Below are 276,271 nucleotides of genomic sequence, written 5' to 3'. Positions count from 1 at the left end.
ATGATTATTAGAAAGCAAATTACGGACTCCTCTTTAAACCTGCGTATTCCTCCAAACCTCAGTTGTCCTGAGTCTGCACAACTCTGCCAGGACCTAGGATCAAGAGAGACGCTCAAGTCTTTAGTACTATATCTCTTGACACAATGATGAAAATAATCATGGCCTCTAAACCTTCAAGCTGCATACTGGACCCTATTCCAACTAAACTACTGAAAGAGCTGCTTCCTGTGCTTGGCCCTCCTATGTTGAACATAATAAACGGCTCTCTATCCACTGGATGTGTACCAAACTCACTAAAAGTGGCAGTAATAAAGCCTCTCTTGAAAAAGCCAAACCTTGACCCAGAAAATATAAAAAACTATCGGCCTATATCGAATCTTCCATTCCTCTCAAAAATTTTAGAGAAGGCTGTTGCGCAGCAACTCACTGCCTTCCTGAAGACAAACAATGTATTGAAATGCTTCAGTCTGGTTTTAGACCCCATCATAGCACTGAGACGGCACTTGTGAAGGTGGTAAATGACATTTTAATGGCAACGGACCGAGCTCTGCATCTGTCCTCGTGCTCCTAGACCTTAGTGCTGCTTTTGATACCATCGATCACCACATTCTTTTGGAGAGATTGGAAACCCAAATTGGTCTACACGGACATGTTCTGGCCTGGTTTAGATCTTATCTGTCGGAAAGATATCAGTTTGTCTCTGTGAATGGTTTGTCCTCTGACAAATCAACTGTAAATTTCGGTGTTCCTCAAGGTTCTGTTTTAGGACCACTATTGTTTTCACTATATATTTTACCTCTTGGGGATGTTATTCGAAAACATAATGTAAACTTTCACTGCTATGCGATGACACACAGCTGTACATTTCAATGAAACATGGTGAAGCCCCAAAATTGCCCTCGCTAGAAGCATGTGTTTCAGACATAAGGAAGTGGATGGCTGCAAACTTTCTACTATTAAACTCGGACAAAACAGAGATGCTTGTTCTAGGTCCCAAGAAACAAAGAGATCTTCTGTTGAATCTGACAATTAATCTTAATGGTTGTACAGTCGTCTCAAATAAAACTGTGAAGGACCTCGGCGTTACTCTGGACCCTGATCTCTCTTTTGAAGAACATATCAAGACCATTTCGAGGACAGCTTTTTCCATCTACGTAACATTGCAAAAATCAGAAACTTTCTGTCCAAAAATGATGCAGAAAAATTAATCCATGCTTTTGTCACTTCTAGGTTAGACTACTGCAATGCTCTATTTTCCGGCTACCCGGATAAAGCACTAAATAAACTTCAGTTAGTGCTGAATACGGCTTGCTAGAATCCTGACTAGAACCAAAAATTTGATCATATTACTCCAGTGCTAGCCTCTCTACACTGGCTTCCTGTCAAAGCAAGGGCTGATTTCAGGTTTTACTGCTAACCTACAAAGCATTACATGGGCTTGCTCCTACCTATCTCTGATTTGGTCCTGCCGTACATACCTACACGTACGCTACGGTCACAAGACGCAGGCCTCCTAATTGTCCCTAAATTTCTAAGCAAACAGCTGGAGGCAGGGCTTTCTCCTATAGAGCTCCATTTTTATGGAGCGGTCTGCCTACCCATGTCAGAGAGCAAACTCGGTCTCAACCTTTAAGTCTTTACTGAAGACTCATCTCTTCAGTGGGTCATATGATTGAGTGTAGTCTGGCCCAGGAGTGGGAAGGTGAACGGAAAGGCTCTGGAGCAACGAACCGCCCTTGCTGTCTCTGCCTGGCCGATTCCCCTCTTTCCACTGGGATTCTCTGCCTCTACCCTGTTACGGGGGCTGAGTCACTGGCTTACTGGGGCTCTCTCATGCCGTCCCTGGGGGTGCGTCACCTGGGTGGGTTGATTCACTGTTGTGGTCGGCCTGTCTGGGTTGGCGCCCCCTTGGGGTTGTGCCGTGGCGGAGATCTTTGTGGGCTATACTCGGCCTTGTCTCAGGATGGTAAGTTGGTGGTTGAAGATATCCCTCTAGTGGTGTGGGGGCTGTGCTTTGGCAAAGTGGGTGGGGTTATATCCTTCCTGTTTGGCCCTGTCCGGGGTGTCCTCGGATGGGGCCACAGTGTCTCCTGACCCCTCCTGTCTCAGCCTCCAGTATTTATGCTGCATTAGTTTATGTGTCGGGGCTAGGGTCAGTTTGTTATATCTGGAGTACTTCTCCTGTCCTATTCGGTGTCCTGTGTGAATCTAAGTGTGCGTTCTCTAATTCTCTCCTTCTCTCTTTCTTTCTCTCTCTCGGAGGACCTGAGCCCTAGGACCATGCCCCAGGACTACCTGACATGATGACTCCTTGCTGTCCCCAGTCCACCTGGCCATGCTGCTGCTCAGTTTCAACTGGCCTGGGCCCTAGGACCATGTCCCAGGACTACCTGACATGATGACTCCTTGCTGTCCCCAGTCCACCTGGCCATGCTGCTGCTCCAGTTTCAACTGTTCTGCCTTACTATTATTCAACCATGCTGGTCATTTATGAACATTTGAACATCTTGGCCACGTTCTGTTATAATCTCCACCCGGCACAGCCAGAAGAGGACTGGCCACCCCACATATGCTCTCTCTAATTCTCTCTTTCTTTCTCTCTCTCTCGGAGGACCTGAGCCCTAGGACCGTGCCCCAGGACTACCTGACATGATGACTCCTTGCTGTCCCCAGTCCACCTGACTGTGCTGCTGCTCCAGTTTCAACTGTTCTGCCTTATTATTATTCGACCATGCTGGTCATTTATGAACATTTGAACATCTTGGTCATGTTCTGTTATAATCTCTACCCGGCACAGCCAGAAGAGGACTGGCCACCCCACATAGCCTGGTTCCTCTCTAGGTTTCTTCCTAGGTTTTGGCCTTTCTAGGGAGTTTTTCCTAGCCACCGTGCTTTTACACCTGCATTGTTTGCTGTTTGGGGTTTTAGGCTGGGTTTCTGTACAGCACTTTGAGATATCAGCTGATGTACGAAGGGCTATATAAATAAATTTGATTTGATTTGATTTGATTTGATATCAAAACCATCATCCCAGAAACCCTATACCCACTCCATTTTGCATACCACCCCAACAGATCCACAGATGATGCAATCTCTATTCCACGCCCCACTGCCCTTCCCACTGCCCTTTCCCAAATGGACAAAAGGAACACCTTTGTGAGAATGCTATTCATTGGCTACAGCTCAGCGTTCAACACCATAGTGCCCTCGAAGATTATCACTAAGCTAAGGACCCTGGGACTAAACACCTCCCTCTGCAACTAGATCCTGGACTTCCTGACGGCCCCCCCGGGCGGTAAGGGTAGGTAACAACACATCTGCCATGCTGACCCTCAACATGGGGGCCCCTCAGGGGTGCGTGCTCAGTCTCCTCCTGTACTCCCTGTTCACCCATGACTTCATCGTCAGGAACAACTCCAACACCATCATTAAGTTTGCCAACGACACAACAGTGGTAGACCTGATTACCGACAACGATGAGACAGCCTATAGGGAGGAGGTCAGAGAACTGGCCGTGTGGTGCCAGGACAACAACCTCTCCCTCAATGTGATCAAGACAAAGGAGATGATTGTTGACTACAGGAAATGGAGGACCGAGCACTCCCCGATTCTCATTGACAGGGCTGTAGTAGAGCAGGTTGAGAGCTTAACGTTCCTTGGTGTCCACATCACCAACAAACTATCATGGTCCAAACACGCCAAGACAGTCGTGAAGAGGGCACAACAATGCCTATTCCCCCTCAGGAGACTGAAAAGATTTGGCATGGGTCTCCAGATCCTCAAAAAGTTCTACAGCTGCACCATCGAGAGCATCCTGACTGGTTGCATTACTGCCTGGTATGGCAACTGCTCGGTATCTGACCCCAAGGCACTACAGAGGGTAGTGTGTAAGGCCCAGTACATCACTGGGGTCAGGCTGTGTGCCATCCAGGATCTCTATACCTGACACTGTTAGAGGAAGGCCCTTACAATTATCAAAGACTCCAGCCACCCTAGTCATAGACTGTTCTCTCTGCTAGCGCACAGCAAGCAGTACCGGAGTGCCAAGTCTAGGGTCAAAAGGCTTCTTAAGGTCTTGTAAGTAAGCATTTCACTGTAAGGTCTACACCGGTTGTTTTCTGCGCATGTGACAAATACAATTTTATTTGATAAGTCAAAGTAGAGGGATGGAGGAATTCCAGCTAGATGGGAAGACACTCAACTGCATTGCCATGATGACCCATGACCATTACCAAGTGAAATTGGGATATCAACTCAGACCTGGGCTGAACAGTAAGTACAGTTAATTTGTTCTCACAGTCTGGTATAAAAAGTTTTAAATACTTCTTGTTCATAAACATATTTTCCTATTGATCTGATCTCTCTCCATTTTCTTCCTGCCTATTTCTCCTTCCTCTCTCTCTGCTGATTGTTCAGATGCAGGATTATGTCAGTATGTTTGTGTTTCTCCCTGATGAGGTCACTGCCATCTCCTCCACGGTGGAGGAGAGCCTGAAGGCCGAGTTTGTTCAGCACCTCTCCATGACACTTAAGCTTCTGAAGGTGTCCCTCAAACTGCCTTCCTAGAACTACTCCACTGACCTGCTGCCTCTGCTCACTGGCCATGTGACATGATGAGGTTGGACTAAGGTGCAGAGAAGAGACCAGATGAGGAATCAGCAGTTACAGATAAACATAATACTTTATTGAGAACAGTAGCCACAGGATCACAGCACACTTGAAAAAAATATATATATATTCATTCTCAACCTCTCTCAGGCATCAACAACAACCACCACACACAGCACATAATTCAAGCTTCTTCCAAAGATAACAGAAAACACACCTCTTTTAACAGGGAAATCATAATGAGTAAATTGGACACACCTGAGTGAAGTTGAGTGTAGTCTCTAGGACGGTCTCTGCCCCCCTCTGGCGATAGGTGGAACCATGACAGACCAGGGTGAGTCCTCAATCATCCCACCTCATCATGTCTTTGAATTGTTGTATCACTCTTCCACTACCCTTCTCTTCTCAAGCCTTAGGACCAATAAAACAAAAAAACTTTAGGAGAAAAGTAAAATAACTGTTATTTAAAAAAAAGTGGAAGTTGTTGTGGACTATCTGGTCAACCTTCTACAGTATTTGATGGCAGGAGTGCTATCTTTATCTCTCTTTCTGTGTTTTACATTTGAGTCACTTAACAGATGCTCTTATTCAGGGTTAAGTGCCTTTATTCAAGGGCACAATGTCAGATTTCTTTCACCTAGGCAGTTCTGGGGTTTGAACCAGGGACCTTTCGCTTACTTGCCCAACACTCATAACCTCTATACTACCTGCCTCCCTTTATCTCTCTTGCTGTATCTCTTGCTATATTTCTCGCTGTATCTCTGTAGCTCATTCTGTAGCTCTCTCTGTGTATCTCTCAACTTTAGAGTAAAGTAATTATTATACAAAAAAAATACAAGGGAAGTCTAAATATCAGAAGTGGAGGGAGTAATCTCAGTTTCTAACAAGTACCTTCTGCCCGCTCCCTCTCTCCAGGTCTATCTTGATTGGTTACAGGACACAGACCTGATGAAGATCACCATTCAGGCAGCAAAGCTCAGCAGCCTTAATCACAAGGCACACACATTCTCACAAACACATAAATAAAAACACACACACACACACACACATTCCAACAAGCACTTAAGAGGATCCAAAAAGGAAACAGACAATAAAAATGAATTAAACATCAGTACATGCTTCATCACCACACACAAGGCAATCACTCCGTTGACACTGTCTACATTGCCATGGGAGCACCATTTACATGACCTGCATTGTGGACATGGCCTATGGACATGCTGCAACATTAACTCAGTGTTTTACCTTGGTGTTATGGATTACCATCGTCTACATCAGACATGTAATAACGCATAGGAAATAAATCAAGTAAATAGGGTTCTGGGGCGTCTCCTTCAGGGGTCAGTAATGGCATGGAATAGTCAATAGTCAATGGTTTTGCTTCACAATTTCTTAACACACTTGTGGATTATGCTGAGTGCATTAAAACAAAGCCCATAACACAGGAAAGCACAAACTGGAACAAAAACAGCATGTCCGACCACCCTTCAAACTCCAATGCCATTTGTAGATCCCCGGCGAAATGTGCATATGCCACTGTAAGTATTATTGCAAAAAAGATAACTAAGATAAATCAACCAATGAAATATTATAGCTCCCATAACACCAAACAATTACTCGGCAGGGTAGTCTAGTGGTTAGAGCGTTGGACTAGTTATCTGAAGGTTGCAAGTTCAAACCCCTGAGCTGACAAGGTAAAAATCTGTCATTCTGCCCCTGAACAGGCAGTTAACCCACTGTTCCTAGGCCATCATTGAAAATAAGAACTTGTTCTTAACTGACTTGCCTAGTTAAATAAAGGTTAAAAAACTAAACAAAAAACATCAAAACAGATTCCAATCGGTGTATATTTGCAAGATCACCGTTGAGCCCTTTCAAATGTTCCACTACAATAGTCTAGTTACCTTCACCCTGGGGTCTGAATATAAAGCAATGGTCACTTATCATTTGGCACCCTCTGCAGGAGATGTGGTGCTACTACTACAGCAAACTTCCTTTCCGGTGAGGTGACCTCCTGTATACAGGGATCTGTGGCTATTCTTTCAAGAATTGTACCTTCTTTAATAACAGACACTGAAAGTTGACAATATTGTCTGAAATGACAACACTGCCTCTGTAAGAATCGGCAACTAACACCCCTATGCAAACATTCTGTCTCAAATAGATGCCCTGTATGTACTTAGCCTACGGTTACAAATAAACTCAGCAAAAAAAGAAATGTCCTCTTACTGTCAACTGCGTTTATTTTCAGCAAACATAACATGTGTAAATATTTGTATGAACATATCAAGATTCAACAACTGAGACATAAACTGAACAAGTTCCACAGACATGTGACTAACAGAAATGGAATAATGTGTCCCTGAACAAAGGGGAGGGGGGTCAAAAACAAAAGTAACAGTCAGTATCTGGTGTGGCCACCAGCTGCATTAAGTACTGCAGTGCATCTCCTCCTCATGGACTGCACCAGAATTGCCCGTTCTTGCTGTGAGATGTTACCCCACTCTTCCACCAAGGCACCTGCAAGTTCCCAGACATTTCTGGGGGGGATGGCCCTAGCCCTCACCATCCGATCCAACGGGTCTCAGACATGTTCAATGGGATTGAGATCCGGGCTCTTCGCTGGCCATGGCAGAACACTGACATTCCTGTCTTGCAGGAAATCATGCACAGAACGAGCAGTATGTCTGGTGGCATTGTCATGCTGGAGGGTCATTTCAGGAAGGGTACCGCATGAGGGGGGAGGATGTCTAACCTGTAACGCACAGCATTGAGATTGCCTGCAATGACAACAAGCTCAGTCCGATGATGCTGTGACACACCGTCCCAGACAATGATGGACCCTCCACCTCTCCAGAGTACAGGCCTCGGTGTAATGCTCATTCCTTCTATGATAAATGTGAATCTGACCACCACCTCTGGTGAGACAAAACCGCAACTCGTCAGTGAAGAGCACTTTTTGCCAGTCCTGTCTGGTCCAGCGACGGAGGGTTTGTGCCCATAGGCAACTTTGTTGCCGGTGATGTCTGGTGAGGACCTGCCTTACAACAGACCTACAAGTCCTCAGTCCAGCCTCTCTCAGCTGATTGTGGACAGTCTGAGCACTGAGAATGGGGACTGGGAATGTGCGTTCCTGGTGTAACTCGGGCAGTTGTTGTTGCCATCCTGTACCTGTCCCGCAGGTGTGATGTTCGGATCCTGTGCAGGTGTTCAGCTGTCCGTCCTGTCTCCCTGTAGCACTGTCTTAGGTGTCTCGCAGTACGGACATTGCAATTTATTGCTGCCTTCTTGCAGCATGTTTAAAGCACGTTCATGCAGATGATCAGGGACCCTGGGCATCTTTTTTTGGTGTTTTTCAGAGAAAGTAGAAAGGCTTCTTTAGTGTCCTAAGTTTTCATAACTGTGACCTTAATTGCCTATCGTCTGTAAGCTGTTAGTGTCTTAATGACCGTTCCACAGGTGCATGTTCATTAATTGTTTATGGTTAATTGAACAAGCATGTGTTTAAACCCTTTACAATGAACATCTGTGAAGTTGTTTGGATTTTCACAAATTATCTTTGAAAGACAGGGTACTGAAAAATGGACGTTTCTTTTTTTTGCACATAAATCATTCCATCTAATCAATAACACATCAGTCACTACTGCTTTTCTACTTATATAGCTATAAACATACTAAAACTTGCTCAAGTCAATTGTACTGAATCACCCAGAAAGCCATATGTATTGATGCACTTAACATTAGAATTCTGATAACATGTTAAGAGGCTCCTCTGTCCTCCACTCGTTACCTGTATTAATGGCACCTGTTTGAACTTGTTATCAGTATAAAAGACACCTGTCCACAACCTCAAACAGTCACACTCCAAACTCCACTATGGCCAAGACCAAAGATCTGTCAAAGGACACCAGAAACAAAATGGTAGACCTGCACCAGGCTGGGAAGACTGAATCTGCAATAGGTAAGCAGCTCGGTTTGAAGAAATCAATTGTGGGTGCAATTATTAGGAAATGGAAGACATACAAGACCACTGATAATCTCCCTCGATCTGGGGCTCCACGCAAGATCTCACCCTGTGGAGTCAATATGATCACAAGAACGGTGAGAAAAAATCCCAGAACCACACGGGGGGACCTAGTGAATGACTTGCAGGGAGCTGGGACCAAAGTAACAAAGCCTACACACTACGCCGCCAGGGACTCAAATCCTGCAGTGCCAGACGTGTCCCCCTGCTTAAGCCAGTTCATGTCCAGGCCCGTCTGAAGTTTGCTAGAGAGAATTTGGATGATCCAGAAGAAGATTGGGAGAATGTCATATGTTCAGATGAAACCAAAATATAACTTTTTGGTAAAAACTCAACTCGTCGTGTTTGGAGGACAAAGAATGCTGAGTTGCATCCAAAGAACACCATACCTACTATGAAGCATGGGGGTGGAAACATCATGCTTTGGGGCTGTTTTTCTGCAAAGGGACCAGGACGACTGATGTAAAGGAAAGAATGAAAGGGGCCATGTATCGTGAGATTTTGAGTGAATACCTCCTTCCATCAGCAAGGGCATTGAGGATGAAATGTGGCTGGGTCTTTCAGCATGACAATGATCCCAAACACACCGCCCGGGCAATGAAGGAGTGGCTTCCTAAGAAGCATTTCAAGGTCCTGGAGTGGCCTAGCCAGTCTCCAGATCTCAAACCCATAGAAAAGTATTGAGATAAACTTTTGTTATTGACCAAATACTTATTTTCCACCATAATTTGCAAATAAATTCATAAAAAAATCCTACAATGTGATTTTCTGGATTTTGTTTTCTCGTTTTGTCTGTCATAGTTGAAGTGTACCTATGATGAATTACAGGCCTCTCTCATCTTTTTAAGTGGGAGAACGTGCACAATTGGTGGCTGACTAAATACTTTTTTGCCCCCCACTGTATATACAAAATACCAAAACGGTATTCTAACACACACCCCCCCAAAAAAGGAGAAAAAAACATGAAAAAATATATATACATTTACAAAATAACACTTTCAATATTTGGAAGACCCTCAGTCCTCTACACAATATTGTGCTGCTGATGCCAGGTGCCATAGCAGTCTATTTCTGCTGTAAAGCAGAGGGTCACCAAGCATGTGGTGCAGGTGATGGGGGACTTCATTTTGCAAAGAACACAGCGACACCTCCATGTTGTGCCCTTTTGGCCCTGAGGCACATCCATGCCTGCAGAAATACATTTGGGCAGACGAGGAGGAGTAGTAGGAAGGATCGGAGGACCAATGCGCAGCGTGGTACGTGTTCATATTGCTTACTTTTAATAGAACCCTGAAAAGCACAAAATAACAACGTGAATAAATGAAACAGTCCCGTTTGGAACAAACACTGACACAGAAAATAATCACCCACAACTCAAAAGTGAAACTAGGCTACCTAAGTATGGTTCTCAATCAGGGGCAACGAATGACAGCTGCCTCTGATTGAGAACCATACCAGGCCAAACACAGAAATCCCAAATCATAGAAAAAGGAACATAGACAACCCACCCAACTCACACCCTGACCATACTAAAACAAAGACATAACAAAAGAACTAAGGTCAGAACGTGACACTGTGTCTGTGACGCTCGCTGTTTGGTGCGACGCAGACCCGGTGGCTAGCGTGATGAAACTGAGAAGACACTGTCTGTCCTTTTGAGTTTTGAAGCAGAGTCTTCACCTGACAAAGTCATGTTAAAATATGTCAGTTATCCCGTGAGAGCTTTTGTGCCTAACACATTAAGGTGTTTCAGATGCCAAACTTATGGTCATGTTGCAGCAGTGATTCCGAGATGTGAGAAGTATGCAGGAGGGTATGGGACAAAGGAATGTGTAGGATCAGTGGAAAAAACTGTGTGTCAATTGTAGGGGGTGCCCATGTTGCTGGGGATCAGAAGTGCCCAGTGCAGGAGAGACAAGTTGAGGTTGCCAGGGTTAGATTATAACAGAAGGTGCTGTATACCGAGGCAGTTAAGAGAGCAGAGGATGATGGGTCAAGGGTGAGCAGTAGGCCAAGGCCACTACAGAGTAGAGGTCGACCTATTATGATTTTTCAACTCCAATACCGATTACTGGAGGACCAAAAGAAGCCGAAACCGATTAATCAGCCAATTTTTATACATATATTTATAATAATGACAATTACAACAATACTGAATGAACACTTATTTTAACTTAATATAATACATAAATAAAAATCTATTTAGTCTCAAATAAATAATGAAACATGTTCAATTAGGTTTAAATAATGCAAAAACACAGTGTTGGAGAAAAAAGTAAAAGAGCAATATGTGCCATGTAAAAAAGCTCATGTTTAAGTTCCTTGCTCAGAACATGAGAACATGTGAAAGCTGGTGGTTCCTTTAAACATCAGTCTTCAATATTCCCAGTTAAGAAGTTTTAGGTTGTAGTTATAGGAAAATATAGGACTATTTCTCGCTATACCATTTGTATTTCATTTACAGTACCTTTGACTATTGGATGTTCTTATAGGCACTATAGTATTGCCAGCTTAATCTCGGGTGTTGACAGGCTTAAAGTCATAAACAGCGCTGTGCTTCAAGCATTGCGAAGAGCTGCTGGCAAACGCAGGAAAGTGCTGTTTGAATGAATGCTTACGAGCCTGCTGCTGCCTACCACCGCTCAGTCAGACTGCTCTATCAAATATCAATTCATAGACTTTAATTATAATATAATCAATACACAGAAATACAAGCCTTCGTTCATTAATATGGTCAAATCCAGAAACTATCATTTCGAAAACAAAACGTTTATTCTTTCAGTGAAATACGGAACTGTTACGTATTTTATCGAACAGGTAGCATCCATAAGACTAAATATTGCTGTTACAATGCACAACCTTAAATGTTATGTTATAATTCTGTAAAGTTCTGGCAAATTAATTACGGTCTTTGTTAGGAAGAAATGGTCTTCACACAGTTCGCAATGAGCCAGGCGGTCCAAACTGCTGCATATACTCTTACTCTGCTTGCACAGAATGCAAGAGAAGTGACACAATTTTCCTAGTTAATATTGCCTACTAACATTAATTTATTTTAACTAAATATGCAGGATTAAAAATATATACTTGTGTATTGATTTTAAGAAAAGCATTGATGTTTATGGTTAGGTACGTTGGTGCAACGACAGTGTATTTTTTCGCGAATGCGCTTGTTAGATCATCACCCGTTTGGCGAAGTAGGCTGTGATTCTATGATAAATTACCAGGCACCGCATTGATTATTTGCAACGTAGGAGAAGCTAGTTAAACTGGTAATATCATCAACCATGTGTAGTTAACTAGTGATTATGTTAAGATTGATTGTTTTTTATAAGACAAGTTTAATGCTAGCTAGCAACTTACCTTGGCTCCTTGCTGCACTCACATAACAGGTGGTCAGCCTGCCACGCAGTCTCCACATGGAGTGCAATGTAATTGGCCATAATCGGCGTCCAAAAATGCCGATTACTGATTGTTATGAAAACTTGAAATGGGCCCTAATTAATCGGCAATCGCTCGACCTCTACTACAGAGTAATACAAATTTGTGCTTCAGTAAGTTTGGCTTCTTAGCATTCGTTGCAATGGTTAATAACTGTATTGCATAAATGGAATGTAAATCCCAGAATATAGATGTTATGGTGGCAGCTGCAGAGAATTACTGGTGTAGAAGGTTTTACTGCAGAAGAGTTACAGGGTGTGTTGAACGAGAGTCCCGTTCTCCCAGGCCATCGGTCTGGCTAAGATAATTTAGGGTAAATTAAATAGCGGTATGTAAGTGTGGGGTTAGTTGGTGGTGCAATTTTTTTCCTTTCACCCATCGTTTTTATGTTTGTATCACATAATGTAATGTGATCGACCACACATTTCTGCACAGTAGGTGGTGGCATGCACAAACAAAATGTGTGAATGCCATGATACCGAAGAAGAGATTTGGACAAGCAGACAGGAAGGTTGCATTTGCTGTTGGATTGTAACTGCCGTTTAACTGGCGTCCCTTGAGAGGGCAAGAACAAGATGTATGTCATGAGAAGTGCAGTATTATCATAAGGAGATGTGGTTAAGTTTTCGGAGCCCGAGGTTTGCACCAAGGGTCAGGATCAAGATGTGTCTGTGACAGTAGGAGTAAAAAAATTAGAAAAATTGAACCATTGCCTTTTGGCTGATCCATTTGTGGTTTCAGGCTGGGTGAAAACCGATTTGGGTGCTTTGGAATCCGTGAAGGTAATCAGAAGTGGTCTTTTGATAATTGTGTGTTTCTGCTGGTCAGAGGGAGCAGGCACTCCACATTAAACGATTGGGGACAAGAGAGGTGAATTGTTTTGTTCTCAAGGAAAGGGTGCCATTGCAAGGAGTGATTATTGGGGTAGAGGTAAATGGGAAAAATTACCAACTGAAGGTGAAGATTCCGGGGGTTTGCGATGCGCGTAGTTTGATGCGACCCAGACAGGGTGGCGTGAGTGGTGGAACAGAAGAGTTGTCTGTCCTTTTGAGTTTTGATATTCAGTCTTTGCCCAACGAAGTGATGTAAGTTATCCCGTATGAGCTTTTGTGCCGAATACATTACGTGGTTACAGGTGTCAACCTTATGTGCATGTGGCAGCTGCCACACATGTGTAGGAGGGAGGTTCCTAGGTGTGAAAAGTGTGTGCAAGGGCATGAGACAAAGGCTAGTGTGTAGCATTGGAGAAAGTAGTGGTATGTGTTAATTGTAGGGATACCCATGGGGCTGGAGATCAGAAATGTCCACAAGAGAGGCAGGTTGAGGTTTCCAGGGTTAGAGTATTGCAGAAGCTGTCTATGCTGAGGCAGTGAAGAAAGTAAAGGAAGATGGGTCAAGGGGGGATCATGAGGAATCTTGTGAGTTGTACCAGTGCAGAGGGATAGTCCAACAAGTGATATTTTCTTTGTTGTATTCTTTGTTTTTATATGGGGTTTTTTCAAGCAATGTATAAAGGTGTTATACTCCAGTCTAGTTGGTGGCAGTAATGCAACATGTATTGGATTCCAACCGCCATTATAAACGTCATCGAAGAAGAAGTTACCTAAGAAGAAGTTTACGGAAAATGGCCAGCTTTGGCAGGGTTGCTGGAGTTTTGAGAAACTTTTGGAGGAGACCTTGGTCATACAGAACGCTGCATAGTGCCCTGAGACCTGGCATTTTGGGGTCTGCCGTTGGAAGCGGGCTGGTATATTTTCACTTTGAGTCGAGCAAGAGGTTTTTGCCCTTCACCGTCCATGCCGAGGAGGAAAAGGTAACATTCGAGTCTCTTTGGTGAAGTGGCGCAGCTAGCTAGCTGTCTGTAAAGTTAGCAACGAAGTTTGAGTTAACTAGATCTCCGAACTTGCCAGGAATCTTGCTAATTGCCTGGTGAGTCAGTATTTGTATGCTAAACTTTTCTACCAGGCATTATCACAAATTAATGTTAGTACAATGCTCAAGTAAACAGCCATATATATTACAGTAGGCCTATTAGTAAACAACAAGTAGCCTATTTAGCTAAGGCTCTGCATACAAATAATATGGTAACGTTAGGTAGCTAGTTATCGCAATGTTTTTTTGTTGTTGATCCAATCAACATTTTGAGAGTATTGTGGTGTATTCAGAACGGTGTTAAACGTTTAATTAGACGGAAACTGTGCATGATGATTACGGTGGCTCAGAGGGCGATATTGTTTTGTGTGTTCTTTATATATTGTAATGAACAGCAGTGAGCAGGTCTCGAACCCTCGACCTTGGAGCCCGAGGTCCGGCGCGCTACTCTTGTACACTACTCCCTCCTTTCAAAGAGCGCGTCCTCGCGCTAGCTTGCGACTCTACGTCTTACAGGAACGCGCTCACCGGCCAAGCACACGCACTGTCGTGGTTGCGAGGTCCGATCACTTCTGACACCAATGTAATGAAAACAGCAGGGAGCAGGTCTCGAACCCTCGGCTTTCTAGCCAGAAGTCCGGCGCGCTATCGACTGTGACTGTCGTTACAATATGAGCTGTGTTCGAATACTCATACTAACCATGCTATCTGTGACGTAAATGTATAGTATGCTTATTGGTCATAGTATGGATATAGTTAGTATGCCAAAAGTTTCCGGATCTCGTACTACATTCGCCAAAATACGAAGTATTCAAACAGTGGACACTTGCCGTGATTTTAGGGTCCATAATGCAATTCTTCTGGAAATGGGTGTGACTTATGCAGCCAAAGTCTAACGAGAGTGGATACAAATGCATTGCTTTACTAATTATGACAAATGTTGGGCAATGTAATGAAGTTACTTTTCGAATAAGTTACCTTAGTTATGTTGGCTGACAATTCGTTAGCTACGCTACCCTTACGAACCACATACCGGTTACATACGGCTGTAAATCAAATTGTATTAGTGACATTTGACTAGATATTCAGGAGTCTTATGGCTTGGGGGTAGAAGCTGTTTAGAAGCCTCTTGGACCTAGACTTGGCGCTCCGGTACTGCTTGCCGTGCGGTAGCAGAGAGAACAGTCCACGACTAGGGTGGCTCGAGTCTTTGACAATTTTTAGGACCTTCCTCTGACACCGCCTGGTATAGAGGTCCTGGATGGCAGGAAGCTTGGCCCCAGTGATACACTGGGCCGCTAGCACTACCCTCTAGTGCCTTGCGGTCGGAGGCCGAGCAGTTGCCATACCAGGTAGTGATGCTCTCGATGGAGATGCTGTAGAACCTTTTGAGGATCTGAAGACCCGTGCCAAATCTTTTCAGTCTCCTGAGGGGGAGTTGGTTTTGTCGTGCCCTCTTCACGACTGTCTTGGTGTTCTTGGTCCATGTTAGTTTGTTGGTGATGTGGACACCAATGTACTTGAAGCTCTCAACCTGCTCCACTGCAGCCCCGTCGATTAGAATGGGGGTGTGCTTGGTCCTCTTTTCCTGTCGTCTACAATCATCTCCTTTGTCTTGATCACATTGAGGGAGAGGTTGCATAAAGATATGCTATGTTAGCTAGCTGCTTTCTAACAGCATTAACGACGATAGTTGGTTACTAATACATCAAAATTGCCAGTATATTAACAATATCCTATCTATCTAACTACCTACCTAACGTGTATTGACTTGATTATTCCAGTCATTACCTGTGCGTTCTCAATTCGGGTGCTTTTGTAAATTTGCTCTGGCTATCTGAGTTAGTCCGAGAGCACTCTCGTTTGAGTGTACAAGAGTAGAGCAGAATAATTGAATTTACGAACGCTCAACACCTGTTGAATTTTGCCGGTGTCGTTAAATGTTGGTAAAATAGCTTAATTAAATTGTTGCCAGCAGCAGTTTGTCACCAACTGTCTGGATAACATGAAAACTGCCTAACCAGCTCTGCTAGGGTGAGTGAAATGGTCAGAGTGAGGTGTTCTCTCATTTGTGTCTGGAAGTAGCTAGCCAGTTGTAAGGTCAGAATGCTCAAATCAACCCTACTCCTCGGCTAGAGCGTCCAGTGTGCACTCTGAACGCTCCCAGAGCGAAACGCTATGAATTTACAAACGGACAATCTGAAGACGCTCTGAATTTACCAACGCCCAGAGCACACTCTGGCACTCCAGATTGAATTTAAGAACACACCCAAAGTAGTAAAATGTCTAGCTAGTCATTTGTTATGCTAGCAAGAGGTTGCATAGCAACAGCATCAACTTCCGGTAGACAGGTGAAGCGCTAGTATGCTCAACTGAAGGATACTGTTTGTTTACAGTATACTAAAATGAACTAATAGTATGTAGTTTATACTCATTAAGTATGTTAGTATGGGTATTTGAACACAGCTATGATCTATGTCTGCTCCACAAGTTTTGCTATTTGATGGTCACACCAGATTGATTAGGGCTGCTTTCAGTATGAAGAAAACGGTGTGCAACGTTAAATAAAAAGGAAACGGTGTCGATCTGAACGACCAGTTGAATAACGGTGTGATTGTGGTGACCGAGAGGGACATGCCTATGGGATAATATTTTCTATGTATAGGGAAATTGTGCCATCAGTTGATACATTGATAGAATAAGCAAGCAAATAAAATGTATCCATTAGCTAATTGCTGTTTGCATGAATGTCTATGTGCCAAAATAGTTGGTCAGGAGTACTGACCATTCTATTTCCATTATTTTATCAAACGTTCAACTTTGCACTGCCCCTTAGTTTAGACTTTGTCCTCCTTTTAATGCTAATTCTTCATTCTGTATTATAGGTGCTTCCAGTATCCCAGATGTCTGCCAGACGGATGCGCTTCAACCAGTTTGCCTCAATGATGTACGATGAGGAGCTCTACATGACACCAAGGGATTTCCTCTTCTCAATCATGCTGGAGAATGTTGACCGTAAGTACAGTAGTATCAAATGATAGTGTCCATGTTGTAAAATGTCCTACGTGGTTGAAAAGGAATACTGCATTATGTAATGAATGTAATTGTTTGGCATATGGCTTCATTGGCTAGATACAAGCTCCATCTGGGTAAGTGTATTAAATTTTGTTCCAAGCAACAACTGCTCTTTACTTTTCCTTCTGCTTATAGGTAAATTGCAAAATAAAGCTCTAACCAAAAAGGTGAGTGTTGGGATCGGGTTAACACATTGTCAGAACTTGTTTTGGATTTACTATAGTCTTACCAACATGAGCATTACAGCACGAGATGACTTTTTGTTGTTTATCTTTGCATAATTGATGATACTTGCAGGAGGTGGATAAGATGCTGGATGCTGCCTCATGGGCCAAGGCAGGCAACAGTCTGTTCAGAAACTTTGGAGACAATGGTACGTTTTCATGCCATGGTCAAGCAACCTCACTGGTGCTACGTGCGTTATCAAAGTTAGAAGATGCTGGCTAGTTATACTTCAGGCAGGAAATATGTATTTGATGTTGGAGTCAATCTAAACGGGTTAAATGAACACTCACTGAAATGTTTGTGTGATACAGATGGCATGTTTTGTGTCTTGCAGGTCTGATATCCTACACAGAGTACCTGTTCCTGTTGACTATTCTGACCAGTAAGTTATAGACTCAGCATGACATACCGTAGAAACAGCCCTCCCTTTCAATGACATGCATTGGAACCTGCATCCTCTCATGCTTACACAGCACATCTTACTTCATCTGGGTCGTGTCCATTAGCAAAAATGGTTTGCAACTGAAAACAAAAATGTGTGTTTTTTGGACAAGTTTAGTCGATATCAATTTCCTAGCTAGTTAGTGGTATCTACTCAGTTGAGCTCTGCCTGACTGCTGGGGTTGCTGTGGAGGAGGTCAAAGGGTTTGAGTGTAGCCTAGTATCATTCAATCGGTGACATCACCTGCTCAAGGGTCGCGGCTTCTTCATGGGCGACAGATGTTGATGTGTTCAGAGGGTCCCTGGTTTGAGTCCAGGTTGGGGCAGGGAGAAGAACGGAAACAACAGTGTTACACAAGGACAGATGATACCTTCCCGTTTCAGAACGTTTTTTACCATTGGGTGCCTAATGAACCCGGCTCTGGTTTAGCACAGATGTAGCATATAGACGTGCAAACATCATGAATGTGTGGCAACACCTTTGTACAGTAGCTGGCTCATTTATGAATTGCCGAGTTTCCGTTGCTCATGATATTTTCAGACCCCTCATCTTATTGTCTGCACAATAGGTTAACTTAATTTGACGTAGCCTAATCTAATGTACTATCTATCATGTTTAGGATAGTACATTGTGTAGCCTGTTACTGTAACATTGTGAAAATAATAAGATTATGTATGCATTACTTGATTTTGTGGGATTTTCTATGCCCTCAAGGTTTGTGCAGTGACTGAAAAGCTGGCTAAAACTTGTGGCTGGACTGACAACCTGGGTGGTGGTTTTCAGTAGGCACAAAAATAAAAATAACATATTCAAACAGTCCAATAGAACGCACATTTTATTTTTCTATTTATAGTATTTTTTTCTCATACTTAGATACTGAACACACAGCTCATGTGGTAGTGTTTTGGCGAATTAACTTTCTCATTCAAAATGTTGCCCAGTCACCAACAATGTTGTGCTAGAATCATTATTTCAGAAGACCCTGCTGTTAAGCGCTCATTTTGTCGCTGCTTTGTTGGGTCCAAGCAGTACCTACAGTTGAAGTTGGAAGTTTACATACACCGTAGCCAAATACATTTAAACTCAGTTTTTCACAATTCCTGACATTTAGTAAAAATTCCCTGTCTTATGTCAGTTAGAATCACCATTTTATTTTAAGAATGTGAAATGTCAGAATAATAGTAGAGAGAATGATTTCAGCTTTTATTTCTTTCATCACATTCCCAGTGGGTCAGAAGTTTACATACACTCAATTAGTATTTGGAAGCATTGACTTTAAATGATTTAACTTGGGTCAAACGTTTCAGGTAGCCTTCCACAAGCTTCCCACAATAAGTTGGGTGAAATGTGGCCCATTCCTCCTGACAAAGCTGGTGTAACAGTGTCAGGTTATTAGGCCTCCTTGCTCGCACACACTTTTTCAGTTCTGCCCACAAATTTTCTATAGGTATTGAGGTCAGGGCTTTGTGATGGCCACTCCAATACTTTGTTATCCCTAAGCCATTTTGCCACAACTTTGGAAGTATGCTTGGAGTCATTGTCCATTTGGAAGACCCATTTGCGACCATGCTTTAACTTCCTGACTGATGTCTTGAGATGTTGCTTCAATATATCCACATCATTTTCCTACCTCATGACGCCATCTATTTTGTGAAGTGCACCAGTTCCTCCTGCAGCAAAGCACCCCCACAACATGATGCTGCCACCCTCGTGCTTCACGGTTGCAATGGTGTTCTTCGGCTTGCAAGCCTCCCCCTTTTTCCTCCAAACATTACGATGGTCATTATGGCCAAACAGTTCTATTTTTGTTTCATAAGACCAGTGGATATTTCTCCAGAAAGTATGGTCTTTGTCCCCATGTGCAGTTGCAAACCGTAGTCTGGCTTATGGCGGTTTTGGAGCTGTGGCTTCTTCCTTGCTGAGCAGCCTTTCAAGTAATGTCGATATAGGACTCGTTTTACTGTGAATATAGATATTTTTGTACCTGTTTCCTCCAGCATCTTCACAAGGTCCTTTGCTGTTGTTCTGGATTGATTTGCACTTTTCTCACCAAAATCCGTTCATCTCTAGGAGACAGAACGCTTCTCCTTCGGTATGACGGCTGCGCGGTCCCATGGTGTTTATACTTGCGCACTATTGTTTGTACAGATGAAGGTGGTATCTTTTTTCTTTTGATTTTCCCATGATGTCAAGCAAAGAGGCACTGAGTTTGAAGGTAGTCCTTGAAATACATCCAGAGGTACATCTCCATTTAACTCAAATTATGTCAATTAGCCTATCAGAAGCTTCTAAAGCCATGACATCATTTTCTGGAATTTTCCAAGCTGTTTAAAGGCAAAGTAAACTTGTGACCCACTGGAATTATGATGCAGTGAATTATAAGTGAAATAATCTCTGTAAACAATTGTTGGAAAAATGACTTGTGTCATGCACAAAGTAGATATCCTAACCGACTTGCCAAAACTATAGTTTGTTAACAAGACATTTGTGGAGTGGTTGAAAAACAAGTTTTAATGACTCAACCTAAGTGTATGTTAACTTCCGACTTCAACTGCAGATAAGCCTGTGATGTTATTTTCTAATAGAAAATGCATTGTGTAATTTCAGAGCCACACACAGGATTTCATATAGCTTTCAAAATGCTTGATATTGATGGCAATGAGCATGTGGACAGAAAGGAGTTTCTCAAGGTATGCTTTATAATGTGAATTATATAATGTTCCTCGCATTTTTGTTTTTTATATCGTCGCTCTCTGATGAAAACCTTGTAACTGCATTTGTGGCCAATTTTTTTATTTTTTATTTATTGATTGAAAGCAGTAATTCCCCTCAATGTACTCTGAACATTTCGTGACTCTAGGACCAAGAAAATGTATTCATAATTGCTTGTTCGTTAATGCGGAATTTCTTTATTTTATTTACTGAAACATTTGTGGTTTGAGGATGAGGTTTTCATCAGACAGCGATGATATGCTTCTCAAGGAGTTGATGGATTTGTATTTTCATGTTGCATATAGTAATTTGTATTGTCTGATTGTATATCAAAGTATACAGTCATGTATGTCTATATCAAGTATCCACACTGTTAAATTCCAAAATATTACCAGCCCTTACATGGACGTTGCCCAGTTGGAGGTTTTAAAATAAATGCTCCAACAAGTGAGTACTATACTCTTGATACTAACTCAGTCACATGTTGTATGACCAGTTTCTTCCAAAAGGCACCTAAAGGACTCTGACTCTCTGTGTAGATTGATGAGGGGAAAAATCAATTCAATCAATTTTAGAATAAGGCTGTAACGTGACAAAATGTGGAAAAAGTCAAGAGGTCTGAATACTTTCCGAATGCACTGTATGTTACAGAATGTAGCTTGTAAACATACTGTATTTGCCAGTTGGCTTTAGCACAATGCAGTATGCATACATTGCTACAAAAATGCATGTGACTGACACAGTTTTGCACCAAACCAATGAAAAGTTGATTCCCTAATTTTGAATAGAGCCTGGTGTAGACATTCAGCAACACTGGGAACGACAGGGTTTAGATGGCGTTAAGAGACCTCTGTTGTGTGTTCCTACTGGGAATATGGGGTCCAAAACATCTTACATGTAAGCATGTTATGCACCTGACAAAGTAGAGCGAGGAGCAGCATGGATAATCATTCAGCGTGTTTGAGAGGATCAGTGTGAGCAAGGCAAGTGATCGCTTTGGTCACATCATGAGTAGTATTTGGGTTGCAAGATGATTTGTAGATCAGTATGGTCCATCTGCTGTTCAGTCGATCTCAAACACACACTGTTTGCTGTTTCAAACTGGCTCCAGTATTAATATTAGTGAGGCATTGTGGATAGTAAACCTTTTTGACTAATGAAAAATTATGTTATTGCTGACATTTATTGGATAATCCAGATGAGTAAGAGGTATGTATGTGTTATTAGTGGGTTTATAACTGAATTAGTAGTTTCCTGAATTTTTAGACAGCTAGCTAAGAAATGCTCTCACTAGTAGCTTAATCTTTTGTAGTTTAGTATCTGCATTTATTATAATACAAGGAATAATTGTTGCTGCTTTGTTTTATGATGAAGCTCAAGAAAATCATTGGGAAAAGAAAAGAGAAAGTGCCCATGGAAGGTGCCACAGACGTGGTGAGTCAACAATCTAAACCTTTTTAAGACTGAACTCCTTAGTCATTTATGTGAATTGTTGAACATTTTTCAAAATACTTGATATGGGCAGCAGGTAGCCTAGGGGTTAGAGCGTTGGGCCAGTAACAAAGGTTGCTGGATCGAATCCCTGAGCTGACAAGGTAAAAATCTGTCGTTCTGCCCCTGTACAAGGCAGTTACCCCACTGTTCCCCGGTAGACCGTCATTGTAAATAAGAATTTGTTCTTAACTGACTTGCCTAGTTAAATAAAGTATATATTTTTTTTTAAATGTATTTTAAATGACGTGGAAATGCACGTTGAAAGCACTAAGCCTTGCCAACTGTCATTGTACGGTGACGTAAACCATTGCGTACCGGCTGGAAAACTGATTGTCTTTACTCATATTTCAAACGTGATGGGGCTTGCAGTAATAACAAAGGCAGGAAGTGTTGAAACTTGATGTCATCTTCACAGAAACCAGTCGTAGAGGGGGATGGTGTGAACACTACACTGCAGGCATTCTTCTTTGGCAGGAATGGCAAAAACAAGCTTCAGTACAATGTATTCTGCAGGTAAAATACACTACATTACCAAAAGTATGTGGACACATGTTCATCGAACATCTCATTCCAAAATCATAGGCATTTAATATGGAGTTGGTCTCCCCTTTGCTGCTTTAACAGCCTCAACTCTTCTGGGAAGGCTTTTCACTAGATGTTGGAATATTGCTGCGGGGACATCCATTCAGCCACAAGCATTAGTGAGGTTGGACGATTAGGCTTGGCTCGCAGTCGGTGTTCCAAATTCATCCCAAAGGTCTTTGATGGGGTTGAGGTTAGGGCTCTGTACAGGCCAGTCAAGTTCTTCCACACCAATCTTAAAAACCTTTTCTGTATGACCTCGCTTTGTGCACAGGGGGCATTGTCATGCTGAAACAGGAAAAGGCCTTCCCAAAACTGTTGCCAAAATTGGAAGTACATAATCGTCTGTAATGTAAATGTATGCTGTAGTTCCAGTGAAGGGAAATCTTAACGCTAAGGGGCCTAACCCGAACCATGAAAGACCACCCCATTGGTGAAGCGTGATTCATCACAGCCCTCATTGGTGAAGCGTGATTCATCACAGCCGTAATTGGTGAAGCGTGATTCATCACAGCCCTCATTGGTGAAGTGTGATTCTTCGTCATTCATCGCAATGTTTCCACTGCTCCAGAGTAGAGTGGCAAGCTTTACAACACTCCAACCGCTTGGCATTGCGCATGGGGATCTTAGGTTTGTGTGCAGCTGCTCGGCCATGGAAACCTATTTCATTCAGCTCCCGATTTAACAGATATTGTGCTGTAAACATTGCTTCCAGAGGAAGTTAAACTCCGTTGTGATGGTTGCAATCGAGGACAGGCAATTTTTTATGCAATTCAGCACTCGGCGGTCTGTGAGCTTGTGTGGCTCACCACTTTGCGACTGAGCCGTTGTTGCTCCTAGACATTGCAACTTCACAATAATAGCACTTACAGTTGCCTGGGGCAGCTCTAGCAGGGCTGCCTTTTTGGGAAGGTAGAATCCTATGACTGTGCCAAGTTGAAAGTCAATGAGCTCTTCAGTAAGGCCATTCTACGGCCAATGTTTGTCTATGGAGATTGCATGGCTGTGTGCTTGATTTTAGCAATGGGTGTGTTTGAAATAGAATCCACTAATTTGAAGGGGTGTCCACATTTTGCATATATAGGTGTACCTAATCCTAGTAAAATCATGTTTTCTCAAATGCACTGTACTTATTGTTGCTCAAGGATCAGTGTTGCCTGTTAGATCATAATATAGTTATAAGGACAGGGAGACCTGATCCTAGATCAGCATTCCTACTCTGAGACACTGAGTATGGGCCCGGAACCGACCTTGTCACATTCAGTGTCTTTACTCTGGATTTCTCTTCTAGGTTCATGGAAGACCTGCAGTCAGAGGTGCAGGAGATGGAGTTCCTGCAGTTTTCCAAGGGCATGGACACCATGCGGCGGGAGGACTTTGCAGAGTGGCTGCTGCACTACACCAACGAGGAAGCCAACGAGGCCTACTGGGAGAACATGAGGAAGAGGATCCCCGCTGGCCAGGTAAAAAGGAATGTGGCCCTGTTCCAATGCTTTGAAAAATCCACCCTTCCTTCCTTGGTCACCACAGATTAGAAAATGCATCCTTTCTACATTAAAGTAACCCCACATCAGAATTGGTTGGATTGGGGAAAATAATTGCCACCCAATTATTTTCCCCAATCCAACCAATTCTGATGTGGGGTTACTTTAATGTAGAAATGATGCATTTTCTATTCAAACAGGGCCAGGGATAATAGGAAGTCAGGTCAATGTACCTTCAGGTTTAAGAAGTTGTGAAATAAACCCATTTTCCTGGGGGTCTCAAGAGTTGACTTCTCAGTATATAACTTGGACATTTGTCCCTCTTCTTTTGTAGAGCATCACATTTGATGAGTTCAAAGCGTTTTGCCTATTCACCAACAACCTGGAAGACTTTGCCTTCTCTGTGAAAATGATAAGTGAAGCCAACCGACCTATTGGAATGGGTAATTTTAATTTCTACCTTGTTTTAAGTAGGAAGGGCATTTTGTATGAACGTTTCTGATTCGACACAGTCAAATCACTTCAACCAAAGACATTATCCTGATCATTTGACTTTCTTTTGATACTCCACAGTCCAATTTAAGCGAGCTGTGAAGATCGCCACAGGGCACGACCTCTCGGAGAACGTGCTGGACACTGTGTTCAAGATATTTGACCTGGACGGCGATAACTGTCTGAGCCACAAGGAGTTTATCGGAGTGATGGAGGACCGAGTACTACGTGGCTTGAAGGTAAAGGGGGTACTTACCAGTTAGCAATCACATTAAAAAGTATGTCAGGGTGTTATTTGATCTTGAGATCAGTGCTTCACTCAAACTTTCATGCAAGTCTCCAATTTACTTGTTAATAATCATTGTGTTGTGAGGTGTGGTTTCTGTATGAATTGTGCTACACAAGTTAAGTTTCAGCCGAGGCTACACAATCTAATCGAACCGCCCCACCCCCTAGGACACCTTTTCCAGTGTACTAAATAACCTTTTAAACGTTCCGCGATGTGTTACTTTACGCACTTTTTTGGGGGGAGAAAACCTCACGCTGATCATGTTGTCCAAATTTTCCAGAATGTTAATCTCAGAAGTGAGGATTAGGACAGGGAGGACGCAGTGGCGATTGCGTAACATTTTTGGGGGGGTATTTTAGTCCATATAAAAAGGTGTCCTGGTGATGAATTCACACAGCCACTCTGTAAAGTTTATTAACATTATTATTATTATTATTATTATTAGAGGTCAACCGATTTATGATTTTTCAATGCCGATACTGATTTATTGGAGGACCAAAAAAAGCCGATACCGATTAATTGGACGCTTTTTAAAAATATATATATTTGTAATATTGACAATTACAACAATACTCAATGAACACATTTATTTTAACCTAATATAATACATAAATAAAATCAATTTAGTCTCGAATAAATAATGAAACATGTTCAATTTGGTTTAAATAATGCTAAAACACAGTGTTGGAGAAGAAAGTAAAAGTGCAATATGTGCCATGTAAAAAAGCTAAAGTTTAAGTTCCTTGTTCAGAACATGAGAACATATGAAAGCTGGTGGTTCAATATTCCCAGTTTAGAAGTTTTAGGTTGTAGTTGTTATTATAGGATTATTATAAGAATTTTGATGCGTCGACTATTTCTCTACCATTTTGTATTTCATATACCTTTGACTAATGGATGTTCATATAGGCACTTTAGTATTGCCAGCCTAATCTCGGGAGTTGATGGGCTTGAAGTCATAAACAGCGCTTTGCTTCAAGCATTGCTAAGAGCTGCTGGCAGTTTTCTTTTTTGATTTCACCTTTATTTAACCAGGTAGGCTAGTTGAAAACAAGTTCTCATTTACAACTGCGACCTGGCAAAGATATAGCAAAGCAGTGTGACACAGACAACAACACAGAGTTACACATGGAGTAAACAATAAACAAGTCAATGACACAGTAGAAAAAAAGAAAGTCTATATACAGTGTGTGCAAAAGGCATGAGGAGGTAGGCACTAAATAGGCCATAGGAGCGAATAATTACAATTTAGCAGATTAACACTGGAGTGATAAATGTGCAGATGATGATGTGCAAGTAGAGATACTTGCAGTAAAGTGTTGTATGAATGAATGCTTATGAGCATGCTGCTAACTACCACGGCTCAGTCAGACTGCTCTATCAAATCATAGACTGAATGATTATATAATAAACACAGAAATACGAGCCTTTGGTCATTAATATAGTCAAATCCGTAAACTATCATTTCGAAAACAAAATGTCTATTCTTTCAGTGAAATACGGAACCGTTCCGTATTTTATCGAACGGGTGGCAACCCCAAGTCTAAATATTGCTGTTACATTGCACAACCTTCAATATTATGTACAATTCTGACAAATTAGTTCACAGTTCGCAACGAGCCAGGCGGCCAAAACTGTTGCATATACCCTGACTCTGCTTGCACTGAACGCAAGAGAAGTGACACAATTTCCCTAGATAATATTGCCTGCTAACATGAATTTATTTTAACTAAATATGCCATGCCAATTAATCGGTCGACCTCTAATTATTATGTGATGTTTGTATTTCCCCAGGTGCAGCCCCAGCGTGGCATCTTAGATTATTGGAAGTGTGTGAAGAGGGAGACACTGAAAGGGGCCCAAGAGGCCCTCCGGGACACAGGAAGCCCTTTCTGAGGGGTCACGTTGTTGGATCAAGAAGCTCCTTGCGAGGTTTCACTGGGTGACTCCAATGTAAAGCATTGATGGCTGACCAACAAGTTGCTCATTATCACTTGATATTTGTCAATGGAATATTAACATGGTCCTCATGAACCAGATCAATAAGGGATGATACCAAATTTTATATTTTTCAGGCTTCCTTTTTGTTTATGAAAATGTTATTACAATATACATAATCTATGGGTGTTTTGTTTACAATATTTTTTATATTTTCTAATTAGGCTTGGGCGTTATACTGGGGTATTGCCGAATACCGACGGTATGATTTTCAATACCGTGCTACGCCACTACTTATAGCTAGCTATAAGAAATCTAAGATGTCAAATTATATCCAGCGTAGGGCTCCAGCTATGCATTTGGTTTGCTAGTGAAGTGGCTAGATCTCATGATCAAGCTTCTTGGTTATAGCAGAGACATTCAATCCCCTCATGGATCAAGATCCCTAGTGCCTAAATTGTTTTGTCAAAAAAAAAGTATTAATCATTTGGGTGCCACTTGTGTGAACATTTAGCAATACTGTATACCTCGGTATAGTACAGAAACGGTATGAAAATCCAGATTACCGCCCAATTCTAATCCTGGAAATTGGTTGTGATGCTTGGTACCAGTCTATGCATACAAGGCATGTGAAATGTGAGCTCGTTTGACATTTATTGTCTGTCACCTTTTTATACCCTATCTCGCTGCTCAAATACATTGTTTACAGTTAGAGGTGGTTTACTGTGGTATCATTGGAATTTCATTAAGTTTTAAAATGCTGAATCATTGAAAAAGTTGTATTAAATATGTGCCTGTCTTCAAATGTCTGTGTACAGTTGTGCTGTAATATATTGGCACCCTTTCACAATTCACTTTCTTCTTAAATAAATTGTAATTTAGGACTTGGTGTTCGTTTGATTTGGAATTGATTTTTCAACATCAAATGGCCTGGACTAAATTATACAAAATTCTAATTAATTTGGTTGGAATCAGGTTAACGGTGTAATTTCTCAACAGTGTAAAAATAGCATTTGAAACAGTTTTGAACTTTCCTCCTTTGGAAAGTGCAACTGTATACCTTTCCTAAGATTAATTAAATGTTTGAAAAATGCTTCACTTCTCTTGGTATTTGTGTGTGCCATACAGATTGTTTTTTTTTACAAAAGGGTAGGAATTGCACTAGCAAAAAGGGAGCAAGACAAAAAATACACAAGAGCAATGACTATTCTGGAATTTATTAGTTGACCCCATATTAAGATCACATTTGAGTATGTTGTTTCACCATTGAAGCGTGTGTGTTACACACACACAGGGAATTCAAAAAAAGTTAGAGACAAACAACCAGCTTACTTCTGTGGTAGATTAAGAAACAGAGTGACTGACAAAGTTATCAGTGAGTACAGCATACAAAGCTACAGTAAAATTAGAGCACAAAGCCATCTTTGGTCTTATCACTTACTATAAACGCATACATAAATTTATTGTATCAAAAATAGAAATTAGTCATTTAAAGTAAATTCACATTTCTGACATACAATATGTAATAAAGGAGCATACATTGAAGAGACGTGTGATTAAAATGTTTAAACCTTGGTTTTAAGGACCTACTGGTTTTGCCATCGTTTTAAAAATCTATTTGTCCTGTCCAAATAATTGCCTGCTTCTGGCTACCCATGGACTTTCAATATTGGTATCGTTCACATATGACACAGTATGCAACTAAATTGTTTTATATAGAAACACATGAAACGTTGAGAGATTGTCATATTAAAGAACAGACCTGTGCTTTCAATCCTGGGCTTTTAAAACAAGGCCTCGTGAATAGCCTCTGCTGCTTCGTTGGACATGGAGAATGACTTGTGATTTTCTCTAGTTTAATTATTACTAACAGATGAGCCTAGCTCGGACCGACATGTGGCCCACTTTTGGACTGATGGTTCTGGTGCCCTCCTAACTTGTTTAATAAGGTGGTTCTATTCCCTCCTGGGTTGCGTGGTGATTCAGTTATAACTTGCTGCACCTCTGCGGTGCACGTGATGAACTGCAGCCAATCTGAACTTCCGGGTGAGATAAATAGATCAGGGAAGCGCTTTCAAAGTGTTTGAGCCGCTGTTGAGAAAGACAATTACAACATTTATTAGAAACAGAAACTATTGCTCTAATAGATCTATGAAAAAAATAAAGATGGATGTCATGGGCCTTTCACCTTGATTGGGGTCAGGGGTCGTTCTCCTTCTTCACCGTCACGTCGCCGTCTCCGGCCAGGATGGTGGAGATCTCTCCCTGCATGAAAGCCCAGGGCACGGTGGATCCGGCCAGGGGACAACGCTCGCCGCTGGGGCAGTACACCTCTCCTCCAGGGCCCTGACTGCGGATGGAGCCACGCGTGCATGGGAAGCAGAACTTGTGGTGCGGGACAGACGGACACTGGACAAAGTGAGTGTCTTCCAGGCGCTCTCGGCAGAGGGTGCAGCAAAGCAGGGCGCCACTCCCGGAATCCCCAGCGCTGGTAGTGCTCGGCCCCCCTTGGGCACCCTGGCCCATATCTGCCTGGGAGACAGCGGTGGAGGCAGAGGAGGGACTGCCGCTGGTTGGGCGGCCAACTGCGGAGGAATGGGCTGAGGACAAGCCGGGGCCGTCTCGGGACATCTGGCTTGAGCTTAGGCTGTCGGCCACTCCCATGAGCGCCGAGATGGGCGAGGGCTGACTGTGTGAGCGGGGCAGGCCGTCCTGGGGGTTGGTCATGCCTGAGCCTAGGGGCTCCATGCCTGGATATGCACCTCGAGACCAGGGCTCTCTGGCTGGGTGATCTCCCATGGGCCTTCCATCACTCTCTCCGTTTTCAGAGCTTGGTGATGCTTTGCGTCGCCGTGCAGCACCCTTGGTAGGTGCAGAGCGGCCCGCGGGCGCCATGGGCATGCCCGCATCTGTGTACGGCTGTGGGAGGATCTCGGGCATCGGTGGCTCCTTAAACGAGCGTACACCGTCACTAAGGAGCTCCGTGAGCGCACGCCAGTCCCCAGCGCCCTGTCGCCTCTCATATTCCACGTAACGCAGCCCTGAGTTCACCGCTTTGCCCGCATCTTTGTTTGAGTCACGAAACATCTGCCTGACAAGCTCTGGGATGCCCGAGAAGACTATTCCAGAGCCGCTGGGGTATTCCACAAACACCTTCAGCTCAAACTCAGGCCCGGTCCCGGCTTCGAAAGCGAGAATGCGCCCCACCAGGTTGTGGTCTTTCCTGAAGCGCACACTGAAGGGGGCACAGCCGCAGAGGGTCACCAGGACGTCTCGTACTGCTCTGGGGCGGTTGGGCCAGCCCTCTGCCCGGCTCCTGGCACTCTCTGCCAGCTCAGCCATGACCTCACCATTCCTCCAGCCTGCCTCCAGACCCACAAGAGTGGAGGCACCAGCCCCCAGCGACATGGCTGACATTACCTGGCGCCTTCCATCACCACCCATTATATGGCCAGAGGAACCAGCCATCTGCTGGCCACCAGCTCTGGTGCCTGAAACGGGGGCCAACAAGCCGTGAGGGGCCCCCACTAACCCCTGGGCTATCAAAGCATGAGGTATGGTCCCATGTAGAGCAGGTGCGGCCCCAGCCATAGCCCTTCTAGTGTTGGGGCTCTGTCTGCTCCCCTCTGACATACTCACATCTTCAGCTCTGTGCAGACCATTGGGGAGGCGGGGTGAAACGCCATACTCTCCCCTCCCCCTGTCTAAACGTTCTGCATGCTGCCTCCCTCCTTCCATCGGTCCACCTGAGCTGGGTTTGCCTTGCTGAGGTCCCGGGGACCTTCCATCCAAAACACCGTGGCTACTCTTCAACTGCCTGGCCGTCTCAATTAGGAGTTCGATTCTGTCCGCCCCGTCGTAGTTCACGCATCCCCGGCAAACAGCTTCGCTGAATTCCCAGAGCATGGCCCAGGGCATCTTGGGCAGATCGCATAGGTAGCACCATTGCCGTCTAGAGGATGCCTGCGAGGCGGAGGACATGTTGTTTACAGGCCCTCACACAAACTTTCTTGAGCGGCCAACGCGTTTGTCTTTGCTTTTAGCGGCTTCGTCAATATTCAGTCAAGTCGAGAAACATGTCCTGATTGTGTTGTAAAATATGAAACTATGCTCAAAAAGCTCTTGTTGATTGGTGCTTTTAAAAGTTAGCTACGTTTTCCTTTTCGGGCTGCCTGTGTCGGTCTGTCTGGGCGGAAGTATAATGTGTTTAAGACACCGGATATACGCACCTACGCTACATTGCGGTTGCATTCTGGAAGCTGTAGTTTAAGTCGGAACATCTCCTCGATAGCTGGCCAGCTCACACTCATTCAACGTTTTAAGAAAAATTACTTAGCTAACTAAACTACGTGATTCATGCAATGTTCTGTGCCCAGTGCTTCTACGCATGATACCAACACGACAAAAGAGGGTACTAACTCATTATTGGCTAGCTTGAACGTGTGACCGATTGAGTGCTCGTGTGGTAACCAAGGCTAGAGAAGTAAAAGGATGCGTTCGAGCAGATCACTTTGTCAAGTCCTTGACCATCGTTGGTTACCGCCTTCAAAGTATATTGCATTGAGCAAATGCATGAACTTGACAAAAATCAGGTGATCAAAGTTCGTAAATTTTGACTGCAGTCGATTGTAAGTTTCTGCAGTTGCTCTTCACCAACTTCATCCTGCAGCCATCACCTGCATTGTGCATGGCTGAGCCATCACCTGCATTGTGCATGGCTGAGCCACCCCAGAAAAAAAACATGTTTTAAATCTAATTTCCAGTAATTCTCCATATTTTCACATGGTTTAGGCCCTTGACTGGGGCTGAATAAAAAAAAGAGTTGAATACACACTCAATATTCGACGACTTGGTTTGAAGTACCTTTGAGATTATTTGGGCATGACATTTAGAGTAAGCTAACTGGGGAACATTGAATCACTTTTTGGGGGGATAGAAAATGCTAATATTATTGGTTGGTGGCAGTTGCTAAGCGTATTATGGATTTCAATCTCTCCTTGTCCATAGCAAACAAACATGGGGCGGCAGGGTAGCCTAGTGGTTAGAGTGTTGGACTAGTAACCGGAAGGTTGCAAGTTCAAACCCCCGAGCTGACAAGGTACAAATCTGTCGTTCTGCCCCTGAACAGGCAGTTAACCCGCTGTTCCTAGGCCGTCATTGAAAATTAGAATTTGTTCTTAACTGACTTGCCTGGTTAACTAAAGGTAAAATTACAATGTAAACATGTCATTCATTTGGGCCATAGAAAACCCTACCAAAACTTAACTCTCCAAGAGGGTTGGCCACCCCTGATCTATGTTTCCCAAATACCAGGGGTTTGAATATGTTCATGTGACGTTCTACAAATTACTCCACATTCAAGAAAACTGTAATGAATATCAATCTTCAGGTGGCTGAGGCCGATTTGCAAAACCTTTCCATCATCTTACATCAGTGTTTCCCAACTCCAGTCCTCCAGACGCTCAACAGCACACATTGTTGTTTTAAGAATATTAGTATATTTTATTAATGATCGATTGACTATGACTTTTTAAATCACCCAGCATTGCTATTTGCAGAGTTAGCTCCAGGTAAATGTTGCAATTCTTCAGCCATTTCTGAACCTGCGAGCAAAAACAAGCTACATATGGACATTACCAAAACAAATTATCTAATGATTCTGTCTCTTCGCTGCTAAATCTGCAGAGCTGGGATGATTGTATCCCCCATATATAATTTATATATAAATGCCTGGAATATATATATATATATATATATATAATAACATTACATTGGTTGCAAGAATTTTGTATAATCATTTCAATTGAAAAAGTCAAAGTTTTTTTGAATCTAGCGTTGTTTTGTGTATCAGTTCATAAATCATGTGCCATGGAATCGGTACATCAAACATTTCTTCCCAACTATTTTGCAATCTATATGGCACAGCTGTCAATTACACTTTTTGGTCCTTAAATTAAACTAGTAGACTATTTTCTTTATCACAATTTTCTTTAGCCAATTTTGGTCTTTAATGCAGGGCTGACAGACAGGTCCCTTACTTTCTCCCCCTTCCACTTGCCTCTTCCATTTTTTGCGGTAATGCTGCAATTAGTTGGTTGTAATTTTGAGTAGAGCAGACATTTCCATATATTTTTGTTAGCTGCATGTGTGACATAACTCCACTAGTCCTATTTATAATATAATTTAAAAAGATTAGACTTTTAGAATATTTTATTGTTGCGTAAAATATATATATTTATAATATTTTCCTATATTTGAGTTCAAACATAATATTTAATTTCTTTATTTCGGGTGATGAATACCGAGTATGTCCACTTCACCGTTAGACTATATTATTGGTAAACTACACGGAAATGTTAAAGTTTTAATTTTTAGTGCTCCAGAAAGGTTAGAAAAATTATCTAGATCATCTATGAGGCTGTGGAGGGATCCAAATTGTGGCTATAAAAGAAAACGTGAATCATCAGTGTACAATGACACCTTTGTTTTTAAGCCCTGGATTTCTAGGCCCTTGATATTATTGTTGGATCTTATTTTAATGGCTAACCTTTTATGGCCTTAATAAATAGATATACCGATAGTGGACAACTTTGTTTTAATCCTCTTAAACAGTTTAATACTTTCTGAGAAGTAGCCATTATTTACAATTTTACACCTAGGGTTACCTTATATAACTTTAACCCATTGTAATAGAGATTCTCCAAAATTGAAATATTCCAGGCATTTATATATAAATTCCAGTTGTACTTTATCAAAAGCCTTTTCAAAGTCAGCTATGAGTACCAGGCCTGGTTTCCCAGATTTTTCATAGTGTTCTGTTGTTTCCAGCACTTGTCTTATATTATACAACGGGTGGGTCTAATCCTTAATGCTGATTGGTTAAAACCGCATTCCAGCCTGTGTCTATTCCACAAGTTACCCTTTATAAACTTGATCTCCACTATAAAAAGCATCTAGATATTATCTCACATTTCTTTTAGACTAACATTTAGTTTACAACAGCAGAGATTTGTATAAACCTTGCTGTCTGTCTCTCCGACATTTACAACATTGTTTCAATATTCAAATTCGATCTCCAGCTGTCTCATAGTAATGAACATGTCAGAAGCCAGGACGAGACAGAAAGGCAGGCAACGTTTCTCAGCCAGTCGAAATCATGAATCGGCTGGCATCATTTTTATGGATATGTACAAAGAAATGTCAATTGAAAAAAGGTCAAACAAAACAAAGTGCAACTAGTTTGCAGTCTTTCCAGCTTCAGTTTGAAGTGTTTGGGTTAGCTGTGTTGTTGGCTAGCTCCTCTTAACAACAGTGTCCTGACGAGTGAGCACATTTTCTACGCCAGGCAAAGTCGCGTCTCGTTCGCTCATTGTAATGGATGTATCCAAATAAATGTCACTAGAAAACAGCTTAAACAAATGCAAATGCAGCTACTTTGCCGTTATTCTGGCTGCTCTTTTTGACGTGATTATAAGTTAGCCGTAGTTGGCTAGCTAGCAAGTAAGGGATAAGAACATTGCCAGCCAGTATGACAATGGAACATTTGGAATGAACGACTGAACGACTGGGTCGCATCCACAGATACAGAACAAAAAGACTAAACCTTTGGGTCAAGTCTCTAGCAACCGAACAGTTAGAATGAATGACCAGCCGGCTTGGGTAGCAACCCTAGATTTGTGTCGGAACTATATCTTCTGGAAGAATGAAATAGTATGAATAAATTTATCAAAATAAAGTTTTTCATGAAAATATGTCAATCATTATTTGGATATGTTGGTAACCCGTTGTATAAAAGTGATAATGGCCTCGAAGCCGGTGTTTGGAGGATATGTTGGCATGGTTTGCAACAACCATGCCAATATATCCTCCAAACACCGGCTTCTTGGGCATTATCTCCAATGTATCGTCCATGTAAAAAACCTGTCTGATTAGTATGAATAATATCCGACAATACCTTTTTAATTCTATGCGCTATGCAGTTTGCTGGAATTTTTGCATCACTTCACTGAAGTGTAAGGGGCTTCCAGTTTTTTTAATAGACTGGATCTTTATATTTACCACTTGGGAATAATTCAATCAGACCTTCCTGCTGAGTATGTGATAATCTACCATTTTTAAAGGAGAGGTTAAAACATGCTAATAACTGTTCTCTGAGTACATCAATCTTTTATTTTTACATTATTAATAGGAAAAAAATACAATTAACTTTGGTTAGTGGAGATGTAGGAGACTGAAACAAAAACATATGCTTAAAGAACTTTGCTTCCTCTTTCAACATATAGTTTGGTGAATCATGGGTGACTCCGTCAGTTGTAACAGGTTTCAGTAAATTCTGTTTGGTAGCATTTCTGTGTTAAATATTTTTTTTTAACCTGGCATCTAGTACCATGCCCCGTTCAAAGACACTTTAATATTTTGTCTTGCCCATTCACCCTCTGAATGGCACACATACACAATCCACGTCTCAATTGTCTCAAGGCTTAAACATTATTCTTTAGCCTGTCTCCTCCCCTTCAGCTACACTGATTGAAATGGATTTAACAAGTGACATCAATAAGGAAGCATAGCATTCACTTGGATTCAGCTGGTCAGTCTATGTCATGGAAAGATCAGGTCCCCTTAATATTTTGTACACTCATACAGTGCATTCGGAAAGTATTCAGACCCCTTTACTTTTTTTTGTCACTTTACAGCCTTATTCTAAAATATATATATTTTTTCAACAAATTAAATCCTCAGCAATCTACACACAATACCCCATAATGACCAAGCAAAAACAGGTTTTTAGAAATGTTTGCAGATTTATTAAAAATACAAAACAAAAATAAATCCATTGATCATCCTTCAGAAGGTTCTACAGCTTGATTGGAGTCCACCTGTGGTAAATTCAATTAGTTGGACATGCTTTGGAAAGGCACAAGTCTCTCTATATAAGGTTTTACAGTTGACAGTGCATGTCAGAGCAAAAACCAAGCCATGAGGTCGAATTAATTGTCCGTAGAGAGAGAGAGACAGGATTGTGTAGAGTCAAAGATCTGGGGAAGGGTACCAAAACAATTCTGCAGCATTGAAGGTCCCCAAGAACACAGTGGAGTCCATCATTTTTAAATGGAAGAAGTTTGGACCCACCAAGACTTCATAGAGCTGGCCGCCTGGCCAAACTGAGCAATCGGGGGAGAAGGGCCTTGGTCAGTGAGGTGACCAAGAACCTGATGGTCACTGTGACAGAGCTCTAGAGTTCTTCTGTGGAGATGGGAGAACCTTCCAGAAGGACAACCATCTCTGCAGCACTCCACCAATCAGGCCTTTATGGTAGAGTGGCCAGAAGGAATCCACTCCTCAGTAAAAGTTACATGACAGCCCGCTTGGAGTTTGCCAAAAGGCACCTAAAGACTCTCAGACCATGAGAAACAAGATTCTCTGGTCTGATGAAACCAAGGTTGAACTCTTTGGCCTGAATGCCAAGCGTCACGTCTGGAGGAAACCTGGCACCATCCCTACAGTAAAGCATGGTGGTGGCAGCATCATACTGTGGGGATGTTCAACAAAGTACTGAGTAAATGGTCTGAATACTTATGTAAATATGATATTTCAGTTGTTTTATACATTTGCAAACATTTAGAAAGTATTCACACCCCTTGACTTTTTCTACATTTTGTTGTTACAGCCTGCTTTTTTTTGTCACTGGCCTACACACAATACCACATAATGTCAAAGTGGAATTATGTTTTTCAAAATGTTGACAAATAACTATTCAACCCCTTTGTTATGGCAAGCCTAAATAAGTTCAGGAGTAAAAATGTGCTTAAACAAGTCACATAATAAGTTGCATGGACTCACTCTGTGCAATAATAGTATTTACCATGAATTTTGAATGACCACCTCATCTCTGTACCCCACACATACAATTATCTGTAAGGTCCCTCAGTCGAGCAGTGAATTTCAAACACAGATTCAACCACAAAGACCAGGGAGGTTTTCCAATGCCTCGCAAAGAAGGGCACCTTTTGGTAGATGGGTAAAAAAAAAAATCTGAAAGCAGACATTGAATATCCCTTTGACCATGGTGAAGTAATTCATTACACTTTGAACGGTGTATGAATACACCTAGTCACTACAAAGACACAGGTGTACTTCCTACCTCAGTTGCTGGAGAGGAAGGAAACCGCTCAGGGATTTCACCAATGGTGACTTTAAAACAGTTACAGAGTTGGATGGCTGTGAGGCAAAAACTGAGGATGGATCAACAACATTGTACATAGTTACTCCACAATATTAACCTTATTGACAGAGTGAAAAGAAGCAAGCTTGTACAGAGTACAAATATTCCAAAACATGCATCCTGTTTGCAACAAGGCACTAAAGTAATACCGCAAAAAAATATGGCAAAGCCATAAAAAAACTTGTCCTGAAAACTAGGTGTTATGTTTGGGGCAAATCTAATACAACACATTTTGAATTCAGGCTGTAACACAACAAAATGTGGAATGAGTCAAGGGATCTGAATACTTTCTGAAGTCAATGCTTTCGCTCTCTCTCTCAATCTGTATGCCTATAGATGCCAGCACTGGAGGACATGATTGTTTTGGGCAGTTCCTCTCGCCCTCTGTGGGCGGTGGTGGAAAGCTTTCCCAACTCATCCTCCAAGGCATCCCTGGTTTCAAGGCTGTCCTGATGACCACCCCCAAATTCCAGCAACTCCCTCATGAAGGTTAAACCAAACACGCATAGTTAAGGCACAGGCTTTCGCATTGATTGTTTGTGCGAGTGTGTACTACTGTGTACCCAGCAGACATGGGTTCAAATAGTATTTGAAATATAAAAAATACTTAAGTGGTGCTTTATTGGGATTGCCTAGTGCAAGGAACGAATGGAATAGGCAAAAAGTGCAAACCCTGCCCATTTGGCTCTCCAGGCATGCTCAAGGAAATGCTTAGTTTAAATTCCACCAATTCAGGGGGTAAACTGAAATTCCAATTGAACATTTTCTCAACGCTTCTCCATAAGAAAAACATTGGAATTTCAGTTTACTACCTGAATTTACATGGATTTGACCCCCACCCTGGTACGTATGTGTATGTCCGTTCTGTGTACACTTAGTTGGGCATTGAGAGCTGCTGGTCAGGCTCCCTCAACTGCCCCTAGGTGGCGTTCTCCGCCATGAACCTGGAGGCCATTTCCACCGAGAGCACCCTTATCATTGGCCAGAACCAGCTGCTGCATCGCTTTGTGGGCAACTTCTACCTGCTGCCGCTCAGCGCCCCCCCCCCCCCCCCCTCAGGTATCAGCACCATAGCACAGTCAGACACCACTTACTCCCATTCACCCCGCTTACCTGGAAAGTGAAATCTGAAATATTTAGGTCCCCTGTGGCCATGGGAGGAACTGCACAAACAGTTGATGGACATACTGAGACTATGGCAACACAGAGATGCATGAACACAGATTAAATTGTGTACCTCATCAATTGTACGTTTTTCTCCTTCAAAAGTTCAGCTCAATTCAACTATTTCTGGACAAGCTGCATATGTAAAAATACTGACAATTAGTGCTCTGTTGTCCATCACATGTCAATGAATGACTCCCGTTGAAAAAACATTTGCTCAATTTTCTGACACAGAATCTCTGTGTGGCCGTAACCATACAATCCACACGCAAAACCATACAGAGCTCCATTTAAACTCTCTCTTTATACTGCTCTCTCTACCCAGTGTCAGAGGCGTGGCAGCAAGTGCTGCGCTCAGTGTGCGTGTCCCGCATCGTGCCTGTGTTCATCCCTTACCGAGGCTGCAAGTACTTCTACATCCTGGGAGGAGGCTGGCAGAAGAGCACCCTCTGCAGGGCCCAGGTCTACAGTCAGTCAGTTAGTTAGTCAAGCAGGCAGGCAGTCTGTCAATTAGTCAAACAATCAATCAACCAGTCAGCCAGTCAGTCCCACTCCTACCATCTCCTCATATTAGGTACAGTATGTAACATGTTATTTCAGATTATTTAGAGAAACTTTAAAGCCTGAAAATCTCTATATCTGCGTTCAAAATGGCACCATATTCCCTAATATACTGTCCTACCAAGAAAAAAGGCAGTAACAGCTCATAGCGTGAACTGATAAAAGTGTATTTTATTTACCTTGGTTTCACAGTAACTTTATGCAGTTACTGCTACCATGACCCCAATTTTCATCAAAACACAATACAATAGAGGCAGGATACTTGTTCACATGATTAAGCATGTATTTAATGTAGCAAAAATGAAAATTTTTGACCAAATGAGCTGTTACTGCCTTTTTGCTTGGTAGGGCAGTATAGTGCACTATGTAGGGAATAGGATGCCATTTTGGATGCACACTATACTTTCATTGTAACAAAGAAGTGTGAGATGTAAGGCATGTAATAATAAGGCTATTTCTGATCTTTGCAGATGAGAATTTCCACATTGGCAACATCTTCCCCAAGTATATTCCAAAAGGTATTTTTAGCCCCTCTTGCATGTGTGTTGCATTTGTGACCGAGTTGAGTAGCTTTAAACTCACTCAAGTTGAAGTACCCCCACCCACACCATTGTATTGCTATCTTTTCAGTGGTGCAGCTGGCTAAGGGGTTTCAAGGGGACGGTCACGTGTGTTTGCAAGATCAAGTACCAGTGCGGACTCGTGAATGAGGAAGCTAAACTGTTGAGCGACAGCGTGACACAGTTAACACATTAGAATAATTCATTATATTTTGTGAAATATTAACTTATTTTTAATGAGGATAGTAACTGTGTTTGTGTTTGCCTGTTTGTGTGTGCAGGCAGTGGAGACTCGTTCACGGCGGTGACCAAAACTCAGGAGAACACCACTGTGACTCTGCAGCTGAGGGCTTCATTCTATTCTATTCTATTATATTACTGTCTTTTTGCTAGCTAAGGCCATCTACTTTATGTTTTGCCTGTCTTCCCAGTAGCCTACAAGGTGTGTGAACTGCTGACTGATATTAACTTGCAGATGATTGTTGACACATCAACCACAACAGGGCAATTTTCAACTGTTGTTGTCTTCGTAATATATGGCTCTATTGGAGGGGGAGTGGTTTCTCCTCTCCTAGGCAATCAGCAATTAGTACCGTGAGGTGTGCTCTCCACCTCTGCAAGGCAATTAGTAATTAGTGTTAGTACATCAGTCTCCCCTGTTTTCTCAGTGCCAGTCTCACCAGGGGTGCAACTTTCCCTGGGGATGCCTCATATTCTCAAATTGCATTTTTGTCCCCACCCAGTTTTATCATTGCACTGTGAGGCGGTTGGGTCTGGTCGGCTGTTTGGCTGTATCAGCCAGCTGGATTTAGGGCTACACGGACACCACAGAGTATGCGAACAGAAGCAGCTGTTGTCTGTGTGTGTTGTGATTTGTGTAAAATAAAAAAGCAAGCAGAGTAGAAACTGGCCACTCTTTATTTGACTGATGTAATTGGCAAGGTAACTGCTGTTCCACTTAACAGAAAAAAAGTATTTACTCCCGGTGCTGAGTTAGTAGTGTAACTGACATGTAACTTTAGCTAATGCATTACATGTTTCATCCCCTCTCGACTGAAGGGAATGAAATCTAGCTAGTAGCTACCACAGTCAGTTCAGCTCTAGCATCTAGCTGTCTGTCAGGTAGCAGTATCTAACAGCTGTATGTACATATTTTTTAGCCTTTGTTTTGACCTGTTTCAACAGAAGTAAATTAACTTGGCTAGTTTTCACCAGTTGATGTATCTTAGAGCTAGCCAAAAGTTGGCTAATGTTTGCAAGCTAGCTCACAAACTTTAGCTATTATTTTTGCCTCAATCACACTAGATCTGAATTTAATGATGAAACCAGCTAACATTATTCAGACTTCTTTTGACAGAGGAATGTGTGTTTTTGTTAGAGTCAGTATAGCCAATGTAACGTTATTGATCCTTCAGTTTCCCTAACTAATTCCCTACTTTTTACACTTACACGGTGTACACATCTCTATAGGCTTCACTCTCATGGTGCACAGTCAGTCCACAACACTATGCTCATCATGTCTTTTAGCAGTGCTTGAAAAAGTACCCAATTGTCATACTTTAGTAAAAGTATAGATACCTTAACAGAAAGTTACTTAAGTAAAAGTGAAAGTCAGCCAGTAAAACCAAATAGAGGTGTTTGGTTTTAGATATACTTAAGTATCAAAAGTAAATGTAATTGCTAAAATATACTTAAGTATAAAAATCAAAAGTATAAATCCCTTAAAATTCCTTATATTAAGAAACAAGAAAATGGTGCCATCTGGTTTGGTTAAATTTACGTATAGCCATGGCCACACTCCAACACTCAGAGATGATTTACAAATTATACATTTGTGCTTAGTGAGTCCACTAAGCTAGAGGCAGTAGGGATGACCACATGTTCTCTTGATAAGTGCGTGAATTTAACTGTTTTCCTATCCTGCTAAGCATTCAAAATGTAACGAGTATGTTTGGTTGTCAGGGAAAATGTATGGAGTAAAAAGTATAATATTTTCTTTAGGAATGTAGTGAAGTAAAAGTAAAAGTTGCCAAAAATATAAATAGAAAAATAAAGTAGAAATGCCCAAAATAACTACTTAAGTGGTACTTTAAAGTAGTTTTACTTAAGTACTTTACACCACTGTCTCATAGCAGGATAAGATGGTGACAGGTGTCTCAGCAGGATCAGACAGCCAGGGAAGACCAGTCTACAAAGCTCAGGTGAATTTTTCAGTATATTATAACAACCAGTGAATGGATACAAAGTTCCATCTTGAGTTGATGGGTAGGCTACAGTCTGGGATCTGGGAATAATGGTAATTTCAATTATTGTATTCTTGGACAATATAATGTATGTACACCAAGGTAGTTCTTTGTCATGCGTCATCTGAGCAGGATCAGATGGTGACAGGGGTCTCAGCAGGGTCAGCGAACCAGGGAAGACCAGCTTGTGATGGCACTAAAGTGAACCTTTGGAGATGCAACACTTTACTCTCTGTGCAGCAAACACTGGACAAGCCAGAAGCTTCAAAGATTGAAACTATTTTAAGGCAGTCTGACAAACCTTAAAGTTTATTTCCAAACTGTATCAATGATTATAGAGGCTGACAAAACATGTAAATCAAAAATGTGTGGAAGACCTGCGAGACTATTGATGATAATGTTTGAATGCCCAGTCATGTTCATATAATCTGAGACATAAGCTACTGTAGTTTAAAACCATCAATAGAACATACTATTTGCCAATGAAACTGAATATCATGCACTCAGAAATGTAAGGGAAGACCCCCCTGTATTGGACAAAAATGAATGGGAAGTCATTGGCATCGGACAAACCATATACACATTGTCCAATACCACCCAATTCGGCGTTGATTAATGCAAAGTGTATTGCAAATGCCATATGGCAATTGCCAGTTGTAACAGTTTAAAAATTCAACAGGTGGCGAATCCGCTCCACCGTGGTTTTTCATATTGGAAATGTAACCCAAGTCAACGTCCAAAAGCAAAATTTTGAAAAAATTATTTTTTTGTCAAAAAACTTATCACCCCTTAGAAAAGTGCTTTCTGGACCGTTTTTCGAAATTCTTTCGATTTTTTTTTGTCAATTACACATGTGTAAGAACTGTATGAATATACTTTTGTCCAAATTTATTATCATATTTTTTTTTTTTTGACATGCGCATAAGTAATATGTTTTGTCCATTTTCAATATGATTTCATAGGAAGTTAAAAGTCAAAAGTCAAAAATGTCAAAATTTTGTAAAAAACTTCACACACCCTTAAAAAAGTGCTTTCTGGACCGTTTTTCGAAATTCTTTCAATTTTTTTGTCAATTACACATGTGTAAGAACTGTATGAATACACTTTTGTCCAATTTTATTATAATTTTTTTTTTTTTTTTTTACATGCGCATAAGTAATATGTTTTGTCCATTTTCATGTTTCAAATATTTTTATTAAACACACACAAGAATGGTGTATAGGTATACATGACAGGTATACAATTCTTATCTAAACATAAAAGAGCATACAGGAACAACAATACCCAGAGTTCTGGGTGCAGAACAAATAATACAAAACACGACATACAAAACAAGGACACGTAGAAAGAAAGAGGGAAGATGTCCCCCCCCCCCCATCCCCTATTCCCCCCCCCCTCCCAACTGCTCGGGTGGTAGGGCCAGCACACGCTGCCCAAAGGTAGATTAAAATATTACAATTGAGAGTGCGTTAATAAGTACAAATTCACAGCGCCGACTCGTCCAAGTAGGAGAGGAAAGGCTGCCAGATTTTATCAAAAGTTGATAATTTATTGTTCAGAATATATCTAATTCTTTCTAAGTGTACAGTGTTTGCCAATTCACTGAGCCATAATTTGGTAGAGGGCGCTTCCCTCCTTTTCCAAAACAACAAGATTCGTTTTTTTGCCGAGATGAGACCATACGAGATTAGTTGTTTTTGGGGGTTGGTTAATCCGTTTAGGGACTCAGATACTCCCAGGATTATCAGAAGCGGGTCTGGATCTATTGAAGTCTCCAAAACTTCAGAGAGGATCCTAAAAATTCCACACCAATAACCATGCAAGCTAGAGCATAGGGCAAAGCAGTGGAGTAGTGTACCCTGCGTAGCCTGACATTTATCACATGTAGGGGATGTGTCAGGAAATATCCTATGCAGTTTAGTTTTGGAATAGTGTAATCTGTGTAATACATTGAATTGTATGAGACGATGTCTGGAATTAATGGAGCATGTGTGGATATACTCCAAGCTCTCTTCCCAGTCTGCCACTGAGATGTCAGTCCCTAGTTCTTCCTCCCATTTTGCCTTGATGGCATCAGTAGAAGGTGTGCTAACAGATTGAAAAGCATCATATAGACGCGATATCAGTTTATCTGAGGTGGGGCATATTTTTATGCATCCGTCAAACATGGAAGGTTTAGCATTCCCAAATGTTGGGAGGTGTTTTCTAACGTAGTCTCTAATTTGTAGGTATCTGAAAAAATTACTTCTGGGAAGATTATAAGTTTCCCTCAGCAGCTCAAAGGAAGCAAAGGTCCCTTCTATGTATAAATCCCCTATGGTACTTATCCCCAACTCTCCCCATCGCTCAAAGGTGTTATCAAGGTTAGAAGGGGCAAAGGAGGGATTCCTGGCGACAGGGAGCATGAATGACATTGGTCTGAGCTCAAAGTGGACTTTAATTTGCTTCCAGATTCGGACTGTGCTATGTATTATAGGATTGTTACAATAAAGTGACATCTCCAGATTGACAGGCGACAAAATCACAGTGCCAATAGAGAAGGGGTGACACTCCTCGCGCTCCTTACTAAGCCAGCTGGGTGCCGGGAGTACGTCATCCAACAGAAGCGGAGGTTAGCGGCCCAGTAATAAAATATAAAATTTGGGAGAGACAATCCTCCTTCCATCTTGGATTTACAGAGGTGTTTTTTTACCTATCCTGTGTGTTTTATAATCCCAGATGAAAGGATTGATAATTGAGTCCAGTTGTTTATGAAAGGATTTAGGTATGAATACTGGGATATTCTGATATAGGTAGAGCAGTTGTGGGAGGAAGACCATTTTAATGGCATTAATTCTTCCGAGCAGAGAAATTGGGAGAGTTCTCCAAAATAGTATGTTTGCTTTGAGTTTTTGTATCAGAGAGGGGAAATTCTCTTTAAATAGTAAGGAGTATTGTTTGGTAACTACAATTCCTAGGTAGGTAAATTTTTCTGAAGATAACTTAAATGGGAGATGTTCTAGCCAGGAGGTATTTTGCGACCGTATGGGCATTAATTCACTCTTGTTCCAATTTATTCTGTATCCCGAGAAGGTACCAAACAAATTGATCACATCAAGAATAGCTGGGATACTAGCCTGGGGTTCTGTTACATAGAGGAGGATGTCATCTGCGTATAGGGAGATCTTATTTAGAGTATCTTTAGTATTATAGCCGTGTATTGCTGCATGAGATCTAATCGTCTGAGCGAGCGGTTCGATAATTAGGGCGAAGAGCATAGGCGACAGCGCACAACCCTGCCTTGTCCCCCTGTTGAGGTTAAACCGGGGCGACAATGATTGGTTAGTGAGTATTCTGGCACAGGGGTTCCTATATAAAAGCTGGATCCAATTTATGAACCTATCTCCAATATTAAATTTCTGTAGGACCTTGAATAGATAGGGCCACTCAACTTGGTCAAAGGCCTTTTCGGCGTCAAGAGATATGACGGCAAGGTCCACGTTGGGTAACCTCTGAGAATACATAATATTGAAGAGGCGCCTGAGATTGAAGAATGAGTTTCTGTTAGGGATAAAGCCGGTCTGGTCCGAATGGACCAATTTGCCAATTAAAGTGCTAAGCCTGTTAGCCAGAGTTTTTGCTCAAATCTTTTGGTCTGTATTAAGGAGAGATATTGGTCTGTATGACCCTACCTCTTCTGGATCTTTACCCTTCTTATGTATAACTGTAATGAACGCTTCGCCCAAAGTAGAAGGGAGAGCTCCATCCTCATTGGCCTGAATCAACATTTTGTGCAGATAGGGGGAGAGCATGTTGCTGAATGTTTTATAGAATTCACCAGGGTATCCATCTGGGCCCGGGGTCTTGCCACTCTTTAGAGATTTAATTGTTTCTCGGATTTCATCAAGAGATATTTCCTTATTCAGGAAGTTAGAATCTTCCTGGTTCAGGGCAGGAAGATTACAGTCCTCCAAAAATGTTTGCATAATTAAGGGGTTAGGATCCGCGTTAGATGTATATAGAGTCTCATAAAACTGCCGGAATCTGTCATTGATGTCTTTGGGGGAAGAGAGTAATTCCCCAGATGCAGATTTAACCCTGTGAATCATTCGGTCACTCACATTTTTTCGAAGTTGTCTGGCGAGTAATTTGTGTGGTTTGTCACCAAACTCAAAATATTTTTGCTTGGCATAGAGAAAAGATTTAGCAATTTTAGCTGAGAGAATCTGATTATATTCCAATTTTAAAGAGGTAATTTTTTTATGTTTCTCCATAGATGGGTGGCTAGCATTCTCCCTATCCAGTAAGTGAATTTGTCCCTCTAGTTCTTCCAGTTCTCCTGGCAGCCTGAAAGGAGATGATACAGCCTCTCAGATAAGCCTTCAGTGTTTCCCACAATAATGCTGGGGAGGTCTCTGTGTTGTCGTTGGTATCAAAGAAAAATTTAATTTGGTCTTTAAGATATTCACAGAATGTTGGTTCTGTGAGGAGCTGAGGATTCAACCTCCAGACCCTCTCGTTTGGTACAATGTCACCCAATCTCAGGGAGAAGGTGAGTGGACTGTGGTCCGAGATTATAATATCATGATACCTCACGTTACAAGTATAGGGGAGTAGTCTAGCATCCAACAAAAAGTAGTCAATTCGAGTGTAAACCTTGTGAACATGAGAGTAAAAGGAGTATTCCCTACCCGTAGGGTTAGCGATCCTCCATATATCAAATAAGTTTGAATTTTTTTATGTAGGTATTCAAGAATTCGCTTGAATAGGAGGTAGGGGTTCGCCGGGTAGAGGATCTATCCAAATATTGGTCTAGCACACAGTTAAGGTCCCCTCCAATGACCAGGTTAGTATGGGAGATATCTGGAATCAGGGCAAGGACTCTTTTGAAAAAAGAGGGGTTGTCAATGTTTGGCCCATAGATATTTAGTAGAGTTACTGAGGTAGAGTGGATTTCTCCTATTGTGATCACATACCGACCCTCTTTATCCGCAATAGTGGTTTTATGTAGAAAGGGAATTCCTTTCCGTACCAGAATCGCTGTGACTCTCGTTTTGGCAGAGAAGTTAGAGTGATACACTTGCCCCACCCACCTACACTTAAGTCTGCTATGAGAGTTATTCTTCAGATGGGTTTCTTGCAAACATATAATATCAGATGAGAGTGCTTTCAAGTGGGCTAGGACCTTGCCCCTCTTAATTGGTTCGTTTAAACCCTTGACATTCCAGGAAGTGAATGTAAGCCCCGCCCTCCTCTCGTTTGTAGTTCCTATGGTGGCCTGCATACCATGTAACTTGATAAAAAGGTAAGAAAGCGCACCAAACCATCACGATCAGCATATGTAGCACCTACACCCGAGCAGTATCCAACCCACCCCTCCTCCCTGCAAGCACTTTTACTTCCCACCCTGTTCCCCTAATTTCCCCAACACTTACCCCCCCCCATCAACCCACATTTAACAGGCATGTACATACAGGAGAGAAAAAAAAGGAAAAATAAAAATAATAAACACATTGTCTGGCCGATGCCAAAAAAGCACGGCGCGACCTCGAACAAGAGGTAAAACAAAAATAAAATCCCAACTATATGTTCACCTCTCACTATCCTAGAACTTCTACTAACATATGAACTGAGGAGGCTCCCGCGAGTTAAGTGTTCAGTTAGCATCTAATAAACCTAAACCGAATAAGTTGCAACTTAAACATATTGCGCATTTAAGCGTCATCCTGGGTCAATCCCAGAGATAAGCAAGATATAGCATCAAGATAATATCGCTAAGCACTGCCGGTCAAAAAATAAACCATCCGCAACCGACCTAGTCAGCCGTACCTTTACATACTGTGGGTCAGGAGATCGGAACAAGGATTTGTTAAATTAAACGTTCCCCCCATAAAAAAAAACATGTTTAATAAGTAAAAATATATACCTTATACATATATATACATACACATACATACATACATACACACATACATTCCGCCACGGAGCCGCAGTCAAACGACCACCCCTCATCACTGTCAAACGCTCCCTAAAACACTTCTGTGAGCAGGCCTTTCTAATCGACCTGGCCCGGGTATCCTGGAAGGACATTGACCTCATCCCGTCAGTTGAGGATGCCTGGTCATTCTTTAAAAGTAACTTCCTCACCATTTTAGATAAGCATGCTCCGTTCAAAAAAATGCAGAACCATGAACAGATACAGCACTTGGTTCACTCCAGACCTGACCGCCCTCGACCAGCACAAAAACATCCTGTGGCGGACTGCAATAGCATCGAATAGCCCCCGTGATATGCAACTGTTCAGGGAAGTCAGGAACCAATACACGCAGTCAGTCAGGAAAGCTAAGGCCAGCTTCTTCAGGCAGAAGTTTGCATCCTGTAGCTCCAACTCCAAAAAGTTCTGGGACACTGTGAAGTCCATGGAGAACAAGAGCACCTCCTCCCAGCTGCCCACTGCACTGAGGCTAGGTAACACGGTCTCCACCGATAAATCCACGATTATCGAAAGCTTCAATAAGCACTTCTCAACGGCTGGCCATGCCTTCCGCCTGGCTACTCCAACCTCGGCCAACAGCTCCGCCCCCCCCGCAGCTCCTCGCCCAAGCCTCTCCAGGTTCTCCTTTACCCAAATCCAGATAGCAGATGTTCTGAAAGAGCTGCAAAACCTAGACCCGTACAAATCAGCTGGGCTTGACAATCTGGACCCTCTATTTCTGAAACTATCTGCCGCCATTGTCGCAACCCCTATTACCAGTCTGTTCAACCTCTCTTTCATATCGTCTGAGATCCCCAAGGATTGGAAAGCTGCCGCAGTCATCCCCCTCTTCAAAGGGGGAGACACCCTGGACCCAAACTGCTATAGACCTATATCCATCCTGCCCTGCCTATCTAAGGTCTTCGAAAGCCAAGTCAACAAACAGGTCACTGACCATCTCGAATCCCACCGTACCTTCTCCGCTGTGCAATCTGGTTTCCGAGCCGGTCACGGGTGCACCTCAGCCACGCTCAAGGTACTAAACGATATCATAACCGCCATCGATAAAAGACAGTACTGTGCAGCCGTCTTCATCGACCTCGCCAAGGCTTTTGACTCTGTCAATCACCATATTCTTATCGGCAGACTCAATAGCCTCGGTTTCTCGGATGACTGCCTTGCCTGGTTCACCAATTACTTTGCACACAGAGTTCAGTGTGTCAAATCGGAGGGCATGCTGTCCGGTCCTCTGGCAGTCTCTATGGGGGTGCCACAGGGTTCAATTCTCGGGCCGACTCTTTTCTCTGTATATATCAATGATGTTGCTCTTGCTGCGGGCGATTCCCTGATCCACCTCTACGCAGACGACACCATTCTATATACTTTCGGCCCGTCATTGGACACTGTGCTATCTAACCTCCAAACGAGCTTCAATGCCATACAGCACTCCTTCCGTGGCCTCCAACTGCTCTTAAACGCGAGTAAAACCAAATGCATGCTTTTCAACCGATCGCTGCCTGCACCCGCATGCCCGACTAGCATCACCACCCTGGATGGTTCCGACCTTGAATATGTGGACATCTATAAGTACCTAGGTGTCTGGCTAGACTGCAAACTCTCCTTCCAGACTCACATCAAACATCTCCAATCGAAAATCAAATCAAGAGTCGGCTTTCTATTCCGCAACAAAGCCTCCTTCACTCACGCCGCCAAGCTTACCCTAGTAAAACTGACTATCCTACCGATCCTCGATTTCGGCGATGTCATCTACAAAATGGCTTCCAACACTCTACTCAGCAAACTGGATGCAGTCTATCACAGTGCCATCCGTTTTGTCACCAAAGCACCTTATACCACCCACCACTGCGACTTGTATGCTCTAGTCGGCTGGCCCTCGCTACATATTCGTCGCCAGACCCACTGGCTCCAGGTCATCTACAAGTCTATGCTAGGTAAAGCTCCGCCTTATCTCAGTTCACTGGTCACGATGGCAACACCCATCCGTAGCACGCGCTCCAGCAGGTGTATCTCACTGATCATCCCTAAAGCCAACACCTCATTTGGCCGCCTTTCGTTCCAGTACTCTGCTGCCTGTGACTGGAACGAACTGCAAAATCGCTGAAGTTGGAGACTTTTATCTCCTCACCAACTTCAAACATCAGCTATCCGAGCAGCTAACCGATCGCTGCAGCTGTACATAGTCTATTGGTAAATAGCCCACCCATTTTCACCTACCCTCATTCCCATACTGTTTTTATACTGTTTTTTTATTTATTTATTTACTTTTCTGCTCTTTTGCACACCAATATCTCTACCTGTACATGACCATCTGATCATTTATCACCCCAGTGTTAATCTGCAAAATTGTATTATTCGCCTACCTCCTCATGCCTTTTGCACACATTGTATATAGACTGCCCATTTTTTTTCTACTGTGTTATTGACTTGTTAATTGTTTACTCCATGTGTAACTCTGTGTTGTCTGTTCACACTGCTATGCTTTATCTTGGCCAGGTCGCAGTTGCAAATGAGAACTTGTTCTCAACTAGCCTACCTGGTTAAATAAAGGTGAAATAAAATAAAAAAATAAACATACACACATATATACACACACACACACACACACACACATATATATACATATATATACATACACACACACACACACATCCATACATATACATGTATGTATACATACCCACACAAAAAAATCATATATAAAAAAATATATATTTAAAGAATATGTATATACATCCATATGCACACATTTAACATTTTAACATTTAAGTCATTTAGCAGACGCTCTTATCCAGAGCGACTTACAAATTGGTGCGTTCACCTTAAGACATCCAGTGGAACAGCCACTTTACAATAGTGCATCTAAATCTTTTAAGGGGGGGGGGTGAGAAGGATTACTTTATCCTATCCTAGGTATTCCTGAAAGAGGTGGGGTTTCAGGTGTCTCCGGAAGGTGGTGATTGACTCCGCTGTCCTGGCGTCGTGAGGGAGTTTGTTCCACCATTGGGGGGCCAGAGCAGCGAACAGTTTTGACTGGGCTGCGCGGGAACTGTACTTCCTCAGTGGTAGGGAGGCGAGCAGGCCAGAGGTGGATGAACGCAGTGCCCTTGTTTGGGTGTAGGGCCTGATCAGAGCCTGGAGGTACTGAGGTGCCGTTCCCCTCACAGCTCCGTAGGCAAGCACCATGGTCTTGTAGCGGATGCGAGCTTCAACTGGAAGCCAGTGGAGAGAGCGGAGGAGCGGGGTGACGTGAGAGAACTTGGGAAGGTTGAACACCAGACGGGCTGCGGCGTTCTGGATGAGTTGTAGGGGTTTAATGGCACAGGCAGGGAGCCCAGCCAACAGCGAGTTGCAGTAATCCAGACGGGAGATGACAAGTGCCTGGATTAGGACCTGCGCCGCTTCCTGTGTGAGGCAGGGTCGTACTCTGCGGATGTTGTAGAGCATGAACCTACAAGAACGGGCCACCGCCTTGATGTTAGTTGAGAACGACAGGGTGTTGTCCAGGATCACGCCAAGGTTCTTAGCGCTCTGGGAGGAGGACACAATGGAGTTGTCAACCGTGATGGCGAGATCATGGAACGGGCAGTCCTTCCCCGGGAGGAAGAGCAGCTCCGTCTTGCCGAGGTTCAGCTTGAGGTGGTGATCCGTCATCCACACTGATATGTCTGGCAGACATGCAGAGATGTGATTCGCCACCTGGTCATCAGAAGGGGGAAAGGAGAAGATTAATTGTGTGTCGTCTGCATAGCAATGATAGGAGAGACCATGTGAGGTTATGACAGAGCCAAGTGACTTGGTGTATAGCGAGAATAGGAGAGGGCCTAGAACAGAGCCCTGGGGGACGCCAGTGGTGAGAGCGCGTGGTGAGGAGACAGATTCTCGCCACGCCACCTGGTAGGAGCGACCTGTCATGGAAAGAGAGCGCCGGAGATGCCCAACTCGGAGAGGGTGGAGAGGAGGATCTGATGGTTCACAGTATCGAAGGCAGCCGATAGGTCTAGAAGGATGAGAGCAGAGGAGAGAGAGTTAGCTTTAGCAGTGCGGAGGGCCTCCGTGATACAGAGAAGAGCAGTCTCAGTTGAATGACTAGTCTTGAAACCTGACTGATTTGGATCAAGAAGGTCATTCTGAGAGAGATAGCGGGAGAGCTGGCCAAGGACGGCACGTTCAAGAGTTTTGGAGAGAAAAGAAAGAAGGGATACTGGTCTGTAGTTGTTGACATCGGAGGGATCGAGTGTAGGTTTTTTCAGAAGGGGTGCAACCCTCGCTCTCTTGAAGACAGAAGGGACGTAGCCAGCGGTCAGGGATGAGTTGATGAGCGAGGTGAGGTAAGGGAGAAGGTCTCCGGAAATGGTCTGGAGAAGAGAGGAGGGAATAGGGTCAAGCGGGCAGGTTGTTGGGCGGCCGGCCCTCACAAGACGCGAGATTTCATCTGGAGAGAGAGGGGAGAAAGAGGTCAGAGCACAGGGTAGGGCAGTGTGAGCAGAACCAGCGGTGTCGTTTGACTTAGCAAATGAGGATCGGATGTCGTCGACCTTCTTTTCAAAATGGTTGACGAAGTCATCTGCAGAGAGGGAGGAGGGGGGGGAATCACACATACACATACCAACATTCATACCCCAGAATAACAATCTACACTGATTTAAAATATACACATACATAATACTAAAATGCTAAGAGAAAATAGTAATAAAGTACAAATAGTAATTATATTTACGCACACCTACACATACATAAGCACTACAGAGGGCTGGTGGGACTCTAGTCGGGAGAGAGGCCCACGGCCAGACAAAGGCAGAACGGCACAAAACATCAACTTGCTAACCAGGCGTCTGCCCCTCCCAACCATCACCCCCAGTCCCCTGCAAGCAATAAATAAATGGTATGGTAGTAAGAGTGATGTAAGGATTGTAAAATAAATAACGAAACAAAACAAAAGTGGGGGAATATAAGTATATCCGTCCGAAGGTGTCAGTGATCAAACCTGGAAGTAAAAAATATGCATCGCTGAGCACAGCCGGGATGGAAGTGAATTTAACGTTAAATGAGAGCTCTGACTGCCATCCATTGGTCTGCTCAGCGTCTTACATGCTCGGTAGCCCTTGTTGAGCCCGTTTAATACGTTTTCACCCAATATGGTATAGTATGGATTCGAGTCCATGAGCAGACCCTAACACGCACTAACAAGGCACTCTAACCTGTACGGGGGATTGGTGTATATCCCCGGATAAACTTCTCTGCGTCCAAAACCTAGGAGAGCCAAATCTTCTCACCGGAAGGCGGGGTAATTCTTAGTCTTGCAGGGAAGAGTAAGGCTGGGCGAAGATGGAGTTTGTAGAGTTTGGTCATGACATCTCTGTAGTCGGTGCGATGCTTTGCCACATCGGGCGCATAATCCTCATAGACACGGAATGGATGCCCTTTATATGACAGGTTGCCCCTCATTCGAGCTTCACGCAGGATAAGATCCTTGGTCTTGAAACTGTGACAACAGATTATTACTGGGCGAGGACGTTGGCCCGGTCCAGGCACTGGGACAAGGGAGCGATGTGCGCGGTCCAGCTGGGGATCCGAATCCAAAACATCCGATCCCATTGCATCCTTCAATAGCTTGGCGAAGAAGTCAGTAGGGCGAGAGCCCGCCTCTATCCCCTCTGCCAGACCAACAACGCGAAGGTTATTACGTCTGGATCGGCCCTCCAGGTCCACCACTTTCACAGAAAGCCTCTGCACAGTATCCTGCAATGACGAGCATAGCTTCTCTAACTCGTCGATCCTACCAGCGTTGAATTCAGAAGCTTTCTCAAGGTCCACAATACTCTGGCCATGCGAAGCGACCGTTCAATGACGCTCTCGATTTTGGTGTCCAGCTCAGCAATAGTGGCCTTAAGATCCTCAGCTATAGCAACACGTAGCTCCCCCAAAGCACGGGTAAGTTCTGTAAGTGTCACGTTGTTGCATGTGCCTCCCGCCATGTCTGTCTCGTTGTTTAGTGGGGAGTAGGCCTCCGCTGTGGATTTATTGTCCTTTGGTCGCTTATTACTCAGCATTTTCATATAAAAAGTTACAATCTTGTATTAGAAAGAAACGTTTGTTGTAAAAAGTGCCATAAAGTAGGTTAAATTAGATTATTTCGCAAAAAAGTTGCAGGAGCCTCTCACGCACAGCCGTTCACTCCAACATGCTAGCTCCGCCTCGTTTTGTCCATTTTCAATATGATTTCATAGGAAGTCAAAAGTCAAAAGTCAAAAATGTCAAAATTTTGTAAAAAACTTCACACACCCTTAAAAAAGTGCTTTCTGGACCGTTTTTCGAAATTCTTTCAAATTTTGTGTCAATTACACACGTATAAGAACTGTATCAATATACTTTAGTTGTATTGTATTATCAGAATTTTGCAATGTGTTTCAATGGGCATTTACCATATGAAATTTGACATGCTCAAAAATGAAAATTGACTGGCCTGATGAACACAGGATGGCCGAGCAGTGATAGTTGTACCTTTCCATCACTCGTTGTGTTGATTTCATCATGTCCATTTGGTGATGTTTTTTCACTATACAATCATATTGCAAGTGCACGTGCATTTGCAATATGGTTCAATTGGCATTTACCATATGAAATTTGACATGCTCAAAAATCCTGCAGAAATGCAAAATTGACGGGCCAGATGAACTCGGGATGGCCTGGCAGTGATAGTTGCACCTTTCCATCGCTCGTTGTGTTGACTTCCTCATGTCCATTTTGTGATGTTTTTTCACTATAGAATCATATTGCAAATGCACGTGCATTGTTGTGCAACTGGTAACCCAAAAATAAAAATATGGTTGTAAATGCATTTACCGGTCATTCTGATATTAATGCCCGCTATGGGAACACAGGATGGCCGGGCAGTGATAGTTGTTCCTTTCCATCACTCGTTGGGTTGATTTCATCATGTCCATTTGGTGATGTTTTTTCACTATACAATCATATTGCAAGTGCACGTGCATTTGCAATATGGTTCAATGGGCATTTACCATATGAAATTTGACATGCTCAAAAATGCAAAATTGACTGGCCTGATGAACACAGGATGGCCGAGCAGTGATAGTTGTACCTTTCCATCACTCGTTGTGTTGATTTCATCATGTCCATTTGGTGATGTTTTTTCACTATACAATCATATTGCAAGTGCACGTGCATTTGCAATATGGTTCAATTGGCATTTACCATATGAAATTTGACATGCTCAAAAATCCTGCAGAAATGCAAAATTGACAGGCCAGATGAACTCGGGATGGCCTGGCAGTGATAGTTGTTCCTTTCCATCACTCGTTGTGTTGATTTCATCATGTCCATTTGGTGATGTTTTTTCACTATACAATCATATTGCAAGTGCACGTGCATTTGCAATATGGTTCAATGGGTATTTACCATATGAAATTTGACATGCTCAAAAATGCAAAATTGACTGGCCTGATGAACACAGGATGGCCGAGCAGTGATAGTTGTACCTTTCCATCACTCGTTGTGTTGATTTCATCATGTCCATTTGGTGATGTTTTTTCACTATACAATCATATTGCAAGTGCACGTGCATTTGCAATATGGTTCAATTGGCATTTACCATATGAAATTTGACATGCTCAAAAATGCAAAATTGACTGGCCTGATGAACACAGGATGGCCGAGCAGTGATAGTTGTACCTTTCCATCACTCGTTGTGTTGATTTCATCATGTCCATTTGGTGATGTTTTTTCACTATACAATCATATTGCAAGTGCACGTGCATTTGCAATATGGTTCAATTGGCATTTACCATATGAAATTTGACATGCTCAAAAATCCTGCAGAAATGCTAAATTGACAGGCCAGATGAACTCGGGATGGCCTGGCAGTGATAGTTGTACCTTTCCATCACTCATTGTGTTGATTTCATCATGTCCATTTGGTGATGTTTTTTCACTATAGAATCATATTGCAAATGCATGTGCATTTGCAATATGGTTCAATTGGCATTTACCATATGAAATTTGACATGCTCAAAAATGCTAAATTGACTGGCCTGATGAACACAGGATGGCCGAGCAGTGATAGTTGTACCTTTCCATCACTCGTTGTGTTGATTTCATCATGTCCATTTGTTTATGTTTTCTCATTTTTGCAAAGTCACTGTGCATTTGCAATATGGTTCAATGGGCATGTACCATCACGATTTTGTCATGCTATAAAAATCCTGCAGGAATGCAAAATTGACTGGCCTGATGAACACAGGATGGCCTGGCAGTGATAGTTGCTCCTTTCCAACGTTCGTTGTGTTGATTTCATCATGTCCATTTGTTTATGTTTTCTCACTTTTCCAAAGTCACTGTGCATTTGCAATATGGTTCAATGGGCAGGTACCATCACAAATTTGTCATGCTATAAAAATCCTGCAGGAATGTGAAATACACTGGCCCGATGAACTCGGCATGGCTGGGCAGTGATTCTGGTTCATCTCAATGGCTCGTTAGGGTTGATTTCAGAATGTCACTTTTGGTGATGGTACCTCCCTGTTTAAACATATTGCAAATGGACAAGAGTCACCAGCAAGTCACCGTCCATCAGTAAATTATATATCATTCTGACACCAAACTGATACAAACTGACACTAAACCCACTTTTTCCAACTCGTTTAGTAGCCAACTATCACATACTTCAGAGCTGGCCCAAAATTCACAACGCCTTTGGTTCAAACCATAAAAAAAACATAAAACACGTAGTTACGTTCTAGCTGCGGGTCCATTTCTTATGTTACGCGTAGGCCTAGTTGAGGCGACCCCGAATCCCAAGTTTTGGCTCGATCGGTCATTTGGTGTCCGAGCAAAACCCTAATTGGTCCTGAAAATCCACTTTTTTCTATGACTTGCTACGGGGTCCTTGAATGAGCTATCGGACAGAAACGTTGGGGTCTGTCTATATGGGCCGAGACGGTCGCAATGCACCTAGTCTTGTGTCTCTGAGACATTTCTAAATGTCGCCATTTTCGTAATGGTCAAAATGAATTGAAGTCATTGCAAATGTACGAAGCTGTTTCTCGGTCCGATAACCGTCTAGAGCCACGTAACTCACCACGCACTATCGACCTGAGGTCTAGAACAGGATTCTAAAGTTTCGGAACTCTAGGTCTGACGGTTCTTTAAAAGTTCCAACAAAGCTAACTATTGCAGGCACTGTCAGTCTCTACGCACCCCAATACGTCCCTCCTTACAAGTTGTGTGTCTGTGTGATTTAGTTTTCCTTTGAAATTTTATGGGAAAAATGACTGATTTACAGTTCATGGGGGTTGCCTAATCACACATATGAAGTTTTGGACAGATCTGACTTTTTTAACCCTTCGAAACTGAGACACCTGAGACACCCCTGAGACACCAATTATGGCACTTCCGGTTGGCACAGGAAGCTATAAGTCAACACATATCCTCATTGGGGTATGCTTTTACAGAATCCTGAGTTTTAAGTCTTTACGTAAAGAACTGAATGATTTACACAGGGTTGAATGCACTATGTCTATCAAACTGCAGGCAGGGTATGGAAAAACACTTTTAGGGTGATTTTAACCACTTCCGGTTGGTCCAGGAAGCTTAAAATCAACACAGGTAGACCTCATACTGGCCTGATGGACTGTTACCAAAGACAGGTTCATACGGCATTCATAACCCATATAGGCTTAGGGTTGAATTTAGGGGTGCAGGCAATGTATTCCTATGGGGAGAGAAGTCAATGCAAACTCTTTGAAGTAAACACCTTCTTTTAACTATTAAGGGTTAATGCCACACGGTCAAGGTTAGGCTTGCACGGATCGGAAGGACCTTAGGAACATACCTGAGGTCGAGTTGTGCTTCTCACCCTAACGGTTCTCTCACTGTCACCCAAAAACAAATGACGTTGTTGGGCAGGCTTAATTTTGGGCCTACTTTTCTCATGGTCGCTGCGCTCAGACCGAGCGAGCTACGGTCAAGCGGGATATCTTGTTGAACTCGGCACGGCCTAGAGATTATGTTTATGCCATTGCCTGCTCTCTGTGTCTTTGAGCACCACACTTTTTAACTCCATCCTTGCTGTGTGTGTGTTAGAGCTTTTCTTTGACATCTGTTGGGAGAAATGACTGATTTACAGTTCATGAGGTTTACCTAGTCACACATATGAAGTTTTGGAAAGATGTGACTTTTTTAACCCTTCAAAACAGACAGTGTGACCCAATTAAAGGCACTTCCGGTTGGCACAGGAAGCTATAGGTAAACACATGTCTTGACTGAGGTAGCCTCTTACAGAATCCTGAGTTTTAAGTCTTTAAGTTAAGAATTGACTGATCTACACAGGGTTGAATGTAGTCATTTTTACCTTTGAAGGTTATGTACATCAAAACACCTTTTGGGTCAATTTAACCACTTCCGGTTGCTCCAGGAAGCTTAGAATCGACACAGGTAGACCTCATAGTGGTCTGATGGACTGTCATAGAAGACAGGTTCATTAGGCATTTATAACCCACATAGGCTTCAGGTTGAATTTAGAGGTGCAGGCAATGTATTCCTATGGGGAGAGAAGTCAATGCAAACTGTTTGATGTAAACACCTTCTTTTAACTGTTAAGGGTTAATGCCACACGGTCAAGGTTAGGCTTGCACGGATCTGGAGGACCTCAGGTACGTTCCTGAGGTCGAATTGTGCTTCTCACCTTAACGGTTCTCTCACTGTCACCCAAAAGCAAATGACATTGAGGGCCAGACTTCATTTTGGGCATACTTTTCTAATGGTCGCTGTGCTTAGACCGAGCGAGCTACGGTCAAGCGGGGCATCTTGTTGAACTCGGCACGGCCTAGAGAATATGTAAATGCCATTGTAGGCTTTGTGTGTCTTTAAGCACCGCACTTTGTCACTCCATCCTTGCTGTGTGTGTGTTTCTGTGTGTGTGTGTGTGAGAGAGAGCTTTTCTTTGACATCTGTTGGGAGAAATGACTGACTTACAGTTTATGGGGGTTGCCTAATCACACATATGAAGTTTTGAAAAGATCTGACCTTTTTAACCCTTGGAAACTGCCACTGTGACACCATTTAAGGCACTTCCGGTTGGCACAGGAAGCTATAAATAAACTCATATCATGATTGGGGTATGCCGTTACAGAATCCTGAGTTTTAAGTCTTTACGTTAAGAACTGAGTTATTTACGGAGGGTTTAGTGAGTGTGTGTTATTTCAGAAAATCATAGAAAATCACAGAAATCTCGCAGAAAAAAAAAACACCTATCCGTGAACATCACCAATCTGTCGTTGTACGATTTCTCTTAAATGACGATAGATAAATGGCTGGTTCTTTTTTTATTGACACCGGAGGCTCCTTGACTTTGACGTGAAGTGGAAAAATAATTTCTCTATTTTCATTTTGGACCTTTAATCCCAGAGAAATGGCCATAACTCAAAAACCGTTGAGGCCTAGACGCCATCTTGTTTGGGGCCAACTGCCCATTATGCCAAACCTACGCTCACCGAGTTTTGGCTTCTAAATATTTTCAGTTTTCGAGATAAGGCCCCGTCGTGAATCGTGATGTTTTGTCCAATAGCAATATGATTGCTTATGCCCTCTTGTGGGAATTTCCGGGACAGTGGAAAAATGACCAAAATCTTATTATTTTTGTAAAACGGAAACCGAATGTCCGACAAAGTTCATTTGATGACTTCCTGGTAGGTCCGGCCCTGCCGCTCGGCCCGACGCCGTCCACGAATTTTACAAACGATTTTGGATGTCTAGTAAGGGACCGTACATTTGCAATATGGACTTTCTCACTAACCATACAGCTACTGCCGAAATCTATGTAATTCCTCTGCTGGAGGTGTAAAACTCAAAAGAGGACATATTTGCATATGTTATGCTCTTGTGAAGGCTGGCTGAATTCTGGCAAAGAGTAGGTTATTTTATCTCACCATGTCTACAGATTCTCCCTGTTTTTGTTTGCTTGGAAATGTTGATACTGGAGACTGTTATCAGAAGAAACTGTGTAACCTAGCATTTATAGTGGCTAAGAAATGCATTGCCTTCAATTGGAAGGTTGGTTATCCTCCCACAATGCCACAATGGATGTCAAAACTGTCAAGTTATGTATCACTAGATTTGATTTATTACAAGATTAAAGGTTTACTATGTAACTTTCATAAGGTATGGATGCCTTATATGGAAGACTGTACGGCAAAAGGAGTCTGTATTGAAAACATGCTCACTTCAGGGGAGATACTGTACCTACTGTATTTAGGCAATCCTTAGCCGCTGGCCTGCTCAGTCCTAGCCCTGGGTGTCGGCTTTGCTGTTGGTTGTCACTCTGGCCTTGGCCATTGGCCTAACACACCTGAAACCAATAATGAATGTTTCTCTAAGATCCTAAAGCTGAGTGGGGTGTGTTGAGTTGTAGACCCTATAGGGCAGGACAGGTCGATCCAGCTATATTGTGTGCAAGTTAAAAGAGCTCTACAGTACTATTATGCCTACGATATGAATTATAGTGCCCTCCGTAATTATTGGGACAGCAAAGAATTTGTTCTTCTTTTGGCTCTATACTCCAAAAGTTTGGATTTGAAATCAAACAAGGACTATGAAGTTAAAGTGCAGACTGTCAGCTTTAATTTGAGGGTATTTTCATCCATATCTGGTGAACTGTTTCGAAATTAGAGTAAATACTCCACCCATTTTAGGGGAGCAAAAGTATTGGGACAAATCCACTTGTATGTGTAAAACACAGAAGTAAAAAGTTAAGTATTTGGTCCCACATTCATAGAACGCAATTACTACATTGTGACTCTACAAATTTCTTGGATGCATTTGCTGTTTGTTTTGGTTGTGTTTCAGATTATTATTATTATTATTATTGTTTTACTTATTTATTACTTTTTACCCATTTTCTCCCCAATTGGTAGTTACAGTCTTGTCCCATCGCTGCAACTCCCGTACGGACTCAGGAGAGGCGAAGGTCGAGAGCCATGCGTCCTCCGAAACACGACCCTGCCAAGCCGCACGGCTTCGTGACACACTTCTTGCTTAACCCGGAAGACAGCCGCACCAATGTGTAAGAGGAAACACCATACAAATGGCAACCGTGTCAGCGTACATGCGCCCGGCCCGCCACAGGAGTCTCTAGTGCGTGATGGGACAAGGTTATCCCGGCCGGCCAAACCCTCCCCTAACCTGGACGATGCTGGGCCAATTGTGCGCCGCCTCATGGGTCTCCGGGTCACGGCCGGCTGCAACACAGCCTGGGATCAAACCCGGGTCTGTAGTGACACCTCAAGCACTGCGATGCAGTGCCTTAGACCGCAGCGCCACTCGGGAGGCTGTTTCAGATTATTTTGTGCCCAATAGAAATGAATGGTATATAATGTATTGTGTCACTTTTGGAGTCACTTTTATTGTAAATAAAAAATATAATATGTTTCTACTGATAATCCTGAATGAATTGTGAATAATGATGAGTGAGAAAGTTGGACACATAAATATCATACCCCCAAGACATGCTAACCTCTCACTATTATAATAACAGTGGAGATTTGCATTTTTGGGGGGGTATGATATTTGTGCATCTAACTTTCTCACTCATCATTATTCAGAATTCATTCAGGATTATCCATAATCATGGTAGCATCCACATTCATGTAGAAGTGTTTAGAAACATATTATATTCTTATTTACAATAAGTGACTCAAAAAATACCACAAAAGGGTCATATTAGATTGTGTAGAAATGCAGGAATTGAGCTTTAGATGCCCCAAAAAAGTCTGAGGGAGGACCCCAAGACCCCCGCCAGATTCTGTCACCTCCGCTTCTAAAGCCACTGGGTCCTGCAAAACTAAGGCCGTCGACTAAACAATGACAGTTCTGCCCGAGTTGTTCTGCTGAGTTATTCGAGGAAGGAAAGAGAAGAAGGCACCACACAACTCTTAATATCTTACCCAGTTATTTCAGATAATCTAATTTTGCTCTTTTATTGCTTTGGCAACTGTGTGTTTTCTATACCTGTTTGCTTCTCTCCCTGTAGGCTTTACAGACGCTACCCACCCCTTGGCTGCAACCCTCACTCACAAGGCAGGCAATACACTTGACCTCATCTTTAGTAGAGGCTGTTCGCCTACTAATCTCACTGCAACTCCATTCCAGGTCTCTGATCACTACTTTGTTTCCTTTTCTGTCTCCATCTCCTCCAACCCTAGCCACTCGGCCCCTACCCAGATGGTCATGCGCAATCACAATCTTTAGCGCTCTCTCTACCACTACTCTCTCCTCTTCTATCCTATCATCTCTCCCTTCTGCTAAATCCTTCTCCTTCCTGTCTCCTGATTCTGCCTCTTCGACTCTACTCTTCTCCTTTCCCACATCCTATGACTCGCACTATCCCCTCTCCTCCTGCTCTGTTGCTGAATGACTCATTGCGAGCTTACAGAACAGGGCTGCGGGCAGCTGAGCAAACATGGAGAAAAACTAAACTTCCAGAGGACCTATCATCCTTTCACTCCCTCCTCTCTATCTTTTCTTCCTCTGTATCCGCTGCTAAAGCCACTTTCTATCACTCTACATTTCAAGCTTCTGCCTCTAACCATTGGAAACTCTTTTCCACCTACCGCCTCACTCTCTGCAGATTACTTTGTCAACCACTTTGAAAAGAAGGTTGACGACATCCACTTCTCATTCACTCAGCCTATTGAGTCCACTGGTCCCACTCACACAGAACTACCCTACGCCTTGACCTCTTTCTCCCCTCTCTCTTCAGATGAAATCCTGCAACTAGTGAGGTCCGGGCGCCCGAGAACCTTCCCGCACAAACCAATCCCTTCCAATTTTCTCCAGACCACCTCTGGAGACCTCCCATTTCTCACTCCCCTCATCAACTCATCTCTGACCAATGGCTGCATCCGCTCTGACTTCAAATTGCAAGAGTAGCTCCCTACTCAAGAAACCAACACTCAACCACTCAAAAACTATAGACTGGTATCCCTTTCTTTTCAAAACACTTGACTGTGCTGTCTCTGACCAACTCTCTCGCTATCTTACTCAGAACAATCTTCTTGACCCTAACCAGTCAGGCTTCACAACGGGTCACTCAACCGAGATTGCTCTTCTCTGTGTCACGGATGCTCTCCACACTGTCAAAGCTGACTCTCTCTGTTCTCTGTTCTCATCCTCCTAGATCTATCCACTGCCTTCGACACTGTGAACCATCAGTTCCTCCTCTTCACCCTCTCAGGACTCTGCACACTATTGGATTGCATCCTAAATGGCAGGCTGCTCCTACCCGGTGACGTGGAGAAGATCTGTGTCTACACCACATATTCTCACTACTGGTGTCCCCCAGGGCTTGGTTCTAGGCCCTCTCCTCTTCTGTCTCGATACACCAAGTCACTAGGCTCTGTCATATCCTCACATGGTCTCTCCTATCATTGCTATGCAGGTGACACTCAACTACTTTTCTCCATCCCCCTTCTGACACCCAGATGGTGACACTCATTTCTGCGTGCCTGGCAGATATCTCCGCTTGGATGTCAGCCCACCACCTCAAGCTTAACCTTGACAAGACAGAGCTGCTCTTCCTCCCAGGAAAGGCCTGCCCACACCAAGACCTCTCCATCACGGTTGACAACTCCATGGTGTCCTCCTTACAGAGTGCAAAGAACCTTGGCATGACCCTGGACAACACCGTCGTTCTCTGAAAACATCAAAGCAGTGACTCGTTCATGCTCTACGACATCCGTAGAGGACAACCCTACGTCACACAGGAAGTGGACTACTGCAACTCGCTGTTGGCTGGGCTCCCAGCTTGTGCCATCAAACCCCTGCAACTTATATATCTATAACTTAGCCCACTTGGTGTTCAACCTTCTCATGTTTTTCCATGTCACCCCTCTCCTCCGCACACTCTACTGGCTTCCAGTCGAAGCTCGCACAATATATCACACACTATTGCTATATCAAATGGGTTGTAAAGCAGTTGTATAACCTGAGAGCGTACTAGGCCTATTTGTTTTCATGAGAATACACAGTAGGTGTTCCTGTGAGAGGTTGAATGTAAACCCTCCCTCGCTCTCTCTGTGGTTAGGTGGTGCACACAGTGGACTGAGGAAAAGGGTTCTGTGGTGAAGAGGAAGCTGACTGTTGGCAAAGATCCTTTCCTATAGCCACTTCTCGACCAACCAGAGTCCCACATGTTTTGAGCCCCACCTTTTTAGAAACACATTTGGGGGAGGAGTTTCCTGTTTTGCGTGTTATTTTGGCATTAATATGTGTCACATATCAGTTTGCAATAAACTATCAAAATAAAGAACGTCGCACACTCCATGTGTAATCTCCCAGCAATTTAATGGGTATTTAACAACGTTTCGGCATCACTGTGCCTTCTTCAGGGTAATGTCATGAACCAGGTTACTTGAACCAGGTTATGTAGAACCACAGTGCAATTAGTGTAACCAATGACATTAGTGAGGGGTGTGTCATAATGATTAAGTTAATTAAAATTAATTTGTAAAACTATTAAAAAATAGTATATGGCAAATTACAGACCTCTACATGCTTTGTAAGTAGGAAAACCTGCAAAATCGGCAGTGTATCAAATACTTGTTCTCCCCACTGTATAACAATTTCTACGATTTTACTGAGTTACAGTTCATACAAGGAAATCAGTCAATGGAAATGAATTGATTACACCATAATCTTTGGATTTCACATGACTGGGAATACAGATATGCATCTGTTGGTCACAGATACCTCTATAAAAAAGGAATGGGCGTGGATCAGAAAACCAGTCAGTATCTGGTGTGACCACCATGTGCGTGACACATCTCCTTTGCATAGAGTTGATTGTGGCATCTTCAATGGCTGTGCGAAGTTACTGGATTATTGATGGGAACTGGAACACTCTGTCATACGCATCGATTGAGAGCATCCCAAATATGCTCAATGGGTGACAAGTCTGGTAAGTATGCAGGCCACGGAAGAACTGGGACATTTTCAAGCTTCCAGGAATTGTGTACCAATCTTTGCGACATGGGGCCCGAGCATTATCATGCTGAAACATGAGGTAATGGCAGCGGATTAATGGCACAACAATGGGCTTCAGGTCCCGGTCACGGTATCTCTGCATTCAAATTGCCATCAATAAAATACAATTGTGTTCGTTGTCCATAGCTTATGCTTGCCCATAACATAACCCCACCGCCACCATGGGGCACTCTATTCACAACATTGATATCAGCAAACCTCTCGCCCACATGACACAATACACGTGCAGTTGTGAGGCCGGTTGGACGTACTGCCAAATCCAGCCTCATCTATGAATATGAGTTCCTAGGGGATAGGACTTGCATCCAACTCCATGATTCTCTGAAATAACTGTAAATACTGTAATTGCTATATAGTTAGGTTCACTGGCAACATCAATGAGTCTCTAATGTTTAAAAAATGTAATACTACTACATTGCTTACTTGCACATATTCTTACCATTTATCTTTGGGAAATCCATTCAAATAGCACTCTGTAGATTTGCTTCATCCGGAGTTGGTGTTTCTTAAGGATGCTGGCTATGGTTGATAAGCTCGCTCTGATGTTATGGCAGAGTTTTCAATAATCTGTTGTTGGATTTCCCACAGTCTTATGGCATTATTTTCAACTACCATTTGCACAATGGCAGCCTCCTGTTCGTCTGTAAATAGACGCTTTCTACCACCACGTACATGGTGGACGTCTTTCAGTTCTACAAAAACTAAATAGCATGAAGTAGAGTAAACACTACAGTAATAAAGTATACAAAATAAACATGTTACAAATTAGTATAGCTCCCAATTTCATACATACAGTAATACTTAAAACATTTACTTTTTTTCTCCTTACTGTATGTATTGGAATCTACAGTTTTACTGTGCTTTATGTTGTACTACTGTAAAGTAGTAAAAGTAGTAGATAGGTCCAATGTCTGCAGTACATAATGTGGCAGGGAGAGGTGAGGGGAGTGGTTATTGAGGGGAGATAACTTGCAGTCCGCTGGCTCCACCCCTGAGCCTTATATGGACTTCCTGACCCGACGAGGCGAGGCTGTGGATCGTTAAGCCAGGGAATGCTTGAAGTTAAAGGAGGAAGCAGCCTGCACAAAGGGGCAGAGTAAGGAGAAAGCAATGTGTGTTATGAAGAGTGGAAGAAAGAATAATATATGTGAGATTACCTGTTGTGACCTGGGGCCTGTTGCACAAAAGTAGAATTAAGACATCCGGGATAAATGACTCAGCTGAGCTCAATGAAGCCAAAACATGTGCGTCCAGGCTTAATTGGTTGCACAAAGACCAAGCCAGGATGAGCAGACACGGATTCATTAAACCAGGTGAAACCAATCCTGGATAGGTGCGCGCTCACGGCTCACTCAAATAGACCCCGCCACAGATCACAGATTAACTGATTTACCATGGCAACTAGAGCCGCGTACTTTTCCCCGTCGGAAGCACAAATCCTAATGGAGGCATACGAGGAGGTAAAAGATATAATTAAGAAGAAAGGCAACACCGCCACAGTGATAAAGCGAAGAGAAAAAGCGTGGCAAAGTATTGCAGACCGCCTGAATGCGTAAGTAGTGCACAATTACACACTCACCGCTCCGCTGAAACATCACAATTACAATTCAAATATTTAATTCACATCTCCAAAAATGCAGTTGTACTGTAATTATGAAACGGTTAAATTTTTAATTGAAATGCACTGCAGATATGAGTGAAATTGTGTAAAGTAACTCCATCACACTGTATAAAGCTATGATAAATTTTTTGATATTTTTACTGAAAACAAGACAAAAATACCAAGTAATTTTTTGCAGTGTGACTCCATTAAATGTGTGTGTGTGTGTAGATTAAACATGAACGGGCCAAAACGGACATGGCAGCAGGTCAAAATCAAATACAAGAACATTCTGCAGAATGGTATGGTCCCTGACTAATATTTAACAAAGCACACGCATATATTGTACCCAGAAGGTGCCTGCTCACACATTGTCTGTACTGTTTTAGCAGTGAAAAAGAATACCCACAGACAAGGCACGGGTTGTGGGTCACCAAAGGCTGACCTTACCCCAGCAGAGGACATGGCCTTGGAGCTAAATAAAGGCAGGCCTGTCTTAGAGGGGATCCCTGGGGGGAAAGAGACGAGCATAGGTTCCTCCCAAGATGCCACCCGCTTCATTTCAAGGTATGTCCTTCCATCTCTACATGGGATACAACCACATTCATATTGAATCAATTTGGACTGTCTGACTTTGGTTTACCTATTGCCTTGCAGTGCCTGGCAGCACTGTGTTCCTGTTAGAGCCACCAGCACAAGCACCAGACGATGCTGATCCAGTGAGTACTCCATCAAAGGCATACTGTAGGCCTGGCATGTCTTGTCTACTAGCTTCAATATGAATCCGATTAAATGTGATAGGGTGAAGGCCCCAGTGCAGCAGCAACAGCACATGATGGAGACGATGATGATGATGAGGAGGAGGAGACCATCTCTCTGGATTCCAGAAGGCATGAGGTATCATGTTAAGACTGTGAAAGTACTATTTACTCTACAATGGTGAGGAGTCCTCATCAAAATCAAAAAATCTAATTTCTTTTACAGGACCCAGATGCTATACAGTGGGAAAACCAGCCTGGCAACATAGTGCGTATTAATAAAAGGACACCACATCCTGCCAAATTCCAGCTGCGCTAATTGTATTGTGTTCACAGAGCTCACAAGCTATCAGAAAGTTGTATGGCAACCACCTCCGGCGCCAAATAGAACTGGCAGACATAGACATTCAGTACAAGAAGAAAAAGATGGAAAATCTTGCACTGGAGTCCGAAATAAAAAAGAGGACAATTGGGAAACTGGACCTTGAAATAAAAAAACTTGAGAGGGAGGTGAGATATGCCTTCAATGTACACTGTATGCTAACTGTAACACAAATGTATTAATCATTATTTTTCTTTCCTCCCCCAGCTCCAAGAAGATGACACAGCTCAAAATAAAAATTAGGTATATTCTCGTAAAGTCAAGTGAGCCATGACATATGAGCTCTTATTGTGAGCACACAGGACGGTGGCATCTTTCGAAGGTTTTTTTAATTTTCCCAGCAATCAGTACAACCAAGTCATCGTTAAAAGGCATCGCCCTCTTTTGCCCACCCCCCAGCACCAGGTGTGGCCACTAGCCTATATGAAGGCCCAAAATTGTGTGTTCCTTTCTGCTCTGACAATGGCATGCCCATTCGTGCGAGATGTGGTGGATGAAGAAGCACTTGTGCTGAGGAGAGCCTTCATGCGAGAAAGGGTCTTCAGGGACCGGTTGGACCCACTGGCCTTCCCTGATGACCATCTATATGAAAGATACAGGTTTTCTGCAGATGGCATCAGGTATCTATGCAGACTACTGGGTCCCAGGATTAAGCACCGCACTGCACGGAGCCATGCACTGAGTGTGGAGCAAATGGTTTGTGTGGCCTTGCGCTTTTTTGCTAGTGGAGCCTTCCTGTACTCAGTGGGGGATGCAGAACAGCTGAACAAGGCCACAATTTGCCGCACAATAAGGAGTGTGTGTCTGGCTATCAAAGCATTAGCAGATGTCTTCATCTCCTTCCCTGGCCACAGAAGACTCTGTGACTTCAAAGAGGAGTTCTATAGGATTGCAGGTAAGAGGATCTACAAATTACAGGACAACTTCCAATCTCCTCTGCATTAGCGTAGCCTCTTCTCTAGCCTATCAACTATGTGTCTGTCTATCCCTGTTCTCTCCTCTCTGCACAGACCATATAAACGCTCCACACCGCATGGCCGCGGCCACCCTAATCTGGTGGTCCCAGCGCGCACGACCCACGTGGAGTTCCAGGTCTCCGGTAGCCTCTGGAACTGCCGATCTGCGGCCAACAAGGCAGAGTTCATCTCAGCCTATGCCTCCCTCCAGTCCCTCGACTTCTTGGCTCTGACGGAAACATGGATCACCACAGACAACACCGCTACTCCTACTGCTCTCTCTTCGTCCGCCCACGTGCTCTCGCACACCCCGAGAGCTTCTGGTCAGCGGGGTGGTGGCACCGGGATCCTCATCTCTCCCAAGTGGTCATTCTCTCTTTCTCCCCTTACCCATCTGTCTATCGCCTCCTTTGAATTCCATGCTGTCACAGTTACTAGCCCTTTCAAGCTTAACATCCTTATCATTTATCGCCCTCCAGGTTCCCTCGGAGAGTTCATCGATGAGCTTGATGCCTTGATAAGCTCCTTTCCTGAGGACGGCTCACCTCTCACAGTTCTGGGCGACTTTAACCTCCCCACGTCTACCTTCGACTCATTCCTCTCTGCCTCCTTCTTTCCACTCCTCTCCTCTTTTGACCTCACCCTCTCACCTTCCCCCCCTACTCACAAGGCAGGCAATACGCTCGACCTCATCTTTACTAGATGCTGTTCCTCCACTAACCTCATTGCAACTCCCTCCAAGTCTCCGACCACTACCTTGTATCCTTTTCCCTCTCGCTCTCATCCAACACTTCCCACACTGCCCCTACTGGATGGTATCGCGCCGTCCCAACCTTCGCTCTCTCTCCCCCGCTACTCTCTCCTCTTCCATCCTATCATCTCTTCCCTCTGCTCAAACCTTCTCCAACCTATCTCCTGATTCTGCCTCCTCAACCCTCCTCTCCTCCCTTTCTGCATCCTTTGACTCTCTATGTCCCCTATCCTCCAGGCCGGCTCGGTCCTCCCCTCCCGCTCCGTGGCTCGACGACTCATTGCGAGCTCACAGAACAGGGCTCCGGGCAGCCGAGCGGAAATGGAGGAAAACTCGCCTCCTGCGGACCTGGCATCCTTTCACTCCCTCCTCTCTACATTTTCCTCCTCTGTCTCTGCTGCTAAAGCCACTTTCTACCACTCTAAATTCCAAGCATCTGCCTCTAACCCTAGGAAGCTCTTTGCCACCTTCTCCTCCCTCTTGAATCCTCCTCCCCCTCCCCCTCCTCCCTCTCTGCAGATGACTTCGTCAACCATTTTGAAAAGAAGGTCGACGACATCCGATCCTCGTTTGCTAAGTCAAACGACACCGCTGGTTCTGCTCACACTGCCCTACCCTGTGCTCTGACCTCTTTCTCCCCTCTCTCTCCAGATGACATCTCGCGTCTTGTGACGGCCGGCCGCCCAACAACCTGCCCGCTTGACCCTATCCCCTCCTCTCTTCTCCAGACCATCTCCGGTGACCTTCTCCCTTACCTCACCTCGCTCATCAACTCATCCCTGACCGCTGGCTACGTCCCTCCCGTCTTCAAGAGAGCGAGAGTTGCACCCCTTCTGAAAAAACCTACACTCGATCCCTCCGATGTCAACAACTACAGACCAGTATCCCTTCTTTCTTTTCTCTCAAACTCTTGAACGTGCCGTCCTTGGCCAGCTCTCCCGCTATCTCTCTCAGAATGACCTTCTTGATCCAAATCAGTCAGGTTTCAAGACTAGTCATTCAACTGAGACTGCTCTTCTCTGTATCACGGAGGCGCTCCGCACTGCTAAAGCTAACTCTCTCTCCTCTGCTCTCATCCTTCTAGACCTATCGGCTGCCTTCGATACTGTGAACCATCAGATCCTCCTCTCCACCCTCTCCGAGTTGGGCATCTCCGGCGCGGCCCACGCTTGGATTGCGTCCTACCTGACAGGTCGCTCCTACCAGGTGGCGTGGCGAGAATCCGTCTCCTCACCACGTGCTCACCACTGGTGTCCCCAGGGCTCTGTTCTAGGCCCTCTCCTATTCTCGCTATACACCAAGTCACTTGGCTCTGTCATAACCTCACATGGTCTCTCCTATCATTGCTATGCAGACGACACACAATTAATCTTCTCCTTTCCCCTTCTGACGACCAGGTGGCGAATCGCATCTCTGCATGTCTGGCAGACATATCAGTGTGGATGACGGATCATCACCTCAAGCTGAACCTCGGCAAGACGGAGCTGCTCTTCCTCCCGGGGAAGGACTGCCCGTTCCATGATCTCGCCATCACGGTTGACAACTCCATTGTGTCCTCGTCCCAGAGCGCTAAGAACCTTGGCGTGATCCTGGACAACACCCTGTCGTTCTCAAATAACATCAAGGCGGTGGCCCGTTCCTGTAGGTTCATGCTCTACAACATCCGCAGAGTACGACCCTGCCTCACACAGGAAGCGGCGCAGGTCCTAATCCAGGCACTTGTCATCTCCCGTCTGGATTACTGCAACTCGCTGTTGGCTGGGCTCCCTGCCTGTGCCATTAAACCCCTACAACTCATCCAGAACGCCGCAGCCCGTCTGGTGTTCAACCTTCCCAAGTTCTCTCACGTCACCCCGCTCCTCCGCTCTCTCCACTGGCTTCCAGTTGAAGCTCGCATCCGCTACAAGACCATGGTGCTTGCCTACGGAGCTGTGAGGGGAACGGCACCTCAGTACCTCCAGGCTCTGATCAGGCCCTACACCCAAACAAGGGCACTGCGTTCATCCACCTCTGGCCTGCTCGCCTCCCTACCACTGAGGAAGTACAGTTCCGCTCAGCCCAGTCAAAACTGTTCGCTGCTCTGGCCCCCAATGGTGGAACAAACTCCCTCACGACGCCAGGACAGCGGAGTCAATCACCACCTTCCGGAGACACCTGAAACCCCACCTCTTTAAGGAATACCTAGGATAGGATAAAGTAATCCTTCTCACCCCCCCTTAAAAGACTTAGATGCACTATTGTAAAGTGGCTGTTCCACTGGATGTCATAAGGTGAAAGCACCAATTTGTAAGTCGCTCTGGATAAGAGCGTCTGCTAAATGACTTAAATGTAATGTAAATGTAACTGTTAACACATAGTAGGATACTCATTACTTTGTGTGACAGGTTTCCCCAATGTCATTGGTGCAGTGGACTGCACACACAAGGATAAAAGCCCCCTCAGGTGCCCATGAGGCCGATTTTGTGAATAGGAAATCCTTTCACAGCATTAATGTTCAGGTGAACATAACTTTTTGATATTGTCCATTGACGAACACTCTGCATTGCCAGTGATGTGCATTGATTGGTGTAATATTCCTCATCTTATGATTTCAGATGGTCTGCAATGCTGACTGTGTGATCAGCAATGTTGTGGCAAAATGGCCTGGCTCAGTCCATGACTCCAGAATCTTTCGGGCCTCTGAAATCTATCAGTGCCTATCACAAGGTAAGCCACACAACCCCTATTTATAACCATCATGGCTGTGTCAAGAATATCACTGTGTTTATGAGGTAGTAATGATGAGATTTTGTGTTGACAGGTGAATTCTCTGGTGTGTTGCTGGGAGACAGGGGGTATGGCTGCCAGCCTTTTCTCCTGACACCTTTCACAGACCCCCAGGAAGCACAGCAGGCCTACAACCATGCCCATGCCAGGACCAGGGCCAGAGTTGAAATGACCTTTGGCCTCCTGAAGGCACGCTTTCACTGCCTTCACAAATTAAGGGTCAGCCCTGTTAGGGCATGTGATATTACTGTGGCTTGTGCTGTCCTCCACAATGTGGCCTGCCTGAGGAAGGAGAGGGCCCCCAGAGTGCCACCAGCCATGGACTGGGACAATCCGGCAATCTTCCTGATGACGACAGTGGTCGGCTGCTGAGGGACCAATATGTGTTGAATTATTTTAGTTAGTATGTGTGCTTTCAATTTTGGTTAAATATGTCCTGCGGTGGCAGAGGAATTTGGGTTTTTTTTTTGGGTTCGTTTTTTGACGAATTTGGCCTCTTATGATGTTTGTGCGGTATACTGTGTGTAATACAAGGCTGCAGGGAGGCTACTGCATCCATTCATTTGTCTGTTCAGTTGATGTGTATGGATTTGTCCTGCATTTATTTTAGTGTGCAGACATGCAGGGTGTGTTATATACAGACCTTTGAATGTGTATGTATCATTTTGTATAATATGCTTGGATTCTGTGCTTTCCATCTTGTAGAGTCACTGTGACTTCAGTTTCGAAAGGAGCTGATGGTTTACCTGCTTTGTTTTGTCCTTATTCAATAAAGGAACATAATGTTACACATTGTGTTTTTATATTCATATGGAATGTGTATTTGTTTATATGACAGAGTACTAGGGCCACACTGAAGAAAAAGGATAAAGTCATAAATGTATGAGGCTGGTTCTTTCTGCAGAAAAGCTACATATTGTTTTTACAGTTTTGATACTTATGACAATGTGATACTTAATATTCTGGCACATCAGCATGTCTTTGTTTATGAAACCATACTGAAGTACAATTTCACGAAATGCCCCACATCTGTCATTTTAACAACTGTCCTTTAAAACAACTGGTTACAATATTATGACTTGTGTTTTTTTTCCCCTCTGTGGCCCTAATATTCTATCATTTTATATATAGCCTTATAGTCTATGGGAAACTGTAAATTATCTAATGATAGCAACATCTAAAAATCATTTTTTATCCGAAATTAATGATCACAAACGTTTAAATAATAACAGTGGGTCTAGTTATATGTGATAATGTATAGTGAGCAGTGAAATAACTATTGGTTTCCATTTGTGGTGACTGCTGACTGACATTAGGGATGAGATTAAATAGATCCTGGAATTTAGCCTGGTCTGGAGCAGGCTAGCTCCACAGAATAAATCTCCATGGTAATTTATACCATAACATATCCTCCTGCCCCCTATCCATCTTTAGTGCAACCGGATTACGGATCAATTGAGCCAGGATCACCAAGATATCCTGGCTTAATCCCTTATCCTAGTTTTGTGCAACAGGCCCCTGGACTGTTGGATTACCCCCCAACCAGATTGGCGGAGGACCTGAGTTTTAGGATTACCCCTGGAGGAAGGAACGGACAATAAGAACGGCTTGTGGACTGAAGTAATTGATGAATTCTCCCTTTTCCCCATGTGTACAAAAATCCCTAATAAACTACCCATTTGCGTTCTAAATGTGCTACTGCATGTTTTGTTATTGAACTTGAAGATGTGGAAACCCCACACCCTTGAGCCTGCTATAATACCTATTTTGATTTTGGAATGTCCAGATGATGAATGCACCAGACTTACTTTGTCAAAGTCTCAAACAAGTAAGGGTCAAGTGTTACATGTGTATAGGTTCTAATTTGTCAGAAAGTGTGCACTCAAAATCTTATTGTATGTTAATTGGACATGGCCTTACATTCTTTAGGGGGTATGAATTAGAGTACATACTGTGACTATGCATTGCAGTTTATACTCCACATGCATGGATTCCCGTTGGACCACACCAGAGGCCTGTTCTACGTGCTGGTAAATCGGGTCCCTGGGTTGTTCCAAATAGTTATAGCTTTAACATCCATAGTGTTTGCTATCCTGATTTGTCTTATTTGCATATCTTTTACAAGTTGTGTGCTCATTTTTCAAATGGTTAGATAAATTAAACAGTACCCTATTCAGTGCACAACTTGCTCTAGTCAAAAGTAGTGCACTAAATAGGGTGCCATTTGGGATGCAACCTTGGACTCAAATAGAATATAACCACAAATCATGACATATCTTCCCTTTCAGTACTGTTGTTTCCTTCCTCCAGATGACCCTGGCCACCGTAGTAGGAATCCTCTTCTGCTTCATTGTGTATACCTGCTGTGGTCCAGGCTTGAAGAACCTGTTTAAGGCCTTATATCTACTAACTGAAAAGATCACAGCCCTATACTTCACCATTCACTTTATTAAAACAGACAGGCTGTATTAACATGGAATTTTTATTTCAGAATAGGAGCGGTTCTTTTTTCCAAGGTCTAATGTACAGAACAAATCAAATTCAACAATAAGTCAAAAAAAAAAATTCTACATCAAACAATACACTCACTGGTACAAAATCTTGTCCGCAATATTATCAAGGAAAACACTTGTCAGTCTCATACATTTTGTTTCTGATTCATACAGGGGACTTGTAGTGAAGATGTGAATGCAATATACACTATGCATGGACACAGAGCATTACAGATTTGTGTGTGGGGGGGGGGGTCAGAGTTCTTTCTAGTTGGCATGCTGCGCAGTTGAGAAACACAGCTTCAGTGTGTAAGGGTACGGACCACCTGGAAGAAAGGGGAGGGGGAGGTTATCCAACTGGAAAGATTGTGTCAGTCTGGAATAATACATTAACTAGTCTGGGGTGGATTCCCAAAAACAAAGAATCGTTAGCATTAAGATCATAGTTCCTACATTTACACTTGAGCCAAAATCTGCAGCGTTTACCATGAATTTGATCTCTGCGAACATAGTCGGTAGGGTAGTACCGTGGCTTTGAATGAATCCTGGCCTTAAGGTGATCTTAGCGCTGAAGATGATAATGTTTTTGGGAAAGTCACTCCTGAAGGACAGACTAGTGTATTTGCTCACCGTTGGTATCATTAGCGGTGTTGTTGTTATCGCAGTCGGAGTACTTACTGGGGTTCTTCATCTGGTAGTGGTTCATCATGGCCAGAGCCTCCATGGAATCGTTTATAGACTCCCACTCCAGCAGCCCGGATGAGCTCCTCTCACCTGTCGCGCCACCCGAGGCGAGACACACATTCTAATTTATTGACACTGCAACACCTGACCCATGGGAATTCACTCTAATTTAAAGACCAGATATTCATGCAAATAAAGTTCATATCACTCACTCTTTCCAGTGAAGAGTTTGATGCTGGATGGATTCTTCACACCAAGTTCCTCACAGACCTGAAAGGATCACCCCCCCACACACACACAAACTAGGTAAGTAAACTTGTAACATTCAACTCTCCAAGAAAACCAACAACCCAATCCAAAGCTCACAGCCCCCAAATCCTCTCCAGTTGTCTTACCCCATTGAAGACCTCCACGGAGATGTCGGGCTGCCCGTTGAAGAAGTGCAGGACGTTGCTGGGATGCTGGATGCGGTTCTTTGCCGCCTGCTCCGGGGAGGTGAAGCGGTTGTTGCGGGAGCCGTGGAAGTCCTTGAAGCTGCTGGAGCTGTCCTCCAGTTCGTAGGACTGACCAGGCATGATGGCCTGCTGCTTGGACACACTGTGGACGGTGGATGGACAACACTAGTATGAGTGTACATTAACACCACAAACCTGTGAGGCGTCTGTTACTAGTCTGTTTCTTTGGATGTCAATGTGTATGCAGAGTTTGAAAGCAGCACTGACCAGACATTGAGCTTCTGTCCAAACAGGAAGTTGTTGTTGAGGTGGCTGATGGCACGGTCCACAGCGTAGCAGTCGCCCATCTCCACCATGGCTGCCCCCGGCTTACTCTTCATGAACTTCACCTGAGGACGGAGGGGGACAGGGTTCAGAAACACTATCCTACTACCCACCTCCAACATGGCCACAGAACAGATTTTTCACCAGTCTATACCCCCAACAAGAACAGTGTATAACCCCTGACTCAATAATACACTGTTCCCCTGTCTGGACTCACCCGCTCCACATTGCCGTAGAGACAGAAGACGTTGAAGACCTTGTCGGCGTTGATCTTCGCAGGCTCCAGGCCGTACACCATGACAACAGGGGAGTCAGCGTGGGCGGTGTAGTCACCGGGGGGAGGTGGGCCATGTCCGTACCCAGGTCCCCCGTAGCTTCCACCACGTCCGCGGCCACGCCCTCCCATAGGAGGCCCCATGCGGCGCCCGCCCTCATAGTGAGGAGGGGGCCCATAGCCACTTTCATCATGGTAGCCGTGATAAGCACCAGTCGGCCCGCCTTGTGAGAGGAATGGATAGACAGAGTGGTGGTTACTGGGCAAACCGATTCAAATAGTCACTGGAGTCCTTCTAGACATCCCAACTCCTATACTTACCATACTCTGGAGGGTGGTCTCCTAGTAGAGCTGGCGGCCTCGCACGCTTGTTGGGGTTGGCATTGGGATCTGAGAGCAAGAAATAGCAATAAAGTTAGCCACTGAATGCTGATTTGACAGTGTATCAAGAGGCACAGCTACAAGCTATGGGGCAGTGTTGTGATTAACATGCACGAGAAGCTGGGTTAAGATATTTACTGTCTTAAAACCATACGTTACAAGCTTATGCAGGCCCTCATACTATATGTTACCATAACTAAAACAAAATGTAAGGATTTAACAGCAGCATAGTGAATAGAACAGTCACACTAATGTATTCCATTATTGCTCAATCATTATCATACGAACTCACACACACCTTGTGAATTGTTCCAATTGCCTTCAGCATCAGCATCTGTGCAGGTACATACACGTCAAAACAAATCATGTACAAACTTGAATATTTGTTTATAGTTTAACCAAAAGCAAGAATTTCAAATTAACATTTAATCAGTAACATGTTGCAAAACATAAAATGACATCTAGGAAAAACTAGAACCCCCTGACAAATAAACTAATTCAAACACTAACGGGCTACATGTATTAAGATTTTTTATAAATCAGAACAATTCTATTAAAATGTACAGTCATTACATTGGTTAAAAGGAGCAGCCCTTTTCCCCAGTTAGTAGTAATGTGATATAGCACTAATAATACATTGAATATCACTTAGTAGCTAAGCTTAATGTTTATTTGATTCTAGCATGACTCGAGTTTCATAGCCTGACAAATGCATAGCACCCCACCCATGGACAACAGTCTGAAAAGCATTTGACAAAAACATGGCCTGGAATTGTATACGTGTGAGTGAATATATTACATTGGCCTGCATCAAAAGATGAGACTAGAAATTCAATTCCTTCTTCCCCTTTTCATAGAAGTTGCTGTGAGACAACACATTTCTAAAGCAATATTACAGAGGATAGCCTAAAGAGCACTAGCAGCAATCTCAGTGAGGAGATTCCAGAACTAATTTGATAAGTCAACGATTTACATATGGGGTTGACAAAGTCAATCACAACAAGCAGACATTTACATTTCAATCATTCTCTATCACCTGGTCAGTCACGTCTCTTTACATGTACTTACAGCACCAGACACGGAGAAGACAGGATGCAGAAGGCTGGTAGGGGGCACTGGTCAGTGAGGATCCCACCCACCAAACCTGTGACTCCAGCTTCAACTCACTGTTTCCACATTTCCCCACCAGAGAAAGAGTAAACACCAATCTTCCACGCTTCGCTCCAAGTTGGTTGCTTTGTTTTTAAGTGTTGCCATTTGAGGCACATTTCCAGCTTACCGTGCTTTGACCGCAAAGCCAGAGGACATTTGCACCGTTTGAGGCGTGTCTTGTCGTCAGACACAGAGCCAAACCTGCATCACACGGGAGGCGTTAAGAGGCATCACTACAGGCCAGTTTAGAAAGGAAAAAACAACGTAGTAGAATCAACACAACAGCACAGAGAGAAGAGGGGAGGGTACAAGGGAAAAAAACAGAGCACCCAAAGTCCATCAATGCAGAGAGAAGTTTGGGAAATGCTGAGGTTTCTATCAGTTTGCCTCTGTGCTTGTATGCTTGGCGGGTGTTTGATGCTTGTGTCTTCGTGGTCCCCGTTTGGGTTTGTGCAGTGCGTCTTCTCATGTAAGGGGCCACAGTGTGCTGCTTGTTTTTTTTTGTACAATGGATGTGGTCCCCCCCAATGGCGAAGTGAGGCATCTAGTGCTTGGCAGTAAAATCATCTGGAATGGCATTGTCTGCGTGGTGGTGTGTTGTCATGGCGATTCAACTTGGTGTGTTGTTGCCATGAGTATTCAGCTCGGTGGTGTTTTGTTCAGCACAAGAGGGGAGAGTGATATCAAAAGGAAGCCCACACACCCAAGTCAAGAGACGGGACGGCATAGGGGTAGTTTGAGAAAAAGTGTTCCCGCTGCCTCTGTATATTGTCTCAGTATGTAGTGTCATCTGTTCCCTTCTCGGGCTGTTAAGTGTGTTTTGAAAACTCCTCTGTTGCTCGCTTAGTGGTTGGTGTCTGACAGTCGGATCCCGAGGGCTGGGAGGAGTGGCCTTATCGGCCACACACGAGACTCCTGCCCCCATCAAACAAAATGTGTTGTGTCAATAGGTGAGATCTTCAGCGCTCTGGAGATGGGATATGCTGTACTTGTAAGAGGAGGATGGATATCAATCTATCAGATCAGTCTGTGGTGGTGGATAATGCTGGGTGTCTGCTCACAGACTCTTGGGAGTCTCAGGCCCTCACCATGATGGCTATTTTCCCCAAACCAAAAGTGGGAAAAAAAGAGGAACTTGGTTTTCCTTGCAGAAGTGGAGAGAGTAGTGGTGGAAATTTGGATTAGGAAGAAAATCAGGTTGTGTGAATTCCAGTGTCTGCTGCCCCCATTGTGTCCGATGTTAACCGAGGAACTGGTTGGTTTGGAATGCCTGTGGGTGGGTGCTGTTGTAGCTGATGTGTCTTAAGCTACAGCATGTGTCTGCTTAGGGCTTTAGGTGAGTCTGTATGACTGTGCACAGTGAGGACACGAGGAGCAGCGCCGGCCGCACTTAACACCTGCACATTAACAGGGGCTGTCTAAACACTGCCGGTATTTCTCTCTTACACCTCCGGAGTGTCAAATGTCTGAAATGAAGATGTGGCCATGGTGTGGATGAAACTACTAAGACCAAAACGCATCGTGGCTAAAATATGAGAATCTGATAGTCAAATGGACTAACACCTCAAATAGAAATGTGTTCCCTTTTGCATAAAGGGATCAGGGCATACAGCTAGAAGCAAGGCAAATGGCATACTGCAATTTCACAGTGTCCCATTGGATGGCAAATATTATCTGCTGTAAAGAGGTTGAACTAAGAGAGCAATGTTAGATTAATGTATCTACCAAGCTTCATACATTAGTGTAACACCATGATTTTATTTTGGCACTCATGGCAGCACACCATATACAAATGGAGAGAAGGCCACAAGAAACCCTGCCTGGATTCAAAACTGCCACAAATAGTCAGAATGAACAACTGATTGACAGGTCGTAAACTGGACTTCTTGAAAGTTCCAGGAATACCATGGATTCCTTTAACACTTGCCTCTGCAATGTTACCATAGAGATTCCTAATGAAATAAACATTTTAATTAAAGGCCACCCCAAAGGCAGGGAAAGCTAGTCCATGCGAGCTACAGGGTCAGAGGTTGCTAACACACACTGGCTGGAACAAAAACCTACAGACACTTTAACCTCAAGGAACACATTTGAATGCCAAACCTGACTTTAGCCATGATTGGTCAGACTAAAAAAAGAACCATAAGTGTTATTTTTCAACAACAACAAAAAAATCTCCAATATGGTTTTGAGATTAATGGGTGCAGGGGCATTCCAAGCAAGACACCTAGGGTGTAACACGGTGCTTGGGTGCAGACAGGAGCTTGACGTGAGGGAGTGAGGTGTGACACACACTGCGAGGAATGTGAACCTGTGTGACGAGAACCTAGGTGCTTCATTGTGACATAACGAGGCATTCATCAGCTTAGCCAAGCAGACGATTCACCATGCAGGAGCATGTGCTGCAAAATGGCTACCCCTCGAGGTCACTCCTTGTGCCCTTACTGTCTGTCGTGTTGTGAGAGAGCGTGATGCGTCACAGAAGTAGTGCCTCACCCGCATCACTGCTCGTCGTGGCCAAAGTCACCACGGAGCAGGGCGTTCAAAGGCACTACGCCCGGAGGCCTGGGACCCTACCCATCCCACAATGCCATAAGAGCAGGAGGGGAAGAGAGAAGGGGAGGGATGCGGGGCTGTGTTTTTTTTTTTTTACCGTGGCCACTCGGGTTGGGGTTTGTGTAGTCCCAGGTGTCCTGGTCATTTTTGAACACGTTGAGGCGGGTTGGCTGTAAAGAGAGACATTTGAGCATTTGATTATTTTGCCCATTGCATTGTTCCTTCAGTTAAATTACCTTAGTGTTTAGATGGACAATTGAAGATAAGCATGTAACCACTCACCTTGGCATACTCAATCTTCAGTGTGCAGCAGCCAGAGTAGATGTCTGCCCCATTTAGAGAGGCCTTCGCCCTCTGGGCACTTTGTACAGCATCAAATGTATGGGAAGTCATGGAAACTATGGGTATTAAATGCATACTCTGCCTACTTTCCACATATGTTTCTCTTGTAATTCAAAGCTCTATTTATGAAACAATGAGCACTTTATACAAAATTAGATCTATGTCAAGTACAAATATTTACTAGCCACCACTTGCAAATGACAACAGTCAGTGGTGCTGACAGGAGCTTTAACTGTGGCGTGAAGTAAGGTTGTGCGGCATGCACAGTGGAGAATGTGAACCTGTGTGTGGTGACGAGATTCCCTGCGCGATACGACATTTTCAACAATATGAGATTTTGAGCAAAGGATATTCCACCATGGCCTGAACGCCATTCTTCCTGAAGATGACAATCCTTTGGACGGGCCCACAGTTGTTACAGACTGTGTACAGCACATCCTGCAAATCAAAGAGCCAAATGGTATGACTAACAACGCAATGCAGGGAGCCAAACAATTGTGCCTTGTCACAGCAACGAAACAGCTGCGTTGTATAATAGTGGGTGTGTTACCGAGGTGATGGGGTAGATGGGGTTCATGATGGTGAGCAGCAGCACGTTATTGACGCTGCGCGAGTCGTCTGGGTCTCCGGGCCGGGAGATCTTCTGGCTGGTGGAGTAGTTGATGAAGGCGGGGTGCCCGGCAATGTAGACCTGGTTCTCGGCTGCATAGGTCACAGCATTGCAGGATCCATTCATGTCCTCGTACTCCACCAGGGCCTGGCGCTTCTTGGGCATCATGACCACATAACTGTGAAGAGAATGGAAGATGGAATAATTTGGTTTCTATGCACTGCATGATAAACCTACAGGAACAAAAGACTTCACCAATGAATTTGGAATGGTGCAAAATAAAAATCTGTTCAAAGAAAAGGATAATTACCTTATGGTCCCGAACTCCTGCAGGGCTTCCACTAGATCTGCCTCCATGATGCCATCGACAAGGCCCCTGATGTGGACCACTGGGGAAGGGAGTGTTTTATGGGGGTCATCATAGCCCTCCTTACAAACACGACAAAAAAGTTTAGAGAAAACCAGTACAGATTACCAATTAAAAACAACCTGTATTGATGACAGAGCAACAGAGGAACCACCCAAGAGTACAACACAAATCCAAGCTAGCTAAAGTAAACAATGATGGGGTTGGCAAGCAAAGTGTGTACTAAGTAGAACACCAAATCATAAACATAATTTAAAGGGTGTATAAATCTTTGTATAAAGTGCCTGATCTTCTTGAAAAGCCAATCCCGTGTATAAGTGAGTAGGATGGATGTCAGCCTGAGGATTGTTAGCTGGCTAACTAACTAACTAACTTAGGTAGAAAATACTCGGAAACAAGCGCACAAAACGGGGTGGGTATAATTTGTGGAACGTTCCAACAGGAATCTGTGCCAAAAACTTTGTAAATAAAAAGTTGCCAACAAGCAATACATATAAAGTTGTATATCGGCAGAATAAGATACCAGGTAAGGAGTGGGCAATTTTGTTGAGTTTTTCCACTCACAAGGTTTATTCAACAAACAACGCATACAAAGTAGCACGATCAATTCACCTTGCTAACTCGCTACCTAATAGGCATACCTCACTACGTAGTTTATGCTTTATGTTTGTCCATAGGTTACCAGAGTGAGGACAGACATTTTTCGGAATAAACTTTGAAATATCACACTCCCTACCCGGTATCTTATTCGGCCGCTATACAACTTTGTATGCGTTGTTCGTTGGCAACCTTGTTATTTACGAAGTTTTTGGAACAGATTCCTGTTGGAACGTTCCACAAATTATACCCACCCCACAAAATGAATTACATTGTCACCAAGTATTCCCGCTTGGATATGGTGACTAAACTAACCTCCATCATACAACGCTAACTAACGTTCGGAACCTAGTTAGCTAACGCCTACTATCTCATTAGCCGTACATCTTCGACGATAAAATTACGCAAGATAGCAATGTTGGCTACGTTAAATACAGTTTACAAAACTGGAGAAATACATAGCTAACTAGTTTAGCTAGAAAAAAAAAAACGGTTGTGCGGCTAGCTAGTTACCTTCAGCTAACGTTAGCTAGTTCTGTCTGGCTCAGGCTAGCTAGTGTTCAGCATTCATGTTGTTGCACACTCGAAGTTCCAAAATGCTGAGGGTAGGAAATGTTTTACTGATGCATGCACTTTTCATCCCCAACGAAGTCGCCAGTCAATACTTACCGTCGTCATCCCGTCTTCGGTTTTCTGTCTTTTTGTTGCTCTGCCACCCTCGTTGTAATAGCGACCTGCTGCAGCAGCCATGTTGTCTTCTTCTTCTAGAATATTATGGCAAACATTATAGGTGCATGCTGCCACCTACTGTACTGGAGTGTGTTGTCACCGGGAGTACAATACACGATCTTGTCCCGATTTAGCTGTCCCAGACAAGTTTTTAAGATCGGAGACAAAATCACCATGTTGTTGCCTACTCGGGACGGGCGGCTCGTTAAATGTGAGCGGGTCAAAGGCGCAATCAGAGGGCTTCCGATCTCGTATGTGAGCAGGCCTAGATGTCCCGTAGTTTCAAACATGTTTAATTTTATCGGACAAAAATCTGCAATGCTCTTGTGGAGTGAGATGTACAACGACACGTTTTGAAAACGGTGATCAGCCAAAGCCAAAGAGAGCTTGCCAGAGAAGAGGCCATTGCAGCGGTCTAAGGCACTCAGTGCATGAGGCATCACTACAGTCCCTGGTTCGAATCCAGCCTGTATCATATCCGGCCGTGATTGGGAGTTCCATAGGGCGGTGCACAATTAACTCAGCATCGTCCCGGTTTGGTAGGGGTAGGCCGTCATTGTAAATAAGAATTTGTTCTTAACTGACTTGCATAGTTAAATAAAAAATAAAATAACGAAAGCATCAAATCGTTACAGCTCTGAAGTGCACAAGCAATGTTATTCAATTCAAAATGTTGACTAGACATTTCAACTCTGTGTGGCAAGCGTAAATGTCTGGCTGAAAACGTTAACGAGGCTGCTTTGATCCACAGCTCGTTGTAGCTACGTTAAATCGTATCACATCATTGTTTTAGCGAGACAACGTGCAATCGACAATCCTCACGACCAAGCGAAGAACCTTGTAGTGTGTCATCCCCGTCTGTGCCACATCTTTTAGTGTTGGCAAGACAACAAAAAAATACAGGAAATACGGTCGTTTAATGTGAGGCTCAGTGACGTTAGGATTTTGATGGTCATGTTGTGTACACCCGGTTTAAATGTTTTAAGAACCAAACACTAGAGAAACTAAACCCTAATCTAATCGTGTACTACTTGTATTGCACCGACTCAGATGACTGATGATTGTCTAAAATAAATGGATAATAAGATAGTTTGAACTGTATTGTTAGATTTCAGTGCAGCCTTTGAAGTTATTGATCATAATTTGTTATTGAAAAAACTCACTTGTTATGAATTTACATAACCTGCCATCACATGGTTGGAGAGTTGAGGGTCGAAGAGAATTTGACTTGTTCTCTTTTTGTCTTTTTAATAAACATTTGTTTGTTGAAAATGCATAACCACTTGTATAATCTATTTGCATACACTTCAAACAGACATACATACCCCACCAGACACACCGCTATGGGTTTCTTCACTGTACCCAAACCAAAAACAGATTTAATGCATCACTCAGTTATGTATAGAGCCATGCATTGTGGAATGATTTGCCATCAGAGGTTACTCAGGCAAAAAGCAAGCTTTAAAAAATACATTATATCACTTCATCTCTTTCTAAAGATCTAATTTAACTGTATATAAGAATATGAATATGTATGAATAGTGTGTAAATAGTATTTTTGTTGTCTCTTGTCTTTCCAATATATAACTCTTATATTGTAGATTTTTTAAATGGTAAATGGTATATATATATATATATATATTTGAACCATAAACACACATATTTGAATGTAGAAACCCTACCCACAGGCTGTTCATACAAAACAACTGTTTATCAGCCATTTTCATCTTTGAGAAGAACATACAGTAAGACTTTGCCACTGATCATTTAAATCCCCAGTTAATCAACCATCTTTCAACAGCCAATATATGCTGTAGCTTGTTGAATTGATTTGATCATGAGAGATTTTTTTAAATTTATTTTTTATTTCACCTTTATTTAACCAGGTAGGCTAGTTGAGAACAAGTTCTCATTTGCAACTGCGACCTGGCCAAGATAAAGCATAGCAGTGTGAACAGACAACACAGAGTTACACATGGAGTAAACAATTAACAAGTCAATAACACAGTAGAAAAAAAAGGGGGAGTCTATATACAATGTGTGCAAAAGGCATGAGGAGGTAGGCGAATAATTACAATTTTGCAGATTAACACTGGAGTGATAAATGATCAGATGGTCATGTACAGTGCAGAAGTGCAGAAAATTAAATAAATAAAAACAGTATAAAAACAGTATGGGAATGAGGTAGGTGAAAATGGGTGGGCTATTTACCGATAGACTATGTACAGCTGCAGCGATCGGTTAGCTGCTCAGATAGCTGATGTTTGAAGTTGGTGAGGGAGATAAAAGTCTCCAACTTCAGCGATTTTTGCAGTTCGTTCCAGTCACAGGCAGCAGAGTACTGGAACGAAAGGCGGTCAAATGAGGTGTTGGCTTTAGGGATGATCAGTGAGATACACCTGCTGGAGCGCTTGCTACGGATGGGTGTTGCCATCGTGACCAGTGAACTGAGATAAGGCGGAGCTTTACCTAGCATGGATACAGTGCCTTGCGAAAGTATTCGGCCCCCTTGAACTTTGCGACCTTTTGCCACATTTCAGGCTTCAAACATAAAGATATAAAACTTTATTTTTTTGTGAAGAATCAACAACAAGTGGGACACAATCATGAAGTGGAACGACATTTATTGGATATTTCAAACTTTTTTAACAAATAAAAAACTGAAAAATTGGGCGTGCAAAATTATTCAGCCCCCTTAAGTTAATAGTTTGTAGCGCCACCTTTTGCTGCGATTACAGCTGTAAGTCGCTTGGGGTATGTCTCTATCAGTTTTGCACATCAAGAGACTGTATTTTTTTCCCATTCCTCCTTGCAAAACAGCTCGAGCTCAGTGAGGTTGGATGGAGAGCATTTGTGAACAGCAGTTTTCAGTTCTTTCCACAGATTCTCGATTGGATTCAGGTCTGGACTTTGACTTGGCCATTCTAACACCTGGATATGTTTATTTTTGAACCATTCCATTGTAGATTTTGCTTTATGTTTTGGATCATTGTCTTGTTGGAAGACAAATCTCCGTCCCAGTCTCAGGTCTTTTGCAGACTCCATCAGGTTTTCTTCCAGAATGGTCCTGTATTTGGCTCCATCCATCTTCCCATCAATTTTAACCATCTTCCCTGTCCCTGCTGAAGAAAAGCAGGCCCAAACCATGATGCTGCCACCACCGTGTTTGACAGTGGGGATGGTGTGTTCAGGGTGATGAGCTGTGTTGCTTTTACGCCAAACATAACGTTTTGCATTGTTGCCAAAAAGTTCAATTTTGGTTTCATCTGACCAGAGCACCTTCTTCCACATGTTTGGTGTGTCTCCCAGGTGGCTTGTGGCAAACTTTAAACAACACTTTTTATGGATATCTTTAAGAAATGGCTTTCTTCTTGCCACTCTTCCATAAAGGCCAGATTTGTGCAATATACGACTGATTGTTGTCCTATGGACAGAGTCTCCCACCTCAGCTGTAGATCTCTGCAGTTCATCCAGAGTGATCATGGGCCTCTTGGCTGCATCTCTGATCAGTCTTCTCCTTGTATGAGCTGAAAGTTTAGAGGGACGGCCAGGTCTTGGTAGATTTGCAGTGGTCTGATACTCCTTCCATTTCAATATTATCGCTTGCACAGTGCTCCTTGGGATGTTTAAAGCTTGGGAAATCTTTTGTATCCAAATCCGGCTTTAAACTTCTTCACAACAGTATCTCGACCTGCCTGGTGTGTTCCTTGTTCTTCATGATGCTCTCTGCGCTTTTAACGGACCTCTGAGACTATCACAGTGCAGGTGCATTTATACGGAGACTTGATTACACACAGGTGGATTGTATTTATCATCATTAGTCATTTAGGTCAACATTGGATCATTCAGAGATCCTCACTGAACTTCTGGAGAGAGTTTGCTGCACTGAAAGTAAAGGGGCTGAATAATTTTGCACGCCCAATTTTTCAGTTTTTGATTTGTTAAAAAAGTTTGAAATATCCAATAAATGTCGTTCCACTTCATGATTGTGTCCCACTTGTTGTTGATTCTTCACAAAAAAGACAGTTTTATATCTTTATGTTTGAAGCCTGAAATGTGGCAAAAGGTCGCAAAGTTCAAGGGGGCCGAATACTTTCGCAAGGCACTGTATTCCTTCCCCTCTTCCAAATTGCTCCATTGTCAGAATATAAGGACGCCCTAATGCCCCTAACCACATTCGTAAAAACATTGGTAATAATAATGTTGAACAGAATATAACTGATAGCACTGCCTTGAGGAATACTATTAGCATTTGAATTTATGACTCCCCATTAGCTGCTGCCAAGGTAGCAGCTACTCTTTCTGGGGTCCAGAAAAATTAAGGCAGATATATACAATTTTATAAACATTACAATACATTTTTACAACATATTTCACAACACATTGTCAACTCCAAAATCATCATATACACTGTGTCCCATTTGAACTCGAAAGGAACAATTAAATAGAAGGCCAAAACCCAGTTAAATAACCTCACACCAATGCCCAATCTTTCCATCTTCATCAGTAGCCCTTCTCTCCACATAGTATTATAGGCCTTTTCAATGTCAAAAAAGACAGTAGCCATTACTTCTTTCGTGACCAGAGTTTTTTTTTTTACACTTATTTGCTCACCTTGACTAATACATCCAGGGTAGGTCTACCTTTACAGAAACCACTTTGACAATGACTCTATAAACCTCTGTGCTCCAGGAAATATAAATCTATTGACAATCATCTTTTCCATCAGTTTACATACAGTGGGGCAAAAAAAGTATTTAGTCAGCCACCAATTGTGCAAGTTCTCCCACTTAAAAAGATGAGGGCTTTTCATCATAGGTACACTTCAACTATGACAGACAAAATGAGAAGAAGAAAAATCCAGAAAATCACATTGGAGGATTTGTAATGAATTTATTTGCAAATTATGGTGGAAAATAAGTATTTGGTCAATAACAAACGTTTATCTCAATACTTTGTTATATACCCTTTGTTGGCAATGACAGAGGTCAAACATTTTCTGTTAGTCTTCACAAGGTTTTCACACACTGTTGCTGGTATTTTGGCCCATTCCTGCATGCAGATCTCCTCTAGAGCAGTGATGTTTGGGGGCTGTTGCTGGGCAACACAGACTTTCAACTCCCTCCAAAGATTTTCTATGGGGTTGAGATCTGGAGACTGGCCACTCCAGGACCTTGAAATGCTTCTTACGAAGCCACTCCTTCGTTGCCCGGGCGGTGTGTTTGGGATCATTGTCATGCTGAAAGACCCAGCCACGTTTCATCTTCAATGCCCTTGCTGATGGAAGGAGGTTTTCACTCAAAATCTCACGATACATGGCCCCATTCATTCTTTCCTTTACATGGATCAGTCGTCCTGGTCCCTTTGCAGAAAAACAGCCCCAAAGCATGATGTTTCCACCCCCATGCTTCACAGTAGGTATGGTGTTCTTTGGATGCAACTCAGCATTCTTTGTCCTCCAAACACGAGTCAACTACAAACAAGCAAGATTTCTTCAGATAGCTTTACAGTTCAAAGTGGATGGCCATGATAATGTCCCAATTTCAATGTCTCACTTGAGCCGCCATCACCTTTACCACCCATTATGTCTTGTCCATTCGTCAACCAGTATACCAGCAACATAAGAGAAGTTTAGAACAGATCTCTCCCCATGCTCACTCCACGTGGACTCCTCTCGCACTCCTGAGAAAAGACATGAGAGAAAAGCAGTTGATAGCTTAGATTGGATGATGTACACCGGTTGCTGGCTCGGACTCATTTCTCTCGGTAGAAGTGGTGTGGACAGGGCCATATTGAACGCCTTTGTCACTCTTCTTCAGCCAGTTAGAGGGGTGTTTGATGTACACACACTGTTCGGTCCAATTATCTCTTCCATGCATTAAGATACCGTCTGATGTCACTTTTCATGATAACCTCAAGAGGACAGATCAGAACAACAGTTTAGTTCAGTTCATTAACTATATGATAAATTAATACTTTTACCAATTATTCTTAATACAAATGTCTAAACATATGTCAAAGAGAATAACAACACATTCTATTGAAACTATTATTTCAAATTGGCTTATACTCCCCATCACACTGTTAGCTTCATCGTAGAGCCACAGGATCAGGAAGTTAGACCTATAACCCATTGGGAATAGAACAGAGCAAACAACACAACAATACACTCCTTCACATATCACTCCATACACTCTTACACATCACTCAAGGTGTGTAAACTTCAATCCAAAACCTCAAAGGTTTGTTCCCTCCCCCATTTTGACACATAACTCTCCATGAGAGTAATGTGTAAAAAAAGAAAATAACACTACTAATGGTCAAAAAACAAAACAACATTTCAAATAACAAAATCCAATTAAAATCACTACTCTTAAGAACTCCGTAAAGAAAAATTATTGTACCCATATGGTCATAGAAAAAATAGACTAATCTCTTAAAGCTAGGGGGCACTATTTTCATTTTTGGAAAAATAACGTTCCCAGAGTAAAGGCCTATTTCTCAGGACCAGATGCTAGAATATGCATATAATTGACAGTTTAGGATAGAAAACACTCTAAAGTTTCCAAAACTGTAAAAATATTGTCTGTGAGTATAACAGAACTGATATTGCAGGTGAAAGCCTAAGAAGAATCCAATCAGGAAGTGACTCATGTTTTGAAACCGTTGTGTTCCTATGCACCCCTATTGGCCATTGAAAGGGATATCAACCAGATTCCTTTTTCTACGTCTTCCCTAAGGTGTCTACAGGCTTTAGACGTAGTTTCACGCCTTTATGTTGAAGAATGAGCATAAACGACTACATTGCGTAAGTGGACAGAGGTGGGGGCTCTCAGAGAGATTCTTGCGTAAAAGACAGAGGTAGCTATTTTTCCTCTCAGTCCTACTGAAAAGCCAATTGTCCCCGTTGATATGTTATCGAATAGATATTTGAAAAACACATTGAGGATTGATTATAAAAAATGTTTGCCATGTTTCTGTGGATATTATGGATATAATTTGGAATTTTTATCGGCGTTGTCGTGAACGCTATTTCCGGTGGATTTCTCAACATAACGTGACCAACAAACGGAGGTATTTTGGGTATAAAAATCATCTTTATGGAACAAAAGGAACATTTGCTGTCTAACTGGGAGTCTCGTAAGTGAAAACATCCGAAGATCATCAAAGGTAAACGACACCACACCCACTTTTTCCAACTCGTTTAGAAGCCAACTATCACATATTTCTGAGCAGGCACAAAATTCACAGCGCCTTCTGTTCAAACCATAATAAAAACATAAAACACGTAGTTGCATTCTAGCTGCGGGTCCAGTTCTGACATTATATGTAGGCCTAGCTGAGGTGACCCCGAATCCCAAGTTTCAGCTCGATAGGTCATTTGGAGCCCGAGTAGCGACCTTAATTGGTGTTGAAAATACACATTTTCCGGGCATTGCTACGGGGTCCTTGAATGAGCTATCGGACAGAAACGTTAGGGTCCGTCTCTATGGGCCGAGGTGGTTTCAATGCACCTAGTCTTGCGACTCTGGGACATTTCTAAATGTCGTCATTGCCGTGATGTCAAAATGAATTTCAGTTATTGCAAATGTACGAGGCTGTTCCTCGGTCTGAGAACCTTCTAGAGCCACATAACTCACTGTGCACTATCAACTTGCGCTCTATAACAGGTTTCTAAAGTTTCAGAGCTCTAGGTCTGACGGTTCTTTAATAGTTTGAACAAAGGTAACTATTGCAGGTTCTTGGAAATCTGATGGGATGAATGACTCATTTACAGTTCATGAGGGTTGCCTAATCACACATATGAAGTTTTGAAAAGATCTGACCTTTTTAACCCTTCGAAACAGCCCCTTTGACACCATTTTAAGGCACTTCCGGTTGGCACAGGAAGCTATAAGTAAACACATATCTTGATTGGGGTAGGCTCTTACAGAATCCTGAGCTTTAAGTTTTTATGTTAAGAATTGACTGATCTACACAGGGTTGAATGCAGTGATTTTGTGAAAACTTCATCTGTTATGTATATCAAAACACTTTTAGGGTGAATTTAATCATTTCCGGTTGCTCCAGGAAGCTTAAAATCAACACAGGTAGACCTTATAGTGGCCTGATGGATTGTCCTCGAAGACAGGTTCATAAGGCATTCATAACCCACATAGGCTTCAGGTTGAATTTAGGGTTGCAGGCAATGTATTCCTATGGGGAGAGATGTCATTGTAATCTGTGAGATGAAAAAACCCTGTTTTTACTGTTAAGGGTTAATTCCACACGGTCAAGGTTAGGCTTGCACAGATCGGGGGCACCTTAGGAACATTCCTGTGGTTGAATTGTCCTTCTAAACCTAACGGTTCCGCCACTGTCCCCCAAAGCCCCTGAAATTTAGGGCCAGGCTTCATTTTGGGCCTGCTTATTTTCACGGTTGCCGCACTCAGACCGACCAACGGTCAAGCGGGGCATCTCGTTGAACTCGGCACGGCCTGGAGACTATGGTGATGCCATTTTTAGTGTTGATTTCAGAATGTAATTCTGGTGATGGTCCCTCACTGTTTAAACATATTGCAAATGTACAAAAGTCAACTAGCAAGTCTGTGTCCATCAGTCAATTAGATGTCATTCTGACACCAAACTGATACCATCTGACACCAAACCCACTTTTTCCAACTCGTTTAGAAGCCAACTATCACATATTTCAGAGCAGGCCCATAATTCACAGCGCCATCAGTTTAAAACATAATTAAAACATAAAACACATAGTTACGTTCTAGCTGCGGGTCCAGTTCTGACATTATGTGTAGACGACCCCGAATCCCGAGTTTCGGCTCGATAGGTTTTTCGGTGTCCGAGCAATGACCTTAATTGGTGCTGAAAATCCACTTTTTTCAATGCCTTGCTATGGGGTCTTGCTAGCCGGATTCAATGCACCTAGTCTTGCGACTCTGGGACTTTTCTAAATGTCGTCATTTTCGTAATGGTCAAAATAAATTGAAGTTATTGAAAATGTATGAGGCTGTTTCTCGGTCCGAGAACCTTCTAGAGCCACATAACTCACCACACACTATCGACCTGAGCAGGTTTCTAAAGTTTCAGAACTCTAGGTCTGACGGTTCTTTAATAGTTCAAACAAAGGTAACTATTGCAGGCTCTGTCTGTCTCTACGCACCACACTGTGTCACTCCGTCCTAGGATTCAGGTGGAATTTAGGGATGCGGGCAATGTATTCCTATGGGGAGAGAAGTCATTGAAAACTGTTTGATGTAAACACATTCTTTTAACTGTTAAGGATTAATGCCGCATGGTCAAGATTAGGCTTGCACAGATCGGGAGGACCTCAGGAATGTTCCTGAGGTCGAATTGTGCTTCTAACCCTAACTGTTCTCCCGTTGTCACCCAAAAGCACCTGCAATTTAGGGCCAGGCTTCATTATGGACCTACTTTTTTCATGATCGGTGAGATCAGACCGAGCAAGCTATGGTCTAGCGGGGCATCTTGTTGAATTCTGCACAACCTAGAGATGATGGTAATGCCATTGCAGGCTCTGAGTGTCTTTAAGCACTGCACTTTGTCACTCCATCCTTGCTGTGTGTGTGTGAGAGAGAGCTTTTCTTTGACATCTGTTGGAAGAAATGACTGATTGACAGTTCATGAGGGTTGCCTAATCACACATATGACGTTTTGAAAAGATCAGACCCTTTTAACCCTTCGAAAGAGCACCTATGACACCATTTGAAGGCACTTCCAGTTGACACAGGAAGCTGAAAGTGAACACATCCTCCTTGGGGTAGGCACTTATATAATTTTGAGTTTTAAGTCTGTTAAGAACGGACTTATTTACAGAGGGTTGAATGAGTGCGTGTTATTTCAGAAAATCACAGAAATCTCGCAGAGCTCCGATACACACTTAAAAAAGATTTGTCTGAACATGCTGCAACTGGATCTGTAGCTTTTTTGAAGAAAAAAAAACACCTTTTTATTAACATCACCAATTGTACATTGTACGATTTATCTTAAATTGTGATAGATAAATGGCTGGTTCTTTTTTTCCTGACACCGTAGGCTCATGTCCTTTGACGTGAAGCGGTCAAATTAGCTCTGTATTTTCGTTTTTGACCTTTAAAAGGCATTAGAAGACATGTTACCAATTGAACCACATCTATTGCAGGATAAATCCATGTTAAAGTTTACATAGCTGGATGATACATTTTACTTTATGGGTTGGTTATGGGTCTCCCTTTTCCATAATAGGGTCATATATACTTACAAATATGAACACATGCAAAAATATCAATTTGACTGATTTACAGTTTCTATAAAGAGTGTGCATGGTGGGCATATGCCAGCCCACTCAGAATGAGTTTTTCCCCACAAAACGGCTTTATTAGATAGAAATACTTTCATCAGCTGTCCGGTCTCAGACGATCCCGCAGGTGAAGAAGCCAGATGTGGAGGACCTGGGCTGGCATGGTTACACGTGGTCTGCAGTTGAGGCTGGTTGGATTTACTGCTAAATTCTCTAAAACAACATTGGAGACAATTTCTCTACCATAAACTAACACACTTCTCTGGCAACAGCTCTGGTGGATATTCCTGCAGTCAGCATGCCAATTGCACATTCCCTCAAACCTTGAGACATCTGTGGCATTGTATTGTGTCAAAGCTGCACATTTTGAGGGGCCTTTTAGCACAAGGTGCACCTGTGAAATGTCTATGCTGTTTAATCAGCTTCTTGATATGCCACACCTGTCAGGTGGATGATTTTCTTGGCAAAGAAGAAATACTAACAGGAATATAAACAAAATGTGAACATTTGAGTTCAGCTTTTAGTCAATTAAACATTTCTGGGATATTTTATTTCAGCTCATGAAACATAGGACCAACACTTTACATGTTGCATTTATAATTTAGTTCAGTCTAGTTTTTATCCCAAATGGTTCTGGACACTACAGCCCAGAAGTACTGACCCTCAGACTTGTGTGAAGACAGATTTTCGGGATGTCTCCTGGTCTGATAATCAGCCCTGTAGCTGGACTAAATCCACAGACAATCATGAATCAGATTACTAGTGTAAAGATTCATTTTATTAAAAAGATACCGCCATTTACATTGAAAATGAAATAAAACCCTAAATCATTCTGCCTTTAGTACAGCTATGAGTACACTTCAATGCACTCGACTGGAGCTGATATATTGCCAAATATGTCAGAAAAGGAAAGTAAATTGCCATTAACACTGGCCAAACGCTAACAAATTCAAAATGCACAGAAAGCTAAAAACATCACCACTGTAAAAAGAGCCATTGAAATGTACAGTTCGGGAATTTGTTGTACATACAGATGAAATAATAATGCCAAAGCCAGAGGATGAACACCAAGGGATAAATAAAATAAATGACAGGAGAAAGAAATCAAAATACAAAGGGGTTAAATGGCTTCAAGCCCTGAGGCAAATGGGGATAGGGGAACAGCAGGGCATGGAGCAGTTTCACCCCCATGGTCAGTCAGCATCAGGTATGGGGCTTTTCCTCTGGCTAGGAGACCTGGATCGGCTATAACAAGGCAGGAAGACAATTAGCATTTTCAGTGGAGCACGACCTTTAAAACAAAGCATGAACATTGGCGTAGCTATTTCATTAGCTGACTGCACCAGGCACTACTCCTAATTCAAATAATCATTGTGTTTAGATACTGGGGACAAAAAAAACAAAAAAAGGTAGAACCTGATAGTTGTACAAGCATCTGGTAATCATCATAACTAAAATAGCTAGTAATCTGGGATGCGACCTGGAGAAAGACATCTGTGGTGCAAAAGTGGGAAAACTAGTATACAGACAGAGGCAACCCATTTTTAGTTGAATTTAAGTGTCTCCAGTACCAAATGCATGAATAAAAGTCTTACTTCCGCGCCACATGAAAGAAAACATATGTAGGGCAGCATTTCCCAAATTCAGTCCTTGGGACCCCAAGGGGTGCACATTTAGTTTTTTTTGCCCTAACACTACACAGCTGGTTCAAATGATCAAAGCTATGATGATTTTTAAAAATCACCTGTGTTGTGATTGAGCAAAAAACTAAAACATGCACACCTTGGGATCCCGAAGACCGGGATTGGGAAACCCTGGTGTAGGGGTATGAGGAGATTCTCAAGTTTAATACCTCTTCTTCTTGGTGGTGGCCGAGCGGGACCTGGAGCGAGATCTGGAGACGCTCCGCGCCCTGGGGCGGGACACTGACCGGGAATGGGAGCGAGAACGGGAGCGACTGCAGAAGAAACAGCATTAGCGTCAGTGGGCAACGAGGGGCCCCTAAATTCTCAATTCAATAATGGTTGTAGGTCTGCACAATATGGCATGGACCAAATATTGCGATTTTACTTGCAATTATAGATCAAAACAGGTACTGTTGGAATCACAGAAATAGAATGATCATTCCAATTTTAAAGGTTGGAAAGCAGTTTAGTTTGGCATGATAACAAATGAAGTAATGAAATGGCTGTGAAAGTAGGAATCAAAGTGTTGGTCACTGTTTCCCATGGGACCTTAATTAGGTAAATGTACATGCAGACAGATTTTAGAATATTTCCTCAGATTAAGAACAATGCTGATATACTCCACCACTGGTCCCAGCCTGTATTAGAGCAAAAGTTTCCTAGCAAGATTCGCCCTCAATAAATTTTGCTAGCCATCTGGTCACTAGCAATTAGCATTAGGGGCCATTGTTTTTAGGCACATTTGGAGCTTGCTAAGACCACATCACTTGCTCTCTGCAAAACACTAGTTATACAAACAAATAGTATAATAGAACACTTGAATTTATATTAAGAAAAGTGAAAAGCTGCATCGATTTTGTTTGGGATAATCTGTTGACTGCATGCGTTTTGGTCAATGCATGCTGAGTGAATCTCGAGCATGAGGAACTGTCTGCTGGAGTGACATGGGGCGGGATTGGGAAGCGGCCAAAAGAGGAGAGAACTCGCAACTCTAGCAAAAAAAATTGAAAGTAAAAAAAATATTAAAATAATGTTAGACAGCCTAAACTCAAACATGAGCGTGCGATTTTAGAATGCATGGTTTTGAATTATAATGATGCCTATCAGGCTGACAGCTTTGACGCGCATCTCAACTAGAACTGGTCTCTATTTTCACTTTTTACCGCTTACGCTGAAGCCACACAAAACAATACGAATGTTAACATAAATTTTTTTGAGCTCATATGAATAGGAAGATAGTCGAGGCCTTACCATACATGCTAAGCTAGACCTATTCATCAATTTATGGAAACGATTGCCATCTGTAAAGATTGGAGATAATAATATCCTGCTAGCATAGTCACTACTCCGCCGGTCCTTTCCACCCAGCTTGCTTGCTTCACCTCCTGATGAGTTTTTCACTTACGTGGCACTTAAAATATTGCAGCCTCTTGCAATATGGATATTGCACATCAATATCGCAATTTCGAGTCAAATTTGATTAATCGTTCAGCCGTGGCTGGTTTGGTTCTTTTTTTGTACTAGCACTTATTCCACTTCAAGCACTAGCTAGGTTTCCATAAATGTGGCAGATTTGCCATTTTTTATATTGGCATTTTACTAGCAGTGGTGTTACAACATCAAACCAGCGTCTTGCGAATAAAAGACTGTGTGTAATGAAGTGCACACAAAAAGCATAACTTTCATTTCCTGAATAAAAAGCAAATGCTATGCATTTCCATCCCATTTTTAACTTGGTTTTGGCACAAAGTCTGTTTTAAACAGCAAATGTACCCATTCTGGTATTGGCATGCGCTCTAGCCAACAACTTGCAGATACAGTGCAGAGGGTAGGCTACATGATGACATTACAGATAAGAGCAAGAATCTACATTTTTCAATTGGCAGCCAAGCACCAATGATCCTCCATCTATTGCAAGGGAGCATCAAGCTCATCACAGTGCACTTTTATCACACCGAAGTTTAATTTATTTAATCTGTAGCCTAATAAACCGTGCATGCTTTTTAAAGTCGTGGGAGGATCACACCGCATAGCATCGCGTGACCGGTTAATCTATCAACAGTCGCAGAATCTAATCACCTACAAAAAAAACTATCCACCCTTCTCTAGCATATTTTGTTTCATCAACATTTTTAAACAACTTAACGTTTCCACCAGGTCTGTCTTCAGTTTGACAGGTACTTGACTCAAATAGTTTGATGGAAACCTGGTTACTGCCATTTAAGAACCTGTCTCATTTCTAGTCAGAATGTAGATCGAGTTTACTTTAACCTGTGCAAAAGTTCTGTATTATTCTCCCAAGGAATAGATTTCACAACAAAGGAGATCTGCCATGATACAGTAGTCCATTCTTGAGTGCCATATTGGTTGGTTTACAACATCGATTAAAACCACCTTATAGGAAATTCACATAACACGATAATTTGGATAGCCAAGCAAGTGTCACCCTCGTGAGTGCTAACAAGCAGGCTTGGTAGTGCTAGCTATCAGCAGCCATTGCGTAGTACTTGCATAAAGTTTAGCTTTCCCCAACTTGTCCTCGCCCTGCACACTTCACTGCCTTACATTGAAAACTATTAGTTTATCGCCCCCATCAGGTTGTGGCAAAGCCCTGTTTAGAGTGGGGCAGTTGCGACACGTTTTTTTTTATTTCAAGAGCAACACTGGCTTTTCGAAACCGCAGTTTGTCGTCAGTAAAACGAAAAGCACGCATTTTCTTTACTTTGTACTTTTTTACCCCTTATTCGAAGTTACAGTCTTGTCCCATCGCTGCAACTCCTGTACGGACTCCGGAGAGGCGAAGGTCGAGAGCCATGTGTCATCCGAAACACAACCCTGCCAAGCCACACTGCTTCTTGACACACAGCTTGCTTAATCTGGAAGCCAGCTGCACCAATGTGTCGGAGAAAACACTGTAGAACTGGCGACCTTGTCAACGTGCACACACCTGGCCCACCACAGGAGTCACTAGAGTGAGATGTGACAAGGACATCCTGGCCGGCCAAACCCTCCCCTAACCCGGACGATTCTGGGCCAATTGTGCGCCACCTCATGGGTCTCCCGGTCACAGCCAGTTGCAATACAACCCGAGATCGAACCCGGATCTGTAGTGACGCCTCAGGGCACAGCCTTAGACCGCTGCGCCATTCAGGAGGCCCTGCAATCATGCACTTTCGATCAATCATTACTTTCAGTAGCATCATCTGTCGCAGTAAGAACTAGACGACAGGCCTACCATGTTTAAAGACAACTTCATGACTAACTATCATTTACCTTACTGATCTGCGCACTGGAGTCCTGGACCGACGGACTGGGGTCCTGGATCTGCACACTGGACTTCTGGACTTGGAACGTGCGGGGGACCCAGATCTACCGGGCAAACACAAAACCCTCTGTCATGTCATCTATTCAAAACAGAATCTAGCCGCTATATGTAAACTAAGGGTTGGGATGTTAGCTACAAATTACACAAGTCTAAAAATATATATACAACAAACAGTCAAAAAATATAGTATATTCACCGATTTCAGCAGTAGATTAAATCTTACCTGCTTCTGCGCTTTGAGTATGATGGGGATCTATTACGCCTGTTAGAGGGAGATAAGGGAACTCATGAAGCTGATAATAGCAATTAAAAGAACTCTTAGGCTGCATTTACATTGGCAGCCCAATCTTTTGCCAAATTACCAGCAAAAGAGAAGACCAATTGACAAAAATATCAGAATTGGGCTGCCTGTGTAAAAACAGCCTTATAATATCAGACACAGGTCCAAGGTCAGCTAGAATAATAAATAATCAAATAAAAACATTTCATAGGAGACTCCAAGTCTCTTCAAGTCAACTTGCAGGGGTCCTTTTGTGAAACAGAATCACTCACCGGTCACGGTCGTTGCTTCGGCTGCGTGAGCGGTAACGCCTTCCCCTGGACCTTGAGCGAGATCGTGAGCGGGACCTGTGAGGAGGATCATTGATCAACATACAGTATATGTATGGTTGCTACACAAATTACATATTGGAGCCACCATGTTGTTGAATGTCATTCAATGAAAAAGTGACATTCCAATTAACGGTGAAAGAAACATTCTGGAGTAGGCGGCCTCTACACTGTACCTGCTGCGGCGACGGCCTCCTCCCCTCTTGCTAAAGCGAGAGCAGTCATATGCATAATGGCCACTCTCGCCACATTGGTAGCAGCGGTCGTTGGGGTCGAAGTGCCGACGGCTGGGACGGCCGTAGCGTGACTTGCGAGACATGCCAGTTGACAACTCCACTCTTATGCGAGAACCACAGAGCACCCTGAAAAAGGACAGTGGATTAAGAATAGATGGCATATATATAGCCTGCTAGCAAGTGTCAGGTCTTGTGAAAGTGGTAAGGTCTGCAAAAAATGTAATATTGAAGACAGTGTTATAGATTAAGCACTATGAATCCACAGAATAACGGGCTACTGTATGCAATCTCACATGTACTCACTTGCCATCCATGCCCTTCGTCGCATCCTCAGCATCTCTGGGATCTTCGTACTCGACGAAGGCAAAGCCAGGAGGGTTCCTGGCCACCCAGACGCTGCGCAGAGGTCCATAGTAGCTGAACGCCCGCTCCAACTCCCCCTTAGCAGCCCCGTTGCCTAAGTCACCCACATAGACCTTGCAGTCAGTGTTGCGTGAGGAGCCACGTGATGACGAGTGGGACATCTTAAAATCTGAAACTAGATATGAAGGAGTGACATTGAGACCTTGTGTAACACCATACAGACCTTCAGGACTAGCATGGCCTGTTGCACTGGATAGGAAAATGACCAACATCATTTCATTAAAATATTTGCAATTTATCCAGCTGCTCATTATTTTAAAGGAACAATGAAATAGTTTGAGCACATGCTACAAGTGAGGCTGGCTAAAGGTTAGCTAGCCCAATAAATGACTAAAAGAGCCTAACATTACTCCTAGTTCAAGGACCTTACATGTTGTGTTTAAAGGAAAATTGGCTATGGTAACCAACAACTCCATCTAAACGTATTGCGGCATTGTCCTATACTGAACGAAAATAAGTGCAACTGAAATGTGGCACTAATCTATGGATGTCACATGACTGGGAATACAGATATGCATGTATGCATATCACATATGACTAGTTCTGCTCCACACCCAAACTTATTTTTTTTAAGGTACAGTGGGGCAAAAAAGTATTTAGTCAGCCACCAATTGTGCATGTTCTCCCACTTAAAAAGATGAGAGGCCTGTAATTTTCATCATAGGTACACTTCAACTATGACAGACAAAATTAGGGAAAAAAATCCAGAAAATCACATTGTAGGATTTTTAATGAATTTATTTGCAAATTATGGTGGAAAATAAGTATTTGGTCACCTACAAACAAGCAAGATTCCTGGCTCTCACAGACTTGTAACTTCTTTAAGAGGCTCCTCTGTCCTCCACTCGTTACCTGTATTAATGACACCTGTTTGAACTTGTTATCAGTATAAAAGACACCTGTCCACAACCTCAAACAGTCACACTCCAAACTCCACTATGGCCAAGACCAAAGAGCTGTCAAAGGACACCAGAAACAAAATTGTAGACCTGCACCAGGCTGGGAAGACTGAATCTGCAATAGGTAAGCAGCTTGGTTTGAAGAAATCAACCGTGGGAGCAATTATTAGGAAATGGAATACATAAAAAAAACACTGATAATCTCCCTCGATCTGGGGCTCCGCACAAGAGCTCACCCCGTGGGGTCATAATGATCACAAGAACGGTGAGCAAAAATCCCAGAACCACACGGGGGGACCTAGTGAATGAGCTGCTGGGACCAATGTAACAAAGCCTACCATCAGTGACACACTACGCCGCCAGGGACTCAAATCCTGCAGTGCCAGACGTGTCCCCCTGCTTAAGCCAGTACATGTCCAGGCCCGTTGGAAGTTTGCTAGAGAGCATTTGGATGATCCAGAAGAAGATTGTGAGAATGTCATATGGTCAGATGAAACCAAAATATAACTTTTTGGTAAAAACTCAACTCGTCATGTTTGGAGGACAAAGAATGCAGAGTTGCATCCAAAGAACACCATACCTACTGTGAAGCATGGGGGTGGAAACATCATGCTTTGGGGCTGTTTTTCTGCAAAGGGACCAGGACGACTGATCCGTGTAAAGGAAAGAATGAAAGGGGCCATGTATCGTGAGATTTTGAGTGAAAACCTCCATCAGCAAGGGCATTGAAGATGAAACGTGGCTGGGTCTTTCAGCATGACAATGATCCCAAACACACCGCCCGGGCAAAGAAGGAGTGGCTTCGAAAGAAGCATTACAAGGTCCTGGAGTGGCCCAGCCAGTCTCCAGGAGTCTCAACCCCACAGAAAATTTTCAGAGGGAGTTGAAAGTCCATGTTGCCCAGCAACAGCCCCAACACATCACTGCTCTAGAGGAGATCTGCATGGAGGAATGGGCCAAAATACCAGCAACAGTGTGTGAAAACCTTGTGAAGACTTACAGAAAACATTTGACCTCTGTCATTGCCAACAAAGGGTATATAACAAAGTATTGAGACAAACTTTTGTTATTGACCAAATACTTATTTTCCACCATAATTTGCAAATAAATAAATAAAATATCCTACAATGTGAATTTCTGGATTCCCCCCCCTCATTTTGTCTGTCATAGTTGAAGTGCACCTATGATGACAATCACAGGCCTCTCATCTTTTTAAGTGGGAGAACTTGCACAATTGGTGGCTGACTAAATACTTTTTTGCCCCCACTGTACCTTAAAAAAAATAAGTTGGGATGTGGAGCAGAAAAGTAGTCATCTGGTGTGACCACCATTTGCCACATGCAGCGCGTCATCTTTGCATAAAGTTGATCAGGCTTTTGATTGCGGCCTGTTGAATGTCGTCCAACTTCTCTTCAATGGTTCTGCAAAGGGCGGCAGGGTAGCCTAGTGGTTAGAGCGTTGGACTAGTAACCGGAAGGTTGCAAGTTCAAACCCCCGAGCTGACAAGGTACAAATCGGTTGTTCTGCCCCTGAACAGGCAGTTAACCCACTGTTCCTAGGCCGTCATTGAAAATAAGAATGTGTTCTTAACTGACTTGCCTAGTTAAATAAAGGTAAAATAAAAAAATAAAGCTTGCTGGATATCATCAGGAACTAGAATGTGCATTCTTACACGTTGATCCAGAGCAACCAAAATATGCTCAATGGGTGAGTATGCAGGCTATGGAATAACTGGGATATTTTCAGCTTCCAGGAATTGTGTACAGATCCTTGCATTATCATGCTGAAACAGGTGATGGCGGCGGATGAATCGCACGACACGACAATGGGTCTCAGGATCTCGTCACAGTATCTATGCATTCAAATTGCCATCAAGAAAACTCAATTGTGTTTGTTGTCCTTGCTTATACTTGTGCATACCATAACCTCACCTCCACCATGAGGCACTCTGTTCACATCAGCAAACCATTTGCTCACACGACACCATACACATGGTCTGCGGTCGTGAGGCCGGTTGGATGGCCTTTGAATGACGACTTTGAATGAACACTTTTGCCAGTTCTCCTGTTTTGTCAGAGTTCTGATTACATTCACATTGCTATGTTTTTAAAGGAATCTAGATATTTTTTAACATTCACTCAATACACTGGGTCTTTACAAAGTGCAGGCCAAGCCATTCCATCAGAAAGTGGTATCAGACAGCTAAACATACCTACGTACATTTGGTAAGCAAATAAATTGCATTTAGTTCAAAGATGAGACAATAATTAATCAGAAGATACCTATAATCTTTATGTACATTTTAATAGTAACAGAATAACTACAGATTAAATAACACTAATTCAATTTAGACCCAACATAGGCTACTACACCTTTAAGAGCTAGAAATTATTTGTACCCCATGTTGTGATTCTCACATTATTCAAAACCCACAATCGAATAAACCGTTCCTGAAGCTCTCTTAACATATAGAAGACCTATTGTACACAAATAATCTGAACTAAAAACGCCACAGTGGAATTTCTGTGGATCCTTGACAATCCCAATCAATATCCAAAGACAGTTTCTTCTGCAAACCCCCACCTCTTCTCTCTTTTGTAGCATCAATGTGAGGATTTATGGTAGGCGACACGGTATTGCAATAGCCTAGTGTGTGGTGCAGGAATAATGACAAGCAAACCTTAGATGCTTCGTGTTCACTATGCACAAAAAAAATAACGGCACCGAGTTGACAAGAACTGTCTGAGAGAACAAGTGTAAAAATGCCCTTAGTTAACGTTAGATAACAAACGCGTAAAGAATACCATGCCGGTCTCAAGACTAATGTACTTTTACCCAAATAACGTAGTTAACATTACCGTTGTTTGCTAACGTTACAAGTGGTAGTAGTTAACTAGCTATAGTAGCCGTTACCTAAGATGAGACCAATGCACACAACTAGTTAACTAGCAACAGTGCAGTGAAAAATACAGCACTTTGCGCGTAGAAGCTAGGCCGCACACCATTGCATGGTTTCACGCGGTTTTGTTCACCAAATAAGGCTATAACGTTACAAATGGGAGAAATATCACGATAAACACAAACTGGTTTGAAAACGTACCCTAAGCATTTGATTATAGCCAAAATGTGATTTCAGGCAGTTCGCCGAAAACGCAGCTTGGATCGATTTACAATGGCTGCCATACTCACTTGATGCAGCTAGCTATGCTAACGTTAGCTACCCGCCTCCCCCGTTCAGCTAGTGAATGAACACCGTTTCCCAGTTGGCCTCAGTCTGCTGCAAATTTTAGTTAAAAAAAAAGCGAGATTCATTTTACGAGTTCATAATTTGTGTTTAATGTTATGCTGTCTTCGTTTCCTTAGCATAGTAACAAGCCGGGCACTCACCTTTTCCACGCTCCCCCCCTTTCCCGTATTGACCTAGCTAGCTGCTCGCACAAGGCAACAGCACGTTTAACATATAACCCAGGGAAGGAAGTACCGCCAACCAGAGAGCGAGTCTCTTTCGGTTTCATGGAGGAGGGATTTCCTGAATAGTAACATACCATTGGTTCCTACAAGCTACGATGCCGGGTGCGTGCACACGTAATCTTCTTCGTCGATGGGGTTTAAAACGGCGGTTAGCATCCAATGTTAATAGGGCATTACCGCCACCAACTGAACGGGGAATTGAATAAGAAAATATATTTTTTAAACATTACGGAAAGGGGGAAAACGACATCATACAAAATTAAACAGGTCAACTAACAAAACCCATCCCACTTATTCAATCACAGTCCACTCCAAAATACATCCTACACAGGCCCAGGGGCCTCCCGAGTGTCTCAGCGGTTTAAGGCACTAGATCTCAGTTCTTGAGGCGTCACTACAGACACCATGGTTCGAATCCAGGCTGTATCACAACCGGCCGTGATTGGGAGTCCCATAGGGTGGGTCACAATATGCCCCAGGGTCGTCCAGGTTTGACAGTAGGCTGTCATTGTGAATAAGAATTAGTTCTTAACTGACTTGCCTAGTTAAATAGTCTTAAAACATGCTTCTTCTGCTCTGCAGACACACACAAAAATCTAAATAAGACCAATTCTTGTGACTCTCACCTTCCAGCCTCCACACATTCCAGATTTTCCTCTAGATATTAAACGGATTTCCTAAGTAGCATTGATCCAAAACCCTCACTCCGACAAAGAACGAATGGTTTCCTATTTTCCACCACAGCTTTACTTCTCTTGTTTCCCCTTTTCTTTGCCACTGTGACCCAGTCATTGTCACTTTTTGTACTATTAACTTCACCCGACTCACTAGAAGTTTCAAACAAGACTTCAGTTGCGTGTACACATCAACATGGTTGGGTAGGGCCTCCCGGGTGGCGCAGTGGTTAAGGGCTGTGCCACCAGAGACCCTGGGTTGGCGCCCATGCCCTGTCGTAACCGGCCGCGACCGGGAGGTCACAATTGGCCTAGCGTCGTCCGGGTTACGGAGGGTTTGGCCGGTAGGGATATCCTTGTCTCATCGCGCACCAGCGACTCCTGTGTCGGTCCTGGCGCAGTGCACACTAACCAAGGTTGCCAGGTGCACGGTGTTTCCTCCGACACATTAGTGCGGCTGGCTTCCGGGTTGGATGCGCGCTGTGTTAAGAAGCAGTGCGGCTTGGTGGGGTTGTGTATCGGAGGACGCATGACTTTCGACGTTCGTCTCTCCCGTGCCCGTACAGGAGTTGTAGCGATGAGACAAGATAGTAGCTACTAACAATTGGATACCACGAAATTGGGGAGAAAAAATGGGTAAAATTAATCTGATTAAATTACTTTTAGATTATTATTTTAGATTACTTATGTTACCAATTGAACCACATCTATTGCAGGATAAATCAATGTTAAAGTTTACATAGCTGACCATATATGGATGTTCAACTTTACTTTATGGGTTGGTAATGTAGGCTTCTTCTAACCCATCGCTTTCTACTACATATTCTACTACATATAATGATACAATTAAATGATATCTTTACATTGAAAACCAAAGTCTATCAGAATTCCAGTCATTCCAATACATGTTATACCCCTTGATCTTCAAGAATAGGACTTGGCAATATGGAAGTATAGATTAGCCAAATTGTTTTACCTGAGCATGAACCCAAAACTAAGGACTTATTAGCCAGCCTTACTCTGTTGTTTATGATTTTGTTGTCATGGAGAACTGATTGGGCTCATTGATTTGAGTTGAAAAATAAATGCTGCACTCATGGAATGGCATGCTTTGAGCACTACTGAAACGTGCTATTTACATGTGAAAAATGAACGTCATGTGCTGCATTTGCTATAGCCCGATTGCTTACCTTTTTGTTGGTGACACTTTGATATCTTGATAATATGCAGCTGTTTAAAGGGCAAATCCACAAATGAAACAATAACTAAACGGTCTCCACAAGTATGTTTTGGTAAAAAGCTGAGGGATGGGCCAGGAGAAATGTTACCACTCATTAATAGACAGAGCTATGGATGCAAGGACTGACTGACTATCCATTACATATTTTTTTTTGTTTTAAAAATGTTATGAGGCTATACATTGTTTGTTAACTTTTACAATGTTTACAAACATTGGAGTAAAACAAGCTTCTATTTAGGGTTCAAAAGTTTTAAAACACCTACTCATTCAATGTTTTTTCTTTATTTTGCTATTTTCTACATTGGTGGTGGTAGTCAAAGTCATTTTAACTTTAATGCAGTTCATTTGTGATGATAACATGAACGTATATTGGGGTTGACATCCATACAAGCAAAATACTCAGATTTATACCATAACATATTGTGAAATACACATAAAAACAATAGCCTAAATGTAGGCAAATTTAGCTGGCAATGAGGATATTCTGGATCTTTCCCCACGCGTTTCCATGGTATTACCATTATTTTGGTCATTCCATAGTCTACAAACTTCAGAGTGTTTTCTTTCCAATGTTACCAATTATATGCATATCCTGGCTTCAGGGCCTGAGCAACAGGCAGTTTACTTTGGGCACATCAGTCAGGCGGAAATTGAGAAAAATAGACCCTATCCTTAATGGTGGATACTCCACGTGTATCCACAGAGTTGGCCAAATCTGCCTTTTTTACCAGGCCCCTGTCATGTGGAATAATCTCCAAGTAACGTTTAATTTGGGTGTTGTTGTCTCTGGGTATCTTCAGGAGAAAAGCTAGGGATTTTTATATTGTTTTAATTGTGTAAAATGTTTTTTCTGTATTGTTCCTAGGGCACATTTGCAAATGAGACCTAGGTCTCAATGTGTTTTTCCCTGGTTAAATAAAATGTAGCACTCCAGGGGGTTGGGTTAAAACGTTTACACAGATCAGACATGAACAGAGTAGGATTAGCTCAGTTTTAAAGGTGTTTATTAAAGTAATAGCTCAAAAGAAAAGAATAGGTCTCCCCCATGAGACCCTCTCCGGGATACCGTCTTCTTGGCTCCGGGTCTTGCTCTATCTTGTGGGGATCAAAAAACTGAACTCACTCCAGTCACCTCTGCAACCGTCTATACGGGAGTCCTTTCTTCCCCCACTCTCTCTCCTGTGTGCTGCCCTTCTGGCAGCTTTTTGGGATAGCTGGTGAGCAATCAGCCCTCGATTACTCACCAACTCCCAATCAGCCCTAATTAGTCCTGGCCGGAGAGCCCGTCGAGTCTTGGCACGTCCAGCAGATGGAGCCATCGCCTCGTGATGTATACTCCGTCTGTCACCAGGCCTCGACAAGTCTCCCTCTGGTGGCTGACCTGCTGTACGCCACAAAAAGTTTATAAAAAATTAAGAATGTAGGGCTGAGTAAGATACTTTAAATGCCACATAGCATCCCAACTTATTCCCATCCTACCACTTCACCCTACAAACCATGCACTGCCCCAAAATATCAGGTCCCACAAAGAGTTTAAAAGCTGTGTGGATTCAAAATCAAATTTTATAGGTTGCATACTCGTAATAGCATATTTTATTGTGGGTGTAGCGAAATGCTTGTGTTCCTAGTTCCAGCAGTGCAGTAATATCTAACAATTCACAACAATACACAGAGCTAAAAGTAAAATAATGGAAATAAAAATATAAATATTAGGATGAGCAATGTCAGAGTCCGGAATATAAATAAACAGTACCAGTCAAAATTTGGACACACCTACTCATTCAAGGGTTTTTATTTATTTTTACTATTTTCTACATTGTAGAATTATAGAGAAGACATCAACACTATGAAATAACACATATGGAATCATGTAGTAACCAAAAAGATTGTTAAACAAATCAAAATATATTTTATATTTGAGATTCTTCAAAGTAGCCACCCTTTGCCTTGATGGCAGCTTTGCACATGCTTTACCATCATCCAGGCGTGATGCTTGGCATTCAGGCCAAAGAGTTCAATCTTGGTTTCACCAGACCAGATACTCTTGTTTCTCATGGTCTTGGAGTCTTCAGGTTTCTTTTGGCTAACTCCAAGCGGGCTGTCATGTACCTTTTACTGAGGAGTGGATTCCATCTGGCCACTATCATAAAGGCCTGATGAGATGATTGTCCTTCTGGAAGGTTCTCCCATCTCCACAGAGCTCTGTCAAAGTTAACATGGGGTTCCTGGTCACCTCCCTGACCAAGGCCCTTCTCCCTGATTGGTCAGTTTGGCCGGGCGACCAGCTCTCGGAAGAGTCTTGGTGTTTCTACGCTTCTTCCATTTAAGAATGATGGAGGCCACTGTGTTCTTGGGGACCTTCAATGCTGCAGAATGTTTCTGTACCCTTCCCCAGATCTGTTCCTCGACACAATCCTGTCTCTGGGCTCTACTTACAATTCCTTCAACCTCATGGCTTGGTGTTTGCTCTGACATGCACTGTCAACTGTGAGACATTATATAGACATGTGTGTGCCTTTCCAAATAATTTCCAATTAATTGAAATTACAACAGGTGTACTCCAATCAAGTTGTAGAAACATCTCAAGGATGATCAATTGAAAGAGGATGCACCTGAGACAATTGTGAGTGTCATAGCAATACTGAATACTGTTTTGTGTGTAGATTAATGAGGAAAATGTTTTATTTAATCCATTTTAGAATAAGGCTGTAACGTAACAAAATGTGGAAAAAGTGAAGGTGTGTGAATACTTTCCGAATGCACTGTACTCCCACAAAGATACACACATAAAACACACACACACACACACATGCATATGGACGCCACACACACATTCACATTAAAAGGTATTTCTGTTTTGTTGTGTGTAGATTGATGAGGAAAATGTTTAATTTAATCCATTTTAGAATAAGGCTGTAACATAACAAAATGTGGAAAAAGTGAAGGTGTGTGAATAGTTTCAGAATGCACTGTACTCCCACACGGATACACACATAAAACACACACACACACACACACACACATGCATATGGACGCCACACACACACACACATTCACATTCCTTCACACTCTTCACATACACTGCTGCTACTGTTTATTATATATGCATAGTCACTTTACCCCTACCCACAGTAAATACATATTACCTCAATTACCTCAAATAATCCGTATCCCTGCACATTGACTCGGTACCGGTACCCCTTGTATGTAGCTTCGTTAATGTTATTTTATTGTGTTACTATTTTTCTTTAGTTTATTTAGACATTTTTTCGTACTTACTTTTTGGAAACTCTGCATGGTTGGATAATGGCCGTAAGTAAACTGTTCGGCGCATGTGAAAAAAAGGTTATTTGATTTGAGTGTTTCTGGGTAAGTCTCTAAGAAACTTCCACACCTGTATTGTACAGCCTTTGCCCATTACTTTTTTCAAAAGTCTTCAAGCTCTGTCAAATTGGTTGTTGATCCTTGCTACACAACCATTTTCAAGGTCTTCCCATCGATTTTCAAGTAGATTTAAGTCAAAACTGTAACTCAGCCACTCAGAAAGATTCTGTCTTTTTGGCAAGCAACTCCAGTGTATATTTGGCCTTGTGTTTTAGGTTATTGTCCTGCTGAAAGGTGAATTCACCACCCAGTGCCTGGTGGAAAGCAGACTGAACCAGGTTTTCCTCTAGGATTTTGCCTGTGCTTAGCTCCACTCCCTTTCCTGAAAGTTCTTAACAATTACAAGCCTACCCTTAACATGATGCAGCCACTACTATGCTTGAAAATATTGAGAGTGGTACTTAGTAATGTGTTGGATTAGATTTGCTCCAAACATAACACTTTGTATTTATGACAAAAAGATAATTACTTTGCAACATCTTTTGCAGATTACTTTAATGCCTTGTTGCATTTTTTTTAAACCTTTATTTAACTAGGTAAGCCAGTTAATTCTTATTTTCAATGATGGCTTAAGGGGTTAACCGCCTTGTTCAGGGGCAGAACGACAGATTTTTACCTTGTCAGCTCAGGGATTCGATCTTGCAACCTATGATGCATGTTTTGGAATATTTGTGTTCTGATTTCTTATTTTCACTTTGTCAATTAAGTTTGTATTTGTGGAGTAACTACAATGTTGTTGATCCATCCTATCCCAGCCATTAAACTCGGTAACTGGTTTAAAATCACCATTGTCATAATGGTGAAATCCCTGAGCAGTTTCCTTCTGCTCTGGCAACTGAGTTAGGACGGACGCCTGTGTCTTTGCAGTGACTGGGTTTATTGATACAAAGTGTAATTAATAGGGATATTCAATGCCTGTTTTTTTACTCATCTGCCAATAGGTGCCCTTGTTTGAGGCATTGGAAAACCTCCCTGGTCTTTTTGGTTGAATCTGTGTTTGAAATTCCCTGCTCGACTGAGGGACCTTACAGATGTATGTGTATGTGTGGGGTACAGAGATGAGGTAGTCATTCAAAAATCATGTTAAACACCATTATTGCACACAGAGTGAGTCCATGCAACTTATTAAGCAACATTTTACTCCTGAACTTATTTAGGCTTGCCATAACAAAGGGGTTGAATACTTATTGACTCAAGAATTCAGCTTTTCATTTTTTTAAATTAATATATATCGAAAAACATAATTCCACTTTGACATTATGTAACACACCTAAATGTGGAAAAAGGGGTGTGAATACTTTCTGAAGGCACTGTATATCAACACCCTTGTCAATTTAACAGGTCCATGTTGCTGCTGTCAGTTGTGAGAAGCACCTTAACCACTGCATTCAATCTGAATCCCAGAATAAATAGGACAGCATTTCACAGGTGAAAAAATGGTAGCAAATACAAAGTACACCACAACACTTAAGCGTGGAACTGAGTCTAGACATTTTAAAATCAGGAGAAGAACAAGTGAAGTAAGCATCCAAATGGGTGAATGTAGGGTGGGTTTATAAAAGTAAGATGGAGAATTCCAAAGTGTCGGAAGTTGAGGGACCATGCGGCATAAAAGGCATAGTGTGGAATAAGGGGTAGCTAGAGAGATGGTTGGCCATAGAATAAACATAAAATGGGGCGCTGATGTGCTTCTACACCCCTTTTTGGTCACAAATATCCGACTCTCGCATGTCCAGTCATACTCGGAGTCTCAGTGTGTGTCACTTGACTTCATTCCGTCTCAGTTGCAGCATTCAAATCGTGGTCATCATGTGTTTGTGAATCACAACATTAAAGAGGATGACTGATCACAGCATTTCCACAAATTGAGCCATACAAAATTCTACTTAAAGAAGCAATCCAGCTATTTTTGAAATGTTCCTGTTGAAAAACAATATCCCATGTATAAATACAGTCATGTACACTCACTTAAGGGTATACAAAAGAAGCTAAATAGTAATAAAAAATTAAAATATAGAAAAACAAGAAAATAGACACAACTGCAAACTTTATGGAGTAGGCCAATCAAGGAGTTGGTTTAATGGTGCCTTGTGATGTCATCGGCTTCCCCCTTGCTTGCAGAAACAACAAAGAAGAATTAGAGAACAAAAGAGGAAATGCCCACTTCCCCACTTGTGCCATGTCTTGAGGATACCTGGTCCACCTATTGAGATGTGCCTTTTGTTAAAGGGGAATTTCACCCTTTCTCTGCTCCAGCATATAGTCATTACTATGTTAAATGTTGTTATCATAAATATCACAATTATCCAAACCACAAGCTAAAACACTGGTAGAGCCAGGAAGTTTCATCTCCCTGTATATTCGTCTGCTCGTAGTGAACCACAAAATCCAGTATTCATAGCGAATGCTGATAACACCCGCAAGGTAGAGGAAACAGGAACTAGAGAAAGACAGGAGCACGGAAAATACGCTGGTAGGCTTGATGAAACTGGCAACAGACAAACAGAAAACACAGGTATAAATACACTGGGGATAATGGGGAAGATGGGCGTCACCTGGAGGGGGGTGGAGACAAACAGTCTGGTTTGCGTAATATTAGGAATTTGAAATGATTTATTCTTTTACTTTTGATACTTAAGTATATTTTAGCAATTACATTTACTTTTGATGCTTAAGTGTATTTAAAACCAAATACTTTTAGACGTTTACTAATGTAGAATTTTACTGGGTGACATTTTCTATTAAGGTATCTTTACTTTTACTCAAGTATGACAATTGGGTCATTTTTTCACCACTGGCTACGGACAACGAACACAATTGCCTTTTATCAATGGCAATTTTAATGCACAGAGATACCGTCATGAGATCCTGAGGTCCATTGTTGTGCCATTCATCTGCCGCGATCACCTCATGTTTCAGTGTAATAATGCACGGCCCCATGCCGTAAGGATCTGTACACAATTCCAGGAAACTGAAAATGTCCCATTCTTCCATGGCCTGCATACTCACCAGACATGTCACCCATTGAGCATGTTTGGGATGCTATGGATCGACATGTACAACAGCGTGTTCCAGTTCCAGCCAATATCCAGCAACTTCTCACATCCACTGAAGAGGAGTGGGACAACATTCCACAGGCCACAATCAACAGCCCGATCAAGCTGCAAAAGGAGCTGCAAACCCTACCTTTTTTAAAGGTACTGTATCTGTGACCAACAGATGTATATCTGTATTCCCAGTCATGTGAAATCCGTAGATTAGGGCCTCATTTATTTATTTAAATTGATTGATTTCTTTATGTGAACTGTAAGTCAGTCAAATCTTTCAAATTGTTGCATGTTGCGTTTATATTTTTGTTCAGTATAGTTGATTTAAAAACCAGTTAATCCAAAAATGGAAGATACATGTTGCAAAATTGCCATTTGAATGTAATATTCTATAGTCCTGTTTTCACATTAGGCAATACACTTGCACTACCCATCAAAATTGACCCATAAAAAATGTAGAAATCAAATTTCCATAATTTCTCTCCCATGTGTGATCAGATGTGTGATCATTGAAAACATCTTTCACATTCATTGATGCAAAAACATATTATTCAGATGTAATTTCAACATAGGTTGCTTGATGTCCTCCTCCATAGAGAGTCCTAATAAAGATCTGCAATTCATTCACACCTGATGTTCTGTGTGTGTTAGGTAGGGGATGGACATTGGAAGACCTGGAGGGGAGGAATCATCACATGCCTGTTCACCATCATCAGTGGCCTGGGCTTTCTCTACCTGCTCCCTCAAAGAAACCTCAGGAGTCAGGATACCCTAGAGACCCACTTATCCACTCCCACGTCATCACGCCGCACTTGACCTTTCTTAAGGCCAGGCACCACTAGCAAAACATTTCAGATTTTGCCATCTGGCAAGCGGTAGCGGTAGCGGAGCGCCAAGTCTAGGACCAAAAGGCTCCTTAACAGCTTCTACCCCCAAGCCACAAGACTGCTGAACAATTAAAAAAATGGCCACCCGGACTATTTAAATTGACTTGCTCTCCCCCTTCCTTTCTTTTTACACTGCTGCTACTCGCTGTTTATTATCTATGCATAGTCACTTTACCCCTACCTACATGTGCAAAATAACTTGACTAAACTGTACCCCGCACATTGACCTTGTTATTGACCTTGTTATTGCTATTTTTATTGTGTTACTTTCTATTTTAATTTGACTATTTTTACTTTAGTTTATTAAGTAATAAAAAAATATATATCTTTCTTGAACTGCATTGTTGATTAAGGGCTTGTAAGTAAGCATTTCAAGGTAAGGCTGTACACCTGTTGTATTCGGAGCATGTGACAAATAACAATTTGATTTGATTTACACCTAGCATACATTTTGTTATTGTTAGCATGTTTCATGTAGAACTTCAACTGCTATTTTTAAAAATCTCCATGTTGAATCATATATCATTCAAAAGCTTGTTTTCCGGAGCATATCGTTAGCTACTCCATACATGGCTATATCTTTTGTAGACGTAGTGCTTCATGCTGAAAGATGAGTAATTTCCTGACATCTGATTGGTTACTGGCATTTAAAGGCCCTTTCCAGCAACCTGATAGGTTAAAATGCCTCACGTGTCGCGCAGCACTTCCTTGTCTGAAAATAACTCCCCATGAAGAATCAATGTAAAGAGAGACAAAATTAGAAAATCTCAAAGAATATACTTAGTTTGTGAATAAGAATAGGCTACCTCAGTAAGTCAATGTGAGAAAAGCAGTGAAAGAAAGAAAATAAACTCAGCAAAAAAAGAAACGTCCCTTTTTGAGGACCCTGTCTTTCAAAGATAATTATTAAAAATCCAAATAACTTCACAGATCTTCATTGTCAAGGGCTTAAACACTGTTTCCCATGCTTGCTCAATGAACCATAAACAATTAATGAACATGCACCTGTGGAACGGTTGTTAAGACACTACTGGCGGTAGGCAATTAAGGTCACAGTTATGAAAACTAAAGAGGCCTATCTACTGACTCCACTGACTCTGACAAACACCAAAAGAAAGATGCCCAGGGTCCCTGCTCATCTGTGTGAACATGCCTTAGGCATGCTGCAAGGAGGCATGAGGACTACAGATGTGGCCAGGGCAATAAATTGCAATGTCCGTACTGTGAGACACCTAAGACAGTGCTACAGAGAGACAGGATGGACAGCTGATCGTCCTCGCAGTGGCAGACCACATGTAACAACACCTGCACAGGATCGGTACATCCGAACATCACACCTGCGGGACAGGTACAGGATGGCAACAACAACTGCCTGAGCTACACCAGGAACACACAATCCCTCCATCAGTGCTCATACTGTCCGCAATAGGTTGAGAGAGGCTGGACTGAGGGCTTGTAGGCCTGCTGTAAGGCAGGTCCTCACCAGAAATCACCGGCAACAACGTCGCCTATGGGAACAAACCCACCGTTACTGGACCAGAAAGGACTGGCAAAAAGTGCTCTTCACGGACAAATCGCGGCATTGTCTCACCAGGGGTGATGGTCGGATTCGCGTTTATCATCGATGGAATGAGCGTTACACCAAGGCGTGTACTCTGGAGCAGGATCGAGGTGGAGGGTCTGTCATGGTCTGGGGCGGTATGTCAGCATCATTGGACTGGGCTTGTTGTCATTGCATGCAATCTCAATGCTGTGCGTTACAGGGCAGACACTGAACACTGGACTGACAATCACCATAGACCCCACCAACCAGGGATTCTGTAATTCTGTTATGATAGAATGTGCACACTGTGAAGGTTATTGTGATGCCTTTAGGAGGAGTGTTTACTCTTCCTCCAGGCTGCAGGAGTGATCCAGGGGAGATGTGGCATTTTATATAAATGTGAGGATGGTTCTTCTAGCCCACGAACTTGGACTTTGTTATGCAAAAAAGAAAATAAGCAATGTCCTAGGGATTCCTTCCTTGCATCTCTGCTCATATCAGAGACATGTCAGGAGAGTGATAGGTAAAATAAAGAGGGAGGGAAGCTCCTTATTGTCAGGTGACTTGCTGTGTATAAATATTTTCCCTTGTTCCAGCAAATGTAATCAAAGTGAATCAACAGAGTGATAGGAAAACATAACTATACAATGAGACTTTCACATAGGCCTATAGTGTCATAGGGGTGTAGCCTACTGTGATTATTTAGAAATTAACTTTAAATAAAGTAAATACATGCTGATGTGCTACTATTTACATAGGATATTTAGTCCTGCAGTTCTGACTATAATGTTGACAGACATAATAAGTACTTTTCCCCTCCATTTTAGTTGCATAGATTCAGAGAGGGCTACATTCAATGGAGAGTGTGGCAAAGCTAATTAGAAGAGCATAAGCAGATATACAGTGCCTTGCGAAAGTATTCGCCCCCCTTGAACTTTGCGACATTTTGCCACATTTCAGGCTTCAAACATAAAGATATAAAACTGTATTTTTTGTGAAGAATCAACAGTAAGTGGGACACAATCATGAAGTGGAACGACATGTATTGGATATTTCAAACTTTTTTAACAAATCAAAAACTGAAAAATTGGGCGTGCAAAATTATTCAGCCCCTTTACTTTCAGTGCAGCAAACTCTCTCCAGAAGTTCAGTGAGGATCTCTGAATGATCCAATGTTGACCTAAATGACTAATGATGATAAATACAATCCACCTGTGTGTAATCAAGTCTCCGTATAAATGCACCTGCACTGTGATAGTCTCGGAGGTCCGTTAAAAGCGCAGAGAGCATCATGAAGAACAAGGAACACACCAGGCAGGTCCGAGATACTGTTGTGAAGAAGTTTAAAGCCGGATTTGGATACAAAAAGATTTCCCAAGCTTTAAACATCCCAAGGAGCACTGTGCAAGCGATAATATTGAAATGGATGGAGTATCAGACCACTGCAAATCTACCAAGACCTGGCCGTCCCTCTAAACTTTCAGCTCATACAAGGAGAAGACTGATCAGAGATGCAGCCAAGAGGCCCATGATCACTCTGGATGAACTGCAGAGATCTACAGCTGAGGTGGGAGACTCTGTCCATAGGACAACAATCAGTCGTATATTGCACAAATCTGGCCTTTATGGAAGAGTGGCAAGAAGAAAGCCATTTCTTAAAGATATCCATAAAAAGTGTCGTTTAAAGTTTGCCACAAGCCACCTGGGAGACACACCAAACATGTGGAAGAAGGTGTTCTGGTCAGATGAAACCAAAATTGAACTTTTTGGCAACAATGCAAAACGTTATGTTTGGCGTAAACGCAACACACTGAACACACCATCCCCACTGTCAAACATGGTGGTGGCAGCATCATGGTTTGGGCCTGCTTTTCTTCAGCAGGGACAGGGAAGATGGTTCAAATTGATGGGAAGATGGATGGAGCCAAATACAGGACCATTCTGGAAGAAAACCTGATGGAGTCTGCAAAAGACCTGAGACTGGGACGGAGATTTGGCTTCCAACAAGACAATGATCCAAAAGATAAAGCAAAATCTACAATGGAATGGTTCAAAAATAAACATATCCAGGTGTTAGAATGGCCAAGTCAAAGTCCAGACCTGAATCCAATCGAGAATCTGTGGAAAGAACTGAAAACTGCTGTTCACAAATGCTCTCCATCCAACCTCACTGAGCTCGAGCTGTTTTGCAAGGAGGAATGGGAAAAAATGTCAGTCTCTCGATGTGCAAAACTGATAGACATACCCCAAGTGACTTACAGCTGTAATCGCAGCAAAAGGTGGCGCTACAAAGTATTAACTTAAGGGGGCTGAATAATTTTGCACGCCCAATTTTTCAGTTTTTGATTTGTTAAAAAAGTTTGAAATATCCAATAAATGTCGTTCCACTTCATGATTGTGTCCCACTTGTTGTTGATTCTTCACAAAAAAATACAGTTTTATATCTTTATGTTTGAAGCCTGAAATGTGGCAAAAGGTCGCAAAGTTCAAGGGGGCCGAATACTTTCGCAAGGCACTGTAGACCCAGACATAGCAGAATTGCTGAGGGAGGATGAGGATGCCATCGTGGAAATTCTTACACACTTACTCGAAGTCAATCTTAAATGAATAATTGTTTATTTGTCAGTGCACTGGAAAGGTTCCAACAAACTTAATGTGCCATAGTGAATGTCTGGCAGAAGCTCTGCCTGGGAAGTCCAGCGGTTGTGTCATGCCCTGACCTTAGTTATCTTTGTTGTTTTCTTTATTATTTTGGTTAGGTCAGGGTGTGACAAGGGTGGTTTGTGTAGTTTTTGTATTGTCTAAGGTTTTTTGTATGTTTATGGGTTTTTTCTAGTCTAGGCGTTTTTATGTCTATGGTTGCCTAGATTGGTTCTCAATCAGAGGCAGCTGTTTATCGTTGTCTCTGATTGGGGACCATATTTAGGTAGCCATATTCCTTGGATTGTTTGTGGGTTATTATGCCTATGTGTAGTTGCATGACAGCACTAGTGGTTATAGCATTATGGTAATTTTGTTAGTTTGTGTAAGTGTTTTTTGTTTTAATAAAATAATGTATTAATCTCAAGCTGCACCTTGGTCTCATTGTTATGACGACTGTGACAGGTTGTATTATATACGGCTATACACAGACAAGTTATATTTGCATGATTTAGCATAATTATTGAATCATTACCGTTTTGTTTCATCCATGTGACAAGACCAATGCTGGTTCATAACATGTGACAGACCAATACCTCACGAGGCTTACTTCGCTAAGATGAGACCTTGAAACTGAGATCTTTCGTTCTTTCTCAAAACAAGATCTGGGTGTACTGAAATTGCAGCTACTGATAGTGAGGATTTGTATGATCAGCCACTTGCATGAACACAGAAATTGGTTATTTAGAACAGCACATAAACAGAACACAGAAATTAGTTATAAGAATTGCACAATCATTAACATTTCCCTTACAATGCCATTATAGTGTCACACCCTGATCTTTCACCTGTCTTTGTGCTTGTCTCCACCCCCCACCAGGTGGCTCCCATCACCCCTCATTGTCCCCTATGTATTTATACCTGTGTTTTCTGTGTCTGTTGCCAGTTCGTTTTGTTCGTCAAGCCTACCAGCAGTTTTCCCCTTGCGCCGGTCTTTTTTAAAATAGTTTCTGTTTTCTAGTTTTCCTGGTTTTGACTGTTCTGTCTGTCCTGAGCCTGCCTGCCGTCCTGTACCTTGCCCCTACCCTGAGACTGCTTGTCGTTCTGTACCTTTTGGACTCTGATCTGGATTATGGACCTCTGCCTGCCCTTAACCTGTCGTTTTGCCTGCCCGCTGTTCTAGTAATAAAATGTTACTTTTACACTGTCTGCAACTGTGTCTTCCCTAAAACGTGGTACAAAGACATTAATGTGTCTTGATGGCACTTGGCACGACAGGATTCACTTCCCAGTAAGGGATAGATGTGTGCATTGTTGCTGGTACCAGCGAGCTCTAGAAAATGGTGAAGATCCACCCAGTCACAAAAACCACGGAGGCCATACATTTTTAATAGTGGTTGCACAGAAAGTGGTGCATGTATATCATAGGATGTCAAATGATAACCTTCTCAAAATAATGTTGCACGGAGGAACCCAGAATGCAAATGAATGTCTGAACTCTGTAGTATGGTCGCAATGCCCCAAAACTGTCTTCATGGGCAAAAGCCGCATTGAGGGAGCCACTGCTATATCAAATCTGATGGACAAATTGTGGTTTGACAGAACTTTGGTGACACTAGAAGCAATCCGAGAGAAGGATTTAAGGTGTGTTGTGAGTGCTGATGCTGCTTCAACGGAGTGTGCCAAGGGTAGGCACAGGTCTCATGACAAGGTCAAGAAAGTAAAGCGGCACCAGCAACCACTCAGAGGGCCTTACATATGGGGCAGGCATAGCTGATTAATGTTCTGCACATTTAAACAGCCAAACAAAAGCATTGTATGTGACATTGAGCAAAGTGATATGAGAATTTGCCCAAAACTGCAGATTTTCTCAACAGACCAGCATTCAAAGCATATGTTATGCTCTATTGCTTGAAACAAATGTATTAAAGGTGCTCATGAATTTGTAAAAGGTATATTGATGTTTATTTGGCAGTTTAGAAGTGATATATGAATAAGATATTAATGTGAGAAATTGTCTATGCTCTATTTATGGCCAGTACATTTTAATTGCATTAGCTTATCTTTAATACAGTTATCTCTATTCCTACAAAATTTCATGAGGCATTCATGATTTGATTTCCTTTATTTATTTGATTGTTTTTTGATTTAGTTGACATTGCCAATATGTGAAATAGAGTAAAAGACATGCATTCACTCTTACAATACTTGACAATGTCGGCTGGTGTCCCGCCCTGGCCTTGGTTATCTTTGTTTTCTATATTATTTTGGTTAGGTCAGGGTGTGACATGGGTGAAATCTTGTCTAGTGGTTTTTGTATGTTTATGGGGCTGTGTCCCTTCTAGGTTTATTGTATGTCTATGGTTGCCTAGATTGGTTCTCAATTAGAGACAGCTGTCTATCGTTGTCTCTGATTGGGAACCATATTTAGGCAGCCATATTCTGTGGGTACTTTGTGGGTGATTGTTTCCTGTCTTTGTGGTCTCTGCACCAGATAGGACAGTTTCGGTTTTGCCACATTTGTTGTTTTTGTGTATTTGTGTAGTGTTCACGTTTTCGTCTTTCATTAAAACATGTTGAGCACGAACTACGCTGCGTATTGGTCCGATCCCTGCTACACCTCAGAAGAAGAGGAGGAAATCAGCCGTGACAGCTGGTTACTTTGAGGGGCTTGTTGACAGTACTTACTGTGGGAATGGCTCCACCTAGTGGGTTTTAATGGTGTCTGACGCTACTTATTTCAATGGGCCAAAATCTGGAGTGGAAAAATTTGTGCTGTAGCTCCACTCAGGATTTTGGTCACTTTAAAATCCACAAGGTCAAACAATTGATTAACTCCTACTGTGATTTATTTGGGATATATGTGCTTTGGTTAAATAGATTCTAGCTAAGTATTCTATCGGATGACTATCCCAGCCTGTACTAGCTAAACAGTCTTGTAGCCTCATGTTTGAATCCGAAAGTTTGCTGTTTTGAATCCCTGAGCTGGCAAGGTGGAAAAATCTACTGTTCTGCCCTTGAGCAAGGCAGTTAACCCCCAACAAAATCTGCTTCCTGGGTGCCAATGACATGGATGTTGGTCATGATCAAGAGTGTGTGTGTGTGTGTGCAACTGGGGCTGAAGTTTTATAAAATATAATTTATGGTTCAGCTGCTATTGGCATAGAGAGACACCCACACCCTATAAGGGCTGGCAAAATCTGGCAGAGAGAGGGGAACAGGACAGGGGGCAGGACAGGGCCTGGAATCAGACTGAGTAATGACGCAGTGAAATGTACCCGGATTCTCTCAGTACGCCAAGACACTTTAAATACACTATGTGACTAAAAGTATGTGGGCACCTGCTCGTCGAACATTGCATTCCAATGTCATGGGCGTTAATATGTTGGTCCCCCCTTTCCTGCTATAACAGCCTTCACTCTTCTTGGAAGGCTTTCCATTAGATGTTAGAACATTGCTGCAGGGACTTCCTTCCATTCAGCCATGAGCATTAGTGAGGTTGGACACTGATGAACCATGAAAAACAGCCCCAGACCGCTATTCCTCCTCCTACAGTTGGTACTATGCAATCGGCAGTGGTGGAAAAAGTTCTCAATTGTCATACTTGAGTAAAAGTAAACATACCTTATTAGAAATTGACTCAAGTAAAAGTGAAAGGCCCCAGTAAAATACTACTTGAGTAAAAGTCCAAAAGTATTTGGTTTTAAATATACTTAAGTATCAAAAGTAAAAGTATAAATCATTTCAATTTCCTTATATTAAGCAAGCCAGATGACACTATTTCCTTTTCTTTTTTTATTGACGGATAGCCAGGGGCACACTCCAACCCTCAGACATAATTTACAAATTAAGCATTTGTGTTTCGTGAGTCTGCCAGATCAGAGACAGTAGAGATGACCAGGGATGTTCTCTTGATAAGTGTAAGAAGTACTTTTGGGTGTCAGGGAAAATGTATGGAGTAAAAACTACATTATTTTCTTTAGGAATGTAGTGAAGTAAAACTAAAAGTTGGCAAAAAACGACTTAAGTAGTACTTTAAAGTTTTTTTTACTTAAGTGCTTTACACCACTGGCATTCGGGCAGGTAGCGTTCACCTAGCATCCACCTAACCCGTATTCGTTGGTCAGACTGCCTGATAGTAAAGCGTGATTCATCACTCTAGAAAACGCGTTTCCATTGCTTCATTGTTCAATACTGGTGAGCTTTACACCACTCCAGCTGACTCTTACCATTGCACATGGTGATCTTAGGCTTGTGAGCTGGTGCTTGGCCATGGAAAACCATTTCATGAAGCTCCCGACGAACAGTTATTGTGCCGACGTTGCTTCCTAAGGCAGTTTGGAACTCAGCAGTGAGTGTTGCAGCTGAGGGCAGGCAATTTTTATGCGCTACGCGCATCAGCAATCTGCGATCCTGTTCTTTGAGCTTGTGTGGCCTATCACTTTGTGGCTGAGCCGTTGTTGCTCCTAGACGTTTCCCTTTAACAATAACAGCACTTACATTTGACCGGAGCAGCTTTAGTAGGGCAGAAATTTCACGAACTGACTTGTTGGTAATGTTGTAGCTCGTTGAATGTCACTGAGCTCCTCAGTAAGGCCATTCTACTGCCAATGTTTGTCAACGGAGATTGCATGGCTGTTTGCTCGATTTTTATACACCTGTCAGCAACAAGTAGGGCTAAAATAGCTGAATCCAGTCATTTGAAGGGGTGTCCACATACATATGTATATATATTGTACGTTACCAAGAACCAAGACTGTATTTCACAACCCTCTATGAAACTGACAAGCAGGGCACGTGACCCCTGAGTAGTCCGGCCCTGCACAGGGCTATGCAACTATATTCTTATGTGGCCAATTTGCATTTTGTTTGTCACTCTCACTCCCTTCTGACATATCTTGTGCGCATCATATAAGGAAACAGAGAGTCCTAGCTTTCAGGAATGGGGTCATAGAAGCTTATAGCCTAAACTGTTCAAATGCTAGAGCCAAATTAAAATAAATTCAACATGCCACATTGGCTTCAGAAAGCACCAGAAACTTGTTTAAGAGAGTGTTTGATTCAAACTGCTCTCTTCTACCATTCCTTGCTGGCAAAGTACCAGGATGTTGTCTCTGGTTTTGAATCTGAATTTGAAAACTGAATCTGAATGCATCTGAGAAGTTGAATAAATTAAACTTTGGTAAACTTGAAATTATGGTTTGTAAACGTGATACATAGACAATTAATGCAATATCTACATAGCCTTGGGAAGTAGGAGTGCTGAGGGTGCTGCAGCACCCCTTGATAAATAAATTATAAAACAAAATTATAATATTATTATTTCTTTAAATCCACAGAAATAGTGAACTAAGCCTTTATTACTCCTCTGCAGAGCAGAGAAAAATACTCTCTAGCATTTTGAAACTGAATATATAAAAATATTACATTTGAATAGTCAATTAAATTAAAGTGTAATGCAATATTGATTCAATTCAGTTTCAAATCATGAAATACAAGTTCAATTGATTAATTCAATGATTACATCTGTGCATTCCACATATTGGGATGAGCACGAACAATGCAATGACACAAACAATTGTGTGTATGTGTATTTTGTGTGTTAATGTATGTGTACAGTATTTAGCAACATGTTTTGTTAGGCAGGCCTCAACAGAAAGGAGTGGTGCTGTGCACAGGGTGTTTTCCACTGCTCTGGGTGAAGGCCTATGTACTGGCTTAGCCTGTGCTTAGTGTTGGGAATGTGGTTGTACCGTATAGGCAGGGCGTGTGTTAGGGGTGACCCCCAGCTCCCATTAGAGCCATGAGGGGTCAGGAGTTATTTCACTCAAGTAGAGAGACATTTGGGTAAACAGTTTTATTCAGCGGACAGTGCAGACTTAGACATTAGCTCTACAGCCTGCATGGAAGGGGGATCTCCTCTGAGTTTAATCACTTATTTAAGCTGAAGGTTAGTGTTATCAACTAGGGTTTCGACCAAGGTTTCAAACCCGGGCCTCCTGAGCACCACAAGGCTGTCTTAGCCCCTTGAGCTAAAACCTAGGCACGTGTCAGGTGAGGTAATTCATCACACCTCTGCATCCCTGGTGCCAGGGTCTTTTGTCGGGTTACTTACAGATGCTCAGACAGGATAGGAAAATATTCTGCCACAGGAACTGGAAATGTGCCAACCCAGTGGTATAAGATACAAAAGTACAGTACGTGTCATCCATGGTCATATACTGTCCACACATCCCTGGTCACATACTGTCCCCGCATCCCTGGTCATATACTGTCCACACATCCCTGGTCACATACTGTCCCCGCATCCCTGGTCATATACTGTCCACACATCCCTGGTCACATACTGTCCCCGCATCCCTGGTCATATACTGTCCACACATCCCTGGTCACATACTGTCCCCGCATCCCTGGTCATATACTGTCCACACATCAATGGTCAACCAACTCTCGCTTAGGGCACCCAAAAGGCTACAGCCAACCCTCCAAGAGTACGTCCTGTACATCACAGGATGTTGGTGGCACCTTAATTGGGGAGGACAGGCTTGTGGTAATGGCTGGAGCGTAATTGTGGAAAGGTATCAAATAAATCAAACACATGATTTCCATGTGTTCGATGCCATTCCATAAGCACTGTTCTAGCCATTATTATGAGCCTTTCTCCCCTCAGCAGCCTTCTGTGCTGTACATACATGTTCAACACATTCTGGGCTGGTGGCTTTGTAGCATGCATTTTTATGCCGAGTAGAACCTACATGATACAGTATACTGTGGTCAATTGAATAACATTTTTGCTGAACATAGGCTTTCTGGGACTGCTTAGCCTGGACTAGATATTAGGGGTAGAAAACAAACAAGACAGTTTAGGTAGGTGGGGGGGAAGTGTTTGGGTTTAATGGTGGACACCCAACCCCTGTGATAAATATAGCCTCCACCTGACCACACAGTACACATGACTGGGCAGGCTCTGGTTTCAATGGGGGTTGACCAAACAGCGATACCCACCACCATGCAAACAAGCACTCCTCTCCCTCCTCACTGTCAACCATATAATAGCACTGATCTTTAAATAGAACTGCGTTCACTAGATGTCTTTAGTAGTCGGTTTATTGGTCTGTTTTCAAAATACAGGTGGGCAAGTTTTGTGGGATTTTATACATAATTTCCCCAAAATGTCATACAGCAGTTAACATGGTGGTGAATAAAATTGTGATCATAAAGATTGTATTTATTGCGGTTTAAAAAAGCTGAAACAACTTGATATGATGTTCAGGATGAGGTGAAGACAGATCTTATTTATTTCTCAAAGGCCCAGTCAAAAGTGTGATTTTCCTGTTTTATTTATATATATATATATATATATATATATATATATATATATATATACACACACACACATACATAGAGTTGAAATGGAAAGTTTACATACACCTTAGCCAAATACATTTAAACTCAGTTTTTCACAATTCCTGACATTTAATCATAATATTCTGACAATAAATCACAAATTCCCTGTTTTAGGTCAGTTAGGGGATTACCACTTTATTTTAAGAATGTAGAGAGAATGATTTATTTCAGCTTTTATTTATTTCATCACATTCCTAGTGGGTCAGAAGTTTACATACACTCAATTAGTATTTGGTAGCATTGACTTTAAATTGTTTAACTTCGGTCAAACGTTTCGGGTAGCCTTCCACAATAAGTTGTTGTGAATTTTGGCCCATTCCTCCTGACAGAGCTAGTGTAACTGAGTCAGGTTTGTAGGCCTCCTTGCTCGCACACGCGTTTTCAGTTCTGCTCACACATTTTCTATGGGATTGAGGTCAGGGCTTTGCGATGGCCACTCCATTACCTTGACTTTGTTGTCCTTAAGCCATTTTGCCACAACTGGCCAAACAGCTCTATTTTTGTTTCAGCAGACCAGATGACATTTCTCCAAAAAGTATGATCTTTGTCCCTATGTGCAGTTGCACACCGTATTCTGGCTTTTTTATGGCGGTTTTGGAGCAGTGGCTTCTTCCTTGCTGAGCAGCCTTTCAGGTTATGTCAATATAAGACTCGCTTTACTGTGGATATAGATACTTTTGTACCTGTTTCCTCCAGCATCTTCACAAGGTCATTTGCTGTTGTTCTGGGATTGATTTTCACTTTTTCCACCAAAGTACGTTCATCTCTAGGAGACAAAACACATCTCCTTCCTTAGCGGTTTGACGGCTGCGTGGTCCCATGGTGTTTATACTTGCGTACTATTGTTTGTACAGATGAACGTGGTACCTTCAGGCATTTAGAAATTGCTCCCAATGATGAACCATTTTTTTTCTGAGGTCTTGGCTGATTTCTTTTGATTTTCGCATGATGTCAAGCAAAGAGGCACTGGGTTTGTATGTAGGCCTTGAAATGCATCCACAGGTACACCTCCAATTGACTCAAATTATGTCAATTAGCCTCTCAGAAGCTTCTAAAGCCATGACATCATTTTCTGGAATTTCCCAATATGTTTAAAGGCACAGTCAACTTAGTGTATGTAAACTTCTGACCCACTGGAATTGTGATACACTGAATTATAATTGAAATAATCTGTCTGTAAACAATTTTTGGGAAAATTACTTGTGTCATGCACAAAGTAGATGTCCTATCTGACTTGCCAAAACTATAATTTGTTAACAAGAAATTTGTGGAGTGGTTGAAAAACTAGTTTTAATGACTCCAACCTAAGTGTATGTAAACTTCCGACTTCAACTGTATATAGGTCCTGGATGGCAGGAAGCTTTTCCCCAGTGATGTACTGGGCTGTACGCACTACCCTTTGTAGTGATTTATGGTCAGATGCCAAGCAGTTGCCATAACAGGCGGTGATGCCAGGTGGTACATTTGCTAAAAGATCAATAATAAGAGATTTCATAAACTCTCTGCCAATAACAGCTATTTTTCAGTTTTCCCCTTCCCACAGACCGTTCCCCGAAAGTCCACGTTAAATTATTGCTTGAGAAATGTAAGTAATTCCACAAGAGGAAGGATCAGGGTAGGATTATGCTATTGGAAATGTTATGGGGAATCATAATGGAGCCCTCTTTGTTGGATGAGTAACCCCCTCCACAACCCTGCTCCTTTGCCTCCCACCTTAAGCACTGAGCCAGAAGTTGAAACACCTTATGTTATGTTCAGTCGTGGCCAAAAGTTTTGAGAATGACACAAATAATAATTTTCACAAAGTCTGCTGCCTCAGTGTCTTTAGATATTTTTGTCAGATGTTACTATGGAATACTGAAGTATAGTTACAAGCATTTCATAAGTGTCAAAGGCTTTTATTGACAATTACATTAAGTTGACCCAAAAAGTCAATATTTGCAGTGTTGACCCTTCTTTTTCAAGACCTCTGCAATCCGCCCTGGCATGCTGTCAATTAACTTCTGTGCCACATCCTGACTGATGGCAGCCCATTCTTGCATAATCAATGCTTGGAGTTTGTCAGAATTTGTTGGTTTTTGTTTGTCCACCTGCCTCTTGATCATTGACCACAAGTTCTCAATGGGATTAAGGTCTGGGGAGTTTCCTGGCTATGGACCCAAAATATCAATGTTTTGTTCCCTGAGCCACCTAGTTATCACTTTTGCCATATGGCAAGGTGCTCCATCATGTTGGAAAAGGAATTGTTTGTCACCAAACTGTTCCTGGATGGTTGGGAGAAGTTGCTCTCGGAGGATGTGTTGGTACCATTCTTTATCCATGACTGTGTTCGCAAAATTGTGAGTGAGCCCATTCCCTTGGTTGAGAAGCAACACCATACATGAATGGTCTCAGGATGATTTACTGTTGGCATGACACAGGACTGATGGTAGGGCTCACCTTGTCTTCTCCGGGCATGCTTTTTTTCCGGATGCCCCAAACAATCGGAAAGGGGATTCATCAGAGAAAATGACTTTACCCCAGTCCTCAGCAGTCCAATCCCTATACCTTTTGCAGAATATCAGTCTGTCCCTGATGTTTTTCCTGGAGAGAAGTGGCTTCTTTGCTGCCCTTCTTGACACCAGGCCATCCTCCAAAAGTCTTCGCCTCACTGTGCGTGCAGATGGACTCACACCTGCCTGCTGCCATTTCTGAGCAAGCTCTGTACTGGTGGTGCCCCGATCTCGCAGCTGAACTAACTTTAGGAGATGGTCCTGGCACTTGCTGGACTTTCTTGGGCTCCCTGAAGCCTTCTTCACAACAATTGAACTGCTCTCCTTGAAGTTCTTGATGATCCAATAAATAGTTGATTTAGGTGCAATCTTACTGGCAGCAATGTCCTAGCCTGTGCCTTGCCTTTTTGTGCAAAGCAATGATGACGGCACGTGTTTCCTTGCAGGTAACCATGGTTGACAGAGGAAGAATAATGATTCCAAGCACCACCATCCTTTTGAAGCTTCCAGTCTGTTATTCAAACTCAATCAGCATGACAGAGTGATCTCCAGCCTTGTCCTTGTCAACACTCACACCTGTGTTAACGAGAGAATCACTGACATGATGTCAGCTGGTCCTTTTGTGGCAGGGCTGAAATGCAGTGGGAATGTTTTTGGGGGATTCAGTTCATTTGCATGGCAAAGAGGGACTTTGCAATTCATTTCAATTAATCTGATCACTCTTCATAACGTTCTGGAGTATATGCAAATTGCCATCATACAAACTGAAACAGCAGACTTTGAAAATTAATATTTTTGTCATTCTCAAAACTTTTGGACACGACTGTATGCCTATGTAGTGTTCAGAATCAGGTTTCAAAAGGCTAGAAGTATTTCTGGCAGCTGCAGCTTGGCGCCATGCTGTTCTGACATGGGTTGTAAAGTTGACATGGCTACCTCCTCCAAAGGGTCAAGTTGTATGGATTCCAAGCCTCTCGGCCTTCGTCAGAGCTTCTGTGATATGTTTTATTTTTCACCCTTTAGTAGACATCTGAGTCACAACATTTGATCAAACATAACAATATGGATTTAATCATATAGTACATTTAAGGCGGCAGGTATCCTAGTGGTTAGAGCGTTGGACTAGTAACTGGAATGTTGCAAGTTCAAACCCCCGAGCTGACAAGGTAAAAATCTGTTGTTCTGCTCCTGAACAGGCAGTTAACCCACTGTTCCTAGGCCATCATTAAAAATAAGAATTTGTTCTTAAATGACTTGCCTAGTTAAATAAAGGTACAATTTTAAAACATTGTTTAAAGTGTACTGTCACATCTACTCTCCTTCGGCGTTCGACGTCGCTGGTTTACTAAAAAACGGTCCTGGCATTCATCGGAGTGGGAGCTGTCACCTCTCACTCTGCCTGCCCTGTAAGAAGCTGAGCCCCTGGTTTGTAGGGCTGTTCAAGTTTCTCTGGAGGGTCAACGAGGTGACGTATAGGTCACATTAACTCCCGTTCCTCCCCTCCGGCAGTCGACATTGCCTGTTTACTAACCATCGGTCCTGGCATTCATCATTCATCATTAGGTACACATGGACTCCATCACTTCACTGATTACCTCCCCTACATCGGTCACTCCCTTAGTTCTATGCCCCAGGCAGTATTGACTATGTGTTTCATGTCTATGCGCTACTCATGTTTGTTATATTGTTCTACATTCCGTTTTATTTTTATTAAACTCACCACCTGCACTTGCTTTCCTACTCCCGGCATAAACTGTACGTAACATGTACATAGATGACAGTAACGTGGTTCAGGTATTTCCTAACAGGGAATATTATTGTCTGTGACATTAATGGAACTCATGTCCATGCTTGGGCCACTACTGTTCCTGATATACAGTGCATTCGGAAAGTATTCAGACCCCTTGACTTTTTCACATATTGTTACAATACAGCCTTATTCTAAAAAAAAATGTTTTTTTAAATCCTCAACAATCTACACACTATACCCGATAATGACAAAGCAAAACCAGGTTTTTGACATGTTTGCAAATGTATAAATAATAAAATACTGAAATATCATATTTACATAAGTATTCAGACCCTTTACTCAGTACTTTGTTGAAGCACCTTCAGCAGCGATTACAGCCTCGAGTCTTCTTGGGTATATGCTACAAGCTTGGCACATCTGTATTTGCGGAGTTTCTCCCATTCTTCTCTGAAGATCCTCTCAAGCTATGTCAGGTTGGTTGGGGAGCGTCGTTGCTCAGCTATTTTCAGGGATGCCCAGAGATGTTTGATCGGGTTCAAGCCTGTGGCCGGGTCACTCAAGGACATTCAGAGCCCTGTCCCGAAGCCACTCCTGTGTTGTCTTGGCTGTGTGCTTAGGGTTGATGTCTTGCTGGAAGCTGAACCTTTGCCCCAGTGTGAGGTCCTGATTGCTCTAGAAAAGGTTTTCATCAAGGATCTCTCTGTACTTTGATCCTTTCAAGGGAAAGCCCTTGATCCTGACTAGTCTCCCAGAAAAACATCCCAACGCATGGTACTGCCACCACCGTGCTTCAATGTAGGGATGGCTCTGCATCTGTCCTCGTGCTCCTAGACCTGAGTGCTGCTTTTCCGACAGAGATGGCCATTGATCACTATGCAGTTTTTGTTTTTTTACGTGTTATTTCTTACATTAGTACCCCAGGTCATCTTAGGTTTCATTACATACAGTCGGAAGAACTACTGAATATAAGATTCTCACCATCAGGCCTGAATATGTTTTCCGCGAGATCCTGTGTTCTGCCTTACAAACAGGAAACGGAATGGATCAGTTCGTCTCCAAGAAAACGACTCCGAGAGGGAAACTATTCTCATTCTCCCGAGCATTCTTCTTGCCAATGTCCATTCTCTTGACAACAAGGTTGATGAAATCACAAGTCCAGAGGGACATCAGGACTGCAATGTTCTCTAACCTGGCACGCGCACCACTGGCATTCTTCTTGAAGGTCTCTCCTATCAGCCAACGGGTTTCTACGCAGCACCGACAGAAACAAACATCTTTCTGGTAAGAAGAGCGGCGTATGCCTCAGACTAACAAGACATGGTGATGAAGGAAACATACAGTCAAATCCTTCTGTTCACCTGATTTAGAATTCCTCACAATCAAATGTAGACCTGTGTATCTTCCAAGAGAATTCTCTTCGATTATAATCACAGCCGGATATATCCCCCCAAGCAGACACATCGATGGCTCTGAACCTTTATTTAACTCTTTGCAAACTGGCCATTTATCCGGAGGCTGCATTCATGATGTTTTAACAAAGCTTGAAAACAAGACTCCCTAAATTTTATCAGCATGTTGATTGCGCAACCAGGATGGAAAAACCTTGGATCATTGTTACCTAACTTCTATAAGGCCCTGCCCCGCCTGGGAAAGCTGACCACGACTCCATTTTGGAGTCCCTGCCTACAGGCAGAAACTTAAACAAGATCATGCTGAGGTCTGTCCAACGCTGGTCAGACCAAGCTGACTCCACACTCCAAGACTGAGGAATGAGCAGCTGAAAATATTGACCGTCGCTTGATTCCGAGGTTCATTAGAATTGAGGTGGATGATAGCCGATAAAAACATTCCCAAACCAGAAACTGGATTGATGGCAGCATTCGCGTGAAACTGAAAGAACCACTGCTTTTAATCAGGGCAAGGTGTCTGGTAACATGTCCGAATATAAACAATGCCACCTGGTCATCAGAAGGGAAAAGGGAAGATTAATGGCTGCCCAAGAGATGTTTGATCACGGTTCAAGCCTGTGTCTTGCTCCCAGGGTCACTCAAGGACATTCAGAGCCCTGTGCCCAGCAGGCTATTAAACAAGCTAAGTCGAAGCTCAATTCAATGGCTCAGACACAAGAGGCAGGGCTCGCATCTCTGCATCTCTGCATGTCTGCCCGCTTTGAGGACAATACCCAGACATGCCACCTCAGAGCTGCGGCCCAACCAGCTGGCCGGCTGTGTGTTTACGGACATATTCAATCAATCCCTATACCAGTCTGCTGTTCCCACATGCTTCAAGAGGGCCACCATTGTTCCTGTTCCCAAGAAAGCTAAGGTAACTGAGCCCGACTCCGCCCGTGCACTCACTTCCGTCATCATGAAGTGCTTTGAGAGACTAGTCAAGGACCATATCACCTCCATTGACACCCTAGACCCACTCCAATTTGCTTACCCCAAATAGGTCCACAGCTGCAATCTCAACCACACTGCACACTGCCCTAACCCACCTGGACAAGAGGAATCCTGTGAGAATGCTGTTCATCGACTGCTCGGCATTCAACACCATAGTACCCTCCAACATCATCAAGCTCGAGACCCTGGGTCTCGACCCCGCCCTGTGCAACTGGGTACTGTCCTGACGGGCAACATCCCCAGGTGGTGAGGGTAGGCAACACATCTCCTCCCGCTGATCCTCAACACGGGGCCCCAAGCGTGCGCTGAGCCCTCTCCTGTACTCCCTGTTCACCCACGACTCATCTCGCACGCCTCCAACTCAATCATCAAGTTTGCGGACGACACAACAGTGGTAGGCTTGATTACCAACAACGACGCCTGTGCCAGTTAAAAATAACCCACACTACAACTCATCCAGAGATGATTGTGGACTTCAGGAAACAGCAGAGGGAACACCCCCTATCCACATCTGGAACAGTGTGGAGAGGGTCAAGTTTTAAGTTCCTTCCATAGTTCTCTCAAACTGAATTGTCACCACACTGACAGCTCCTCCGCTCTCTCCTTCAACCTCACTGGAAATTCCAGTTGTCAAAAAGCACTCACAACTCCAGATGCACAAAACTAAGGAGATGATTTGTGGACTTCAGGAAACAGCAGAGGAACACCCCCTATCACATCGATGGAACAGTAGTGGAAGACCATGGTGCTTGCCTATCGGAGCATGGCGGGCTGTATCACCGCCTGGGAACTGCTCCGCCCTCAACCGTAAGGCTCTCCAGAGGGTAGTGAGGTCTGATCACCGGGGCAAACTACCTGCCCTCCAGGACACCTAACCACCCGATGTTACAGGAAGGCCATAAAGATCATCAAGGACATCAACCACCCGAACCACTGCCTGTTCACCCCGCTATCATCCAGAAGGCGAGGTCAGTACAGGTGCATCAAAGCTGGGACTGAGAGACTGAAAAACAGCTTCTATCTCAAGGCTATCAGACTGTTAAACAGCCACACTGGAGTTGGGTCATTGACACTGACCCAACTCCAGCCACTTTAATAATGGGAATTGATGGGAAATGATGTAAATATATCACTAGCCACTTTAAACAATGCTACCTTATATAATGTTACTTACCCTACATTATTCATCTCATATGCATACGTATATACTGTACTCTACATCATCGACTGCATCCTTATGTAATACATGTATCACTAGCCACTTTAACTATGCCACTTTGTTTACTTTGTCTCATACTCATCTCATATGTATATACTGTAATACCATCTACTGTATGCTGCTCTGTACCATCACTCAATAATCCTTATGTACATATTCTTTATCCCCTTACACTGTGTATAAGACAGTAGTTTTAGAATTGTTAGTTAGATTACTTGTTGGTTATCACTGCATTGTCGGAACTAGAAGCACAAGCATTTCGCTACACTCGCATTAACATCTGCTAACCATGTGTATGTGACAAATAAAATTTGATTTGATTTGATTTGCTTTTGATACCATTGATCACCACACTCTCTGAGAGATTGGAAACCAAAATTGGTCTACACGGACAAGTTCTGGCCTGGTTTAGATCTTATCTGTCGGAAAGATATCAGTTCGTCTCTGTAGATGGTTTGTCCTCTGACAAATCAACTGTAAATGTCGGTGTTCCTCAAGGCTCCGTTTTAGGACCACTATTGTTTTCACTATATATTTTACCTCTTGGTGATGTCATCGGAAACATAATGTTAACTTTCACTGCTATGTGGACGACACACAACTGTACATTTCGATGAAACATGGTGAAGCCCCAAAATTGTCTTCCTTTTAGGCCTGTGTTTCAGACATAAGGAAGTGGATGGTGGAAAATGTTCTACTTTTAAAGTCGGACAAAACAGAGATGCTTGTTCTAGGTCCAAAGACACAAAGATATCTTCTGTTGAATCTGACAATTAATCTTGATGGTTGTACTGTCAGGGTTGTTGAAGGATGAGGTGCAGCGTTGTGAGCGTACATTTTCTTTATTAACTTGTTATGGCTGCAATCCCGATATCGGGATAAGTGTCATCAACAACCGCTGAATAGCATAGCGCTACATTCAATAAATATTACGACAAATATTTATATTCATGAAATCACAAGTGCAATATAAGAAACACAGCTTAGCCTTTTGTTAATCCACCTGTCGTGTCTGATTTTGAAATTATGCTTTTCAGCGAAAGCAATCCAAGCGTTTGTGTAAGTTTATCGATCGCACTATAAAACATTAAGTACACTTAGCATCAGGAAGCTTGGTCACGAAAATCAGAAAAGCAATCAAATTAATCGTTTACCTTTGATCTTCGGATGTTTTCACTCACGAGACTCCCATGTACACAACAAATGTTCCATTTGTTCCATAAAGATAATTTTTATATCCAAAATACCTCAATTTGTTGGCCGCGTTATGTTCAGAAATCCACAGGAAAGAGCAGTCATGACAACGCAGACGAAAATTCCAAATAGTTTCCATAATGTTCACAGAAACATGTCAAACGTTTTTTATAATCAATCCTCAGGTTGTTTTTAAAATATATAATCGATAATATATTAACCGCAAATGTCTTTCACAGTAGGAGAGGGGAAAACAATGGCTGTCCAAATTCTGTTGCGCGAGCAAAACTCATTTGACCACTTGACGCGATGTTATCGTTCTGGATCATTTAAAAAAATAAAAATAAAAGCCTGAAACTATGTCTGAAGACTGTTGACACCTTGAGGAAGCGATAGGAAAAGGAATCTGGTTCATATCCCTTTAAATCCAGCAAAAGGAGGCTATGGAACATGGAGTTTTCAAAATAGAAGCTACTTCCTGTTTTGATTTTCCTCAGGGTTTCGCCTGCAATATCAGTTCTGTTATACTCACAGACAATATTTTGACAGTTTTAGAAACTTTAGAGTGTTTTCTATCCAATACTAATAATATGCATATATTAGCAACTGAGACTGAGGAGCTTGCCCTTTACAAAGGGCACCTTTTCATCCAAACTACTCAATACTGCCCCTGCAGCCATATAAAGTTAACTCAAAATGATGCCAAACAAAACAATAAATACTACAAAACCAAACCGTGAAGCTCAAAGGCTAGGGACATAAAAAGGATCTCTAAGGTCAGGGCGTGACAGTACCCCCCCCAAAAAAGGTGCGGACTCCGGCCGCAAAACCTGAACCTGAGGGTCTGGGTGGGCATCTATCCGCGGCGGCGGCTCAGGTGGGAGACACAGACCCCGATCCACCACTGGCTCACCCCACTTTGGTGGCACCTCTGGTGCGGGGACCCTCACTGCCGACCCCGGACTGGGGACCCTCGTAGCGGGCCCCGGACTGGGCGCCCTCGTAGCGGGCCCAGGACTGGAGGCCGTCGTCTCTGGAGGCTCCGGACTGGAGAGCGTCGCTGGAAGCTCCGGACTGAAGGGCGCCTCCGGACTGGAGGGCGACTCTGGAGGGACCGGGCTGGAAGCCGTCTCTGGAGGCTCCGGGCTGGGCGCAGGCACAGGACTCACCAGGGTGGGGAGACACACAGGAGACCTGGCTCTGGGAGCAGGCACAGGACTCACCAGGCTGGGGAGACATACAGGAGGCCTCTTCCTTGGCCGAGGCACCGGATACACTGGGCCATTGAGGCGCACTGGCGGTCTCGTGCGCAGAGCTGGCACCACCCGTTCTGGCTGGATGCCCGCTTCCACCCGGCAAATGCGGGACGCTGGCACTGAGCACACCGGCCCGTGAATGCTCATCCTCGGCACAGTGAGCATCACCCCATAGCACGTGGCCTGACCAGTCACATGTTCGCCACGGTAAGCACGGGGAGTTGGCTCAGGTCTCCAACCTGACTCCGCCACACTCCCCTTGTGCCCCCCCCCAAAACAAAATTCTGGGGGTTGCCTCTCGGGCTTCCTTGCCAGCCGTGTTCCCTCATAATGTTGCCACTCCGCCTTAGCTGCCTCCAGTTCCTCCCGTGGACGGCGATACTCCCCAGCCTGCCTCCAGGGTCCCTTACCATCCAGGATCACCTCCCATGTCCAGGAGTCCTCTTTACCGCGCTGTTTGGTCCTGTCGTGGTGGGAGGTTCTGTTACAGCTGTTGAAGGATGAGGACCAAGGTGCAGCGTGGTGAGCGCACATTTAGATTATTAACTCAAAATGACGCCAAACAAAACAATAAACACTACAAAACCAAACCGTGAAGCTCAAAGGCTATGTGCCCTAAACAAAGTCAACTTCCCACAAACACAGGTGGGAAGAAGGGTACCTAAGTATGGTTCCCAATCAGCGACAACGATAGACAGCTGTCCCTGATTGAGAACCATACCCGGCCAAAACATAGAAATAGAAAATCATAGAAACACAAAACATAGAATGCCCACCCCAACTCACGCCCTGACCAAACCAAAATAGACATAAAAAGGATCTCTAAGGTCAGGGCGTGACATGTACAGTCATCTCAAATAAAACTGTGAAGGACCTTGGCGTTACTCTGGGACCTGATCTCTTTTTTGACGAACATATCAAGACTGTTTCAAGGACAGCTTTTTTCCATCTATGTAACATTGCAAAAATCAGAAGGGTGTGGGCTGGGGTGAATTTAAGTATGCTTTCTCTAATTCTCTCCCTCTCTTTTTCTCTCTCTCTTTTTCTCTCTGAGGGCCTGAGCCCTAGGACCATGGCTCAGGACTACCTGGCCTGATGACTCCTTGCTGCCCCCAGTCCACCTGGTCGTGCTGCTGCTCCAGTTTCAACTGTTCTGCCTGCGGCTATGGAACCCTTACCTGTTCACCGGACGTGCTACCTTGTTCCAGACCTGCTGTTTTAAACTCTCTAGAGACAGCAGGAGTGGAAGAGATACTCTGAATGATCGGCTATGAAAAGCCAACTAACATCTACTCCTGGTGTTGACCTGTTGCACCGTCTACAACCACTGTGATTATTATTATCTGACCCTGCTTGTCATCTATGAACATTTGAACATCTTGGCCATGTTCTGTTATAATCTCCACCCGGCCCAGCCAGAAGAGGACTGGCCACCCCTCATAGCCTGGTTCCTCTCTAGGTTTCTTCCTAGGTTCCGGCCTTTGAGGGAGTTTTTCCTAGCCATTGTGCTTCTACACCTGCATTGCTTGCTATTTGGGGTTTTAGGCTGGGTTTCTGAACAGCACGTTGTGACATCAGCTGATGTAAATAAATTTGATTGATTGATTTATACTGTATCTACAACATTACATGAAATAACATTTCTAACCAAATTTGGCTATTCACATCCCTTGGTCAGTTTGCCTTGCACTAGCTTCTATAGGATAGGGGGCAGCATTTGGAATTTTGGATGAAAAGCATACCCAATTTCAACTGCCTGCTACACATCCCCAGAAGATAAGATATGCATATTATTAGTAGATTTGGGCCGGAAGTTGAACAGAATTTTGACAACATTCAAGTTTGTGCTCAAATGAGAGGGACCGTTAGCCAACGTTAGCCAGTTAGTTTGGGTGATTGACTGCCGTTGTGTGGTCAGAACACTCGGATCCTTGGCGAAAGTTTCCCATGTGCGCTCTGAACATTTCCCAACAGCGAAACGCTCAAAAATGTACAAACAGACAATCTGACAACGCTCTGTAAAATTATGAATGCCCAGAACGCACTCTGAGCGCACTCCAGATTGAATTTGGGAACACACCCTTTATGACCATATTATGACAGGTTATGACAGGTTATGTCAGCTGTTGTGTGAGACATATTATTGTCATAACGTGTTATGACACTGGGTGTCAACTAAAGTGTTGCCAAAGTATCTGCAGTCTATGTGTTGAGGTGGTCGGAATATGAGGTGAGAGGGTTTCCATATCCTGTGTAGTCATAGTGCTTTCGTAGCTTCTGGAGTGTAAAGTTCTGTCGGTTCACATGCATCATACAGTATAACGGCCCTCCATTGCATAGCTGTTCCAGCTCAGATCTGGGCAGCTGTAGTGTGTGAAATGTTTGCAGCTGCAATATCAGGAGACCGAGAGACATTCTCAGACACTGCTACTTGCCTCAACCTACAGCTCGACTAATGATTATGGGGAAGAAACACACTCAAAAAACACAGGCCCATTACTGCACTGCTGAGGTTATCACTATCAAGTTATAAGTTAAGTGTTGTCTGCCCATGCCAGCCCAGTAGACTCATTCCAATTTCATAATGCAACAACATCTTTAATTTAGAAAGTATATCCATTGCAAAAATCTGGATGGTCAGCTTTAATCAGAGCGACATTTAAAGATGCAGTAAGTCATGTCAGAAGGTAGCAGATTCTTTACTTAGCATCAACAGCTGCAAATTCCAATGAACCTACATCACGTTTTGAATTTCACTTTCCTTGCTTTGTCTGACAACACTACTATGAGCCTAGCAAATAGGTTTTGTGGGTCAGAGTGCAGTATTTATTTAGTTTCATACACCAAACGTTTGCATGTTTTGCTCACTGGGTTTAGTCACAGAGGGAGCAAGGTTGCCCTGACAAAATCCCATGATTGGTGAATCTGTTCGGAATTAACAGCTAGAGCGACAGCTAAAATGGCTTGAAAAAATATGATTTCAGCTAATAAGGAGAAGTATCTAACAAAATAACAACATTATGACATTCACTAATCATAAACTATTTACATATAATAGACATTTCGGTACATATAATTTACAATTTGTGGACAAAATTCTTACTTACTCAGTCTTTAAGAGTGCTGATGAGTGATGACTGTTTAGGAATGTGTGGGAATGGGCATGGGGAGGCCAGCAAGGGGTGGGTGGCGGGAACTGGGAAAGAGCCCAATTTGGTCATCAGCTGTTGATGGTGAACATGCAGGAGACGACTGTGTAACAAGAGAAAGGGTTTTGATTCAGGGCAAGAGCATCGTGACCAGCCCACACCCTCCATATCCGCTCACGGTGGTAGTGGAGGGAGGGGTAGAAAACATGCGAACGCAATCATTTAAGCACACTTCAACAAAACAACACCGAGCTGTGCATGAGGGCCTCCGCTGACCCGCTGACCCACTGCTAAATAGCTAACAAAATGGCTACCCAGACTATATGCATTGACGTTTCAATTGTATTTTTGGACTGACTCTACAAACACTCACACACTCCCACTCCATCACACACCCACATAACACATTCATACTGAGTCTACACACATGCACACATACAATCATCACATACACTGCTGCTACTCTGATTATCATATACTCTGATGCCTTACCCCTATACATATAGTATATAGGGGTCTATTTTAACAAACCTAACGCAATGGTAAATCTATGCGCCGGCGGTTTCGCTATAGGTTATGGGGTGTGTCAGAAATATTTGTAATATTTTCACTATCACAATTATCAGCCCACTTGCTGCCGTTGGCGCGAAAGGGCTGTGAGTGTGCCCCTCACTGGCCCATCAGAATCTCAGGCATGAGTGGAATAGTGTGAGACATTTAAGAGAAAGACTGACCTTGGTTCAAATAGTATTTGTTTTCTTTCAATTACTTTAAAACTGCACTTAAATTAGCTTGCCTGGCACAATTGAACCAATGGAATTCATGGGTTTTACGTTGCATCACAATATTGTTATGACGATTTTCTTGAGCACTCCTGCCCGACTGAGCATTTTACTTAAATAATTTTCAGGTTGTGCTGATAAAGATTTAGTCCAAAGTTCATCATAGTGGCTTGGAAACATGATGCCATTTCAAAAGGAGGCAAATAATTAGCAGGAAAATCTTTTGTCATCATTGTGATTGACTTTAGACGCACTATAAGTTTTTCTAGCTACAGTAGCTAAGATTGAGGGGACAGCACCATATTTTAGCTAGCTAATGTTAGCATTTCTAGCTATTTTTGACAAACTTTGCAAGCTAATGGCAACATGAACATCTCTCTAGAGTACATTTTACAATATCATAATGATAGCAGTTATGTAGAAATGTAAATGTTTTTCCACACCACTATAGTTTAATTTAGATTAAACAGTTATCAGCCACCATTTAGAATCACTGGGCACCACTAATTCTCCGGCAAAACTATGGCTGAGGCATCTTTAGAACATTCATAATAATGGCATGAAGTGAACGAGTGACAGAGGTTCAACCCATGAATAGCCCCAAAAGCGATCTGGCCCTCCAGAGAGGCGCAATCAAACACTCTTTGCTGGAAACAAAAAAACAATACTAATTGAACGCAGGTCTATTTCCAACATGATGAATTTAGCATTTTAGGATCATCAGCGATGGGCCTGCCTCCGTCCCTCAACAGACACATGTCCCCGCCCCCATGATTTGCTTCCAACGCTGCCAAAATGTTCTTTATGCAAATACTCTGTCTGGATGAAAACCTAACGATGAGCAAACTAGATATGCTGTTCAAAGTGTCTGCATGCGAATAGGAAAGACTAGCCGCACGCACGCACACGCACACGAGAGGCCTGCATTGATATAAGGTGGTAATAAAGAGAACCAAATTCATATCATTCACTTGACATGTCAATAACATGCATTACACATGCATTACTAATTCACATGTAATAAGCTAAACACGTTAGAAGAGAAACCTACAAAAGGAAAAACAGTAGCGTTCATGGGGTAACTAACACCCTTGCATTTCGTGAAGTAACACCCGTACTTATCTTTTTTTTTCTACCTGCATTGGCTTTGCTGATAGCTACTTTATTGAAGACAAATGTACTTACCATGACTGAGATATGGGGTTGTCCCACCTAGCTATCTTAAGATAAATGTACTAACTCGAAGTAGCTCTAGATAAGAGTGTGTGCTAAATGACTAAAATGTAAATGTATAGGACGCCATGTGAAAAGGGAAAAGAATACCAGCTTTTTGAAACCCTTAGGCTACTCCTGACAAGGAAGGATCCCTGCTATTCATGGCATGGCTGGAAAAGCGTTGCTCAGTTTTTTGTTGTTGTTACTTACTACTCCCAGTCCACTCCATTCAAATAAACCCTCCCACCATCATGATGTCCCATGGAAAGACTATCGCAAAAGAGTCGATTCCTCATCTCCTTGACTTTTGACTCGACTAGTCTACTCCCATTTTATAAAAAAATAAATAAATTGCCGCTAAAATCAATTATTCTAGGATTGTGTTAGATACATACACCTACGATACAATAGCATGTTTCTGAATTAAAGAGCAGCTACCAGCTGTCCTTTTATTGTGTTTTAATCTTTTCATGCATGTTCCAAATATCTCTAATGGTCCCCCTACATTAATTTTTTATGCACTTGATATCAGAGTGTTCCAAAATGGGATTTTTACGCAACAGGACAGTTCATCCACGCTAACCTCCTTCCCCAAGCACTTCCCAATTGTTTCTGCAAATCAAGTCTGCAGAAATTTGCACATCTCCTGTCAAAACAGGACCTGCACACAAGTGTTCACATTTTCCATCTGGTGACCGCATCGCATTCATTGTTGTTTTCATTATTACATGATAATAACTTTGGAAATGTGTGCGTTTATGTCAAAGTAAGTGCCTTATTACATTATAATAGTTTCTGTATGTCGTGTTATGCCATTTCTACTGTAGCTCACTGTATGTATGGAGTATAATATATTTGTGTGTATTCCTTATAACCGCAGACACTCGCATTCATTGTTGTTTTCATTATTACATGATAATAACTTTGGAAATGTGTGCGTTTATGTCAAAGTAAGTGCCTTATTACATTATAATAGTTTCTGTATGTCGTGTTATGCCATTTCTACTGTAGCTCACTGTATGTATGGAGTATAATATATTTGTGTGTATTCCTTATAACCGCAGACACTCGAGGTAACGTTACTAATTTCATATAACCTTTATGGCATTATATTCAATCGTGCTTATGTAGCTAGCTACATTCTTCTATTAGCTCTGTAAAACAATGCTAATTGCATCAGAGAAGTATTAGCTTGTGTTTTATTTTGAAGCTACCTTGGCCTTATGACCATGGTTTGTTTTCATTTGGCCTATTTAGCATAGCTTTGTTCTGCCCTGCCCTGCCCTTGTGGAGCTCAACAGTTACTGTTTCTTACTGTTATAACTCATTAGTGATTTTGTCAATGCTATATATTATTTTTTATAGCAGTTATGTTACTTTTTTGTAATCTTGTTTTATTGCTATATCCTGATATTGTATTCTAATTACTAATAATTCCTCTTTATTCTGTACTTTCAGAAACCATACACACAAACAGTATTTGCCAATATCATAACTGGAGCTGGACACCTTTTGAGCTGAGGATTGAGGCCAACTGTAATAAAGCCTGTGTGTAGCTGGTGTAGAGGAGTCAGGCGTATTTACTCAAAATTGCACAAATACAACACAAAAATGTCAGAGCCCACAATAACGTGACGTATTACAAAACAAACAATCACTCACAAACAAACAGAGGGTTAAATAATGAACAAGTAATTGGGGAATTGAAACAAGGTGTGCAAGACAAAGACAAAACAAATGGAAAATGAAAAGTAGATCTGCGATGGCTAGAAGGCCGGTGAAGTCGAGCACCAAATCCTGCCCGAACAAGGAGAGGGACCGACTTCGGCGGAAGTCGTGACACCAGCTTTTGTTTGGTAGCGTACACTCCTTAACTGTTGTACTGGATGAAAACACAGCAATAAAACACATAGGCCGATAGGTAATAGTCATCTATTTATTGAAGTATTGATGATGGTTGAACAACAACAACAAAAACTTGTTTACTAGAGGGAAAAAATGGAATATGCAAAACCCATATTTCATATTCATGCAGTGATTGAACAACAACTGCATTCCCCCCCACACATCTAAAGGCATAGTATCATGGCAGATCACCTGTCAGGTCAGTCAGTCAGTAATTGCTACAGATAAGTTCAATAGCGCTGGAGCATATGATACTCCCCAAAGCATGGTGAAACACATAGAGGTGTGTCATAAGCTAAACACATGTACTTTGTCAACCTCCTCTGCTTCCTTCTCCTGGTGCCATTTAGGCAGACTTTGCAGTGCCTCCGTGTGCGACTACCTTGAGCAGCAGTTTGAGGGACTTTGCAGGGAAAATGCCGTGCAGTGAGGCATAGGGGATTGTCTGCAGCAGGACAACCCCCAGTGGATGGGCGCAGAGGGGTGTGGTGCTTCTCCAGAAGCTCTCTCATGAGGTTCTCTCTCTACTTTTGGTAGGTAATGACTTTACCTATGAGGGAGTAGGGAGGAAGAGGGAAGGGAGATGATGATGAGGCAGTGGGTAGGTGGGTGAGATATTGTCACTATAATTGCATAATGGGACCTTATGTGACTTGTATGTGAGCTGTACGTCCAATTACAAAAAATACCTTTTTCAGTAATCATCTCACCTGTCACATGGCCGTAAATTATGTGGCCATTGAGGGCAGCAGTGTCGATCAGATGGAAAAATATCTTCTTATACCACTTGGTAGTTCTCCGAGTGCATTCCAAAATATGTTTTCTTTTGGTCCTTTGCTGTTGTTCTGGGATTGATTTGCACTTTTCGCACCAAAGTACGTTCATCTCTAGGAGACAGAATGCGTCTCCTTCCTGAGCGGTATGACGGCTGCGTGGTCCTATGGTGTTTATACTTGCGTACAATGGTTTGTACAGATGAACGTTGAACCTTCAAGCATTTGGAAATTACTCCCAAGGATGAACCAGACTTGTGGAGGTCTACAATGTTTTTTCTGAGGTCTTGGCTGATTTATTTTGATTTTCCCATGATGTCAAGCAAAGAGTCACTGAGTTTGAAGGTAGGCCTTGAAATACATCCACAGGTACACCTCCAATTGACAAAACATATGTCAGTTAGCCTATCAGAAGCTTTTAAAGCCAAAGACATAATTTTCTGGCATTTCCCAAGCTGTTTAAAGGCACAAGCAGCTTAGTGTATGTAAACTTCTGATCCACTGGAATTGTGAAACAGTGAATTATAAGTGAAATAATCTGTCAGTAAACAATTGTTGTAAAATTTACTTGTGTCACACAAAGTAGATGTCCTAACCGACTTGCCAAAACTATAGTTTGTTAAAACTTCTCTGGGATAGGTGGCAGTATTTTCACGTCCGGATGAAAAGCGTGTCCAAAGTAAACTGCCTGCTACTCAGGCCCAGAAGCTAAGATGTGCATATTATTAGTAGATTTGGATAGAAAACACTCTGAAGTTTCTAAAACTGTTCGAATCATATCTGGGAGTATAACATAACTTATTTGGCAGGCGAAACCCCGAGGACAAACCGTTCAGATTTTGTTTTTTTAGGTCACTCTCTTTTCAAAGTTTTCATTGGGAATCCAGATTTCTAAGATACTTTCTTGCAGTTCCTATCGCTTCCACTGGATGTCAACAGTCTTTAGAAATTGGCTGAGGTTTTTCCTTTGAGAAATGAAGAAGTAGCACTGTTCAGAACGAGGGTAGAGAGAAGTGTACTCTTTGTTAGAGGCACGTGACCTGAAAAGCACGCTCCACTTTGTTTTCCTCCGGTATTGAACACAGTTAATCCAGTCTTAAATTTTATTGATTATTTACGTTAAAAAATACCGAAAGTTGTATTAGGAAAGTAGTTTGAAATGTTTGGACAAAGCTTACAGGTAACTTATGATACATTTTGTAGTCATGTTGCGCGAGTTGGAACCGGTGTTTTTCTGGATCAAATGCGCCAAATAGATGGACATTTTGGATATATATCGATGGAATTAATCGAACAAAAGGACCATTTGTGATGATTATAGGATATATTGGAGTGCCAACAGAAGAAGCTCGTCAAAGGTAAGGCATGAATTACATCTTTATTTCTGCGTTTTGTGTCGCGCCTTGAGGGTTGAAATATGATTGTCTGTGTTTGTTTGCTGGGGTGCTGTCCTCAGATAATAGCATTGTTTGCTTTCGCAGTAAAGCCTTTTTGAAATCTGACATGTTGGCTGGATTCACAACAAGTGTAGCTTTAATCTGGTTTATTGCATGTGTGATTTCATGAAAGTTTAATTTTTATAGTAATTTATTTGAATTTGGCGCTCTGCATTTTCACTGGATGTTGGCCAGGGAGGTTTAACATATCCCGGAGAGGTTTAATGTGATGACCCTCCCACTCTGTCTGCCATATTCTCTCTTTGTTCTTGTTTCCTTATTAGGATGCCGGTGGGCGGAGTTGGGAGGGTCGTCAGCTACATGGGAAACACCTGGGCCCGGTGTGTCCCAGGATAAATACACCACTTCCCCATTCATGGAGGAGACTCTCTCCATGCAGACACCTTTCTAGATTTTCTTGTGTTTCTTGGTGGCCTTTTGGTTGTTTGCTTTGGCACCTTTCAACACCCTGCATTATCACATTCATGCATGCAAAACACTCACTTACACTACTGATTACTGATTACACACACCAGTGTATATTGTACTTAGTTACTTATTTAATACATATATTTTTTTTTACTCCTTATCTCCATGTTGTCTCACTTTTGTTACGGGCTTTGAGCCGGTTCGTGACACAAGTTTTAATGACTCCAACATAAGTGTATGTAAACTTCCGACTTCAACTGTATATACTGTATTTTATACCATATATTGCATCTTGCCTATGCCGCTCTGTCATTGCTCATCCATATATTTCTATGTATATATTCTTATTCCATTCCTTTACTTAGATTTGTGTGTATTGAGTAGTTGTTGTGGAATGTTTAGATTATATGTTAGATATTGCTGCACTGTCGGAACTAGAAGCACAAGCATTTTCGCTACACTCGCAATAACATCTCCTAACCATGTGTGTGACCAATAAAATTGGATTTGATTTGAACAACATTTTCAGTCTGAAAGATGAGTGGATAAACAGGTTTATGTCAATCCCTGCATGTTTTTTTCAAGTTTCATGGAATGTAAGCCTACATAGAACACCACACATTGGCTGCTACTGTAGGTGTAACCGATGTGAAATGGCTAGCTAGTTAGCGGTGGTGCGCGCTAATAGCGTTTCAATCGGTGACATCACTTGCTCTGAGACCTTGAAGTAGTGGTTCTCCTTGCAGATGGGTAACGATGCTTCGTGGGTGACTGTTGTTGATGTGTGCAGAGGGTCCCTAGTTTGAGCCGGGTAGGGGCGAGGGGACGGACTAAAGTTATACTGTTACATTGATGCTGTTGACCCGGGTTCACTGGTTGCTGCGGAAAAGGAGGAGGTCAAAAGGGGGGTGAGTGTAACCGATGTGAAATGGCTAGCTAGTTAGCGGTGGTGCGCACTAATAGCGTTTTAATCGGTGATGTCACTCGCTCTGAGACCTTGAAGTAGTGGTTCCCCTTGCTCTGCAAGGGCTGCGTCTTTTGTGGAGCGGTGGGTAACGATGCTTCGTGGGTGTCTGTTGTTGATGTGTGCAGAGGGTCCCCGGGTAGGGGCGAGGGGACGGACTAAAGTTATACTGTTTCATAGGCTGAATGATCTAGCAGCAATTTCCATGTTAAAATATTACGAGATGCATTTTTTCAATTGTTTTTGATGGTAGGCCACTCTGTTAGGCCTACATTATGATCAAATAGCAATAGCCTACTTGACCACTGTTAAAACTATCTTAAAGCGGATGCAGCTTTAGTGTTCACTGTAAATGCGAGCTGGAAGTTGGACAGAAATTTCACAACTGTTCAAGTTTACACTCAGCAGACCTGAAATTTGCTCAGTGATGAAAACATTTGAGGGAATGTTAGCCAATGTTAGCCAGTTAGCTTGGATGCTTGAATGCCGTTTTGTGGTTAGAACGCTCGGATCAACCCTACTCCTCGGCCAGGGTGTCCAGTGTATGCTCTGAACGCACTCTGGCACTCCAAATTACATTTTGAAAACCCTTTATGACCATATTATGACAGGTTATAACAAGTTATGTCACCTGTTATGACATATTATGACATGGTTATGACCATGCCATAATATGTTATGACACTGGGTGTCAACTAAAGTGTTACCAAAGTATCTGCAGTCTATGTATTGAGGTGGTCGGACTATATTTGCAGCCTGAGCTGAGGGGTTTCCATATCCTGTGTGTAGTGCTTTCGTAGCGTCTGTAGCGTGAAGGTCTGTCGGTTCACATGCATCATACAGTATATAACGGCCCTCCATTGCATAGCTGTTCCAGCTCAGATCTGGGCGGCTGTAGTGTGTGAAATGTTTGCAGCTGCAATACCAGGAGACCTAGAGACATTCTCAGACACTGCTACTTGCCTCGACCTACAGCTCGACTAATGATTATGGGAAGAAACTCACTCAAAACACACAGGCCTATTACTGCACTGCTGAGATTATCACTATCAAGTTGTAAATTAACAGTGTTGTCTGCCCATGCCAGCCCAGTAGACTCATTCCAATTTCATAATGCAACATCAACACAATCTTTCATTTAGAAATTGCAAAAATCTGGATGGTCAGCTTTAATCAGAGCGACATTTAAAGATGCAGTAAGTCATGTCAGAAGCTGCAAATTCCAATAAATTCCAGCTCTCCAGCTGCAAATTCCAGCTGCAAATTCCAATAAAACTACATCACGTTTTGAATTTCACTTTCCTTTCTTTGTCTAACACTACCTTTAATCTAGCAAATAAGTTTTGTGTATCAGAGTGCAGAATTTATTTAGCTTCATTGTACAGACGTTTGCATGTTTCTATCACGTTTCAAGTAAGACCAAAATGCAGACTGTGTCGAATTAACAATATTTATTTGTCACGCCCTGACCTGAGAGAGCCATTTTATGTGTCTATTTTGGTTTGGTCAGGGTGTGATTTGGGTGGGCATTCTATGTTCAGTTTTCTAGGTTTTTGTGCTTCCATGTTTTGGCTGGGTATGGTTCTCAATCAGGGACAGCTGTCTATCGTTGTCTCTGATTGAGAATCATACTTAGGCAGCCTTCTTTCGCTGTTGTATTTGTGGGTAGGTGACTTTGTTAGAGGAATTATAGCCAAAGTTAAGCTTCATGGTCGTTTCCTTGTTTTGTTGGCTACATTTTCTATAAATAACAGGAATATGCACGCTCTCCACGCTGCATTTTGGTCCACTTCTTACGATGCCCGTGACATTATTACAGCAAAAGGAGCAGGCAAACGACAGGTCAAGGCAGGCAGGGGTCGATAATCCAGAGTCGTGGGGGACACTACGGCAGGCAGGCTAATGGTCAGGGTAGGCAGAAAGGTGAAAACCAGGAAAACTAGAAAACAGGAACAAACAAGAGACAGGAGCAGAGGGAAAAATGCTGGTAGGCTTGACGAAACAAAACCAGCTGGCAACAGACAAACAGAGAACACAGGTATAAATACACAGGGGATAATGGGGAAGATGGACGACACCTGGAGGGGGGTGGAGACAAGCACAAGGACAGATGAAACAGATCAGGGCGTGACAGTTTCACTCACTGGGTTTAGCCACAGAGGGAGCAAGGTTGTCCTGGCAAGTGCAGGGGGGTTGCCTAGCAATACGTGCCTCAGAGGGAATCAACTTCTGCATTGTGTGACAAATTCCCATGATTTGTGAATCTGTTCTGAATTAACAGCTAGAGCCACAGCTAAAATGGCTTTGAAAAAATACGACTTCAGCTAATAAGAAGTATCTAACAAAATAACAACATTATGTCATTCACTAATCATAAACTATTTACATTTCAGTGCATTTGTGGACATAATTCTTACTTACTCAACCTTTAAGAGTGCTGATGAGTGATTATTGTCTTGGGATGTTGGGGAATGGGCATGGGGAGGCCTGCAAGGGGGTTGGTGGCAGGAGTTGGGAAAGAGACTCATTTGGTCAGCCCCCTGTTGAAGGTGAAAATGCAGGAGACAGCTGTGTAACAAGAGACAGGGTTTTGATTCAAGGCAAGGGCACCGTGACCAGCCCACACTCCCCCTCCATGTCCGCTCACAGTGGGTCGGGGTTCAGTGTATGAGGTTGGGACTGGGGTGAGGGTAGACATAGTGTGTGCAGGTTGGGCTGCACGCTGCTGCCATTGCCAATTGGCACAGACTGGCAGGGTTGGGCTGCCTGTCTCCCCAAGGCACTTCACCTACATTGGACTTTCTCTGCCTCAGTGTTGGTCTCCTCTTTCTTTGTCCAGGCCCTGTAACCCTGCTGCAAATAGACCAAGCAGTATGTTCTGACAGGAGGACGACAATGATGCTGCCAATGGTGCTGTCGGACATTTCAAGATGTTACGTTTAATCACTGACCTTTCACCTTTGAAACAAAGACAGTATTGTCAAGATTAGAAACGTTATTATTAGACACGTTAGCTAGCTCATCTAGCTAAATTGGTTGAAGAATTGTTCTGACTAGAAAACTCTAGAACGGAATTATTTATGCACACTTCAACAAAAACAACACTGAGCTGTGCATGAGGACTGGGTGAGAGCATCTTGACTGGCAGCATCACTGCTTGGTATGTCAACTATACCGCCCTCGGGCACATGGCGCTATAGAGGGTGGTGCGGACAGCCCAGTACATCACAAGGGCCGAGATCCATGCCATCCAGACCTCTATGTCAGGCAGTGTGAAAGGAAGGACCGGAAAATTGTTAAAGACTCCAGCCAACTAAGCCATAGACTGTTCTCTCTGCTTCTGCACGACATGTGGTACCAGAGCAACAGGTCTGACACCAACAGGCTCCTGTACAGCTTCTATTTCCAAGCCATAAGACTGATCTGATAAATATCTAACAAAATGGCTACAGGGACTATATGCATTGACCCTTTAATTTTATTTTTGGACTGACTCTATAAACACTCACAGAACTCTACACACTCCCACTGACACACCAACAGAGCACACTCACACACATACACTTAATTTGCTCACACACACATAACATGCACACACATTCATACAATCATCATATCCGCTGCTGCTACTCTGATTATCATATACTCTGATGCCATACCATTATCTAGCGTGTCCTGCGTTGCATATAATCTGACTGAGCATACAAGTATCTAAGTATCTGACTGAGCGGTGGTAGGCAGAAGCAGGCGCTTAAACATTCATTCAAACAGCACTTTAGTGCGTTTTGCCAGCAGCTCTTCGTTGTGCGTCAAGCATTGCGCTGTTTATGACTTCAAGCCTATCAACTCCCGAGATGAGGCTGGTGTAACCAAAGTGAAATGGCTAGGTAGTTTGCGCGCGCTAATAGCGTTTCAAACTTCACTCGCTCTGAGCCTTGGGGTGGTTGTTTCCCTTGATCTGCATGGGTAACGCTGCTTCGATGGTGGCTGTTGTCGTTGTGTTGCTGGTTCGAGCCCAGGGAGGTGCGAGGAGAGGGACGGAAGCTATACTGTTACACTGGCAATACAAAGGTGCCTATAAGAACATCCAATAGTCAAAGGTTAATGAAATACAAATGGTATAGAGGGTCAGTTTGCCAAACTCAGGGCTATAATCGCTGCCAACGAAGTACTGAGTAAAGTACTGAATTCTGAATTCTTATGTCAATGTGATATTTCAGTATATCAATTTTAGGATAACGTTTAGAATAAGGTAACAAAATGTAACGACAAAATTTGGAAATAGTCAAGGGGTATGAAAACTTTACGAATGCACTGTACTCCTCTCAAACTTGATATTTCAATAAAGCTTTGGGGATTAAGATTTATTTCCAAGTGGTCTCAGGAGCCTTTATCGACAGTCTTTTTAAATTGATTTATTTAGAATTTTTACCCCCTTTTCTCCCCAATTTCGTGGTATCCAATTGTTAGTAGTTACGATCTTGTCTCATCGCTACAATTCCCGTAAGGGCTCGGGAGAGACGAAGGTCGAAAGCCATGCGTCCTCCGAAACACAACCCACCAAGTCGCACTGATCCTTCACAAAGCGCGCATCCAACCTGGAAGCCAGCCGCACTAATGTGTCGGAGGAAACACTGTGCACCTGGCGACCTGGTTAGCATGCACTGCGCCCGGCCCGCCACAGGAGTCGCTGGTGCGCAATGACACAAGGATATCCCTACCGGCCAAACCCTCCCTAACCTCCCTAACCCAGACGACGCTAGGCCAATTGTGCGTCGCCTCACGGACCGTCGCAGTTCTTCTTATTTCTATTTCTTGTGTTTTTGTTCTACTTTACTTTTTTTGTATAGTACTACTGATATTGATTACTGTATTGTTGGTAAAGAGCTTACAAAAAAGGCATTTTACTGTACTTGTGCACGTGACAAAACTCAAAACTCATATTTATGACGTCAACAACTAGGAAATACAACATCCAGAGGAGCACTATGGCTGAGGCATCTTTAGAACATTCATAATAATGGCATGAATTGACTGAGTGACGGAGGTGCAAACCATGAATAGCCCCAAAAGTGAAAAACATGCCCATCTGGCCCTCCAGATAGGCTCAATCAAACACTCTTTGCTGCAAAGAAAACAAATACTAATGGAACGCAGGTCTGCTTCCCACACGATGGATTTAGCATTTGATATTATACGCCAATCTATTTTCATGCCTCAAATGTGTATTCACTTGAATTCTTATCCCTTGATGCTTGTCTCGTCGTGAACGGCAATGCCGCCTAAAACACGTCCTCCTTGGTATTCGAATGGTATTTCCTCACATGAATACGGGAAAGCCAACAGCAGAGAAAGGGAGACCAGCATATTCATTTTAGTAAGTGAGGCAGATTACATTGGGTCTCTTCTAACATATCACCGGAAAGACTTCCCTGACAGACATGACCGTCAGGATATGGATCTTCCAATCTTTCTTTGACAGCACCTTTAGTCATACAGTGGCCATAAAGAAGCCCAGAACAAGACTGGGTCAGAGTAGACTTTGTTTGAAAGTTTTCATTGTCCCTTTGCTTTCTTTTTACAGTGAAGCATGGTGGTGACGGTATCATGTTGTGGTGAGGTTTATCATTGGCAGGGACTTGGAAACAAGCCCAGACTTGAACCCAATCGAACATCTCTGGAGAGACCTTAACATTGCTGTGCAGTAACGCTCCCCATCAAACCTGTGCTTGAGAGGATTTGCAGAGAAGAATGGGAGAAACTCCCCAAATGCAGTTTGCCAAGCTCAGGGCTATAATCGCTGCCAAAGGTGCTTCAACAAAGTACTGAGTAAGGGGTCTGAATTTCGTTGGAATCAATTATTGTAGGATAGTGTTAGATACATATATCTATAATACAATAGCATGTTTCTGAATTAAAGAGCAGCTACCAGCTGTCCTTTTATTGTGTTTTAAATGAATGTTTTAAAAAAGCAGCTAAGCTGACGTATTGATTAGCCTTGATTATTTTAGTTTTGGAGTTGGAGTCAAGAGAGTCAATTCCAATTACTCTGTTAGCAGGAGTCGGGAGTCGACTGCAAAAATCTTGGATGGAATCCAAAAAACACCAGATCCCCTCCACAGGCACTATGGCAGGGGGACAGTGGAGGGGTGGGAGGGGTTCAGAGGGTGAGTGTGCAGCTGCAGCCTCGTCTTGGATGACTAAGATGTAAATCCAGTCTTTCCGTAAAGTAAACTGTGTATCAGAGACCGGCTTGGGCCAATGAGAGACCGGAATGCAGTAAAATGGGCAGCCAATGGCTGCGTGTCTGCCCGGTATATAAGCTGAGGGCAAGGACCTTCAGAGTTGGGTGACCTCTATATTTTGGCTCTGGTGAACAGGATCTGATCCCAAGGACTGTTACTTTTTTTCTTGTCTGGTGTGCAGGTAACTCAATGTTGCGCTTTGTATGAATAGCTAAAGCTTTGGGAGGCCAGGTTGGTGGTTTTGATTAGTTGGACTTGGAAAAGCTTCTGAGCAAAACATTTTTGGGGGGGAGAATAGGTTTACAACATGTAATTTTAGAGTTAGCTAAATAATTTTTTTGGGGGAAGTGCTTTACCTCTCCTGCACATGTAGCTACTTTTCTTTTGTCTTTCTTTTGTCTTTTAATTGTCATCATACTTTTAAAAAATGAATAGGCTTAACGATGCAAAATCAATAATGTAAATGTACATATGGGGCATTCTGGAAAGGTTTCAGATCAGTAGAATATTTGACAGCATATTTTAGTAGGAGTCTGATTCTCTTGGCTCGTTTGACAAAGACCGATTTGTTTTGAAAAAATTAAGTTGTGAAGTTGTGAACTGTTTTATAAGGTTTTATAAGGTTTGTTTCAGCAAATGGTTCTCTAGTGTGGATACTGAGGTAAATAAGTAAGTGTCTCACAATCCGATACAGTATGAGGCGTCTAAACATCTCTGGAACAGGTGTAAAAAAAAAAATGTCTAGCAGTTGCTTTCAGACAGTTACTGTAACAGTCACATCCTTTTAATTGCCTTTGGACATGGGTATGTGATGCAACAACTGTGTCAATACTTACGGCCAGATGTCCCAGCATCGTCCGGGTTATAGGGGAGGGTTTGGCCGACCGGGATGTCCTTGTCCCATCGCGCTCTAACGACTCCTTGTGACATGCCAGCTTGCAAGCTGTCTTCGGTTGCCAGTTGTACGGTGTGTCCTCTGACACATTGGTGCTGCTGGCTTCTGGGTTAAGCGACCAGTGTGTCAAGAAGCAGTGCAGCTTGGCAGGGTCGTGTTTCGGGGGATGCATGGCTCTCGACCTTCACCTCTCCTGAGTCCGTATCGGAGTTGCAGCGATGTGACAAGACTGTAACTACCAATTGGATATCACGAAAATGGGGTAAAAGTTTAATAAAATAATAAGAAAGAAATACAATTTGTGAATTGGTAAATGACCTATCAAGTATAGTGAATACAATTCAATTAATGAGTTGGTCTTTAAAATCAATTGACCCTTGTGTTAAGAACTATAAAAAACAAGAGGGTCTGGAAAGGGTAATGGCACGACAGCCAGTTGGTCTCTCTGATGGATAGGACCCAACGTGTTGAGTGATCGCACTGTAGGGTATGGGGCTATATTGTGAGGGGGGGGGGGGTCTCTTTACGTGAGTGGACGGTGTGGAAATATGTTCCATACATAAGGGAGGAAGGTAATATAGGTTAGGGGTGGAATGTTAGAGGTTGGGGTGAGGGTGTTTAAATATATCCCAACAAATGTGCTTCTCCCGCTTATCTATTCCAAACAGAATCATGACACAGTGGACGGGGACATTGACTGACGTTTGTAACTAGGATATGGGGTATACACACCAATAAGAGTTTTTGCAGCCGTTTTACTGAGTATCCCCCAGTAATCTTTTAAATGTTGGCCGTCTTTTACATTAAACGTCTTTTAAAGTAAGTTTCGCTGGGCCTGAGACAGAGCACTCCTTATAGACTCTACTCCACTGTCAGTGTCAGGGAACTTCATTTCAGATAATATTAGTATTAATATTAGGTTTTGTGCGTTGTTTTCTGTGCAAATAGACATTAAAGATCTAAAGATTTCCTATTTTCTTTCTCCCCTGCAGTGTTAAACACAATCATGCCTTTCGGTAACACCCACAACAACTTCAAACTCAACTTTAAAGTTGAGGAGGAGTACCCTGACCTCACAAAGCACAACAACCACATGGCCAAGGTGCTGACCAAGGACATGTACGCCAAGCTGAGGGACAAGCAGACCCCCTCCGGCTTCACCCTGGATGACGTTATCCAGACCGGTGTTGACAACCCTGGTGAGTGACATACATTTCCCACACACCCCAGAGGATAGTCACTAACCGCCGCAAACACACAATACACCCCTGTCAAAGATAAAGCTGAGCAGGTATCAAAACCCGACAACAGTCTGCACAACCAAGTTAGGGCTCTAAGAATCAATCGATTGTAATACCATTGCAATTAAAACATGTAAAAATAATACATGCTATTTAGCAGATGCTTATATCCCATTTACAGTCAAGACATACTAATTCCACAACCATACATGATACTAGATTTGCAGGTTACCTTATTCAATATTCAGCATACATTTCACATGTATTCAATATGCAGCATACACCACAGAGTGGTATATTAGTACTCTGTAGACCTGCTGGCTTCTTACAGCCACTTCTCTCTCTGTCTTCAGGTCACCCCTTCATCATGACCGTTGGCTGCGTGGCTGGTGATGAGGAGTCCTACGAGGTCTTCAAGGATCTGTTGGACCCCATCATCTCAGACCGTCATAGTGGATACAAGCCCACAGACAAGCACAAGACCGACCTGAACTTCGAGAACCTGAAGGTAGGGCTTTGTATACATTTGTTGGACATGTTTTCTTGGTTTCATTCTCGATTAAGTGTAGAATGGAAAGATGGCAAAAGGTATCTCTGCAGCACATAGGAGGTTGGGAATCACAGACTTGTTGAAATGTTCAGGTCTAAAACTCAGTTGTGACCTTGTTTCTGTGTAGGGAGGTGATGACCTGGACCCAAACTACGTCCTGTCCAGCCGTGTGCGTACCGGCCGCAGCATCAAGGGATACACCCTGCCCCCCCACAACAGCCGTGGCGAGCGCAGAGCAGTGGAGAGACTGTCTGTCGAGGGTGAGCCACCCAGCTATCAATAGCTACATATGCATCCATAGGATTGTTCATGAAGCTAGGCAGTAAAACTAACAAAAGGGTATTTATCGGAAATTGAGATCCGAATTCTTAATTAATTGGAAATGGAGGTCAAAAGTGAATCCTTAGTTGCAATGACTTGTGCATGGTGTCAAATAACTCCATGCAGGAGATACCATGTTAAGAGTGAGGGGAAACTGAGGGTTTTTCTGTCTCTCCAGCCCTGGACACCCTGGATGGTGAGTTCAAGGGAAAGTACTACCCCCTGAATAAGATGACCGATGCCGAGCAGGAGCAGCTGATCGCCGACCACTTCTTGTTTGATAAGCCCGTCTCCCCCCTGCTGCTGGGCGCTGGTATGGCCCGTGACTGGCCCGACGCAAGAGGAATCTGGTGAGTAACCCGAGCACAGGCCCACACCAAAACAATACTGTTTGTGGAACCAGATGGTGTATTGTGCAGAACATCCCACAATGTATCGTGGTGATGTGTCATGTGAAACCCTGTCCCTCCTTTCTGAAGGCACAACGATGCCAAAAGCTTCTTGGTCTGGGTGAATGAGGAGGATCACCTGCGTGTCATCTCCATGGAGAAGGGTGGCAACATGAAGGAGGTCTTCAGACGCTTCTGCGTTGGTCTGAAAAGGGTACGTTCTTGTACTCAAACCATTTTGATATGGCCCAAAAATACCCCTAAAACAATGGAAATACATGAAACCGCAGAGAGACAAAGACAACAATGTTGATATAGGGTTGTTTCTCTTACCTGACAGATTGAGGAGACTTTCAAAAAGCACAACCATGGCTTCATGTGGAACGAGCATCTCGGCTATGTGCTGACCTGCCCATCCAACCTGGGAACCGGCCTGCGTGGTGGAGTGCACGTCAAGCTGCCCAAGCTGAGCACACACGCCAAGTTCGAGGAGATCCTGGGCAGGCTGCGTCTGCAGAAGCGTGGCACAGGTACACACACGCACAACAAAAAAACACATCCAGAACAGCTGCTGATATATTCAACTCTAATTCGTCACAGATCACAGCTGTCTTCCCTTTCACAACAAAACATGTAAAAGGAACAGAGATTAGCATGAGCGAAAGCTATTATGAAAGAGCCATGTCCCACAGCTGTTAAGACATCTATTCATTGAGTCTGTATTTTGTTGACATCTGAATAATTTATAGTATCAGTAGTGATGCAGAGATGGTCTGAGACAAACACTTACACTCGCCTCTCTCCCCATTTTCCTTGCTCTCTCCAGGTGGCGTGGACACCGCCTCCGTGGGTGGAGTGTTCGACATCTCCAACGCTGACCGTCTGGGCTCCTCTGAGGTGGATCAGGTCCAGATGGTGGTCGATGGTGTCAAGCTCATGGTGGAGATGGAGAAGAAGCTGGAGAAGGGAGAGGCCATCGACGGCATGATCCCCGCCCAGAAGTAAAGAGTTGTTGACGTCACTATTCATCTTTTGTTTTTCTATTGTCAAGTCATGTGAAATCGAGCCAACCAACTACCGCACAGAGGAAACTGATGGTCGCTCTAGAGACTCTTGACTGCTGCTCACATCTTTTTCTTCAGCCTTTTTCTTTTTCTCCTTTTTCTTCCTTTTCTTCCTTCAGACGTTTTTTTCCACTTCTCTCCTGTTCAGTCAGTAACATCCGGGGATCAGTCTCCACTACAGTCGGCTTGCCTGACAGATGTGGCGTCACCTTAATTTGAACTTTGGTTCTAAAAAGTTACCATTTCAATTGTGATTCAATAAACCTGGCCCCATGAACCAAAATGGATGTCAACATGGCTTGGTCTTTCTTGGTCATACACTCGTGATAAGTCACTGTAAATGTTAAAACAAGTCTAATATTGTTCAATTTAACAATAAAAAAGTGTTTATATGGTCCCACAGTACACAGAGTTAATTGTACACTTTCAATTTCACAGATATTCTGTAAATAGTTGCAAATTAAGTTAACATTGGCCAACACTGTTGGTTATTGTTGGATTCCCTCTACTCTGGTGTAAAAAAAAAATGTAATCCCTCAGAAATGTCTTAACTCTAATAGTGACTACCTTTTAACACACAGGCACTGGCAGGGTTTTCAATGTGTTGTTACAAAGTAGCAATGCAGGTTGAGGCCCACAAATTGGAATCAACATTGAAACAAAATTGTGTGGTGGTTGTGTATTAGCTGGATAGTAGGCAAATATGCTATTAACAAGCCTAACTGTCCAACAATAAAGCATGAACATGAGTAATTATCAACAGTAAGAGCAACAGCAACAGACAAGTGATGTTAAATATTTATCACTTAACAACAACATAAACCGTAAACAATGGGTAGCCATTCATATTTGTACATTTCCCTGGATAATTAATATTTCCATGAACATTAGGGAGGTAGTTTTAAAGTTCCAAGAATGTTTGTTTCTTATGTTTATGCAATGTGTTTTTGACAACTTTCCTGCAAATTCATGAAAGGTCACACAGCATGTCAGGGCCTTCAGCATAAGTATTGGAGGCGTGTTTATAAGAACATCAGTAGTTAAAGCGACTTTGAGACCTTGAAAGCGCTAAATATACTGAACAAAAATATAAACGCAACATGTAAAATGTTGGTCCCATGTTTCATGAGCTGAAATAAAATATCCCAGAAATGTTCCATAGGCACACATTTGTTTACATTCCTATTAGCGAGCATTTCTCCTTCGCCAAGATAATCCATCCACCTGACAGGTGTGGCATACCAAGAAGCTGATGAAACAGCATGATCCTTACACAGGTGGAAAATAAAAGGCCACTCTAAAATGTGCAGTTTTGTTACACAACACAATGCCATAGATGTCTCAAGTTGAGGGAGCATGCAATTACCATGGAATGCCCACCAGAGCTGTTGCCAGAGAATTTAATGTTAATTTCTCTACCATAAGATGCCTCCAATGTCATTTTAGAGAATTTGGCAGTACGTCTAAACGGCCTCACAACCGCCGCCCACGTGTAACCTCACCAGCCCAGGACCTCCACACACAGCTTCTTCACCTGCGGGATCATCTGAGACCAGCCATCCAGACAGCTGAATTTGCACAACTGAAGAATTTCTGCACAAACTGTCAGAAAACGTCTCAGGGACGCTCATCTGCGTGCTTGTCATCCCCTTAAATAGTCTTGACCTGACTGCAGTTCGGCGTCGTAACCGACTTCAGTTGGCAAGTGCTCACCTTCGATGGCCACTGGCAAACTGGAGAAGTCAGCTCTTCACTGAAGAATCCCGGGTTTCAACTGTACCGGGCAGATGGCAGACAGCATGTATGGTGTGGGGTGAGTGGTTTGCTGAAGTCAACGTTGTGAACAGAGGTGTCAGTGGGGTTATGGTATAGGCAGGCATCAGCTACGGACAACGAACACAATTGCATTTTATCGATGGCAATTTCAAAGCACAGAGATACCATGACGAGATTCTGATGCCCATTGTCGTGTCATTCATCCTCCACCATTACCTCATGTTTCAGCATGATAATGCACGGCCCCATATCACAAGGATCTGTACACTATTCCTGGAAGCTGAAAATGTCCCAGTTCTTCCGTGGCCTGAATAAACACCAGACATTTCAGCCATTGAGCATGATTGGGATGCTCTGGATCGACGTGTAGGACAGCGTGTTCTAGTTCCTGCCAATATCCAGCAACTTTACACAGCCATTGAAGAGGAGTGGGACAACATTCCACACAGGTCACAATCAACAGCCGGATCAACTCTATACGAAGAAGATGTGTCACGCTGCTTGAGGGAAATGGTCACACCAGATACTGACTGGTTTTCTGATCCATGCCCCTACCGTTGAAAAAAAAGGTATCTGTAACCAATTGATGCATATACATATGTATTCCCAGTAAATTGAAATCCATAGATTAAGGCCTAATGAATTTATTTAAATTGACTGATTTCCTTATATGAACTGTAAATGAGTAAAATCTTAGAAATAGTTGCATGTTGTGTTTATCTTTTTGTTCCGTGTAAATACCATTCATTATTATTATTATTATTTGGTGAAGTTGCCATTTATGAAAACTTTGGTTTGCATTACACTATTAAAATAACACACAGTGAAAAGGTATTTGCTCCTTTCTGATTTTCTCTTTTTTTGCACATTTTTTGATAGTGACTTTTATCAGATCTTCAACCAAACCTAATATTAGATAAAGGGAACCTGAGTTTACAAAAAGAAAAATGGATACTTATTTTATGTATTTAGCTAACAAAGTTACGCAACACCCAATTCCAGTAACTGCCCATTTACACTCAATAACTGGTTGTGCCACTTTTAGCTGCAATGACTCCAACCAAACACTTCCTGTAGTTGTTGATCAGTCTCTCATGTCACTGTTGAGGAGTTTTGGCCCTCTCTTCCATGCAGAACTGCTTCAACTCAATGACATTTGTTGGTTTTCAAGCATGAACTGTTCGTTTCAAGTCCTGCCACAACATCTCAATTGGGATTAGGTCTGGACTTTGCTTTTTAGCCATTTTCATGTAGTCTTGACTGTGTGTTTTGGATCATTGTCTTGCAGCATGACCAAGCTGCGCTTTAGCTTCAGTTCACAAACGGATGGCCTGACATCCTCCTGTAGAATTCTCTGATACAAAGCAGAATTCATGGTTCCTTCTATTAAGGCAAGTCGTCCAGGTCCCGAGGCAGCAAAGCATCCCCAAAGCATCACACTACCACCAATATGCTTGACCGTTGGTAGGAGGTTATTTTTGTGGAATGCAATTTGGTTTTCGCCAGGCACAATGGGACCCATGTCACCCAAAAAGGTATACTTGTGAATCATCTGTCCATAGAACATTCTTCTAGGAGTCTTGATAATCATCCAGTTACTTCCAGGTGCTTTTTGTCAAACTTGAGTCAACTTTTTGGACTATATGGTAATTCTGGGGACATACAGTACCAGTCAAAAGTTTGGACACACCTACTCATTCAAGGATTTTTCTTTATTTTTACTATTTTCTACATTGTAGAATAATAGTGAAGACATCAAAAATATGAAATAACACATATGGAATCATGTAGTAACCAAAAAAAGAGTGTGGACGGACCACTAGAGGGCAGGCTGGGCTCATGGATAGTTGCCCAACAGAGCCTGGGAGACAAGGTAACCAGAGTCAATTAAGCACAGCTCTCTCCTTCCCCTATAAAACCAGAAGAGAGGGGGGAAACTATCTCTGGAAGATGGCCACCGAGAGAGAGAAGCTGTGAAAGAACCACTAAGACGGTGACAAAACCGTGATTTATGTTTGTTGTAGTTTAAAGATTATCATCTGGAGAAGAAGATGTGTGTTTTCCTTGGAAGATTTTTCATTGATTATGTTTGAATGTTTTTGTTGACAAAAATACTCTCAATAGAGAACCGTGTTCAATCAGAAAAACCTTTTCCTGACTCGTTTATTCCACCTTCCCGCTTTAGAGTGACGCCTAATTACTTGAGTACGCTCACATTGGTGGAGGATGCGGGCATTAGGTGGACGAGTGACACAAGGATAAGTGAGTAAATCAAGATTCTTCCAGTAGACCCGGAGGAACCATCAAGACGATGGATGGCCCTAAAAATAATAGTTCTGGAGGAACATAGGAGTCTTGCAGTACCACGACTCAACCGAAACGTTTGGGACAGCCACCACACAGCAGGGTCGGTGTTATAAATGTCAGTCTCCCAACCATTATGCCCCATGTCCTAGCAAGGATTGGTCACGGAGTCATCACTGCCTACCCCCACACATCCCGTTTTGAGGGGGCAGGATCAACACTGTTGGTTAGCAGAGATAGCCCCAGCCTCAGAGATTCCGGTGCAATTCGAAGGACAAGATGTGGTAGCTATTCAAAGTATGGTTACGTTAGTAGAGGAGCGGATGGTGACCTCCGCAACACTGCTATAGCCGTATCCTGTATCCATGGAGACACCCACTATTACCCCACTGTGAATCTGCTTCTCACTCCAAAAGGAAGGTGTACAGTCAGGGCCGGGAAAGTGCCGCAGCTGAAGGTGCCATTATTGATCGGGAGAGACTGTCCCTATATAAGGAGCTTCGGCAGATGACGTTATGCAAAGAAGGGGGACAGGAAAGAAGAGAAAAGAAATAAGCCCATTACTCCTCTGCAGCAGAGGAAGAAATAGCGACCCAACGTTCCACCGAAAGGAAGGAAGGAGCAACCAGGCGTTAAGGGATATATTTGAAGCTCCATCCGAGGAGGAACCTGAAATTGTTACCGAGGTCGACCTAGGATTTGCTGGTAAAGGGACAGTTTGGCAATTAGCCAGGACCTTTTGACCTTGGAGGCCATGAGGAAGGTTGATCAGAAGAACACCTCTCATCTCAACCTGACAGGATTTTCAAAATATTCTTTTGAACCATAGCTAAACAAGCATTTGTGCAATGAACTCTGGAGCGCAGGTATTACCATAAAACCCTTTGGATGCATAGCATTAAAATTCCTAGAGAAGACCAGGGCAACTGGCCTCGACCCCGCATTTAAACAAATTAAACAAATCCAAATATATTTTATATTTGAGATTCTTCAAATTAGCCACCTTTTGCCTTGATGACAGCTTTGCACACTCTTGGCATTCTCTCAACCAGCTTCACGAGTTAGTCACCTGGGATGCATTCCAATTAACAGGTGTGCATTGTTAAAAGTTAATTTGTGTAATTTCCTTCTTAACCTGTTGCGACGAGCAATCCCGTATCCGGGATCCTATTTATAGCCTCAAGCTCATTACCATAACGCAACGTTAACTATTCACGAAAATCGCAAATGAAATGAAATAAATATATTTGCTCTCAAGCTTAGCCTTTTGTTAACAACACTGTCATCTCAGATTTTCAAAATATGCTTTTGAACCATAGCTAAACAAGCATTTGTGTAAGAGTATTGATAGCTAGCATAGCATTAAGCCTAGCATTCAGCATGCAACATTTTCACAAAAACATTTACCTTTGAAGAACTTCAGATGTTTTCAATGAGGAGACTCTCAGTTAGATAGCAAATGTTCAGTTTTTCCCAAAATATTATTTGTGTAGGACAAATCGCTCCATTTTGTTCATCACGTTTGGGTAAGAAAACCCCCCGAAAATTAAGTCATTACAACGCAAACTTTTTTCCAAATTAACTCCATAATATCGACAGAAACATGGCAAACGTTGTTTAGAATCAATCCTCAAGGTGTTTTTCACATATCTATCGATGATAAATCATTCGTGGCAGTTGACTTTCTCCTCTGAAGAAAATGGAACGCGCATGGAGCTGGAGATTACGCAATAATTTCGACAGAGGACACCGGGCGGACACCTGGTAAATGTAGTCTCTTATGGTCAATCTTCCAATGTTATGCCTACAGATACGTCACAATTCTGCAGACACCTTGGGGAAACGACAGAAAGTGCAGGCTCATTCCTGGCGCATTCACAGCCATATAAGGAGACATTGGAACACAGCGCATTCAAAATCTGGACCATTTCCTGTATGAAATTACATCTTGGTTTCGCCTGTAGCATTAGTTCTGGGGCACTCACAGATAATATCTTTGCAGTTTTGGAAACGTCAGAGTTGTTTCTTTCCAAAGCTGTCAATTACATGCATAGTCGAGCATCTTTTCGTGACAAAATATCTTGTTTAAAACGGGAACGTTTTTTATCCAAAAATTAAAAGAGCGCCCCCTATCTCGAAGAAGTTAATGCATTTGAGCCAATCAGTTGTGTTGTGACAAGGTAGGGTTGGTATAAAGAAGATATCCCTATTTGGTAAAAGACCAAGTCCATATTATGGCAAGAACAACTCAAATAAGCAAAGAGAAATGGCAGTCCATCATTACTTTAAGACATGCAGGTCAGTCAATTCTGAAAAGTTTAAGTACTCTGAAAGTTTCTTTAAGTGCAGTCGCAAAAACCATAAAGCGCTATGATGAAACTGGCGCTCATGAGGACCGCCACAGGAAAGGAAGACCCAGAGTTACCTCTGCTGCAGTTCATTAGTTACCAGCCTCAGAAATTTCAGCCCACAGACTTCAAGTAACAGACACATCTCAACATCAACTGTTCAGAGGAGACTGCGTGAATCAAGCCTTCATGGTTGAATTGCTGCAAAGAAACCACTACTAAAGGACACCAGTAAGAAGTAGAGACTTGCTTGGGCCAAGAAACACGAGCAATGGACATTAGACCTGTGGAAATCTGTCCTTTGGTCTGATGAGTCCAAGTTTGAGATTTTTGGTTCCAACCGCGATGTCTTTGTGAGACGCAGAGTAGGTGAACGGATGATCTCTGCATGTGTGGTTCCCACAGTGAAGCCTACAGTTCCAAAAAAGGGCTACGATCGATTGATTCTTAGAGCCCTAACTTGGTTGTGCAGACTGTTGTCGGGTTTTGATACCTGCTCAGCTTTATCTTTGACAGGGGTCTATTGTGTGTTTGCGGCGGTTAGTGACTATCCTCCGGGGGTGTGTGGGAAATGTATGTCACTCACCAGGGTTGTCAACACCGGTCTGGATGACGTCATCCAGGGTGAAGCCGGAGGGGGTCTGCTTGTCCCTAAATTCCAATGTAACCCCAGGTTGAAACTTGACTAGAGAAGGGGTAAAGGTTGAGGAGGAGGGGTGACGCTAGGGGAGGGGTGAGGTTTGAGGAGGAGGGAAGACAAGATTCATTATATGTCTGTGTTCTGTAGGACTAGTATTGTTCTCCTATAAGGGTCTAATCGTGCAGAAACTAAAATGGCCAGAATATGGCTGTGTGTCTGTCTGGTATTTAAACTGAGGCAAAGACCTTCAGAGTTTGTTGTGGCTCTGATGAACAAGATCTGATCCCAAGGACTGTTACTTCATTCTTGTCTGGTCTTCAGGTAAAATTCCAACTCGTCATTTGTCCCGCCATCGCCTCGTCACTGTTGACATTGAGACTGGTGTTTTGCGGGTACTATTTAATGAAGCTGCCAGTTGAGAACTTGTGAGGAGTCTGTTTCTAAAACTAGACACTCTAATGTACTTGTCCTCTTGCTCAGTTGTGCACCGGGGACTCCCGCTCCGCTTTCTATTCTGGTTCGAGCCAGTTTGCGCTGTTCTGCGAAGGGAGTAGTACACAGCGTTGTACGAGATCTTCAGTTTCTTGGCAATTTCTCACATGGAATAGCCTTCATTTCTCAGAGAAAGGATAGAATGATGAGTTTCAGAAGAAAGGTCTTTGTTTCTGGCCATTTTGAGTCTGTAATCGAATCCACAAACGCTGACGCTCCAGATACTCAACTAGTCTAAAGAAGGCCAGTTTTATAGCTTCTTTAATTAGAACAAGGTTTCAGCTGTGCTAACATAATTGCAAAAGGGTTTTCTAATGATCAATTAGCCTTTTAAAATTATAAACTTGGATTAGCTAACACAGTCTGCCATTGGAACACAGGAGTGATGGTTGCAGATAATGGGCCACTGTACGACTATGTAGATATTCCATAAAAAAATCTGCCATTTCCAGCTAAAATAGTCATTTATAACATTAACAATGTCTACACTGTATTTCGGATCAATTTGATGTTATTTTAATGGACAAAATGTGCTTTTCTTTCAAAAACAATGACATTTCTCAGTGACCCCAAACTTTTGAATGGTAGTGTACTTAATTAGCTATAGGCGTCACGTCAATGGGACAGTTGTAAATCATGCAGCACCTTGTGTTACGATCGCAGATTTTAGAGAAACAACAAATGTCGGTACATATAAGTGACTTCTATCGGCTGAAAGCTTAAATTCTTGTTAATATAACTGCACTGTCCAATTTACATTAGATATTACTGCAAATATCTACTGTGTGAGAAGAGCTCCTAACAACGAAACACCGCGATAGGTTTGATAAATTCCCCTCTGAAGGTGAAATGTGGAATCTTGCTCTGATTTATCATTCAACGGGTCCCAGAGATAACATGATGTGTCATTTTGTTAGATACAATAATTTTTCATATCCTAAAAAGGTCCATATAGCATGCACGATCGATTTTGTATTTACACTCGTTCAATTTTCAAAAAAAGGAATCTGTGAAAATCTCATTCTAAACATTTTTTCAACCAGTCAAATCACGTTCATATTTATTCCTCAGAGATCCTAGAACGTAACCAGACTTCACTATATCATTAGGGGTGTAGTATATCCTATAGGACACCACATTTGATCAGAGAGCGATGCCTTCATGGCACGCCGATGACACGGGCGATCTTCACTTGATCAACTGTAATTTTGTCAAATAAGCACCAATTGGGGTCAAACAAAGCTAGACAGATATCCACTGAGCTGGGTTTTACGGGAGTATCAGGAAACCCCATATCTGTCGCAAACTGTAGCTGCTAAACTTGTGCGACAGCAAGCCTTTTTCTTTTGGACAAATAAGAATAATAATAAGAATATGGAGAGTTATGAAGTTATGAAAACTGGGTGTTTTGCAAATGTTGAACTTATAATATGGCTACTAATACTGGAAAAGCTAAATCAAAGTCCAAGTATACAGATTTGATGATATTCTTACAGAAAAATATGTCAATGTAAATGTCTCCTTCATGATTTGCCCAAGTGTACCTGGGTGACTTCACACTAAATGTCATGTAGTTTGCTCATACTTCAAGTTATCCGTCTGCACATGCCCACTTGTCGACACCATTGGAATTACAACCAGTGATGGCTAGACGTGGGACCTTTCTGTTGCATTTCAGAGATGGTGGTAGAAAAAATATGGTAGTTTTTTTCTTTATATTTTCTTCTACCAGATCTATTGTGTTATATTCTCCTACATTCAATTCACATTTCCACAAACGTCAAAGTGTTTCCTTTCAAATGGTACCAAGAATATGCCTATCCTTGCTTTATGGCCTGAATTACTGGCTGTTAGATTTGGGTATGTCATTTTAGGTGAAAATTTGAAAAAAAGAGGTCTATCCCCAAGAAGTTTTTAAGTATCAAAAGTAAACTAAAATAAACTTTTTACAAATGACTTCTATTAGGCAATACAAACGGCACAATTTTCTTGTTTTTTAAATTTATTTATGGATAGTCAAGGACACATTCCAACACTCAGACATAATTTACGAATTAATCATTTGTATTTAGTGAGTCTGCCAGATCAGAGGCAGTAGCGATGAACAGGGGTGTTCTCTTGATAAGTGTGTGAATTGGACCAATTTCATGTTCTGTTAAACATACAAAATGTAACGACTACTTTTGGGTGTCAGGGAAAACGCATGGAGTATAAAGTACATTATTTCGGGGGGGAATGTAGTGGAGTAAAAGTAGTCAAAAATATAAATAGTGAAGTACAGATACCCGTAGTACTTTAAAGTAGTTTTACTTAAGTACTTTAAACCACTGGCATTCTGGAAGAATTGGTTTGAGTTTAAAATCAATTGATATTTGAAAATATCTTATAGGCTACGTGTCAGATTCTCTTGACACATTTGACAATGAAAATGCTGATAGGGTGATCACACTGTAGAGTAGGGAGCTACAAGTAACTGTCAAAATAAAGGAAACATCAACATAGTGTCTTAATAGGGTGTGGGGCCACCACGAGCTGCCAGAACAGTTTCAACGCACCTTGGCATAGATTATACAAGGGTCTCGAACTCTATTGGAGGGATGTGACACCATTCTTCCACAAGAAGTTCCATAATTTGGCATTTTGTTAACGATGGTGGAAAATGCTATCTCAGGCCCCGCTCCAGAATCTCCCATAAGTGTTCAATTGGGTTGAGATCTGGTGACGCAGACGGCCATGGCTTATCGTGAAACATCAGCAAGTTGAGCAGTCTTCGTCACTGAAACTCCTGCCAGAGGTGCCAACAATCACACCTATTTCAAAGTCACTGAGACCTATTCTTCTAGCCATTGTAGCCCAAATAATGGGCAACTGGGCCTGCTCAGCATTTTATGCAAGACCCTAAGCATGATGGGATGTTAATTCCACACCTGCGTGGAAGCACTTGCTTTCAATATACTTTGTATCCCTCATTTACTCAAGTTTTCCTTTATGTTGGCAGTTACCTGTATATTGTAAAGTGAAGGGGGGCTGTGTTTGTTCTCTTTGCATTGTGTAGTGTATGGGGTGAATATGTATACTAAACAAAAATATAAACACAACATGCAACAATTTCAAAGATTTTACCACGTCACAGTTCATATAAAAAAATCTGTCTATTGAAATAAATGTATAAGGCCCTAATCTATGGATTTCACATGACTGGGAATACAGATATGCATCTGTTGGTCACAGATACCTTAAAAAAAGGAAGGGGCGTGGGTCAGAAAACCAGTCAGTATCTTGTGTGACCTGCATCATGCTGCACGACACATCCTTCGCATAGAGTTGATCAGGCTGTTGATTGTGGCCTGTGGAATGTTGTCCCACTCCTCTTCAGTGGCTGTGCAAAGTTGCTGGATATTGGCGGGAAATGGAAAATGCTTTGTACACGTAGATACAGAGCATCCTAAACATGCTCAATGGGTTATATGTCTGGTAAGTATGCAGGCAATCGAAGAACTGGGACATTTTCAGCTTCACGGAATTGTGTAAAGATCCTTGCGACATTGGGTCATGCATTATCATGCTGAAACATGAAGTGATGGCGGTGGATGGATGGCACGACAAGGGGCCTCAGGATCTCGTCATGGTATTGAAATGTCCATCGATAAAATGCAATGGTGTTCGTTGTTCGTAGCTTATGCCTGCCCATACCATAACCCCACCGCCACCATGATGCACTCTATTCATAACGTTGACATCAGCAAGCCGCTCGCACACTCAACACCATACACACTGTCTGCCTGGTACAGTTGAAACAAATATTCATCTGAGAAGAGCACACTTCTCCAGCTTGCCAGTGATGGTGAGCGTTTTCCCACTGAAGTCTGTTATGACACCGAACTGCAGTCAGGTCAAGACCCTGGAGAGGATATTGTTTATGACAGTTTGTGCAGAAATTCTTTGGTTGTGCACACCCACAGTTTCATCAGATTTCCAGGTGGCTGGTCTCAGATGATCCCACAGGTGAAGAAGCCCGATGTGGAGGTCCGTGGATGTCCTGGGCTGGCGTAGTTACACGTGGTCTGCGTTTGTGAGGCCTGTTTGACATACTGCCATATTCTGTAAATCGACATAGGAGGCAGCTTATAGTAGAGAAATTAACATTAAATTGTGTGGCAACAGCTCTGGTGGGCATTCCTGCAGTCAGCATGCCAATTGCACTTTCCCTCCAAATTTGAGACATCTGTGGCATTGTGTTGTGTGACAAAACTGCACATTTTAGAGTGGCCTTTTATTGTCCCCAGCACAAGATGCAGCTGTGTAATGATCATGCTGTTTAATCAGCGTCTTGATATGTCACACCTGTCAGGTGGATTGATTATCTTGGAAAAGGATAATTGCTCACTAACAGGGATGTAGACAAATGTGTGCTCACAATTTAAGAGAAATATGCTTTCTGTGCGAATGGAACATTTCTGGGATCTTTTATTTCAGCTTATGAAACATGGGACCAACACTTTACATGTTGAGTTTATATTTTTGTTCAGTGTGTGTAAGTGGACAAAGGGAATAAAGGGTAGGCGTGTTCAAGAGAGGGGTTGAGTGTGAGATAGTGGTAAGGGGACTGAAGAGAGGATTATGTATGGTGGGTGGAATGTTGAAGAGGTTATGAGGTCGGGGGTGAGGGTGAGGGTGTTAAAAATATCCAATGCATAAGTGCTCCCCCTTAACTATTCTGAACAACTTGACACAGTGCACATGGATATTGACTGACGTTTGTTACTAGGATACCGTTTAGTCTTTGCAGCTGTTCTATTGAATCTCCTCAACTGTCAGTGTCTGGGAACATTCTTGATAGGTTACTATTATATTTGGTGGTTTCAAAGCCATTCAGGGATTCCTAATGTGTCTATACGATGCTGTTTTTCTGTGAAAATTATGGACAATAAAAATCTAAAGATCAAAGAGGTTTTGTTATTTTTTCCCCCACAGTGTTAGAAACGCAAGCATGCCTTTCGGTAACACCCACAACAACTTCAAACTCAACTTCAAAGATGAGGAGGAGTACCCTAACCTCACCAAGCACAACAACCACATGGCCAAGGTGCTGACCAAGGACATGTACGCCAAGCTGAGGGGCAAGCAAACCTCCTCCGGCTTCACACAGGATGACCGCATCCAGACAGGTGTCAACAACCCTGGTGAGTGCCACACATCTCCTATACACCCCCCGAGGATAGACAATAACCACCTCAATAGTAGAAGTGAGCAGATATCCCTACAATAGTCTGCACAACCATTGTAGCCTGCTGAGCTAAAGCTTAGGCATAAATCAATCATAATGCCATCGCTTAAGAGATACCAATACCATAATATATAATATAGCCTAGACTATGGTTGCAAAAAAAAACATTTACAATAAAGACATATTGACATAGTAAAATAAATAAAAGTGTGTACATTTAAAAATATATATATTTAATGCTGAAACCCTCATATTAAACACCAATGGTATCCACTAATTTGACGGTTTATATTTAGGTAGATTTTTTACGGCTTTGTCATTCTAATTAAATAAAATGATAATAGTCTTAGTACATTTTACATGCAGTGATGTAGAGTTAAAAAAAAAAGTGGGTAAACTCTTATTGCCGGTCGGGGTTAAAAATACAGTGGTTAAAATGTATAGGAACAAACTGCATTTACTTACATTTACCCTCCACTACACCACTATTTACATGTGATAAGGCCACACAGAGGTCCAGATTTAATTACAGACGCCTGTGATCATCTGAAGTACCCAAAAAGGCCACTAGATGTCATCTGATAAAATAAAATGGAAAACAAATGTGAACGTTACCAAAATTCTTTCCAGTAATTTGCAATCCTGGATGAAGTGGTAGGAGTTGGTGCTGCCTGGGAAATGATGTAGCCTATAACCAAGACTGCACTCCAGTCATTGAGTGGGATGGACACAAGAACCCAGTTGAAGAGTTTCAATAATGCAACATTGTAATAGAGGTGAAATTGGTACACTGTCTATTCATAGTGAAAACCAAACTCAAACTGAGGAGAAATGGCCAACTGTCAGATTTAGCGGGAGTCATTGCTTGTGAGTTTCTGAGCCGAAAACGGGAAGCTCGCAAAGGTATTTGCAGGTTTAACATATGCACACGCTGCAACAATGTTTGTGGGCTTTTAGTTTCATACAATAGATATCTGCTCCCATATCCATGTTAGCGAATATAATATTGCAGGGACCATCAACTAGAATCAGCCGCAAGCCAATTTTTTTCTTGAGCAGATGGTTGTAACATAATTACAAATCATTTGTAGACTGCATATTGACCGCAAGAAGCCCAAACATATATAATATTTGACTAAAACATAACCATTTCAAACCGTGCTTGTATTTGTATACACTCACATGTCTCTATTATGTGTAGGAATACTTGGGAACAAATTTCCCGAAATGGATATAACTTGGAGCTGATTTGCTGGTGTTTTTACAGTCTTTTATGTCCAACAATTAAATCAATTTTAAAAAATTATATATTTTTTGCTCAGAAAACATGGGGGGCCAAATAAAATCACAAGCGGGCCAAATTTGGCTGACGGCCCACCAGTTGGGGAATCTTGTAATACTGTATGTGTAACTTGCATTTTACATATCACACACTTTCTTGAAGTCTTGCATATTTTTACAACACAGAGTGGTACATTAAAGTCAGTAAGCCTACTCCGTAGATGTGCTGCCTTCTTACCCTCCTCTCCTCTCTCTGTCTTCAGGTCACCTCTTCATCATGACCATTGGCTGCGTGGCTGGTGATGAGGAGTCCTACGAGGTCTTCAAGGATCTGTTGGACCCCATCATCTCAGACCGTCATAGTGGTAACAAGCCCACAGACAAGCACAAGACTGACCTGAATTTCGAGAACCTGAAGGTAGAGACTTTCCTCTGACATGTTTTATGAGTTTCATTCACTATAGGAGGAGTACTGCTGAGCAAAAGTAGTGTGGAAAAATGTTGAATAATCTCTTCAGGACATAGGGGGTTCGGAATCACAAACTTGTTTGAGCCACTTCAAAGGTTCAGGTCTAAAACTCAGTTGTGACCTTGTTTCTGTGTAGGGAGGTGGTGACCTGGAACCAAACTACGTCCTGTCCAGCATCAAGGGATACACCCTGCCCCCCCACAACAGCCGTGGTGAGCGCAGAGCAGTGGAGAGACTGTCTGTCGAGGGTGAGCCTCCCATCTACCAATAGCCACATATGCAATAACAGGATTGTGCATGAAGCTAGGCAGTAAGGTGAGCGAAAGGGAGTTTATTGGAAATATAGATAAGGCTCGTATTAACAAAGTGCTGATCTCGGCTACATTTTTTCCTCCAGAAACAATATGATTATGGATAGGTGCGGACCTGAACCTAAATCAGCACTCCTACTCTGAGACGCTTTGTGGATACAGGTCCAGAATTCTTAGTGAACAGCTTCTAGCTGTTAAGAGTGGGAGGATGGTAGAACATAATATTTAATGGGTTTTTCTGTGTCTCCAGCTCTAAACACCCTGGTGTGTTCAAGGGAAAGCACTACCCCCTGAAGGGCATGACAGATGCCAAGCAGGACCAGCTGACCAATGACCACTTCTTGTTTGACAAGCCCCGTCTCCCCCTACTGTTGGGTGCTGTTATGGCCCGTGACTGGCCCGACTTTAGAGGAATCTGGTACCCAGAACACAGGCCCATTTCCTTTTCTTCCTTCTGCCATTTTTTCTCACTTTTCTCCTATTCAGTCGGTAATGTCCTGGGATCAGCATCCACTGTAGTCGGGCTTGTCTGACAGATGTGGCATCACATGGATTGTTAAAATGTATCAGTAAAAGTTATCATTGAAACTGTGGTCCAATAAACCTATCTCCATGAACAAATACAGATGTTGATGTCTTTCTTGGTCATGCACTCAATGTAGAGTTAACACTCTTGTCGTATTGTCTCACACTACACTAATATATATATATATATTTTATTTAACTAGGCAAGTTGGTTAAGAACAAATTCTTATTTACAATGACAGCCTACCACAGCCAAACCCGGACGACGCTGGGCCAATTGTGCGCCGCCCTATGGGACTCCCAATCATGGCCGGATGTGATACAGCCTGAATTCGAACCAGGGACTGTAGTGACACCTCTTGCACTGAGATGCAGCAAGTTAGACCACTGCAACACTCGGGAGCCCTAATATATCAACATTACAATTTCAAAAGGGTTTCTAGCTTTCTAAGGCTTTCTAACCATTTACAAAGTTTCTGTTACTCTGTGAATAGTTGAAAATTAACACTGGCAAACACTGCCCAATGTTGTATTTACTCTTCACTGGCGTCAAGTGTTACAACTAAACTGCATCAGAGGAAATGTAAACTCTAATAGTGATTACATTTGAACAGTATAGGGTGTAAACGTGAAATGTTACATACAAAACCAGCTCTGTGTAAATATTTTGCCTATAATAGAATGTACTTTTTAACACTGTAGGGTGTAGAATATACTAATAGTTAAAGGTGCTGTTGTTAAGACAGTGTAGCACTTACAGGGTATTCGAAGTGTTGTTACGAAGTAGCAAGGGCACGTTGACGCTCACAACCTGGAGTAAACATTTATATAGCTTTGTGTGGTGGTTGTGTGTTTGCTGGGTGGTAGGTAAAGATGTTTTCCAAAAGCCTAACTGTCAAATGAAGTTATTATCTGTAGTAAGATCAACAGCAAGAATCAATTGATGATCAATCATGCAGCAAACATAGAAATCCATTAAACAAACAAAAAACAAAGAAACAATGGCAACATCTGTGAATTTAATTTCTTGTCCGCTCCATGTTTCTCACTTTCTCTCTAGACCAAAAGCAACAGGGCTTTTGGGTAACACAATCTCACATTGTTTGTTTCTGAAGGGGTCAAGGGGTGTACAGAATTAGGCGTCCAGGTCAAAATGTGTCTCTTCATCCGTTTCATTGGCCTCTATTGCATATTACATCATTTCCAAAAATAAACAGTTCTAGCATGACAATGTACATTACTTAAATACTGAGCCCCTGGGGTCACAATACTGTGTCCAACAACCATCTATACCACTGACAGTCTCTTATAGGCATACCAGCACACATTGAACTATCTTTCTGCAATTCACAGGTTTGTATTATATTCCATCTGGAAACAATGTCAGCCCATCATTTTTTTTCCTTCACCATAGTATGTTCATCAACCAGATGCTTTACTTTCATTCTGTAAAGACTTAAACAGACGTTACTATTGCTTGAACGCACCCAAGGTTTTCCTATCAGATCTGCCTGACACTTGTGTTTATCAGGGATAGTGTGAATTGAAACATCAATTTAAAATGTCAGAATTTGCAACAACACATTAGACACATTTGACATTTTGTTATACGGGTGGAGAAAATGTGAGACTTGTGAAGTACATTTCTGAAAATCCAGTGGATAATCCTTTTAAGTTACAATTGCAGAATTCAGGAAGTAAAATTGTCCAAATTGAACCAATTTCCCTGTAAGTAATAGAAGATTGACTGAAATCATTGCAATTGGCCAAAAGCCTGCCATTTGTACTTGGTACCATTTCTCTGTACCATATATATGTCCAAACACTGACTGCATTTTTATGAATAATGGATATGAATCATTTCAAACCCCCCCCCCCCCCCCTCTCCCTAAAACCCAAACTTTGAAGTCATGCAGGATTGCAGGTTGGTATTGTTCCACATTGTCATTGACAGAAACTGCTTTAAACTAGAAGTACTTCCCTTGCTCTAGCTATAAATAAACCTTGAGCTCTAAGATATATACTATATTCATATATTTTCTATACAGCCATAAACTGGCTGATATAAATGCAGATTTTTTATTACGATATTATTCTAAAAATAAATAAAGTACCTGTGCAAATATCAACAAATTGAAGTGTTCACATTTAAGACATTGGCGCCCTCCAGTGGCTCGTTGTGGGCTTTGCCCGAGATTCCACTGGAAGGAGCTGATTCAAGTCAAAGCAAAGTGCATCAAGGTCTATATTACCTAATGCTAATATACACCACAATGTTATAGGACATAGGACTGACCCTCCTCAGGCCCGTGAATCTATCTGTCTGTACTGTTGAGGGCTGTGTATTGTTGTAGATTAGTATTGCTCTCCTCTATAGGGGATCCTGTCGTGTGGCAGCGTAGCAGACAAAACGGCACTGAGGAGGTTCTGAAGAGATGATTTAACGAAGTGTCTGTGAAGTGGATGACAGCTGGGAGTGTTTTCGAAAAACAAAACAAGAGGAGGATTGCAAAAACAAACGGACATACGGACAGTAAAAACGCTTGTGGTGAAGATTGAAATAAATAAAAAGAGATCAAATGTTAAATGACCACGTTGTTCTGACTGGTTATGTCACCATGAGCAAAAAGCCACAACTGAGATCGAGAGTATTACCAGTAAATAATCAGGCAGAAATCTTGTAGCCTACATGAACATCATAGTACATCATTCATTCTTATCAGGGGGGAATGTGAGGAAGCCTTTTTTAGCTTATTTTCCAGCATTGAACATGTACTATGTGCATAAGGGGTGCAAGAGGGAAAACACAGCATCCCAGTCACACTGCCTTTAAGGCTCTCTCTCTCTAAATGACTCATCTGTGTGTCTATGCATTCCCCCGACACCTCACAGCAACCCACAGTCATCAACAGTAGACAACAGTAGATCTGAAGATAACCAGTGCCAAAATGCTAAAGGGTGTCAGAGTTGAGGCACCAGCGTGTGTAACAGTAGGAATGGGATTGGACGGTTGCAGTTACCTCAGGGAAAAAAAACAGATTTTGATGTTCACCTTCAATGTTGAGAGATAGCTGAAGATAAAACGTCAGGGCACGGAATAGAATCCAAACAAAATTGCATTGCATCACATTGAAAGAAATATAACTTATTCCTAAACAGATCTGGATCAAGTATTATCTCTATTTGAGTTTCTATATTGAGTTTCTCTGAACTATGTAGCCTATTTCAGTGGGCAAATATTGTTAAAAAAATACTACTGAAATACTCTTTCTTTTTGCCCAACGTTTAGGGCAGAGTATCTAAGGTTATTTGAAATGTTAAATAATAATGTATTTCAACCCAGGTCTGTTCCAGATTTGGTTCACTATGAAGCTTGACAGCTTTGCATTTTGGCAAAGCCATGTGGTGTTCAAGGGCACAATGTTCTGCACTGAACTGGTTTTGCATTGAAACAAAAACTGTTTTCCCAGTCACCCTTTTAGTCATTAGACATTAAGTTAAACTATTTTATGCTGAGGAACAACTCACTGTGCAACTGTTTCAGGACTTGAATTCAACTCTGTTCAGGAAAGGTGAAAGGGAGAGATCAAACCGTGAGAGGTAGGGGATAAAATGCTTAGAAATGGCTTGATATGATTATTGATGATGACCAGTGCCAACACAGACATTGATCCCAGCCAATCAGAGGGATAAAAGAGTATCTACGGAACAGGAATTTGGCAAAGGAATTACTTTCCAAGGGTATGTGCAGGAAACCAAAGCTACAGATAGCTAGAGGTTTGAAGGTGAAAAAATGTATAGCGCTACGAACCACAATTTTGATCTACAGTGCATTCAGAATGTTTTCAGATCCCTTGAATTGTTCCACATTTTGTTACGTTACAGCCTTATTCTAAAATGGATTGAATAAAACATTTTCCTCATCAATCTACACACAATACCCCATAATGACAAAGCGAAAAACAGGTTTAGACATTTTTGCAATTGTTTAAAAATAAAAAACTGAAATATGACATTTACATAAGTATTCAGACCCTTTACTCAGTACTTTGTTGAAGCACCTTTGGCAGCGACTACAGCCTAGATTATTTTTGGGTATGATGCTACAAGCTTGGCACACCTGTATTTGGGGAGTTTCTCCTATTTCTTCTCTGCAGATCCTCTCAAGCTCTGTCAGGTTGGATGGGAAGCGTCGCTGCACAGCTATTTTCAGGTCTCTCCAGAGATGTTCGATCGGGTTCAAGTCTGAGCTCTGGCGGGGCAACTCAAGGACATTCAAAGACTTGTACCGAAGCTGCTCCTGCGCTGTCTTGGCTGCATGCTTACACGGAACCCAAACCGGCTGGGCGCATGCGCCATCGTGCGCTATCGTGCATACATTTATTTTGTCCCCCTACACCAAACGCGATCACGACACGCAGATTAAAATATCAAAACAAACTCTGAACCAATGACATTCATTTGGGGACAGGTCGAAAAGCATTAAACATGTATGGCAATTAGGCTAGTTAGCTTGACCTTGCTAGCTAATTTGTCCTATTTAGATAGCTTGCTGTTGCTAGCTAATTTGTCCTGGGATATAAACATTGAGTTGTTATTTTACCTGAAAGGCACAAGGTCCTCTACGCCGACAATTAATCCACACATAAAACAGCCAACTGAATCTTTCTAGTCATCTCTCCTCCTTCCAGGCCTTTTCATCGTTTAATTTATGTGGCGATTGGCATCTAAACTTTCGTAGATTTACCACGACAACCGGCAACAGTTCATCATTCAATCACCCACGCGGGTATAACCAATGAGGAGATGGCATGTGGGTACCTGCTTCTATAAACCAACGAGGAGATGGAAGAGGCAGGACTTGCAGAGCGATCTGCATCAGAAATAGAAAGGAGTCCTATTTTAGCCCTTGGCATCGCAGACGCTCATTGGTGCACGCGAGCAGTGTGGGTGAAATAATTGAATAACATATATTTCTAAATGTATTTTGCGACACTCGCGCACGCGGCGTGTCCGGTCTAGTCAGCATGTTAGGATCGTTGTCCTGTTGGAAAGTTAACTTTTTCCCCAGTCTGAGGTGCTGAGCGCTATGGAGCAGGTTTTCATCAAGGATCTCTCTGTACTTACTTTCCTTCATCTTTCCCTCGATCCTGACTAGTTTCCCAGTCCCTGCCGCTGAAAAACATCCCCACAGCATGATGCTGCAATCACCATGCTTCCACATAGGGATGGTGCCAGGTCCTCCAGAATTGGCGCTTGGCATTCAGGCCAAATAGTTTAGGTGCCTTTTGGCAAACTCCAAGTGGGCTGTCATGTGCATTTTATTGAGGAGTAGCTTCCGTCTGGCCACACTACCATAAAGGCCTGAATGGTGGAGGGCTGCAGAGATAGTTGTCCTTCTGGAAGGTTTTCCCATCTCCAAAGAGGAACTCTGGAGCTCTGTCAGAGTGACCATTGGATTCTTGCTCAGTTTGGTCGGGTGGCCAGCTCTAGGAAGAGTTTTGGTAGTTCCAAACTTCTTCCATTTAAGAATGATGGAGGCCACTGTGTTCTTGGGGACCTTCAATGCTGCAGACATTTTTTTATAGCCTTCCCCAGATCTGTGCCTTGACACCATCCTGTCTCGGAGCTCTACGGACAATTCCCTCGACCTCATTGCTTGGTTTTTGCTTTGACATGCACTGTCAACTGTGGGACCTTACATAGGCAGTTATGTGCCTTTCCAAATCATGGCCAATCAATTGAATTTACCACAGATGGACTCCAATCAAGTTGTAAAAACATCTCAAGGATGATCAATGGAAACAGGTTGCACCTGAGCTAACTTTAAAGTCTCATAGCAAAGGGTCTGAACACTTATGTAAATAAGGTATTTCTGTTATATTTGTTTTATACAAATGTCTAAAAACCTGTTTTCGCTGTGTCATTATGGGGTATTGTGTGTAAGATTGATGAGAAAAAACAAAATGTTTCATCCATTTTAGAATGAGGCTGTAAAGTTAAAAAAATGTGAAAAAAGTCAAGGGGTTTGAATACTTTCCGAATGCACTGTACATAGATTCAGTTTTCGTATTGGCACTGATATCTAAAATGGAGCATGATATGTACCAAAGTGTATACTGCCTGACATTACACATTAACATTATAGCTTATTATGGTGTTTGGTTTGTACAATACTACAAAAGTGAAACCTATATCAGTCCAGTTTATTTATGTCATATGCAATAAGACTAACTGAGATTGATTCATGATGTGTCCGAGATAACATCCCCACCTACTACCTTATTCAGTTGATGATGTTAGTGGAAATGGATGTGAAGGTTCCCATTGGCTGGTTCAAAGTGTCTTGTCAACTTCTGTCATTGCCCAACAATCCAATCCCGCCTATACTGTGCACAAATAGAAAAACAGAGTAACCTTTGATGCCGCTTGTCAAATCATTGAGTTAACTGTCTCCATATTTGTGCATATCGTCCACAGAAGTCCTTGGATGATCACTTCATCAGTATCAATGTTCAAATGGGAGAAGAAAGAGCAATACATACATAGATGTAGGATCTTAATTTGAGCCAGTTAGCTACAGCAGGAAAATAATCCTGCAGCAACAGGAAATGTGAATTATTATGTGGATTATAATTAATGGAAATGTTTTATGGGTTGATACATTTTTCGTAAGGGAAAATAAAGTCTGAAATTTTGAAGTGGATTTACAAACTTCAGAAGCCTTTTTAATCCTCAAATACACTACAAGTTTTACATTTCCTGTATTGCAGGAAAGTTATCCTGCAACAGGGTGATCAAATCAAGATCCTATATCTGTACTGTGACACGCGTCCAAGACGGCGAAATACGAGAAATGTTTTCGAGAATGTTTTTGATGTTGTCGGTACGGAGTTGGTGATCGTTAAAAAAGACAATGATACCAATCATAAAAGTAATAGTCATTATGGCTAGAGTTAACAGTAAAACATTTTAAGCTGGATTCCTGTCTGATCAGGTTCCAGTGGGTGAAGCTGTTCAGTTGTAGTGGTGAGAGGGACGCAGGGGGTACATTTGGGTCTGGGTGGTGTGGCGATGGGGATAGGGGCGGGTGGTTAGGTTGAGACTGGTGCAGAGGGGGGTAGGGCTATAGCCACGTAAGAGACAGGGGCAAATGTATTTTATCTTGAGTCCAGCCCCACATCGCTCTTTCTCTGTATTTTTCTTTCCATCCTACTCAACCCCCATTATATTCAGAGTTCGAGGTCCTTTGAGATTTGCATGGCGATGTCCCGGAAAACGAGCGGTGCTCCCCAAAGTCGTGTATAGCGCACCCCGTTGGAAGTCTTATTGTTGGAGGCACCACCCCCCGTGGAGAGGTGGCACACCTCTGCCTTGAAGGCCACGCAACCGCCGGACGCCCCGTGGGTGCAGGAGAGCAGGAAGGGGCTGACGTGGTGGACCTGGCAGCCGCAGCCCCGTGCCGCCTCCCGCAGAGCCAGCACCACCTCCGCTGGGTCCCGCCGCCCCCGGGGTACCCTCAGATTCCAGCCACATCCGATGGCCCAGGGCTCGGCCGCTTTTTGATGCCCAGGTAAATGGCGACTGGTGACCAGAAAGGGAGAGTGACAGAAAAAAAGAAAGAGAAAGAGTGGTGAGAGAGTAAAAGAAAAAGGAGGAGAGAAGAGTTGTTAGAGGGAAAGGGGTGGGTAAGGAGAAAAGAATGTGAGAATGGGTGGTTGAATCTAGTAAAGGCCCAATGCAGCCATTTTTATATCAATATCAAATAATTTCTGGGTAACAATTAAGTACCTTACTGCAATATATTTCCATTTTTTTAGCAAAAACATATTTCTCAATCAAGAATTTTGATAGGAGTGGGGAGGGGGAAACTGAACAATAGCTGTATTGGCAGAGAGGTTTGGAACTCTATTTGTTTTAGGTCTCTTTACCAATTTACCGGATGGTGATGTCACCATTGCAAGCAAAAACTCCAGACGATGCAAGCCTGTTGATTAGAAGGTCCTGTGTATATTGTATTTTCAACCAGCAACTATCAGAAAATAACACTGATCAACATTTTTGACAGCACTGGGCCTTTAAATCTAAGAATGAATTTTCAGTTAATGTGAGCAAGTTTACTGTCTGAAACATGACAACAACCTAACACGGTTATATTGAGGTTATAGATGAGGTGACAAAGGGTTGCCGGATATACTGACCTTGTGACATATACTGACCTTGTGACCGCAGATCGGCAGATTCCCTCAGGTTCATTTGTGACCCTGCGTAGAGTACACACACACACACACACACACACACACACACACACGCACGCACGCACACACACACACACACACACACACACACACACACACACACACACACACACACACACACACACACACACGCACGCACGCACACACACACACAATTAAATGGGGAATCAGAGTGGTGTTTTATGGGAGATGCAGTTCCATGTCCACCAAGTACACAGAGAGAGTCACCATCAATCCACAATACTTTGAAGCCATTCAAAAAGAAAGGAAAGGAAATCATAGAGTAGAACAAGCAAATGACAACAGCGACAAAAAACTCCAGGTATTCATCGGTTGTACGTTGCGTCACAATATTGTTATATAAGTTCTATATTGAGGGCTGACTCCCGAGTGAACATTCTACTCAATGCATTGTCAACTGCCATTGATTAACATTTCTAAAGGAGGCAAATAATTAGTAGGAAAACCTTTTGTCGTCATTGTGATTAAAGGTCGACCGATTAATTAGGGCCTATTTCAAGTTTTCATAACAATCGGTAATCTGCATTTTTGGACACCGATTATGGCCGATTACATTGCACTCCACGAGGAGACTCCGTGGCAGGCTTGACAACATGTTATGCGAGTGCAGCAAGGAGCCAAGGTAAGGTGCTAGCTAGCATTAAACTTATCTTATAAAAAAACAATCAATCTTAACATAATCACTAGTTATCTACACATGGTTGATGATATTACTAGTTTATCTAGCTTGTCCTGCGTTGCATATAATCGATGCGGTGCCTGTTAATTTATCATTGAATCACAGCTTACTTCGCCAAACGGGTGATTTAACAAGTGCATTCACGAAAAAAGCACTGTCGTTGCACCAATGTGTACCTAACCATAAACATCAACCATAAACATCAACGCCTTTCTTAAAATCAATTACACAAGTATATATTTTTAAACCTGTATATTTAGTTAATATTGCCTGCTAACATGACTTTCTTTTAACTAGGGAAATTGTGTCACTTCTCTTGCGTTCAGTGCAACAGAGTCAGGGTATATGCAGCAGTTTGGGCCGCCTGGCTCGTTGCGAACTGTGTGAAGACTATTTCTTCCCAACAAAGACAGCCAGCTTCGCCAAACGGGGGATGATTTAACAAAAGCGCATTTGCAAAAAAATGTATGTACCTAACCATAAACATCAATGCCTTTTTAAAATCAATACACAGAAGTATATTTATTTAAACCTGCATATTTAGTTAAAATAAATGAATGCTAGCAGGCAATATTACCTAGGGAAATTGTGTCACTTCACTTGCGTTAATTGCACGCAGAGTCAGGGTATATGCAACAGTTTGGGCTGCCTGGCTCGTTGCAAACTAATTTGCCAGAATTTTACATACAGTAATTATGACATAGCATGGAAGGTTGTGCAATGTAACAGCAATATTTAGACTTATGGATGCCACCCGTTAGATAAAATACAGAAGGTTCCGTATTTCACTGAAAGAATAAACGTTTTGTTTTCGACATTAATGTTTCCGGATTCGACCATATTAATGACCTAAGGCTTGTATTTCTGTGTGTTATTATATTATAATTAAGTCTATGATTTGATAAAGCAGTCTGACTGAGTGGTGGTAGGCAGCAGCAGGCTCGTAAGCATTCACACAGCACTTTCCTGCGTTTGCCAGCAGCTCTTTGCAATGCTTCAAGCATTGCGCTGTTTATGACTTCAAGCCTATCAACTCCCGAGATTAGGCTAGCAATACTAAAGTACCTATTAGAACATCCAATAGTCAAAGGTATATGAAATACAAATGGTATAGAGAGAAATAGTCCTATAATAACTACAACCTAAAACTTATTACCTGGGAATATTGAAGACTCATGTTAAAAGGCACCACCAGCTTTCATATGCTCTCATGTTCTGAGCAAGGAACTTTTTTTACATGGCACGTTGCATTATTTAAACCAAATTGAACACGTTTCATTATTTATTTGAGACTAAATAGATTTTATTGATGTATTATATTAAGTTAAAATAAAAGTGTTCATTGTTCCGGAATCTTCTGTACTTTTTGTAATTAAAAGGTCATCTGTGGCAATCTATGGTAATTAGGATTAGTTTTTTTGATATATAGTATTCATTTTTTGTTGTTGATCTGTGTCCATATTGTCCATGAGTTTCTAATGGATAGACCATATGGTTCAAGAGAAAATAGCCAAATTAATGAAAAAAGCATATAATTAACAATTGCATTATTTTCAATTAACTCTGCAACTCTTACAACTATTGACCTTTTTCACAACGGCGCAAAAATATTTACAATAAAGACATATTGACATAGTAAAATAAATAAAAGTGTGTACATTTAAAAAACATCAATGGTATTCACTAAGTTGATGGTTTATATTTAGGATGATTTTTTACAGTTTTGTCATTCTAATTTTAAAAAGAATATATATATATTTTCTACATTTTACATGCAGTGAGGTAGTGGTAAAATAAAAACTGATCGCCGGTCGCGGTTAAAAAAATACAGTGGTTAAACTGTATAGGAACAAAAACATATGGCTAAATTGCATTTACTTACATTTACCCTCCACTACACCACTGTTTACGTGTGATAAGGCCACATAGTTCCAGAGGTAATTAGAGACACCTGTGATAATCTGAAGTATCAAAAACGTCACTACAGTAGATAGTCATCTGATAAAATGCGCACAAAAAAATCAGATAGTTTACTGGTAAACTTTGAACGTTTCCGGTAATATACCCTCAATTTGGAATCAAATGTCATTCAAAATAAAAATAAAACAAAGTAGATGGAGTCACAAGAAGACCTTATCCATTACGATGGTGCCCCTGGAACAAATACTTATTTTAACAGAAGCCCAATGTATTATAAAGGCTATCTTATGACAAATGCCTTTACACTGTCAAAATGACACAGACTATGTTTACTGTAGATTAGCCAATCGTCTAGCAAAACTGCCATAGTTAATTCATGGTTTGTGTCGTGACAGTTTAAAGTCAGTTGCAGCAAGTCAAAACGGTTTATGACACGTCATTGTAATGACAGTGTTATGTAGCCCTTATGATGCAGCATTCAAGTAAAGTGTTACCCCCAAGACAATAGATGACAACCCTGCACAAGGGTATGCCAAAGGAATGAACCAAAAAGCAGAGAGCTGCAGAACAAAGACAAGTGGGAAGACAGGCAGGCAGGCATAGAGGTAAGTACTAGGCAAATTAGACAGATTGGTAAGACATAGACAAACAGGTAGGCATGCAGAGACGGAAATTAATGTAACAGACAGGCAGACAGATAGGTAAGTAAACAGGCACACAGTCAGACAGGCGCGCACACACACACACATACATACATACACACACACACACACACATCCAGTAGGTTAGGCAGGCAGACAAGCAGGCAGACAGAAGCTAGTATCATGGGAACTTACTAACTGTTTTTGATCCCTGGGGAAGGGTACAACCCGAGACTGATTTGTTTGAGCCCTGGCGCTTAGAGGGGTCAAGATTGACCCTGATGTACAGAAAGGAAGAGGAAGAGCAAGAGAGAGAAATAGAAAAAATAAAGGGGAGAGGAGGAGGGGGAGAAAGAGAAAATCATTGAATCATGGCCAAGGGAGTGGTGGATAACAGGGCAGCTGTAGTTGATTGGCATGGAGGAAGCACATGCTTCCTTACATTATATATACGGTACCAGTCGAAAGTTCAGACATAACTACTCATTCATGAGTTTCTCTATTTTTACTATTTTCTACATTGTACAATAATAGTGAAGATGTCAACACCATGAAATAACACATTTGGAGTCATGTAGTAACCAAAAAAGTGTTCAGAAATCAGAATATATTTTATATTTGAGATTCTTCAAAGTAGCCACCATTTGCCTTGATGACAGCTTTGTACACTCTTGGCATTCTCTCAACCAGCTTCATTAGGTAATCACCTGGAATGCATTTCAATTAACAGGTGTGCCTTGTTAAAAGTTAATTTGTGGAATTTCTTTCCTTCTTAATGAGTTTGAGCCAATCAGTTGTGTTTTGACAAGGTAAGAGTGGTATACAGAAAATAGCCCTATTTGGTAAAAGACCAAGTCCATATTATGGCAAGAATAGCTCAAATAAACAAAGAGAAATGACAGTCCATCATTACTTTTAAACATGCTTGTCAGTCAATGCGGAAAGTTTCTTCAAGTGCAGTCGCAAAAACCATCAAGCGCTATGATGAAACTGTCTCTAATGAGGACCGCCACAGGAAAGGAAAACCCAGAGTTACCTCTGCTATAAAGGATAAGTTCATTAGAGTTACCAGCCTCAGAAATTGCAGCCCAAATAAATGTTTCACGGAGTTCAAGTAACAGACACATCTCAACATCAACTGTTCAGAGGAGACTGCGTGAATTAGGCCTTCATGGTCGAATTGCTGCATAGAAAGCACTACTAAAGGACACCAATAATAAGAAGAGACTTGCTTGGGCCAAGAAACATGAGCAATGGACATTAGACCGGTGGAAATCTGTCCTTTGGACTGATGAGTCCAAATTTGAAATTTTGGTTCCAACCACTGTCTTTGTGAGACGCAGAGTAGGTGAACGGATGATCTCAGCATGTGTGGTTCCCACCGTGAAGTATGGAGGAGGAGGTGTGGGGGTGCTTTGCTGGTGACACTGTCTGTGATTTATTTAGATTGCAAGGCACACTTAACCAGCATGGCTACCACAGCATTCTGCAGCGATACGCCATCGCATCTGGTTTGCACTTAGTGGGACTATCATTTGTTTTTCAACAGGACAATGACCCAACAGACCTCCAGGCTGTGTAAGGGCTATTTGACCAAGAAGGAGAGTGATGGATTGTTGCATTAGATGACCTAGCCTCCACAATCACCCAACCTCAATCCAATTGAGATGATTTGGGATGAGTTGGGCCAAAGGGTGAAGGATAAGCAGCCAACAAGTGCTCAGCATATGTGGGAACTCCTTCAAGACTGTTGGAAAAGCATTCCAGGCAAAGCTGGTTGAGAAAATGCCAAGAGTGTGCAAAGCTGTCTTCAAGGCAAATGATGGCTACTTTGAAGAATCTAAAATATAAAACAAACACTTTTTTGTTAACTACATGATTCCATATGTGTAATTTCATAGTGTTGATGTCTTCACTATTATTTTACAATGTAGATAATAGTAAAAATAAAGAAAAAACCTTGAATGAGTAGGTGTGTCCAAACTTTTGACTGGTACTGTATGTGATTATATACACTGCTCAAAAAAATAAAGGGAACACTTAAACAACACAATGTAACTCCAAGTCAATCACACTTCAGTGAAATCAAACTGTCCACTTAGGAAGCAACACTGATTGACAATAAATTTCACATGCTATTGTGCAAATGGTTGCTTCCTGGCTGATGTTTTGGTCACTTTTGAATGCTGGCGATGCTTTCACTCTAGTGGTAGCATGAGACGGAGTCTACAACCCACACAAGTGGCTCAGGTAGTGCAGCTCATCCAGGATGGCACATCAATGCGAGCTGTGGCAAGAAGGTTTGCTGTGTCTGTCAGCATAGTGTCCAGAGCATGGAGGCGCTACCAGGAGACAGGCCAGTACATCAGGAGACGTGGAGGAGGCCATAGGAGGTAAACAACCCAGCAGCAGGACCGCTACCTCCGCATTTGTGCAAGGAGGAGCAGGAGGAGCACTGCCAGAGCCCTGCAAAATGACCTCCAGCAGGCCACAAATGTGCATGTGTCTGCTCAAACGGTCAGAAACAGACTCCATGAGGGTGGTATGAGGGCCCGACGTCCACAGGTGGGGGTTGTGCTTACAGCCCAACACCATGCAGGACGTTTGGCATTTGCCAGAGAACACCAAGATTGGCAAATTCGCCACTGGCGCCCTGTGCTCTTCACAGATGAAAGCAGGTTCACACTGAGCACATGTGACAGACGTGACAGTCTGGAGAACGTTCTGCTGCCTGCAACATCCTCCAGCATGACCGGTTTGGCGGTGGGTCAGTCATGGTGTGGGGTGGCATTTCTTTGGGGGGCCGCACAGCCCTCCATGTGCTCGCCAGAGGTAGCCTGACTGCCATTAGGTACCGAGATGAGATCCTCAGACCCCTTGTGAGACCATATGCTGGTGCGGTTGGCCCTGGGTTCCTCCTAATGCAAGACAATGCTAGACCTCATGTGGCTGGAGTGTGTCAGCAGTTCCTGCAAGAGGAAGGCATTGATGCTATGGACTGGCCCGCCCGTTCCCCAGACCTGAATCCAATTGAGCACATCTGCGACATCATGACTCACTCCATCCACCAACGCCACGTTGCACCACAGACTGTCCAGGAGTTGGCGGATGCTTTAGTCCAGGTCTGGGAGGAGATCCCTCAGAAGACCATCCACCACCTCATCAGGAGCATGCCCAGGCATTGTAGGGAGGTCATACAGGTACGTGGAGGCCACACACACTACTGAGCCTCATTTTGACTTGTTTTAAGGACATTACATCAAAGTTGGATCAGCCTGTAGTGTGGTTTTCCACTTTCATTTTGAGTGTGACTCCAATTCCAGACCTTCATGGGTTGATACATTTGATTTCCATTGATGATTTTTGTGTGATTTTGTTGTCAGCACATTCAACTATGTAAAGAAAAAAGTATTTAATAAGAATATTTCATTCATTCAGATCTAGGATGTGTTATTATAGTGCTCCCTTTATTTTTTTGAGCAGTGTATAATAGCTGAGGCCAGGGAGAGCTGGGTAAGTCCAAGGAAAGAGGTTGTTCTTGGTCAAGCAAGCCAAGGTAAAAATGTATTTATCTCTGTTTCCAATGTCAGGACCCAAGGCTGTGACCTGTAACGTTTTGCAATGGAGAATGAATATCTGTGATCTTGTTGAACAACTTCAGGTAGTAGGCCTACCTCCCCTGTTTCCCATTCTAAACATGACCCTGATCCAAGACTACCTGCTTGTGAGTTTTGAGGTAGGTGTTACAGAGGTGACTTTTACAGAGATGACTGTTACGGAGGTGACTGTTACGGAGGTGACTGTTACGGAGGTGACTGTTACGGAGGTGACTGTTACGGAGCTGACTGTAACGGAGCTGACTGTAACGGAGCTGACCTCTTACCTGCGTGTGAGTTTGGAGGTGAGTTTGGTAAAGAGGTTGGAAGTGGCGCGGCTGCGGGCGTGCGGCAGTGGACTGGCATCGTGGTGGGACAGCGTGGGGGAGGTGGGCGGGGCCGAGTAGACGGGCGGGCCCCGGTCCCTCAACTGGCCCCCGTGAAAAGTGCTCCGGATCGTGGAGCCCCGTGTCAGACGGCAGCGCTCGCCAGAGGAGGAGGCCCCGGCCCCAGAGATGCTCAGGGTGGAGGGGGAGGTGGGGGGTAGGCGGTGGGACAGCGAGCTGGAGGAGAGAAGCAATTAGAATTAGACAAATGTTACAGTCCACACAAAGTGGACATTTGTCTTTGGCTTCACAATAACATGGTTGACATAAAAATAAAAAAACGACACTAAAAATATCATCATCAGCGGACATGAGAGGACATTTTTTCGAGAGTCTCTCACTCGCTTTTCCTCTCCCTCCCTTGTCCTTCCATGTCCTTTACCTGTTCTCCTTGCCATTCTGCAGCAAGGAGTGTCTGTCGGTACTGGAGCGGTCCGTGCAGACGTATGTGTTCCGGCGGGTCATAGCACTTCCCGGGATATTGTTCTGGGAAAGTAGGAGGGCGGGATCAGAACAAATGTCCAAATCAGACATTACCATAGTTACAAGTTGTCACTGCATACTACCAAAGTGGAGTACTCAATGGCTGTTTCCAAATGTTCATACTTGCGTTCTACATAGTAGGCTGATTGGGAATGTGAAAATATAATGTTTTCTAGTATGTGAAATGTAGAAAATGTTGGCTGCTTTAAAGTTGGTCTCCTTAGTTGCTACATCCATTTTTTATTTGTTAGTTTTTTTGGCACCGTACCCCATCGTATCCCATCAGAACCTAAAATACAAGCTTATTTTTCTCCAATGTTCGTAAACAATGTCAAATTAAACAAACAATTTATAGCCTCAAAACATTTTTAAAACTATCAGTTTGATATCATGGATGGTCAGTCCTTGCTTCCATAGCTCTAGTCTATGAATTTGAGAGTGGTTTCATTTCTCCAGGTCCATCCCTCAGCTTTTTACCAAAATACAGGCAGGGTGCCCGCTTTGTTATTGTTTCAACTAAGGATTCTAGTTTTAAATGCCACGATGTCATACTAATTTTGGCTTCTCATCTCGTAAGATTTCGGTGCACACTATTGAGAAAGAGAATTGTCTTTTCAGACCCATGTGTGTGTGACGACAGCTGATAATCAAACAAGGGGGTGCACTGCACAAAAAATGAATGAACCCAATTGCGCATTAGATGGCGCCTTCTCAGTATGCGTGCGCCTTGTATGTTGACATATATTGCTTACTGCATACATTTGAACTAAACATGATGTGCTAAATTGTATGTAGTAAGATTAGTACACAGAATGTAGTTTTAGTAAATAGTAGGTGAGACATATTTTGGGCACGGCCTATATACTAGAAAATATTATATATAAACCTATGTGTACTAACAGGAGTCGTATAGCTAGCGACCATTTTCTAACCTAGAGTGCATCTGAAACGGCACCCTATTCCTTGTATAGTAATGCACTACCTGGGGCAGTGATCACCAACCACACTTTGCCTTCCTATTATTTGTTTTGTACTGTGGACAGTGTGCACTTGATTCAACAGTCGTAGCACAGGGAAGGCAAATTATTCCCATTTTGAACCATTTCATGTGTCTGACAGTAGAACTCCGCCTACCCGGCAGGCCCAGAGAGCAAATCAAGAGCACCTATAGGCTTACCACTGGCCAATCAGATATCTCAGATCACCGTGTCTACACAGCCTCGAGCGCACAGCAATGTTGATACTGTGAGATTTCAAATCTTTTAAAACCATGACTAGAGAGAGACTCTGTTTTTAAGAGTAAGTTCATGTTTAAGTTGTTATTCAACACTGTCAACACTTCGATCACAACTTTTAGAAGCCATAAGATGTGTGTTCTCTCTACTTCCACTCACGTTACAACAAGCACTACAGCTGCAATGATTGAGTATAGAAAAGTGTTCCGATAAGCTTGCCTTGTTATTATTAGCGGCTTGTGTCTTTTTCAATACCAACGAATATTTCACTTTCTTTGGTCATAGGTGTAACAACATGAATGTGTACATGAGGCAGAAATAATGCAGTGCGACTTGAGTTTCATCATCTGCTGGAAAAAGGTGTTTCCTTTTCTAACAGGGGGGAGGAAGAGCAGAGGCTTTTTAAAGTCATGTTTAAATTAAATCTGAGAGGTAGAGCTCGGCTTGCATTTTGACTCAGAAAGGGATCTTGACTCAGAAAAGGCTGGTGAGCACTGACTTAGGGAACAGGGGGCCATTTCAAACGCAGAGCTTGAAACATAAATCTTTGCTAGCGTGCATCCTAAATGGCACCCTATTCTCTGTATAGTAATGCACTACTTAGGAAATAGCACAGGAGATTGGTGGAACCTTAATTGGGGAGGACGGGCTCGTGGTAATGGCTGGAGCGGGATGAGTGGAATGGTTGATGCCATTCAATTTGCGCCGTTCCGGACATTATTATGAGCCGTCCTCCCCTCAGCAGCCTCCACTGGGGAATAGAGTTCCATTTCAAATGCAGCCCTTTCACCCCCCACCCCCCCCCTTCCCAACCCACCATTCCTACCTCACTGTTTCTCACTGTGGTGGCCGTCATCTCCTTGCGGCGGTCGGGGATCTCTGACTTGTTGGGATTATTAGCACTGCTGACCATGGGGCTGGAGGGGGGCAGCGAGCGACTGCCCATCACACTGCAGCTGGCCTTACGCGGTGGCATGCGCCCCTCCCGCAGCTCCCGGTCACCCGTGCTGGTGGGGCTCCGCTTGGGGTGCATGACGGGCATGGAGGGCCCGCCTGAGGGGCGACCACACATGTTAACACTGTCACGAGACATCTACACACACGTGCACACACAGGCACGCACACATATACACTCGTGTGTACACAGGCACGGACAAAGACACATATGCGCACGCATGCACGCACCCATACACACACTTAGTCAGTGGCCAGGACAGGAGCTGAGTATATGGGGCAGATATGAGACCAGGTGAGGAAAGGTAGAGTACAGTGAAATCTACAGTAGAAGGCACAGTAGAACTCTCACAGAAGTCACTGTGCCGCCGCTGCCTGTGATAGGTGGAGGCGCTGCGCTGGGTCTTGCTATGCGAGGAAGAGGAGGAAGAGGAGCCTGCAGTGGCCGAGGAGTGTTTGTTGGTCCCATTGGTGATGGGGCTGGGCCGGATCCGTGCCAGGGACAGGGTACTGGCCAAACGAGACTCGCTGCCATCCTGTTACCAAGAAAACCACCTCCTTTTAGCCTGCTGCATGGACTGAATATGGAGCCACCAAGAGCATTGTGGCATTCTGTGTACCGGTATGCTGTTTTTCATCAAATTCACATAATATGGCTATATAAATATAAAATACCTCTTTTGTTAAACACATTCTTACCTAATTCAAGCATACATACTGATTACTAGGGCTTGCTGTGTATTTCTGTATCTTGTGCTGCCATCTGGTGGCCAGGCCCAGACATCTCACCTCATTCTTGAGGCCCAGCAGTAGATAAGTGGCGGTGACCTCATTGTACTTCTGGTTGAGCAGAGCGTCCTTGATCTCCTCTGGAGTGAAGCCCATCCCCACCATCACCTCTGAGGACCACAAATGAGGGGAGATGAGGAAAAAGAAGGCCGACATTTTGGAAATAATGTTAAGCTAATGTTCCTGCTGAATTTCAGGAACAGATTTCAACTAGGACTTAAAGATACATATATCTGAAATGTGTTTCATGAGAATGTCAAATTGGCATGAAATGAACTGTCTAAAGATGTCATGAGAGCCAAAATGCACATTGCCCTTAGAGCCAAAATGGTGGATGGCAACCCAGTGGCCTGAACATAGCTAGCTCACCTATGCGACTAGTGTCACTGTAGTCCTCGACAGGCTCTATATGGGGCTTCAGGGAATCCTCATCATACCCTGCGTTTATCCACTTGTCCTTCATGACTTGCTGTGGCATCACAACAAGATTCAATGTTAGAAAGTAAAGTTGGAAATTGTGTGTGCATGTGTGATTGTGTGTGTGTGTATATGTTTGTGTGTGTGGGTGTATGTGTGTGTCAGTGGAGGCTCCTCAGAGGAGGAAGGGGAGGAACATCCTAGAAATCCTAAAAATAGAGAATTGGTTTTAGATAAAACTATACTACATATATTCACGTCACCAAATAACTGATTGTTTTGCAATGAAGGTCTACAGTAGCCTCAACAACACCCTCTAGGTTAGCACCCTTGTGTAGCTGGAGGATACTATTTTCCGTCCTCCTCTGGGTACATTGACATCAATACAATGGTTCTCACCCCCTTCCATAGACTTACAAATGAATTATGATGACTTCTGGAGAATGTCGTCCAACCTATCATAGAATGAATCTAGTACTGAAAGCATAAGCTACAGCTAGCTAGCAATGTAGTGTATGAAGTGGGGTAAGTAGTTGACTCAAAGAGAGAGAAAGACAATACTTGAACAGTTTTGAACAAATTAATTTCTTCAAAGTATAAGGAGAAGCAAAGAGAGAGACGTAGCTATATTTTCTTCATATTATTATTCATGATTAAGCCCCAGATCAGTTGGATGCAGGCAAGAGTGTGCAATATGGTATTAAATGTGTCACTGTCTGTCACCTTGATTACTCCAATTTGATTTGATTTGGTGTGGAAAATTGTATTTGATTTGGTGTGCGTGTGTGTGTGTGTGTGGGGATGTAGGTGATATTCATGTTATGGTGGTTTGGTGCTTTATTACATGTTGGGCTATTAGTGTGTGACATATACTGCTGTTATTATTCCCTTTTTACACTACTGAGACAAGCCAAACCGAGCTGTACTGGGATGGCATGGTTACGAATCCACTATAATTGCTGAATCTATGTAGCAAAGGTCAATGTGAAAAGAAAATATCCAAGCCAGATCAGTACGGTTTGGGATGGTCCTATTGTGTGAATCAGGCATTGGTGTTGGGGGGTTGGTCCTCCTCACATCTAGGGTGCAGCGCTTGGTAGGGTTGAGCACCAGGAACCGGCGTAAGATCCCCTCGCAGTCGGTGGACATGTAGAAGGGCACGCGATACTTCCCCCTCAGGACGCGCTCACGAAGCTCCTGTGGGCAGTGACAAACACACATGTTTTTAAGCACACGACGAACACACACTAAACCTACACTGTCAAACACAGATCAAAAACACATTGTAAGCACAAAAATTGGAGTGGAACGAACTGCAAAAATCGCTGAAGTTGGAGACTTTTATCTCCCTCACCAACTTCAAACATCAGCTATCCGAGCAGCTAACCGATCGCTGCAGCTGTACATAGTCTATTGGTAAATAGCCCACCCATTTTCACCTACCTCATTCCCATACTGTTTTTATACTGTTTTTTTATTTATTTATTTACTTTTCTGCTCTTTTGCACACCAATATCTCTACCTGTACATGACCATCTGATCATTTATCACCCCAGTGTTAATCTGCAAAATTGTATTATTCGCCTACCTCCTCATGCCTTTTGCACACATTGTATATAGACTGCCCATTTTTTTCTACTGTGTTATTGACTTGTTAATTGTTTACTCCATGTGTAACTCTGTGTTGTCTGTTCACACTGCTATGCTTTATCTTGGCCAGGTCGCAGTTGCAAATGAGAACTTGTTCTCAACTAGCCTACCTGGTTAAATAAAGGTGAAATAAAAATAAAAAATAAAATAAAAAACACACCAAAAACAAGTTGTCAAGCACACACCAAACATGTGTTGTCAAGCACACCAAATACATATGAAAACATAAATCCTTCCTGTTTGGCCCTGTCCGGGGGTGTCCTATGATGTGGCCACAGTGTCTCCTGACCCCTCCTGTCTCAGCCTCCAGTATTTATGCTGCAGTAGTTTATGTGTCGGGGGGCTAGGGTCAGTTTGTTATATCTGGACTACTTCTCCTGTCCTATTCGGTGTCCTGTGTGAATTTAAGTGTGCTCTCTCTAATTCTCTCTTTCTTTCTCTCTCTCGGGGGACCTGAGCCCTAGGACCATGCCTCAGGACTACCTGACATGATGACTCCTTGCTGTCCCCAGTCCACCTGGCCGTGCTGCTGCTCCAGTTTCAACTGTTCTGCCTTATTATTATTGGACCATGCTGGTCATTTATGAACATTTGAACATCTTGGCCATGTTCTGTTATAATCTCCACCCGGCACAGCCAGAAGAGGACTGGCCACCCCCTGGTTCCTCTCTAGGTTTCTTCCTAGGTTTTGGCCTTTCTTGGGAGTTTTTCCTAGCCACCGTGCTTCTACACCTGCATTGCTTGCTGTTTGGGGTTTTAGGCTGGGTTTCTGTACAGCACTTTGAGATATCAGCTGATGTACGAAGGGCTATATAAATAAATTTGATTTGATTTGAAATTGTCAAACACAACAGGCCAACCCAGACACATACCAACACAGACATACAGTACAGTAGAAATAAGACACCCATTGCACACTAGATGCACTCTGCACAACGCCATAACCTAGGAAGCATTCGGATTACCAGCCACACAGATCCCACCTCTCCCCACACACGCGTATACAGAGTACACAGCATGTCTCCCAGACTCCAGACGTCCACCTCTAACAAACACACACCTTGAGGTTCTGCCCATCGAAGGGCAGCGATCCTGACACCAGCGTGTACAGTATGACCCCCAGGCTCCAGACATCCACCTCGGGCCCGTCGTATTTCTTCCCCTGGAACAGTTCCGGGGCGGCGTAGGGTGGAGAGCCACAGAACGTGTCCAGCTTGTTGCCCAGTGTGAACTCGTTGCTGAAGCCGAAGTCGGCGATTTTGATGTTGGCGTTGGCGTCCAGCAGGAGATTCTCGGCCTGGAGAAGGGACGGGGGGAGGATAGGGAGAGGGTAGGGTAAGGGTAGGAAGAGAAGGAGGGAGGGGTGGAAGAAGGCATGGAGGGAAGGGATGGAGGGATGAAGGGAGGAGATGGAGGGGGAGAAAGAGAGCATGTCATATTGGATTTTAGGCTATAGGATATACACTGCTCAAAAAATTAAAGGGAACACTAAAATAACACATCCTAGATCTGGTTGAATGAAATATTCTTATTAAATACTTTTTTCTTTACATAGTTGAATGTGCTGACAACAAAATCACACAAAAATCATCAATGGAAATCAAATTTATCAACCCATGAAGGTCTGGAATTGGAGTCACACTCAAAATGAAAGTGGAAAACCACACTACAGGCTGATCCAACTTTGATGTAATGTCCTTAAAACAAGTCAAAATGAGGCTCAGTAGTGTGTGTGGCCTCCACATGCCTGTATGACCTCCCTACAACGCCTGGGCATGCTCCTGATGAGGTGGCGGATGGTCTCCTGAGGGATCTCCTCCCAGACCTGGACTAAAGCATCTGCCAACTCCTGGACAGTATGTGGTGCAACGTGGCGTTGGTGGATGGAGCGAGACATGATGTCCCAGATGTGCTCAATTGGATTCAGGTCTGGGGAACGGGCGGGCCAGTCCATAGCATCAATGCCTTCCTCTTGCAGGAACTGCTGACACACTCCAGCCACATGAGGTCTAGCATTGTCTTGCATTAGGAGGAACCCAGGGCCAACTGCACCAGCATATGGTCTCACAAGGGGTCTGAGGATCTCATCTCGGTACCTAATGACAGTCAGGCTACCTCTGGCGAGCACATGGAGGGCTGTGCGGCCCCCCCAAAGAAATGCCACCCCACACCATGACTGACCCACCGCCAAACCGGTCATGCTGGAGGATGTTGCAGGCAGCAGAACGTTCTCCACGGCGTCTCCAGACTGTCACGTCTGTCACATGTGCTCAGTGTGAACATGCTTTCATCTGTGAAGAGCACAGGGTGCCAGTGGCGAATTTGCCAATCTTGGTGTTATCTGGCAAATGCGAAACGTCCTGCACGGTGTTGGGCTGTAAGCACAACCCCCACCTGTGGACGTCGGGCCCTCATACCACCCTCATGGAGTCTGTTTCTGACCGTTTGAGCAGACACATGCACATTTGTGGCCTGCTGGAGGTCATTTTGCAGGGCTCTGGTAGTGCTCCTCCTGCTCCTCCTTGCACAAATGCGGAGGTAGCGGTCCTGCTGCTGGATTGTTGCCTTCCTACGGCCTCCTCCATGTCTCCTGATGTACTGGCCTGTCTCCTGGTAGCGCCTCCATGCTCTGGACACTACGCTGACAGACACAGCAAACCTTCTTGCCACAGCTCGCATTGATGTGCCATCCTGGATGAGCTGCACTACCTGAGCAACTTGTGTGGTTTGTAGACTCCGTCTCATGCTACCTCTAGAGTGAAAGCACTGCCAGCATTCAAAAGTGACCAAAACATCAGCCAGGAAGCATAGGAACTGAGAAGTGGTCTGTGGTCACCACCTGCAGAACCACTCCTTTATTGGGGGTGTCTTGCTAATTGCCTATAATTTCCACCTGTTGTCTATTCCATTTGCACAACAGCATGTGAAATGTATTGTCAATCAGTGTTGCTTCCTAAGTGGACAGTTTGATTTCACAGAAGTGTGATTGACTTGGAGTTACATTGTGTTGTTTAAGTGTTCCCTTTAATTTTTGAGCAGTGTATTATAGATAAGTACACCGGAAACACTGGGAGAAGAAGTGACTCACATTCCGTCTGTCTGTGTTTATGTTCAAGGATGTAAATATCCAATAATAATCACAATACCTGTAAAACTTCAATTAATAGCCCGGGAGTTTATTTGCTTAAATCACTGAACACAACAGTCGCTTATTAGAGACACACTTCTAGTTGAGCCAGGTGTATATTTCCTTATTGCGCAAAGCTTTTCCTCATTTGCATAGTTATTTGTTTAACACTCACTTCCCTCATTTTATTTAATGTTTTAATTTGCTGCACTCATGTGTTATTGTTTACACACACACATTTATTTTGTCTTGCCTCTATTAAAACCTTTTATTTTATTTAATTATTTAATAATTATTCCCCTCTTTGACTGTGCATTTTTGGCAGTTTTAACTTTCGCCATTAGATAGGTGTTTGTCCCACCTAGCTATTTTAAGATGAGTGCACTAACTGTAAGTAGCTCTGGATAAGAGTGTCTGCTAAATGTGACCCGTTTCAGGAAACTAGGCGTATATCGCAAGTCACGACTTCACAGGAGAGCCATTTTAACGTTTATTTTTATCAAAATGTGTTTTTTTGTAGAAATGCCTTCTGGAACATGTTAACTTTCATGTGCCTTGATAACAAACTTGTATGCCATCTGTAAATACAAATAAAATTGTTACATTATTGGTTAAGCCATGCCACAGAAAAAGACTCAAGGGCTGCATTTGAAATGGAACTCTATTCCCCAGTGGAGGCTGCTGAGGGGAGGACGGCTCATAATAATGTCCGGAACGGCGCAAATTGAATGGCATCAACCATTCCACTCATCCCGCTCCAGCCATTACCACGAGCCCATCCTCCCACTAGTAATGATTGGCTGAGATAATGAGCGGGCTGGACATGCCGAGAGAGGAGTTCCGATTGGTCTGCCATATAGAAGGCTTGTGTCTATTTAGCTGGTCAGTCTGTGTTGGTAATCCTGTCGAACGTGGCTTTAAAAACATGTATTGTGTAGTGGAGCTGCATAAGTGTTGCTCTCCACTTTCTGGAGGATCAAGTTTTGAAATCAGTGGAATTAGAGTATGATAGCTAAAGAAATGGAGAAAAACCTTGCCTCTGGATTACATCTTCAAACTAAGGGCAACCGTGGCATGGTATCCATGACAGGGAGACTCGTCCATCATATATGATGATGTATACAGGTAGGATAGTCTAGCGTTAGCTAGATACATTTTCAGATATTACACATTTCTAATTTTGACAGAAAGTGGTTTCATTTCAAGCTATAGTGTACTGTTAACGTTAGCTGGCTGGCTCCCTAGCTAGCAGACATTATTATTCGTATCCCAGCGCAGTTTGCTTTTCTAGTTAGAGACTAATGTTAGCTAGCTAACATTGAACCTGGTTGGTTAGCACCCAGCATATTCATGCAGGGTAGTAACGACGTGATTTGGCACTATGTTCATTGTTGTTTAACTAGCTAATGTTAGCTGGCTTGCTTGTTAGCTAATGTTACGTGACATGTGTGATCTTACACGTTGTTTAACTAGCTACATGTCTTAAGCTAAAGTGTACTGTTAGCTAGCTAGCTAATGTTAGGTGGCTGGCTCCTTAGCTGATGTCATTATTTGTATCCCAGAGCCGTTTGCTTTTCTAGTTAGAGCCTAATTTTAGCTAGCAAACATTGAACCTTGTTGGTTAACTCCCAACATATTCATGCAGGGTAGTGATGACATGATTTGGCACTATGTTCATTGTTTTTTAACTAGCTAACTTTAACTGGCTGGCTCGTTGGCTAACGTTACGTGACGTGTGTGATCTTACACGTTATTAACCTAGCTAGGTTCATTGTTTACCTAGCTAGCTAGCTACATGTCTTAAGGCCGGTGTCAGTAAACGTCTGCAAAAAAGCGGAATGAAATTGTTGCCAGCAGAGCTGGTTAGGCTATATTCATGTTATCCAGCGGTAAACAAATAATCAAATAGAGCTAAACGAGATGGGTGGGGCTAAAGCTTAAGAGGGTGTGAACGGTGCTGAATGAGTATAGACAACAAATAGCTCTAGATACCAAAACATTCAAAAGTGAGTTTACAAGCTTTTCAATCAAGCTCTACAGAATGTCCTCATTCTTACCTTCAAGTCTCGGTGGACAATGTTCTTCATGTGGCAGTAGTGGACAGCAGACACGATCTGGAGGACAGAGAGACAGGTTAGTAGACAGACGGACAGACAGACAAACAGACAGACAACCTGACACAAAGACATATAGTTGAAGTCGGAAGTTTACATACACTTAGGTTCTACTCATTAAAACTTGTTTTTCAACCACTCCACAAATGTCATGTTTACGAACAATATTTTTGGCAAGTTGATTAAGACATCTACTTTGTGCACGACACAAGTAAGTTTTCCAACAATTGTTTACAGACAGATCATTTCACTTAGAATTCACTGTATCACAATTCCAGTGGGTCAGAAATTCACATACACATACAAGTTGACTGTGCCTTTAAACAGCTTGGAAAATTCCAGAAAATGAAGTCATGGCTTTAGAAGCTTCTGATAGGCTAATTGACATCATTTGAGTCAATTTGAGTCAATTGGAGGAGTACCTGTGGATGTATTTCAAGCCCTACCTTCAAACTCAGTGCCTCTTTGCTGGGAAAAATGGGAAAATCAAAAGAAATCAGCCAAGACCTCAGAAAAAAATGTGTAGTCTGGTTCATCCTTGGGAGCAATTTCCAAACGCCTCAAGGTACCACATTCATCTGTACAAACAATAGTATGCAAGTATAAAACACCATCGGACCATGCAGCCGTCATACCGCTCAGGAAGAAGACGCGTTCTTTCTCCTAGAGATGGACGTACTTTTGTGCGAAAAGTGCAAATTAATCCCAGAACAACAGCAAAGGACCTTGTGAAGATGCTGGAGGATACAGGTACAAAAGTATCTATATAAAGAGTAAAATGAGTCCTATATCGACATAACCTGAAAGGCCACTCAGCAAGGAAGAAGCCACTGCATCATGAGGAAGTAAAATTATGTGGATATATTGAAGCAACATCTCAAGACATCAGTCAGGAAGTTAAAGCTTGGTCGCAAATGGGTCTTCCAAATGGACAATGACCCCAAGCATACTTCCAAAGTTGTGGCAAAATGGCATAAGGACAACAAAGTCAAGGTATTGGAGTGGCCATCACAAAGCCCTGACCTCAATCCTATAGAAAATTTGTGGGCAGAACTGAAAAGCGTGTGCGAGCAAGGAGGCCTACAAACCTGACTCAGTTACACCAGCTCTGTCTGGAGGAATGGGCCAAAATTCACCCAACTTATTGCGGGAAGCTCGTGGAAGGCTACCCAAAATGTTTGACCCAATTTAAACCATTTAAAGTCAATGCTACCAAATACTATTTGATTGTATGTAAACTTCTGACCCACTAGGAATGTGATGAAAGAAATAAAAGCTGAAATACATCATTCTCTCTGCTATTATTCTGACATTTCACATTCTTAAAAGAAGGTGGTGATCCTAACTGACCTAAGGCAGGGATTTTTTTACTATGATTAAATGTCAGGAAATGTGGAAAAACTGAGTTTAAATGTATTTGGCTAAGGTGTATGTAAACTTCCGACTTCAACTGTACATACACAGACAGACAGACAGACAGACAGACAGACATACAGGTTAGCAGGCAGCCAGTCAGCTAGCAAGCCAAATGGAAAAGAAAGACAGAAAGACAAACAGAGCGGCAGAAAGACAAGACAGAGATGTACAGACAGACACAGATAGAAAGTTTAGCGGCCAGCCAGACAGTAAACTAGACAAAGACAGATAGACTGACAAACAGACAGACAGATATGCAGTATAGACGGCATACAGGTATGTGAGGCACAGTGGTCGACATACCTGCCGAAATTTGGCTCTGGCTTCAATCTCCTTCATTCTCCCATGAGATACGAGGTAGTCAAACACTTCACCTGAAAAAAAGAAGAGTGGTCAACATGATGATGAAGGAGATATGTGACAAAATATGTTTCAATGCATTATAATGTACACTCAATCTTGCTTCAACACTTTCCTGGCTCCATATTATACTCGTATTATTGTACTCCATATTTTATTCTTAGAATATTCTGTATTTCCAACCATCATTAACAGTTATTAAACTAATATGTTTCCAGTAGCTAATATCAAAGGCCTAACAGTAATGTTGTCATGACAGAGACTGTGGGGCTGTGGCCTGCTGCCTCCTATATTCTATCCTAATGACATTTCATGCTGGTAGAAATATTTTCCCTGGCCACTAAAACCCCAGTCCTAAGCTATAAGCCTATTACCACACTCCCCCCTACATTTATCATATCATTTCATAGAACACCAAAGGTAAAATATGCAACATTATGTTATGTTTACATACACATACAGTAGGAGTACATAATGAACAACCATTGCATTAGGTGGTGATTTGGAGTAATCTCCATTGGTTTATTTATACTTTTCCCCTGTTAATCAAACACAAGCTAATCAGCCATTACGGAGAGACAGTAGCTAAGTCTATTGAAACAGACAGGAAGGCAGATGCACCCACCTCCACTGGCATACTCCATGATTAGATAAAGGGTCTTATCCGTCTCAATCACTTCGAACAGCTGCACTGTAGTAGGCAAAAATAAAATCAGATTAAAAAGAATAAATTAATAAAATCCCCTATCATTAAAAAACACAAATCTCTGTCTCCGCCTGCTAAATATTTGTTTTCATCTTTAGAAAATCCTGTTCCCTACCCCCTTGCCAACCCAACCCTGGGCCCTCTATCCCCAACCCTGGGCCTACTGTAGCTAGCTACTATATGTGCAGGTAGTGTAGTGTATCAGTCTATTAAACACAGTGAGAGGCTGAGACAAAAGCCATCCACCTGGGTAGATGAGACAGGAGTGGACCATTTACACTACACATGTTATTACACTGAGTATACAAACATTAAGATCACCTGCTCTTTCCATGACATAAACTGACCAGCTGAATCCAGATGAAAGCTATGATCACTTATTGATGTGATTTGTTAAATCCACGACAATCAGTGTAAATGAAGGGGAGGAGACAGGTTAAAGTAGGATGTTTAAGCCTTGGGACAATTAAGATATGGATTGTGCATGTGTGCCATTCAGAGGGTGAATGGGCAAGACAAAATATTTAAGTGCCTTTGACCGGGGTATGGTAGCAAGTGCCAGGAGCAAAAACTGCAACATATCAACATAAACAAACACACACACGCAAGAACACACGTACGTACGTCTTGGTGGTTCCATTTAAGAATGATGGAGGCCACTGTGTTCTTGGGGACCTTCAATGCTGCAGAAATGTTTTGGTACCCTTCCCCAGATCTGTGCCTCGACACAAACCTGTCTCTGAGCTCTACGGACAATTCCTTTGACCTCATGGCTATGTGTTTGCTCTGACATGCACTGTCAACTGTGGGACCTTTATATAGACAGGTGTGTGCCTTTCCAAATCATGTCCAATCAATTTAATTTAACACAGGTGGACTCCAATCAAGTTGTAGAAACATCTCAAGGATGATCAATGGAAACAGGATCTACCTGAGCTCCATTTCGAGTCTCATAGCAAAAGGTCTGAATACTTATGTAAATAAGGTACTTCTGTTTGTGATTTTTAATATATTTGCAAAAATGTCTCAAAACCCATTTTTGCTTTGTCATTATGGGGTATTGTGTGTAGATTGACAAATTAATTTAATCCATTTTAGAATAAGACTGTAACATCACAAAATGTGGAAAAAGTCAAGGGGTCTGAATACTTTCCGAATGCACTGTATAACAGATTCTTAAATGTAGGCCCTTACCTATGTTTGGATGATTTAAACCTTTCATTATCCGAACCTCTCGAAAGAGCTGTGAAAGATAGAAGGACGTGTGTTAGAAGTGAATAGAATACAAATAATATATTAATATGGGGTCTTGAACTGATAGTAGATGTTATAGCAATGTGTACAATTAGTTTTTTCAACATTTGCTGTAGGTCTACACTTTGTCATAAAGCAGAAGATTCAATTTGAACCATCCGTCTGGCTCATCTGGCTCACAATAACTTTAAGGCCCCTTAACATAAAGACCATCGTTCCAAATCAGCAGCAACTCCCCCACGTCATCTAGTCAGAATCAGAAAGAAGATAGCATGATAAGCTTTTTTATCCTCTTTCTTCAATCCTTCTCCTTTCTATATGTCTCTCTCTCTCCCTGTTTCCTCCTTCTTCATTCAATCCCTTATTTTCTCAGGTTTTTCCTCTGGCAATGCCCAACGTCACTGTTGCCATAGCAACCCTGCTTCTCCAGCTGTGCCAGAGGGAATCACGGGATACGCCGATGTGTCTCGTCGTCGTTGTCAAGAAATCCCAGAATTCCACTGACCAAACACGCCCTAGCCCAATCGCTACCACAATCTCCCATCTGACCTGCTGTCACTGATATACTACTAACAAACAGTATATAGGGTGAATTTACGGATACATTTGATTTGGTCAGTTGTATACCCATCTTGTGAGACTGCATAACAGGCCAGGTTATGCTAATATGGGCTCTTTCATGTTTTCTGTATTGATGATTTTCTCTAGACCACGGGTATGTAAAGTAACCTGCTATCATCGCTGGCCAATTGTAGAGCGCTCTCCCCTGTCCCTACCCAATCCCGGCCCTCTTTTGGCAATCTAGGCCCAATCCAATAGATAGCAAGTGTTTTCTCTGACAATGGCTCAATCACATTGTTTGGTCTCATGCAGCCACCCAATCAGTGTCCTCTCTCGCACAGCCGCCTAATCGAAGATAAGCGAGAGAATTGAGGAGGATTTATTACATTTACATTTAAGTCATTTAGCAGACGCTCTTATCCAGAGCGACTTACAAATTGGTGCGTTCACCTTAAGACATCCAGTGGAACAGCCACTTTACAATAGTGCATCTAAATCTTTTAAGGGGGGGGGGTGAGAAGGATTACTTTATCCTATCCTAGGTATTCCTGAAAGAGGTGGGGTTTCAGGTGTCTCCGGAAGGTGGTGATTGACTCCGCTGTCCTGGCGTCGTGAGGGAGTTTGTTCCACCATTGGGGGCCAGAGCAGTGAACAGTTTTGACTGGGCTGCGCGGGAACTGTACTTCCTCAGTGGTAGGGAGGCGAGCAGGCCAGAGGTGGATGAACGCAGTGCCCTTGTTTGGGTGTAGGGCCTGATCAGAGCCTGGAGGTACTGAGGTGCCGTTCCCCTCACAGCTCCGTAGGCAAGCACCATGGTCTTGTAGCGGATGCGAGCTTCAACTGGAAGCCAGTGGAGAGAGCGGAGGAGCGGGGTGACGTGAGAGAACTTGGGAAGGTTGAACACCAGACGGGCTGCGGCGTTCTGGATGAGTTGTAGGGGTTTAATGGCACAGGCAGGGAGCCCAGCCAACAGCGAGTTGCAGTAATCCAGACGGGAGATGACAAGTGCCTGGATTAGGACCTGCGCTGCTTCCTGTGTGAGGCAGGGTCGTACTCTGCGGATGTTGTAGAGCATGAACCTACAAGAACGGGCCACCGCCTTGATGTTAGTTGAGAACGACAGGGTGTTGTCCAGGATCACGCCAAGGTTCTTAGCGCTCTGGGAGGAGGACACAATGGAGTTGTCAACCGTGATGGCGAGATCATGGAACGGGCAGTCCTTCCCCGGGAGGAAGAGCAGCTCCGTCTTCATTTATGAATGAAGGCATAGGCCTGCATATGATCACAGATCCTGGTAACACATGCCATCCAGGCAAGAACATTGTAACTCAAGGGAAAGACATAGTAGCCATGAATTAGAACCTAGACAGTGGCCAGACGAAAGATCATCAATTTGAATTATCCTATACTGTATGTCCTCAAAGAGATAAAATGTACAACAGATCAAAACGAAAGGGAATAGGTCCAAATGTTATAAGATAGTAGGAGTCATAATTTAAAGCCTTATAGATTATATGTATAACATAATACATTCCTCACCATATGGAGAGTGAAGCTACATTTTATTTTTATTTTGGAACTTTACTCATTATAGCATTTTGGATTTGAGATCAAATTATGAGGAGACAGTACATTATGCCACTTTTTATTTGAGGGTATTTTCATATCGGTTTTACCATTAAGCCACGAAATGTATTTATGTATCTACACAGCAAACCGGGGAACATTCCCAGAACATTTCCTAAGATTCTCATTCATTTCTAGTTTTTATCATTAGGATGATAAAATCCCATTCAAAGAATGTTTTCGCTAACAATTATTACTTTTATTCATGTTTTTAATGAAATATTCTTGGAATGTTCTCCTAACATTCACTAAAATGTTGATCACATGTTACCACAGAACATTCACTTAAGGTTCTCTTTAGGTTAACAGGGAAAATAATAACACAATGTTCCGGTAATGTTCTTTAAACATACTGCCGCAACAAAATGCGGGAGCAATATTAGTGGTTACAGGAACATTCTGCTAATGTTGATGGATATGTTATTCAAACACCCATAAAAACTAGCAGGGATTATTCCTACAATAGTCTCATAAAGTTATAGTGTGACATTATAACATGATGGTTCCAAAAAGTTCCCTGAACATACTTCAGCAATAAATGTTTGAGTTGTTAAAAAAACAAACATTCCTGCAATATTCAGCTAATGGTGATGGAGACATTACTAATAACACCAATAACAACAAACATTCCTGCAATATTCAGCTAATGATGATGGAGACATTACTAATAACACCAATAACAACAAACATTCCTGCAATATTCAGCTAATGATGATGGAGACATTACTAATAACACCAATAACAACAAACATTCCTGCAATATTCAGCTAATGATGATGGAGACATTACTAATAACACCAATAACAACAAACATTCCTGCAATATTCAGCTAATGATGATGGAGACATTACTAATAACACCAATAACAACAAACATTCCTGCAATATTCAGCTAATGATGATGGAGACATTACTAATAACACCAATAACAACAAACATGAAACAATCCAGTAAATATGTGTAATAATGTTAATAATGTGTAATAATAACGTAACATTATATGAAGTTACCAAACTTTTATACAAATGTCATTTCAATCTTCTTTTTTTTATGCTATCTGAATTGTTAGTTACAGTCTTGTCCCATTACTGCAACTCCTATATGGATTCGGGAGAGGCGAATGTCGAGAACCATGCGTCCTCTGAAACACGACCCTGCCAAGGCGCGCTGCTTCTTGACACACTGTTCGCTTAACCCGGAAGCCAGCAGCATCAATGTGTCGGAGGAAACACCGTACAACTGGCGACCGAAGTCAGCGTGCATGCGCCCAGCCCGCCACAAGGAGTTGCTAGAGTGCGATGGGACAAGGACATCCAGGCTGGCAAAACCCTCCAATGCTGGGCCAAATGTGCATAGCCTCATGAGTCTCCAGGTCACGGCTGGCTGCGACACAGCCTGGGATTGAACCTGGGTCTGTAGTGACGCCTCACGCCCTGCGATGCAGTGCCTTAGACCTCTGTGCCACTCGGGAGGCCCTCACTTCAATCTTCTGACCATTATATTTTATTAGGGCATTGTCTAAACATAGCTATAGCTTTTTAAGAAATGTACATAGATTTTAGGTACATGTGCCTCACCCTAATACTTTGGTCTATTTTCCCCTTTTAATTTTGCCTACTGCTCTGACTTGGTGGTGCACATGTAGCCTATAACCTGTTTTAGAGAAATTAAATCATTGAATATTGTAAGAGCTTTCATTGTCTGCTTACATGCCCCCTTTATTTATCCTACAGTTCTGACTTGTTGTACAGGGAGAACACTGTAAAAAGGGCCCTTGTTCTGAATTCTGTCGATGTACATTTCAAAAGTGCTGAACAAATAGTTATATTGACTACGTCCATCCTAGCTTGCTCATTATATGTCTTAATCGAAATTATTGCTTGCCTCTTATCCACTTGTCGTCCCCTTTTGCCATAGTTTGTACATTTCAATTGCCAGTAGAAACCACAACCTAACGAATGTTCTGGGAACCCCCCCCCCTCCTTCTCTGTCTCTTCCCCACCAGTTTTATGACCGGTCGTAAATACCTTACAGAAACCTTCTCTTCCTTGTCATGCAATATTGAGGTTTGTGTATATTTCCCAGTGATCAGATTCACATCCAAATGTTGGGGAGCTGATATGATTAAACATGAAACTATTTGTGAGAATATGTAATGTGATGTTAGCCTTCTAAATTAGATAATTGTTTTTTTATATGAAGTCTTAGCCAAGTCATTGGCCACACCCACGTGAGCACAGATGTTACGTCGGCGTCATGGAACGCCCCCCTTTTCCCAAAGTGCATAAAACCCACTTCTGACAAAATGTACATTAGACCAGAGAGCCAGGCACTGTAGCTACATGTTGGAATGGTTGGCAATTTAAATATAGACCAGACAGCGTGAAGCGGTGGCTACATGGCTGAGAAATGGTTTAAAGACTACAATACCAGGAAATGGTAAGCACCTCAAACTCTCGAGTGAAGAAGACTACACAGGAACATTCAGTCTGTTTAAATACGGTTAGCCTAGGAAACTCAAACCGAAGTATCTATTCTAGTAACCTCGACCAAGAACCACCGGGTGGCACTTCAAAAAAATCCATTCTAAAAGAACATTTCCCTGTCCAACAACCATTGGTAGGTCTGGAAGATACATTCTAACAGACAAAACCACAGACTTTCTTTCGAATTACACCCTAGACGGACCGGCGAAATCAACAGAGAGACAACAACGGCATACAATTGTAAATATATACAGTGGTTCCTCCATTAAAAGTTGTGACCGCGGGACTTAGAGCTACCCAGCGTCACGGCTTCATTGCTCCAGACCACCACAAGGGTAAGTTAGAGCACTCATTATGCATTTGGGTCCCAAGGTTTTTATATGACCAAACATATTGAGTGGTTTCAATGACGATATTCAACGCGAGTCACCCGTCCTTGGGCGAAGATGGCTGACAAAATGTACATTTGAGAGGAATATGTTAGTTAATGTAGAGAAAAAGGTTTGTGCATACTTGTCATAAAGTTAATTTACGAAAATCGCTATTTAGCAAGTTATCTGACTAGCTAACATTAGCCAGCTAGCTAGTGTTAGGAGAATGAATTTGTAATTCGTGTTGTTTAATGTTTTAGGGACTCCTGAGAAAACCAGCAAACCAGGCTGTCATCTTGTGAAACAGTGGATGTAAAGAATCTAGCTAGCTAAAGCATTTACTGCAAATTGAATGCACAATTGTGTAAGCTTGCCTTGCAACATAGCTAATTATTTACTTGCTTATTGTGTAGTGGAGGATAAAAATAACTGCATGCCTATGGATGTGTGGCTAGCTACAGTATGTAGCTGATCTGTGTATGGACCCTAAAACGTTTGGTATGAATATTAGTTCAGAACCTATCTATGAACCTCAGCTATCATAGTTGTTGTATCAACTTCAAGTCTGAATGGCATTAATGAAGCCTATGTGTTACCGGTGTGAAATAGCTAGCTAGTTATCGGGATGCGCGCTAATAGCGTTTCAATCGTTGACGTCACTCGCTCTGAGACCTTGAAGTAGTTGTTCCCCTTGCTATGCAAAAGCTGTGGCTTTTGTGGAGCGATGGGTAATGATACTTCAAGGGTGGCTGTTGTCGATGTGTGCCTTAGGGATTCGTTTTTCTCTGAATGGAAACACCATAATATTAATCTAATTAATTAAGCCAACTAACTTAAAATCAATCCCATAAACTATGTTCTTACAAAAAAGGTTTTAAATTCTCTGGTAATGGCAATATGGAATACTATCAAATGCTTCTCAAAGATGCCCTCTGGTGGTCAAACTAGCAATAACTTGTAGTAACAGCAGAAATGGCTGAGAATTAAATGACGTGCCACAGAATGCTGCAGCAGCACGCAGGGTGTGACTCAGTATGACGCAACTTTTGAAGGAGGAACCATGGTACATTGCAATTATTTTCAAATGAGCGGCCGTCCATGTGCAAAGTATTAACATTTCTATGATCATAGTTTTCAGCTGTGTGTACGATAGTGAAGTCCTTTGTCTTTTCTCCCGCTCTTTATTACATGCCCCTGCCTTTTCAATTTGTGTAACAAGCCATCATATCGGTTTAGTCCACTAGGGACTTTTCATTGCAGTATGTAGTAATCAATGTGTAACCTATTCTGTTTGTGTTTATGTAATTCTGTGTGATTATTTAGTTAATTAGTAAATAAATAATTAAGCCAATTTGTATATCGCTGATTCATCATTTATGCTAAGGTTCATGCAGATATCCAAGGATTTTGCGACATTCAGAATTAGACTGATAGAAGATTAAAAAAATAATGAATGACTGAAATGTATGAGATATTTATATCTTTAGAGTTTGGAAATCGGTAACTCATTAAACAAACTTTTTCCGTGGTGCTCCAAGATTGTTGATGAGTTAATTATTACATGAGTAATTTACTCATCATAATAATTAAACATAGTTATCGATTTGTTAAAACAATCATCATCACATTAATGATAGCCAAGACACGACACATTGAAATTACAGAGTCATTTGTGGAATATTAGGTTTCTACATAGTCTCATTAAGGCCCTATAAAATACATTTTCTTGGTTTTCTTTTTCCAGGTTTTAGAGTTTTCCTTCTTTACATCTACCAGAAGGAGGTTATCATTAGCATCACTAATGGCTGCACAAAGTGGTAGACATATGATAAGTGCAAACTGCACATCACACACACAGACAGGAGCAATCCCGTACATTGCCTCTTCAGAAAGTTGCAGGAAATACAAATCACTGATGCATTCTGTTCATGTCTTATATATTTTTTATTTATTTAACTTCTTCGAGATAGGGGGCGCTCTTTTAATTTTTGGATAAAAAACGTTCCCGTTTTAAACAAGATATTTTGTCACGAAAAGATGCTCGACTATGCATGTAATTGACAGCTTTGGAAAGAAAAAACTCTGACGTTTCCAAAACTGCAAAGATATTATCTGTGAGTGCCCCAGAACTAATGCTACAGGCGAAACCAAGATGAAGTTTCATACAGGAAATGCCCCAGATTCTGAAGGCGCTGTATTCCAATGTCTCCTTATATGGCTGTGAATGCACCAGGAATGTCCCTGCCCTTTGTGTCGTTTCTCCAAGGTGTCTGCAGCATTGTGACGTATTTGTAGGCATATCATTGGAAGATTGACCATAAGAGACTACATTTACCAGGGGTCCGCCCGGTGTCCTGTGTCGAAATTATTGCGTAATCTTTAGGTCCATGCGCCGTTCCATTTCTTCAGAAGAGAAAGTCAACTGCCACGATGGATTTATCGTCGATAGATATGTGAAAAACACCTTGAGGGTTGATTCTAAACATCGGTTTGCCATGTTTCTGTCAATATTATGGAGTTAATTTGGAAAAAAGTTCGCGTTTTAATGACTTAATTTTCGTTTTATTTCTTACCCAAACGTGATGGAGAAAATGGAGCGATTTGTCAACACAAATAATATTTTTGTAAAAACTGAACATTTGCTATCTAACTGAGAGTCTCCTCATTGAAAACATCTGAAGTTCTTCAAAGGTAAATTATTTTATTTGAATGTTTTTCTGTTTTTTGTGAAAATGTTGCTTGCTGAATGTCAGGCATAATCCTATGCTAGGCTATCAATACTGTTACACAAATGCTTGTGTAGCTATGGTTGAGAAGCATATTTTTGAAAATCTGAGATGACAGTGTTGTTAACAAAAGGCTAAGCTTGAGAGCAAATAGATTTATTTCATTTCATTTGCGATTTTCATGAATAGTTAACGTTGCATTATGCTAATGAGCTTGCGGATAGATTTACACAATCCTGGATACAGCTTTTTTTCGTAGCTAAACGTGACGCAGAAAACGGAGCGATTTGTCCTAAACAAATCATCTTTTTGTAAAAACTGAACATTTGCTATCTAACTGAGAGTCTCCTCATTGAAAACATCTGAAGTTCTTCAAAGGTAAATTATTTTATTTGAATGTTTTTCAGGGTTTTGTGAAAATGTTGCTTGCTGAATGTCAGGCATAATCCTATGCTAGGCTATCAATACTGTTACACAAATATACTGTTGCTTGTTTTGCTATGGTTGAGAAGCATATTTTGAAAATCTGAGAGGACAGTGTTGTTAACAAAAATCTAAGCTTGAGAGCTAGCATATTGATTTAATTTCATTTGAGATTTTCATGAATAGTTAACGTTGCGTTATGGTAATGAGTTTGAGGCTGTATTCACGATCCCGGATCCGGGTTGGCTCGTCGCAACAGGTTTTAACTAGGCAAGTCAGTTAAGAACAAATTCATATTTACAATGATGGAATACCGGGGAAAAGTGGGCAAACTGCCTTCTTTAGGGGCAGAACGACAGATTCTTACAAGGCTCCGGGCAGCCGAGCGGAAATGGAGGAAAACTCGCCTCCCTGCGGACCTGGCATCCTTTCACTCCCTCCTCTCTACATTTTCCTCTTCTGTCTCTGCTGCTAAAGCCACTTTCTTCCACTCTAAATTCCAAGCATCTGTCTCTAACCCTAGGAAGCTCTTTGCCACCTTCTCCTCCCTCCTGAATCTTCCTCCCCCTCCCCCCCTCCTCCCTCTCTGCAGATGACTTCGTCAACCATTTTGAAAAGAAGGTCGACGACATCCGATCCTCGTTTGCTAAGTCAAACGACACCACTGGTTCTGCTCACACTGCCCTACCCTGTGCTCTGACCTCTTTCTCCCCTCTCTCTCCAGATGAAATCTCGCGTCTTGTGACGGCCGGCCGCCCAACAACCTGCCCGCTTGACCCTATCCCCTACTCTCTTCTCCAGACCATTTCCGGAGACCTTCTCCCTTACCTCACCTCGCTCATCAACTCATCCCTGACCGCTGGCTTCGTCCCTTCCGTCTTCAAGAGAGCGAGAGTTGCACCCCTTCTGAAAAAACCTACACTCGATCCCTCCGATGTCAACAACTACAGACCAGTATCCCTTCTTTCTTTTCTCTCCAAAACTCTTGAACGTGCCGTCCTTGGCCAGCTCTCCCGCTATCTCTCTCAGAATGACCTTCTTGATCCAAATCAGTCAGATTTCAAGACTAGTCATTCAACTGAGACTGCTCTTCTCTGTATCACGGAGGCGCTCCACACTGCTAAAGCTAACTCTCTCTCCTCTGCTCTCATCCTTCTAGACCAGGGGTGTCAAAGTCAAATGGACGGAGGGCCAAATAAAAAAATCAGCTACAAGACGAGGGCCGGACTGTTCGAATGTTCATTGAAAATTTTTTAAATGACGCATATAGTCTAGTGAACCTAATTGAACCTACTGAAAACCTAACAAATATATTACAATATGATCAGATAAATAAAGCAATATTTTCTTATGGCTCTGTCAGTAATCTTTAATTTTCAACAGACACAAAAGACAAATTTCCTTTATATAAATATCCCCATAACATGAACATTAAATGAAAGAAACCGGTATTCAAGGCACCATCAGTAGACTATATTTTCTATTTTAGCAAAAGTGGGCTAAATTTACTTCAAAGAAAAAACAATAATAGCAATTTTCTATCATCCACTCAACTGAAATATTTTTAAAATATAATTGGATTGAAATACAAAAAATAAAGTGCAAAAATCTATTAATCAAAAACAACACTTTGTTTAAGGAGAAGTAACATGCAGTGAAAACAAATATTAAATTTTAACTTTTAAACTTGAACTGAGTAAAAACTCTAAATATGTGATTGCACAGTAATGTTCACTTGTTTGAGGTTGAGGGTGATACTTGGTGGTGTCCCATCTTTTCCACAAGTTCATCAATGTTCGGGGTAAGGCTCTGAGCTGAAGAAATCCTCAGAATTGAGTGGAGTGTTCAGCAGTAAGTCCTTCTGTGTGATGTTTTGTTCAGGTTCATCAAAGAAAACAGTTGTTCACACAGGTATGTGCTGCCAAACATAGACAACGTTTGAGCAGCCTGGATGCGCAGCTGGGGCATTGTGCCGGGGAGGAAACGGGCGAACTCCGCAGCACCCACTGCCGCATATTTTGCCCTCAGTGCATCATTGCATTGGAGGTCAATCAACTCCATTTGGAGGTTTGGTGGTGAGCTTTCCACGTCAACAGCAAATGGGTTACCGAGCAGTTCCAACCTGCTTTTTTGTGCTTCAAAGTCAGCAAATCGGCGTCGAAAGTCAGCGGCAAGCATACCTATTTTATCAGCCAACTGTGTGCTCGGGAACGCACTGGTAGAGAGCTTCTCTTTCATGGTCTGGCAGCTGGGAAAGTGGCTCAAATTTTCTTTCCGCATCTGCGTCTCCCACAGAGTCAGTTTGGTTTTAAATGCCTTCACTGTACTGTACATATCAGAGATGACTCCCGACCCTGCAGCTGCAAGTTTATTGCATTCAGATGACTCGTAATGTCACACAGAAAAGCCATTTCACACAGAAACATTTCGTCTCGGAGTTGTGTTGTGTCTTTCCCTTTGCTGTCCAAGAACAGACAAATCTCCTCACGAAGCTCGAAACATCTTTGAAGCACCTTTCCCTGGCTTAGCCATCGCACCTCTGTGTGATAAGGCAAATCACCATGCTCCGTTTCTAACTCCGTCAGAAATGCCTTGAACTGGCGGTGATTCAAACCTTTGGCTCTGATAAAGTTAACTGTGCGCGTGATGATGCTCATTACATGCTCCATTTTCAAGGCTTTACCGCACAACGCTTCCTGGTGTATGATACAATGATAAGCTGTCAGCTCACCTGTCGCGTTTTCCTCTTGCATCTTTTCCCGTATCTTCGCCACCAGTCCGCTCCTGTGTCCACACATCGCAGGTGCTCCGTCGGTTGTCAAACCCACGAGTTTTCCCAAGGCAGCTCCATCTCATTTACACATCTTGACACCTCTTCATACAAATCATGCCCCGTAGTTGTGCCATGCATAGGACGTAAAGCCAAAAACTCCTCTGTCACGCTTAGGTTGGAGTCCACTCCGCGGATGAAAATTGACAACTGGGCAATGTCAGAAATGTCGGTGCTCTCATCCACAGCCAAGGAATATGCAATAAAATCTTTTCCCTTTTTCACAAGCTGCTCTTTTAGATTGATGGACAACTGGTCTACTCTCTCGGCAATGGTGTTTCTGTCTGCTCAGACTCACATTTAAAAAGAGTTGCCTTTTTTCTGGGCAAACTTCGTCACAAACTTTAATCATGCAGTTTTTGATGAAATCCCCCTCCGTAAATGGCCGGGCTGATTTAGCGATCTCTTCTGCCAAAATAAAACTGGCCTTGACAGCAGCCTGGCCTTGTGATTTGGCTTTTTTGAACAGAGCCTGTCGAGATTTGAGGCCTCGTTTTAATTCCTCTGCCTTTTGTAGCCTTTGTTCCATGTCCATATTCTTGTTTTTGTCCGCGTGTTTCGTTTCATAATGTCGTCTCAGATTATACTCTTTCAGTACCGCCACACTTTCTCCACACAGAAGACACACAGGTTTTCCAGCTACCTTCGTGAACATATACTCCGACTCCCACCTTGTTTGAAACCCCCGGTTCTCAGTATCCACCTTCCGTTTTGCCATTTTTGATGGGTATCTGAAAGTTAATTTTACTGTGATGCTGACGACTGCTGTGCCAATAAATATTGAAATGAAGCAGCCTACTGCTCGGTGCGTCACCTTTGCATTGTGGGAAATGTAGTATTGGTGCGTGTAAAAGATCTGCGGGCTGCCGGCTTGCTGCGGGCCGGTTCTAATAATAAATCAAGATCATCCCAGGGGCCGTAAAAAAACCTTCTTGCGGGCCGGATGTGGCCCGCGGGCCTTGACTCTGACATATGTGTTCTAGACCTATCGGCTGCCTTCGATACTGTGAACCATCAGATCCTCCTCTCCACCCTCTCCGAGTTGGGCATCTCCGGCGCGGCCCACGCTTGGTCCTACCTGACAGGTCGCTCCTACAGGTGGCGTGGCGAGAATCTGTCTCCTCACCACGCGCTCTCACCACTGGCGTCCCCAGGGCTCTGTTCTAGGCCCTCTCCTATTCTCGCTATACACCAAGTCACTTGGCTCTGTCATAACCTCACATGGTCTCTCCTATCATTGCTATGCAGACGACACACAATTAATCTTCTCCTTTCCCCTTCTGATGACCAGGTGGCGAATCGCATCTCTGCATGTCTGGCAGACATATCAGTGTGGATGACGGATCACCACCTCAAGCTGAACCTCGGCAAGACGGAGCTGCTCTTCCTCCCGGGAAGGACTGCCCGTTCCATGATCTCGCCATCACGGTTGACAACTCCATTGTGTCCTCCTCCCAGAGCGCTAAGAACCTTGGCGTGATCCTGGACAACACCCTGTCGTTCTCAACTAACATCAAGGCGGTGGCCCGTTCCTGTAGGTTCATGCTCTACAACATCCGCAGAGTACGACCCTGCCTCACACAGGAAGCGGCGCAGGTCCTAATCCAGGCACTTGTCATCTCCCGTCTGGATTACTGCAACTCGCTGTTGGCTGGGCTCCCTGCCTGTGCCATTAAACCCCTACAACTCATCCAGAACGCCGCAGCCCGTCTGGTGTTCAACCTTCCCAAGTTCTCTCACGTCACCCCGCTCCTCCGCTCCCTCCACTGGCTTCCAGTTGAAGCTCGCATCCGCTACAAGACCATGGTGCTTGCCTACGGAGCTGTGAGGGGAACGGCACCTCAGTACCTCCAGGCTCTGATCAGGCCCTACACCCAAACAAGGGCACTGCGTTCATCCACCTCTGGCCTGCTCGCCTCCCTACCACTGAGGAAGTACAGTTCCCGCTCAGCCCAGTCAAAACTGTTCGCTGCTCTGGCCCCCCAATGGTGGAACAAACTCCCTCACGACGCCAGGACAGCGGAGTCAATCACCACCTTCCGGAGACACCTGAAACCCCACCTCTTTAAGGAATACCTAGGATAGGATAAAGTAATCCTTCTCACCCCCCTTAAAAGATTTAGATGCACTATTGTAAAGTGGCTGTTCCACTGGATGTCATAAGGTGACCGCACCAATTTGTAAGTCGCTCTGGATAAGAGCATCTGCTAAATGACTTAAATGTAAATGTAAATGATTGTCAGCTCAGGGATTCGATCCAGCAACCTTTCACTTACTGGCCCAACACTCTAACATCTAGGCTACCTGTCGTCCCCGATATACATGGGCATTATAATTAATGCTTTGAATTGTTTGGGCTAGAAACCATACATTTTCGTTGTAGCCTAGTAATGGAAAAGGACATTGAAAACAACGGTACAGTGAAGCCTATACACTTTAGTGTCCTGCCTGCCACTCTACAAACTGTTTAGATGTATTTGCAGTTTGTTTTGGCAGGGTTTTGGATCATGTCTTGTCCAATAGTAACTGAGTAGTGAATAATGTCAAGTCATTTTGGAGTAACGTTTTCTGTCAGTGAGAATAGAAGAGGTTTCAGACACTTCTACATTCATGTGGATGCTGCCATGGATAGGAATAATTGTGATTGGGTCATGAATAAGGATGGGTGAGAATTTTACAAAGGCATAAAGACCATACTACCCCAAAAAATGCTAACCTCCCTTATTATTGGTAATGGTGAGAGGTTATCATATTTTGGTGTAGCCTCTGAAACTTACTCATCATTATTCATGATCCATTCATGTTGTTTCTTTATCATGATGATATCATCAGGATCAATTGAGAAGAATTCAGTAACATATTCTCTCCTCACTTAGAAATACAATTACTCCAGATATCATTCACAATTTAGACATGACCTAAAACACAGCCAAAACAAACTTCATATACACTGCTCAAAAAAATAAAGGGAACACTAAAATAACACATCCTAGATCTGAATGAATGAAATATTCTTATTAAATACTTTTTTTCTTTACATAATTGAATGTGCTGACAACAAAATCACACAAAAATGATCAATGGAAATCAAATGTATCAACCCATGGAGGTCTGGAATTGGAGTCACACTCAAAATTAAAGTGGAAAACCACACTACAGGTTGATCCAACTTTGATGTAATGTCCTTAAAACAAGTCAAAATGAGGCTCAGTAGTGTGTGTGGCCTCCACGTACCTGTATGACCTCCCTACAACGCCTGGGCATGCTCCTGATGAGGTGGCGGATGGTCTCCTGAGGGATCTCCTCCCAGACCTGGACTAAAGCATCCGCCAACTCCTGGACAGTCTGTGGTGCAACGTGGCGTTGGTGGATGGAGCGAGACATGATGTCCCAGATGTGCTCAATTGGATTCAGGACTGGGGAACGGGCGGGCCAGTCCATAGCATCAATGCTATCTCTTGCAGGAACTTCTGACACACTCCAGCCACATGAGGTCTAGCATTGTCTTGCATTAGGAGGAACCCAGGGCCAACCGCACCAGCATATGGTCTCACAAGGGGTCTGAGGATCTCATCTCGGTACCTAATGGCAGTCAGGCTACCTCTGGCGAGCACATGGAGGGCTGTGCGGCCCCCCAAAGAAATGCCATCCCACACCATGACTGACCCACCGCCAAACCGGTCATGCTGGAGGATGTTGCAGGTAGCAGAACGTTCTCCACGGCGTCTCCAGACTCTGTCACGTCTGTCATATTGTGCTCAGTGTGAACCTGCTTTCATCTGTGAAGAGCACAGGGTGCCAGTGGCGAATCTGCCAATCTTGGTGTTCTCTGGCAAATGCCAAACGTCCTGCACGGTGTTGGGCTGTATAAGCACAACCCCCACCTGTGGACGTCGGGCCCTCATACCACCCTCATGGAGTCTGTTTCTGACCGTTAACCAGACACATGCACATTTGTGGCCTGCTGGAGGTCATTTTGCAGGGCTCTGACAGTGCTCCTCCTGCTCCTCCTTGCACAAAGGCGGAGGTAGCGGTCCTGCTGCTGGGTTGTTTCCCTCCTAAGGCCTCCTCCACGTCTCCTGATGTACTGGCCCGTCTCCTGGTAGCGCCTCCATGCTCTGGACACTACGCTGACAGACACAGCAAACCTTCTTGCCACAGCTCGCATTGATGTGCTATCCTGGATGAGCTGCACTACCTGAGCCACTTGTGTGGGTTGTAGACTCTGTCTCATGCTACCACTAGAGTGAAAGCACCGCCAGCATTCAAAAGTGACCAAAACATCAGCCAGGAAGCATAGGAACTGAGAAGTGGTCTGTGGTCACCACCTGCAGAACCACTCCTTTATTGGGGGTGTCTTGCTAATTGCCTATAATTTCCACCTGTTGTCTATTCCATTTGCACAACAGCATGTGAAATTTATTGTCAATCAGTGTTGCTTCCTAAGTGGACAGTTTGATTTCACAGAAGTGTGATTGACTTGGAGTTACATTGTGTTGTTTAAGTGTTCCCTTTATTTTTTTGAGCAGTGTACTTCCAATGAGTTTGCAGAGTCACAAGCTTGACGCAGTCATTGTGTGCAATGGATATGGGACCAAACATGGGGCCAAATATTCAACTATAATACACCATAATGGAAAACTGTATGTAATACAGTAATGTTTGGTGTTATCAACATCCACATACTCTGAAACTTTTTACTGCAACATACTGTAAATTGTGACCGAGTGGCTCGATTCGGTCTCATGAATTTTGAATGGTGTTTTGTATATTGGATAAAAGTAGAGACTCAGAGCTACAAAATTGAATGTTCATCTCAAATCCAAAATACTGGAGTATAGAGACAAAATAATACAAAAATTGCTTCACTGCCTAAATATATACAGTATGGTGAGGACTGTATGCCATTTAGAAAAATATTTTTTATCCAAAGTGACATGCAGTCATGCAGACATTTCAGTATGGGTGGCCCCAGCAGGAATCAAACTCACTATGATGACACTAGGAGCTCAGATCCTGATCCTGACTCATGTCTATGTCATTAATCCACATACTGTATGAGATGGTCCCATAGTCAAGCAAAATCATGATGTGAAGCTGAACGTAACAGACGTTCTCCCAGTCCAGCACTATCTTCCCCACATACTGTACATACACACAGCACCATTATGAACAATTACTTCATCCTTGATTGGCTCTTTCCGGTCTGTTCACTTCATGCCCCCCGGCATGTGTGACGCCACAGAGCCAGGAGGGTAGAGAGAGGGAGAGGGGAGAGAGAGAGAGAGAGAGAGAGAGAGAGAGAGATAGCATATACATGCTCTGAGCCCATCTACAGAGCAGCCCGGACCTCTGACTAATGCATGAGGGGGGTTATGAGTCAATGTTACCATGTGCAGAAAAAGTATTCAGACCCCTTTACCTTTCCAAATGTTGTTACGTTACAGCCTTATTCTGAAATTGATTAAATAGATACAAATCCTCATCAATCTACACACAATACCCCATAATGGCAAAGTGAAAACAGTTTTTCAGAAATGTTTGCTAATTTCTATATTTTTTTTCAACTTAAATATCTTATTTACATAAGTATTCAGACCCTTTTCTATGAGACTTGAAATTTATCTCAGGTGCATCTTGTTTCCCAAAAAATTATAAATGTGCAAACATTTCTACAAACCAGTTTTTGCTTTGTCATTATGGGGTATTGTGTGTAGATTGATGAGGGGGAAAAACGATTTAATCCATTTTAGAATAAGGCTGTTAGCTAACAAAATGTGGAAAAAGTCAAGGGGTCTGAATACTTTCCGAATGCACTGTATATGTATTTATGTCAATGTGTTTTCTGTTTTTCTCTTTACTCTGAGTAGTGCACGTTTGTGTTGCATGTTAAATGCTGCCTCGTCGTGAGTGACCTGTGAAATATTGAACTAATGTAAATTAAAATTCAGCATTGTAAGTGAGGTAGTTGGATGATCAAGAGACTTGCATGTGATGAGTCCAGGGTTTTTCCTGCATAGAGAATTCTTAGACGTGCTGACTGCAACTACTGCCTCGCCGAGTTACCACCTACCCCCTTTTTTTGATCCTAGGCTCTGTTCCAATATCTATATACCAAAATGAGGCAATATCGCCTTTCAAATACTTGTATTAATTATAACACAGAAATGGATAACCCCTCCACAGTTTTCTTGATCTTAGCCTAGTTTGGTAGCCTATGCTGTTGGATGAACTTTATGGTCATGGTTGTTCATGTGGTGGTTACAATGCCACAAGAGCAAACATGTTTGGTACAGGCATAGACATCATTTTTAGATGCAAATCTGATTATATACATTGTTTGATTATTAAAATATATGCCTTAAGTTCACTTTAAAGTTGCGTTTATCCTTCTGAGGGCTAATCGGGGACATTTTTGGGGACAACTTCAGCCGGGGACAGGCCACCAAAATCTGGGAATGTCCACAGAAATCGGGGACATCTGGTCACCCTAATTCAAAGCGGTGTGCTAGTATGGGACATTGGAACATAGCCCAATAGTCAATGGACCCTGATTGTCAGTCATTTTGCAAATATCACCTTAAATTCATGCACAGCAAACCCTGAGCGTCCATTGTGGGGCTTCCATTTATGCACAGGAACAACTAGCCTGTTTGTCCATCAATCGGAATCTACCCTTAACTTGCTAATGAACATCAAAGTCCCTCACAGTTACACACCTCAGCATTCCCAAAGATACACTTACAACGCCAACTACAAAACATAATAGCTGCTTTCACAACAACAACAACAAATCTCGTCTGAACGACTTAGTATCTAGTTCGAACCATTTAGTAAAATAAAATCACTCAAACGAGATACTAAGTCGTTCGAACTAGATACTAAGTTGTTTGAACAACGTATTATCTTGTTCAAACGACTTCATTCTTTATTAGGTCTCATTTGTTATGCAGCACCAGTTGTGCTTGTCAGACCATTGCTGCAGCCATTTAAAGCAGGCGTGCTTTTGAATGCCAGAGCATGTAAGTGAGTCAACAAGATTTCATGGTTTTACCTATTTGACTTCAGATTCTGATGTTTATCCAGGTTTATCCAAACGTCAAATTTTGACTTTTGGAGCAACCTAGAAATTTGACGTTTGGAGAAACATGGATAAACATCCGAAACTGAAGTCAAATTGGTTAAACCGTGAGATCTACATATTTTGGCATTCAAAAGCAGCCCTATTAAAGAACTGTCAATGGATGGAATCAGTGAATGAACGGCTGCAGTAATGGTCTGACAAGCACAACTGGTGCTGCATAACAAATGAGGCCTAATTAGACAATATAACAATTAAGTGGTTCGAACGACTTAGTGTCTCATTTGAATGACTTAGCATCTTGTTTGAACAAATTTTTGATTATGATTTTATTAAACTTAGTCTATCAAACGAGATACTAAGTCATTTGAATGAGATACTAAGTTGAACGAGACACTAAGTTATTTCGGACAAGATAATTCCAAGAGTCTACTTTTCTTTTTTGCCTTTGGCTTCAGGGCTTCCATATAAATGCTACAGTAATTCCCCAAAAACACTAGAGTAAATACTACAGTATATTACAGTCTGAAAAAAAGTACAGTAAATACTACAGTACACTACAATCAGCAAAAACACTAAATTAATTCCTATAGTATACACTACATATTTATTTTACCACATTTATACTATAGTTAACTGTAAATACTAGAGTGTACTACAGTATACCACAGTAAATACTACAGTGAATACTACAGCAAAGTACACAAAAACAGTATACTATAGTATGTGGGCAGTCAAGTACAGTGAACTCCAAAAGTATTGGGACTGTGACACATTAAATAAATATAAATAAATTGTAAATAATGTATTGTGTCATTTTGGAGTCCCTTTTATTGTAAATTAGAATATAATATGTTTCTAAAAATTTCTACAAATAATGTGGATGCTACCATGATTACAGATAATCCTGAATGAATCGTGAATAATGATGAGTGAGAAAGTTACAGACGCACAAATATCATACCCCCAAGACGTGCTAACCTCTCACCATTACAATAACAGGGGAGGTTAGCATTGTTTGGGGGTATGATAATTCTATATATCATTTCAAATCCAAAATGCTGGATTACAGAGCCAAAACAACACTGTCACAATGCTTTTGGAGCTCACTGTAATTATGCAGTCAACTTATCCCCCTTCGTCCTTCCATCTAGTCATCCAGTCATCGGCCCATCCATTCAGCCAGTCATCCTTCCATCCAGTTACAACCAGTCAACTCGTCATCCAGCCACCCAGTTACAACCAGTCAACTCGTCATCCAGCCACCCAGTTACAACCAGTCAACTCGTCATCCAGCCACCCAGTTACAACCAGTCAACTCGTCATCCTTCCTTTCAGTCAGTTAACCAGTCATCCAGTCTACAGCATCTGCCAAACAGTATCACGTCTCTCGAGACCGGCCAGGGACCACTGTGCCTGCATCTGCTCTCTCACTCTCTCTTTTTCTCGAAACGGGAGACCATAGTAGCCACGCTCCACAAAAGCTATGATCCTGTTGCAGGTTTCCAGGTACTTCACTTTAGTAAATTCAGTCATTGAATCAACTCACAATCAACTGAATCAAAGGGCCCCCTGCCTGCTTGTGTGAGGCTTATGGTGTTCCCACTCTGTGTAATGTCACTGGGTAAGGCAACTCAGTATAACAGATTATTGTGAAATAGACACAAATTGCTTATTGGAAATTTATGACAGGCACACGAAACAGTATATTTTTTGTTGTGCAGTACAAAATTTTGTATACAATGCATTTCAATCACAGATAAAGACATTAGGTTACTTAAGACAAAATTTATTTTTATTTATTTATTTTTTATTTCACCTTTATTTAACCAGGTAGGCTAGTTGAGAACAAGTTCTCCTTTGCAACACCGACCTGGCCAAGATAAAGCAAAGCAGTTCGACACATACAATAACACATAGTTACACATGGAATAAACAAACACACAGTCAATAATACAGTACAAAAAGTATATATACAGTATGTGCAAATGAGGTAGGATAAGGGAGGTAAAGGCAATAAATAGGCCACGGTGGCGAAGTAATTACAATATAGCAAAATGGTAGATGTGCAGAATATACACTGCTCAAAAAAATGAAGGGAACACTAAAATAACACATCCTAGATCTGAATGAATGAAATATTCTTATTAAATACTTTTTTTTCATACCACCTTCATGGAGTCTGTTTCTGACCGTTTGAGCAGACACATGTACATTTGTGTGGGTTGTAGACTCCGTCTCATGCTACCACTAGAGTGAAAGCACCGCCAGCATTCAAAAGTGACCAAAACATCAGCCAGGAAGCAATAGGAACTGAGAAGTGGTCTGTGGTCACCACCTGCAGAACCACTCCTTTATTGGGGGTGTCTTGCTAATTGCATATAATTTCCACCTGTTGTCTATTCCATTTGCACAACAGCATGTGAAATGTACTGTCAATCAGTGTTGCTTCCTAAGTGGACAGTTTGATTTCACAGAAGTGCGATTGACTTGGAGTTACATTATGTTGTTTAAGTGTTCCCTTCATTTTTTGAGCAGTGTATATATATATATGTATATATGAATGTGCAAGTAGAGATAATGGGGTGCAAAGGAGCAAGATAAATAAATAAATACAGTATGGGGATGAGGTAGTTGGATGGGCTATTTACAGATGGGCTATGTACATGTGCAGTGATCTGTGAGATGCTCTGACAGCTGGTGCTTAAAGCTAGTGAGGGAGATATGAGTCTCCAGCTTCAGTGATTTTTGCATCTCCTTTCAGTCATTGGCAGCAGAGAACTGGAAGGAAAGGCGGCCAAAGGAAGAATTGGCTTTGGGGGTAACCAGTGAGATATACCTGCTGGAGCGCGTGCTAGGGGTGGGTGCTGCTATGGTGACCAGTGAACTGAGATAAGGTGGGGCTTTACTTAGCAGAGACTTGTAGATGACGTGGAGCCAGTGGGTTTGGCGACGAGTATGAAGCGAGGGCCAGAAAACGAGAGATAGTACAGGTCGCAGTGGTGGGTAGTATATGGGGCTTTGGTGACAAAACGGATGGCCCTGTGATAGACTGCATCCAGTTTGTTGAGTAGAGTGTTGGAGGCCATTTTGTAAATGACATCGCCGAAGTTGAGGATGGGTAGGATGGTCAGTTTTACGAGGGTATGTTTGGCAGCATGAGTGAAGGATGCTTTTTTGCAAAGTAGGAAGCCGATTCAAGATTTAATTTTGGATTGGAGATGCTTAATGTGAGTCTGGAAGGAGAGTTTACAGTCTAACCAGACACCTAGGTATTTGTAGTTGTCAGAACCGTCCAGAGTAGTGATGCAGGTGCGGGCAGCGATCGGTTTGAGAGCATGCATTTAGTTTTACTTGCATTAAAGAGCAGTTGGAGGCCACGGAAGGAGAGTTGTATGGCATTGAAGCTCGTCTGGAGGTTAGTTAACACAGTGTCCAAAGAAGGGCCAGAGGTATACAGAATGGTGTCGTCTGCGTAGAGGTGGATCAGAGAATCACCAGCAGCAAGAGCGACATCATTGATGTATACAGAGAAGAGAGTCGGCCCGAGAATTGAACCCTGTGGCACCCCAATAGAGAATGCCAAAGGTCCGGACAACAGGCCCTCCGATTTGACACACTGAACTCTATCAGAGAAGTAGTTGGTGAACCAGACGAGGCAATCATTTGAGAAACCAAGGCTGTTGAGTCTGCCGACAAGAATGTGGTAATTGACAGAGTCGAAAGCCTTGGCCAGGTCAATGAATACGGCTGCACAGGTAATGTCTCTTATCGATGGCGGTTATGATATCGTTTAGGACCTTGAGCGAGGCTGAGGTGCACCCATGACCAGCTCTGAAACCAGATTGCATAGCGGAGAAGGTACGGTGGGATTCGAAATGGTCGGTAATCTGTTTGTTAACTTGGCGTTCGAAGACCTTAGAAAGGCAGGGTACGATAGATATAGGTCTATAGCAGTTTGGGTCTAGAGTGTCATGACTGCGGCAGCTTTCCAATCTTTGGGAATCTCAGACGATACGAAAGAGAGGTTCAACAGGCCAGTGATAGGGGTTGCAACAATTTCAGCAGATAATTTTAGAACGAGAGGGTCCAGATTGTCTAGCCCGGCTGATTTGTAGGGGTACTGGTAGGAGAGAGGTTGGTCGGGAAGGATGGGTGGGCATATAACGTGAACATTTAGCAACCCAAAGGATGTGTGTTCGAATCTGGATAACTTTAGAATTTGAACAAATTAGCTACTTTCTAACTTTCTAACTTTCTAATTATTACTTTTGAGCTCATTTTCAACCACTTAGTATGTTAGCTAACCCTTCCCCTAACCCTAACCATAACCCTTTAAACTAACTCCTAAACCTAGCCCTTTAACTACTTAGCTAGTATGTTATCTAGCCCTAACATTAACCCCTAACTCCTAAACCTAACCTTAACCTCTAACCCTAACCTTAACCCCTAGCCAAGCTAACGTTAGCCACCTAGCTAGCCTAGCTAACATTTTAAAAAACGAATTTGTGTAACGTACATGAATGTGTTATGAAGAAAGAAAATCATGTAATACACACAAAATGCGTTGTGATGAAAATCATGTAATACACACTAAAATGTGAACTTTTTTGTGTGCCTGTCACAAATTTCAAATAAGTCATTTCACATTAAACTAGCCTACCTGGTTAAATAAAGGTGGAGAAAATAAAATAAAATAATAATAAATGCCCTCCTTACCCCAACACACTATCACAGATTAATTAACCAGGTATGCATTTATTAAGTGTTCATTAAGCATTTATTAAGGTCATGTCCACTGTGACTGATAAAACACAGATTGATTAAAAAAGAAAGTAAATTGCCAAGACTCACCTTTTGTAGGCTGGTTGGATTCAACTGAGTTTTGTCAATTATTTTTATTGCAACCTGGAGGAGACGTGAGGAGAACTTTTTACAACATTTTACAAAAAAAAGCACAATGAGAAGATGGAAACAACCCAGTAGTAAACCATAGCTTTCCCCAACAAGCTTCAAGTATGAAAATTAATATCTCTATTCACATTCATTATTTTCCTATCCATGGCCAGACGCCCCAGAACCAATGTCCTACTTGTTTAGTTCCCCATTCCAATCAAACCTATCCCTATTCCTCCCAACCCTCTATTTTAGCATTGCACCCATCTATACTCTAATCATTGACCCCAGGAAGACAAGGGGTTGCTTAGGCCAAAGATAATGGGGAACCATCTGAATAAAGAAGAACCACAACTACAGATCCCCTCCATCCACTTCCTACCCCCACCACTCACTCTACCCCTATCCCTACCCAAGTCTCATCTCTCTACCCTATATTCCAAGCCCCCCCACCCAATCATTAAAACAGACCAATACCAAATCAACCCCTAGACTTTACACCCTATGCACTTGTGGAGATCTGAGAGAATTTACTTGGTATAAACAATATGGTGAAGCTTCCAGCTATGCTGGATCTAGGGGTCAATTTGGGATTGGGCCTCATGCATTCATCCATGCTCTAACACACTACCATGGAAATGGACACTATTGCATCATATTTCTGCTTTCTAAGACCACTACCCTTCCTCTGCATAATATCCCTTACCCAACAACCCCTCACCCGCCACCCTCCCCATGCCCCAGCCTCACCTCCTTGCCCGTCAGGATATGGCGGGCCAGCTTGACCTTGGCGAAGTTGCCTTTGCCGATGGTCTTAAGCAGGCGGTAGTTGCCGATGTGCGGAGTCTCGTCAGAGCAGGAGGCGATGGAGTTCCTGCAGCGGGCGCCCAGTGAGCGGCTGGACAGGCTAGTGCCCTTGTCTGAGCGACTGGCGGCTAGAGACACATGCTGGGGGGAGAGGAGAGAGGGGAGAGGGGGTCACCACCAGCGCCTCCATTACCACTACCATGCAAAGCCTGGGAACTCCAAGACCCTTTTCAAAATAGGGTTCCACCCGAACCATACTTAGCACGCTCTGATATTTTATTTTCACATTGCCTTCTCCAGTACGGTTTTACCAACTATGGTAGATGCATAACAAGGCCATCCCAGTATAGCTTGGCTCAGCCTAGTGGGGTGAAATGATACAAAACAAACTCAGAGACCAATTGCTATTTTACACTACTGTACCAACTGCTGACCTGAACCACACTACTGAGCTGGCTCGGATTAAAGGATTTTTGTTTTCATATGGCCCCTTCCAGCACGGTTTCAGCACTAACTATGGTGGATGTGTAACCAGGCCAGTACAGTTTGGCTTGGCTCAGCTCGGCATGGTCGTGTTTAAGGTACCACTGTACACTACTGGACTGGTCTGCCATTATAGCATGGTGGCTCTGGCTCTCTAATATGGCAGGAAACTACTGAGAGTGAACTAATCTAACTAAGATAATGTCACATCAGTGTTGTTGCTCATAGGCAGGGGGTTAAGTGCCTGAAAGCAACACCGTGGACTTCTGGTACACCATAGTTCTTCACTGAAATGATATTCAAATTTGGAATATTATCGTTGATTTGGACATCGTCATGCCTGGGTTGCGTTCAACGGGGCATAATGTTGTGGAATGTTCCACACCGTTTGTCTACTGATCATGGCCCTGGTATAGCTTAGTGTATAGAAATTCATGAGATCATTCATTTCCAGGTGAACATATGAATATGTCCTGACAAATACTACTATTCATAGAATATCTTGTCTGATCTCTCTGATAACTGGGACAAAGGTACAACTGTATGAGGTGACTAGTCACAGGAGCCCTACAACTACTGAGCTAGTTTTCATAAAACCAGGGTTTGAGTATTTGCTTTAGACTGCGTCGAGTGCCATTTCGGGAGGGTTTGCAGTTTTCTATTGGTTCCATTGCAAGAGGTAAGCTCAATCAAGCACAGCTAAAGTATTTTAAATAATTTCAAATAGAATTTGAACCCAGGTCTGGTATGCATGGCATGCTGGTAGGTGCTCCCTCCCAGAACCCAATAGCTTTCGACCTAGGTTCTGTGAAGATTCAGTCCAAAGCTTGAGTTATGGCTAATTTTAAGTTAGGTAGGCAGCAAAGCGTAATATTTTTTTAAAACGATGTGTTTTTTACAGGAACATAGATACATGTGTTTTAGTAGGATGCAGCTCCTTGTCATGTGACCAAACAGAAGCAGGGCCCAAAGCAGAGGGAAACAGATACCAGAGAAAGGACTGAGAGAAAAACAAAGAGAGCGAGAGAAACAGAGAGAGAGGCAGGGAGAGAGAGGGAGAGAGAGAGAGAGAGAGAGAGAGAGAGTGACACAGAGAAAGAGAGAGAGAGAGAGAGAGAGAGAGAGAGAGAGAGAGAGAGAGAAAGAAATCATATGCAGACACAGTGGTCCCTGGCTGGCCTTGAGTACAGAGTATCTTTCCCAACGTTTTTTCCTTTATTTCTCGTGCCCTCTCTCATCGCCTCCTTCTCAAAACACATTGGAAGAGAAGATCAGAGGGGAGGGACCTTGGATCTTATCCTCCAATGCGGTTTGAGGAAGTGAGGCGAGAGAAAGCAAGGAATCAAGGAAAGATAAAATGAGGAGGAGACTATGTACTGGATGCACACAGGATGAGGAACTTTAGAGTTAATCTTCTTGGTGATTTCGGACTGATGTACAGTGCCTTCAGAAAGTATTCAGACTCCTTGACTGCTTCCACATTTTGTTAGGTTACAGCCTTATAATGACAAAGCAAAAACAGGTTTTTGGACATTTTAGCAAATTTCTAAACAAAAAAATCTGAAATATGACATCTACATAAGTATTCAGACCCTTTACTCAGTACTTTGTTGAAGCACCTGTGGCAGTGATTACAGCCTTGAGTCTTCTTGGGGATGATGCAACAAGCTTGCCATACCTGTATTTGGGGAGTTTCTCCCATTCTTCTCTGCAGATCCTCTCAAGCTCTGTCAGATTGGATGGGGAGTGTTGCTGCACAGCTAATTTCAGGTCTCTCCAGAGATATTCGATCAGGTTTATGTCTGGGCTCTGGCTGGGCCAATCAAGAACATTCAGAGACTTGTCCCGAAGCCACTCCTGCATTGTCTTGGCTATGTGCTTGGGGTTTTTGAACCTTCACCCCAGTCTGAGGTCCTGAGAGCTCTGGAGCAGGTTTTCATCAAGGATCTCTCTGTACTTTGTTCCGTTCATCTTTTCCTCAGTCCTGACTAGTCTCCCAGTCCCTGCCGCTGAAAAACATCCCCACAGCATGATTCTGCCATCACCATGCTTCAACGTAGGGATGGTGCCAGGTTTCCTCCAGCTTGGCATTCAGGCCAAATAGTTCAATATTGGTTTCATCAGACCAGAGAATCTTGTTTCTGAGAGTCTTTAGGTGCCTTTTGGCAAACTCCAAGTGGGCTGTCATGTGCCTTTTACTGAGGAGTGGCTTCCGTCTGGCCACTCTACCATAAAGGCCTGATTGATGGAGTGCTGCAGAGATGGTTGTCCTTCTGGAAGCTTCTCCCATCTCCACAGAGGAAATCTAGAGCTCTATCTGAGTGACCATCGGGCTCAACTCCCCCGATTGCTCACCTTGGCCAGATGACCAGCTCTAGAAAGACTCTTGGTGTTTCCAAACTTCTTCCATTTATAAATGATGGAGGCCACTGTGTTCTTGGGGACCTTCAATGCTGCAGAAATGTTTTGGTAGCTTTCCCCAGACCGTTTCCTCGACACAATCCCGTCTCCGTGCTCTACGGACAATTCCTTCGAACCCATGGCTTGGTTTTTGCTCTGACATGCACTGTCAACTGTGGGACCTTAAGTAGACAGGGTAGTGCCTTTCAAAATCATGTCCAATGAATGTAATTTACCACAGGAGAATTCCAATCAAGTTGTAGAAACATCTCAAGGATGATCAATGGAAACTGGATGCACCTGAGCTCAATTTCAAGTCTCATAGCAAAGGGTCTGAATACTTAAGTAAAGGTATTTATGTTATTGTTTTTTTTTTAAATAAATTTGCAAAAATGTCAAAATACCTGTTTTCACTTTGTCATTATGGGGTATTGTGTGTAAATTGCTAAGGATGTGTTTTTTTAATCAATTTTAGATTACAGCTGTAACGTAACAAAATGTGGAAAAGGTCAAGGGGTTTGAATACTTTCAGAATGCACTGTATATGTATACATTTGTACATTCCCACCTTCAATGCCTAAAAACTCTCTATGGTGAGATGACTATGAATGTGAACTTGACTCAACTGGCTGTTGTTGAGTCAGGATCATTACGAGATGATTCTAAGACATTATAAAGGGGTCGTACATGCTCATGATAAGCATTATAATGGGATACTTTAAGTAAAGTGTTACCATGAGGTTTACTATTGGTACACAGTTCACCGTCCAACCCTGGCCTGGCCCACTGTCGTCCTTCCCTGCAGTCAAATCACCCAATCGCCCTCTAGTGGCCTCATGGGTGGACAGTTATTAATATTTTTTATAATTTCGTAATTAAATCTTAAGGATCCACCCCTTTTAAAAATGTTTTTGCCTAAAATGGCATAAACAAATCTAACTGCCTGTAGCTCAAGACCTGAAGCAAGGATATGCATATTATTGATACCATTTGAGAGGAAACACTTTGAAGTTTGTGGAAATGTGAAATAAATGTAGGAGAATAACACATTAGATCTGGTAAAAGACAATACAAATATATATATATTTTTTTTGTACCATCATCTTTGAAATGCAAGAGAAAGGCCATTATGTATTATTCCAGCCCAGGAGCAATTTAGATTTTGGCCACTAGATGGCAGCAATGTATGTGCAAAGTTTTACTTGATCCAATGAACCATTGCATTTCTGTTCAAAATGTTGTATCAAGACTGCCAAAATGTGCCTAATTGGTTAATTAATACATATTCAAGTTCATAACTGTGCACTCTCCTCAAACAATAGCATGATAAATTGGACAATGCGGTTAGATTAACAAGAATGTAAGCTTTCTACCAATATCAGATATGTCTATGTCCTGGGAAATTTTCTTGTTACTTACAATCTCATACTTATCACATTAGCATACGCTAGCTCAACCATACCGCGGGAGACCCAGAGATCCTGTAGAGGTTAATAAAGATACTCTTTTAAAACAGTTTTGTTATATTTAAAATGTCTATGATGTACGGTACCAGTCAAAAGTTTGGAGACACCTACTCATGCAAGGGTTTTTCTTTATTTTTACTATTTTCTACGTTGTAGAATAATGGTGCAGAGATCCAAACTGTGAAATAACACGTGAAATCATGTAGTAACCAAAAAAAAGTGTTGCCTTGATGACAGCTTTGCACACTCTTGGCATTCTCTCAACCTGATGGTTTGGGATGAGTTTGACCGCAGAGTGAAGGAAAAGCAGCCAACAAGTGCTCAGTATATGTGGGAACTCCTTCAAGACTGTTGGAAAAGCATTTCAGGTGTCGCTGGTTGTCATCAAGGCAAAGGGTGGCTACTTTGAAAAATATAAAATATAAAATCTATTTTGATTTGTTTTAACACTTTTTGTTTATTACTTGATTCTATGTGTGTTATTCCATAGTTTGGATGTCTTTACTATTATTCTACAATGTTTTGTGGGTGGGTGGGTGGGTGGGGGGTGGGGGTTGTATAATTCCCCTGCCTCACCATTCCCAACTGGACTGAGATGAAGGAACATGAGAGGGGTGGTGATTGGTGAGAGTAGAGGAAGAGGGGATATGGAGTGTGCCCCAACTGGCACAATTATTCCCTTTAAAGTGCACTACTTTGGAATAGAGAAAATCTGGTCAAAAGTAGTTAACTATACTGAACAAAAATATAAACGCAACATGTAAAGTGTTGGTCCCATGTTTCATGAGCTGAAATAAAAGATCTCAGAAGTTTTCCATTTGCACAAAAAGCTTCTCTCTCTCAAATGTTGTACACACGTTTTTTTTTACATCCCTGTTAATGAGCATTTCTCCTTTGCCAAGATATTCCAACCACCTGGCAGGTGTGGCATATCAAGTAGCTAGTTAAACAGCATGATCATTACACAGGTGCACCTTGTGCTGGGGACAATAAAAGGCCACTCTAAAATGTGCAGTTTTGTAACAAAGCACAATGACACAGATGTCTCAAATTTTGAGGGAGCGTGCAATTGGCATGCTGACTGCAGGAATGTCCACCAGAGCTGTTGCCAGAGAATGTAATTTTAATTTCTCTACCATAAGCCACCTCCAGCATCATTTTAGCGAATTTGGCAGTACGTCCAAACGGCCTCACAACCCAGACCACGTGTAACCATGCCAGCCCAGGACCTCCACATTGGGCTTCTTCAGCTGAGGGATTGTCTGAGACCAGCCAAACATACAACTGATGAAACTGAGAAGTATTTCTGTCTGTAATAAAGCCCTTTGTGGAGAAAAACTCATTCTCAGCAGGGGCGCAGCCATGGGTGGGCCTGGAAGGGCATAGTTCCACCCACTTGGAGCCAGGCCCATCAGGGTACTGCGCCCCTGCTCAGTCATCTGAAATCCATAGATTAGGGCCTAATTTATGTATTTCAATTGATTTATTTCCTCATGTGAACTGTAACTCAGTAAAATCATTGAAATTGTTGCATATTGCATTTATATTTTTGTTCAGTATATATCGTGAAGAAGCCCATTTGGCTCTGGTCAAAAGTAGTGCACTATATGGTGAATACGGTGCCATTTGTAATGCGGTCATGGTCTCCACACAAAGATTTGGGCCTGGGAATAATAACAGATTGCTTCATCAGACAGGTCCTCAATAAACACACATAATTTCAGCAGAGAAATTAGTATTTATAGATCACATCTAAAGAGAAACCCCCAAAGTGCATATTAGGCTATGCATATTAGATAGTCCTTCATAGATAGATGGAGATACAAAAATACTGTACACACACACACACACACACACACACACACACACACACACACACACACACTGTACATATCCATTGTTGCTTGTGCAGGCCCTACTGCTACTGGCTACAGTGGAAGCTGTACCCTCCGCTGTTACACCCATAGCCCTGGATAGTACGCCGCTATACCCAGCAATGGATAGCATTTTGCACAACATTGTATGCAATAATCGAAAACAGTTATCTTAAAGACTTTTCTCGTTTTTATTATTCCGAATGGTTGTAGGTGCGACAGTATGCCAGTCATAACGATGTTTCACCACACAAGGGGAATACACGGGCAATAAGTGACATCACTATATATACAGCTATAATAAGAGGTGACGGTTCTTAGTATGAGCTTCTGCGTATATCCACGGAGTGTTACCGTATGTGGATGGATTCATCTTGGGCTGTTTGCCTACAGCCATCAGCTCTTTTGCTGTTTAGACGTTATAAGGATACGGCAGATAATCTGCTATGCTAAATTTCCACCCACTCACATACCCAGGCTCTTTTTTTAACAACCAAAATGCACACCCTATAATAATTAGGCCTATGCATTACAAATAAATATGGTGAATGCAAAGCCTCGTGTTATGAACCATATTTCTATACTCTACATAGGATGTATAATTTCTGCATAGACACTCAAATTATGGGGATAATTATTGCACTTACATGGTCCGTGCCCCTGTCGTTTCCAGGCGGTAATGCAGAACGAGAAGACATTTTCCCTGAGTTTTTCCCGAATTACTGTATGTTTGCGTTTATATTTACAGGATCAGGCTCCACTAATAATAACATCCGACATTGGCAGTTCCGCAGCTGCGATCACGTCCCAATCAACCTGTTTATTCTCCAACCGGCGAAGCCGTAGTCGAGAGGAGACTTCTACCTGTCATGGCAGCAGTAGCCAACCGATATCTGGGGTGTCTTCAAGCAAGCTGCATTTCTCTGGTAAAATTCGCTCAATTCGGTAATTTTGCACCAAAAGCAACGCAAACCCACGATTTAACGTCAATTATGGACTGAAACTGTGTGATGTTTGGCCAAAACCCACTGTTTCTGCGGCGACTTTCCGCCCCCTGCCTCATTTCGGCATATAAAACAAATATACGGCTTTGGGATGAGCGTCTCCGTTTATCATAATAATAGGCTACTGTTTAATCTATCAATTCCCCGTCGCTTTGCTGCATGCAACCGACGACGATTGCATTAATCCGCGGGAAAACAGAGGGTATCTTGCATGAAAAACACCGAATTGTTCATAACCCTGATGGCTGCGATGCGCCACTTCTCGCGTCAGAGACGCCGACTGACACATCCACCGACCGAAAACGCACCTACGAGCGTAAAGTTGAGCGTAAAAGAAACCTACCCAAAAACGGAAGATGGAAAGTCTGTGTTTAAATCAGTGACGCATTTTCAATATTTCTTATACACAGTAGTGGTTAGCTATAGCCTAAATCCGTATTTAGATAGATAAACAAACAACTCACACCGCCACGCTTTCCAATTCACCCATCAATTTTTACAGTCTTCTCCCATCCAAAGACAGCACTCCAGAGCTGGTGGACAAATTGGGATTCTTGTAGGCTACAGAAATACCAATATATGTCAAAATCGAATGAAATCCGTAGCCTGGTTAATTTTCTTATGATATGAAGATTCATGTGAATAAATTATTCCAAAAAGGTTTAATTAATTGGACAGACAGCATTGTAGACTTGAACTATTCTAATTACAACTGTGTAGCTGCAGATCAAATCAGAACTAAGCCTTGTGTGGCCTATAGCCTGATATTAAACAATATTTTTACAGTGTATAATTGAGAAGTGAGGGGATTTGAATGTTTGCACATCTAAATCATATAAAGAAAACATATTTTATGTGTTATACCATCAAGCCTATCACAGTTGTGAGTAGACTATGGAACAATGTGTAAGTACACGATTATAAGAGTCAAGCTGCCTATGTAAGAGCAATGTTGATATTTTAATTTGTGCACTCATGCACTGACTGAGTAGGCTAAATATTCCATATGTATTGTTGTGATTTAGGGGGGTGACTGGGGGTGCAGTTGGGGCATGTTCAGCTGTCCCAGAGAAGGATAGGATCAAACAGTTAACCCTCTCTCAGTCAAAGAGTTGCAAAATTCCTCCAACCAGGGTTTTGGGAAGTTACCTTATTTGGTACCTCTACAGTTGTTTATACCTTATGTTACTGATTAGTGTCTTGTAATGAGCAATGATCACTCAAGTGCCCTCCCTCAAATCTACCAAAGACACAGGATGGGAATATGTCTGTATGTAATATTGTATGTGGACAAGTATTATGTCAATAAGGAGGGTGGCAACAGCAGCCGGAAGGTTGCTAGTTCTAGCCAAGGGCCAGCGATTAAAAAAAAAAAGGGAATTGAACTGATAGCGGTGCTGATGTCCAGCCTGACCACATTAAACAGACATAGGATATGTTGCGTACATTTGTATCCCTCCATTTAGTATGATATGTTATGTTAAATTACGAATGCATGACTGGTTACTTAAAGTGATGCTCCAGTGATTTTGTATAATTTTAGCCAGTAGTTTTGAAAGTAGTGCTCACGAGTCAAAACGGGTCATAGAAAATTGTGCACAATTGTGTACCACTTTATCCATTTCATATGTTACCTCCTGCACGTTTTTTTGCAATTCTTATGATATGTTACTAATTCCAATTCATACAAGAATTTGTAAGTGCTTAAAATCCCGGACTGCATCTTTTTTTGCCATTGTGCCCTTGAGCAAGGCACTTAAACCTAAATTGCTCTCCATCCAGCGGTGCTGCACCGCGGCTGACCCTATGCCAGGCTCGAGTCAAAAGTAGTGAACAGGGAATAGGGTACCATTTGGGGAGTAAACCATCTCAAAATGCAGCTTGGTCGATCAGCACATGGTCTGTCAGCATATACTAACCCATAAGTTTGGTGATATTGGTGCTAGAGCAACCAACAGGAAGATTGGGATCCTTTCCTATTCAGGAATGGGCCTTGTTCAAATACTCATAACATGCATCCTTCCTTCCTCCCTTCCTCCCTTGAGCTTATGTGAATTGGTGGAATTAATATAGTGGAAATCTTGATGTTAGATTGGTGATAAGCCATTGCTGTTAGATCAGTGATTACTTCAAGGAAGGGCGAAAGGATGGAAGGAAGGATGTATTCAAACAGGGCCTTCCTCTAACCAGCAGGTGCCCAAGCCCGTAGTGCTTCACAGTTTCCAGCAGATGGTAGCAGTGTGTTGCTTTTACTTTCTACTGCCAGAGAACCAAGTACCCTCTGACTGGCTGTCCCATCATTTCTGAGCAGGTATTCACAAAGCTTCTTAGAGTATGAGTGCTGATCTAGGATACATTTCCCCTTTTAGATCCAAATGAATAAGATTGTATGGGCATGGAGGACCTTCATATTGTGATGTCAGATCTATAGCTTGTGGTGTAAATGGCTCAGTTGGCTCTGTTGTGTGACCTGTCATCTCTGTCATGTTGTCTGAAAATGTTGATTATAGATGTTTACACAGTGTTCAAGAATGTGAGAAAAATTCCTATAGAGGCCAATAGAAAGAATTGAACTACTTGGCTACTCTTGACTGACTCTGAGATTTACTGATTTAATGAGACATTTACAATGTTTATTCTTAAAAAATCCATCTATGTAGGCCTCCCGAGAGGTGTAGCAGTCTAAGGCACAAAGCCGTCTGTGTAGCCCCATAGGGCGGCACACAATTGGCCCAGCACCATCTGGGATTAGGGGAGGGTTTGACCAGAAGGCTTTCCTTGGCTCATCACCCTCTAGCAACTCCTTGTGGTGGGCCGGGCACCTTCAAGCTGACTTCGGGCATAAGTCGAACGATGTTTCCTCCGACACATTCGTGCGGCTGGCTTCCGGGTTAAGCGAGCAGAGTGTTAAGAAGCCGTATGGATTGGCGGGTCATGATTTGGAGGATGCATGTCTCGACCTTCACCTCTCCTGAGCCCATTGGGGAGTTGCAGCGATGAGACAAGATCGTAACTACCAATTGGTATATGAAATTGGGGAGAAAAATGGGGTAAAATCCATTTACATGTAACAGTGTTGCTTCTGTCCTGGGCTTGAACCAGGGACCCTCTGAACACATTGACATCTGCCTTCCATGAAGCATTGTTACCTATGGCTCAACAAAAGTAAAGGCACTTGCAGAGCAAGGGAAACAATTACTTCAAGGTGTCAGTGAGTGAAGTCACCAATTGAAACGCTACTAGCGCGCACCGGTAACTAGCTAGCCATTTCACACCAGTTACATATAGGCTATCGTAATTGATCAGCAGGAAATCCTGTGGATTTGTGGCTTTAAGTGACAATAAAAGAGAAACATAATTCTGTTCATTTGGAGGGTCATAAAAATGTTTTTTTTTTTTTATTAGATTTTAGGTGTATCACACTGCAAACAACTTTGGAAATAATTGATTTAGCATCCTAGCCTTTAATGCTATACTCTGCCTCTTCTAGCCTCTGGGTAGCGACAATGAGCTGTGTAATATCACTACAAGCCAGACTGGTGTAAGCATTCAGCAATGCATGCAGTCCCTCGCTGGATTAACAAATATTCACATCAATACATCTTAGCATTCTTAGATAAGAGCGACAGAGAGGAAGACAGAGAGCAAAAAGGGAATGAGAGAGAGAGAGGGAGAAAAAACACAGAAAGGGGAATACCTTCCAGTTGCGGAGACAAAAGGAGAAGATGAGTAGGCACCCGTCTCAAAGGTCTTGTGGTCTCATTATAAACTGTGGAAGAGCTTTGCGGTTGTGTGGAATCAGAGTATTCACCCCCAAATGGCTGTTCCGGTGCCATTTGGGACGAGGTACCAGAGGGATGAGGCGGCAGGGCCGTGTGGGGACTGGGTAGGATGTCATGTTAACAAGGTCAAACCACAACTCCCTAATGATGAAAGATGGAAGGGGGTTCACGCAGAGGTGACAGGCGTCACAGAGAAATCATACGGTCCATATCTCTCCAGGGAGAGCATGATGTCCCTGCCACATGTTTGGGACTCATTTAGCAATGAATATTATTCCGTAAAAACACCCTTCCACAGTAAATTAGCCAAATGTTCATGTTGTACGATGTACCTTCTTCTGCCTGGTAGCAACCTGGACACATGCGCTGCTGTATTTGTTTGTTTACAGCAGTAGGCCTACTACGATTCCAAGACAATTTTCCCCCTATACTTTCCTTTCTTTTCTTATCCCATCCTATCCTTTCATATCCTATTCTATACCCTATACTCTCCTTGCTTATCCTATCCATTCGTGTCCTATCCTATCCTATGATTAGGGACTGTCTTGATGTACTGCATGTTCAACAATAATCATGTTGACTCACAATAGTGAGCTTTATCGATAAACCACAACAATACATGTAGTCTACATTTTGACAACAACAATAAAACCTGATAATGAGTCCCGGCAGTATTCATTAAGCACCAAACTGAAGACAGCGGACTGAAACAAGGAGGGGAGGGGATTATATCTGTCTGTCAATTACAGATTAAAAAGGAATACCCAGCCATGATCTGTCCAACGATGCCTCTCTACCAGACAAACTCAATGCGTGCTTCGACTAAAATAACAATGAGCCGTGCATGAAGGCCCTTGGCGACACAGGGGACTGGGTGATCTTGCTCTCCGAGGCCGACCCGAGGAAAGTTTGAAATCAGGTCAATACTCTCAAGGCCTCGGGACCGGATGTTATTCCAGGGCGCATTCTCAGAGCGTCCCCTCCGGTACTCCCTGTTCACCCATGACTGCGTGGCAGCGCACGACTCCATCATCAAGTTTGCTGACGACATGGATGTGATAGGCCTGATCGCCAGTAACCATGAGACAGCCAAAAGGGAGGAAGTCAGTGACCTGGCAGTATGGTGTCAGGAAAACAACCTCTCCCTCCACGTCAGTAAGACCAAGGAGCTGATAGTCGGGCTGCAGTGGAGTGGGTCGAGCTGTCAAGTTCTTCTTTACCGACTGCATCACTGCTTTGTATGGCTACAGAGGGTGGTGTGGACAGCCCAGTACATCACTGGGCCCAGCTCCCTGTCATCCAGGACCTCTATATCAGGCAGTGTGAAAGAAAGGCCCAGAAAATAGTTTGACTCCAGCCACCCACGCCATAGACTGTACTCTGCTTCCGTACAGCAAGCAACAAGTCTGACACCAGCAGGCTCCTGAACAGCTTCTATCCCCAAGCCATACGACTGATAAATAGCTAAGAAAATGGCTACACAGACTATCTGCATTGACCCTTCTATTTTATTTTTGACTTTTGCACTGACTCTATGCACACTCACAGGACAACACACTCACACTGACACTCCAACACACACACACACACACTTAATTTGCTCACACACACATAACACGCACACAAATTCATACTGACTCTACACACAAGAACACACACTCACATACAATCATCATATACACTGCTGCTACTCTGTTTATCATATATCTCCTGACGCCTAGTTACTTTACCCCTATACTGTACATATCTACCACTCCAGCATCCCTGCACATTGTAAATATGGTATTGGCACTGACCCTGGAACTGACCCTGTATATAGCTTACTTTTCTTGTGTTCTTCTTCTCTCTGTTTCTCGTGTGTCTTTGTTCTACTTCACTTTTTTTAAAGTACTACTGATATTGATTTCTGCATTGTTGGGAAAGAGCTTGCAAGAAAGACGTGTACATGTGACAATAAAACATGAAACTAAGAAACAATCAGTTTTGTTTTCCGTTGTAAAATATTTTGTTACAGTGTGCCCTAATGAATACAACCAAGTAGTAGTTCCACGTTGGCTGACTTCAGCGAGGATGCCAAAAAGTTCCATAGGTCAGCATGTCTCCACAGGAGGGGGAAGTGGCAAGCTGAGTGCATGGTGCTCTCAGCTCGGGGATCTCCGATAAGGATCACACTGGGGGTCTAATGCTGTGTGTTTACCCTTGATTCTACCTCAGGTTTGGGCTTCCTGCAACGCCTCGAGAGAGCAGGGAGCACAACCTTGCTTACGTAAATAAGGCAGGGGGAGAAAAGCACACAGAGCCAAAGGTGAGACCCTGTTGCTATATTTCAAGACAGCCACCATTGTTTGTGTTCCAGACTTCTTTCTTGTCATGTAAAGTAGCTTCCGTTCCTGGGATCGGATCGCGCCAATAAATGTGTTGTTCTGCAGAAACAGACACATTTTTTGGAGGGAGGTGAACGATAAAAACAAAACACCGTGGGGGAGGCCCCTTAGAGAACAACTGTCTTTATTGTACTCTTTGTCTAGCTATTAGCTCCATTTGTTCACAACTCTGACACTTCACCCAAAGCACCTTTAAAGTAAAAGTCACATTTAGGAGGGGTAAAAAGAGGATATCTTTCACAATACAGACATATTTGCTGTACAAGTGTAGAATATTAATTTGCCCACTATTGTCGTAGCGAAATAATCCTGCAGCAAAAATATTTTAACGTTTAGTCCACAATGTTGCTCGATCAGCAGTTAGGCTATTAGCTGGACAAAAGTAGCGAACATGAAAATTGCAATGTTAATATAACCATGTGCTATGATGTTTTCATAACCAAGAGGGAAGGTAGCAATTTTCAGTTGTGAAGTAAAAAATACAAATTGGATAAATGCACATGCTTTGAACTTGGCTAATGGCGATTGGCTAATGGCATACAAGCTGTGTCCACCATAAACTACAAGTACAGGTATCATGCTCACTAACAAATTACAGTGTTCAAAATCCATATTAATAGATTATGTTTTAGAAATAATGTTTTGTTGTTGCATTTAAAGGAATAGTCCACTCAAAACCACAAATTCCTATGATTTACATAGTTAAATAATATAAATACAGTACCATTCAACAGTTTGGACACACCTACTCATTCTAGGGTTTTTCTTTATTTGGACTATTTTCTACATTGTAGAATACTAGTGAAGAAATAAAAACTATGAAATAACACATATGGAATCATGTAGTAACCAAAAATGTGTTAAACATCAAAATATATTTTATATTTGAGATTCTTTAAAGTAGCCACCCTTTGCCTTGATGAAAGCTTTGCACACTCTTCGCATACTTGACGGGTACTGTAGATGGATGGATGTGTTCCAGACAAGTATGCCCATACCATCTATTGGCTGATCTGGAGTGCAGGTAATTGTTTTTATAAGCTTTATGAAATGTGATGGTATGTTATCCCCTATCTCCAGTGACAGAACTATATAGCTATAACACAAAATTCCTGATTTCACAGACCGATCACATAGAAGTTAAATCATGGTGAAAATGGTTATTTTACCCGCTAAGATAACATAGGCTTTCACCAAATTGACAGGCGTTTCAAGAGGTCAGCATGTGGGAGAAGTCAGAGGTCAGGGATGATAGACGAGTTTCCCACTAGTAATTACCAGTTGGAGGGGTGTTCAAGTGGACTTTTCCCAGTCATATGTGGTAAATACCACCTTTCCACTTTGTTAGGAACACAGGGTAAGACCAGTTTTCAGTGAATTTATGTAAATCGGGCAGGACAATTCTCAACAACAAAAGAGTCATCAAATTAAGATCCTACATCTGTAGTAGGAGTGTTAATCAAATGTAAAACATTTTTTGACAACGTAATAAACCAGCTCACATCAACAAACACAAATCTACTAACCACATGTCATTAGGTTCATGAGGTTTTGGAAAAGGCTCTCAGACTGCTACTCTTACTTAGACTTGACAGTGGCTATCACAATATCACTTTGCTTACAGGCTCACATATATCTTTCCTTTTAGTTCACCATTTCAAATGTTTGGTGTGTGTGTGTGTAGAAAAACTCAAATACCCGACTAAGTGTAAAAGTGAGAACTATAGCCCCCTAGCATGGCCCATGGACTTCCCCTTATGATCTATAATGAAAACACAGCCATTGAGGATGTCAGTTTGTCCACCCTGTTTTCCATTTGAAGGTCTGACAGCACAGTCCCTGGAGTTATAGGCCTACTCGGGCAGATTATAGGCAGACTATCACATTCAACCTGTAAAGGATCCCTTTTAGCCCATCCATCCTATTAAAAATTGACTGAAGACAGAAACAGATAACTTGGATCCATTTAGTTTGTCCAGACAAGCAAAATGCTTGTCTTCCTAGCTCCAACAGTGCAGTAGTATCTAACAATTCACAACAATACACAAATCTAAAAGTAAAAGAATGGAATAAAAAATATATACAAATATTAGGACGAGCATGTCTGAGTGGCATTGACTAAAACACAGTAGAATACAGTATAGACAATGAAATGCGTTAAACAGTATGTAAACACCATTAAAGTGACCAGTGATTCCATGTCTATGTACATAGGGCATCAGCCTCTAAGGTACAGGGTTGAGTAACCGGGTGGTAGTTGGCTAGTGATGGCAATTTAACAGTCTGATGGTCTTGAGATTGAAGCTGTTTTTTTAATCTCTCGGTCCCAGCTTTGATGCACCTGTACTAACCTCGCCTTCTGGATGGTCGCAGGGTGAACAGACCGTGGCTCGGGTGAATGATATCCTTAAGGATATTTTTGGCCTTCCTGTGACATTGGGTTCTGTAGGTGTCCTGGAGGGCAGGCAGTGTGCCCCCTGTGATGCGTTGGGCAGACCGCACCACCCTCTGGAGAGCCCTGCGGTTGCGGGCAGTGCAGTTGCCGTACCAGGCGGTGATACAGCTCGACAGGATTCTCTCAATTGTACTTCTGTAAAAGTTTGTTATGTTATTAGGGGCCAAGCCAAATTTCTTCAGCCTCCTGAGGTTAAAGATGTGCTGTTGCGCCTTCTTCACCTGTCTGTGTGGGTGGACCATTTCAGATTGTCAGTATTGTGTTCAACTTCTCCACTGCGGTCCCATCCATGTGAATAGGGACCTGCTCTCTCTGCTGTTTTCTGAAGTCCACGATCAGCTCCTTTGTTTTGTTGATGTTTTTTTTGTTGTCGGTCCCTTGATTGGCGACCCTCGCCGCCGACCCAGGCCTACTAACCCCAACAAAGGGCCCACCTGGACTGAGGGGTGCCTCACGACTGAGGAAGATCAGGACCGAGGGATAGCTCGGGACTGAGGGGAAGCTCGGGACTGAGGGGAAGCTCGGGACTGAGGGGAAGCTCGGGACTGAGAAGAAGCTCAGGCAGGTTGATGGATCTGGCAGATCCTGGCTGGCTGGTGGTTCTGGCAGATCCTGGCTGACTGGCGGTTTCGACAGATCCTGGCTGACTGGCAGTTCTGGCAGATCCTGGCTGACTGGCAGTTCTGGCAGATCCTGGCAGACTGGCGGATCCTGGCTGACTGACGGCTCTGGCAGATCCTGGCTGACTGGCAGTTCTGGCAGATCCTGGCTGACTGGCAGTTCTGGCAGAGCCTGGCTGACTGGCGGATCCTGTCTGAATGGAGGATCCTGGCTGACTGGCGGATCTAACGGATCCTGGCAGACTGGCGGCTCTGGCGGCTCCTGGCTGACTGGTGGCACTGGCGGCTCCTGGCTGACTGGCGGCACTGGCGGCTCCTGGCTGACTGGCGGCACTGGCGGCTCCTTGCAGACTGGCGGCACTGGCGGCTCCTTGCAGACCGGCGGCACTGGCGGCTCCTTGCAGACCGGCGGCACTGGCGGTGCTGGGCAGACTGGCGGCGCTGGGCAGACGGGCGGCTCAGGCGGCGCTGGGCAGACGGACAGCTCAGGCAACGCTGGAGAGGAGGAAGGCTCTGGCAGCGCTGGACAGAGGAGCTCTGGCGCCTTTGGACTGAGGGGCTCTGGCGCCTCAGGACTGAGGGGCGGAAGCTCTGACAGCGCCGGACAGGCGGGAGACTCCGGCTGCGCTGGAGAGGAGGAAGGCTCTGGCAGCGCTGGACAGAGAAGCACTGGCGCCTCTGGACTGAGGGGCGGAAACTCTGGTAGCGCCGTACAGGCGGGAGCACCTGTGTTGATGGGACGGAGAGACAGCCTGGTGCGGGGTGCCGGCACTGGTGGTACCGGGCTGGGGACACGCAGCTCAGGGCGAATGCCTTGCATACTATGCCAAATCAACTGCTCTCTTTCTTCACACTCCCCCAATTCTATTAACACCTCTTCGAGTATCTCCTCATCTCCCATCCGTTCACTCTCCTCCATTCTGTCCAATAACTCCTCGACCCTCTCAGACTCAGCCCTCAGCTTCGCCGATAGCTCCGATAACATCCATGGCTCCTTACGGTAAACAGGGGGAGTTGGCTCAGGTCTGGCTCCTGAATTTGCCACACTCTCCCTGTGGCCCCCCCCAAGACATTTTTGGGGCTGCCTCTCGGGCTTCCAGCCGCTCTGCCGTGCTAGCTCCTCATAATGCTGCCTCTCTGCTTTCGCTGCCTCCAGCTCGGCTTTGGGGCAGCAATATTCCCCTGGCTCTGCCCAGGGTCCTTTCTCGTCAAGGATCTCCTCCCAAGTCCATTTCTCCAAATAGTGCAGCCTCTCCCACTGCTGCTGCTGCTGCTGCTTTTGCTGCTGCTGCTGTTGCTCCTGCTGCACCTGTCGCTTCTCCTGCTGCTGCTGTTGCTGTTGCCGCTGTTTACCACGCCGCTTGGTCCTTGGTTGGTGGGTGATTCTGTAACGGTTTTCTGCTGGTGAAAGAGAGGCGGACCAAAATGCAGCGTGGTTAGTTTTGTACATCTTTAATAAAGATGAAAAAACAACAATCTACAAAACAAGAAACTTGAAAAAAATGAAACAGTCCTATCTTTTAAATTTTTTTTTATAAAAATAGTTTATTATCTTCAATACCATTCATTCTTTACAACTCATAATTTACATACATACACAAATAATGGTATTTTAAATAAACTAATTAAACTAAAACATAAACCAAACAAAACCTCAGGGGAGCATCTTCCCTCCCCGTTACCCTACAAAATACCTCTCCCTATCTCCCCGTCCCTAATCTATCCTCTTACAAATCTAAATGACACCCAGCCCTAAACCCCCCTTCCACCTCTCCCGAGCAGCATGCTGCCCCCACTTCCTCTCCTCCCTCTTCATCCTCCCCTCAAATCTCCTTCCACCCTCCTCACTATCCCTTCCACCCCCAATCTTTCCCTGTCTTCACCATGTTCTGCCTTGCTTCCCACAGCCCCCGTTTAAAGAGACTCATGAGAAGCCAGAGCAGAAACCTGTCCCTATCCGTCCCTCTCGCTCTCCCTACACCCCTCTCTAACCTGGCCCACGTCAATACAAAATCCCCCTTTACCAAACCTAACAACACCCGTGCCCTAGCCCATACTACTCCGGCAAAGGCACAGTCCCAAAAGACATGGCGCACAGTCTCCTCCCTGCCACAAGAGGATCTTAGACAGGTGGGGGATTGCACCAAATTATACCGGTACAAGATGGAACGTACCGGCAAACACTTATGAAGGCTCAACCAATTCAGGTCCTTGAGCCTGTTTTCCAGACCCCGCGCCTGCACTCCCTCCCAGACCACTTCCGAGATGCCCACTACAGGCGCCGGACTCCCTGCCTTTCTGACCTCCTCGTACAGGTGCCTGTGATCTAAACCTACTCGGGCAACTTCAACCTCAGGGTGCGCACGCAGCCACTTGGCCGCATGACCAAAGTGCCACGGCAGCTGTTCCGCCCGAGGACCCGTGTTAGACCACACCATTATGCTTCTCGCCTGATACGAGAAAAACACCCGCAGGAGGTAACCGGACGGGTGTATCACTGGCTGAGCAAGCTCCGTTAACAAGAAGGAAACAAAAATTGAGTCCAGCTTGAGGGGGAAATGTGGTACCCCCTACCTCCCTCCCCCGATGGGACAGATCATGCGTGCCCTGGCGACCCACTCGCACCTGCCACTCCACATAAACTGAAACACAAGCCTCACTAGAGGCCTCCTCAGACAAGCCGGCAATGGGTAGATGTATGCCAAATACAAAAGAGACGGCAACACATCCACCTTTAGGACCAGGACTTTGCCCATAAAAGACAAATACCTAGCTTTCCACATTGCTAGCTTCCTCTGTACCACTGCGATACGCATGTTCCAGTTTAGCGTCGCTGAGCCGGAGGTCTCAAAATGGACCCCGAGAATCCTCAGGGCCCCCTCACAGAGAGATAACCCCCCAGGCACATCCGTTCTACCGCGCCATCTTCCGAAAAACTTGACTGAAGACTTTGCATGGTTCAGAACTGCTCCCGACGCTCGGGTGAAATCCCCAAAGATGGCAAGGGACCTTGTCAGGCACGAGTCCTTGCACAACAGCAAGGAAGTGTCGTCGGCGTACTGCGTCATCTTAACACGCAGCCCACCACTTCCAGGGATCAGCAAACCTTCCACCCCTGTGTCTGCCCTAATGGCAGCCCCCAGAGGCTCCATGTACAGAACGAAGAGGAGAGCCGAGAGTGGGCACCCCTGCCTGACCCCAGACGAGAGGTCAAAAACATCACCCAAGTGACTATTTACACTAACTCGGCACCCCGCTCCGACATATAATGTACGAATCCATCCTATAAACTTCTCCCCAAATCCTAATCGACCTAACACTCTGAATAAAAGGATCTATTCACGCGATCGAAGGCTTTCGCCTGATCTAGCGCTGCTACCATTAAAGGCAGACCTCTATCTTCAACCCAAGCGATGGAGTCCCTGATTAACTGTAGGTTCCATCGAATAGAGCGGCCCTCTACCCCGCACGTCTGATCCTCATGAACGACGTAGGGAAGGGCTGTGCGCAACCGGTCTGCTAAAACCTTTGCAAGTAGCTTGTAATCTACACACAGCATGGTCAACGGCCGCCAGTTGCCAAGGTCTGTTACTTCCCCTTCTTATATAAAAGTGACAGCACACCAACAGCCATTGATCCCCCGGGACCCCCGTCTCAAGGATGGCCTTCAAGACTTCGAGGACCACTGGTCCAAGTATACCCCAAAACTTGAGATAAAACTCAGCCGGCAGCCCATCTATCCCAGGCACCTTCCCTTTTCCCATCCTCCTAAGAGCGCTCTCAACCTCTTCTAGTGAGATCTGGGCCTCCATCACTTCTCTAATGTCCTCCGGCAACCGCCTGGACAAGTGTTCTAAAACACATTTCCCTGCTCTACATCTATTTCCCTTTCCTTAAATAAACCTTGGAAATGATCAGTTGTCACCCTGACCATATCCTCTGGTTCTCTAACTATACTACCATTTTCTTCCCTAACACCATGCATTACCTTCCTACTCTGTCTTGCCCTAACCAACTTAAAGAACATAGCAGAACAAGTCTCATTATGTTCTAGAAAGCCACTATGCGCTCGCTCAAGGAAAGCTCGAGCCTTCCGCTCCTGCAACTCCCTGAGCTGCGCCTTTAGGGTTGCGGATCTCTCCCAGTCAAACGACCCGCCGAGGTTGCCTGCCTCGTATTCGAGTTCAATTAACCTCTGGATACGATCCACCTCCCTCCTCTCCTCCCTTTTTTTCCTCTTGCAATACCCTATTATAAAAGCCCTAATCCTCACCTTAACTAATTCCCACCACTCTAACACCCCTCGCACATGGACCGGAGGCCCTCAAGCCTCAAAAGAAACCATAAAACCCGTCAACAAAAGCCCGCTCCTCCAGCACATCCCGATCTAGCTTCCAGTACCCTCTACCAAAGAGGCAGACTGGCGACCCCACCTGCAGGAGCACCCCGTCGTGATCCGAAAAGAAAACAGGCAACAGCCGCCCAGACAACTTACCCAAAGACCTGGGTACAAAAATATAGTCGAGCCTCCGCTCAACCCCCTGGAGTTACGCCATGTAGGACCGTCCATTTTCGGAGTAGTGTGCAGACCACCATCTACCAGACCATGGCAAGCCATTAGCCTGGCAATGGCGCCCGCACTGCTATCCCCCTCTTCCTAAATCTGTATTAAAATCCCCCTATCACTAATTTCCTATTTGTGACACACAGGGCGTCAGACAGTCCACCATCTCCCTTCTGTCTGCCACCACCTGTGGCCCATACACCACCACTAATCTAAATTTACAATCCCTTATCGTGACATCCACCCCTATAACCCTCCCCTGCATTACCACGAAAGAATCCTCCACTTTTACCTCCCTGTGCCCACACAAAATCCCTACCCCGATGAGTGCACCCCCAACACCCCAAACCGACTCCCCCTTGTCCCACTCCCTCTTAAACCTAATAACATCCCCTCCATCCCTCAGGTGAACCTCCTGTAAAAACAAAAATCAAACCCCACACCCTCCAAATAACTAAAAACCGCCCTCCTCTTAACAAAATCCCTTAAACCCCTTACATTTAAACTAACAAAAGTAAAATTAGACTCCATGAAAAATAAATACATGTAATACACTCAAATTCTAAACCCAGACAGAAAAAAACATAAAACAGGAGACTCACCCGATGCTCCCCTGCTCCATATCTACCGGTGAGAACACCATCCGTAATCCCGACATCCCCCTCTTCCTCCATCACACCCTCCCAGGATGCAGGAATAGTGTTTGGCTCCGGAGTGCCCTGCACCCTGGGTCTACCCCCACAATCCTCCCCTCCCCAGTGTTGCAGCTGGTTTGGAAAAAAATTGGGGAGGCTGAGTCCCCAAACAAAAAACTCCCCACCTCCTCTTGTACCCAGTCCTGAGTCTTGTTATGTGTGTCCCCACCCAACAGAAGTTGAGGGCCTGGGGAAACCAGCAGCAACCCAGAGGTTTCTCCCGCCCCCATCACTCTCTTGGCCATCCCTTCCCCCTCACTGTCGGCCAATCGCCCCCTCCTCTTCATACTCTTCTTTGGTGATGGCGGCAGTGAAGAGATACCACCCTCCCCCTGCCAGCTCCTCCACCATACCCCTCATCTCTTCCACCATGGCACTTTCCCCCAGTCCACTTTCTCTTCCACCGTCTCCTTCTCCACCACTCCTCCCTCGCTTTCTTCTCTCTCATGCTCCTCCACTCGGTTGCCTTCTTCCGCCGCTTTTTCTGGTTCTCCTACTCCCGTGCCTTCCGTTTCCTTCTCTCTTCCATCCGCCGCTTCTGGCTCCTCCTCCTTCCTTGTGGCCTTCCCCTCTGGACCTGATCTCTGGTCATGAGGCGTGCTTCCTTCCCCTCCTCTTCTTCCCCATCCCCCGCTCCTGCTCCCCCAGCAGCAGACGCATATGACCTCTGACGGGCCGGGCACCCCTCCACAGGTGTGCTGACGAGCCACACCCATGGCACGTCTTAGGCTTGTCACAATCCCTCGCCTCGTGATCCTCAGATGCACAAAATCTGCATTTTCTTGCACTGCATGAGGCGAATATGTGACCATAGGCCATACAGCGTCTGCAAAATGGGGGCTGACGTGCATAATACAACGTCCCCCTGTCAGCCCCTAGGGAGAACATAGCAGGAGGATGGAGGTAGCCACCATGTCCCCTTGGGTCCTCTCTGAGGAGGGCCTGGAAGCCTCTCCTCCCATTCCAAAACCCAAGGGAGTCTTTGAGGTGCCTTGCTGAGGAGACGTTATCCATGTATCTCCCCAGAAAAGCCCTCACCTCTTCGTCCTTAACGTAAGGGTTGTAAATGTTTACAGTTACAACCCTAAAGTTATTCTTCGCCAGGCTTGTTATTTCGTAGTGGCACATCGGCCTCTCACCTCCCACTGCTCTTGCCCTTCTCAGGATATCATCGTGTTTTTCCTCTGTATATAGTGCAACGTCGTATGCTCCCTCCAACGAGTTGCCTTGGAAACAAAACACGTCCTTCACCGTCAGCTTTAGAATCCCCATCAATATTATCCTTCCAAAGGATTCCCGTCCTAAAGGCTCAAACTCCTTTTCCTTCCAAGCAAACCGAATCGTGTTGGCCAGCCCAATCCCAGGGACCGACCGTGTTGATGTATTTAGCACCATCTCCGCAAGGAGAATGGCGCTCGTTCTCTTCTCTTCCAAAACAATTGAAAAGAAAAAACCAAGTGACTGAGCCTAATCTGGTGCCACAAACACAAAGACAGGAACAATCAAGCACAAGAGACCTAAAGAATATGGCTGCCTAAATATGGTTCCCAATCAGAGACAACGATAAACACCTGCCTCTGATTGAGAACCACTCTAGGCAACCATAGACTTACCTAGAGTACTACTCTAACCACAATCCCATAACTACAAACAACCCCAGACAAAACAAACCACATAAATCCCCATGTCACACCCTGGCCTAACCAAAATAATAACGAAAACACAGAATACTAAGGCCAGGGAGTGACAGGTTGGTTGTTTGTTGTTTTTGTTCATTCATTAAAAAGAGAATGTATGCATACCACGCTGCGCCTTGGTCCGATCCTTACGACGAACGTGACAACCAGTATGAACGATGTCGCAAACTGCTTTTTTTTGTTCAAGCCCTCAAGAACTGTTGTAAATATAATAATCTGTTTGCGTCTGCCAATTTATTGGCTGTCCAGTATCCAGACGACCTGTCCCCAGAGCTTCCAATACAGTTAATCTCTTCCTGTAATGTGTTGAGGAGAGCAAATAAGGAGAATGAGAGGCTAAATGAATAATTGATAAACATGCACCTGTTAAAGAACACCCTCTGTTCTGTTAGACAAGTAACTCTTTAACCACATTATAGCAGGGGGTGTAAAGCCATAACACATACGTTTTCCCAGCAAAAGACTATGATCAATAATGTCAAAAGCTGCACGGAAGTCTAACAAGACAGCCCCCACAATCATTTTATCATCAATTTCTCTCAGCCAATCATCAGCCATTTGTTTAAGTGCTGTGCTTGTTGAGCGTCCTTCCCAATAAGCCTGCTGAAAGTCTGTTGTCAATTAGTTTATCGTGAAATACCATTGTATCTGGTCAAACACCAATTCTTCCAGAAGTTGATTGGCTGATTGGTCGGTTATTGGAGCCAGTAAAGGGGACTTTACTATTCTTGAGTAGTGGAATGATTTTAGCTTCCCTCCAGGCCTGAGGGCACACCCTCACCAGTAGGCTAAAATTGAAGGAGTGGCTAATAGGAGTGGCAGTATCATTTGCTATTATCCTCAGTCGTTTTCCTTCCAGATTGTCAGACCCCGGTGGCTTGTCATTGTTGATAGACAACAACAAAAAATGCACCTCTTCCACACTGACTTTACGGAATTCAAAAGTACAATTCTTGTCTTTCATAATTTGGTCCAATATACTTGGATGTGTAGTGTCAGCATTTGTTGCTGGCATGTCATCCCTAAGTTTGCTTTTAATGCCAATGAAAAGTAATTCAAGTAATTGGCAATATCAGTGGGCTTTGTGATGAATGAGCCATTTGATTAAATGAATGATGGAGCCAAGTTGTTTTTTAAATTGAATTTAAGGTGCCCCAAAGCTTTTTACTGTCATTCATTATATAATTTATCTTTTTCATAGTATAGTTTATTTTTATTTAGTTTTGTCACATGATTTCTTAATTTGCAGTATGTTTGCGAATCAGTTGGGCTGCCAGTATAACGATGTGCGCTGGGAGTCGGGATGGAAGTTCAGGGAGTGCATAATTTAATAAAGAAATGAACAAAATAAGAAATACGAACAACACACAGACAGGAAACTGAAACAGAAACAATGACACCTGGGGAAGGAACCAAAGGGAGTTACATATATAGGGAAGGTAATCAAGGAGATGACGTGCAGGTGTGTGTAACGATGGTGACCGGTGTGCACCATAATGAGCAGCCTGGTGACCTAGAGGCCGTAGAGGGAGCAAACGTGACAGTACCCCTTCCCCGATACGCGGCTCCAGCCGGAGGACACCGACCAAAATTACAATCCCAGGGATCAGGAGTGGACCGGTCACCTCTGCTGAGGTGGGGGAAACCTGTCAGTCTGGCTGAGACGCGGGAGCATGACGACCTAGAGCGCCGGAGAGAGAGCATACGTGACGGTACCCCCTCCCCGGCGCGTTCGGCTCCAGCCGCAGGACACCAACCAAAGGGAAGATCCCGGGGATCCAGAGCGGACCAGTCACCTCCGCTGAGGTGCTGAAACCTGACGAACTGGCTGGGGCGTGGGAGTCCGTCGAGCCCGCTGAGGCGTGGCAGCCCGTCGAGCCCGCTGAGGCGTGGCAGCCCGTCGAGCCCGCTGAGGCGTGGCAGCCCGTCGAGCCCGCTGAGGCGTGGCAGCCCGTCGAGCCCGCTGAGGCGTGGCAGCCCGTCGAGGCCGCAGATGCAGGGGAACCCCACAAACCTGTCTAAGGCCTCCCAGGTAGCTCCCGTTCAGACACCCAAACCCGACATCACCTCCAACACAATTTTTGTTTTAAATTAAAAACACCCCCTGATGCTTTCTTTTGGTGAGGTGTCATTCTATAGTGATGTGCGCTGGGAGTCGGGAAGAAAGTTTAGGGAGTGTATCATTTAATAACAAATAACAAAATAAAAATAATAATAAAACAAGAAACACGAACAACGCACAGACAGGAAACTGAAACAATGACGCCTGGGGAAGGAACCAAAGGGAGTGACATATAAAGGGCAGGTAATCAAGGAGGTGATGAGTCCAGGTGAGTCTGAAAACGCGCAGGTACGAGTAATGATGGTGACAGGTGTGCGCCATAACGAAAGGGCCTGGTAACATAGATGCCAGAAATGGAGCACACGTGACAGCCAGACTTATTTCCCATACCTTTCCCATACCATGTGGGGTCAAAAGACATCAGGATGGCTAGCTTGGAATGTTTGAAAATGGATTTTACAGAACTGATTTTAGCATTAAAAGACACAAAAAACCAGCCAATCATTTCAGGTCTAGTACCATCGTTGGGCCACGGGTGTGAAGGATTTAGCAGACGCTGGCATTACACATCTGGGTAAAAGACTACTGCAGCTCTGCTAGAGTCACTTTTATAGATAACTTTGACACCTTATAGGAAACAGAAGATACTCTTCAGCAGTGGTTCCCAAACTTTTTATAGTCCCGTACCCCTTCAAACATTCAACCTCCAGCTGCGTACCCCCTCTAGCACCAGGGCCAGCACACCCTCAAATGTTGTTTTTTTGCCATCATTGTATGCCTACCACACACACACTATGCATTTATTAAACATAATAATGAGTGAGTTTTTGTAACAACCCGGCTCATGGGAAGTGACAAAGAGCTCTTATGGGATTACAAATAATAATATAATAATCAATAATTTTGCTCATTATTTAACCATATTACATATAAAACCTTATTTGAAAATGGTGAATAACTCACCACAGCTTAATGAGAAGGGTGTGCTTGAAAGGATGCACATAACTCTGCAATGTTGGGTTGTATTGTAGAGAGTCTCAGTCGTAAATCATTCCCACACACAGTCTGTGCCTGTATTTAGTTTTCATGCTAGTGAGTACCGAGAATCCACTCTCATATAGGTACTTGGTTGCAAAGGACATTGGTGTCTTAACAGCACAATTTTCCAAGGCAGGATACTCTGAGTGCAGCCCAATCCAGAAATCTGACAGTGGCATCTGATTAAATAAAATGTTTAATTTCCTTTTCACTTGTTGCAATTTCGATGAAGCTCTCTTGTTCAGATATCGGTAAGTGGACTGGAGGCAGGGCATGAAAGGGATAAGGAATACAGTTGTTTGTGTCATCCGTTTTGGGAAAGTACCTGTGTAATTGCGCACCCAACTCATTCAGGTATCTGATATTGTCCGTAAACTTGAGTTCATTTGCACACAAAAAAATTATACAATGATGGAAAGACCTGTGTGTTGACCTTGTTAATGCAGACAGAGAAGAGAGCCAACTTCTTAATCATAGCCTCAATTTTGTCCCGCACATTGAATATAGATACGGAGAGTCCCTGTAATCCTAGATTCAGATCATTCACCCAGATAGCCCAGTCGTGTGAGAAACTCGCCATCATGCAAGCGGTCAGACAAGTGAAAAAGATTGTAAAGAAACATTTAAGCTCGTCTCTCAATTAAAAAAAGAAGTGTCAATACCTTGCCCCTTGATAACAACCCTCCAGGCAAGCTTCAATGCCATACAACTCTCCTTCCGTGGCCTCCAATTGCTCTTAAATACAAGTAAAACTAAATGCATGCTCTTCAACCGATCGCTGCCTGCACCTGCCCGCCTGTCCAACATCACTACTCTGGACGGCTCTGACTTAGAATACGTGGACAACTACAAATACCTAGGTGTCTGGTTAGACTGTAAACTCTCCTTCCAGACCCACATCAAACATCTCCAATCCAAAGTTAAATCTAGAATTGGCTTCCTATTTCGCAACAAAGCATCCTTCACTCATGCTGCCAAACATACCCTTGTAAAACTGACCATCCTACCAATCCTCGACTTCGGCGATGTCATTTACAAAATAGCCTTCAATACCCTACTCAACAAATTGGATGCAGTCTATCACAGTGCAATCCGTTTTGTCACCAAAGCCCCATATACTACCCATCACTGCGACCTGTACGCTCTCGTTGGCTGGCCCTCGCTTCATACTCGTCGCCAAACCCACTGGCTCCATGTCATCTACAAGACCCTGCTAGGTAAAGTCCCCCCTTATCTCAACTCGCTGGTCACCATAGCATCTCCCATCTGTAGCACACGCTCCAGCAGGTATATCTCTCTAGTCACCCCCAAAACCAATTCTTTCTTTGGCCGCCTCTCCTTCCAGTTCTCTGCTGCCAATGACTGGAACGAACTACAAAAATCTCTGAAACTGGAAACACGTATCTCCCTCACTAGCTTTAAGCACCAACTGTCAGAGCAGCTCACAGATTACTGCACCTGTACATAGCCCACCTATAATTTAGCCCAAACAACTACCTCTTTCCCTACTATATTTATTTTATTTATTTATTTATTTTGCTCCTTTGCACCCCATTATTTTTTATTTCTACTTTGCACATTCTTCCACTGCAAATCTACCATTCCAGTGTTGTACTTGCTATATTGTATTTACTTTGCCACCATGGCCTTTTTTTGCCTTTACCTCCCTTATCTCACCTCATTTGCTCACATCATATATAGACTTGTTTATACTGTATTATTGACTGTATGTTTGTTTTACTCCACGTGTAACTCTGTGTCGTTGTATGTGTCGAACTGCTTTGCTTTATCTTGGACATGTCGCAATTGTAAATGAGAACTTGTTCTCAACTTGCCTACCTGGTTAAATAAAGGTGAAATAAATAAATAAATAAAATAACCAGTACACTTCTGTATGTTGTAAAAGCGTTACATGGTCACTGTCCATATCATTGCATACACGAGAGTTCAGGGGCCTTGCTTTAACAAAGTTAACAATTTTCACTGTAGCGTCCAAAACGTCTTTCAAGCTGTCAGGCATTCCCTTGGCAGCAAGAGCCTCTTGGTGGATGCTGCAGTGTACCCAACTGGTGTCGGGAGCAACTGTTTGCATGCACGTTACCATTCCACTATGTCTCCATGTCATGGCATTTGCGCCATCGGTACAGATACCAACATGGGCAGCAGATACTTTTGGCTACATACGGACCGTTAGTGCAATTCCTGTGAGAGAGTAACGATTAATGTGATTGGATATTAATTATTTGACTAGGCTACCTGTGTTTGACATTGTATTGTTATTTCGCTGAACACTAGATGGTTTCATTTTATTTTTGGCAGTGAAACAAGACTACTCAGGCGAGGGAGAAAAAAAACTCACCCAAATGTATAGCCCCGTTGGAAAAAATAAATAGACTGAAAATATGAAGGAAAAAAAATATTGAGTTGAAGTCGGAAGTTTACATACACTTAGGTTGGAGTCATTATAACTCGTTTTTCAACCACTCCACAAATTTCTTGAGACGCGTTCTGTCTCGTAGAGATGAGCGTACTTTGGTGCGAAAAGTGCAACTTAATCCCAGAACAACAACAAAGGACCTTGTGAAGATGCTGGAGGAAACAGGTACAAAAGTATCTATATCCACGATAAAACGAGTCCTATATCGATATAACCTGATAGGCCGCTCAGCAAGGAAGAAGCCAATGCTCCACAACCGCCACAAAAAAGTCAGACTACGCACATGGGGAAAAAGATCGTACCTTTTGGAGAAATGTCCTCTGGTCTGATGAAACAAAAATAGAACTGTTTGGCCATAATGACCATCGTTATGTTTGGAGGAAAATGGGGGAGGCTTGCAAGACAGAAGAACACCATCCCAACTATGAAGCATGGGGGTGGAAGCATCATGTTGTGGGGGTGCTTTGCTGCAGGAGGGACTGGTGCACTTGACAAAATAGATGGCTTCATGAGGCAGGAAAATTATGCGGATATATTGAGCAACATCTCAAGACATCAGTCAGGAACTTAAAGCTTGGTCGCAAATGGGTCTTCCAAATGGACAATGACCCCTCCAAATGGACAATGACCCCAAGCATACTCCCAAAGTTGTGACAAAATAGTTTAAAGACAACAAAGTCACGGTATTTGGAGTGGACATCACAAAGCCCTGACCTCAATCCTGCAGAAAATGTGTGGGCAGAACATAAAAAGTGTGTACGAGCAAGGAGGCCTACAAACCTGATTCAGTTACACCAGCTCTGTCAGGAGGAATAGGCCAAAATCCACCCAACTTATTGTGGGAAGCTTGTGGAAGGCTACCCAAAACGTTTGACCCACGTTAAACAATTTAAACGCTACAAAATATTAATTGAGTGTATGTACACTTCTGACCCACTGGGAATGTGATGAAAGAAATAAAAGCTGATATAAATCTTTCTCTCTCCGACATTTCACATTCTTAAAATAAAGTGGTGATCCTAACTGACCTAAAATAGGGATTTTTACTTGGATTAAATGTCAGTAATTGCGAAAAAGGTTCATTTTATTTGTATTTGGTAAAGGTTTGTGTAAACTTCATTTTATTTGGTGTACCTGTCATGCCCTGACCTTAGTTATCTTTGTTTTCTTTATTATTTTGGTTAGGTCAGGGTGTGACAAGGGTGGTTGGTTTAGTTTTTGTATTGTCTAGGTGTTTGTTACTGTAATTTAATTATACCAATATGTTTTCATGAATTGAATTCCCTTAATCTATTTTATGAGAATTTGTAAGATTCTTCTTTGCATAAAATAGACGGAAACCAGTCCTATCAATAATAGGTAACATAATTTATTCTCGGAGCGCGTTACCACGAGCAACAGTTTATATACAATAACATGACGTCATTTCATTGCTTCTAGAATGAATCTCCTCTCGACTGTGACAAAGGAACTTTAAAAGTTCATTCAAAGTTCATTCTGACCCCCTAGCACATACACAGGACACACAACACAACTAAATTAACTTTTGACCCCTCACCATTATCGATCACCACTTAGCTGACAGTTCTAGTTAACAGAAAACCTAGGAATGCACTCACTGCCTTAAAACACCCCAGAGCTAAGTTTCGTTGGTTCAACCATAGGTTCTGCTTACTTAACCCACTCCTCTCCAGACTAGTTTGGAATGGTGTTCGTTATATTTAATTACTCCTTGTCCGTGTCACACAATCCCTTCTTATGAACTCATATTGTTAATCAGATATAATAAAACAGAGTATACGTTTACTTAGTTACAGTTTCATTATAAATGAGAACATTGTTCAGTCATTTATTCATAATATTCCTAACAGTGTTTTTGTTCTGTCTACGTTTTTTTGTATATCTCTGGGGTTTTAGTACGTCTAGGTATATGTAGGTCTATGGTGGCCTGAATTGATTCCCAATCAGAGACAGCTGTTTATCGTTGTCTCTGATTGGGGATCCTATTTAGGTTGCCATTTTCCATTTTGGTTTTGTGGGTTATTGTCTATGTGTAGTTGCCTGTCAGCACTCATGTCGCATAGCGTCATGGTCGTTTTGTTGTTTTGTTAGTTTGTTTAGTGTTCTTCGTGTAAATATAAGAAGAATGTATTCATATCACGCTGCACCTTGGTCTCCTCGTTATGACGAACGTGACAGAATAACCCACCAAACCAGGACCAAGCATTGTGAAAAGGAGGAACAGTGCTTAATGGGGAAATGGACCTGGGAGGAGATATTAGATGGAGCAGGACCCTGGACACAGCCGGGGGAGTATTGCCATCCTAAGGAGGAGTTAAAGGCAGCGAAAGCGGAACGGCGATACTATGAGGATAAATACCGGAGAATAGAGGAACAGCGACGATATGAAGGTACACGGCTAGCATGGAAGCCCGAGAGGCAGCCCCAATAATTTTTTTGGGGGGGAGCACATGAGGAGATTGGCTGAGTCAGGTAGAGACCTGAGCCAACTCCTCGTGCTTACCGTGGGGAGCGTGTAACTGGTCAGGCACCGTGTTATGCAGAGATGAGCACGGTGTCTCCAATGACGGGCCACAGTCCGGAACCTCCAACGACGGGCCACAGTCCGGAACCTCCAATGACGGGCCACAGTCCGGAACCTCCAACGACGGGCCACAGTCCGGAACCTCCAATGACGGGCCACAGTCCGGAACCTCCAACGACGGGCCACAGTCCAGAACCTCCAATGACGGTCCACAGTCCAGAACCTCCAACGACGGGCCACAGTCCGGAACCTCCAGCAGCGGTCCCCGATCCGGGGTCTCCAGCGACGGTCCCCGGTCCGGGGTCTCCAGCGACGGTCCCAGGTCCGGGGTCCAGCGACGGTTCCCAGTCCAGAACATCCGGCGATGATCCACGCAGCGAGAGTCCCCAGCCCAGGGCCTCCGACAATGATCCACGGGTCAGTGATACAAGAGCGGACTCAGTGTAAAGAAGGGGGGCGGCGTCCAGAACCAGAGCTGCCACCGAGGTTAGATGCCCACCCAGACCCTCCCATATAGGTTTAGGTTTGCGGCCGGGAGTCCGCACCTTTGGGGGGGGTACTGTCACGCCCTGACCTTAGTTATCTTTGTTTTCTTTATTATTTTGGTTAGGTCAGAGTGGAACAAGGGTGGTTGGTTTCGTTTTTGTATTGTCTAGTTTTTTTGTCCTGTCTAGTGTCAGCTAAAATACACATCCCAGACAACACTGAAGAATGGGACAAGTAGACAAAGTGAAAATAAGTCAGTGATTGTATCCGTATCAGTTTGTATGAACTTGAGTGGTTACATTACAATCCATGTTGACAGAATGTCTGTTCGACAGAGATGGACTGTTGTACTCCCAGGTAAGGCCCTTACTTCTGATACCACATTCAGTCAGGCAGCTTAATTAAAGAAGATGTGTGTTACCATCCAGGCCCATGTCACAGCATGACAAATTCATTATGTACCTTTCATCACCAAAGCCATATTAGCATTTACCACACATGTTGATGAACAATTCAAACCTTTTGTTTGTGTCATTGACATATGGAAATACATATACAATATTAAATTAATAAGCATTGACTGTAAAACTTTTAGGGCAGGGTTAGGCAACCCTGGTCATGGAGTGCCGCAGAAACTTCATGTTTTTGATTTAACCAACCTGGAAGACCATTTTAAGCAATCACTGAACAAATCAATTAGCTCAGATGGTCAGGGCTGCTTTCAGTACATAAAACATAATAGAACGTTCAGTTGAACAGAAACGGTGCTGTATTGAACTGCCAGTTGAAAATGGGGAGGGGTTGGGTTGTAGGTTCAAAATGCACCGCTGTCCTAAATTAGTCACTGATTCCTTCAAGCCACACCCCCGCGCACCCACCGAATGGAGCAAACGTATCTCAAAGTCTGTTCAAGAACGTACAAGAACATTATTAAAAAACGTGTAGTTCAGTACAAAACATTCCGGAACGTCGCAAACGTTCAAGCGAACTGAAAGCACCCCTGGTGTGGTGCCTAATTGGAGCAAAATCTTGCAGTATTTGCCGGACTCCAGGAACAGGGTTGCCTACCCCTGCTCTAGGGTCCTGTGGTGAAGCTACTGCTGTGCTAGGTATTGGGCAACAGCTTTCTTCCAGGTCCCATATTCACAAAGAGTCTCAGAGTAGGGATAGTGATCTATGTAATTGTACTCAGTGTAAAGGCAAAACTGATCCTAAAATCAGTACTCCTACTCTGGGATTCTTTGTGAATATGGGCCCTGGCCTGTCGGCATGCTGTCCGGTTAGTAATGCCAACAACAAAAACATGAATAAGAATTAGCTTAGTCAGTCAATAACTTGATTTGCCACATAAACTGAAATTAGGCAAACTATTACAATTCTATCAACCAGGAAATGGTGGAGCAATTTCTGCCTATTTTGTATTTATATGGATCCACATCAGCTACTCTTCCTGGGGTCCAGCAAAATGAAGGCAGTTATGCATAGTGCACCTTTATTGGAATTTTTTTTAAACTTTATGAAACAGAAGAATAGCTAGCAAATAAATTATTTCACCTATGTGTCCCTTGTAGCAGCTAACTGACCCATGTTTTCAATGCATGCCTCCACACCTAGAAGCAGGTAATCTGGAGATGCATCGTTTTCAACAGCGGCCAGCACTGCCAGAGCAAACTAGCCACAATAACAGTTAGCCAAAATAGTGGCATGTGCGGTTCTCCTTCAAAATAAAAGTACTGCATTGAAAATGTAAATGAAAATGATGCAAACAGATACAAATAGTGGAATCGTGCCATATTTGGGCTAGATCATGTTTGGAATGTTGCTATATCAATTCAACAAAAGACAAATCAGTTGACATCGCACTGTGGATGTATAAGACTTCATTTCATTGGAACATACTGTATGCACTGTACAGCCTAACCCCATTTCATGGACTCAATTTCCATAGGTATCAGCCTATTCAGTGAGACCCACAGAACTGTGAAGAGGTTACACACATATTAGTGTCATAACTCTTATTACAGGACTTTGAATGTGGGAAATCACCTCACTACTCAAGTTCAATTTTAAACTTTGTCCCAGAGGGCAAATGGTTTTGCAGAAAAGAGGCATAAAACAGCATTGACCATATACAATCCACATGGATCACAATGACCGACAGTTATTGTGAATTCAACGATCTAGCTCGTACATCAAGTCATAGGGCTGACAGCCATCAATACAAATATGTGTGATTTTGCAAATACAGGCCTTTTTGTGTCTCAGGATTAGATTATGTAGATAAAATGTAAATTTAGATTTTATTTTTATTTTACATAATTAAGTGGAGATGAAAATAAGCTTAAAATCAAATCAAATGTATTTATAAGGCCCTTCATACATCAGCTGATATCTCAAAGTGCTATACAGAAACCCAGCCTAAAACCCCAAACAGCAAGCAATGCAGGTGTAGAAGCACGGTGGCTAGGAAAAACTCCCTAGAAAGGACAAAACCTAGGAAGAAACCTAGAGAGGAACCAGGCTGTGGGGTGGCCAGTCCTCTTCTGGCTGTGCCGGGTGGAGATAACAGAACATGGCCAAGATGTTCAAATGTTCATAAATGACCAGCATGGTCTAATAATAATAATAATAATAATAATAAGGCAGAACAGCTGAAACTGGAGCAGCAGCACGGTCAGGTGGACTGGGGACAGCAAGGAGTCATCATGTCAGGTAGTCCTGGGGCATGGTCCTAGGGCTCAGGTCCTCCGAGAGAGAGAAAGAAAGAGAGAATTAGAGAGAGCATATGTGGGGTGGCCAGTCCTCTTCTGGCTGTGCCGGGTGGAGATTATAACAGAAAGAAAGAGAGGAGAGAATTAGAGAACGCACACTTCGATTCACACAGGACACCGAATAGGACAGGAGAAGTACTCCAGATATAACAAACTGACCCTAGCCCCCCGACACATAAACTACTGCAGCATAAATACTGGAGGCTGAGACAGGAGGGGTCAGGAGACACTGTGGCCCCATCCGAAGACACCCCCGGACAGGGCCAAACAGGAAGGATATAACCCCGCCCACTTTGCCAAAGCACAGCCCCCACACCACTTTAAAAAAAAAAATCTTTCAATATTTTTTTATTAAGCATTTAATGTCTGGATTTAGTTTTTCACTCATCTTCAATGCCCTTGCTGATGGAAGGTTCTCCTTTGTGAAGACTTACAGAAAACGTTTGACTTCTGTCATTGCCAACAAAGGGTATATAACAAAGTATTTAGATAAACTTTTGTTATTGACCAAATACTTATTTTCCACCATAATTAGCAAATAAATCCATTAAAAATCCTACAATGTGATTTTCTGGATTTTTTTTCTCATTTTGTCTGTCATAGTTGAAGTGTACCTATGATGAAAATTACAGGCCTTTCTCATCTTTTTAAGTGGGAGAACTTGCACAATTGGTGGCTGACTAAATACTTTTTTGCCCCACTGTAGATGTGCATAAGCCACTTGTTACTTTTTTTGCGTCTAAGTATTGGGTCATTACCACCACAAGCAAATTTGTGTTCTTGGTTACCATGGATGTGAATAGTGACAGTGGACCACATGGATGTCATGGAGGGAGATTCACATTTTGATGCCTGGAATGACAGTAAATATGACTTGAGAAGATAATATTTATATTGTTTGTCATTACCAAAAAAACAAAAACAAAAATGTTTTAATTATGTGTATGTAGGATACATTGTATGCTAGCTGTTCAACTGGAGTTAGCATGCTAGAATCCCTTTTATTTATGACCAAATACTGTAAAAATGTAATTCACACCACACGTCATTACCACCACATAATGAACTGTGATGTTAAGGACAGAATGTGGTGGTAATGACTAAATGTATTAGATCTTACATTTTGATTTACCTTAAGACCCGAAAATACACACAAATTACATATACTGTATGATCGTGGTTAAGTTGAAATTGAACACTTATTTGCTAAATAAGACTATTACATTTTGTATTATGTTAGGATGATTGAGTGATTTTGATGTCTATTTATGTGACTTGCTATGGTTATTACTGACTTGAAATATTATTATTATAATTGTTTTCTATAAGATGCCCCCTAAATCAACCAAGGAGAGGACAAGGACATTCACTATATATACAAATGTATGTGGACACTCCTTCAAATTAGTGGATTCAGCTATTTCAGCCACACCCGTTGCACACAGCCATGCAATCTCCATAGACAAACATTGGCAGTAGAATAGCCAGTACTGAAGAGCTCAGTGACTTTCAACGTGGCACCGTCATAGGATGCCACCTTTCCATCAAGTCAGTTCATCAAGAGCTGCCCCGGTCAACTGTAAGTGCTATTATTGTGAAGTGGAAACGTCTAGGCGCAACAACGACTCAGCCGCAAAGTGGTAGGCCACACAAGCTCACAGAACGGGACCACCGAGGTAAGATTTGTTTGTCCTCGGTTGCATCACACTACCAATTTCCAAACTGCCTCTGGAAGCAATGTCAGCACAGGAACTGTTCATTTCTTGTTAAGCAATAGAGTGCATTAAGGACAAAACCTAATCTTGAGTGAGCACACACCTGTCTCGTGTGTCTGAATACATAGAGGGCAGCCGGTGAACAGTAATTTGTTTAATGTCAACCAGTGTTTTCAACCTTGTATATATATTTATGCCTAATGCATTAAATCCCAAATTGTTCTAAAATATGCTTTAAGTTCTTGAGGCATGTAACCTTTGTTTTTTGAGGTTCTAAATGGTCTGTTCTATATCTTCAATAAAATTAAACATGTAAACTGTGACAGTTGTGACAAAATGTTTAATGGTATTTTATATGAAATGTAATTTCCACCACAATCTGCCATTACCACAACGGTACATATTTTTGAGGAAAATGTGTAATAAATTACAATTGATATTGATGATTTTTCCTATATGTGAACCTTATATGCATGTTCTTAAGATTATTTTAGGAATCAATTAAATATTAAGATTTTGATTTGGTAAATACATGTTTTTGAGTATCATTCCCTTGGAAGCTGCAGTGTACCCAAGTGGCGTCGGGAGCAACTGCTTGCACGAGCGTTACCACTCCACTATGTCTCCCTGTCATGGCTTTTGCGCAGTACAGATACCATATTGAGCAGCAGCTACGTTTGGCTACAGACCGTTAGTGGAATTCCCGCGAGAGTGTAACAGTTAATGTGATTGGATGTTAATTATTTGACTAGGCTACCTGTATTTGAAACTGTTATTTCACTGAACACTAGATGGTTTAAGCGAGGCTGTTCAGGCGAGAGAGAAAAAAAACTCACCCAAATGTATAGCCCCGTTGGAAAATATAAAGAAAATATAAAGTTTAATTTATTTTTATATGTGAATCACATTTTTATTTGGCGTACCCTCGGCGGCATTGCGAGTACCCCTGGTTGGGAATACCTGTTTAAGGGTATCTGTACTTTACTATTTATATTTTGTGACAATTTTTACTTTTACTGCAATCCTAATCTGGCGGACTCACTAAACACAAATGCTTTGTTTGTAAATTGTTTGAGTGTGCCCCTGATTAAATAAAAAACAAGAAAATTATGCTGTCTGGTTAGCTTAATATAAGGAATTTTAAATGAAATTTGAAACTGACTTTTGATACTTAAATATATTTTAGCAGTTACATTTAAAACAATACTTTTTGACTTATACTTAAATTGTTTTATTGGGTGACCTTCACATTCACTTGAATCATTTTTCTATTAAGGATGACACTTGGGTAATTTTTCCACCACTCAACCTACATAATGCATAGTGCATTTAATATCTTATTTTTATTACTGAAATTGAAAACCATTATTATTTTTCTGTAATCAAACCCGAAACTGAACCAAACTCAAGAACTAATCGCTCAGAACTAGTTGCCGTACCATCACATAAAAATAAAATGTTAAGACAGACTCTATAATATTTATAAAAGAGAGTCATTAAGGTCCTGTCTACATGAAACTTTGCCAGTTTCCTGAGACAAAACTGCGCTTTGTCATATATTATCTCAGATTGTACTGTAGTCTGTGGGAAACATAGTAGAAGAACCTGGATCATTTGAAATGTAAGAACATTGCACTATACACCAACGGAAAACACATTCATTTCAATAGCTAGGTTTCCATCCAGTTGGTGACAGATTTTCATGTGAATACTCTAAAATCCGCATAAAAACAATACGTGCATTTTCCCACCAGCGATGTGTTTCCATCAAATCGACTTGTTGCAAATAAAAGGCTGCGTGATGATGTAGTGCAATCAGTTTTTTTGGTTAAATCCCCATGTACCAAATACAATTTAAACAACTCTACTGATGGTTCTCGCAAAAAAATGTTGAGTTATATAGCGAGTGTGCACTCAGCACTCAGGGCGCAGACTATATATACACTAAACAAAAATATAAACGCAACATGCAACAATTTAAAATATTTTACTGAGTTAACGTTCATATAAGAAAATCCATCAATTGAAATAAAGTCATTAGGCCCTAATCTATGGGAATACAGATATGCATCCGTTGGTAGGGGTGTGGATTTAAAAAAGGTAGGGATGTGTATAAGAAAAACAGTCAGTATCTGGTGTAATCACCATTTGCCTCATGCAGCGCGACACATCTCCTGTGGAATGTTGTCCCACACTTCTTCAATGGCTATGCGAAGTTGCTGGATATAGGCAGGAACTGCAACACACTGTCGTACACGTCAATCCAGAGCATCGCAAACAAACTCAATGGGTGGCATGTCTGGTGAGTATGCAGGCCACGGAAGACCTGGGACATTTTCAGCTTCAAGGAATTGTGTACAGATCCTTGCAACATGCTGAAACATGAGGTGGTGGTGGCGGATGAATGGCATGACAATGGGCCTCAGGATCTCGTGACGGTATCGCTGGTCATTCAAATTGCCATCGATAAAATGCAATTGTGTTCGCTGTCCGTGCCAGCCCAAAACCACTGTTCACAACGTTGACATCAGCAAACCACTCGCCCACACATGCTGTCAGCCATCTGCCTGGTACAGTTGAAACCGGGATTCATCCATGAGGAACACTTGTCAGCTGTCATCGAAGCTGAGCATTTACCCACTGAAGTCGGTTACGACGCGGAACTGCAGTCAGGTCAAGACCCTGGTGAGGACAATAAGCAGGCAGATGAGCTTCCCAGAGATGGTTTCTGACCGTTTGCCTGCAAAAATTATTTGGTTGTACAAACTCACAATTTCATCAGCTGGGAGGCTGGTGTCAGACAATCCCGCAGGTGAAGTAGCCGGATGTGGAAGTCCTGGGTTGGTGTGGTTACACATGGTCTGCGGTTGTGAGGCCGGTTGGACGTACTGCCAAATGTTCTAAAACGATGTTGGCTTATGGTAAATAAATGAACATTAAATTCAACAGCTCTGGTGGACATTCCTGCAGGCAGCATGCCAATTGCTCGCTCTCTCAAACCTTGAGACATCTGTGGCATTGTGTTGTGTGACAAAACTGCACATTTTAGAATGGCCTTTTATTTTCCCCTGTACAAGGTGCACTTGTGTAATGATCAAGCGGTTTAATCAGCTTCTTGATATGCCACACCTGTTAGGTGGATTATTTTGGCAAATTAGAAATGCTCACTAACAGGAATGTAACCAAATTTCTGCACAGAATTTGAGAGAAATAAGCTTTTTGTGCGTATGGAAAATGTCTTGAATCTATCAGCTCATGAAACATGGGGCCAACACTTTACATAATGCGTTTTTATTTTTGTTCATCATGTGAAGTTCATCATGATTTATTTGATCTGTATCCTAATAAATCGCATGCTTTCCTGATGAGTTGAAGTGGGAGGACCTAATTTACCTAGATGTGATTCTGATTATATCAATACTTGTGCATAAAAGCATTTCCACCAGCATTTCTCACATAATGTGAATTTTCTCACAAATGAATTTCAACCAAACTGACTTGTTGCAGATAGAAATCAGTGCGTGATGACGTAGTGCACACAACATTTTTTTGCTTAAGTTTTCATGTACCAAATAGAAATCTAAAGTTCAATGTGTTTCCATCACATTTTCAACTCTACCGATAGTTTGGTAACAAAAACTGTTGCATTAAATAGCAAATGTGCCTACTATGGTCTTGGCAGATGTGCTCTAGCCAATAGTTTGCAGATACAGTGCGGGTAGGCTGTGTGGATAGGCTAGTCTACATGAGGAGCTTTGTATTTGTCAAACAGCATTCCAGCATTGATCATCATGTCACCAGAATTAGACCCTCAATATTTATTGGAAAGGAGCATCAAGATCACTGCACTTTCACCACCCTGTGAATTTTAGCGTAATTTATTTCATCTGTAGCCAAAAAACTGCATGGTTTCCTTAGTCGTAGTGGGACTCCAAGTTTACTTCCATATGGTGGTTGTTATATCACTATTTCTGCATAAAGGCGTTTCCACCACCATTTCTCTCATAATACTGTACATTTTACCGACACAAAAACATCCTACCATGTCGAACGAACTAATTATCTGTCGGCATTTATAAAACTGTACCGAAACTTCCTGTTTCAATCACAACTGACTTGATTTTTAAAAATGAGGTATGACTCACATAAAAACTGTGAATGGAAATGTGGTTCGTGTAATTTAATATTAATGTTGAACATACAAAATTACCATAATTGACATCAGTCCTCATTTAAGTATGCTTACCTACATATAAAAGCAAGGGAGCAGACCTAAAGGCATTTTATGTAATATCATTGAAATGAGTCAAATTGCTATGCAAATTTCCCGTCTAATATTTGCATTGCTGGTATGACTGTTTTGACTTCACAACCGCCTGTTAGTGCTCTGTTATTTCCAAAATAAACATCAGGTAACATTTTTCAAGAAGAGACAGTTAAAAGGTAAAGCTGAAAGTAAAGTGAATTTCTTGGCCAAATTATCCCAAAAGGTATATAATTTGATTGTGTAGCTTAATTAAGTTACTTTAAGATGATTTGTGCAGGTAATTTAAAACCTTCTAATTTTGACTTTGTATTGACTTGCATTGGTGATTGGAATTTGGTGACAGCAGCCAGGTAAACTGAACCAAAGCATGGATTTTTGTCTCTTCTTGTCCAAAGACTGCTTACAGGGTAAGGACACAAATATGTAATTGTGTAATTTGGGTGAACTATCCCTTTAAGTTTGTCCAATTGAGATACAATATTTTTCTCAAAAGAGACATGGAAAAGGGATGACATTTACAGTGTTAAGGTTTGGACAGTCTGATGACCTAAAGGAATAGTTAAACTTTCTTACTCATCATTATTCATGATACATAAAGTGCATTCATTTCTAAACGGTATAACAGATATGAATGAAAATACCCTCAAATAAAAGGTGGCATTCTGTATTGTAACCTCATATAAAACATTTGATCTCAAATCCAAAATATTGATGTTTAGAGCCAAATTAAACGTTTTAGCTTCATTGTCCAAATGAATACGTAGTGGAGTGTATCTCTCCTACCTCCCCTGTCACTGCCATGTCTGTTCAATAAAATATAGGAAATATTCAGAGATAGACACAACAACAAAAAATATAGACCGTGATGGACCCCAACAGAGTATTTTGGGCATATAAATAATATCATTGTGCAATAGATTGTATTTCTATAAATTCGAGCTCCTGTTTGCATTATGAAAACGAGGGGAGGTGATCTGTCCTGTGTGTGATGAGTGTAGACAGTGCTCCTGTATCGCAACCAGATCTCTAAGGACAGGGGATGTGGTCGCATAAAGAAAGAAAGCTGCATACGCACGCAGGATGAATAAGGCATCCCTCTGTGTTTTTCTCACTATTATTCAAATGTCCAAACAGTTTACTCAAAGGAAAACAAATATCCCAGCCACTTTGGATGTTTACAGTGTCAGTGACATCATGCAACTCAGGCCCAACAAAATATTTATAGGGACATACTTTGGCCAATTCAGTGATTCGTGGCATTGTATTATTATTTTTGAAATATGGGCGATCTCTCTCACTTTGTCAGAATTATGAATTGCCCTCAAGCCAGAATTAATCTTGTGTAGAAAAAATGTAAACACAATTAACTAAGTAAAGAAATGAATGAATGAATAACTTATTATTAAACCCTGAGCTTATTTTTGATAGGGTTGTTTATAGTTCTCCTTATCCTTCTGTACGTTCTCATTTTGAGTTTGATCCGTTTTCACAATGAATATGTATTTTTGTGCATGACATGACACATTTTAAAAACACAAGCATGGAACGTTAAATTTGACTTTGTGGCTTACATGATTTCGTCTTAGAGAGAACACTTGTGGAAGACGTCTAAGTCAGATTAGATTTTATCAAGGTTATTTTACGATGCCCTCTGAAGAAAAGTGTACATCTGCTTCTCATGTTCTGGTCAAGGGTAATAATTTAAGGTGGACATAGATACTGACACAAACAGGGTGGGTGATCCACCAGCCAGGAATCCAGAGAAAAATACGGAGGCCTCTGCATCCCAAATGGCACCCTATTCCACTTATAGTGCACTACTTTTGACCAGGGAGCCCAGAGGTCCTGTATAGGGAATAGGGAGCCCTTTGGGATGCACCCTGAGTCTTATTCTCAGTTCACAGGTTACGGAACCATATGTCTCCTACAGGGCTAAATAAAGAGTAACCTGATGGATACACTGTGATAACATAAATCAGGATATCCCATCGGGTTTGACGAAGTGCCCTATTGTTTTGATTCAAGTGGGTAGCCATCCTGACAGACGCAGAGCAGACGTATACAGTAGTGGAAGAGGACATGGGGTTCTATTGAGTCTTCCTCTGTCGGCCTGCGGCGTGCATTGTGATGTGTTGTTTATAGGAACGTTGTTAAGCAAGCTATAGGCAGTCGATGCCACAACCCTGCCCTGCTGGGTCGTCACCCACTAGGAGAGAAAGAGTGCCCACTGGGCACACACTGGTTGAATCAACGTTGTTTCAACGTAATGTGATGTGGAATCAACATGAAAAATACATTGTATTTGAAAAACATAATCAACCAGTACTGTTTTCCTTCTCAATTCAACCAGCGTTGTAAACAATGTCTTGAACAGGATGAAAAATATTTTTTACGTTTCTATGGAGAATTTTTGATGCAATTTCAACTTATACATAGTTCTGATGATTATGTTTAAATTAGATTGATGTAACAACCAGTTAGTCAGGTTAAGTCAATGTATTTACGGGGATGTTTTACCCTAATTTCAATGTTGACAATGCTGGTTGAAAATAGTACTGGTTGATTACTTTTTTCAAATCCAATGTATTTTCCAAGTTGATTCCACATCACAATACTTTGACAAATAATGTTGAAATAATGTTGATTCAACCAGTATGTGCCCACGTGGGTGGACACAACTCAACCTTGAGGCACACTCAGGCCAGAACCTTGTATTTATAATCAAAGGGAATAGATGGTTGCTGTGCTCCAGACTGGGCCGACCCCTTCTCTCCCTCCCTCCTCAACAGAACCAGGCAAATCCAGAGCAAACAACAACAACAAAAATGTAGGAACCAAACCATGAAAATTTGTATTCATTGAGCGGAAAAAGAGAGGGGGAGGCAGTTGAGTTGAGGCTTTGTTCCGAAAACAAACAGTGGATTGTTGGTGATTAAGTTAGATGTGTTTTCCAGTGCTGGCCAGTATTAATTAGGAGGAAGCTGGGTGGTTCTTCCCAGGGACTTCATTGTGATGTTCTGTTGCTGTTGCGCCATTAAAGGACCTGATCAGTGGGAACCTCCATGTACATGAGCTCATTTGGTTCCTGCCCCTACCTGCCTGCCTCTGCCAAAAAGGTTGGTCCTTGCCTGGAATACACACCGGTGGCTTCCGTGTCCGTAGTGTTCTAGGTATATGAAAGGATTTCTAATGATGCCGTTAGATATCCATATAAATTTGAGTCAGCCAGCCAAGCTCAACATTCAAAGCAATGCCAAACTTAAATTGACTTACTTCCTGTCCTTTACAAGACTTGCCTAAATGGACAAAACATTGTGCTTTTCTAGGTCAAATAGCCTAGTCTCACAGTGTTCTGTACACTTTGGATGTTTCAACAGGGTTAGCATTGGAGCTAACATGGCTACAGCTAAAGGGTTAGCTCTAATCAACCGGTGGTGTAAAGTACTTAAGTAAAAATACTTGAAAGTACTACTTAAGTTGGATTTTTTTTGGTACCTGTACTTTACTTTATTTATATTTTTGACAACTTTTACTTTCAATTCGCTACATTCCTATAGAAATAATGTACTTTTTACTCTTTATATTTTCCCTGACACCAAAAAGTAGTCATTACATTTGGAAAGCTTAGCAGGGCAGGACAATTGTCTAATTTACGCACTTATCAAGAGAACATCCCTAGTCATCCCTACTGCCTCTGTAACCGATGTGAAATGGCTAGCTAGTTAGCGGTGGTGCGCACTAATAGCGTTTCAATCGGTGACGTCATTTGCTCTGAGACCTTGAAGTAGTGGTTCCCCTTGCTCTGCAAGGGCCGTGGCTTTTGTGGAGCGATGGTTAACGATGCTTCTTGAGTGACTGGTTGATGTGTGCAGAGGGTCCCTGGTTCGAGCCCAGGTTGGGGCGAGGAGAGGGACGGAAGCTATTCTGTTACATTGATGCTGTTGACCCGGATCACTGGTTGCTGCGGAAAAGGAGGAGGTCAAAAAGGAGGTGAGTGTAACCGATGTGAAATGGCTAGCTAGTTAGCGGTGGTGCGCGCTAATAGCGTTTCAATCGGTGATGTCACTTGCTCTGAGACCTTGAAGTAGTGGTTCCCCTTGCTCTGCAAGGGCCGTAGCCTTTGTTTGAGCAATGGGTAACGATGCTTCGAGGGTGACTGTTGATGTGTGCAGAGGGTTCCTGGTTCGAGCCCAGCTTAGGGCGAGGAGAGGGACGGACTAAAGTTATACTGTTACACCTCTGATCTGGCAGACTCACTAAACACACATGGTTTGTTTGTAAATTATGTATGAGCATAACTGTGTCCCTGTGTCACGCCCTGGCGTTAGTATTTTGTGTTTTCTTTATTATTTTGGTCAAGCCAGGGTGTGACATGGGTATTTATGTGGTGTGTTTTGTCTAGGTTTTTTTTGTAGGTTATGGGATTGTGGTTTAGTGAAGTAGTCTAGGTAAGTCTATGGTTGCCTAGAGTGGTTCTCAATCAGAGGCAGGTGTTTATCGTTGTCTCTGATTGGGAACCATATTTAGGCAGCCATATTCTTTGTGTTTCGTGGGTGATTGTTCCTGTCTCTGTGTTTGTTTGCACCAGATAGGGCTGGTTCGGTTTTTCACGGTTATTGTTTTTGTATACTGTTTGTATTTTCATCTTTCATTAAAGATGTTTATGAATAACCACGCTGCATTTTGGTCCTCCTCTCCTTCCCATGAAGAAAACCGTAACACCCTGGCTATCCGTAAATTTAAAAAACAAGAACATCTGGTTTGCTTAATATAAGGAATGAAAAATGATACTTTTACTTTTGATACTTAAGTACATTTAAAACCCAATACTTTTAGACTTTTACTCAAGTATTATTTTACTGGGTGACTTTCAGTTTTACTTGAGTCATTTTCTTTTGAGGTATCTTTACGCTTACTCAAGTATGAAAATTGTGTACTTTCTCCACCACTGCAATCAATTTGTATATTGACTGGTTAAGTTTAAGCTTTGATCCAAGCTTAAAATTGTTTTATTGTGAGCGAAAGTCGCACCTATTATTTATCTTAGGTCAATATATGAGGACATTTCTTGATCTAAACGTACCCTCGCAGTGATGCTGCAAGTGCAAGCCAAGTATTAGTAACTTGTTTTGATTATTTTCTGAGTCCTGTCTGTTTCAAATGTTTAGGTTACTTTGCGCACTTTGTTTGCGTTTACAAGAGGAAATGTCAACCATAGTGTTTACTTAGAATAGTGACAGGAGGCAAGATGCAATAACCATTGGCAGGAAGAAACTGAAAGTTAGGCAAAAATTATATCGTAGTACAATTTAAGTTTTTCTACCAAGTATTTCTCCCAACTTGTTTAGGCCTGTATTACAGATATATTCCACGTTATGGCCGACTCATCTCAGAATCGGCGTCCTATCGCATCACTGGCCTGGGGAGACTACAGTATGTAGCAAACCTGATACACAAACATAAGAGTACCTCAAAACTGTTAAAGGGAGAGAGAGAGAGAAGAGGGAGGATTAGGAAAGGATTGATGACAACCCCAGTCAGAGGAAGAGCGAGGAGAGACATGACAAAGTGAGCTGACAGGGGAGATAAGAATGCTATGGACGGAAACTTTCATGTTTGGTATTCTAACCATGGGGAATGAAGTCTGTAGACTAACCTTTCCTCTTTGTTTTAGATGACAGAGCAGCCTGGCACCAGGGACAGTCAACCATCAACTTTGGTTGTCTGACAACTGAAGACTTCCTAACTCTATTGTTTACCCATAAGGTTGCAAAATTCAAGTAACTTTCCCAAAATCCCAACCTTTTTCAGAATGACATGTTGGAGGATTCCTGCTTATTCCCTCTTGATTCCAGGAAACTTCCAGACAGGACATTGGGGAAGTTAACAGAATTTTCAGTTCAGTGTCCTTGTGGTTAGTATACGCCCTGAGATTGGAAGGTTGGGAATCCAATCACCGTCATACCAATGATGCATCTCCGCTTGGCAGAGGAGAAACGGTGCCTTACAAAAGTATTCATCCCCCTTGGTGTTTTTCCTATTTTGTTGCATTACAACCTGTAATTTAAATAGATTTGTATTTGTATTTAATGTAATGGACATACACAAAATACTGAAATGAAAAAAAAAAGTGATGCGTGCATATGTATTCACCCCTTTGCTATGAAGCCCCTAAATAAGATATGGTGCAACCAATTACCTTCAGAAGTCACATAATTAGTTAAATAAAGTCCACCTGTGTGCAATCTAAGTGTCACATGATCTCAGTATATATACTCCTGTTCTGAAAGGCCCCAGAGTCTGCAACACACTAAGCAAGGGGCAACATCAAGCAAAGACCAAGGAGCTCTCCAAACAGGTCAGGGACAAAGTGGGGGAGAAGTACAGATCAGAGTTGGGTTATAAAAAAATATCAGAAACGTTGAACATCCCACGGAGCACAATAAATCCATTATTAAAAAATGGAAAGAATATGGCACCACAACAAACCTGCCAAGATAGTGCCGCCCACCACAACTCACAGACCAGGCAAGGAGGGCATTAATCAGAGAGACAACAAAGACACCAAAGATGAGGAGGGAGCTGTGAAGATCCACAGCAAAGATTGGGGTATCTGTCCATAGGACCACTTTAAGCTGCACACTCCACAGAGCTGGGCTTTAGGGAAGAGTGGCCAGAAAAAAGCCATTGCTTAAAGAAAAAAATCGGCAATCATGTTTGGTGTTCGACCAAATGTCATGTGGGAGACTCCCCAAACATATTGGAAGGAGGTACTCTGGTCAGATGAGACTAAAATTGAGCTTTTTGGCCATCAAGGAAAACGCTATGTCTGGAGAAAACTCAACTCCTCACATCACCCCGAGATTACCATCCCCACAGTGAAGCATGTTGGTGGCAGCATCATGCTGTGAGGATGTTTTTTATCGACAGGGACTGGGAGACTGGTCAGGATTGAAGGAATGATGGATAGCTCTAAATACAGGGAAATTCTGGAGGCAAACCTGTTTCAGTCTTCCAGAGTTTTGAGACTAGGACTGAGGGTCCCCTTCCAGCAGGACAATGACCCTAAGAATACTGCAAAAGTAACACTCGAGTGGTTTAAGGGGAAACATTTAAATGTCTTGGAATGGCCTAGTCAAAACCCAGACCTCAATCCAATTGAGAATCTGTGGTATGACTTAAAGAATGCTGTACACCAGCAGACCCCATCCAACTCGAAGGAGCTGGAGCGGTTTTGCCTTGAAGAACGGGCAAAAATCCCAGTGGCTAGATGTGCCAAGCTTATAGAGACATACCCCAAGAGACAAAGTGGTAGGAATGTTGTGTAAATCAAATGATACAAACCACCAAAAATCTATTTTAATTCCAGGCTTTAAGGCAACAAAATAGAAAAAACGCCAAGGTGGGTGAATACTTTCGCAAGCCACTGTACACTATACTATACCTTCAGAAAGTATTCAGACCCCTTGATTAAGACCCCCTTCCACATTTTGTTACGTTACAGCCTTATTCTAAAATGTATTTCTTTCTTCATCAATAGTGACAAAGCAAAAACAGGTTTTTAGACATTTTTGCTAATTAATTAAACACAAATAACTGAAATATCACATTTAGATAAGTATTCAGACCCTTTACTCAGTACTTTGTTGAAGCACTTTTGCCAGCGATTACAGCATCAAGTCTTCTTGGGTATGACTCTACGAGCTTGGCACAGCTATATTTGGGGAGTTTCTCCCAATCTTCTCTGCAGATCCTCTCAAGCTTTGTCAGGATGGATGGGGAGCGTTGCTGCACAGCTATTTTCAGGTCTTTCCAGAGATGTTTTATCAGGTTCAAGTCCGGCCTTTGGCTGGGCCACTCAAGAACATTCAGGGACTTGTCCCGAAGCCACTCCTGCATTGTCTTGATTGTGTGCTTAGTGTCGTTGTCCTGTTGGAAGGTGAACTTTCAACCCAGTCTGAGGTCCTGAGCTCTCTGGAACAGGTTTTCATCAAGGATATCTCTGTACTTTGCTCCATTCATCTTTCCCTCGATTCTGACTGGTCTCCCAGTCCCTGCTGCTGATAAACACCCCCACAGCATGATGCTGACACCAACATGCTTCACTGTAGGGATGGTGCCAGGTTTCCTCCAGCTGTGGTGCTTGGCATTCAGGCCAACGAGTTCAATCTTGGTTTCATCAGACCAGAGGAACTTGTTTCTCATGGTCTGAGAATCTTTAGGTGCCTTTAGTCAAACTCCAAGGAGGCTGTCAAGTGCCTTTTACTGGGGAGTGGCTTCCGTCTGGCCACTCTACCATAAAGGCATGATTGGTGGAGTGCTGCAGAGATGGCTGTCCTTCTGGAAGATCTCCCATCTGCACAAAGGAACTCTAGAGCTCTGTCAGAGTGATCATCGAGTTCTTGGTCACCTCCTTGACCAAGGCCCTTCTCCCCCAGTTTGGTTGGGCGGCCAGCCATAGGAAGAGTCTTTGAGCGGGTTGAGAGTTTCAAGTTCCTTGGTGTCCACATAACCAATGAATGATCATGGTCCAAACACACTAAAACATTTGTGAATAGGGCACAACAACTCCTTTCCCCCCCAGGAGACTGAAAGGATTTGGCATGGGTCCCCAGATCCTCAAAAAGTTAAACAACTGCACCATCGAGCTGCATCACTGCCTGGTATGGCAACTGCTTGGCATCTGACATAAGGTGCTACAGAGGGTAGTACGTACGGCCCAGTACATCACCGGGGCCAAGATTCCTGCCATCCATGACCTATATACTAGGCGGTGTTAGAGGAAGGCCCAAAAAATTGTCAAAGACTCCAGTCACCCAAGTCATAGACTGTTCACTCTGCTACCGCACGGCAAGAGGTACCGGAGCGCCAAGTTTAGGACCAAAAGGCTTCTTAAAACCTGTTTGGGATAAGGGGCAGCATTTTCAGCATACTTCCTTTGACATGTTTCTACGAACTGTAATATTACTTTTCTTCTGAACTTTCGCCTGGACTTGCCTGCGTGTCGTGTGTTTTGATTTGTGAACTGAACGTGCTAATAAAAGGAGGTATTTGTACATAAATGATGGACTTTATTGAACAAATCAAACAATAATCAAATTTATTGTGGAACTGGGATTCCTGGGAGTGCATTCTGATGAAGATCATCAAAGGTAAGTGACTATTTATAACGCTATTTCTGACTTCTGTTGACTCCACAACATGACGGATATCTGTATGACTTGTTTTGTTGTCTGAGCACTGTACTCAGATTATTGCATGGTTTGCATTTTCAGTAAAGTTTTTTTTAAATCTGACACAGCGGTTGCATTAAGGAGAAGTATATTTCTAATTCTGTGTACAACACTTGTATCTTATATTAAAGTTTATGATGACTATTTCTGTAAATTGATGGGGCTCTCTGCAAATTCACCGGATGTTTTCGAGGCACAACATTCATTACTGAACAATAACGCGCCAATGTAAACCGAGATGTTTGGATAAAAATATGAACTTTATCGAACAAACATACATGTATTGGTTAACATGAAGTCCTTTGAGTGCCATCTGATGAAGATCATCAAAGGTTAGTGAATAATTTGATCTCTATTTCTGCTTTTTGTGACTCCTCTCTTTGGCTGGAAAATGGATGTACGTGTTTTTGTGACTAGGCTCTGACCTAACATAATCATATGTTGTGCTTTCGCTGTAAAGCCTTTTTGAAATCGGACACAATGGGTAGATTAACAAGAAGTTAAGCTTAATTTGGTGTATTGCACTTGTGAATGTATGAAAGCTGGCGGAACCCCTAGCCATAAGAAGTTTAACAGCTTCTACCCCAAGTCATAAGACTGCTGAACAATTAACTTCTTATGGCTGCAGGGGCAGTATTGAGTAGCTTGGATGAAAAGGTGCCCATAGTAAACGACCAGCTCCTCAGTCTCAGTTGCTTATATATGCATATTATTATTAGTATTGGATAGAAAACACTCTAAAGTTTCCAAAACTGTCAAAATATTGTCTGTGAGTATAACAGAGCTGACATTGCAGGCGAAACCCTGAGGAAAATCAAAACAGGAAGTGGCTACTATTTTGAAAACTCCATGTTCCATAGCCTCCCTTTGCTCTAGTTAAAGGGATATCAACCAGATTCCTTTTCCTATCGCTTGCTCAAGGTGTCAACTGTCTTCAGACATAGTTTCAGGCTTTTATTTTGAAAAATGAGCCAGAACGATAACATCGCGTCAAGTGGTCTTATGAATTTTGCTCGTGCAACAGAGTTGCCATTGCTTTT

The 276,271-nt window shown here is 42.8% G+C and overlaps 6 protein-coding genes, 3 long non-coding RNA genes and 1 pseudogene across 16 annotated transcripts; 4 read left to right on the top strand and 6 right to left on the bottom strand.

The window, feature by feature from the left end:
* The first annotated feature begins 13,662 nt into the window (after positions 1 to 13,662).
* LOC115105363 (calcium uptake protein 2, mitochondrial-like) lies at positions 13,663 to 27,771 on the top strand. Its single transcript, XM_029627315.2, has 12 exons — positions 13,663 to 13,886; positions 16,831 to 16,960; positions 17,156 to 17,187; positions 17,318 to 17,393; positions 17,580 to 17,627; positions 20,295 to 20,377; positions 21,774 to 21,833; positions 22,309 to 22,406; positions 23,767 to 23,938; positions 24,294 to 24,402; positions 24,533 to 24,690; positions 26,535 to 27,771. Exons 1-12 carry the CDS (start codon positions 13,698 to 13,700, stop codon positions 26,634 to 26,636), a joined length of 1,257 nt encoding a protein of 418 aa, XP_029483175.1. The 5' UTR covers positions 13,663 to 13,697; the 3' UTR covers positions 26,637 to 27,771.
* A 108-nt stretch (positions 27,772 to 27,879) lies between these two features.
* On the bottom strand, positions 27,880 to 30,900 carry LOC115105362 (interferon regulatory factor 2-binding protein 1-like). The gene is made up of 2 exons (XM_029627314.1): positions 28,867 to 30,900; positions 27,880 to 28,769 (listed from the first exon to the last, which is right to left on the bottom strand). Exon 1 carries the CDS (start codon positions 30,657 to 30,659, stop codon positions 28,878 to 28,880), a length of 1,782 nt encoding a protein of 593 aa, XP_029483174.1. The 5' UTR covers positions 30,660 to 30,900; the 3' UTR covers positions 27,880 to 28,769; positions 28,867 to 28,877.
* A 40,225-nt stretch (positions 30,901 to 71,125) lies between these two features.
* LOC135563887 (uncharacterized) lies at positions 71,126 to 72,476 on the top strand. Its single transcript, XR_010460629.1, has 3 exons — positions 71,126 to 71,399; positions 71,496 to 71,607; positions 71,702 to 72,476. It is a non-coding gene; the product is annotated as an uncharacterized LOC135563887 (long non-coding RNA).
* A 1,655-nt stretch (positions 72,477 to 74,131) lies between these two features.
* LOC115105361 (heterogeneous nuclear ribonucleoprotein L-like) lies at positions 74,132 to 82,678 on the bottom strand. 4 transcript variants are annotated; one of them, XM_029627309.2, is made up of 14 exons: positions 82,571 to 82,678; positions 81,248 to 81,366; positions 80,878 to 81,115; positions 80,680 to 80,765; positions 80,268 to 80,364; positions 80,083 to 80,155; positions 76,576 to 76,611; positions 76,218 to 76,286; positions 75,840 to 76,120; positions 75,566 to 75,687; positions 75,239 to 75,440; positions 75,056 to 75,113; positions 74,790 to 74,945; positions 74,132 to 74,485 (listed from the first exon to the last, which is right to left on the bottom strand). In XM_029627309.2, exons 1-14 carry the CDS (start codon positions 82,649 to 82,651, stop codon positions 74,427 to 74,429), a joined length of 1,677 nt encoding a protein of 558 aa, XP_029483169.1. In that variant the 5' UTR covers positions 82,652 to 82,678; the 3' UTR covers positions 74,132 to 74,426. The 4 variants fall into 4 exon arrangements, with proteins under 4 accessions (XP_029483169.1, XP_029483172.1, XP_029483170.1 ...); XM_029627312.2 differs by having other exon boundaries at positions 74,838 to 74,945; XM_029627310.2 differs by having other exon boundaries at positions 74,790 to 74,933.
* An 11,005-nt stretch (positions 82,679 to 93,683) lies between these two features.
* Positions 93,684 to 103,598, bottom strand: LOC115105359 (serine/arginine-rich splicing factor 7-like). 3 transcript variants are annotated; one of them, XM_029627306.2, is made up of 8 exons: positions 103,492 to 103,598; positions 99,086 to 99,320; positions 98,723 to 98,908; positions 98,490 to 98,564; positions 98,161 to 98,199; positions 97,886 to 97,981; positions 94,780 to 94,884; positions 93,684 to 94,172 (listed from the first exon to the last, which is right to left on the bottom strand). In XM_029627306.2, the coding sequence occupies exons 2-8, from the start codon at positions 99,304 to 99,306 to the stop codon at positions 94,121 to 94,123; spliced, it is 774 nt and encodes a 257-aa protein (XP_029483166.1). In that variant the 5' UTR covers positions 99,307 to 99,320; positions 103,492 to 103,598; the 3' UTR covers positions 93,684 to 94,120. The 3 variants fall into 3 exon arrangements, with proteins under 3 accessions (XP_029483166.1, XP_029483167.1, XP_029483168.1); XM_029627307.2 differs by lacking the exon at positions 103,492 to 103,598 and adding an exon at positions 103,294 to 103,381; XM_029627308.2 differs by lacking the exon at positions 103,492 to 103,598 and adding an exon at positions 99,986 to 100,057.
* A 2,878-nt stretch (positions 103,599 to 106,476) lies between these two features.
* Positions 106,477 to 153,001, bottom strand: LOC135563786 (uncharacterized). Its single transcript, XR_010460501.1, has 2 exons — positions 152,445 to 153,001; positions 106,477 to 106,873 (listed from the first exon to the last, which is right to left on the bottom strand). It is a non-coding gene; the product is annotated as an uncharacterized LOC135563786 (long non-coding RNA).
* On the top strand, positions 151,682 to 156,361 carry LOC115105358 (creatine kinase M-type-like). The gene is made up of 8 exons (XM_029627305.2): positions 151,682 to 151,789; positions 153,496 to 153,702; positions 154,098 to 154,252; positions 154,422 to 154,554; positions 154,794 to 154,965; positions 155,095 to 155,218; positions 155,345 to 155,534; positions 155,831 to 156,361. Exons 2-8 carry the CDS (start codon positions 153,510 to 153,512, stop codon positions 156,007 to 156,009), a joined length of 1,146 nt encoding a protein of 381 aa, XP_029483165.1. The 5' UTR covers positions 151,682 to 151,789; positions 153,496 to 153,509; the 3' UTR covers positions 156,010 to 156,361.
* Positions 156,362 to 168,472: 12,111 nt separating this feature from the next.
* Positions 168,473 to 171,514, top strand: LOC135563886 (creatine kinase M-type-like; annotated as a pseudogene).
* Positions 171,515 to 172,440: 926 nt separating this feature from the next.
* Positions 172,441 to 232,745, bottom strand: LOC115105357 (MAP/microtubule affinity-regulating kinase 4-like). Of its 3 annotated transcripts, XM_029627304.2 has the most exons (18): positions 232,124 to 232,745; positions 225,197 to 225,394; positions 224,405 to 224,458; positions 201,388 to 201,436; positions 200,113 to 200,178; positions 199,431 to 199,501; positions 197,655 to 197,711; positions 193,531 to 193,767; positions 191,898 to 192,017; positions 190,773 to 190,872; positions 190,404 to 190,513; positions 189,967 to 190,150; positions 189,487 to 189,713; positions 187,325 to 187,428; positions 186,844 to 187,119; positions 183,156 to 183,238; positions 179,661 to 179,705; positions 178,866 to 179,025 (listed from the first exon to the last, which is right to left on the bottom strand). In XM_029627304.2, the coding sequence occupies exons 1-18, from the start codon at positions 232,172 to 232,174 to the stop codon at positions 178,961 to 178,963; spliced, it is 2,097 nt and encodes a 698-aa protein (XP_029483164.1). In that variant the 5' UTR covers positions 232,175 to 232,745; the 3' UTR covers positions 178,866 to 178,960. The 3 variants fall into 3 exon arrangements, with proteins under 3 accessions (XP_029483162.2, XP_029483164.1, XP_064863332.1); XM_029627302.2 differs by lacking the exon at positions 183,156 to 183,238 and having other exon boundaries at positions 172,441 to 179,025; XM_065007260.1 differs by having other exon boundaries at positions 179,020 to 179,705.
* Positions 232,746 to 263,702: 30,957 nt separating this feature from the next.
* LOC135563785 (uncharacterized) lies at positions 263,703 to 264,622 on the bottom strand. The gene is made up of 2 exons (XR_010460500.1): positions 264,503 to 264,622; positions 263,703 to 264,413 (listed from the first exon to the last, which is right to left on the bottom strand). It is a non-coding gene; the product is annotated as an uncharacterized LOC135563785 (long non-coding RNA).
* Positions 264,623 to 276,271: the final 11,649 nt, after the last annotated feature.

This window comes from Oncorhynchus nerka, linkage group LG22 (genome assembly GCF_034236695.1).
Source record: "Oncorhynchus nerka isolate Pitt River linkage group LG22, Oner_Uvic_2.0, whole genome shotgun sequence".
Taxonomy (NCBI): Eukaryota; Metazoa; Chordata; class Actinopteri; order Salmoniformes; family Salmonidae; genus Oncorhynchus; species Oncorhynchus nerka.
Note: the sequence above shows the minus strand (reverse complement) of the source record. Positions and strands in the feature narration are given on the sequence as shown.

What these genes read in the sequence shown, in the direction of transcription:
- LOC115105358 (XM_029627305.2), top strand. Translation starts at nt 153,510, where the DNA reads ATGCCTTTCGGTAACACCCACAACAACTTCAAACTCAACTTTAAAGTT. An exon ending in GGAGAGACTGTCTGTCGAGG is followed by an intron (nt 154,555 to 154,793) that starts GTGAGCCACCCA and finishes CTGTCTCTCCAG; the next exon opens with CCCTGGACACCCTGGATGGT. An exon ending in TCTGCGTTGGTCTGAAAAGG is followed by an intron (nt 155,219 to 155,344) that starts GTACGTTCTTGT and finishes CTTACCTGACAG; the next exon opens with ATTGAGGAGACTTTCAAAAA.
- LOC115105359 (XM_029627306.2), bottom strand. Translation starts at nt 99,306, where the DNA reads ATGTCCCACTCGTCATCACGTGGCTCCTCACGCAACACTGACTGCAAG. An exon ending in ACGAAGGGCATGGATGGCAA is followed by an intron (nt 98,909 to 99,085) that starts GTGAGTACATGT and finishes GTCCTTTTTCAG; the next exon opens with GGTGCTCTGTGGTTCTCGCA. An exon ending in CGAAGCAACGACCGTGACCG is followed by an intron (nt 98,200 to 98,489) that starts GTGAGTGATTCT and finishes TCCCTCTAACAG; the next exon opens with GCGTAATAGATCCCCATCAT.
- LOC115105363 (XM_029627315.2), top strand. Translation starts at nt 13,698, where the DNA reads ATGGCCAGCTTTGGCAGGGTTGCTGGAGTTTTGAGAAACTTTTGGAGG. An exon ending in TCCATGCCGAGGAGGAAAAG is followed by an intron (nt 13,887 to 16,830) that starts GTAACATTCGAG and finishes TCTGTATTATAG; the next exon opens with GTGCTTCCAGTATCCCAGAT. An exon ending in CAACCGACCTATTGGAATGG is followed by an intron (nt 24,403 to 24,532) that starts GTAATTTTAATT and finishes GATACTCCACAG; the next exon opens with TCCAATTTAAGCGAGCTGTG.
- LOC115105362 (XM_029627314.1), bottom strand. Translation starts at nt 30,659, where the DNA reads ATGTCCTCCGCCTCGCAGGCATCCTCTAGACGGCAATGGTGCTACCTA.
- LOC115105361 (XM_029627309.2), bottom strand. Translation starts at nt 82,651, where the DNA reads ATGGCTGCTGCAGCAGGTCGCTATTACAACGAGGGTGGCAGAGCAACA. An exon ending in TGAAGATTGAGTATGCCAAG is followed by an intron (nt 80,156 to 80,267) that starts GTGAGTGGTTAC and finishes CTCTCTTTACAG; the next exon opens with CCAACCCGCCTCAACGTGTT. An exon ending in CAAACTCTTCACTGGAAAGA is followed by an intron (nt 74,946 to 75,055) that starts GTGAGTGATATG and finishes GTCTCGCCTCGG; the next exon opens with GTGGCGCGACAGGTGAGAGG.
- LOC115105357 (XM_029627302.2), bottom strand. Translation starts at nt 232,174, where the DNA reads ATGTCTTCTCGTTCTGCATTACCGCCTGGAAACGACAGGGGCACGGAC. An exon ending in CCAAGCGCTGCACCCTAGAT is followed by an intron (nt 190,873 to 191,897) that starts GTGAGGAGGACC and finishes GTGATGCCACAG; the next exon opens with CAAGTCATGAAGGACAAGTG. An exon ending in TGCCGATCTGCGGTCACAAG is followed by an intron (nt 179,026 to 179,660) that starts GTCAGTATATGT and finishes TCTGGTCACCAG; the next exon opens with TCGCCATTTACCTGGGCATC.